This window comes from Myxine glutinosa, chromosome 1 (assembly GCF_964187855.1).
Source record: "Myxine glutinosa chromosome 1, kmMyxGlut1.1, whole genome shotgun sequence".
Lineage (NCBI taxonomy): Eukaryota > Metazoa > Chordata > Myxini > Myxiniformes > Myxinidae > Myxine > Myxine glutinosa.
The window spans coordinates 63,329,713-63,618,070 of record NC_136261.1 but is presented as its reverse complement, the minus strand read 5'-3'; the positions used below and the strand labels follow the sequence as shown (position 1 = coordinate 63,618,070).

General features: G+C 46.6%; 5 protein-coding genes across 17 annotated transcripts; 3 read left to right on the top strand and 2 right to left on the bottom strand.

Annotated features, from left to right (window-relative positions):
• Positions 1-50,151: 50,151 nt before the first annotated feature.
• On the top strand, positions 50,152-101,589 carry UHRF1 (ubiquitin like with PHD and ring finger domains 1). Its single transcript, XM_068103558.2, has 16 exons — positions 50,152-50,480; positions 59,226-59,525; positions 61,414-61,568; positions 63,958-64,173; positions 68,256-68,362; positions 71,005-71,194; positions 71,279-71,402; positions 72,022-72,129; positions 79,534-79,638; positions 79,737-79,843; positions 80,023-80,182; positions 84,268-84,405; positions 96,078-96,204; positions 96,396-96,547; positions 99,454-99,552; positions 99,647-101,589. Exons 1-16 carry the CDS (start codon positions 50,328-50,330, stop codon positions 99,791-99,793), a joined length of 2,388 nt encoding a protein of 795 aa, XP_067959659.2. The 5' UTR covers positions 50,152-50,327; the 3' UTR covers positions 99,794-101,589.
• A 5,317-nt stretch (positions 101,590-106,906) lies between these two features.
• LOC137417668 (chloride channel CLIC-like protein 1) lies at positions 106,907-165,008 on the bottom strand. Of its 11 annotated transcripts, none has more exons than XM_078772486.1 (10): positions 164,839-165,008; positions 154,100-154,261; positions 153,211-153,318; positions 142,307-142,405; positions 125,500-125,712; positions 125,214-125,354; positions 117,264-117,357; positions 110,050-110,141; positions 109,650-109,796; positions 106,907-107,296 (listed from the first exon to the last, which is right to left on the bottom strand). In XM_078772486.1, the coding sequence occupies exons 2-10, from the start codon at positions 154,259-154,261 to the stop codon at positions 107,174-107,176; spliced, it is 1,179 nt and encodes a 392-aa protein (XP_078628612.1). In that variant the 5' UTR covers positions 164,839-165,008; the 3' UTR covers positions 106,907-107,173. The 11 variants fall into 11 exon arrangements, with proteins under 11 accessions (XP_078628612.1, XP_067959664.2, XP_078628627.1 ...); XM_068103563.2 differs by having other exon boundaries at positions 164,929-164,970; XM_078772501.1 differs by having other exon boundaries at positions 164,900-164,969.
• A 230-nt stretch (positions 165,009-165,238) lies between these two features.
• Positions 165,239-177,684, top strand: UQCRH (ubiquinol-cytochrome c reductase hinge protein). Its single transcript, XM_068103572.2, has 4 exons — positions 165,239-165,453; positions 171,073-171,102; positions 177,066-177,227; positions 177,454-177,684. Exons 1-4 carry the CDS (start codon positions 165,409-165,411, stop codon positions 177,484-177,486), a joined length of 270 nt encoding a protein of 89 aa, XP_067959673.1. The 5' UTR covers positions 165,239-165,408; the 3' UTR covers positions 177,487-177,684.
• A 9,770-nt stretch (positions 177,685-187,454) lies between these two features.
• On the top strand, positions 187,455-205,325 carry NSUN4 (NOP2/Sun RNA methyltransferase 4). Its single transcript, XM_068103568.2, is given in 8 exon segments — positions 187,455-187,535; positions 190,062-190,137; positions 190,140-190,311; positions 190,549-190,686; positions 191,651-191,808; positions 202,348-202,502; positions 203,060-203,184; positions 203,369-205,325. Coding segments are annotated over 8 exon segments (1,182 nt in total). The 3' UTR covers positions 203,646-205,325.
• Positions 205,326-229,117: 23,792 nt separating this feature from the next.
• LOC137424697 (T-cell surface glycoprotein CD4) lies at positions 229,118-264,478 on the bottom strand. Of its 3 annotated transcripts, none has more exons than XM_078772436.1 (7): positions 264,266-264,478; positions 237,664-238,011; positions 237,323-237,553; positions 236,918-237,190; positions 236,580-236,819; positions 230,421-230,532; positions 229,118-230,006 (listed from the first exon to the last, which is right to left on the bottom strand). In XM_078772436.1, exons 1-7 carry the CDS (start codon positions 264,318-264,320, stop codon positions 229,976-229,978), a joined length of 1,290 nt encoding a protein of 429 aa, XP_078628562.1. In that variant the 5' UTR covers positions 264,321-264,478; the 3' UTR covers positions 229,118-229,975. The 3 variants fall into 3 exon arrangements, with proteins under 3 accessions (XP_078628562.1, XP_078628559.1, XP_078628564.1); XM_078772433.1 differs by having other exon boundaries at positions 236,918-237,193; positions 264,266-264,463; XM_078772438.1 differs by having other exon boundaries at positions 236,918-237,193; positions 237,664-237,926; positions 264,266-264,426.
• Positions 264,479-288,358: the final 23,880 nt, after the last annotated feature.

The following is a 288,358-nucleotide window of genomic DNA, read 5'->3' as shown; positions in this document are numbered from 1 at the left end:
CCCTCCCATCCGCAATGGTCTGCAATGTATGTTTCACCGATTGTTAAAAGGACTGGTGATATTGCTTGGAGACTCGCCCATATGGTGTTGCCCTCCAATGTTTTATTACATCGTTTTAATGAGGATAATTCAGTGGAATGCCCCTTTTGTATGATTTCTGAAGACCTTTTCCATGCTTACGTAGATTGTGCAAGACTCTTTCCCTTCTTTGGTTTTTTATCAACTTTTTTTAATCGTATGAACTTTTCTTTTTCTACACGTGTTTTTATCTTTGGAACACCACTTAGTTATAAAAAACGCTCTGAGACTGCTCTTGCTAATTTCTTAATTTCTATTGGAAAATTAGCAATCTACAAAACAAGAAAAGCAAAGCTCCTGGCAAATGCTGATATTTTATGTGATGTGGTAATTGTGTTTAAGGCTCTAGTCATGGCAAGGTTACGCATGGAATTTTCTTTTTTCCAAATGAAAGATGATTTACAAACCTTTGTGGGAAAATGGTGTGCAAAGGGTGGGTTTTGTAAACTTGATCATGGTTTGTTAAGTTTTTTATTTTAGTGTTTGGTGTTTTTATTGTTGTTGTTTGGCTGCACATGTTTTGAATTGTGGTGACTTTATTATTTGCATGACTTGTATGGGTTTCTTACCTTTATAATAAAAGAGCTTCAAAAGTCAAAGTCTCTCTCTCTCTCTCTCTCTCTCTCTCTCTCTCTCTCTCTCCTCTCTGTCGCCACCTGCTGGCCGTTTGTATGCTGGTTGTACTGTCATGGCGTCTGCTTGTGGAGGCCTGTGAGTGCTCTGTGTTGTTGCTCCATCCCCCCCCCCCCTCCCGTTTTCCCCCCTCTGTGTCCTTGTACCTGTTCGTGGAGTCTTCCTGGTGATTCCCATATACGTTGAGACGGGAGAGAGAGCCGGAGAGCACAGGGTGATCGCTGGTAAGGGTTCGCCGTTTTTGGGCGTCGCCCGATCGGTGTTTGCTCCTTCATCTTAAACCTCTATTTCCTTTTTTTCCTTTCGTTTATCCTTCCTTCAGTTTGTTTTGTTGCCTCCCTTTTCCGAAGTTAGGGAAATCGGAGAGGTCTGATTGCTTCCCATTCCCGGAGTTCGGGTAGGGAAGATTGTATTATATATTCACCCTCCCCGAGTTGGGGAGGGGTTGTAAGTGCAGCTGTTCCAGCATGGCAGCTGCACTATCTCGATTTACGGCCTTTCAGAGCCTGACCCGTAAGCACGGGTTCTTTTGTGTACCTCCGGAACGTGAGGTTAGTGTCGAGGACGTTGTCCTCGCAACCGGTCGTGTTGTCGGGATCGACAAGGTTGTTGCCGCTTCGCGGATGAACAAGCGGATCGTTATTTTTTTGTCCGACGTGGATTGTGTCCCACAAATTGTCGAACAGGGTTTGACAATCGATCCAGATTTATTTGTAATGATTTCCCCACTAGATAGCCCAGCGATAAAAGTCGTGATATCAAATTGCCCCCCATTTGTATCCGACGATGTACTAATTAAAGAGTTGTCCCGATACGGTACCATCGTGTCTCGTATCTCCATGATTCCCTTCGGGTCACGAAACAACGATTTAAGGCACGTGGTTTCATTCCGGCGGCAAGTGTTTATGATTTTAAAAAACTCCCAGAAGGATTTAAACCTTATAATAAAATTAAAACATCAACAGAACGAATATACAGTGTACGTGTCCACCAACGTTCTAAAATGTTTTGGCTGCGGACAATTTGGGCATGTTAAGCATGACTGCCCCCGAAAAGAGAATTCTCCACAAGTGCAACCTCCCCTCCGAACCGGGAATAAGCAACCCCCCCACCTTCCCACCACCGGTCCAAACCCTTCCACCACTGACCCAAGCCCTCCCACCACCGACCCAAGCCTTCCCACCACCGAACCAAACCTTCCCACCACCGAACCAAGCCCTCCCGCCGCCGAACCAAGCCCTCCCACCACCGACCCGAACCTTCCCACCATCGACCCAAGCCTTACCACCACTGATCCCAATCTGTCCACCACCGACCCAAGCCCTCTTACCACCAATCCAACCCCCCCCCCCCCCCGCCGTACCCCCCTCCCCTCCCCTTGAAACAGGGGCCCCTCCCTCTACTGAAGGATCTAATTGCAGCCATCTCCTGTTAACTATAGATCTCACCCCCCAGGCGACATCGTCCAATCACAGCTTGTTGCCTGCTATAACTGATCCTACCTCTCCCGCCGTGGTAGCCGATGGGATCCCCCTCCCGATGATCACGTCCTCCCTCCCTCCCCCCCCCCCCCCCCCCCCCAAACCCTTGCAATCTCTTCCCACTAACCAGGACGAGTTTCAATTAGTCTGCCCAAAAGGAAAAAGACATCTGCAAACAACAGATGAAAACGGTCATCTCTTTAAAAAACCTACAACTGAAAACCGACAGCCCCTCCTCTCTGGCCTAGATTTGTCCCTCGTCACAGAAAATCGTTTCTCGGTATTGGAGGACATAGATGTGGATGAATCCTCGCCCTTGTCTACTGACCTAGAAACTGATATGGTTGAACCACAAAAATTAGTACCCCCCCCCCTCCCCCCCCCCCCTCCCCTGAAGATGGCTCATTTCTCTCCCTCCCCGTCCCCCCCCTCTATGGACTATGCCCCATCCGATAACGTGGAGGGATGTGATGACGGTGAGGAGATAAATGATGAAAACCAGTGTGACACACCATCTGAGCCATCTGATATAGATGACTCTGTTAGTGAATGTGGTAGCCTTAAGGAAGAAGAAATCCCTCCAATCCCTCCCTCCGAGATAAAAAGGTTTCTTAAGGACACATTCCGAAAAAGGAATGTTGTAATAGAAACCTTTTTTCCGGAGCTACCTGATTTTATACATTCCGCTAAACTGATGGTAAAACGGCCCCACGTTTTTAATTTCAATTCCTCCCAACGTCACCGTTTAAAGAAGTGGTTGCAAAAAGCTAAGAATGAACTGCTATCAAAAAATTGAGTGGTGGTCACTCCTCCTTATAGCTGTAATGAGTTTTTCCATTTGTAGCCTGAATATTAACGGAGGATGTAGCTCTGTCCGTAAAGTTCAAGTAAGGGATTTTTTATTACAGAAGAAAGTTGACATTGCCCTCTTACAAGAGACCCATGCCAACGACTGCTGTGTCGCAGAGTGGTGTAGGCTCTTCCCCGGCCTGTCCTTCTTTAGTAACGGTGACTCCCGCAAAGGCGGTGTCGCAATAATTCTTAGCCCCTCCTTTTCGCCTTCATCGCTTAAATTCGACGAAATACACAAGGGATCCCTAGCATCCCTAGAATTCCACTACTATGGAAAATTCTATACTATTTTTAATATCTATGCCCCAAGTACGCCTGTAGCTCGGCGAGTTTTTTTTAATGACCTTGGGACACACCTAACGTCCCTCGACAGTCAAAACGCCCTAAAAACCCAAGACAATCATGTTTGTATTGGTGGAGATTTTAACTGCACCCTCCAACCCCAACTAGACAGGAACAGTGCAGAGCCCCATCCTGCCTCCACAATCCCTCTCACCAAATTTTTAAAACAAATGAATTTGACAGATATATGGCGGGTACAGCACCCATCAATCAGGCAATACACATGGTGTCGATGTATTCAGGGTAATATTGTACTTGCTCGCTTGGACAAGTTTTATATTAATCCTCCACTTGAACGCCTCGTTCTGTCATCCAAAATTTGCCCATCAGGATTCTCGGACCACAGCGCAACATTTCTCAAAATTTCTGCCCCCTGCCCGAAACACAACAGTGCTTTTTGGAAATTTAATAACAACTTACTTGATGATAGTACCTTTAAGGACATTTTTCCGGAAATTTGGAATATTCTGGTTGCCTCCCAAGGGAATTTCTCAAACCTCAGACAATGGTGGGATAATGCCAAAACGCACATCAGACTGTTCTGCCAACAATATCGTGCGTATGGTGTTCAAGAGGAAAGAAAAACCACAACCTTACTTGAAGATGAAATCCTGGAATTACAGGAACAGCTTCAGGGAACCGCAAGTGTGAGCTACCAGGGAATGAGGCAACAAATCCATGGAAAAACGGCCTTACTGAATTCCATATCCGAAAGGCGAGCACAAAATGCTTTATTGCGCCTGAAGATGAGGTACATACACGACCTTGATGCTCCAACCAAATTCTTCTTCAGCCTTAAAAGGGGGGCCTCTTCGTCAATGATTACACGCTTGCTCCATGATGGGGAACTCCTTTATGAAGATGGCAGAATCAGGGAATGTGCCCGGAAACATTTTAAACAACGGTTTATGCGGCATGACATTAACCAGGATGCAATATCGGAACTTGTTTCTAACCTTCCAACATTGGCGGAGGATCAGAAGCAGCAGTTGGAGGATCCTCTTAGGTTACCTGAGCTCACCGCTGCCTTGAAGGCCTTGGAACCTGATAAAGCCCCTGGACTGGATGGGCTGACAAGTGAATTTTTCCAGTTTTTTTGGGACACCATTGGACCTCACCTACTGCGGGTATTGAATGAATGTTTAGAGGATGGACAACTGCCGTGGAGTTGCCGGAGAGCAGTCACCACCTTAATTCCTAAGAAAGCGGACACTCAACTTATAGAGAACTGGCGTCCTATTTCTGTTTTATGTATGGATTATAAAATTTTAGCCAAAGCCTTGTCTAATCGAATGAAACCTTTTATGAATGTACTAATAGGAGAACATCAATCCTTTTGTATTCCTGGACGTACTATTTTTAATAATATCTTTCTTATCCGTGATACCATTCGGTTTTGTAACAATTTTAATATGAATGTTGGTCTGTTTTTTATTGACCAAGGAAAAGCCTTTGACTGTATTGACCACATGTACCTTTTTAGAGTTTTAGAGAATTTTGGGTTTGGACCTATTTTTATCTCGTACGTTAAACTTTTGTATTGTAATATATCCAGTGTTCTTAAAATTAATCAAGTATTGTGTAGCCCCATTGCTGTACAACGGGGAGTACAGCAAGGTTGCCCGCTATCTGGACTTTTATACTCTCTTGCCATCGAACCTCTTCTGCTCCAATTACGTACGCACATTTCTGGCTTCACTGGATCAATTCTTACCACACCGCTAAAAGTCTCTGCCTATGCAGATGATGTCTGTATTTATATAAAAAATAGTACTGACGTCGCTGCGGTGGCTCAGGCACTAAAAACATATTGTCAGGCTTGTTCAGGCCAGGTAAACTGGAAGAAGAGTGAAGCCCTTTGGATAGGACCTGGAGATTGCCCGCCAATTGTCCTACCAGGAGGAGTGAACTGGCAGAAAAGTGGCATTAAATACCTCGGTATTTTCCTCGGAGACAACACCTTTGAGCAGCAGAACTGGGTGGGATTACCAGACAAGGTAATGGCAAAACTGGCCCGCTGGAAAGGACTTCTTTTCCAACTTTCGTACCGCGGAAGAACTCTCGTCATTAACAATCTTGTCGCCTCTATGCTATGGCATAAGATGATATGCCTACAACCGCCTGGGAGCCTTCTTATTACACTGCAAAAGAGCATTGTCGACTTTTTCTGGAGCGGGAAACACTGGCTCCAACCCCCCGTGGCATACTTGCCACTCGCTGAAGGTGGCCAAGGTCTTATTGATATCCGCAGCCGGATCATGGTCTTCCGGCTTCATATCGTGCGCCAACTTGTATATGGAGATGAAGCCCTACTCTGGAGGCCTCTGGCTAACTGCATATTACAGCTCACATGCAAGCTGGGTTACGACCGAGAACTTTTCTTGATGAACCCTCATCAAATCGATTCATCCTTGCTGCCCACCTTTTACCAAGGGGTGATGAACGCCTGGCAAGCCCTGTCCTTTTCCCGTGAAATGGCAACATACAACATGGAAATGTTGTTGAACGAGCCCCTATGCTACAACCCCTTCCTGGAAAACAGCTTGAATAATAGGGGACTTGTTCAACGTTTTGTTGATGCCAAGCTGCTGCGAGTGAAAGACCTCATGACAAAGTCTGGGAGCTGCCGGCTGAGTGCTGCCGCTGTGGCACAAAAAACCGGAATAAAATCTGTCAGGATCATCTCTCGGTTCCTTCAAGGGATATCCACAACGTATCGTAATACCTGCGAGGAACTTGGCCCTTCCCCCGAGGAAACAGCGGGTGACTTCCCCAAACTCCTAGTCTTCAGCCCGCCACTTAATCTGTCCCCTGGCCTGAACAGCCCTGATGATACTGCATTATCCCTTCCCGCCTTTCCAAAGAAAACTCTGTACAACGCGTACGTTAAAATTTTATACGCAAAAAACATTTTCTGAGCACCCGAGGCTTCGATGGCGGGATGTTTTACCCCCAATACCACCCAATTGCCCCAATTGGCGAAGTTTTTATCTCTTGCCTACTCCAAAGTATGTTGGAGATATTCAATGGAAACTTGTACACTGGATTTTACCTTATAATGTTTTACTGAACCGGTTTTCTACTGCTAACTCTAATCTATGCCCTTTCTGTGCATCCATTGAAACCCTACCGCATATATACCTGGAGTGTGAACGATTGCAACCTCTTTTTACATTCCTTCAGGAACGCTTTGTGAAGCTTGGTTCCCTCTTCAATCACAATGTTTTTATTTATGGTGTTTTAGGACCGTCTTCCCTTAGGAATGTGGTTTTCATGAATTTTTTAATTGGCCAGGCCAAGTTTGCAATTTATAAATCCAGGAAGAAAAAAATGGGAAACGCTTCTGACTCGTCATGTGATGTACTGCTCACCCTTAAGGCTCTTGTAAATGCAAGACTAAAGCTAGAGTACCGGTTTTTTAAAATGAACAAGAATTTAACATGTTTTAAAGAAAAGTGGGTTTTTAATGATGTCATATGCACACTTGATGATGATGATTTGAAAATAACCTTTCCTTGAGACCATTTTATTGTGTTTTGTTTCTTTGTGACTGAACATAACTGATTTTTTGTACTCTTGTAATAAAAGGAAGAAACAGTCAGTCTCTCTCTCTCTCTCTCTCCCCCTGCTGGCTGTCGGTGTGTTTGGGCGCGGCAAGATGGTGGCTGTGCATGTGTGGTGAGGTACGAGCTGCTCTGCTGTTCTACTCTGTTGTCCCTTTCCACGTCGTATTTCACCTTCTCCTTCCCCCTGTTCGTTTATCTTCACATCCTTACTCTGCATTTGTGCCCCAACCCCTCCCCTTTGATCAGACCCAACACTTCGGGGCTTCGGCCTCCCCACCCCCCCTCCCCCACCCCCCTCTGCCTCCCTTTTCCCCCCTCGATTCCCTTTTTCTTATCTCGTTTATATTTATATTCACTCCGTGTCCTTTGTTTCCTTTCCTTTTCCGAGAGAGAGAAAGAGAGCCCACAGCTGTTTGTGGATAACTTTTGCATTAATCGGCGGCCCATCCCGTCCTCCGGCTGATCGTTTTTTTTCTCCACCAGCTGTGTTTGTTTTCGCCTTTGAAAATCTGTCTCGGCTCGTAAATAATTAATCACTGTCCGAGAGCGATATTCACCCTCCCGTCCTCGTCCTCGTCCCTCCCCCCCCATCCTCACCCCCCCGTCCTCGTCCCCCCCCGTCCTCGCCCCCCCCGTCCTCGTCCCCCCCCCCCGTCCTCGTCCCCCCCCCCGTCCTCGTCCCCCCCCCGTCCTCGTCCCCCCCCCGTCCTCGTCCCCCCCCCGTCCTCGTCCCCCGTCCTCGTCCTCGTCCCCCCCCCCCCGTCCCTCGTCCTCCGTCCCTCGTCCCTTGTAAATTATGACTTCGTTTTCGCGTTACGCGGCATATGAAGCGTTAACTCGTAGACATGGCGTCGTTTGTGTCCCGCCGAATGCGGTCAGCGTCGAGGACCTCGTTATTGCTGTGGGCAACATAATCGGTATTGATAAAGTTCGTGTGGCCTCGCGAATGAACAAACGTGTCGTTATTTTCGTATCCGAGGCTGAATTGGTTCACGAGATTGTATCTGCGGGATTATCGACAGATGACGGACATTTCGTACTCGTGTCCCCCCTCGACACTCCAGCCGTTAAGGTCATCATCTCGAACTGTCCTCCATTCCTGAAGAATGAGAGACTGGTCTCCGAACTATCTCGTTATGGTACTGTGGTTTCGCATGTCACTATGTTACCTTTACGTTGCCAGGACGACCGGGCTAAACATGTGATGTCTTTCAGGAGACAAGCTTATCTTGTACTTCCTCCTTCTAACGTCGAAAGAACGCTGAACATTGTTTTAAAATTCAAAATTGATAATCATGATTACCAATTATACGTAACCACTGACACCGAAATGTTTTGAATGTGGTAAATTCGGACACCTGAAACGCTCTTGCCCAAAAACGGCTTCGTCGAACGATGGGACAAACCACGTAAACAACACGGATTCTTCTTCTTCATCTTTTGCTTCGGCTGTGAAGGGAACATCTTCCATGTCCGGCAATGACGCTCAGCCTTCCCATCCCGATGATCCAAACAGCACAACGAACGTCGGGGATGGTTTCACCATTGTTCCGTCAAGGAAGAGAAAGACCTTTCCCGACGGTCATTTAACTCAGAAAAAGGTAGCATTTAACAATAAGCAACCTGTCGGTAACACCCCCCCAGTCGTGACCGATGCCACTCTACAAGGCTTACCTGGGACAAACCCTGTACCTACAGCTAACAAGTTCGGCCCCCTTTCATGTGAGGACATAGACGTTCCACATGCAGGGACTGGTTTACCTGTTAACAAATCAAATGGAATCGTCTCACCTGTTACGGACTCGGCTATTGGAAAGTCCTCTGATGATTTTGCTGAGACCACTGGTGATGAACCTGCTGAGACCACTGGTGATGAACCTGCCGAGACCATTGATGATGAACCTGCTGAGACCATTGGTGATGAACCTGCCGAGACCACTGGTGATGAACCTGCCGAGACCACTGGTGATGAACCTGCTGAGACCATTGGTGATGAACCTGCCGAGGCCACTGGTGATGAACCTGCTGTCACTTTGGAAAATGTTAATCCTAAGCATGATGATGCTGAATTCCCGTCAGCAGAAAATAGCGAAACTGTCCCAGTTACTGCTCTCACTTCATCACCGGGTGAAGCTGGAATCGCAGGAATCAATATTTTGCAAGAGACTCCTATTCTGCTAGATACCGCCACACCATCGGAGGTTGTTGCAGTCGGGGGAAGCAACATCGCTGCATCTGCTGATGCTGTTTCTGTTTCACCATATCCACAGATTATTGCTGTTATTCCTCAAAGCAATGTTCCCACGGTGGGAGAGCACACAGATGTCACAACTAGTGCAGGCCCGTGTGCCAATATTGATGACAGTAGTGACATGCAGGATTATACAAGCTTGTGTGATTCGGAAATTAAAACTGACTCTGACGAATCTGACCTGGAGGAAGCAAACAGCCAGGTGGAAGCAATGGAGAAGCTTACCAGTCTAGGTCCTACTTCCCCTGAACAAATACGACTTTTCTTGCAAAATACGTACAGGAAACGCAGTATAAACCTAACAGAATACTTTCCCGATTTACCGTCCTTCCTTGAGTGTGCTCAGGCTATTATACGCAGGCCTGACTCATTCAACTTTCGTCAGACACATTGTCACCGTTTAAGAAAATTGATCGCCAAGACGAAAAAGACTAAGTTAATTCATGGTGAGTTTCAAGATTGGAACAGTAAATGTCAATGGTGGTGGAAGTTCACTCCGCCAGATCCAGATCAAGCAGCTGATAAACGCAAACGGTCTCGACATAGCTTTGTTGCAGGAGACCCATGCCGTCAGATCTGTTCAGGCCCAGTGGCGACTCATTATGGATAAGGAGTGTTTCTTTAGTAACAGCTCCTCGTCTAAGGCAGGAATCATGTTTGTCTTAGGGAAACATTTCCAACCATCCTCGCTTCAATTTGCGAATATCATTGATGGCCATCTTGCCTCTGTGACCTTCTATCTCAATCAGGTCAAGTTTACAATCCTTAATGTGTATGCTCCAAGCAAAAATGGTGAGCGGATCTCCTTCTTTGCTGAACTGAGAAAGTTCCTCCAAACACTGGATCTGCAGACTTGTCTAATTATTGGTGGCGACTTTAACTGTACTGTTAATGCCTCATGCGACCGAAACGGGCCGGAACCTCAACCATGTACCGCAAAACCTTTTGCAAATATCATCGCAAAATATAATCTCCATGATGTCTGGCGCTTGCAACACCCTTCCGAACAATCCTACACATGGTGTCGTTGTTCCAACAACCACATCTCACTTGCGAGGCTTGATCGCATTTATGTAAATTCTCACCTGTTACATGGAGTTTGCAAATCTGACATCGTGCCTTCCGGTTTCTCCGATCACTCCCTAGCTCGAGCATTCGTTCAACTCTCGAAACCGTGTCCAGGGAGTTCTCACTGGAAATTCAACAATAGTTTAATAGAAGACTTCAATTTTATTCAGGCTTTTGAATCTTTCTGGACAGATCTCTTGGAACGGAAGTTAAGCTGTTCTGTTAACCCACTGGTGTGGTGGGATCTAGTAAAAACCCAAATCAAAGGTTTCTGCCAACAATACCAGAGCTTCTCAAAAAGGGCTGATTATGAAGCAAGGAAATTATTGCAATCAGAGATTTTACATCTTCAGAGGGTCACAGGACAAAATAATAATGTGCAAAGAGCCTTAACCGAAAAACAGTCTTTATTGAAAGAAATAACTGAGAGGAATGCACGTGGTGCCCTAGTTCGGATGAGGGTGCAGCACCTTAACGAGACAGACATACCAACTAAGTATTTTTTTTTCCTTAGAGAAACGCCTCCCGAACAAACAGCTCTCTCAACTGCGTTTGGCAGACTCATCCATCACTTTCAACCAATCAGTTATCAAACTTTTCACAAAGGAATATTTCTCTAAAATATACTCGATGGAGCAAATAAATCCTGTCAGTGTCGCCTCTATCTCCGTAGGGCTGCCAGTGTTGTGTGAGGGTGGACGTTCCTACCTGGAGGGGCCCATTACCTTGGACGAACTTGGCGCCGCTCTGCACAGCCTTGCTGTTGGGAAAGCGCCTGGATTGGACGGACTTACAACTGAATTTTATAAGAAATTCTGGCATCTACTGGGTCCCGAAATCCTCAACACCTTGAATGCAAGCTGCCAGCTTAGAGAGCTCCCTCAGAGTTGCCGACGGGCTATTCTCACCCTCATTCCAAAGAAAGGAGACTTGCTCTATATTAAAAACTGGTGCCCAATCTCTTTGCTATGCACAGACTATAAAGTATTCTCAAAAGCCCTGGCATCGCAACTTACTCCTCATCTCTCCTCATTGTTGAAAGAAGACCAATGCTATTGTGTACCCAAGCGCTCCATCTATGACAACATCTCCCTCGTAAGAGACATGATTGAACTGTGCAAAGAAAACCCCACAGATTTGGGACTTCTTCTCCTTGATCAGGAGAAGGCCTTTGACCGCGTCGATCATCTGTACCTCTTCAAAGTGCTTGAATGGTTTGGAGTTGGTCTGACCTTCATTTCTTACATTAAGATACTGTATAACAAAATCTCTAGTGTGCTTAAGATAAACAATGGACTTGTTATGCCCTTGCCTGTCAACAGGGGAATTCGACAAGGTTGCCCCCTCTCTGGCTTGCTCTATGCTCTCTCCATCGAACCCTTACTGGGTTATCTGCGTGCTAGACTAACTATCTGCGTGCTAGTTGGGTTTTCTCATCTTGAACGGCCCATTAAGATGCTGGCATATGCTGATGATGTGTGTGTCTTTGTGCGGAACCTCAATGACATTAACGTTGTCCGTTATTGTCTATCCGTGTTTGAAAAGGCCTCTTCAGCCAAAGTGAATTGGGAGAAAACGAGCGCCATTTGGCTTGGTCCGTCATGTCACTTGGCACCCAAACTTCCTGCTCCTCTTGCATGGGGCCACTGATGGCGTGAAATACCTTGGAGTGTTCTTGGGTAATGACGCCACAGTAGCAAAGAATTGGGCTGGTCTGTTGGATCTTGTTGAAGGAAAACTGCAAAAATGGAGAAATCTGATAACACAACTGTCTTATCGTGGAAGGGTCTTGGTGATCAACAGTTTGGTGGCCTCTACCCTATGGCGCAGGTTCTTTGTGCTGCACCCTCCAGTAGTGTTGCTTCAACAGCTCCAGAAGTGCTTTGTGTCTTTCTTCTGGAATGGAAAGCACTGGTTGCGACCCGAGGTCCTCAGCTTGCCACTGACCAATGGAGGCCAAGGCCTGGTTGACATAAAGAGCCGGTTAATGGCCTTTCGACTTTCGGTTGCTCTACGCATGCTGTACATGCACCCCTCTCCACCTTGGGTCGACGTCGCTCGTCGCCTTTTGCAGCAGGTGGGGAGACTAGGCTATGACCACGCTATATTCTTGATGGATCTCTCGCATCTTGATATGTCTCCCCTCTCCAGGTTTTATCAGAGTGTACTAAACGCATGGCGAACTCTAACGACAACAAGAGCTACGCACTCGTACACAAAGCAAATGTTCTTGATGGAACCCTTGTTTTACAATTCAATTTTCCATGATATGCCTGCTGATAGGTGTCTCGTTCAATGCTTTGTCGCGAAGAACATATAATCGGTCGCCGATCTTTTAAGCCCAAATGGCAGTTGGATTGGAGCTGATGCATTGGCAAGCCTGGTTGGCGTGCGATCCTCCAGAGTTGTGGCACGTATGCTACACTGTGTGCTTCATACCTATGTACAGCTTGCACCTAACTGGGAGCAACTCCAAGCAGACAATGAACAAGGTGCTTCTCCTGCTACCTTTCCTGAACTTATTTGCAAGTTTTCTCTTGCCAACTCTCCTCCGTGTACCCCCTTTAGCATAGGATTCAATGGGTTTCCTAAACAAAAAGACCTCTATTTGGGTTGCGTAAGTTTTCTTTTGCTAGGGCAAATGACACAGCGGAGGGTTCGATGGAGAGACCTCTTACCTTGTTCCCCCCCATATTTTCCTAATTGGAAAGGATTCTATCATCCTCCTGTGCCGCCACGGCATGGTGACCTCCAATGGAGACTTGCACACTGGATCCTCCCCTCTAACCACTTGCTGCACCGCTTCTCAAGTCTCCTAGCAGATGAATGTCCCTTTTGTAAAAGGCCTGAAAACCTCTTTCATATTTATGTTGAATGTCAACGATTGGCTCCTTTATTTATCTTTCTTAAGAATTGTTTTGGCAGGATTGGTTTGGTTTTCAACACTTGTGTTTTCATTTATGGCTTAGACATCTCACACAAGAATTTGAATGATGTGTTATGTAATTTCCTGCTTGCACAGGCAAAAATGGCAGTGTATAAATCAAGAAAAAGAAAAGTTGATGATCTTGGAGCTAATGAGGAAAATGCCTTGTTCTTGTTTAAAAATCTTGTGACGAGCCATGTAAAGTTAGACTTTGCCTTTTTTTTCCATAACAGGAAGGCTGCCACAGTTTGAGACCAAATGGTGCGTGAAAGAAGTCATTTGTAAAATCCTGGAGAAACGTTTATTGTTTTGTGAAATGTTTTGTGCATAATTTTACTGTATTAATATTTTTTTTGTTTGTTTCTCTCCTTGAAATGAGAATGTGACCCCTATTTGGGGGTTTTCTTTTCTATTTTTATAATAAAAAGATACAAAAGTCTCTCTCTATCTCTCTATCTCTCTATCTCTCTCTCTCTCTCTATCTCTCTCTATCTCTCTCTCTCTCTCTCTCTCTCTCCCTCCTTTTGTTCTCTCTCCCTCCCTCTTTTGTTCTCTCACTCTCACTCTCACTCTCACTCTCACTCTCCCCTCTCTCTCTCTCTCTGTCCACGCAAAGTCGTAATCCAACCCTGATAAGGACCACTACTGCTATTGAATATTTTTACATGATGACCAAATAGGAAGCAAAGTAAAATATCAGAGTAGGAGAACAGCCCCAGGGAAGTCCAGAAGTGTAATGGGTATAGAGTGTAGACGATAGGGAAATACCATGAGTGAGTATGTTCTGAATGAGAAAGTATTGAACATACACACGATAAGGACATAAGAATGATCTTACATGTACCATTGAAGCAATCTTATTAGTTCAAGGCTGTAATTTTGAGAAAACAAATATCAGATCTCAGGTTGAATAAAAAGAGAGATTATATGTACATGTGCAAGGAAGTAATGATGATGTGTATATAGCTCTCGGTAAGGCATATCTCACATAACACCTGCGGTTTTTAAAATCACCTTCGTACATCAGGTTAGGTTAAGCGTATGGTAACCACTTGTCTCCAAAGGAAACTCAATATTGAGACAATCAGTATCTCCTTTCGCAGGAACCCTCATGTGCGATGGAATCCACTTCAGACAAACAATAGTTCCAGCTTTCTGTAACTCATCCAGAATGATCACGCTCTCCCTCAGTAGATTTGGAAAAGCCGCTTCACAGGCTTCTAATGCTTGCAGAGAGAGAGCATCGAGGGAATGGTGGATAATGAGAACCTCCATTGAGAGGACACCTTGAAGCCGAACACCTTTTCCCTCCTGGTTTTGTATCCCGAGTCACGACTCATGGAATGGCGAGAACACAAACGGATCAGGACGCAACAGAACAAAAAGAACAGCAGAAATAGGGCAGGGAAACAACAACAGCATGGTAGAGGGACAAAATATAAGGAGACAGACAAACAAGAGATGCCGGTGAGAATGAGAAGTAAGGGGGATGCAGAGAGTGAACAAGATGGATACAGAAGCAAGCTCTCAGGAAGGGAGACTGGAAATTTGGGATGAGGGATTGAGGTGGGGTAGGGGGAGGGGGAAACGAGGGTAGAAAAGATCATGGTTTTGGAGTGGGGACGATCTGAGATGGTTAGGAACAGCAGTCTTGAAGATCTGGAGGAATGAATGAGTGGAGGTGAACAGTGATCCTGGATTTTGGGAGTTTCACCACAAGGGGGTTTCTGGTGAAAACTCATAAGAGTGAACAAAGCATTGAATAGAGAGTCGACCGGACCAAGTATGTCTTCGATCATGACCACAAAAGGCCGTTTGTAACCGACCAATGATACCCTGAGGTTGGGGATGCCCAATTATTTATACAGTGTGCGCATGTGGTGTAACAGCTGTGTTAATTGAAACCTCCCACGGTTAATGTCAATCTCTGTGGTATGCCCAGGTGAAGGTGGCTGCATGAAAGGAGAAAGAAAAGAGTGGGGGTGGGGCTAATGGGGTGGGGTGGAGCTTGGAAAGGTAATCGCCTTGGCATTCTCAGTTCATTGTAACTTTGGTTCCTTAGCAACTAGAGCATTTTACTTCTAAATTGTCATGTTAATTGTCTTTGTTTCCACATTCCTTCAGCTGGTGATCAATCTCCCTTCAGTGGTTCTGTGGTTTGCTCTAAAGTAGTATTTGCGGGCAGTATACAAGTCAATCCGAATTAGTTAACCTCATGAAAGTGATCCATCGTCCTTTTCAGGTCACAAGCGTATTATCATGCGTTGTCCTATCAAATGGGAAGGCTATTTTATTATCATTTAACAAACCAATCCCACTGCTGTGACCAAAATTGGGAAAACCAGTCCAGATCGCAAGGCCGTGTCAGGTTACAGTACATTAGCATCAGAGAAACCTCCACCACCGTGCACATAGAAGTCTGCAAATCAAAGTTTAAGGCTTTCTTGGTAAGCTACCGCAAAGCCACCTTTTTGCCACCACGATTGGCTTCTAGTTGACTCATTGTATGGAAATTCCCCAAATAAACCTTATTGGGGTGCCGGAGTTTTAGCATCAACATGGATGTTGTGAAATACATTTTATCCATTCACAGAATGTCGACGGTGTTGATTTTTGCACAGAATTTCCGTGCCCAGAACAAATTGCCGTGAGATGGCAGTGGTGGTAGCAATTGTGACCAGTCCTATTTCCTTTCGTAATATTTTTGGGGGTTTTTTTGGAATTTAAAATGCAGTTTTTGCGAATTTTATATGGTCTCCAGTTTCATCACGTTAGGTCATCTGTACAAAAAAATGGAAACTCTTGGTCCCATTCTCCAATTCCCCATACTTTCCTTTGCCCTTTCTTTCTTCTTCGCCAATCAATTCCCGACCTCCCCACCGTTTTTTGCTTTGTCATGTTTCATTTCTTACCTTTTGTCAGGTCCACCCACCGCCCCACACCACCGTTTCCTGTGTAATGATTGCAGATAGACCTAAAGTTGCCTTCGTTCTCCCTCTTCATCCTTTTTGCTTTAATACTTCTTTCATCGCCCTTTTTGAGATATTCCATTTTGCAATACGAGAGAGGCTCTTCAGCACAGGTTGGGGTTACCTCCATATCAGATGCATTCCCTGGGATGGGGAAAAGGCTGGAAGGGAGAGGGGAAGATCCACTGCCTTGTAAAGAAAAAAACCTGAAGAAAACGTGACCAGCACAATATATATACATGTATTTTTTTTTTTTTTTTTTATGTTGGAGGCTCCAGGCACGGACTGTATAGCCCTCATCGAGGCCGGGCCTTAAATAAAATAGAAGAAAAGTGTATGATGAAAAGTGTATGGTGTTTGTTTGCGAGAAAGAGAAATTGAAGCTAGGCCGGTAGCTGTAGTTTGAGTGAGACAGAAATTAAGACCAGCAATCCTACGAGCGAGCTGTGCTGTGCACAACCTACCACCTAAAATATGTCAGTCACCTTTCTCCAGTGACCAGCATGCCATTTGTATCCCACTCTTACCATGAACAGGTAGAGGACAAATTCCAATCAGAAGCACCGATATTACCTGGAAACCAGTCGTCATTCATTCTTGTTTATTGTTGTAGTTCATCTGAAGTCCATCCATCCAATCCATCTAAAAAAAAATCCAATACACACAAAAACATCCGAGAACAATAACATGAACCTTCATCCCTATGTAAAAACCATAACACAATCTATATTATTGTGTCGGCCATCAGGTTTCTACTCTCACCCTGGCATGATGAATGTCGCCTCCAGATAACTCCAAGAGAATGGCGTCTTTAAAAGGCCACGATCGCCAGTTGCCTCAGAATTCCATGCTGGGTCCCACGCCCAAAGTCGTGTTACCATAGGAAAAAGCCCGAGTATGAGGGGTACCATGCCGAAGTTTCGCAACGAGTGGGTCGAGTGAGACCACTAGTTATGTTATTGTTTATATCCCTCCACAAGAAAGTAAGATAACCCTCAGTTATCTTATGCAGCATTCAGAACTTACAGAATAAAGCAGGACACAGTTTCTTGAGGAAATGGCGTTTAGTGCACACAAGAATCAGCAAGTTTTTACAATAGGAGAGACAACGTAAGTATATTCATGAGAATGTACAACACGTGTACATTCCCATTATACCTTAGGTGACAAACCCATCCTCAGAACGTTAAAAGTGACCAAGCAACTCCACAGTATCTGGCACCGCATACATCTGGAAAAGGAGAGAGAGGAGGATTACAACAACAACAAAATGCATTTTAAGGCCATTTTCCCTACTAGAGCGGGGGTTAGCCTTGCGGTCCCCATGACAATTTTCTCCATTTTGCCCTATTTTCTGCATCTCTCCTTGTTAACCCCCTTGCCCGCATTTCTTCTTCGACCATCTTCAGCCAAGTCTTTCTCGGTCTTTCCCGTCCTCTACTTCCTTCTACATTCATTTCCATCACTCTTCTCAACCAGTCACTTTCATCCTTCCTCAACACATGACCAAACCATCTCAAACTGTTTCTGTTCGCAGCATCCATCACAGGCCCTATTCCCATCATCTTTCGCAATTCATCATTTTTCTTCCTCTCTCTCAACGATACTCCGCACATCCACCGAACCAATCGCATTTCCACCCTTCCAGCCTTCGTTGCTGCTCTACGTTCATTACCCATGTCTTGCTCCCATAAATCATAACACTTCTCACACATGCAGCATACACCTTTCCCTTCAGCTTCAACGACACTCCCCTCCTCATCGGCACGCCACTCAGTTCCCGAAACTTCTTCCATGCACATCTCACTCGAGCAACCGTTGCTGAGTCTGATCCACCTTCTCCATTCAGCATGTCTCCGAGGTAGCAAAATGTTTTCACACCTTCCAGCTTCACGCCGTCTCCAAGATCCAACTCAACGTTTCCTCCATCTGCAGCTCCCTCTGTGCACCTCTGTGCAGAGAGAGGAAGAATGTCCAAGAGAATTGGAGAGAAAGATAAAGCTCAGGTCTTGTGCCATGCCACTTCACAGCCTGCACCACATAGGTGGAGCTGGCACCACCAATGGTCCTAAAGATCGTCTGGTGCTTGAGTGAATTTTAACAACGAGAGAGTGGTAGTTACTCCCACCATTTACTCGTGCTTCTGCCGTTTGTTCTCTTTGACCTTGACAGCATCTCAGAAAAACCATGACCATCACCATCAGTGTAGCCATTTTACTTCAAGACAGTGGTAGTTATACGAAGTGTGGTAAGAGAGTGGTGGTTACTCCCACCGTTTACCCTTGCTTCTGTGAATTGCTTCAATTTGACCTCAACAGCACATCGGAAAAAAATGAGTGCAAGTGAAAGCGGTTCACCAGAGTGCAAGTTAGTCTCACTGTTTACTGTTTACGGGTGGACAAGGAACTGCTGTGAATTCCTTGTCCACCCGTTGCCATGACACCAAAAGATATATAACTGGCTTTATTCTGTGTTGGTGCTTTGTTCTCCCCAATATATAACCCACAATTTTTGAGCTCTTTCAAATAGCGCAATCAGAAAAGGATTCCCTTTTTATATCGTGGTATTTTTTACCATTGCCTTCTGCTAGTTCAGTAATAAAAAGAACACCAAAACAACAAAGTAATCAGAGGATGTTGATATAGGCCATCAGGAATGTAGGAGCAGGAATGGAAGCTGGTACAACAGTTGAGCAGGATATGTAAATAAGGTATGGGATCAAAGCAAGGCAGTAAACACAATCGGATGTCAAGATGAAACTTCTGATGAAGATACATGTTAAGGATCTTAAAATAAAGGTGTTGAACTTCAAAAGGGCAACTTTTGATTGAACAAGGAAAATGTCAGCAAGGCAATATTGATTGGGAAGAGACGATGTACTTCACGAAAGCCCATTAACGAAGTAGGAGGTATAAAAAAACAACAAATGGACAAGGTGCAGGTCAAATATATTCCTGATTTTAGCAAAGCTCAAGGTTAGTGACAGCCGGTGTGGATGAATATAGGGATGTGAAAATAACAATTAAGGAGATGTTGAGAGCATTTGAAGCATAAGAAAGCCCTGTTGAGGTGAGAAGCATGCATAATTGCATCGCTTGGCCTTGTACTGTCTCATGCCTCCCATCCTCTCCCTTCTATTCTCCTGCTTCCCCTCCCCCTTTTCCCCATTATACCATCCCTTCCCCTCCCCCTCCATCCAGCTCTGCTGTCTTACCTCCTGCTTTTTCCCTCCCCCCTCTTTTCATGCTCTGCTTCTTTCCCTTCCCTTACCACCTGCAGTGAGTGCTCCCTCTCCACCAATTCCCCATTTCCTCATACTCTGACCTTGTCTATCTGGTACTCCAACATATGCGGTCTCAAAACCAACAACTATGACCTCACCTACCAGGTCATGTCACATGACTTCACATTGTGTGCCTTTGCGAAACCTTCCTCATGTGATCTACAGCACCTTCAGAAACTATTCACTCCCCTTGACGTTTTACACATTTTGATATGTTACAGCCTGAATTGAAAATGAATTAAATTGTGATTTTTTGTCACTGATCTGCACATAATACCCCATCATGTCAAAGTGGGAATTTTTCTTTCAAATTTTTTTTACAAAACAATTAAAAATGAAATACAGAAATATCTAAATTGCATAACTCTTCAACTCCCTGAGTCAATACTTCATAGAAGCATCTTTGGCAGTGATTACACCTTCAACTCTTCTTGGGTATGTCTGTATCACCTTTGCACATCTGGATTTGGGGAATTTCTCCCATTCTTCCTTGCAGATTTGCTCAAGCTCTGTCAAGTTGGATGGAGAGTGTCAGTGAAAAGCGATCTTCAAGTCTTTCCATACATTCTCAATGGGATTCAAATCTGGGCTTTGGCTGAGCCACTCTGGACTTTCACATTCTTGTTCTGAAGCCATTCCAGTGTTGCTTTGGCTCTATGATTGGGGTCATTGTCCTGTTGGAACGTAAATCTTCGCTGCAGTCTCAGTTCTTTACATTCTGAAGTAGGTTCTCCTCAAGGATTTACCTATGTTTGGCTCCATTCATTGTTCCTTCTATCTGTACAAGTCTCCCAGTCCCTGCCACTGAAAAGCATCCCCATAGCATGATGCTGTGATCACCATTCTTCACGGTAGGGATGGTGTTAGATAGGTGATGAGCAATGCTCATTTTCCACCAGACGTATCGCTTTGCATTCAGGCCAAAGAGTTCTATTTTCATCTTGTCAGACCACATAATATCAGACCACATCATACTCTTTGCGTCTTACACATGCCATTTTTCCAAACTCCACGAATGCTATCAGGTGCTTTTTTTCAGGAGCGGCCTTCAACCTTGTCACTCTCTCATAAATCATAGATTTGTAAAGTGCTGCAGACTGTTGTCCTTTTGGCAGGTTCTCCCATTTCAGCCGCGGAACTATGTAGTTCTGTCAGAGTGGCCATTGGGTTCTTGGTCACCTTCTTGACCAATGTCCTTGCGCGGTCAGAGACTGTTGTCCTTTTGGCAGGTTCTCCCATTTCAGCCGCGGAACTATGTAGTTCTGTCAGAGTGGCCATTGGGTTCTTGGTCACCTTCCTGACCAATGTCCTTGCGCGGTTGCTCAGTTTGGTTGGATGGCCAGCTCTAGGAAGAGTCTGGGTCATTCCATATTCTTTCCATTTGCTAATGATGGAACTCACTGTGCTCTTGGGAACTTTCAACATTCTAGAAATTGTTTTATACCCTTTCTCAGATCTATGCCTCCTCACAATTATATCTCGAGCTTTACGGACAATTCCTTGGACGTCATGGTGGTGTTTCTGCTCTGACATGCACGACCTACCTGTGTCCTCTACATCCATATCCAGTTCTGGCCAACAAACAACAGATCTGGCTAGGGCCTTCATCTGACACATACCTAAGTGGTTTTCATGTAATTCTGCAAGCATGTGTTCTTGCCATGGGGATGGTATAATTACACACCTTCCTCACGATAGACACCCGCCGTCGACAGACAATTCATGTCCGCGACACCAATAAGGTTGAATGGCCTTGTCGGTACTGTAATTATGCTAACCCGATCTGGTGTACTCATACACTTTGGTCAAGACCTGGTCATTTCTTATACAATCTTTGATAATGGGTTGTGAATCTACAACAGTTTTGAAAACAAAGTTTCCCTCTGGATCTGCAGTATTTGGATCATCTACCGGCAATCTACTCAACATACTGTATCTGTGTTGACATTTTGCTCAGAGTTACAGTACTCAATCTGGTAAGTCTACTCAGCCAATAACAATGCCCAACATTGAAGTCTCGCTTCAGCCAGAGGTGAAATTCCTATTTTTGGTCCAAATATACGCATCAAGGACTGGTGATCCGTTACCAGCCTGAAATTCAGGCCATACAAATACAAGTGCAATTTCTTTATGCCATACACAATTGCCAACCCCTCCTTCTTGAACTGCGTATAATTTTTATCCGCAGCGCTGACGGTTCTGGAGGCATATGCTGTCAGTCTTTCAGATCCATCTTCCAGTTTGTGACTTAATACCACCCCCAACCCCTTGGAACTGGCATCTACAGTTAACAAATGGTTTCTTCGGGTCATAATGTAACAAAACTTTGTCACCTGTGAGAACGTTTTTCGCATACACAAACGGCTCCACCCTCTTTGCAGACCTCCTCCACTTCATGTGCTGGTTCAATAGGTCATAGAGAGGGTGTAGTTTGCTTTCCCAAAGTGTTTGGGACAAACTTTCCATAATATTTCAACATTCCCAAACATTACTTTAGGTCTGAAACATTTTTAGTTCTGGTGGCCGTCTGAATAGCCTCCATGTTGCTTTGCAAGGGAAGGATTCCATCTGTACTAAACAATTGACCTAAATACTCAAGTTCAACTTTTTAAAATTTGCATTTTTCCCCATTTACATGGACATTGTGTTTGGTAAGCCTACCAAACACTTTCTCAAGTACTCTAATATGTTCTTTTACTGTCTCGTTAGCTACTGTGATATCAATGTAACAAAGTACATAATCTACCCCTGCCAAAATCTTGTCCATGGTAGCCTGAAACTGAGATAGAGTATTTTTCACACCAAAACCCAAACATTTAGTTGTCAATAAATTCTACTGTGTGTTCAAAACCATCAACTTTGCGGAATCCTCATCCAGATATAACTGGTTAAATGCACTGGTTAAATCTAACTTAGAGAATACCTTGGGCTGTGTACCATTCTGTGTGACTTTGGCAAACAGATCCTTTGTAATCACCACAAACCCTCACCTTGGCGTTTGGGATGGGCACATTACCATAACTCCTGGTGATGCCCAATCCCTATGGTCCACAGGGTACAAAATATCCTCCTTAATTCGCCCGTCATACTCATTTTTGCGGCAGGTTTCACATTGTTAGCCATCTACAATACAATACGGCATCGGTCTAGCTTTCTGAAACGCTGGGTTTGGATCAGCCTTTAGCTTGAGAGACACAGTAAACCCTTTTATGCACATACCCTCACTCGAGAACAATGAGTTATCCCAATTTAACGGCTTGTTAAACTCCGGTGGAAATTGACTTGATTGAGGGACAGAAACATTGGGCTTTGCAACCTGGGTAACCGAGAAGATAGTTTCCCAATCTAGCTTTATCGTACTCAACCAATTCTTCCCAAACAAGGATGGACAATTCCATTTCACACCAACAAGCTCCAACATGAACTCTTCGTTATCCCAAACTGTACTGGTACCTTTGTTCATCGAACAATAAGAACCAAGTCCACCATATAACTATGCAAAGTAATGTTGTTGTTGTACAATGGAAATTCAGACAACTTATCATAATATACAGTTTCTGAAACAGTTGAGCATGACGCTCCGTGTCAAGTACCATGACAATGTCTGTGTGACCTACCGTCACACTGAGCCTTACTGGCTTCACCTTACCGGTTGTTGCACTGAAACAGTACAAACCAGATGCTTCATGGTAGTTTTCCTGTCCACTGTCCAAATCGGTGTTGTTGTTCATCACTGAATTCACATGTCTGGTCGAACTGTTTCATGGGGCACATTTTCCTATCATGTCCCATTGTATGGCACCCATAACAGGTCACATCTTGAAACCGACAGTTCTCAGGGCAACTATTTCCTCCACAGCACTTGCACATAGGTCCCGACGGTCCGTGAAATGGCACTCCTGACATTCTCCCGACCGGTGCACAAAATGGCGATCTGGCTCGCCGGACGAGCATCGACCTCTTCCCCCGCTGAAGTTGGTTCGTTGCTCTGTCGTCAGCTCCCACTGCTTGGCTGCCCATGTTCTCCTTGTTAGCTTTCACAGGTCATTCGTCCAACAAACATTTTACTCTGTTGTCTTCAAAAGATACAATTGCCTTCAATAACAGATTAGTTTTTGCTCTGGACATTTTCGGGTGAAGTCTGGACACACGTCTGTCTTTGAGGGCTTAATTTAGAAATGTATGGTCATCTGTCATAACAGCCGGTCCATAAGATCTGCACACAGTGCAGTGCTCTGCGAACAGTTCCTTCAAATTGTCTACGACAAAGACTTCGTTTTTCGAGCATCCGAACTGCATAAGTTCTTCACCATTTTAAACGTCTCCGCCCCCACTTACGGCAGTAACAGGTTGGTCTTTTCCCCTCGTCAATTGCATTTGTTGCCATGAATGCATCACGTCTGTCCATGTAGTCATCAAAACACTCAACTTTCTCATCGAAAGCACCAATATATCCAAACACAGCCGTCCTTTACGGTTCCTCAACATTCAATAACCTTCGTCGCTAATTTGTTGTATCCTGGAGAAGCAAATATGCCAAGTATTCCAGTCGACTAGGCTAAGGAAATATGCACACGACTCAGACAAAAAGAAGCCATAACCAATGTGCTTTATTGTGTGTGTGAGCATTCTATCCCCTGGTGACTTCAATTCCAGAACATTGCAGTATAGATCAGCAAACGCTTCACAAGGGCCACAACAGACCTGTACCTATCTTAATTAGAGCACAAACACATGGCTCGCATGAGATCAGACTTTTCCGTACTTTATACATTTTCAAAATTCTGGTCGCAACTGTTTAATATAATTGTCTCAGGAACATGATCTTTCTCAGTCCCTTTACTCATCAAGGAAGTAGTCAAGAGGGACATTACTTGTGAAAACACAGAATGCTTGAATGGTGTATTCACTGAAAAGGCCCGGGTTTCCAATTCCTCATTCCTTATCAGTTCTCATGACCCAACCAGATGTTAAAACACACCAATAACAGGACATAACACACCTTAAGAAGACAGAGAGGACTAAGCAAATAGATTATGAGCTTGATATTGTCAGATGCAATGGCCCCAATAAGCCAGATCTGCCACCTCAGTTTCTGAAGAAGCAAGTTCCTCTGCTGAGTCTCCTTGCCCATATGGTTGTGTCACAGGACAGAGCGAGTGAGAGTAACCTAACCTTCCTTACAGATGGTGTAAAGAGTGATGAGTGTCCTGAGTTCAATAGGTACAAGACACGTTTGTGTTGTGAGCAAGGGAAATGTCCTGAACCTGAAACAAAAGCAGTCTATCTACCACTGATTGATATGTCACCCTAACCCTAACCCTAACCCTAACCCTAACACATTCATGATAGGATGTCACATTGTTCACAACTGATAAACCACTTTACAGAGTTGCAGTAGAGGTCCAGTGGGTAAATGCAGATCTATTTCCACATCTGATTCCCAATTAAGTGGAATGCATATGCAGATGAATTTTATGGGTACCATGGGAACATTGATGGCAGAGTCTGGTCGAGTACAGATTTTGGAGTCTGTATTTGGAGGTGTGTGCAAAATGGTAACTGGAAAGGATTTTCAATGAATACGAGAGCTATGCGCATGGTGGCTGAGAAGCTACTCGGAGGTGTTGTTGGGCAAGGACAGCTAAAGTGCCATGATCATCTCTTGACTGAGGACCTGGCATCTAGAAGTCGCACTGCAAAGATGTGGGTTGATATCTTCATAAAACCAGTACTAATAATGATGCTGATGCCTCTTCACCTGCAGGCAGTTAAACTCAGGATGTCTTACCTCTTTGCATCCAGGCACATCAATTATGCAAGATATGGTGTGTATTATCTGAGGAACATGGAGCTCTTACCAGCAAATGTTCTTCAACACTTCGTGAAAGTTTCTCATGTGATGAGGCACCTTTGGGATTGTGGAATGGCATCTGGAGTGATATGTTTATTGGAACAAGCCATGTGCCATCATCATCCCGAACAAGCCATCATCGATAATGAGACCTCAAACTTGTCTATAGTGAAGGAATGAGTGAAATATACAATATTTAGCAGCCTGGCAATACTTAAAGACTATTTGGATATTTGTTCAGGAAGAAATTTGGTATTTTGGCCATTTTGTTTTATGATAATTATCTCAAATTGCCCAATGCTGACAAGTCCAGGAAAAAGCAACTTAAGATGACATAATGAGGTTATGACCTGAAAACATGGTTTGGCTGCTGGACTACAAGGTTAACCCTTCAGTTTATTTCTGCAAACAACCTCTGGCAGAGGTACAGTCTTTGGATTTCCTTGGACGAACAATCTCCAGTGACCTTCCCTGGGCTGATCACATACCCAAGCTAACCTCGATGTTATGGAAATGCCTTGGAGTCTCCTGCAGAGTGAAGTCATTGCTCGTCCACTCTCAACCAAAGATCGTAGAGCGGAGCAAGATAGCCCACTCGTGCGAAACAGTGAAGTATCCAATGGACGCGCTCGGCGGCCATTTTAGCAGGCAGGCAGAGGGAGCTTGCGCTTGCCATCCATCATCTCGCAGTTTATCTTATCCATCGCCATCTTATCATATCATATCTTATCCATCTTATCCATCATCTCGCCATCCATCGCAGTTTTATCCATCTCCCAGTGAGTTATGACCATCATCATTTTGTATAGTACAGCCCATAAATCCATAAACATGGATTTCACTCCACCAGCATCCCTTTAACCCTTTGAGGTACATATACATACATGTACTAATATATCCAGTGTAAATGCTTGGAAGGAGTGATTCATGTCTCATAATGCTTGCTAGGACAACTTCTTTCATACTCTGTGATCTGTATGATTTGAACGACAGCCCACGTTTATCTATATTTGATCAACATGCAAATATATGGATATTAAAGTTCTTGTTTATTGAAGATCATTAATCTGATTTAATAATGGTTTCATGATATTTGCATGTAATAACATATTATATTGCAGACCTTTATCGAATCTAATGTTCATTCAAGCACATGGCTCTGTAGCAAAACGAAGGAAAATAAACATATTGTTACGGATCTCAAATTCGGACTTTTCCCCTTACCAATGGGGGTTGGTCCCCTTGTCTGTCACTGACCGACGTGAGTCCTCAAAGCTACAACGTCCTTCCCGGACCGACGGTAGGTAGGGTTTGTTAGGCGTAGGGGTTCACTACTTACCTAATTACTACCGCCAGCCGGGAACGAGGGAATAACTTCTGCTCGAACCACGGTTTTAGATGGACTAGTTGCCGAGCGGTTTTAGCAACCCGAAGTTCGAGCCATTAACAATTACGAAACCCATTCTAAGCATTGGCCGAAATCGCACGACAGGAACTCAATGGGGAAATCACTAAAGCGATCGGACGAGAAGGAAACCAAACGGGTAAGAAATAACAGGGATTTATTATTATGTACACGAAAACCCAAAGGAAAAGCAGGAACGAAGGTAATTTACAGTGAAGAGGAAGAAGCAGATACACAGGGCAATTCTTAACTTATACAGGCTTACTTGTACTCCACAGGACAACACAAACAGACTCGCACGAATAGGGAATTGCAGGTAGGAATGGCTGGAGGGAGAAGAAGGGTCTGTGCAGGACGGCAGGGTTGGATGCGAGCGGCCGCCGACTTCCCGCACTCCGGTTCACACAGCAGGTTTGCTCGTAGCAGCGCGTCAGGGCTTCACGTGGCAGGGGCTGTTTGAAACAGCGTCTCTCCCTCGTACCTCTGCAGGTTGCGCGTCTCTCTCAGGCCTCGGACGTCCTCTGCCTCATGCGTCCTCTCTCAACAGAACTGCAAGCTCACCTCTCCACAGGAGGACTCCTCACTTCCAAGCACCTCCCTCCACAGAATCTGCTGGTGGGGGCTTCGTGCGACGGGTTATATGGCCACGCCTTGGAACCTTCACGATCTGTCTGTTCACGCCCTCTCAAGCCATACCCACTGAGCCTTGGTTGTTCGGCAAGGGCTGGCTAACTCCACCCTTGATGACGAGGTGGGGGGCAACGCCCTTCTTCTCCGGCTTGACCATGTGGTGTCATGGCGGTGAATGCTGCTGGTAATGTAGGCGAACGCTGCTGGCAATGTAGTTTTGGGGCTATTGAAAAGGGGATCTATCTTATTTGATTTGGTGCAACGGAAGATCGACTAGTGGGAACATAGCCTTAACTGAAACACAGAATAATGATATAACTATGGAGAGATCCTATGGTTCGCTACGTGGTGCGATGGACTAACTAAGGTGCACTCATTTCAATTAACAGCCAATTAAGGGGGAAATGTACACAGGGGTTATTTATAAGGAAATTTATTACTAAATTTCATGTGAAGGTTCTAAAAACTGCAACACAGCACCCTCATTCCCCACAGGATGTCCCGGCCCAAAAACTTTAACTTAATGTGACACTCAGGTGTAGTTCCCTCTACAATTAACCTGACCCTGAGTGTGACAGTTTTAAAACACCAATAAATATGTCCCCCTATTACGTTGCACCCTACCTAACAGATTCACACCCACAACTAACCGAATTGCGGAATTAATTTTCAAACTACACATGAACGGTGGGGAGCATTATTTACAAGTGACATTATTTGACTATTTACAAAACTGCAACCCAGGATCTGTCATTTTTCTTTTTAGGAGACAAAAAGAGAAAATCCTGTGGGAGGGAGGAGACAGCATGCACTGCATCGACGCACCAGCACCAATAAACACCAAAGCACCAAAATGCACAGTCACGCACCATCCAGTGCTACATTGCACAACACAATAAAAAAAACACAACTGGTGGTCTTGATCTTCTGCTCCCTCTGCTGGCCGATGTCGTTCTTGATGTTGTTCTTCCTTCATCTTCTTTGCTTGCGGCCTATTTGGACATAATAAAAAAGGCACAAAACGTGTCCATTTTTATTTATGGCCCACAGGGGCCAGCTATGGGTGGTCCACCTGTAGGGCAAAAAGGGGGCCACCTCTCCGTGGTCCACAAGCAAGATCTTTCTCTGGCCAACCTGGCTGGTCCCAGCAGAGGGGCCATGCCACAAACGTGTGGTCCATATGTGGTGCTCGGCCCCCGAACCGTGGTCCATATGGTGGTGCATGGCCGCAAAACGTGCGGTCCATAAGTGGTGCATGGATGCAGGCAGCTGGTTGCGGGGATTCGGGCACACAATTGCGGCTCCCGCACGCTCTCCCTCAGTGCCCAGAGAGCACAGTCCATGGGTGGGGAAGGAAGACAAAGCAGCAGCGTTAGCGAGGGGTAAGGTCACAAGGGTACACATCAATCAAGGTAATGCAGAGTGAGGTGCGCATGAAGAGCGAATTGAGAATCTTGTCCCTAACGTATGCCACCCCCCCTGTCACCTACTCTACCCTTGCCCTTACCCCATATTTACAAAATCTACACATTTTACAAATTCGTCTCTACGTCCTGTCTTCCCATATCTCCCCTAATCCAAATTCATTCACAATCCCAATGTCTAACCAAATTTGCCATCACCCAAATTCCTCATCAATTCCTCATAAGGAGGAAGAGCTGGAACATCCAGCACAATGTCACACCCACGTCATGATGCGTCTCACCTTTCCAAAACATTTGCACAAAAATAAACAACAAACCATGGCACGGTGTGGAGCACCGTCGTCACCTCAGGTGAGTGGGTGGAGATGGTGCGAGGAGATTCTTAATCCTAACTACTTTCTAAATGACATTAACACACTTTACACTACCCGGGGTCTTTCCCTGCTAAACCATTGGCCGTCTTACTCTATGCGGTTCTAAAAACCAATTCCCATTGACCAAACTGTGGTGCTCATCAATTTGGTGTTTTCACTCCCCCGATTCAACTCCCTGTGCCTTCGCACAATTTCTGGCCTGAGTCGTCTGGCTCCCCTAACAAGTCTACCTACCTGTGCGCCTCCGCCACTGAAGTTGCCACCCGAGCTTACCTGCTCCTCACCAACCTATCTAACTGGGGAAGGCCCTCCCTGGCACTTACCCCCTCGGTGCCCTCTCTGGCACTGGGCTACCCGGGTCCGTCCTCCGGATCCTCGGGCCCCATCCACAACAACTCTAACTGGCTCCCAGAGCCTACCTGCGGCCTCACCTGGCCGACGGACTAACAGTGGTGGAGCGCTCAACCAACCATACCTTTAACAGGCCACACGCCCAGCCATTTCCACGCACTAATGCACCCATCCAAATACCATTGTTCCACACGCACCACAGATGCCAATATCCAACCACAATTTACCTACACCCTCTACCTAACTCTTAAACTACCCTCCCCAGGTATTCGTGATGGGGTCCATCCTCCCCATCCACTGCCTTCGCACCAACCACTCCACTCCACAGTTTCCACCATACTCACTCCACACCATCCATTCCATACTCCATTTACTCCAGACCATTCATTCAACCATTCTCCATACACCTGTTCACTCACTTGCACACCTGTGCTCACACACCTGGTACTTCCTGCACCCTCCTTCCCCCCAGGCTTCTTCATTCACTCAATACAATGCACAATCACAATTATTCACTCATACACTGCTCCATCCACTTTCACGCTCACACGGCACCATTCACGAGCATTGCCTCATTTGCTCAACACAAAGATTCTCACACACACGGCATCATCTCATCTACCTGGTGCCCTTCTAAAACTCGCGCTTCCCAGTCGCCCCTTATATTATTGCGCTCCTTCGTCGTTATAATCCATTAATCTACCTACGTCCCCTACTACAGGTATCATGTCGCTACTTAACTCTCATGTCACCTATGGTCATTTCTCTAGATCCCTATACATTATCCAAACCCTCCCTGGCTTGGTTTTCACCACCATAAACCCATAACTAATGCTCATGTGCCCGGGTGATGTGAGGGATGGTGGATTTGCCATCCCTCCAACTCGGGCGTTTCCCATTATCAATTTTGCCCATCCAATTTTCTGCCAATCAAATTTTGCTCATCAATTTTGCCAATCACCAATTCCCTATCCCTACCAAATGTCCATTAACTTGAGCCTCGGTGCATCTTACATTCTCAAAGCTCTTCTTCGCCAAGCCGAGCAAGGAACGCGGGTGGTTCGTTTCCTGCAGTTGGATCCGTCCGGCACTCGGTTCAGGGAAGGAGGTTTACTCGGGCCGAGATTCCAAGGTCCACCTCGGCGCGGAGCCTCTCGGTCTCCCGCCCGATGGCCCAATCTCGCCCGGCCGGAACGCCGCAACCACAAGGGGGCACCATCCCGACCCTTCTTACCTTCCCTCACACCGGGCCGCCCGCCCCGCTTAGCGGAGCGCGGACGTGACTGTGCAGGGCGAGGTCCGGCCCGGATCGTGCGTGGCGCTCCGAACAGGAACCACGTTGCACCGATCCCCGCCGGTTCTCGCAGCCAACAAAGTGCACCGCGCACCGAGTGCTCGCGTCGGCTATCCGTCACCCTAAACGCTGCCCCGGTCCACGTCGATGCTTCACTTGCAGGCTCACACGCATACGCGACCCCTTTCACACTCACCAAGCACGGCATCTCCATACACTTCGTTATTGTTCCTTCTCCTACACACCACCCAGGTACACTCATTCCACTCACAGACTTCGTTACATACCTGACCACCGCACACCTTGACACACACTCGTTGTTCGCGCACTTCAACAACACACCTCCTCGCACCCACTCCTCGGTCACATCCTCTGTGACAACCACAGGTGTGCACTCTTCTGCACACCCGATCACGCGCTTCAATGTGCCCTCTCGCACCCGTGCCACCACCAACTCAGGTGTACATTCCCACATGCGCTCAACCATTCCAGGTGTGCATTCCTTCTCACCTGCCACAACCAACTCGTACTCCGTGTCACTCTCACCACCACACTCTGTTGTGCATTTACCCTCACTCTCGACAGCACACTCACTCCTCGGCACGCACTTTTCCCTTACACACACCTCCGTTCCACACCTTCCTCGCGCACCTTCTTGCACACTCTCTCCCGGTACATACTCCGTACCACTCATGGGGGTGCACTCTTGCACACACCCGATCACCGCTGCACACCCTGGCTCACAAATACCTTCCGCACTCCCCATAGCCGGACCCCCTTGCACACCTCCTCTTTCCACACACTCTGCACCTGTCGCACACCTCACCAGCGGCCTCTCACGAACGCCCGGGTCTAAACCAACACCCAAGCTTACTGAATCTCCCCTCACACCATATACATTTCTGAGTATATCGCCACTCACCTCGGCACCTCTTCTTTGCTCCTCCTCCGCCACCTGCAAACTCTTTATTTGGTCAGTAAGCACATCATCATGACTTGAGCACAGGCCTTGCACCAATTCCATCACTTCCTCCTTTATCTCCTTCTTAGTCTCCCTCCGTCTCTTTTTAATTTCGCTTACCCCCTCTTCCACTTCCTCTACTTTTTGTCTCACCTCTTTTATTTCCCGGTGCGTCCCTTCAATTTCTTCCTCTAATGCTACCTTGGTCGTTTCTATGTGCGTCCTGACTTCCCGTTCTTTCGTCTCCATTGCCCTATACCACCTCCTCTAACCTCTTCGTCAGTCCCTCATGTACCGTCTGACATTCCTTCTTCGTCGCTATTAGTTCTTTTATTAAATCTCTTTTTGTGTCGATTTCAACCGTCCTATCACCACCGTATTCTTTTCCACCTGCTCCCCCAATTCCTTTTGTCCCACCGTCAGCTGCTCTACTTCCCGCGTCAGGTCTTCTATGCCCCCCTGTAACCTAGCCATACTATTCCTCACCTCTTTCTCCATGCGCTCCTCACCCCGCTTTACCTCCTCGCGTACCCCCGCGACCTCTTCGCCCACTCCACGCCTTATCTCCTCCCCCATCTCTCCCATCTCTTTGGTAGATGCCGCCCTCATCTGTTCCAAATCATTCCTCTGGGCATCCAATTTGGTTTCCAACCCGATTTTTACCTCCTCTATCTGATTCCCCATTTGCTTAATTTCCCGGGCGGATTGCTTCCCTATTTCCCTCAATTTGCCTTCCATCTTGTCTTCTAGCCCCGTTAACCCATTCTTCACCCCTTTCATTCCGTTGTCTAACCCCTCAAATTTATTGTCTAACCCCTCAAATTTATTGTCTAAACTCTCAAATTTGGCTTCTAGCCCCCCGATTTGATTTCCCATGTCAGTTTTCAATCCTTCAATTTGGTTTCCCAATCGCTCACCCTGAGCATCCATCTTATCATTTAGCTTCCCCAGGCTTGCCGCGAGTTGAATCATAAAGAGGTTCATGTCTATTGGCGCCGTGGGCTCGGCCTCCGCGGCGCCGCCATTTTGTGCGCCTGAAACCTCGTGCGTGAGGCCGCCATCTTGTGCGCCTGAAATCTCCGCTACCCAATGCGCATTGCCTTCCTCCTCCATTACTCCCACTGCCTCCCTGGGGTCCTGGGCCGACTCTAAACCCTCTTCTAACTCCCCTACCGGCATCCGGTCACCTTGATTATCCATGGCACGATTTTAATTTGGATTTTATAACAAAATTTCGGCCACTCATAATTTTGAGTGCGTTAAGTGCACTTCGGGTCCAAATCTCACTCCCAGACACCAATTGTTATGGCCAATAGCACAATTGGTGTCCAAAATTTGGTCTAAATAAATTTAGTCCCAGCTTCTAAATCCCAACTCCTGACTACCAATTGTTACGGATCTCAACGTCGGCCTTTTCCTCTTACCAAGGGGGGTTGGTCCCCTTGTCTGTCACTGACCGACGTGAGTCCTCGAAGCGACAACGTCCTTCCCGGACCGACGGTAGGTAGGGTTTGTTAGGCCTAGGGGTTCGCTACTTACCTAATTACTACCGCCAGCCGGGAACGAGGGAATAACTTCTGCTCGAACCACTGTTTTAGATGGACTAGTTGCCGAGCGGTTTTAGCAACCCGAAGTTCGAACCATTAAAAATTACTAACCCGATTCTAAGCGTTGGCCGAAATCGCACCACAGGAACTCAATGGGGAAATCACTAAAGCGATCGGATGAGAAGGAAACCAAACGGGTAAGAAATAACAGGGTTTTATTATTATGTACACGAAAACCCAAAGGAAAAGCAGGAACGAAGGTAATTTACAGTGAAGAGGAAAAAGCAGATACACAGGGCAATTCTTAACTTATACAGGCTTACTTATACCCCACAGGACAACACAAACAGACTCACACGAATAGGGAATTGCAGGTAGGAATGGCTGGAGGGAGAAGGAGGGTCCGTGCAGGACGGCAGGGTTGGATGCGAGCGGCCGCCGACTTCTTGCACTCGGGTTCACACAGCAGGTTTGCTCGCAGCAGCGCGTCAGGGCTTCACGTGGCAGGGGCTGTTTGAAACAGCGTCTCTCCCTCGTACCTCTGCAGGTTGCGCGTCTCTCTCAGGCCTCGTACGTCCTCTGCCTCATGCGTCCTCTCTCAACAGAACCGCAAGCTAACCTCTCCACCGGAGGACTCCTCACTTCCAAGCACCTCCCTCCACAGAATCTGCTGGTGGGGGCTTCGTGCGACGGGTTATATGGCCACGCCTTGGAACCTTCACGATCTGTCTGTTCACGCCCTCTCAAGCCATACCCACTGAGCCTTGGTTGGTCGGCAAGGGCTGGCTGACTCCACCCTTGATGACGAGGTGGGGGCCATGCCCTTCTTCTCCGGCTTGACCATGTGGTGTCATGGCGGCGAATGCTGCTGGTAATGTAGGCGAACGCTGCTGGCAATGTAGTTTTTGGGCTATTGAAAAGGGGATCTATCTTATTTGATTTGGTGCAACGTAAGATCGACTAGTGGGAACATAGCCTTAACTGAAACACAGAATAATGATATAACTATGGAGAGATCCTATGGCTCGCTACGTGGTGCGATGGACTAACTAAGGTGCACTCATTTCAATTAACAGCCAATTAAGGGGGAAATGTACACAGGGGTTATTTATAAGGAAATTTAATACTAAATTTCATGTGAAGGTTCTAAAAACTGCAACAATATCATTCATTTCTGCTGTCATTTTTTTTTTTTTTTTTTGTATACAAGATCGAGGCTCGTGAAAGAGCTAACATTAATCACACAAAAAGTCAAACAGACACACAAAACACAAAAAATAAGGGGAGCGGCAGACAAGATGGGGAGAGAGGGGAAAGGACACAAACAAAACATTTGAGAGCAGGGACAACGAGAGAAATGTGAGAGGGCTTTGGGGGAGGTGGGAGAGGTATAAAACATATGAACACTGCAAGGACTTCCAGGAAAGAAGTTGGAATTTCCAAAAAGTGTATCTTTTGTGAAATTAGCAGGGGTAGAAAAGATCAAGGTTTTGGATGGGGGAAGATAAGAGATGGTGGTGAACAGCTGTTTTAAAGACCTGGAGGGAGGAGTGGGATTGAAGAGAGTGAGGGAGTTTGTTCCAGAGGTGGGAGAAAAGGGGAATGAAAGAGTGAAGGTGAGCAGAGAGCCTAGATTTTGGCAGTTTAACCATAAGAGGATTGCTGTCAGATCTTGTGCGACCTGGAGGAATATTTGGGGGACAGAGCACAGAGAGAGCTGGGGGGGGCAAGGCCAGAGAGGAGTCGGTAGAAGACAGAAAGACCACCAACCTGCCTGCGGTGAGTGAGTGAAAGGCCCTCGGAGTTAGCTTCATCGTGGGAGATTCCAATGATTCTGAAAGCTTTGGTTTCAACAGCGTGAAGACGAGCAAGATGTGAGACAGGAGCACCGGCCCAGAGGGGGGAACAGTATTCCATTGAGCTGCGGATGAAAGCTTTGTATGTGGTGAGGAGCTCAGGTGTGCCAAGGAAGGACTTCGCACGACGGAGAATGCCCAGTCGGCGACTGGCTTTGGAGGCCAGCTTTGAAATGTGGTTTTCCCAAGAAAGATCATGGCAGATAGTGAGACCCAAAAGCTTGAGTGACAGAACTTCTTGGAGAGGATTATTTGGAGTCATCAGCAAAGAGATAGAGAGGATTTTCCAGAGAGTCGGAGAGATCATTGATGAAGACCAGAAATAGCACAGGGCCCAGAACACTACCTTGGGGAACTCCTGCTAGAACAGGAAGGGGAGATGAGAGAAATCCATTCAGGGCCACACGTTGCCTTCGACTAGAGAGGAAGTCCGCAAGCCATGAGTGGAGGTTTCCATGGATACCATAGGAGGAGAGTTTGGTGAGCAGAGCAGGGTGCCAGACCGTATTAAAGGCACGTGATATGTCAAGTGAGACAGCTCTGATTTCCTGTTTGGAATTGAGGACCTCCATCCATTGTTGAGACAGCAGAAGCAACATGTCCAGAGTAGAATGACCTGGTCTGAATCCAAATTGATGATCAGAGATCAAGCCATTGGAAAAGAGGAAGGATTTGATATCCGAAGCAATGATGGATTCCATGACTTTGCTGATAATTGGAAGCAGGTTGATTGGTCTGTAGTTGCAAGGATCTGTTTTTGCACCTTTTTTTGTGTAAAGCGGTAATGTTTGCTGATTTCCAAGATGCTGGCAGATGACCTTGAGCAAAAGAGAGGGTGAAAAGAACAGAGAGAGGGTGAGATAGAGCGGCAGAGCAGGATTTTAGGACCCGTGGGCTGATGCCGTCTGGTCCAGTTGCAGAATCAGAGTCGATGTTTGACAGAAGCTTCTCCACCTTGTCAGGAGAGAAGGACAAAGAAGGTCATGATGCATTACATACAAGTACATTGTTGGGATAGGATTTAAAATTGTGCAAGACATTAAAATGTCTATGAACACTGAAATGTTTCAATACATGGACATCTGTGCATCTAATACCGACTTAATGTAGTGCCAATAATTGAAAATAATTTATTCATATCTTTTCGTAAATTGTCATGAGGAGATGCAATGGTCAGCATGGGTACTGTAAGTTTAATTTCCACCTGTAAAACGTGTGAAAAATCATTGCAGGCAAGCGTTTAAAAGTACATTTGCCAATGATACATAACTTTTCTTTTTTTCTCGTGAAGTAAATCTTCCAGTGAAGCAGCCCGAATTCCGCTTGCTTGCTAAAATGGCCGCCGTTCTGCTCCATTGCGTACTTCACCGAATTGAACGCGGTTGCGCACGAGTGGCCTATCTTGCTCCGCTCTACGATCTTTGCTCTCAACTGCGAACAATATACACAGCCTTCATCTGCAGTGCCACGGAGTACTGATCTCCACTTTGGGCTGGTGCTGTCGGACCTCACCTAGCAGGATTTGTATCGATTACAGGAAGTGGAGCACAAGTTTGTTCATGTGATCTTTCAGCAAACTAAATGGGTCGTATAACTCCCATGTTAAGCCAATTACACTGACTTCCAGTTGCAGAGAGAATACAATGTAGAATAATTATTCAACCCTTCAAGTCCGTGTCATCTTCTCTTTCAGCAAACATCTCATCATCTTCTACTATATAAGAGAGATGTCTGTCTGTCTGTGTGTGTGTCTGTCTGTCTGTCTGTGTGTCGCCATTTTTCTCAGAGATGGCTGAACGGATCTTCGTCAAACTTTCAGAGGTTCATCAGTGAGTGCCTGGGAGTATTTTAGGCCAAAAAAAAAAACATTTTGAAAAAAACAAGTTGGTTTTCTTGGAGTTAAAAAAAAAAATCGCTCGATAGTGCCTAAGCCTTTTTAAATTAATTACAGTTATATACAAGTAAACATTCGCATAAATAAATACAAAACAATCACCAGACATTTGAATTCAAATAAATCAAACCATTCCGGAAGTGTACGAAGTTGTTAGCATGGCTTCTTCTTCTTCCTGGTCGGCATCACACTTAACTCAGAAACATGATGAATGCCACATTCACCCATTCACCCACCAGCATATATATGAACCCCCTTCCCCTCATGCCTCCCCCCTCCCCTTCCCTTACCCCCCTCCCACCCTCTCTCCCCTCCTCCCCTTCCCTCCCTCTTCCCCCCTCCCCTCCCTCCTCCCCCCTCCCCTCCCTCCCTCCCCCTTCCCCACCTCCCCCCTCCCCTCTCCCCTTCCTCCCCCTTCCCCACTCCCCCCCTCTCCCCCTCTGCCCCATTCCCCCCTCTGCTCCCCCCTCCCCGCCCGGCAGCGCCGGGTAGTTCTACTGGTATTTTATACAGCAAGGAACACCTTATACTCACTTCGTGTGACAACAGTTCCTTCCTTTTGTTGTACATAAATTCCACATAAAGGCTGCCTTTAGTTCCTTTTAATCAACTGCTTCAACATCTGGAACGAACTCCCAATTTCAATGAGAAATACGACAGTTAAATCTTTTAAGAAGTGCCTGGAGACATTTTATACTCTCCTGTGAAGCTGTTTTTCACTTTAAAAAAAAACAAATTGGCTGAAGACTTATCCCCTTCCCACTCCCCTCCCTCACTCCACCCACTCTCTCTCTCTCTCTCTCTCTCTCTCACTCTCTCTCCCTCCCTCACTCCTCTCTCTCTCCCTCATGCCACCCGCTCTCTCTCCCTCTCTCTCTCTCCCTCCCCTCTCTCTCTCCCTCTCTCTCTCTCTCACTCACTCACTCTCACTCTCTCACTCTCTCCCTCTCTCTCTCTCCCTCTCTCTCTCTCTCTCCCTCTCTCTCTCTCCCTCCCCTCTCTCTCTCCCTCTCCTTCTCTTGCTCTTTCAGAATAGGCGAGCTATCGCCGGCTCTCTGAACAAATTTCTAATTCCTACCATAACTTTGTGACAGACATTTGCCGATGGCCTTTCCACATTTGATGATGCTTTTCATAGTCGCTTTTGGTCTTTTTGGTTTTTTTCCTCCTTGAAGAGGAAAGTTATAGGGAACTCATGGCGATTGTGAATATAACACTTCTGTTTGCAGCAATTATACCTAACGTCCTGCGAAGCGTATTATTTAATTATACGGGATTTTAAAAATCGTTTTTTTCCGAAGGTTTTTCAAATTTCACTCTAGATTTCAGCACAATTATTAAGGCCATGAGTTCCCATCGTAAAAATATTGAATCGGATTTGGAATATCAGCTTTTAGAAAGCTTTTACGATAATCTTGCCAGGAGCCAATCACAGTGCACCTAGGCTCACACAGCCAATCAGTGTAACCGCAAATTAACAGCTATCTCTGTCTTTGAATATACAGTCACGTGAAAAAGTAAGTACACCCCATGTAAAGTTTTGACTTTTTCAACATATTTCAACATACAGCTATTTGATCTTCATTTCAACAATATTGATAGATAAAGGTGATATAATATAACAAATATCATGAAACATTTACATTTTGTAGTCCATTGTATAATTTAAATAAACATAAATGCAAATTTCGCATGTGGAAAAAGGAAGTACACCCTTAGATCTAATATGTGGTATTGCCCCCTTTGGCAGAAACAACCTCAGGTAGGCGTTTCTTATAACTGTCTACCAGTCTCCGACATCGACTGGGAGAAATTTCTACTCACTCCTCGATGCAGAATTCTTTCAGCTGTGCGATGTTTGAGGGGTTTCTTGCATGCAGAGCTCGTTTCAAATCCCCCCACAACATCTCGATGGGATTTAGATCCGGGCTTTGACTTGGCCATTCCAGAACCCTCCATTTCTTTCTTTTCAGCCATTCCTTGGTGGATTTACTGGTATGTTTAGGGTCATTGTCATGTTGCAAGGTCCACCTTCGGTTGAGCTTCAACTTTCCGACAGATGGCCTCACATTATCCTCAAGCACCCTCTGGTACAATGAAGAATTCATAGTGGATTATATGATGGTGAGCTGCCCAAGCCCTGATGCAGCAAAGCTGCCCCAAACCATAATATTTCCACCACCATGCTGTACAGTTGGTATCAGGTTCTTGTGGTCAAATGCTGTCTTTGGTTTTCGCCAAACATGTTTTCTGGTACTGTGGCCAAACAGCTCTACCTTTCAATCAGCTGCCCAGAGCACATTGTACCAGAAGTGCTGGTCTTTGCCTTGGTGTTAATTGGCAAACTTTAGTCTTGCCCTGATGTTCTTTCTGGACAGCAAAGGTTTCCTCCTGGCACACCTCCCATGTAGATCAAATTTGTGCAGCCTCTTTCTAATGGTAGACTCGTGCACTTTGACATCGACAGTGGCAAGAGCTACCTGTAGGTCCCGTGATGACATTCTGGGATTCTTAGAGACTTCTTTCAGCATCTTGCGGTCTGCTCTCGGGGTGACCTTGCTGGGGCGGCCTGGCCTGAACAAGTTGGCAGTTGTTTGGAATCTTCTCCACTTGTAGATGATCTTCCGTACAGTCGAATGATTGATTTCAAATTGTTTGGAGATCTTTTTAAATCCCTTCCCAGACTCATAGGCATCTATAACCTTCTTTCTGAAGGCCTCGGAGAGCTCTTTTGATCTAGGCATGGTGACGCCGCGCACACTTCAACAACAAAGAGCAAACCAAACTAAATGTCTGAGGTTTAAATAAGACAGGTTCCTCCAAGATCCTCTCTAACGATGTTCTACTCATTTGCACCTGAGCTGGTGCACCTGATTCTAATTTTAGGTATTTGAAGTAGTGATAAATGTAGGGGTGTACTTACTTTTTCCACATGCGAAATTTGCATTTATGTTTATTTAAATTATACAATGGACTACAAAATGTAAATGTTTCATGATATTTGTTATATTATATCACCTTTATCGATCAATATTGTTGAAATGAAGATCAAATAGCTGTATGTTGAAATATGTTGAAAAAGTCAAAACTTTACATAGGGTGTACTTACTTTTTCACATGACTGTATATGTACCAGGAAGAGTATCCATCCCAGGTGACAGGAAAAGCTAGCAAAAGCATCCCCCTCTTCTCTCTCTCCCTCTCTTCCCTCCGCCATTCTCTCTCCACTCTCTTGATTCCCCGCCACTCCCCTTACATCCCCCTACCTCTCCTACTCCCCTCCCCCACCCCGCTCAAAGTGTCCATGTCGATCCTTTTTAAACGGCTTTAATTTCCTTCTGAGTTTTTTTTTTTTGGCTTTCACTATTCATTTGTTATTAAAGCCTGGTGTTGGCTTAGCTGTTAGGGTGCTGGCTTGGGATCCTGGGTTCGAATCCCAGTCGATCGCTGAATTAACGCCAGGGGGGTTTACTCAGCCTGTCATCCTTCCGATGTCGGCAAATTGAGTACCAGTTCACTGGTAATTCCCTGTGTTTCGCAAGAGGCGACTAACAGGGTTGGCAGCAGGAAGGGCATCCGGCCATAAAACATTGCTTCAAAAAGGGGACCACGGTGCCCAAAAAAGGCCAACCCCCGCTCTGCGGGGAAAAATGGCCTCTAAAGGCGGTTCCTATTCATTTGTTATTAGGCTTCCAGTCAGATTCCCACTGGAATCCTATAGTTCTTGTAAGGTTTATTATTCTCACACATTTGTGAAGAAGATTCTGAAAAAACCATTACAGCTCGCTCTATGAAACTTTAACTTATTTCGATACAAATGTGACTTAGTGCATCATTAATTTTGTTTTTGCAATTTTGACTTACATTGGCTGCCATTGCCTGACGTCATGAAATTTAAACATCTTCTTCGCCAGAACCGCTGAACGGATCAATGCAAAATTTTACACATATGATCGCCCAGCTATGGGGATAAAAGTTTGTGAAAAAACGTCATCGGTCACGTGGTTTGGCGGCCATATTGGATTTTAAAATAAAACTTTAAAAATGTCTACTTCTCCGAAACCGCTTATCCAATCACTACGAAACTTGAAACACGTTTACATTCCGGTGGGGGAAAACATTTGCAAACTATGACATCATCAGTCATATGCTTTGGCCGCCATCTTGAATGTAAGCAAAAAATTAAATAATCTTTAACAGAGTACCTCTTAACAGATCAATGCAAAATGTCATACATATGATCAACTACTGATGTGGGAAAAATATTTGTAAACTATGACATCACCAGTCACGTGATATGGTGGCCATCTTGGATTTAAGGAAAACCTTTAATCATCTTTTTCTCCAGAACTGCTGAACGGATCAATATGAAACTTCATAGGTATGATCAAGTCCCCATGAGGAAAAATGTTTCTGAACTATGACATCATCAGTCACGTGGTGTGGCAGCCATCTTGGATTTAAGGAAAAAGTATTTGAAAATCCATATCTCCAGAACCACGAAACAGATCAATCCGAAAATTCATAAGTATGATTGACCACACATGAGGAATGTTTTTTACAAAGTATGATATTATCAGTCACATGGTATGGTGGCCATATTGGATTTAAGGGAAAAAATTGAAAATCTATATCTCCAGACCGCATAACCAATACAAACCAAAATTTACAGACATGATCGAATACCCATGACGAAAACTTATTGAAAATGATGACGTCATCAGTCATGTGATATGCCGGCCATTTTGCCTGGAAGCCTATCATCACTGCTCACAGTTCTAGTTAGCTCACTTGGAACGAAGTTCAGGGGAACTTATGCGATGGCGCGTTGTCTGTCCGTCAGTCCATCAGTCCGTCCATCAGTCTGTCCATCAGTCTGTAAACACTTGAAACTTCTTCTCCGAAACCGCTGATGGGATTGCGACCAAATTTGGCACAAATTATATTTGTTGTGTTGTGACTGAAGTTTGTTCACGGCATTAAAAAAAATCGGGGTCTAAGGAGGTCTACCAGGGTCAGAGTGGATCCAGGTTTGACACCCCAAAATAGGTATTTGTTTTCTTCTCAGAAACTACACACACAATTTCGATGAAACTTCATCACAACCTTAATCACCCATGATGTACCAATATTTGTTCAAGGCATTAGAAAAATTTGGGTCTTAGGAGGTATGTGGGGTTGGGGGAGGGGGGTTGCCCCCCAAAATAGGTATGTTTTTCTTTGTTTGTTTAAAGTCTTCTGATTATGTTAATATGATTCTACATGCTGCCCTGTCTTCTAACAACCATTGAAATTGGTTTAAAATACCTTTAGTCAAACCCAGGTTAGACGGCTTAGAGGAGAGTGTGGGTACCTCGGAGGTCATCTTGTCAGCCCAGGCCATCCTTTAACGCGCTGTTAATAAACAAATTATGATTTCATGTTTCCATGCTGTATGTTAAAAATGTATAATAAAAGTATAAACCGAATCCAAAAAGATCGCGACCGATATCCATGGACGGTGTAAAATGAAATCAGACAAACAATAATTACCCATAAAATAGTGGAAAAAAGAAATTTTGGAGCCATTTTACCTCACGTCTCTTGGAGCCTATAAATTAATTTAGAAAATCGCTTTTTCCTAATTTTGTTCCGATTTCACTCCATATTTCTACATAATTATTTAAGACATGGGTTCCAATCGTGAAATATGGAATCAGATTTCGAATATTAGCTTTTAATGAGCCGAAACGATAATTTCGCCAGGAACCAATGACATTGCACCTCGCCTCACACCAGCCAATCAGCGTAACCGCTAACGGACGCATGGACAGCCATGTCTGTTTTTTATATATATTGTTGCGGTTTTGAGTTTTGTACAGTCAGTATAATAAAGGTTAAAATTTCCCCCTCATAGTTAGTCACACAAGCAACATGTAGCCTCACGATAGTATAGTTATTTCTTAGTTTTTGTGAGCTTAGTCCTTTTCCTATGTTAGTTCTGCGTTGAGTAGAGTCAGGAGAATAGGTCCTACTTCTACTGACTCTCCAGCCTCCCTAGCTTCACGCCCCTTTGCGCTGACTTTGGTTCATTTTGGGCGAATTAACATGAGGCACGCCTAGGAGGGTCAGGACGGAGCCGAATGAGGGGCGGCAGAGGAGCTGACGGTAAGCACGAGCCGCCAACCAGGGCTCAGAGGGTGTGGCTGCAGCACTGCATCACGGGGCGTGGTTGGAAGGTTCGAGAGGGTTCAAGTAGGTTCGGGGCGTATCTATATAACCCATCACGCAAAGCCTCCAGGAGGACTCGTTGAACTAAGGACTAGCGCGGGAGGACTGGCTGATGAACTGAAGGAGTGATGAGAGGACTCGTTGACGAGCAGGAATTGAGAGATACGCGGGTGAAGAAAGACGCGCATGAACCGGAATACACGCTCATATATAAAGCAACGCTCTGTTCAGCTTTAAGCCGAGCTGCGTACAGTGCCTTCAGTTGCGCACGTGATAACGGCTGTGTAACCGCCAGCCACGCTGAGAGACGCGCACTTTCCTTCTACCTCATCGGCTGCCTTTGTTTGGGAGACACGCTACGAGGTTCCTTCCACCGCCTGCTCGCCATCTTCGCGGGACGTGCTGGGACCGTGGAGAGCCGGACGGGGCCGTTCCTGGACGACCACGTTGACGCGTTTGGCGGAACATCAACCTGCCTGCAATTCCCTGTGTGAGTGTGACGGGCCCGAGTCTGGGAGTTAAGACGAAGACTGTTTAAGTGCTGCTCTGTGTCTCTGCATCCCGATCATTGTACATACGTGTGGGAATAATAATTAAACCTGTGTTCTTCCTTTTCCATTCGATCGTTCCTGTGATTTCCTCATTGGCTAAGCGTGGTACGAATAGAACCGCTCGAATCGGGTTCCACTACTAAGACTGCACGGACGACGTGGTACTCAATCCGCTTGGTGTACCCAAATCACACGTGGCTCGTGCGAGGCTTGTTTCCTCGCTTCCGTGGTGGTGCAGGGATTTAGGTACGAGTGAGACTTGGTCCCGAAACCCTACATTGCGTTTTGCCCGGAAGAGGCGTTTCAAGTCTCCTCGTTCCGCCAAGCCCAGAAAGAACAAGGGGAGTAATCCCCCCTTGGTAAGGGGAAGAAGGGCGGCAGAGAACCGTAACACTTGGTGTCGGGGAGTGGGATTGGACCTGGAGTGTGCTTCACGCACTCAAAATTACGAGTGGACTAAATTTAATAGTTTAAGAATCCAAATTTAATTCGTACCATGGCTAGTCAAGGCGGTCGAATGCCGGTGGGGGTAGATGAAGAAGAGAAATTAATGACCCAGGATCCACAGGAAGAGTTGGGAGAAGAAGAGGAAATTGATGAGGGGCCGGCAGCAGGGGTAGAAAATGGCGGTGCCTCGCTCATGGCGGCGAGGGCCGAGCCCACGGTGCCAGCGGTTTCGGACCTGTACGCACTCATGATTCAACTCATGGCATCCACAAAAAGGGAGGGGGACAAATCAAGGGCAGAAATGAAAGAAATGGGGGACAAATCAAGGGCAGAAATGAAAGAAATGGGGGACAAATCAAGGGCAGAAATGAAAGAAATGGGGGACAAAACAAGAGGGAAATGCAGGACGAAATTCGGGGACTAAATGATAACATGAATAAAATAAATGGGAAAATGGACATCCAGGAGAATAAATTGAAAGAAATAGCAGACGAAGCAAGGGGTAACATGGAAAAATTGGAAAGCAAAATGGGCGGCCAATTGAAAGAAATGGGGGACAAAACCACCCGGGAATTCGAAAAAATGAGAGTGGCGTCGAAGAAAGAAATAAAAAGTAATGGGGGAGGACATAAGGCGCGGGTTGAGCGCGGAGGTCGCATTGGTACGCGACGAGGTGAAGTAGTGCGAGGAGCGCGTGGAGAGGGAGTTGAGGAAGAGTACGGCCAGATTACATGGGGGTCTAGAGGAATTGACTCGGGAGATAGAAAAGCTGACAGTGGGACAGCAGGAATTAAGGGAGCAAGTGGGGAAGCATACGGACGTGATAGGGGGGCTGAAAGCAGCACAAAGGGAAATAAAAAAGGAACTTATAGCGACAAAGAAGGAATGTCAAATGGTACACGAGGGGCTGACAAAGAGGATAGATGACATGGTAGAGACGTTGGGGACGAGGGAATGAGAAGTCAGGACCCATATAGAGACGACCAGGGTGGTCTGAGAAGGAGAAATTGCGGGGGCGCATCGGGAGATAGAAGGGGTGAAGCAAAAGCTGGAGGAAGTAGAAGAAGGGATGAATGAAATTAAGAAGAGACGGAGGGAGACTAAAAAAGAAATAAAGGAGGAGGTGATGGAATATGTGCAAGGTCTGTGTTCACATCGTGATGACGTGCTTGCTAACCAAATAAAGAGTTTGCAGGTGGCGGAGGAGAAGCGAGGAGGAAGAAACGCCGAGGTGAGTGGCGATAATGGCGGAAATGTGTTTGGTGTGAGGGGGGGTTCGACGAGCTTGGGAGTTGGAATAGACCCGGGCGTTCGTGAAAGGCCGATGGTAGGGTGTCTGACAATGGGGAGTGCGAGAGGTGTTTGTGAGCCGGGGTGCGCAAGTATGGAATGGGTAGCGGGTTACGAAGAGGCGGCCCAAGCATCGACACCGACCGGGGTAGTTTTTTGTGGGACGAGTAACGCACGCGAGCCCCCAGGGTGTAGTGCACTATGGGGGCCCGAACGGTTCGGCCCCGTGTTAACCCCGCAAGGAGGGGCGCACGGGGTCCGACCGTCGGGCGGCCATAAGGTTGCGCTCGTGCCATATGATGGCAAGAGCGATTTGAGGGCGTACCTGGCGCAATTCGACCACGTATGTAGGGGTAACGGTTGGAATCCGGACAAAGGTGGGGTACACGTTGTGGCAGCCCTGCATGGCATGGCGGCGGAGGTCCTGACGGCCTTACCACCGGGTGCTATCACCTTGCCAGACCTCCGTGCAGCCCAAATTAATCGTTTCGGCGTGGAACAGCAGAGTGAGTTTGTTAAAGCTCAGCTCGCAGTGCGAAAAAGAAAGCCCCAGGAGACCATCGGGGAGCTAGATTATGACATTCGCCGCGCAGTGGGGATAGTACACGCGGACATGGCCGCGACCTCCCAAGAGAGCTTGGCGCTAGACCATTTTATCCAGGCCTTCCCGGACCCCGAGCTTCGGCAACAGCTCGCCATGTGGCGCCCGCAGACCCTGAGCCAGGCGGCTGACGCTGCGGCCCATTGGGAGGCAGCGAGGCCCCTGGCCCGGGGGAGCGAGCGCAACGCAGTGGCGGTGAGACACGTAGGGTCCGTGGCTGGTGGCGGGCCCCTGAGAGGGTCCGCCCCCGAAAGGGGCCCGGACCTGGAGGACATGAACCGAAGGCTGGTGGACCAGCGCCTGGCGGGATCTGGACCATGGCAGGCGGCTCCAGCGGTGGCACACGGTAGGCCACGATCAAATGCCCCAATTCGGGATTACAGGGGGGGGGGGCAATTTGGAATTCCGGGGGCAAGCACCTTACCAGGTGAGGTACTATAATTGTAACCAGGTGGGTCACTGTGCGCGGGAGTGCAGAGCCCTGCGCCGGGACGGACCCCGGCAGCCGGGACCATCAACTCCGCCTCGAACGGGTCGGACTAGCCGACCCCAGACACCCCCCCCCCCCCCGCCAGGGCCCGGGAAACTAATAGGTGCCGAGCATGCAGGGCCGTGTTCGGCAGTAGGGGATGGAGAAGAGCCCTCATTGACGTGACAGGTCATCTATTGTGGCCAAATTGGTACAGGTAGCTTGACAATTCGGTGCAAAATTGCCGGCGTGGGGGTAGACGCCGTAGTGGACACAGGAGCTAGCGCCACGATCATCAGCCCTGTGGTCCTTGATTTGAGTGCAGACGGCTGGGATAAAATCCAGCGTCTGGAAAATCATAGTTTGCAGTTGGCTACCGGGGTAATGGCCCCTATCATAGGGCGTGGTTTTGTAACCCTCAAGTTGGGATCGGTAAAGAGGGAAATAGAAGTTTGGGTGGCAGAAGTGTGCGACCCATGCCTAATCGGGCTGGACCTGTTGACTGCCAGCGGTTGTAAAATCGATTTGGGCAGGGGGACCCTGCAAGTGGGAATAGATGAGCTGCCATTGGACGGGGTGAGCACGGCCGAAAGGACGGAGCTGGAGGCTTCTGAGGCCGTGACCATTCCCCCAAGGGCCGAGGCCATAGTGCCGGCCTGATGGCTAGCTCGCCCAACCTGGCAGGAGTCCTGCGGCCTAGTCGAACCGGTGGCAGCGCAGCCCGTCCCGGGTTTAGTCGTGGGCCGCACCTTCGTAAAAACGGACGGGCCGGTGGTGGCCGTCTGGGTAATTAATTTAAGTACAGAACCACGGACTATAGGACAGGGCATGAAGATAGCTGGCTGCACCCCAGTTAATGAAGTCGCGGCAGTGAGGGACGAAAACGTCCAGCCGAGCCGGTCCCGGAGGGAGTCTCGAGGAAACAGTAGGAATTGGCCCGATCCCATTTGTGAGATGGTAAACCGGAGTAGCATAGAGTTGGAGGAGACCCAGCGGGAGGCCTTACACAAATTAATTGAGACCCATTTGGACATCTTCTCCTTGTCCTCTGAGGATATTGGACGTACGGGCCTGGTGAAACATCAGATCCACACCGGTGAGGCCCGGCCTATTCGTCAGCCCGCCCGACGGCTCCGGTGGAGCAAGAGGGAGGAAGCTGATGAGCAGGTAGAAAAAACGCTTAATGCAGGTATCATTGAGTCCTCGGGAAGTCCTTGGATGTCACCAGTTGTGTTGGTTCAAAAGAAAGATGGAACCACGCGGTTTTGCGTGGACTATCGCCAACTGAACAACGTGACACTCAAAGACTCATATCCCCTGTCAAGAATTGACGATACCCTCGATGCCGCTCTGTGTCTCTGCGTCCCGATCATTGTACATACGTGTGGGAATAATAATTAAACCTGTGTTCTTCCTTTTCCATTCGATTGTTCCTGTGATTTCCTCATTGGCTAAGCGTGGTACGAATAGAACCGCTCAAATCGGGTTCCATTACTAAGACTGCACGGACCACGTGGTACTCAATCCGCTCGGTGTACCCAAATCACACGTGGCTCGTGCGAGGCTTGCTTCCTCACTTCCGTGGCGGCGCAGGGATTAGGTACGAGCAAGACTTGGTCCCGAAACCCTACCTTGCGTTTTGCCCGGAAGAGGCGTTTCAAGTCTCCCGGTTCCGCCAAGCCCAGAAAGAACAAGGGGAGTAATCCCCCCCTGGTAAGGGGAAGAAGGGTGGTGGAGAACCGTAACAATATATAGACTAGTTGGGGAACCGTGGGAATCCCACGGGCATGGACGTGTGTGACATTTGGACATCTTCATTTAGATGCTGCACATTCAGTTTTACAAAATGGTTACTGGCAATTCATCAGATCCACAAATGATGTAATCTACATCATTTATTTACTTCACATATGTTACCCCACACTCATCTCTCTCCCAAACTGCTCTCCACCCCCCTTCCCCCATCACTCCTCTCCAACGCCTCCCCACTCCTCTCTGCCCCTTACTCCTCTCCAACTCCTCTTCACTTTACTCCTCACCCCTCACTCCTCTGCAACTCCTCCTCACCCATCTCTTCCCCTTACTCCTCTCTCCTCACTCTTTCCAACTCCTCCTCACCCCTCTCTTCCCCTTACTCCTCTCCCCTTACTCCTTTCCAACCCCTCTCCAGCCCTCTCTACTCCTTAATCGTCTCCCCTCACTCCTTTCCAACTCCTCCTCACCCATCTCTTCCCCTTACTCATCTCTCCTCATTCCTCTCCAAACCCTCCCCACTCCTCTCTTCCCCTTTCTCCTCTCCCCTCACTCCTTTCCAACTCCTCATCACCCCTCTCTTCCCCTTACTCATCTCCCCTCACTCCTTTCCAACTCCTCCTCACCCTTCTCTTCCCCTTACTCCTCTCTCCTCACTCCTTTCCAACTCCTCCTCACCCCTCGCCTCCCCTTACTCCTCTCCCCTCACTCCTTTCCATCTCCTCCTCACTCCTTTCTTCCCCTTACTCCTCTCCCCTCATTCCCCTCCAATGCCTCCCCACTCCTCTCTTCCCCTTACTCCTCTCCCCTCACACCTTTCCAACTCCTCCTCACCCCTCTCTTCCCTTTACTCCTCTTCCCTTACTCCTCTCCTCCTCACTCCTCTCTTCCCCTTACTCCTCTCTCCTCACTCCTCCCCAACTCCTCCCCACTCCTCTCTTCCCCTTACCTCTCTCCCTTTACTCCTTTCCTACTCTTCCTCACTCCTCTCTTCTCTTTTCTCCTTTCCTACTCCTCACCTCACGCTTCCCTTTACTCCTCTCCCCTCGCTCCTGTCCCACAGGTGTTGCCATCTTGTGCATCGCGCATGTTCTATCTAACGTGGCATCACAGACGGACGGACACACAAACATTGTCATTAGATTTTATGACAACTATGGCCATAAATTATAGTATTGATTTTCCCACTGTTCATGTCTTCGGTTGGGAGAGGATGGAGCACACATTGTGAGACGGTTGGGGTACATGGGAAGGCATCGATGTTTCCAGCATCGGAATTGAACCGTCAGCAATTTTATTATGAAAATACAGGATTTATAATAATCCACTTTAGAAAAGGCTGCAATGTGTTGAGTTGTGGATTGTTGGTTTAAAAGTTGATCGTGACGTCACAATTAAAATACTTCACCACGATTGTCTAACGCTCGTCTATAATTAAATTGAAGCCTCTTGATCAGCCTCACGACGATGTCAACACAAAATATCTGTTACAAAACCTTCCTGCTATCATTAAATGTTTGCGTCTCTGTGAAGATTGTGGAGAAATCTACTTTCAAAACCAAAATGGGAGCGGCGTAACCCAGGGTAGCGTCTTCCCGCCAAAAGTGAGTGACGTCACGCGAGGTGCAATTTTGCGGAACGTAACGACTTGAAAAGTTATTTTTAAATGATGCTTTATTAGATGTTTATCCTTTATACGCTGTCAAAGACTCCTTACGCGAACTTTATTCATTAAAGGGATGGTGTTTGTGATTTTAAAGCGCTCTAATGTCAGCGCGAGAAGGCAAATCTCGCGATACTTTGTTCGCGCCATTAGCCAGCCCTTCCTGCTCTTGAACCCTCAACCTCATTCAGTGAGAGCGGCGCTGGTCGTTCGTCTTTTTTCGTTGCACTCGTTAAACCTCCGCCTTGGGGTAGCTTTCAGAGGGCACAAACGAGGCGTTTCGCGCGTCGTCTCTGGTAGTCGCCATGTGGATCCAGGTGCGGACCATGGACGGGCGGCGGACCGAGTCGCTCGACCAGCTCTCGAAACTCACCAAGGTGGAGGATCTGAGGCAGCGGATCGAGCAGGTTTTCGACGTCGTGCCCGCAAACCAGAGGCTCTTCTATCGCGGAAAGCAGGTGGGTGCTCGTATTCCTTCCTGCCTTGGGGTATTGAGCCTTGAGGGTTTCGGGTTTGACGACGACGACGACGACGACGACGACGACCGTCCGTTGGGGTCGACCATTCAAACTTCTCGCACGATTACGGATCATTTCGTCCGCGCTGCCATGTCTCTGAATGGGTGATGATGTTCCTTCTTTCTCGTTCTTCCAATAGAAACCCGGAAAAGTAAATAATGCAAAGTTGGACATTTTATTCTGAACTTCAGAGGCTTCAGGGCTCGTGGTGGTGGTAGTGGTAGTGTCGATTCATGGGGGGGGGGGGGGAAGAGGGGGTTGAACACCTCCATTCATGTTGGGAGGGGGGTGGTGGGGATTGTCTGCGGCGAAGGGGGCGGGGATAGAGTGGGGGTGGTGGGGAGTGTCTGCGGCGAAGGGGGCGGGGATAGAGTAGGGGTGGTGGGGCGTGTCTGCAGCGAAGGGGGCGGGGATGGAGGGGTGGTGGGGCGTGTCGGCAGCGAAAGGGGTGGGGGTCGTGGGGCGCGTCTGCAGCGGGGATGGAGGGGTGGTGGGGCGGGGATAGAGTGGGGGTGGTGGGGCAGGGATAGAGTGGGGGTGGTGGGGCAGGGATAGAGTGGGGGTGGTGGGGCAGGGATAGAGTGGGGGTGGTGGGGCGTGTCTGCAGCGAAGGGGGAGGGGTGGTGGGACGGGGCTGGGGCGGGTGTGCGTCGAAGGGGGAGGGAGGGGTGGTGGGGCGGGGATGGAGGGGTGGTGGGGCGGGGATGGAGGGGTGGTGGGGCGGGGATGGAGGGGTGGTTGGGCGGGGATGGAGGGGTGGTTGGGCGGGGCTGGGGCGAAGGGGGTGGGGGTGATGGAGGGGTGGTGTGGCAGGGCGGGGATGGAGGGTGTGGATCGAAGGGGCGTGGATGGAGTGGTGGTGTGCGGGGGCGAGAAAGATCTTCAGACCCTACGCTTGTTGCCCATTGTAGAAGGTTCTCTCCTTGTTTTATTTTCGGTTTTGCATACATTAGGTGGACTTTGCATACATCAAGTGTTGGTCTCGATGACCTATTGGTGCTCCTCGCTTATGAGGCTTAAGACGCATCCCTTGTGTCGCATTTGCTTCTCCGCTATAACAAAACGATTAGTTTGAAAGTGAAAGGGGGTCTACACGCGGTTTTATAATGCTTTGACCGTTGATCTGAAGCTCGATTTTATAACCTCAGCAGAGTGGGTAGTGCGAAGCTTTTGAGTTGTGAAAACTGCTGCATGCTATAAAATCCCTGTTGTTAAAATCCCATTGGGGATTTGTCGGTGGTTGCAGGTGTGACGGTGCTTCGGGGAAAGGGAGTGCTGGGTGGGGGGGGGGGGGGGGGTGTATCCATCTCCTGAGAGGTACATGAGGCTACTTGTGGATGATTTTTGTTCTGTCACTCATGATACTTGTATTGAACACATTCTATAAACCTTTATTTTATCTTTTATATAGGCAAATCTTCACTCTGATGTGTCTGTGTCTGTGCATTTCTCTGCATCTGTGCATGCGTCTGCACATTTGTCTACGTCTGCGCATTTCTCTGCGTCTACACATGCGACTGTGCAATGTGCATGCGTCTGCACATTTGTCTGCGTCTGCGCATGCGTCTGCGCATTTGTCTGCTTCTGCGCATGCGTCTGCATCTGCCATGTGTTTGTGTCTGCGCATGCGTCTGCACGTTTCTCAACTTCCATCTCAGCATGCATCAGCGCATGAACTTGCGTAGTATGCCCCTGCTCAAGAGCACATTTCTGTCGCAACACACGAGGATGCATCTGCCCCTGTGCATGGGCAAACGCCCCCTTCTGCGCACGGGCGCACGTCTCTGTACGCGTCTCCGTCTCTGTACGCGTCTCCGTCTGCTCACGGGAACGCGTCTCCGGCTGCTCACGGGACCGCGTCTCCGGCTGCTCACGGGAACGCGTCTCCGGCTGCTCACGGGAACGCGTCTCCGTCTGCTCACGGGAACGCGTCTCCGTCTGCTCACGGGAACGCGTCTCCGTCTGCTCACGGGAACGCGTCTCCGTCTGCTCACGGGAACGCGTCTCCGTCTGCTCACGGGAACGCGTCTCCGTCTGCTCACGGGAACGCGTCTCCGTCTGCTCACGGGAACGCGTCTCCGTCTGCTCACGGGAACGCGTCTCCGTCTGCTCACGGGAACGCGTCTCCGTCTGCTCACGGGAACGCGTCTCCGTCTGCTCACGGGAACGCGTCTCCGTCTGCTCACGGGAACGCGTCTCCGTCTGCTCACGGGAACGCGTCTCCGTCTGCTCACGGGAACGCGTCTCCGTCTGCTCACGGGAACGCGTCTCCGTCTGCTCACGGGAACGCGTCTCCGTCTGCTCACGGGAACGCGTCTCCGTCTGCTCACGGGAACGCGTCTCCGTCTGCTCACGGGAACGCGTCTCCGTCTGCTCACGGGAACGCGTCTCCGTCTGCTCACGGGAACGCGTCTCCGTCTGCTCACGGGAACGCGTCTCCGTCTGCTCACGGGAACGCGTCTCCGTCTGGGCACGGGCACGCCTCTCCGTCTGGGCACGGGCACGCCTCTCCGTCTGGGCACGGGCACGCGTCTCCGTCTTGGCACGGGCACGCCTCTCCGTCTGGGCACGCGTCTCCGTCTTGGCACGGGCACGCGTCTCCCTCTGTCCGTCTTGGCACGGGCACGCGTCTCCCTCTGTCCGTCTTGGCACGGGCACGCGTCTCCGTCTGTCCGTCTGGGCACGGGCACGCGTCTCCGTCAGGGCACGGGCACGCGTCTCCGTCTGTCCGTCTGGGCACGGGCACGCGTCTCCGTCTGTCCGTCTGGGCACGGGCACGCGTCTCCGTCTGTCTGTCCGTCTGTTCGTCCGGGCACGCATCTCCGCCTGTCTGTCTGGGCACGGGCACGCGTCTCCGTCTGTCAGTCTGGGTACGGGCATGCGTCTCCATCTGGGCACGGGCACGCGTCTCAGTCTGTCCTTCTGGGCACGCGTCTCCGTCTGGGCACGGGCACGCGTCTCCGTCTGGGCACGGGCACGCGTCTCCGTCTGGGCACGGGCACGCGTCTCCGTCTGGGCACGGGCACGCGTCTCCGTCTGGGCACGGGCACGCGTCTCCGTCTGGGCACGGGCACGCGTCTCCGTCTGGACACGGGCACGCGTCTCCGTCTGGACATGGGCACGCGTCTCCGTCTGGGCACGGGCACGCGTCTCCGTCTGGGCACGCGTCTCCGTCTGTCCGTCTGGGCACGGTCACGCGTCTCCGTCTGGGCACGGGCACGCGTCTCCGTCTGTCCGTCTGGGCACGGGCACGCGTCTCGGTCTGTCCGTCTGGGCACGGGCACGCGTCTCTGTCTGCGCACGAGATCATGCATTTGATCGTGCGTTTGTGTGCGCCTGTGTTTGCAAGTGCATCTGCATATCTGCCGGTGCATCTGTTAATGCATATGCACGTGCACATTAGTCTGCACATCTGTGTCTGCACGTATGTTTGCATCTTAGCATGCATCTCTGTCTGAGCATACATATGCATCTGCATGTTATGTAACATGTTTAAATGTATGGTGTATAATCTATATTTTAATGCCTTTTGGTGAATTATTTAAGTTTACTCCCTTTCCACAAATTTGTTGTTTCCACACAAAGCAACGCTGTTCATAACCCAGACCTCGACCATCATCCATTCACTCAAATTGCCAAGCGTCCTGACAATGGTCTCCGCTGCATCATGTTTGTTTCTTGGAATCGCCACCCAACTATTAAAATATCAGTGGGATTCTTCTATTTGTTTTATTAATTTATTTTTTGTGTTTTACCTTCGTGATGGAGGAAATGAAGCATGTTGTTTGTTTTCCTTCTGTGATCTCAAGGATACTCGAGGAACAAAGCCGCGTTCCACTCCACCACGTGGTCTTTCCTATTTGTTCCGACATCTTGCCATTTGGAGATAAATCCGTTCCGCCATTTTTCGAAGCAGCCCACATTTTGTCATGATCCATTGAACCAGAGTCGTCTTTGTCTTTTTAAGGAGCTCTGCTCGTTTTTCAGCTTCGTTTTGTGAGTGCACTTTGCATTTGGCGAACATGATAAGAGTTGTGCCCAACATTCCACATGGCAATGCCAGAAGGCCTTTATAGCAAGGTGGACGTTGGTGTGTCTTGCATTCTGCAAGGATGAATCGCCTCGATGTCAGAGCTTTGTACGTGTCCAAAGCGCCTCAGTTGAGTGCATATAAAAGTGTGCGACAGCTGTAGGATATGACAAGTGGTTAAAGATTGATAACATCCTGTTTCTCATTCCTTGGCCTGGCATGTTTACTTGTAGAGGTCAAAAGGCATTTTTGAAACTCGCTACTCTGTTCCATATAACTGATGGGGAAGAGGGAAATCCTTCACCATGGTGATTGAGCTTAAGCTATTCCGTTGCTTCATGGCTTGCCACAGTCATTTGATAAAGATCTCAAGTTGTGTGTGTGTATATACATATACATATACATATACACATATATATATATCTTCATTGGTCGGTGCAGAACCTCTTCTGCGATCTTTCCTTTTCATATGCCAAGGTTAATTTATCTGTGTAACTGAATGAAGGAGGTTTGGTTTTAAGATGATTGGCCTAGCTGGAGCTAAAGGGGAAAAGCACATGGCGGAGAGTAAACATGGCGGCATGTCGTCTTGCCGCGAGCCACCTTTTCATGCCAGGGAGTCCCATATAGGCCGTTGTATTGTGTTCAATTTCACATTTTATTTAATATTTATTCTTCCTTCCAGGGGAAATGACATTTTTTGTTTAAAAATAAAAGGCTTCCTTATTTTCAGGTTGGTTGCCGGGATCTGCTTGTGAAACGGTTTTTTTCTCTTATACAAAGCCATGGCACGGACTGCATTGCGGAGGCTTCCACCCTTAGAGGATTCTGATTAAATTTTTTGTATTCTTGTGGTCATGCGGAGGTCTTTGGTATTATGTGATGTTTCCTTTTAATATGCTGTTCTCATCAAGGGGCCGAAATATTTTTAAGGCCAAAATTGTTTGGTTTTTTGCTCTGGTCTGGTCGAGCATCCGATAAGAGGCAAATGTTGCTGCGTGATCGCATTGTGCTGGAATGCTGCGTAAAACTCGTGAATATTTCTGTTAAGGGGAAAGCTTAACTTTGTCTGTCTTTCAAAGGTCAATTCAACGTTCTACCTTCTGGATCGTACGGCGAGCATCTTTTGTTGCCTGGATTTCAAAAAGCGCCATCGCTGGACCGGTTCAAATAGCAACGCAGACGTTTCTGAATCCTTAACTTCTTTTCCAAAATAAATCCTTCTCGTTTGCTTCGCTATCGGTTTGGCATACACATTATCCTTGTGGGAAGTTTGCAGGAAATGGCGAAGGCCTTGAAATGCTTTTGCCGTTCTTCGAGGATCCGCCATTTTCCTCGTTTTAGCTCGAGCTTTGCCATATCCGCCTGAAGGCCATTCTCAACGTAGAAATGGATATTTTCTCCATGCTTTATGGAAACATTTTTTGGCAAACATTGTCGCTTTGTTCTGAGGATGGCAAAGTTTGTTTTGAAACGATATCCTCGTCCTGGATCGTTTGTTCGAGTCAACGCTGTTTTGTACAATAAAAAATGGTTGCGGTATTTTTGGTGTAAGTGCTTCAGGAAGGTTTGCAAAGCCACGTTCCTTTTGTATGCTCTTCCTGGTAGGTGTTTGGTTTGGAGCTTGTGGGTTAGAGTTGGGGGATAATAGTGGTAGGGACGTGTTGAGGGAAGGGGAAGGGGGGTTTATGTCGGATCCCCACAGCGGCACTGTCACCCACTCAAAACGAACAAAAAAAAGGCCAGCAGTTGTGTGGATTTCGAAGGCTTTTCATTAACGTTCGTCATAGATGTTATTGTTTATCCCTGGTGTTGGCTTAGCGGTTAGGGTGCCGGCTTGGGATCCTAGGATCCTGAGTTTGAATCCCGGTCGATCGCTGAATTAACACCAGGGGGGTTGACTCAGTCCGTCATCCTTCCGAGGTCGGCATAATTGAGTACCAGCTTGCTGGGATGAATGATCACGGTGTGTACCCCGGTTTAGTATAGGTACACCGTATCCCTGCGCATCGTAAGAGGCGACCAAGGGTTGGCGTCAGGAAGGGCATCCGGCCATAAAAACTGCCTCAAACCTCATGGGGCCCGCAAGGCTAACCCCTGCTCTAGCGGGGAAAATTGCCTTAAAACGATCATTCATTCATAGATGTTATTGTTTCAGACAGTATGTCATTGGTCGGATGTTATTTGATGTTATTGTGTTTCTTCCTTTGCTCGATCCGAATATTCACAGGTTGGCCTTTTCCTACCACCTCTTGCGTATGTAATCAATCGCTCGCCCCTTTGAGGTATGAAGGATAAAGCAACCTGCGACAGCAAAAATATACCGCCAACGCCTAAACCACCGCAGGTAAAGGCCTCCCTCGACTCGTGTTGGCATGCTTGCCACGTTTGACAAATGTGGGTTGGCGAGACTGGGCAGCCGTTGGAATGGAACTCGCACCCGTCGGTGGAGAAGGGAAACGAGTCTTTAACCACGCCAGCAAACAGGGAGCACAATAGAAAAACAAAGAAAAACAAAAACAAAAAACAAAAAGTCTTTAACCTTCCAGTGCAAATGGAGCGATCCTACATAGCGAGAGGAGGTTGGAACAAAGGTAAGCACGAAGAGGGAGGAAGGACAATGCAGCGGAGTCATTTGTTTTGTCCTTCATTGCAAAATCTCACTGGTTTCGGGCACACATGCACACCCCTGTGCAGCCACACCAAAGCGTACACCTTTATCTTGTGTAAATAAGAGTTTTAAAAGTGAGTCATTGAGCCGTTTGTAAAGAAACGGCACACACTAGATAAGTCACCCGTGGACAGTTGTGAGGAAATGCACACGTTGCATGAACGGACTGGGCTTGAGACGTCGTGGTTGCACGTTGAGTTGAGGTGGCGGTGAAATGTCTTGGCGAAGGTCGAGAGGGAATGACTGGGATTGGATTGATTTTTGTTTTTTTATTCCAAATTGGTTCTGCTTTCACCAATGTCATTTTCTTTGAAATTGCCTGACAATTTCGTAATTATCTCCTTTGGGTATTGCGAAACAAAACTGGAGCATGAATGTCGTTCCTTTGCATGGTATGCTGGTCAGGCAAGATTGTTTTTGGGGAATTCCCAGCAATGCCCATTTACATATTATGTATGCAAAATGGTGGAATTTTTTGCCTCGTCCTTTTCTGTACATTTTGTACATCTACCTTTTCTTGCTCTCACCCTCTTGACACCTTCCAGATTTCAACCTTCCTCCGGACCCATGCCTTCCCTCCGCACCCCTTGGACATGTCTTCCCTCCCCACCCCGAGACCCATGCCCTCCCCTCCGCACTCCCGGATCCGTGCCCTCCCTCCCTGGAACCATGCCCCCCCCCTCTCCACGTTCCCTATCCTCCCTCCGGCCCCTTCTCCCACCTGTGTTCGGGATCCAAGAGTGCATTTTGTATCTCATGAGTTTCACATCGTGAAACATTCCAATCATCTTGGGCTTTCGCCCTCATTGCAAATGTATTTGCACATGCTGCTGCTGTTTGTACTGCTAAATTACATAATAGATTATAATCTTTATCTGTATGTACCAGTTGCTATGCAGCGCCATATTGTCATGCACGCTATTATACATTACACGTGTGTAAGTTAACCCCCGTTACCTTTGGTAGCTAAAACTTGCACATCGATTCGTTGTACGTGTTTCATGATCATGAAAAACAATTTGCGGGTGGATGTCTTTTTAGACATTGCGGACAATTTAGACATTGACAATTGACAATTATTTGCTTAGACAGACATTTTAGATAGACAATAGAAGATAATTAGACAATTAGAAAAACAATTTGCGGGTAGATGTCTTTTTAGACATTGCGGACAATTTAGACATTGACAATTGACAATTATTTGTTTAGACAGACATTTTAGATAGACAATAGAAGATAATTAGACAATTGACAACTTAGACAATTAGAAAAACAATTTGCGGGTAGATGTCTTTTTAGACATTGCGGACAATTTAGACATTGACAATTGACAATTATTTGTTGACAGACATTTTAGATAGACAATAGAAGATAATTAGACAATTGACAATTTAGACAATTAGAAAAACAATTTGCGGGTAGATGTCTTTTTAGACATTGCGGACAATTTAGACATTGACAATTGACAATTATTTGTTGAGACAGACATTTTAGATAGACAATAGAAGATAATTAGACAATTGACAATTTAGACAATTGGAAAAACAATTTGCGGGTAGATGTCTTTTTAGACATTGCGGACAATTTAGACATTGACAATTGACAATTATTTGTTGAGACAGACATTTTAGATAGACAATAGAAGATAATTAGACAATTGACAATTTAGACAATTGGAAAAACAATTTGCAGGTAGATGTCTTTTTAGACATTGCGGATATTTTAGACATTGCGGACTTTTTAGACATTGCGGACTTTTTAGACATTGCGGACTTTTTAGACATTGCGGACTTTTTAGACATTGCGGACTTTTTAGACATTGCGGACTTTTTAGACATTGCGGACTTTTTAGACAATTTGCGGGTAGATGTCTTTAAGAACACATTAGGAGGCCATCTAACTTTCTCCGCAGATGGCATAATATGTATGAAGAAAGATGTGATTGCAGTTCCTTTTGTGCCGTCTGCTCTGCACCCGTGTACAGATGGAGGATGGACACACGTTGTTCGACTACAGCGTCGGCCTAAATGAGATAGTGCAGCTCCTGCCACGGCAGGCTCCCGTGAAAGGCACGGCCGACAGCAAAACCCCGGCCGACGGTGTAGAACGCAGTGCGGCGCCGCGAGATGGCGGAGAGCTGTCGGACAGCGACTCTGGTTGTGGCTCTGGCCAGAGCGATTCGGACAAAAACTCAACCAGCGGCGAGGTGCCCGTCGAGGGTGAAGCGGCGGCTCGTACGGGTCAAGCTGCTGTGGCTGTAGATCCAGGTTTTGGATTGTACAAGGTTGGACCTCGGCACCCTCATTTTCTACTTCCTCTGTTTATTTCCTCTAAACTCTGAAGTGATTAAATTTGTAATCTGTTATTGTTTAAAATAATTTTCTGTTCTCTTTGAAGTGGTTTACTACTAACAATAGAAAGAACTATGAACTTACAAAAAAAACGCTTTTTCTGAATTTTATGTTTGTGCTGTGACGGTGTACGGTTTCATTCAAATTTGATTAGAACGGCACTCGGTAGAGCACATACCTCCACAGGCTGAACGGTTTACGTTTTGTATCCCACTGATAGGCCGGATCTGGATTCGGACCTGAACCAAAATCTAATCGGCTTGTTCTTGTCACCTAACCAACTCGTCCACCAAGTTTCGTCCAAATCTGTTCACAACTTTTTGAGATATCCTGCTATGTATCGTTTTCGGCCCTATCTCCGAATGGTGAAGAATCACTTAAAAAATTCTAATAGCCGGATCCGAATCCGGATCTTCACCAAAATCTAATCATTTTGTCCGTGTGTCACACACACTACATCTCTGCCAAATTTTGTCTCGATCCGTCCACAACAACAACACAACAACATGCATTTTAAGGCCATAACCACAACCTTTTGAGATATCTTGTTCACAGATAGACAAGGGTGAAAACATAACCTCCATCCACCTTCGATGGCGGAGGTAAATATTCCCCTTATTACCCTTAGCTCACGAAGCGAAATGCGGGGTTAAGCATTCGGGTGCATATGTGTGCCGTGTCTGCATTCAAAAAAATGATTTTCTCTGCAACCGTTGGTTCGACTGACATGAAACTTTACCATAGGAGCGCCTCTGCCTGTAGATTTTTTTTTTTTGCTGATAATTATGACGTCATAGGTCATGTGGTACAGACGCCATCTTGGAAAAACGTTGCACCTCTATACCTCCCAAACCCCTTTAATGGAAAAAATTGAAACATGGCGCATTGTCAAGTACTCCCCATGGGGAATAAGATGTGTTAATGATGACGTCATCGGTGCCTTCATAATTCGACAAGGACAACGCTTGATTCGATAAGGGCTGAATTTTTTTTGTTTCTTCGCAACTACTGGTCGAAGGACACTAAATCTTCACCATAGGAGCGCCTCCTCCCATATAATTTATTTTAATGATAATTATGACATCATAGGTCATGTAGTACAGGCGTCATCTTGGAAAAAACGAAAAACTTTGCACCTCTATATCTCCAAAACCTCTACATGGAAAACAAGAAAGAGCAATCTGAGATCGCAGACTCTTGCCAGGATGTTTTATTGTTTTTTAAGGCTTTTGTGTCAAAACAAATATGGCGGCTGAAACACGTGACCGATGACATCATTTTTTTTTCCTCTGCCAATTTATCCCCAGATGATGCTCAATAAATTTGTACTTGTCGAATTCTGACGTCATAATGGGAGCCACCTATGACATCATTAACATATTTTATTCCCCATGGAGAGTTCTTTAAAATGAGCCATATCTCAATTTTTTTTATATGCAGCGCTTTCGGAGATATAGAGGGGCGCAGGGTAAGTATTCCATGAATACTATCTAGTTTTATCAAGTTAGCCTTTCAATCACTCCTAACCTATCTGTGCACTCATTGGAGAGTGGATGGGAGGGTACAAGATATAGGGGTTTAGGGGTCGGGGTGTGAAACATGACAGCTTGGGGAAATGTAAACGAACATCTTGCATATCTAATATGTAGACGCATTAGAGGTGCTTCGTTCTGTTAATGAGATTCTGTTTTCACTAATACCCTGTACTTTCTTTTTTGAGCAATGTCCTGTAACCTTTTCATTTTCCCACAAATATTTGTGAAGTTATGTATTTCTCATCAATATTATTTACTTGCTTACTTGCCGCCCATGATTTCTCAGATCAACGAGCTAGTGGACATCCGTGACACCAATACAGGTGCCTGGTTCGAGGCCCAGCTGATGAAGGTGACACGCGATGGTCCGGCGGACGATGTTAGCCCATCAACGTCACAGACTGCAGAAGATGATATCGTCTACCACATAAAATACGACGAGTGAGGAACTCTTTCTTGTCACTAACGTTGTTATTTTATATTTATCCAAATAGTCAGGTTCACTATGTTTTTTCGTTCAAAATTTTGGTAAATTAGCAAAACTATACATTTTTGGAATATTCAGAGCATGAGGAATCCGAAAATTAATGTTTACATTTGCGTAGACACCTTTGCAAAAATGACATTCAGGACAGTGATGAAGATCTGTAAAAGCAAATTCCTGAACGGTATAGACCTTGTAGATCCTGTGTATAGGACTTATAGTTCAATCTGATACTACCTATAACTTCCTATAACAACCTATAACTTCAAAGGACTTGCAATATCATGTATTATGTAATACAGTTATATCACAAATATAAAGACAATGGTTTTCAATTACCTTTGTTTGTTGCTTTTATATAATCCTGAGCACTATTTTGAGGACTTTATTGGATTCCTTGACCCAGAAAACGTAGGATTAGCATATTTAATTAAGTCTCTAGGTTGACTAGAAGCCGAGATCGCGCAAAATATGTATTTTATGGCGGCCATTTTCAAAATCCAAAATGGCGGCCATGCAGGTGTCTGTGCAAATGCCAACATTGATTTTCGGATTCTCCATGCTCTGGTGATTCCAAAAATGTACAGGTTTGCTAATCTCCCAAAATTTTGTACGAAATTATATTTGTTAACATAGTGAACCTGACTATCTTCATCACTGTCCTGAGTGTCATTTTAGCAAAGGTGTCTACGCAAATGTAAACATTAATTTTTGGATTCCTCATGCTCTGAATATTCCAAAAATGTACAGTTTTGCTAATCTACCAAAATATTGAACGAAATTATCTATCTATAATTCCAGTAATCTCTGTGTGTTTGTTTGTTTGTACGTTTGTACGTTTGTTTGTCTGTGACCGCTGTTTCTCGACAACCACGGGTCCGATATACTTGCAACTTGCCAGGTATATTGCTGGGGACCCGAGGATGTGCCTTTTCAAGGTTTGAAATTAATCGGACAAGTACTTACCGAGCTATGGCGATTTAGCCGTTCGCCGTTCGCTTTGGCGTTGCGAATGGACCAAACCATTGCATGTAAATAGAGGGGGGGGGGTTCTGTGGTCGTTGCGAATGGACCAAACCATTCATGTAAATAGAGGGGGGGGGGGTTCTGTGGTCGTTACTGCCACGTGGTTTCAAAGTTTTTTTTTGTTGTTGTTGTTTGCACGCATGTTTTTTTGCACCCACGTACGGGCACGCCCTAGGATGTTTACACACACACACCCCTACACAAATTTTTTTTTTTTTTTTTTTTTTGGCAAGGAACGGGCACCCACGTACGGGCACGTCCTAGCTTATATATAGTACGGGCATGCCCTAGTATTTGTTAACATAGTGAACCTGACTAAAAGGTTAACCTGTGAATTCGGCAATGAGGTGTTTGGCTTTTCCATCTGAGCACTTAGCTCGTGATGCCGGGATGTCAGTTTTGAATTCCAAATACCGAGTCGTTCTCTCCATTTTCTTCCGATGTCCTTGTAGTTCGGGGAAAAGCATATCGATGTAGGCTAATGAGGGTGATTTAATGTACAAGTTCCGCCATGAGATTTGATATAGTGTAGTCCAAGATAAATAACAGACTGCGGGGAACTCCGAATAAAATTTTGCGTCACAGAACAGCCATTGTGGATGTGTGAAGGTTTCATGCCTCACTTGCACCACAGACCATTCTATTCCCAAGGACGTAACATTTCTGAAGTGTTCTTGACCATTGCTACTTCTCCTCGAGTTGTGGCTACATGATTGCGTAACGATGTGTGTGCAACATGACTAGACTGAGCAGGCCTGTCGCCAAGGACAGTTTTGAGTTTCTTGTGGTGCTGACATCCGTTTTTCTACTTTTCCTTCATTTGCTCGTTTTCAGCTTTCGTGTTTTATTCCGGCATTGCCAAATGGAACGATGCACACCCTTGGATAACAACTGTGCTGAAACGTCAATATTACTTGAACTTTACACCATTTCAAACTGCCTATTCCTCTCTTTCCAAAGCACCAGCAACTCTATCTGAAAAGAACGCCAAGACCTGGGCTTCCCAGCATCTGACATTCCTTGATGTCACTGGGGCCTGGAATGTACTCCCGTTCCTAGATCCATAAATATTAAATAGTTCTAGCCACTAGAATGTTACGGGGAAAGTATCCTGCAGGAACGCTAATTGCTAGATTGAAGGCGAAGTTTCTTTGCAGGATTTAGGCACGCGAAGGTGATGTTTTTGGCTGTTTCGGTATGGGAAAAGTTCATTTAGGCAATAGGTCTCAGCTTTACTTGGTGGGTGTTTTGGTTAAGCACCACGATGTCATGACTTCATGGTATAGTATCCCCACGCAGGTGAATGATTGTTTGCTGCAGTTTTCCGGAGTATGGTGTGGTTCGGGTGTCCGCGGTGAACATGAGGCCCCGTGCCCGTCACAAGCTTTTGTGGGACGAGTTGGACGTTGGCGTGGTGGCACTGGTGAACTACAACACTGATGAACCACTTGAACGAGGCTTCTGGTACCATGCCGAGATCCTGCGAAAGCGGAAGACACGCACCATTTCCGAGGTGTTTGCTCGGCTGCTCATTGGGTGAGTCCTCGCACTCGTTTGTATTTTTTACGCGTGCAGAGCGCCTACTCCTCGTGTAGCTGATTAACTTTGTAGGCCTGGTCAACAAACCAATGCCATGTTTATTATTGTTATTTTAAATTTGTTGAAACCTTAAAGTTTTATTACTTGCAAAATCGAAGATTTTTTCAAGTATATTGGTCGGTTGCGTTTGTTAGTCTGTCTGTCTGTCTCTCGCCTACTGGTCACAATTCTAAACCGATCATCATGAAACTTCACCAAGTTGTAGAGGTCGTCACAATTGAGAAGCCTATTGATTTTGAGGTCAAAGGTCAAATGTCTAAAATCGCAATTTCTCATACAATTGACTTGAAAATTGAACATTTGCATATCGAGTCACTAAATTGGTAAACCAACTATTTGCGAGGTCAAAAGGTCAAAGTTCAACTCGAACTTGCAAAATCATCAATTTTCATCTGAAAAATCAATTTTCATTTGATTGACTTGAAAATTTAACAGTATTTGCATAGTGCCTCACTGAATCGGGAAACCAACTTTTTAAGGTCAAAGGTCAATTCAAGGTCAAACTTCTAAAATCATCAATTTTCATTTGAAACATCTCACTTTTCATCTTGTTAACCCGAGCTTTGATCAAGATCGTCAATTTTAATCTTGATGAAGTGGACGATATGATGGATCAATGGAAACCTTTGTTTTGGGGGGGGGGGGGGGGGGGGACGGAAGGGAAGGGGGGGGGTGGATTTTGCAAGTATCGTTTTGCTTTGCCTGACATCTTCTTGTTTTTATACTTGGTTTTTCATTGTTAATTTGTGACTTTTACGGTGTTGCCATTTGCCATGTTCCTTGCTTTCCCTGTGCGATCAATTACTTGCTTCGGAAGGCAAGTGATACCAACGATCACTGACCCATGCAGTAATGAATCGGCTAATTGTGCTCAAATATTGTTCTCCATCGCCACTGGTCTTTCCTGCATGTGATCCACGTGCATTCTGTGACCCATTTCCTCTCTTTTCACGTTTTTTTTTTGTTCTTTGATCTTTGCTATTGGGCGAATTGGTTGAAAATGTCCTGAATAATCTGTTGTATTGAGTTTACCATCGATGTAAATCAACAACGTGTACCGCGCTCGATGATACTCAAGCATCCTCACCTTGCAGCGGATAAGTAAATTGGACTTTATCCCAGCCAATTGGAGAGCAGACAAAGGAAGGTTTGTTTTGTCCGAATTTTGCCTTCACAATGGGGTTCGCTCTTGAGAATGTCCATTCGTTGTGTTTTCCCCGACTCGTCACCCTCAGCCACACTATCTGTAAATGTCCTCTGATGGTTTTCAAACGAGCAGCGGCTAATGGAGCCTCGCTTTGTATCGGTGCAAAATGCATTAAAATAGCTTATTTATTGTTTGTGTGTGCTTTTCAGAGGCTCACTGCTAACGTCACTCTTAAATTTGAATTTAAATTCCAAATATGCTTTTGTCGATAAGGTAGGTGTCGCTGGACAGACTTGAGTGTCGTGGGTGTGACGGACGTCGCTGCGTATTTTACGTTTTCTACTGGTTCCGTCTCCTTGCTGGTTTAATTTATATACTTGCTTCTTTGTGTTGTGTATGTTCTCCTTTTTGTTTGTTTCTCATGTTTGTAGAGTAAATGCAATGAAGGATCAGCTCTTTAATGCACCTGAAAATAGGCTGAAATATTGACCTCGTACCCCTCCACCGTATACTCGATACATGCCCTCATCCAAAACTCACTTCTCTCCCAAACTCTCCCTTTTGTTCACACACACACTCAACTGCCCTCGTGTATCTCGTGTCACAAGCTCTTGGATTGCTTTTCTTAATTGGAGCCGCAAAGAAGTAAGTTTGTTGCAATACATGATGATAAAAGGGGATCCAACGTTCGGGTTCCCAATTGAAATTGCATTGAACTCTCACTAAACAAAGATCTGCATCTGCTTTGAAACGTTTTGTTCGGAACCACCACGAGCACCCGATGCGTACTGCCCAGACGAGATTGATTTAATTAGCGCACTTTTAACTCTACTTGGCCCTCGACATGGATACTTCTCAGGGTCTCATTTAATCTCATCCCGTCTTGAGTACATAATAAATAGATGGTCAGTAAAACGACGAATGCTATGAAATTACTTATATGTACACTCATCCAGAGAAAAGACGCTTTTAAAATTTCGTTACGGATCCCGGTGAGCGATTTGCGAGCTCTGCAGTTCAAAATAACGTTTTTGATTGTACGCCTTATTACTCCCGCCAGGGAGTAATGCATTCGATCGTGTGTGTTCGTGTGTTTGTGAACAAGATATCTGGAAAAGTTCTGAACGGATTTGGATGAAAGTTGGTGGGATGATTGCCCTTGGGATAAGGAAGAATTGATTAGTTTTTGGTGAAGCTCAGGATATTATTCCGGATCCAGGAATTTTTTGAAGGATTTTTTTTACCATTGGAAGATGGGGCTCATTTTTTTTCATTTAACATTATCTTAACATAAGTTTGTTTGTTTGTCTGCGCAAGCTAATCTGAACGGTGAAAGATAGGAGGAAACCTCTAATACAAAAAATGTAGGGACGGGCCACGGGAAGGTTATAGGCTAGGTGGTGAGTCGGCCGGGCTGGGCCCATTTCGCAATTAAAAGCTGAGCTGAATTATAGTAGTCAATCTTCTACGGCCGCGAGTAAAAGCTGAATTGTAGTTCTTAAATGATGTTTTTCTCCTCTAATTCCGAGATATATCAAAATTAATTCTCTGACAGTTAGAGCCTACTTTCTTTTTCATTTATTGTTTTGGGGAGAGGGGATGTTAAACAAAACGTATTATTCCAACTTGACCCACGGCGGGAGTATGCGCTCTACTGAATGGCGTTCTAGTTTGAAAATAGCAATTTTCTTTTTCTTATTTGAGCATTTAATAGATAGCTATATTTATTTGTGCTGTGGGGGGATGGGGGGTGGGGGTAGTTAATTGCAGTCCAAAAGTGCCATCACGGTGAGTTTGGAGTCTATTGGCAGCGACACGAAGCGCCTACCTGGCACGCACACCGTGAAATGGCGGCTTCTCGAGCCCGATTCCCAGCATGCTTTGCACTGAAGGGCTGCCGCCATTGTGCGGTTGAGAATGAGAACGTCGAAGGCTCAAATTTCAGTATTGTCTGCAGATTACGACGTTCAATTCACTTCCTTTGTCACGAGATTTAATTTGATGCGGTGCTTGTTTTCTTTGCTTTCTCTCCACGATTCTACAATAAAGGTTTGTTCTTTTAGTGGATTGTGCTCTTCCTTATAATGTTTTTGCTCTTTATACCTTAACCTAACAACAGCTTGAATATCAGAGTTTACCGACTGATGCTCGACTTCCTTTCCCTGCATTATAAGCACGCAGTGGATGCTTAGAAGGGTTTTATTTTTTATCAAGTCCCCCATTTTTGTTTTAAGCACATATGACAATCTTGGTTGACGTGCTTACAACTTTACTTTTAAAGACATAGTTTTATCCAGTTATATAATTTTTTTTTTCAAGCCAAAAATGGTTTCAATTTCAATACGTGATGCAGTTCAATACACGATGGGCCAATTCATCGTGATTCTTATTTCGGATTTGAGGATTAAATGTGAATTCTTGTTGTTTACCCATTTTTAAACATGACAACGTTGAAGGAAATTTCAACGAAACTCGGTACATATGTTGATTGCAGCACAAAGATGAACGGATTCGATTTGGGGTTCGAAAGGTCAAAGGTCACGTGTCCTTTACTTGATTTTGCAGATATAACTCGAGTTTAAAGCATCAGATGTCGCTACCTCTTCTCGCTCTCTCGTGTCACTTTTAATTTTTCGCTTGACTTTTTAATTGAGATCAACCTTAACAATGGGTTGACTGTTAACGCAGCGGAGGCATATCCATCGCCCCATGTGGTTGAACCCTTTTTCATAGTTTTAACATCTGGGCCGTGATTTGATTCCATTGAGGGTGGGGAGAGTTGGGGGGGGTGGGCTATCAAAAGATGTTCTGGCTTATACAAAACAACTAATTATACCTTCAACCCACCTTTCTTTCTGTTTACACTCCACAGTGAATGTGCGGATGATTTTGAAGAATGCAAGATCATGTTTTCGGATGAAATCTATCGGCTGGACGAGCCGGGCACCGTGCCAAACCCTACACTGCAGCCCACCAAACGTGAGTGTCGCAAACTGTCTATTTGGAGGGTGCTTCGTGCTGGTCTTCATTGAATCACCGTTGTCTTGCATGCACAACCTTTGCCAATGTGGTTTCTTATCAACTGATATGAGGCTTCAAACCATCTTTGCTGGATTGGTTTACACTTTAGCTCGCCTGTAATAATACGGTTTAACGCCTTTTTTGTTTTTGTAGTCGGGTAATTGAGCCACTGAGTACTTTCAATGGTATTGCATCGTCCATATTGAATGACTGGTAATCTGTACATTCAGTTGATTTTATTATCGTGTGTCAGCTTTCGCCGTGACCTCTGTCAGCAAACATGGAGCATTACATTTTGCTTTAAACATAAACAGAAGGATGCACAAATACTTGAGATATCAAACAGGTTTACGGGGACATTGCATATTCCTCTTCTCAAGCTCTTGATGTTTTGGCGTTTCAAAGAAACATGTTTTGCCTGGATGAATGGTCATTAAAACAAAAAGTCATTATGACAAACAAAGGTACAGAGTCTACAACCACAATGACGATGTGAACCCAGCATGCACTGCAATGTCTTTGCACCATTTTCTGGTAGTCGTTGCATTCCATTGGCAGACCACTTGCTTTGTTCCCCAGATGTTGCCATTTCCATTTATTGGTTTCCGAGAAATATTTTTTTCATTATTTGTGTTTAATTCAGGATGGCTGCCATACCACGTGACCTATGACGTCACAATTATCATAACATTCCGCATGGGTGTCACTCCTGACCTGAAAGTTTTGTCTCGATCCGACATGTGGTTCTGGAGAAAAACGAGGTTTAGCCCGTACGTATTGATGGACAGACAGACGACCTGAAAACATAATGCCTCTGGCCACCTTCGGGGGCGGAGGCATAAAAATGTTGATGCAAGTACCAAGTTGCACTGTTAGTGGGTTTTGATATTTTATTGTCTTAATTTACATAAGCACAAATAAATTCGCTATTTTTTTGCCACTTTACAATACACTTTCGGCACAGGACTCGCTCAGACTCCGGAATGCTCAACTACTCGGGAATGCCAAGGACTTGCACTTGGGACTGCTCGACATCTTAGACCCGGACTAGGTGGACTCGACTGCAACGCGTGTGGAATTCTGTGGAGTGGGATTTGCAGTCTTGATGGGCCTAATGACCTGTGTTGAAGTTCCCTTGTAAAGGAACTATTATTATCATTATTATTGTAAGGGGGCATCCAAAGTTTCCATTTTTATTTTTGTAACATGTAGATTATTATCTTGTCTGCCATTGACTGAAAAAAATTCCAGCATTTTTTGCCCTGGTCACTTCTGGTTTAACAGAACAGTGGCATGGAGATGCCCATCAGTCTCACAGGAGAGATGCAGATATCCCTCACATCCAAGATGTTGTGCTCTTGCCTACGTGAAGCCAGGACCGTGCAGTCTTCCATGATGTGTTTTTTATTGTGTGTGGAGTGGCCTTGCAGTGGTTGAAAGTGTCGCTCGTGGTGTTGTTGAGTATGTTTGTCGTGTAAAAGTGTGGGTAGTATCCACAGCGAAGGCGTGCAGGTGAACATGATCGGACCTGTGGAGTAGTTCGTCTGTCATCAATGGGTGGGGGAGGGCGAGGGGGGGGGGGGGGGGTTGTGCCCAAGATCGTCTTTGTGTTATGGTTGTTTATTGTGTTTATGGTGAGGGGGGGGTGTGTGCATGTTTTTTGTAGTTTCCATTGTTTTGGTGGGGGATGTTGCGAAATATGTCACTGTAGTGTCTTTGTGGTGTTGTTTTAATGTGTCTAGGGGTCTGTGGGTGGTTTTACATGTGGTGGCATGGGTGATTAGGGTAAAGTGATTATGTAGTGATATGGGTGATCTGTCTTTATGTTGAGGTTGCTCTCTGGATAGGATAATTTGGTGCTGTTTGTAGTCGAAATGAGGATGAGTGCAGATGTCAAGAATACAGACAATTACTTGTTTGAGACATGTAATTGTTGTCACAAAAATAATTTCCAACATGAATGAACAGTGGCCAAACTGGGAGTTGAAGAAGAAGAATAAGAATAAGAAGCATCTCTCAATGGTGAAGAATCACTTAAAAAATTATTGTATCTGGATCTGGATTTTCACCAAAATCCAATCATTTTGTCCTTGTCACACACCTAACCTGTCCACCAATTTCTTCTGAATCCATCAACAACTTTTTGAGATATCTTGCTCACAAACAAACAGGGATGATAACCTAACCTCCATCTACCTTTGGTGGTGGAAGTAACGAATTGAATTGGAGTCTTAAATTTCAGTGAGTGACTTACTTAATGAGTTGATAAAATAATGAAGGGAACAAACAGGAGCTGGACATGGCATTTGGCACAAAGTTCTAGTAAATAAGACTCTGTGGAGGAGCAGCACTAGATAGCATTCCAGAGTGGAATCCATCTGCCTTACTGTGCAGGTGGAGGAATAATGGTGGAGACGGCAGGTGAGACGAGGCCGCAGAAAAAGTTGTAATGTACCAAGAGTTTAACTTGACTACGGTAGGTAAGTATCGATAAGCAAATTTAATGAGTTAAAAACTTTCAGCAAAAGTAGTGAAGGGACAAGACACGAGGTGTAAGCCAAGCAGTACAAGGTGTAAGCTTGTACACATTTTTTGCACAGGTCAGACAGGCCCCGAGTGCCGCCACTGCAAAGATGACCCAGACAAGGAGTGCCGTCATTGTGCTTGTCATGAGTGTGGTGGCAAGCAGGATCCAGAGAAGCAACTGATGTGCGACGAGTGCAACGGAGCCTTCCACATGTATTGCCTTACACCGCCGATGCGGAGCATGCCATCAAGTGATGAGGATTGGTGAGCTATTGTGTAAATTCAGACTACAAATGTTGAATCGATTAGCCAAAGTGTGCAAGACGTTCACTTTGTATTCTGTGTTAGGTATTGCCCTTCATGCAAGACCGATGACAAGGAAGTGGTGAAAGCTGGGGAGAAGCTTAAGGAGAGCAAGAGGAAGGCCAAGATGGCCTCTGCTTCATCCAGCTGCTCGCGTGACTGGGGAAAGGTGGGCCTGTTGCATGGGTCATTCATTGTTCTGAGAATAAAAAAAGCAAAACATGATGGCTCTGCAGTGTTTGAGGGCTTTCTGCTACACATGCTTCCACATGCACTTTTAGTAAATTACATTATGCATAAAACTGCTGGAAAGCTTCTCTGATCCAATATAGTGTGATGGCAGGGGTTGCATTGAGGCCGTCCTTGCCTCCGAGTTATGTAGTTTGTGTTTGCCTCCAGACATCAATAAAACCCAACAATATATGGTAAATTGTTTTCACGATTCACAGGTGGAACATTTCATATTGCTACGTTAGGCCTTTCTTTGAATGGGACTTTAACCCGGTTGGCCTGTGTTTCTATTTGTCGCACTAACTTGTCCCATTGCATTATTTGAATAGTAGTCCTGTTTTCCAAAACGCAGAAGTTTTGCTTCCTGAATTTTCCATGCTGTAACTGATATTAATAATCCTTGAAGACAGACTTTGCATCTGCCTAACAAGAGCTGCAGACAGCACCAACCTCCAGCTATGAGAAATCACATGAAATGAATTATGCACGCATGCACACGCACATATATTGATTGATCGCTATTGCAGAGTAAACTTTCACCTATTGGTGCTATGCAGGGCATGGCATGTGTTGGTCGTACCAAGGTGTGCACCCTGGTGCCTTCGAATCATTACGGTCCCATTCCTGGCGTCCTAGTCGGTACCATGTGGAAATTCCGTGTACAGGTATGGTCTCATTTTGAGCATTGTTCAGACTTCATCTTGTTTTTGCATCAACAATTTGTCCAAAAGCAAAGTAACATAAAAAGTTAAAAAATTATATGGACAATCCCCAAATGTTTGCTTCCTGATCTTCTCGCTAACAAGGGCTGAGACAGCACTAACCTCCAGAGGAGAAATTTCTCGCACACGCACACGCACACACACACGCCCACACACACACGCCCACACACACACGCCCACACACACGCCCACACACACACGCCCACACACACATTCTCCCCGTAGGCGAGTCTGTCTGGGGGAGTGGCTACACGGTCTGGGAGGGGCTTCAAAAACAAATATCCACCATTTTGTTGACTCGCATAGCTTTGAGGCCTCTTTTATTCGGCCAGCGGTGTCTTGCTCTCTCTCACAGTTTTATGTCAACTCTAATTCGATATCTCATTTCATTTTTCAGTCTAACATGGTTTTGGACTCGGTTGAAAAAAACAAACAAACAAATAAAATTCGATGAAAGTTATCGTTTATAGAACAAAATGCATTTTCAAAGGCCTGTAACATAAAGGCCATTCATTGAGTCACCCTCACAATTTTATCTCGAATTCACCATCTGATTTCATTTTTATCGATGGTTTTAGACTCGGTTTCAGCAATAATTGAGAAAATAAACACACACACGGGAATCGGGAAATTGCCGAGATATATTAAATAATCGCGGCTTTTCACGATTCGATATATCTTACAGGCATTACCCAAGATGACACAGACAGGAAAATGCCGAAATATACTAAATAATCATAGCTTTTCACGACTCGATATATCTTACACCACCCAACATGACACACGGGATAAGGCCGAGATATATTAAATAATCGCGGCTTTTCACGATTTGATATATCTTGCACCGCTCAAAATGACACAGACAGGAAAATGCCGAGATATCTATATATACGTTTATCGAACAAATGCATTTTCGAATGCCTGTAACATAAAGTTCATTCAGGCTCCCTCACGGCTTTATCTCGACTGTAATTCACCATCACAGTCGCTGGGATAGTTCAAGTCTCAGTTTCAGCTAAAGTTGAGAAAATCGGCGAAATTAATTCCAACAGCCGTTTTGAATGTGTCGACTGGTTGGATGAGATGTGGGCACTGGGAAGGAGAAAGGGGAATGAGAGATGGGAAGGAGATATACAGCAAGGAGATATACTTAGTAAAAATACAGCAACTGAATACTGAAGTTCGGGATCAAACCGAAGTCTAATTATATATTTACGTATTCCTGGGGTGTATATACAGAGTTTGTTTAAAGCGAGTCAACTTTTCTCCAACCATGGAATTAAACAATACAGTACTTCAAAAATGTACATAATAATGTAAACTAACTATAAATAAATAAAAAAACACCTTTAGAGGCCATTTTTCCCCGCAAAGCGGGGGTTGGCCTTTTTCGGGCACCGTGGTTGTTGTTTTTTTTTTTTGGTCCCCTTTTTGAAGCAATGTTTTACGGCCAGGTGCCCTTCCTGCCGCCAACCCTGTTTGTCGCCTTTTTTCGACAAACAGGGAATTACCAGTGAACTGGTACTCAATTTGCCGACCTCGGAAGGATGACAGGCTGAGTCAACCCCCCTGGCGTTAATTCAGCGATCGACCGGGATTCGAACCCAGGATCCTAGGATCCTAAGCCGGTACCCTGACCGCTAAGCCAACACCAGGCTATACCTAACCACCGTTTAGAGGCCATTTTTCCCCGCAAAGCGGGGGTTGGCCTTTTCGGGGACCGTGGTAGTTGTTGTTTTTTTGGTCCCCTTTTTGAAGCAATGTTTTACGGCCGGATGCCCTTCCTGACGCCAACCCTTTTTGCCGCCTTCAACGACAAAAAGGGAATTACCAGTGAACTGGTACTCAATTAGCCGACCTCAGAAGGATGACAGGCTGAGTCAACCCCCCTGGCATTAATTCGGCGATCGACTGAGATTCGAACCCAGGATACTAGGATCCTAAGCCGGCACCCTAGCCGCTAGCCCAACACCAGGGTGTTGTAAATTGGCACAATTTAACCTTCACCAACACCCAACCTTCACCAACACCCCAGATTACCATCACATGGACCAGGCTATGAAATACAATATTTATTAATAACGTTTGGTTTTAATCTATTTTTACTTTGTGATGATTTGATCCCTGGTGTTGGCTTGGCAGTTAGGGTGCCGGCTTAGGATCCGAGGATCCTGGGTTCGAATCCCGATCGATCGCTGAATTAACGCCAGGGGGGTTGACTCAGCCTGTCATCCTTCCGAGGTCGGCAAATTGAGTACCAGCTTGCTGGGATGAATGATCCCGGTGTGTACCCCGGCTTAGAATAGGTACACCGTATCCCTGCGCATCGTAAGAGGCGACCAAGGTTTGGCGTCAGGAAGGGCATCCGGCCATAAAAGCATTGCCTCAAACAGGGAACCATGATTGTCATGGGGCCCGCAAGGCTAACCCCCACTCTAGCGGGGAAAAATGGCCTTAAAACGATCATTCATTCATTCATTCATTCATTCATTCAAAGCGAAAAGTTTTCAATACATTCAAGTTTAAAAATGAAGAAGTCATGGGGTCCATAGGCCTCTGACAGGCATATGATGTTCATTTAAAGACTGAATCAACACGTCTTCGATCATAAATTACTTTTTGAAGAAACAAAGGTACATTTTGATTACAACTCGAGCAAAGGGAGTCGTGTGTGTGTGTGTGTGTGTGTGTGTGTGTGTGTGTGTGTGTGTGTGTGTGTGTGTGTGTGTGTGTGTGTGTGTGTGTGTGTGTGTGCGCGCATGTTCGATCTCCACTCCCTGGTGCAGTGGGAGGGATGGGGGCGAGGATTTCACCTCTTGAAGTCACATTTTACATGAGATGTAATGACACATTTCAAACTGTATTTCCCATGTGCACGCACATGCATTCACATGTTATCAGAAGTAAATAAATTGTGTAGATTACATCATTTGTGGATGTGATAAATTGCCAGTAACCATTTTGTAAAACTGAATGTGCAGCAACTAAATGAAGATGTCAATGTCACACACGTCCATGCCCGTGGCATTCCCACGGGTGACCACACTAGTCTATATAATATTCTCCGTCGATGATTCTGTCTGTGAGTCTGTCCGGGTGTGTGGCTATACCCGGTTTGGGAGGGGCGTCAAACCAAATATCCACCATTTTGTTTACCAAATATCCACCATCGCATTACTTTGAAGCCTCTTTTGTTAGGCCCATGGTTTCTTGCTCTCTCTCAGTTTTATTTAAACTCTAATTCGATATCTCATTTCATTTTTCACAGTCACTAACATGGTTGGTTTTAGACCCTGTTGAAAAAAAATTTGATGAAAATGAAAATGAAAGTTACCGTTAAAAGAACAAAATGCATTTTCAAAGGCCTGTAACATAAACACCATTGACTCTCTCACGGCTTTATCTCAGCTCTAATTCACCATATGATTTCATTTTTATCGATGGTTTTAGACTCGGTTTCTGCAATAATTGAGAAAATTCACGCAAATAATTGCTGAGACATCTTAGAAATTCGCGGCTCGATATATCTTACACCGCCCAAACAACACAGACAGGAAATTGCCGAGATTTATGAAGAATTTGTGGCAGATTTTTCCATCATCACGATGAAACGTTTAATTAATACGTAGTCACAATAAAAAGTCAACAATGTGGGGAAGGGGCGAAGCCTCGTTCACGTATCGCCACAGATGGCAAATTGCCGAGATACATTAAATAATCGCGGCTTTTCGCGGCTCGATATATTTTTACACTGCCCAAATAACACAGACAGGAAATTGCCGAGAGATATTTCTTTGTTCTTATTACCCTCGCCAGAGGAGAGGGTATTGCATTTGAGTCTGTTTGTGTGTTTGTCCGCACAGAATAAATATGATTTTCTCTGCAACCGTTGGTCCGATTGACAGGAAATTTTCACCATAGGTGTGCAACTCAACATGTAGTATTTTTTAATGATAATTATGACATCATAGGTCACGTGGTTCGGCCGCCATCTTGGAAAAATCAAAAAACTTTGCACCTCTATCTCGGAAAGCACTGAATAGAAAAACTTGAGACATGGCTCATTGTAAAGAACTCTCCATGTGGAATAAAATGTATTGATGATGATGTCATAGGTGCCTCCATTATGACGTCATAATTCGACAAGTACAAAACTTCATCCAATCAAGATGAAATTTCTTGAGCGCCATGTCGGTATAAACTGGTGGAGAACAAAAAAAATGATAACGTCATCGGTCACGTGGTTCGGCCGTCATCTTGGAAAAACCGAAAAACTTTGCACCTCTATATCTCCGAAAGCGCTGAATAGAAAAAATTGAGACATGGCTCATTGTAAAGAACTCTCAATGGGGAATAAAATATGTAAATGATGATGACATAGGTGCCTCCATTATGACGTCATAATTCGACAAGTACAAAACTTCATCCAATAAAGATGAAATTTCTTGAGCATAATCTAGGAATAAATTAGTTTAGAAAAAAAATAATTATGTCATCGGTCATGTGGTTCGGCCGCCATATTTGTTTTAACACAAAAGCCTTAAAAACCACTGAAAATACATCCTGGCGAGGGCTTGAAATCTCTGATTGCTCTTTTTCTTTGATAAGTTATGTGTACGTACACTTTAAATAAGGTAAGTTTATTTGAAATCTTTAATTTTAAAAATGTCATTTACTTGCCATTTGATGATTACGTCGCAACACTTCCTCTTCCTCTTGGGGATCGTGAAAATTCATGCTTTGTGTGGAAACTCCCATTTCCGAAATGAACGAGACTGTCGATGAACGGCTTGATGACCGTCAACGCAGACTTGAACTGGATGCAGCAAGAAAAAGAATGAGACTGAGAACGAGACAGCCGAGGAACGTCAACGCAGACTCGCACAGCATGCGGCAGCAGTAACAATGAGCCGGGAGAACGAGACAGTCGAGGAACGTCAACACAGACTCGCACAGGATGCGGCAGCAGTAACAATGAGGCGGGAGAACGAGACCATCGACGAACGTCAACACAGACTCGCACAGGATGCTGCTGCAACAACAATGAGGCGGGAGAATGAGACCGCCGGCGAACGTCAACACAGACCTGCACAGGATGCTGCTGCAACAACAATGAGGTGGGAGAACGAGACCGTCGATGAACAGCAACAAAGACGTAGGAGGGCTCAGCAAACACAAAACCGCAGCCATTATGAATCCGGCAGAAGTATCGGATAATGTTCAAGAGCATAATTGCGGTCCGATGACGTCACCATGCGTGTACTGTTCTGCAAACCATTTCACAAATTATTCAACAGGACAAGGGGATGGATTTACACTGTGTTGTTCCAAGGGAAAAGTTAGATTACCTCCACTATTTGCCATACCTGATCGACTGCAACAACTTTATCAGGGCGACGATGGAAAATGTCGCAACTTCCGAGACAATATCCGGAATTACAATTTGGCATTAGCTTTTGCATCAATGGGCGCTCAGATCTCATCTCCTCCAGGAAATGGTCCGTACTGTTTCAAAATCCACGGTCAAATTTATCATTGCTGTGGTCCATTACATCCATCACATGTACATGAGCAACCACAATTTGCACAGTTATTTATTTTGGATACAGCTCAAGCTACAAAGGAACGTATGAATCGACCTGAGAATCGCAGATGTTTGCAAGAATTGATGGCAGTACTGCACAACATACTATCTGACGTTAATCCTTATGTCACATGTTGCATGACTATGTTCGAGCGTGAACAGGAAGAAATCAGGAAAGCTGTCCTTGAAGGTCGCCTTCCTTCTACTGTGGAAATGTAGGGGAGAGGAGTAAAACGACCCCCACTCTCCCCCGTGTGTGTGACCCACTCTCCCTCGTGTGTGTGACCCACTCTCCCTCGTGTGTGTGACCCACTCTCCCTCGTGTGTGTGACCCACTCTCCCTCGTGTGTGTGACCCACTCTCCCTCGTGTGTGTGACCCACTCTCCCTCGTGTGTGTGACCCACTCTCCCTCGTGTGTGTGACCCACTCTCCCTCGTGTGTGTGACCCACTCTCCCTCGTGTGTGTGACCCACTCTCCCTCGTGTGTGTGACCCACTCTCCCTCGTGTGTGTGACACACTCTCCCCCGTGTGTGACCCACTCTCCCCGGTGCAGTGTGCGTGATGTGGGAGGGATGGAGGTGGGGAGGGAGAGGATTTGAGCTCTTGAAGTCACATTTTACATGAGAAGTAATCACACATTTCAAACTGTATTTCCCATGTGCACACACATGCATTCACATGTTATCAGAAGTAAATGAATTGTGTAGATTACTCGTGGATCTTATAAATTGCCAGTAACCATTTTGTAAAACTGAATGTGCAGCATCGAAATGAAGATGTCCAAATGTCACACATGTCCATGCCCGTGGGATTCCCACGGGTGACCCCACTAGTCTTCTACATTCTCCGTAGGTGATTTGTCTCCGTAGGTGATTCTCCGTAGGTGATTGTCTGTCTGTCTGTCTGTGTAACGTCTGTCCAGGGGAGTGGCTACACCCAGTCTGGGAGGGGCTTTAAAAACAAATATGCACCATTTTGTTTCCTCGCCTGGCTTTGAGGCCTCTTTTGTTAGGCCCGCTCTGTCTTGCTCTCTCTGTTTTATTTAAACTCTAATTCGATATCTCATTTCATTTTTCACAGTCGCTAACATGGTTTTGGACACGGTTAAAAAAAGGCAAGGAAATTCAATTAAAGTTACCGTTTATAGAACAAAATGCATTTTCGAAGCAGCCACATCCGCAGCGATTATAATCATGATTACCGGACCAGATTATTTAGTCTATTTATTTATTTCACATCTGTGAATTGCATGTCCATGCACACGTGAAATGGAGTTTTTTAAACCAAAAAATAATAATAATAATAATCACTTTTCTTAAAGATTTCACGATTTTATTTCCTCTAGAAATGAAACGCATCTTCTTTGGGCGGTGTATAATCGCTCCGAACGAAACAGGCATTTCCTGGTTTCCTTTGCTTGAGTTGTAATCAAAATGCTCCCTTCAATTGAACAACAGTCTTGGCTAGCCATTTCGTGAAAGTCGTGGGTAAAAAGCTTTTCTCAGACGAGCACACAGAATGTGGGGAATATTTAGGTGTGTTGTGTTGTAGTCGTCGTCGTCGTCGTCGTTGTCGTCGTTGTAGTAGTAGTAGTAGTAGTAGTAGTAGTAGTAGTAGTAGTAGTAGTAGGTTTTGGACCTGTACACCAAGTGAAAATGCATAACAGAATATTGTATTTTTTTACAAGGAGCCATGAACTTGATCATTCTTTAAAGGAATTTGAGTATGTATTAAACTGAACCCAAGTGCTCTGCCTTGCAGGTGAGCGAGTCTGGCGTGCATCGCCCACACGTTGCCGGTATCCATGGCCGAAGCACTGATGGTGCCTACTCATTGGTACTTGCTGGAGGCTATGAAGATGACGTGGTATGCCAACACTTCTAAATTTCACCCCAAACCGGTACCAATCGTTACCCTTGCTTCTGAAGGGTAATCGCAATCTGAATGTTGTTTGTGCGAAACAGGACCATGGCACCGAGTTCACATACACAGGGAGTGGAGGCAGAGACCTTTCTGGAAATAAAAGAACAGCCGAGCAATCTTGCGATCAGAAGCTCACAAACATGAACAGGTGTCTCTTCCATTCCATGACGTCTACCATAACTTGTGATAAATAATGATGGAAACCATTTGGGTGTTGTGTGGGTGATGGAGAGAAAGTGAAACCCAAATTTGTTGATTGTGGCTATTCCAGCGATACAATGTCTCAGATTTGTATTGTTCTAAGCATATGCTTTCCATTGTGGGTAGGGCTCTGGTGTTGAACTGCAAGGCTCCACTAAATAACAGTGGGGCTGAATCCAAGGAGTGGCATGCGGGCAAGCCCGTACGCGTTGTGCGAAGTTCCAAGGGCCGCAAGTATAGCAAGTTCGCTCCAGAAGATGGCAACCGATATGATGGCATCTACAAGGTGGTTCTCTTTGCTCTTTGAGGCTTAATTGACATGGTGGAAATGGTTTTATTACTTTTCCTTCCCTATTCAATTCCCGTGTGCCCCACCCAACCCAGAAGACAGGAGATATCTAGGGTTTGTAGTTGCAAGTAGTCATTGGTGGAAGGGGTGGCAGAGTTACCAGTGCAACAAGAGTTAACTGCAGTGAGTGGACTGTTATATGTAGAACATGAGGTTGGGTGAGAGAGTGAGGGCAGGAGGGGGGTGAGCGTCAGTGGATGGGCCGGGGTTTAGATTATCTCTTCCTGAAGGTCGTCGGTGTGTGCCGTCTTCTCAGTTGGACGTTAAACTGGGCGTCCCTTCTGCCAGCATTAGTTGGTAGACGTTAAAGATCCCTTGGTTTCCTTCGTGAAGAGTTGTCGAGATGTCACCGGCAAAATGAACAATTACAAATTCCTATCCTAATTACTTTGTCGAACATCAGGTGTGGTCAGCCGGTTTGTGAAAGACTTGAGCCAAAAAATCCTTCCCCGGCCAACCTCACAAGAATGTGGGAATAATTATTGAGAACAGCAACAATAAGAGTTAAACAGAACAGCCTTTGGAATGTGTTTCCGTAGATGGGAAAAGCGAGGCATTAAAGAGTTGAGGTGTGCACTCAGCCTGGTTTTTGGAAGTTTAACGGGGAGGAAGAACTGGAAGGACGTACTTTAAGAACACTTGCATCTTGCAGTTTCTGGGGTGGGTCGGAGGACAGAGAGCAGAGGTAGAAATGTTGGAGAAGCGGCGGTTTAAAAACGAACTACCAACCTGCCTGCGATTATAAAAGCAACACACCTCTTCGGTATAGGAGATTCCAATCGTTTTGAGAGTTTGAGATTCCACCAAATCCAGGTGAGACAAATGGGATGCTGTGGACCTAGCCGGTCGCAGAGAGCAGTACTCTATTAAGCTCTTGTTTTTGCAAGTAAAGAATTTGATCAATGGAGAATTCCCAGTTTTGCTTTGTGTGCACTTAAGAATGGTCATGGCTGATTGTGAGGCCTTCAAGTTAAATGGGCTGGCATCTTCCAGTGGATGACCAAAGATATAGATAGGTTCATTCGTTTAATGATCCATCTGAAGCGGTAGCACGAGACGATTTTCCTGGATTGAGGGAATTTCCGGAATGTTAGGTTTCCAGATCAACAGAACAAGATGCAGCTGCTGTCTGCCTAGCAGAGGGATGGGACCAAAAATGGCAGTGTTTAGTCTTCATAAAGGAAGAGGGGGGTTTCCAGAGCTTCAGAGAGATCATTTATTTAGATGAGGAACAAATCCAGGCCGAAAACACTGCTTTGGTGACCTCCAACCTCCACCGGGAAAGAGGAGGAGAGTGTTCCATTGATGGCAACACGTTGACCCAGTTAGTGGAGGAAGTCAGAAATCCAGGAATGCAGATGGACTACTTTACTTGCCACAGACTTAGCTTGGCAAGGAAAGCAGGATTGCAGACTTGCCGAATGGCCACGATATGTCGAGGGAGATGGTCCTAACTTCTTGTTTGAGATAGAGTGCTAACAAACATTGCCGAGAGAGGAGCAGAGGCATGTTCTTTGTTGTGGCCGGGATATAATCCAAACGGATGGTTAGAGATCGTGCTGTTTAAAAACAGGGAAGACTTGGCATCTGAAGCAATGATGGATTCCATGAATTTACTGATTTAAACAAACTCGGGTAGGTGTGGTTTTCTGTAAGACGGGAGGACCTGCAGGTGAAACTGGAGGACCAAAATGCATGGATGTGTGCCACAGCACAAGGAAAGGAGTCACATATGAATGTCAGACATGGTATCGGTGGGTTTAAATCAACTCATGTGGAAAATGGATTGACCATGAGGTGGTCATTCACAGTCAACTTCATGTCCTAGACCTAGAGGGAAGATGATGGAAAATCGGGAGCACTTCCACATGCATAAGGAAAGATGGATGATTGGAGGTGGGCTTTAAGTTTAGTCTTGGGGGGAAAGGTAACAAAGTGAGGTTTTCTGGTATGACTCATGATCTGGAGGGGCAAGCGTTTGGCGATGAGAGATTAGGAGGAGTAAGATCAGATGAAAGCCAGCACAAGACTGCAAGGCACCAACCTACCTCCAATGAATGTGAAGGAGATGCTGAGGCTATGTCTCCTGCCATAAGATGTCAAACATATGGAGGACTTCCGACTTCAATCCACGGCTCTTCAGATGAAGGGCTTGCACATTGTACTAATAACTTGGCTTTGCAGAGACTTCCAATGAGGTCGCCTTTTGAGGAAAGTTTGGATACCTAGAATGGGTTATTGCTGCTGGTGAGGCCCAGGATCTCCAGACTGTACATCTAGAGTCTGACCAAAGAACTACGTTGAGGGATTTTCGATCTAAATTTAATGTGGGGGAACTTGATCTGCATTAACAAAATATTTCAAATTGATTTATCAATTACCTACTTATTTTCTCATGATCAGGAGGAGAGAAGCCTATTGTTGCAGCCTAGCTGCAGCTGGGTGAAGAAGAGTCCTGTAGAGGATGTTGGAGTCTGCAGAATGTTTTATAATGGATATTTTTTCTCGTGAGGAATAAAAGGTTATTGATATGATTGATCTCAGAATGCTATCTTAAGGAAATTAGGCCTCTAGTGCTAGAGCGTGGGAGAAAATGCCATCCAAAGCAACCTTCTGCTTGTGAGCACAGAGGAAATATGATATGATATCCAATCCAGGAGGAGACGATGGATACCATTAACAGACAATTTTTGAATATGGTGTCAAAATGCATCGGAGATGTTCACCGAGTGCCCCTCACGTCTTGCTTCAGAATGAGTATCCATTGTTGATGTAGTCAGAATTTAGCAGCAGACTTCACACAAATTTGAGTTGGGAGCAGCAGTTTCAATTATCTTCCTCTTCAGCAACCAGTTGTCTTTACCAGCTGACCACCTTCGTTTCAATATTCGCAATTTGACAATTAAAAGCATCCCAGATTTCTTCCAGCTTCCTGGGAAAGCAGTTCACCCTTTGCTCCATGATCCTGGAATGTCTGTGCAACATTGGTATAACAGATTTGAGCTCCACTTGTTATTTGTAGAATATTATAAAGCTTGTTTGTCCTCGACAGCGTATTTTATGTTTGGAAACCGCCAGCTGTGACCTCGTGGTAATATCGCACTATTTGGTGGCCTAATCATGACCACCACCATACTGTGCTTGGGAAAACAATGGAGTAAATCCATCTTATTAGTTCCCTACCGGTGTATACCGGAGGGGACTATAGGTTTGCACGCCGTCCCTCTGTTTGTCCGTCTGTCAGTCCGTCACGCAAAGAACAGTTTTCCGGACTTTTTTTCTGAACTCTTAATGCTTTCAAACTTGGTACATGGTTTCCTCATGATAAGTTACAGATCAAGTTCGAACTTCACGACGTTTCGCTCATTTTTGACAAAGTTATGGCACATTGAACTTTGGTAATTTCCCCAACAGTTTTCCGGACTATAATTTGGAGTGCAGTAAGTCAAAGCTGTTAATATTCCTTGTTTTAACTCCAATTTCCATTCTGTTTCCACTTTTAGTGAGAAGTCGGGGTCTGTGCAACCATTCATAAACTTTATTTGGTGCAAATTGGATAATTTTTAGCCGAGTTACCTCAGACCGTGAGTTGGTAATTATATAATTCACACATAGTGCAATACGTGCAGGCTGCTCCACGGAGCGACCTTGCGGGCTTATTTTAACTCCGATTTACATTCTTTTTCCCCTTTTAGTGAGAAGTAGGGGTCTGTGCAACCATTCATGAACTTTATTTGGTGCATTTTGAAATGCTGAAACTATCCATTGTACAATATAGGGCTGTCTGCATATGTCTATGGGAAGGGGGAGTGAGATGTCGTTTTATTTGAGAAAAGGATGTTAATGGCTGAGATAATTAAGGTAATGACAAATTGCCCTGTTAAGTGTGTGGAGTTGGTGTTTTCCAAAAGTTTTCACTGCGCAAGGAATGTATTACAAGCTGTTGCCCATGCCCTCGGGTGTCAGCTGACACGATACTGCTATAGCTTGTTCTTGTTGCCCCCAACACCCAATTGTGGTAGATTGTGAAATATTGGCCAGAAAAGGGAAAGTCGGGCTTCTTGGTGTGGCGATACATGTTGCGGCGGGATGACCCTGAGCCGGCTCCCTGGACACGGGAAGGCAAGGAGCGCTGTTCCAAGTTTGGCCTCACCTTGCAGGTACCTTTTTTGGGTATTCAGTCGCATGATGATGCAATTGAGCAGCCTGTGCTACACTGGTACTAATGGGAAAAGTTTCACGTCGGTTTATTAACGTTTTTAATTTGATATCTGACAGTTAAAAAGAGAAGTTTAGTCTGTGCATGATTGAAGCACTCTGCGGTAAATCACGATTCATCTTCTTTTTTTAACAATTATAGCTGTAGGTGCATCAATCTGTGATTTCTGTGATAAATTTCTCAGCTTATTGCCTGCCTTGTCTCTGCGTTGTCATAATATTATATTTCGTCCCATTAAACATCAGAGTGAAGAAATGATAATACTGTTTACGCTATAGATTGACACGCAACAAGCCAGCACATGGTGCAAGCATGCTGAATCGGAATCTCATTTAAAAGACTGCACGTTCATTGCTGACACTATTTCTTGCCTTGCACTGCCATAAATATTATTATTGGCATTGGTGAAAGTTTATTCCTGTTTAACATGGTTGGAATAATAAAGAATTAACATTTCTTAGGACATGTGACCATGAGGAAGAAGTTGTTTCTTGGGTTTGTTGATCTGGAGAAAGCATTCGATAGGGTTCCACGTGAAGTATTGACATGGGCATTGAGGAAGTTAGGAGTGGAGGAATGGTTGTTCAGAGTAGTGATGGCAATGTACAAAAGAGCGCGCACAGCTGTAAGGACGAAGGACGGGAACAGTGGTGAGTTTGAGGTGAAGGTGGGAGTGCATCAGGCGTCGGTACCAAGTCCACTACTATTTGTAGCTGTGATGGAGGTGCTGGCTCGGAACGTAAAGGAGGGTTTACCGTGGGAGTTGTTGTATGCAGATGATCTGGTGTTGATTGCAGAAAGTATGGATGGACTGAAGGAGAAGATGAACAAGTGGAAGGAATGTATGGAGACAAAAGGTCTGAAGGTGAATATCGGAAAAATGAAGGTGATGGCAAGTGGTAAAGCATGTGGTGAGGTGGAAAGAACTGGGAAGTGGCCGTGTGCTGTGTGCAGGAAGGGTGTCGGAGTGAATTCCATTCAATGTGCAATGTGCAATATTAGACCAGTATTATATATAACCAGTATTATAGTATTATATATAACCAGTGGGTTCATCAAAAATGTAGTGGTTTGAGAGGGTCATTAACCAGTGTGGCAGCTACATTCAAGTGTAAGGTGTGTACAGAGGGAGCTGCAGATGGAGGAAATGTTGAGATGGATCGTGGAGACGGCGTGAAGCTGGAAGGTGTGAAAACATTTTGTTACCTAGGAGACATGCTGAATGGAGAAGGTGGATCAGACTCTGCAACGGTTGCTAGAGTGAGATGTGCATGGAAGAAGTTTCGGGAACTGAGTGGCGTGCTGACGAGGAGGGGAGTGTCATTGAAACTGAAGGGAAAGGTGTATGCTGCATGTGTGAGAAGTGTTATGATTTATGGGAGCGAGACATGTGTTACGGGGTCCTCTGCAATCTCCTGGTCTTGGTAACCTCCGAACCCCGAGAGGAACCCCGGCAGAAAGATATATATGTTATACCGTGTCGCAATCAATCACTAATGACCCCATCCATGAAACCATAAAAGGAAACAATCCAAATCAATAAGGAAACCACACCCTTGGTTGTCAATGAACAAATATTATTTTAAAAGCACACAAAAAGAACCATACAACAATGGGGCAATCAACCCTACAATCAAATCTTAAGATGGTAACACCTTATCTAGTCACGTAACCCCAAACTCGCGGCACTCCCAGGAAATGGAACCGAGCCCTCCTCAATGTCTCTATAACCCTCCAAGGCGAAGTTGATGCGCTCCGGCGATCGTTGGAACAATGTCCGATCAAGAGCAACCAAGGCGTAGACGGTTGAAGCGACACAGAAGTCACGTTGTCCAACACCCAGCACTCGTGGTAGAAAGGGAAATCTCCAAAGACACGTGCGTACACATTTGCCGTTCAATCAGCGAACCGCAGGTCAATCTTCAGACGCCGCTGTATTGCACAGCCGTCCCCCGGCAAACCACCGGAGGATAAGCCCAACCGACACGACAAAAACCTTTTCCGATGAAGGTAGTGCGCGGGACGAAATGGCTGACGGCTCTCACTCGAGCCGCGGCCTTGAGGCGAAGATTCTCCGGAATTTCACCCTTGTACCTGGCTTCGCAGGCTTTTGCACAACTCCAGCGATAACACCGATGGCCCGAGATTCCTTTCAAGGACTCAAAGTTCACTCGCCATATACGCTCGACCAGGCTAGGTACGGAGCTTTTTCAGAACCCTTTCACTCCTCACGACTTCTTCTTCTCCCCTCTTTTCCTCTTCCGGGTCACGATCCGATTTCCTGTCATTTTTACCATGAGCGCTTTTAACCTTTTAACCACAAGCAGGCACAAGCAGGCCACAAGTTGGCGGCAGGAAGGGCATCCGGCCGTAAACCATTGCTTCAAAAGGGGGACCAAAAAACAACAACAACCACGGTGCCTGAAAAAGGCCAACCCCCGCTTGCGGGGAAAAATGGCCTCTAAAGGTGTTTTTTTTGTTTTTTTTTTAACCACAATAACCATTTCCCTTGAACAACAATACCCATAATACTTAGAACCCACAATAATAATAATAACAGCAATAATAATAATAAGTGCCGAATCCGTAACACTTCACCCCCCCCTCAAGAAAGAACGTTTGAACACAGCGAAAACTTTCTTTGCCGGCAAACTCTTTAAATAAACAAAAGTAAACTCACAACCCCAAATCACCAATTCCCATGAGCAGCAATTAATACCTCCCAAAAATAAAGCAACAAACTTCGACCAACCCACAGAGATTTCCAACATTAACTGACTCTGGACAAAGCGTCAGCCACGACATTGTCCCTGCCCTTTACATGTTCAATTTCCCCGTTGGACTCCTGCAAAGCCAAACTCCATCTCATCACCCTCTGATTTTACTTTTCGTTTCTTTTGAATGAAGGTCAAGGGGTAGTACTCAAAAACCCAAAGTCAAGCAAATCTACAGCACTTTTCCCCGGGAGGCCGAGCTGAAAGCCAGGTTCCATGGTGGTTGGGTGGTGAGGCCTGGAAGTATTCACTACATGGACGCCTTTAGGAACGTGGAGTTCACGGTTAATCCGTGTCGGGAAGTTCACTACATGGACGCCTTTAGGAACGTGGCGTTCACGGTTAATCCGTGTAGGAATCTTGGCTCGGCTGCTCCGCAGCATTCAGTGCTTCAACTCTTTCTAACTTTCCTAACGATCACGGTTGGACCACTTGTCACAGTAGTCACATGAATAGCGGTCTCCTTCTCGGCCACTGCTCGGATAAACCTTCCTTCAGGGGCTGCCGTAACTCTGGGAGCCTCCATAATAATATCGATTGCGGCCACCACCAAAACTACGACTCCGTGGTCCTCTTCTGTAGATCCCACGACACCTATGAAATGCCTTCCCTACTGTTATGGTCCGACCCTCCAACTCCTTGCTATTCAGAACCTTTTCTGCCTTTTCTGCCTCTCTGGCGTCCTTTGAGTTTTCAAACGTGACAAAGCCAAACCCTCTTGACTTTTGTGTCTCCCTGTCTTTTATCAGCAGCACTTCCAAAAGCGGTCCATATTTGCTGAAGGCAGACTCCAGAACATCTTCCTTTGTTTTGAAGTTCAGTCCACCTACAAATAACTTGCTAAATTTGTCGCCATCCCTAACTGGTGTGGTGTTATTTTCCCTACTGGGCTTTTTAACAACCATCGGGTTACCATAAACTTGACCACCGGCCAAATCATTCCCGATAACAACAGATACTCCCTCTACAGGAAGCGTGGCTTGTAAACCGACGGTGACCGGTCCTGACACCAAATGGATGCCATGAAGTGGAGTACGAACACAGCCACCAATCCCCTGTAAACGAACACTATCACCAGTTGCCGTCTCCTCTGACAATGGCAAGGTGCCTTCAAGCATTAAAGATTGATGTGCCCCTGTGTCCCTCAATACCCTCACAGGTCTCCGGTTAGTCGAGGCTCCATCCAGTGACACAAACCCCTCTGAAATAAATGGTTGGTGACCCTTTTGAGGGCGATTTCTCACAATGGCCATTGCATTTGGAGTTGTACTAGTCGAACTCCGCTCGTGATTTTCCCTTTTCATGGTGTAACACTGGGACATCAAGTGTCCAGGTTTATGGCAAAAAGCGCAAGTAGGCCCGGAGGAGAACCTCGTGGTCTGCCTCGAGCCCCCCGGAGGATACGTCTGCCTTGGAACTGTTGTCTTCTGATTTCTAGAAGTCGTGGTATCAGAGTGGTCCTCAGTCATCTCGAGGCCGCCCCCATGAATTTTCGTTCTCCGCCCCTGAGGTACCATAGCTCCCCTGGCTAGGTCTAGGTGAGAAGTTAGGCTTGTGGAACCCCATCCTGTGGGTTAAGGCATGGTAATCTGCCATGGTTGCTGCCTCACACAACTTTGGTATTTAACCTTCCTCTAGATCAGCGTTTCTCAACCTTTGATGGCCCATGGCCCCCCTACCGAGTCGCTTAACATTCGTGGCCCCCTGCCCTTCAATAAAAGATGCAGATTTCGTTTTATGAAATTTATTTACTCAGTCTTAAAAGATAAATCAAAGTAAACATTTTTCTAAGCAATACAATCAATGAGACACTTGCTGTTGGGCTTGTCTGACGAGGCCTCTTATGTCCGGCTCCGTCTTGGACACAGCAAGGCGAATATCGTTACCAACGTCAAGATGGTTTCTGGACTTCGTTTTAATGGTCGCAAGGTCAGAAAATCCAGATTCGCAAAGATATGTTGTGGCGAATTGAATGAGCATTACGGATGCCTTCTTGCTGAGTAGTGGATACGCATCCTGAACAGACAACCAGAAGGTGGAGAGGTCTTCTTTGTTACTGAAGACCAGCTTCATTGCTTTTGAAGCCTTCAACTCTGCCAGCTCCTCTGCTTCGTCTTCAGTAGGTTCAATTTTGGCGTTGAACGGGTCTTTGTGCCACGGAACATCCAACGGTGCATCGTCGAAATACGATTTGAACTCAGCGGAGAGATTGTCGAGATGTCTAGTGATGCAATCTTTGATGCCGACGGGAAGCTCAGTCCTCTGCGTCTGCAGGTGCTCGTCCAAGAAAGGAAACGAGGCAGTGGACCTGGCCTTGATTCGTGCCTGCCAGACTTCCATTCTAGCAGACAGTCCGGCAAGCTTGTCTTAAACGTCACTGACTGTCACATCACGGCCTTGCAAGGACTGGTTCATTTCGTTGAGTTGGCCGAATATATCGGCCAGGTAGGCGAGCATCATGACGAACTCTTCATTGTCGAAGTGGACATGGAGGTTGTTTTCGTTGTCTCGCAGGAAGATTTCCACCTCAACCCGGAGTTCATACAGCCGAGAGAGGCATTTCCCCCTCGATAGCCAACGGACTTTGGTGTGGAACAGAAGTCCAACATGTTCCGCTCCCATTTCGTTGGCCAGTAGTTGGAAGAGCCGATGATTTTTGGCCTTCGCACGAATGAAGTTGATCACTTTGACCGCGACGTCCATGACTTCCAGCAAACGAGGCGGAAGAGTCTTTGACGCAAGAGCGTATCGGTGTAGCGAACAGTGGGAGGACGTCACATGGGGCCATTCGTTCTTCACAAGCGTGACGAACCCTCCTCTGACGCCGACCATCGCTGGGGCACCATCAGTACAAATGTGCTTGAAATTCTGCCAACCGAGTCCGTTAGCTTCAAAAAAAGAGTCCACAATAGCTTTGATATCTGCCGCTGTCGTTGTGGTTGGTAGGGTATTGCAGAACAAGAACTCTTCCTTCATCTTTCCCTTTCTCTCGTAGCGAGCGAAGGCGATCAACTGGCTCTCCAGGGCGGTGTCGGTAGACTCGTCTAATTGAAGGCTAGCCTGGAGCGTGTTTTGTTTGATTTCGGAGCAAACTTGACGGCACACATCAGCAGCCATGTCGTCAATCCGTCGTCGGATCGTGTCATTAGAGAGCGAAACTTGCTGGATCTTCTTTTTCGCCTCTGGTCCGATCATCAATTCCACCATTTTCTCTGTACATGGCTTGATAAGGTCCTCAGCAATAGTGTGCGGCTTCTTGCACTTCGCAATTCGGTATGCCACTTCGTAGCTGGATTGAAGAGCAGGTTTTTCTTCTGGCCGGAATCCAAATTTGGGAAGTGTCGCTTCACGGTCATATCGTGATCGTTTCGCAGACAGAGCGTCGATATTATCTTCCTTCCTTCCGGGATGCATCTTGTCGCGATGGTTTGAAAGTTTGGAAGGACGTAGTGACGCATTTGACATCACGACCGAGCAGTGCAGACATTGCGCGCAGTCCACGCCATCTCGCCTGACATTCGTGAATCCAAACTTGACATAGCTGTCATTCCATTTTCGAGCCTTCGACATCTGAGAAAAAAATTGCAAATACGAATTAATTACTTTTGTAACGGTAATACAGTAAGGTTGAAAATTAGGTTTAGAAAAGTGCTCTGGAGGGAAGGAGAAGAAAGGAAGTAGAGATGTAAAGAAGCAGAAAGAGATGGAGAGAAACTCATCTACCCTTTTTTAGAGAAGGTTAAAGTCATCTACCCTTTTTACTTTGACACTATGACCGGAGACTCGTCACCTTAATTGTACATTACAAGCTTCTGCATTCTGAATCGCAGTTTTTCGGCGTCCGCTCGTGGCCCCCCGGTCGAAGGCCCGTGGCCCCCGGTTGAGAAACGTTGAGAAACATCTAGAGTCTAGATGTACTTTAATGTCCTTGTGGACACACTGCTGGAATTCCTCCACCAGGATCAATTGTCGCAATAGTTTGAAGTCTTTCCCAACCCCTTTTGACTCACACCACCGATCAAACATGGTTTCTTTCAATCTGGCAAACTCCACATGGGTCTCACTCTCCCTCTTCCTGGCATTCCGGAATTTTTGTCGGTAAGCTTCCGGGACCAATTCATAGGCTTTGGTCCAACACCCAGCACTCGCGGTAGAAAGGGAAATCTCCAAAGACGCGCGCGTACACATTTGCCGTTCAATCAGCGAACCGCAGGTCAATCTTCAGACGCCGCTGTATTGCACAGCCGTCCACCGGCAAACCACCAGAGGATAAGCCCAACCGACACGACAAAAACCTTTTCCCATGAAGGTAGCGCGCGGGACGAAATGGCGGACAGCTCTCACTCGAGCCGCGGCCTTAAGGCGAAGATTCTCCGGAATTTCACCCTTGTACCTGGCTTCGCAGGCTTTTCCACAACTCCAGCGATAACGCCGATGGCCCGAGATTCCTTTCAAGGACTCAAAGTTCACTAACCATGTACGCTCGACCAGGCTAGGTACAGAGCTTTTTCAGAACACCTTTCACTCCTCATGACTTCTTCTTCTCCCCTCTTTTTCTCTTCCGGGTCACGATCCGATTTCCTGTCTCATTTTTACCATGAGCGCTTTTAACCTTTTAACCACAATAACCATTTCCCTTGAACAACAATACCCATAATACTTAGAACCCACAATAATAATAATAACAGCAATAATAATAATATGTGCCGAATCCGTAACACATGGGTAATGAACGTAGAGCAGCAACGAAGGCTGGAAAGGGTGGAAATGCTAATGGTTCGGTGGATTTTTGGAATATCGTTGAGAGAGAGGAAGACAAATGATGAATTGCGAAAGATGATGGGAATAGAGCCTGTGATGGATGCTGTGAAGAGAAACAGTTTGAGAAGGTTTGGTCATGTGTTGAGGATGGATGAAATTGACTGGTTGAGAAGAGTGATGGAAATGAATGTAGAAGGAAGTAGAGGAAGGGGAAGACCGAGAAAGACTTGGCCAAAGATGGTCGAAGAAGAAATGCGGGCAAGGGGGTTAACAAGGGGAGATGCAGAAAATAGGGCAAAATGGAGAAGATTGTCATGGGTACCGCAAGGCTAACCCCTGCTCTTGCAGGGAAAATGGCCTTTAAATGCCTGTTGTTTGTTGTTGTATGTGACCTGATTTTCCATCCACTTCTGTGATTGAGAGTTTGTGGCTGTATCCACCTTTTTCCGCTTGCTCTCATTCTTCCACACATACATTATTTCTCCAGGTGTCCCTATATTTTGTCCCTCAATCCTAACACAATACCTTTAGATGAGCCAAACACAGCCACTGAGTTTGGGGAAGTGCTGTTGCTTCTCGGGAGACTAGGTACCACTGATGTCACAACAATAGCTCTGCTTTTCTCACCACACTCAGAAGGACATTTCCTAACCAGGAATTTCCTCTTCTGCAATGATGCCAACCTATGGTTGTTTATCCATGCTCTTATCTTTCTAAATGCTGAACATCAAGTAAAGAAGCATGACGTATCATTTTTGAAGTGTTTGGTATGTTGTATGTATGACAAAGTGGTGCATAGGTGGAGTATTGTACACCACTCCTTTCATATTGCATCTCCAGGCACTGCATGACGTCATTTCCGGGCACCGAAGGACACCCGAACATCACACCCGTATGTGCTCGTCGAACATCTCATTCCAAAATCATGGCCATTAATATGGAGTTGGTTTACGGTTTACGTTTACGCTTACGTTTACGCCCTTTGCTGCTATAACAGCCTCCACTCTTCTGGGAAGGCTTTCCACTTGATGTTGGAACATTGCTGCAGGGCTTTGCTGCCATTCAGCCACGAGCATTGGTGAGGTCGGGCACTGATGTTGGGCGATTACGCCTGGCTCGCAGTCGGCTTTCCAATTCATCCCAAATGTGTTTGATGGGGTTGAGGTCAGGGTTATTTGCAGGCCCGTCAAGTTCTTCCACACTGATCTCGACAAACCATTTCTGTATGAACTTCGCTTTGTGCACAGGGGCATTCTCGTGCTGAAACAGGAAAGGGCCTTCCCCAAACTGTTGTCACAAAGTTGGAAGCACACAATCGTCTGGAATGTCAATGTAGGCTGCAGCATTAAGATTTCCTTTCACTGGAACTAAAGGGCCTGGCCTGAACCATGAAAAACAGCCCCAGACCATTATTCCTTCTCCACCAAACTTTACAGTTGTCACGATTCATTCGGGCAGGTAGCGTTCTCCTGGCATCTGTCAAACCCAGATTCGTCCGTCAGACTGCCAGATGGTGAAGCGTGATTCATCACTCCAGAGAACGTGTTTCCACTGCTCCAGAGTCCAATGGTGGCGAGCTTTACACAAGTCCAGCCGACGCTTGGCATTGTGCACGGTGATCTTAGGCTTCTGTGCAGCTGCTCGGCCATGGAAAACCATTTCATGAAGCTCCCGACGAACAGTTGTTGTGCTGACGTTGCTTCCAGAGGCAGTTTGGAACTCGGTAGTGAGTGTTGTACCCGAGGACAGACGATTTTTACATGCTACGTGCTTCAGCACTCGGCGGTCCATTCCATGAGCTTGTGTGGCTGACCACTTCATGGCTGAGCTGTTGTTGCTCCTAGACATTTCCACTTTACAATATCAGCACTTACAGTTGACCGGGGCAGCTCCATCAGGGCAGAAATTTGATGAACTGACTTGTTGGAAAGGTGGCATCCTATGACGGTGCCACGTTGAAGGTCACTGAGCTCTTCAGTACGGCCCATTCTTCTGCCAATGTTTGTCTATGGAGATTGCATGGCTGTGTGCTTGATTTTATATATACCTGTCGGCAATAGGTGTGGCTGAAACCAACAAATCCACTAATTAGAAGGGGTGTCCGCATACTTTTAGCCATGTAGTGTACTTTCACTTGTTAAACAACTATACATGAGTGCTTCCTTTTTCCTTGCGGGTTGGGTTTTGGGATTCTAACTGCCATGCTGTGATGATGACGGCAATGTTTTTTTCTTTTCTTTCCCCCCCCCTTCATTAAATAGACAACCGCTCCCTTAGGGAGTATTGGCAAGTTGTGTCTCCCCCCCCCCCCCCCCCCCCACTGTGGGAGGGGGGGGGGTTACCTTGGTAGTACCACCAGTTTGCAAAATTTGCTGAGGATCGGGCATGAAAATGGTAAGTAGGCTTCCAACCCTCCCCCCACCCTCCTGATGGGGTGTGGGATTTTGTTCCTTGTGCCTACGACCTGACACTGGTACTATCGACACGTGTGCAAAATTTGGTGGAGATCGGGCCAGCCCTGTTTTTTTAATATGACTTTCGGATGTACCATTGTGCATGCATGTGTGCATGCATGCATGCATGCATGCACGTGCGTGCACACACACACACACACACACACACACACACACACACACACACACACGCACACACATACGTACATGCACGATTATCACGCTTATCAGGATAATATAATGTAATTAGCGCCTTGAGGACCATGCAGTATACAAGAACAATCTGAATAGCCATAGAGTTACGTGTGTGTTCGTAATTCTGTTGCAATTTGGTTAAAGTCAAACCTCATTTTGCCTGGATGTGAATTGCTTGCTCCAAATTTGAACAAAATCAAATTTTGTGTTAAGCTTGGCGATTCCCAAGTGGAAACGATCCGCAAGATTCAACACCGTTCATTCCATTATGAAGGAGGATTTGGGCTTCAGGAGAATCTCAGCGAAGTTCGTACCAAAGCTGCTAACGATTGAGCAGAAGCAACTCCGTTTGGAGATCGCACAGGACATGCTGGAGACTGTGAACAGCGATCCCAGCTTCCTCAACACAGTGATCATGGCGATGAGTCCTGGGTTTATGGGTACGACCCAGAAACCAAGTTGCAGTTTTGATGCAAGTTTGATGAAACACAAAATTTGATGCAGTAGCGTTGTTCAAGTTTTTCCGTCATTTTGTCAAAAACGAAAATCCGACGGCGCTCACTTACATGTCCTCACTCATCGGCGGTCTGCCGTCGAATAACAGCTTCTGCAGGTGGGAAAAAATTCACGCGTGCGCATTAGGATCGTCTACATACGTGCACCAATCAACGCCTCCCTAGCTTCTTTTTTTTTTACGCACGAAAAATAAAGGTCGGATACTTTTTGAACACACTACGTACATACATACATACATACATACATACATACACGCATGCATATACATACATACATACATATACACATACATGCATACATACACATACATACATACATGCATGCATGCATACATACACACATACATGCATGCATACATACATACATACACGCATGCATATACATACATACATACATATACACATACATGCATATGCATACATACATACACATACATGCATACATACACGCACATGCATACGTACACGTACACATTCATGCATGCATACATACACATTCATGCATGCATACATACACATACATACATACACATACATACATACATATACATACACACACATGCATACATACATGCATACATACATGCATACATAACATACACATGCATGCACACATACACATACATGCATATGCACACGTACATGTATACGTACACGTACATGCATACGTACACATTCATGCATGCATGCATACATACATGTACATGCATACATACACACACATACAGTGAGTTGTCTTGTTTGTGTTTGCAAATAATATTTTCTCGTGTGAGTTTAATAAAGGATTCTTACCTTGGTGAATAGGGATCATTAGTAATTTGTAGATTGCATTATTTGTTCTTTGGATTCTGCAACCCAAGGATTGCTTCTTTTTTTCTATCGCTCCCTTTTTTTTTTGCTTTCAACAATCCACAGTACCCTGAGGGTTACCTCGACGCCATTGCCAACAAGGAGGATGGTGCCAAGAAGAGAAATGACAGTGACGGTGAAGATTCCCAACCTTCCTCGCCTGGAAAAGTTGCTCAGAAGCGCGCGTGGCAAAGTCAGTTCCTTTCCACGTGGTCATTTTCTTTAACTGTGGTTTCGGTTTTGTCCGTTTATTTTTCTTCACCCGTGAAATCACCCGAGCAGGTTCAAATGTGGAAACTCCCACGTACCCATTACAACACAATGTGTCTGCCATGCGTGTCTGGTTAGCCCCTAACACCATGGGACTTGTATGTAATTATCCAGGTGCATCGCCCATGTCGCAGAGCCCCGTGCAGACGAAGAAATGCAAGTTGCTGGCTTTCAACCTGTCCACAGAGCAGCAAGAACTCATTCGTGAGGATGAAAGGAACCGCAAACTCTGGGATAGCATCATGTTGGTACTGGGGGAAGGCACGGTGAGCACTCTGGGAAGTGTGATGGCAGCAACTTGTGTGAAGGATGCGGATCATTAAAATGCAGCAAGTCTTTTGCGGAGATTATTAAATTGACTTGCAGGAAGGCCTGTCAAAATGATGAGCAACCCTTCAGTATTTTCACACTAATCTGCCTTGAAAACTCCGACTAAAAACGAAATTACATGCAAAAACATTAATTATTATTCAAATTGCTCATCCCTTTGGGTAGTGTTTATTATCCAAAATTTAGGTGGTGTATAGGTCACAGCCTGTTTTTTTGGGGGGGGGGGGAGGTGGTGAGGGAGGGATGGGGTGGGAAAAACTAAGAAGGGGTGCAGTAAAGCCAAGGCGGTGGGGTTGGGAGCAAGGGATGGGTGTTTGGGGTTTATTAACCCAGTCATGTGAAAAGTTTTCTCACAAGTCAATCTAATCTGTCAAGCTAATGTGAAGTATAATTATATATATAAATAATCTACATGTACAAATAGAATTTTCTATATATATATATATATATATATATATATATATATATATATATATATATATATATATACACAAAGAATTAAGTTAAGCACCCCTACACAACGAATTAAGGTAAGCACCCCCTAATATATATTCTTTGTGTATATGTATACATTGGCATATATTCTAAGGTATGTGAGATCAAATAATGATTGGTATGACATTAGCAATTATCCATTGATGAAATGCAGATGAGTGCACTCGTAGGGTTGAGTTGGGTTGAGTAGTGATCCGATCACGTGGGTCCTACACACGTTATTGACGCAAAGATCGCTAGAGGTCTTCTCAGAACAATGACTGTACGTTAGAAAACATAAACGTCATCCACACTGTCCGTGATGGACCTATAGCTCCATACTTAAATTGAGGTGAAAATATGCCTAAAATTCCCAAAAAATTTCACCTTAAATTATTCAGAATAAAATAATGAAAACGGCATGATTGTTATGTTTTTATGTGACCATAATATCACTTCTCCAGAAAATATAGCAATATCATGGGTATATTACACTGTTTTGACGACAACAAACTTGTAATGTGCGAGGTTGTAAAAAAACGTGGGGGGTGCTTAACTTAATTCTTTGTGTATATATATATATATTAGAAGAATTTTATTTTAGTCACGTGAAAAAGTAAGTACACCCCATGTAAATTTTGACTTTTTCAACATATTTCAACATACAGCTATTTTATCTTCATTTCAACAATATTGATAGATAAAGGTGATATAATATAACAAATATCATGAAACATTTACATTTTGTAGTCCATTGTATAATTTAAATAAACATAAATGCAAATTTCGCATGTGGAAAAAGTAAGTACACCCTTGGTTCTAATCGGTGGTATTGCCCCCTTTGGCACAAACAACCTCAAGTATGCGTTTCTTATAACTGTCTACCAGTCTCTGACATCGACTGGGAGAAATTTTTACCCACTCCTCCATGCAGAATGCTTTCACTTGTGCGATGTTTGAGGGGTTTCTTGCATGCACAGTTTCAAATCCACCCCCCCCCCCCCCACAACATGTCGATGGGATTTAGATCCGGGCTTTGACTTGGCCATTCCAGAACCCTCCATTTCTTTCTTTTCAGCCATTCCTTGGTGGATTTACTGGTATGTTTAGGGTCATTGTCATGTTGCAAGGTCCACCTTCGGTTGAGCTTCAACTTTCCGACAGATGGCCTCACATTATCCTCAAGCACCCTCTGGTACAATGAAGAATTCATAGTGGATTCTATGATGGTGAGCTGCCCAGGCCCTGATGCAGCAAAGCTGCCCCAAACCACAATATTTCCACCATGCTTTACAGTTGGTATCAGGTTCTTGTGGTCAAATGCTGACTTTGGTTTTTGCCAAACATGTCTTCTGGTACTGTGGCCAAATAGCTCTACCTTTGACTCATCTGTCCAGAGCACATTGTTCCAGAAGTGCTGGTCTTTGCCTCGGTGTTCATTGGCAAACTTTAGTCTTGCCCTGATGTTCTTTCTGGACAGCAACGGTTTCCTCCTGGCACACCTCCCATGTAGATCAAATTTGTGCAGCCTCTTTCTAATGGTAGACTCGTGCACTTTGACATCAACAGTAGCAAGAGCTACCTGTAGGTCCCGTGATGACATTCTGGGGTTCTTAGAGACTTCTTTCAGCATCTTGCGGTCTGCTCTCGGGATGAACTTGCTGGGGCGGCCTGGCCTGAACAAGTTGGCAGTTTGGAATCTTCTCCACTTGTAGATGATCTTCCGTACAGTCGAATGATTGATTTCAAATTGTTTGGAGGTCTTTTTAAATCCCTTCCCAGACTCGTAGGCATCTATAACCTTCTTTCTGAAGGCCTCAGAGAGCTCTTTTGATCTAGGCATGGTGACGCCGCACACTTCAACAACAAAGAGCAAACCAAACTAAATGTCTGAGGTTTAAATAAGACAGGTTCCTCCAATATCCTCACTAACGATGTTCTAATCATTTGCACCTGAGCTGGTGCACCTGATTCTAATTTTAGGTATTTGAAGTAGTGATAAATGTGGGGGTGTACTTACTTTTTCCACATGCGAAATTTGCATTTATGTTTATTTAAATTATACAATGGACGACAAAATGTAAATATTTCATGGTATTTGTTATATTATATCACCTTTATCTATCAATATTGTTGAAATGAAGATCAAATATCTGTATGTTGAAATATGTTGAAAAAGTCAAAACTTTACATGGGGTGTACTTACTTTTTCACGTGACTGTATATAATTAGTAAGTCTCCATAAAAGTACGTACACTTTTTGCTTTGATTTCCTGCTGTCCAGTTTTCAGCCAATATCTTGTTCCCTGATGTTTAATAATCCCACATAATCATACTTCGTAAGTAAACTGTGTTTGCGATTATACAGAAATTCCTGGAGGAGGTGCGTGAATCCTTTCTTTGCATCTGCTGCCAGGAGGTTGTGTGGCATCCCATCACCACCGAATGCCAGCACAATGTCTGCAAGGTACGTGTCACCTTCTTTCAATTGTACCGGCTCCTTTTCTGCCCCACATTTTCTTCCACCTTGTTCTCAAACCCGCCTGTTTATTCTTCTCCAGAGCTGTCTTCAGCGGTCATTCCGAGCTGACGTCTTCACCTGTCCAATCTGCCGTTACGAATTGGGTCATGGATACAGCATGTGCACCAACAAGCCCCTGCAGAAACTTCTCAACGAGTTCTTCCCGGGCTATGGCAACGGCCGATGACCAGATTTATTGAAACCTCTTTTCCCAACACTCCTTCCTTGCTCCCCCTCCACTCAACACTCTCCTCTCCTCCCCCGCATTTCCTCTACCATAGTTGATTGTAGAACCTGGGACCACCTTTTTCATTCGTGTGGTTCGGCTGTTTCCCCCGCGGCATTGGGGTTTGTTTTCCAGGAGCGCACGTCGCGTAAGGTGCCAAAAGTCCCTCTGGAACAGTGGGATTTTAACAGCGTGCTCCGGTTGTCACCAGCAAGGTGACCTATATTATTGACTTTTGATGTTGTTGGATTTTCTGTAGCCCAGAATTTGAATGGAGTTACTAGTTTCGGTTGCTTTGCCCTGGCAATGAAAGGGCTTCTTTTTGTTGTTGTTGTTATTGTTGTCTTTGTTGCCACAAAATGATTCGTCTCCTTGATGACGCCTCTCCCTTTTCCCAGCACCACTAAGCACATGTTGATTCTGAAAGCATTCCATTCACAGCTGCCTCTCTCCTTCCCCATTCCACCATTCTTGTAGCTGCCGCTTACCTTTTATGGTTACCTGCTGATAAACAAAGATAAGCAAAGCTTTCAAGGTGGACCAATCTAATCACAATTCACTTCAGGACTGGCTTTACCTGTTATTTTGAAAAAGAAAAAGAAAACACAAAAATAGAGGGTCAATATGACCGTTTGTTGGATACAGTGCATGGATGTTTAACCTGTTTTTCTTTGTCTGCTGTGGTTTATGGTTCAACTAATACTCGTTGTCTTCTCTGTTTACCCTCTCCGACCTGCCTTGAACCATGCAGAACCTGACCGTGTCATTTTTGTTGATCTAGGGTTTTTTGTTATCATCCTTGCCTTGGTAAACCTGGTGAATCATGGTGTTTTGCGACACCACAGTATTAAATCACTGCCCAGGCTGACGTTCACCAACAGGCCAGAGTCGGGCATGCTTTCGGGTTGTTTTTTTTCTCTCAAGAAAATGACCGTCCATGTCATGGAGTCCAATCCCACTTGCCTTATCAGCGAATTACTGCCTTCTTTAAGCGTCTCTCGACTTGAATCTCAGCAATACTTTTTACTCTCGAATTGCCGGAAGCTGTTGCCTTGTCAAGGCCATTTTTTTTTTTTTTTGTGACCACAGTCAGGTTAGCGTTTTTCAGGGCCGGCTTGCACCCAACAAGCCGTTGTTTTCTCTGTCAGGCACTACTAGCAGAGCACTTCACTAATTACAGGAATTTGCAAAAGCAGTTTTATCGGTTTATCACATCCACTACCTCAAGGCCTTTCAAATGGCACTGCTTATTTGTTACTCGGTAATATTGATGCTTCTGCAGATTACGACACCTTCCTTCGAAAGGTTGTTTGATCCCCAGAAGTAACTTTTGAACACTGACATTACAACCATTTGGTTTTTTTCCTTCTCACTGTCCTTTTTATTTTTTGTTTTGTGTTTTTTGCATTTAACGTTTTAATAGCAGCATTTATAAAAGCAATTTTGACTCTTTGTATGATAAATTCACCAGCAATATAATTACTTTTATAAAACCAGCCTTACCAAAGCCTTTCTCGTCGTGCTTCGATGCGACTGTGCTTTGCAATGACGTTGGGGGCCATCAGGCCGACCGTTTGATGTCCAGGTGTGTTCAGAGTTTAAAATGTTCCTTTTTAAAAGGGTTGCTTGTGGTCACTAACTGGTGTTGTTTTTAAGAGTTCCAGTTGTTACCATTTTACCTGCTTCATTCTATATTGTAACAAATGTCTTTTGCCCCCCTTTATTACTGGTTTTAAATAAAATTTACTTTTCCCTCACTCGTTGCGTACTTCTCGTTTGGTGTTGCGCGTGCAAAATGACTTTTTTTTTTAGGTGTTCAAAAAGTTCTACAAACTTGGTTGTTCTTGTCACCCTTGGTCGTAATGCTCTAGAAAAGTTCATATAAGGGGCGCCAATTTGATTCATACAGCTGCATGACGAAGTAAATGTATTTTATTTGCCAGATGTAGGGCGCCCCTTTATATGAACTTTTCTGGAGCATTACTTGGTTCCTCCTAAGAACACAAGGGTAGTCCAGCATGCACATGAGATTTTTTTTTTTTTTTTGAATGTCCCTTCTTTTCTATAGTTTGCCACAGCTACTATATAAGAGAGATGTCTGTCTGTGTGTCACCATTTTTCTCAGAGATGGCTGCATGGATTTTCATCAAACTTTCAGAGGTTCATCAGTGAGTGCCTGGGAGTGTTTTAGGCAAAAAATAAATTATGAAAAAAAAAAGATCGTTTTTTTGGAGTTAAAAAAAATCTCGATAGTGCCTAAGCCTTTTTAAATTAATGACAGTTATATACAAGTACACATTCGCATAAATAAATAAATACAAAACAATTACCAGACATTTGAATACAAATAAATCGAGCAATTCCGGAAGTGTACGAAGTTGCTAGTATGGCTTCTTCTTCCTGATCGGCATCACACTTAACTCAGATGTGATGAACGCCACATTCACCCACCAGCATATATATATATATGAACCCCCTTCCCTTCTGCTCCCTCCCCCCCCTCCCCTCCCCTTCTCCACACCTGGCAACGCCGGGTACTTCTGCTAGTACCATATAAAGGGGCCTTTTCTATGACCTTGGCATTTTTCCCAAGAATGAAATGATATTGGGGGCCATTAGGCCGACATTTTGACGTACAGACCCGCTTATGGCAAGGCGCACTCGTATTGTACAGCATCCGAATGGGTGTGCGAGTCCTTTGAAGATAATCCCAGGTCACGTTGATTGGCAGATGAACTGCTCTTTTTTTATGGGATATTGCCTGCCACAAAGCCAGAAGGCCACTCGAGGTGGGGGCTACACAAAGAAAACAAAAGCAGAACAACCAGCCCCTTGGATTGAAACAAGACAAATGTAAAAAGTTGTCTTCACAGAACAAAAAGGGCTCGGAGGGGTTAACTAGTCTGCTTCAAGACAACAGTGCCTCTACCCCAATTTTTGGTACACTGCCAACCAAGGATAACTCGCTCAATCCACTCGGGTTTGAAATCAGAGTTGTCCTTCTCCTAGGCAGACTGCCGATAAAGGCTAACGAGTACCACCCACCCGGAGGAAGCCTGGTTTTAAGGTGCCAGACACCCACCTTTCACACCTCCACATTTCGTTAAAAACAGGGATCAGCATGAGAAGCTATGCGGTAGGAGTTTGATTAGGAGAGGCTATCTGAGGTGCAGACCATGACATTTTATGGATGAGTTGCTCTGTTCTCCACCACCATCCTGGTCATTCCTAACCCTTTGACCCCCAAATATATTTTATTTTGGATGATGCTCATGGAGGACCACAGCACTGAGGTCAGCCCAATATTCTCAGAACCTGGAATTTCTAGAAAGACACCTTTTGAGTGAAGGATGCACATGCCATTTGGATTGAGTATGCACCAGGCCAAAGCAATATTTGAGTGAAGGATGTGCCAGCCCAAAGCATTAAATTCTCACTTTTGGAATGATCCTTGCTTGATGCACAACATTTAGATAGACAAACCTCATTGGTTGGTGTTCATGGGGAGAGTAAATTCTGTGATTGCCCTGCCTCGTGTTGAAAGAGAGATGTCTGGTACCCAGTGCTCTCAAGTGACCTCAGTACCCCCAAGCTCAGGGCCTGTTTGATTTAAGTCAAGTCTGTTTCATGCGTGTGATCTGCTTTGCATCTCCTCCGTGAGCCTTTGATCCAGGAGAAAAGACAAGGCCCACCACCCAATCCATTAACACTTGCGCATTTTAAACAGATCATGCAAACTCTATTGCTTGTCTTGTAACTGGTGACAAAACTTGCCTTGCGATGTGTATCTTCAAACCAAATTGGAATATATGCAACAAACCGAGGGATCACTGCCATCGAATAAAGTTGGTACCAGGCCCTGAGTCAGGAGCAAGGCTTCTTTTTCAAAAACTTCAGCAGGCCATCAGGTACAAACTGGAACCCTCATGAGCCCACTTGCTGACCCGGCCCATCACATAAATTGCCATTCAGGACATCGAACAGACATTACTCAAACTGTTTTTGCACAGATGGATTGATTCACCCGTAGATTTGAAGTCCAATCTTTGGCAGCTGCTTCACTCCCAAAGAACAGAGTTATGACTAAAGAGACATCTTAACTTTTATTGACAAAACTTGATCTGCATCCGGACTTTAGTCATAATCCATCCTCAATTTTTTGAGATAGCGTGCCATATATCGTTTTTAGCCCCATCTCATTCATTGGTGAAGGATAACTGAAAATTCTAGTACTGTATCCAGATCCAGATCTTCACCAGTCACATCAATTTGTCCTTGTCACACACCCAGCCTGTCCACCAAGTTTCATCAGAATCCATTCCCAACTTTGAGATGTCCTCACAAGCAAATAGGGGTGAATACTTAACCTTTGGTGGCAGAGGTAAAAAGATATAATGGTGCACGAGGAGCACACAAACAACAACCACAGGCACGATGACGGCAGCAGCAACACACGTTATAAAATATCCCTTTTTTGTGTTTCACTTCATTTTACATCCTCATTGAGAGTCATGAATGGACATTCAATGTTTGTGAAGTCCAACATTCTGTCTTTTGATTAAACACATCAGCGCTGTGACAGGTCGGCACGGCTAATATCCAAGAAACAAGCTTGCGGCTCACTTAGGTATTTTGATCAAATAAAACAATTTCTGAAATCAATTTTTCATCAGACAAAAACAGCAGGTACCATTCTTTCGATATTTACCTCCGCCACCGAAGGTGCATGGACGTTATGTTTTCACCCCTGTCTGTTTGTTACTTGCAACAGCTAAGGTTTTTCAAGTATATTGGTCGGTTGCGTTTGTGGTTCTGTCTGTTTCTTTGTCACTCGCCTACAGGTCACAATTCTAAACAGATCGTCATGAAACTTCACCAAGGTGTAGAGGTCGTCACAATTGAGGAGCCTATTGATTTTGAGGTCAAAGGTCATGTGTTAGCTCTTCCACGAGGTCAAATTTCGAAAATCGCCATTTTAAATCCGATTGACTTGAAAATTGAAGAGCATTTGTATATTGAGTCACCAAATTCTTAAACCAACTATTTTTGAGGTCAAAAGGTCAAAGGTCAACTCGGTCAAACTTCCAAAATCATCAATTTTCATCTGAAAAATCATCAATTTTCATCCGATTGACTTGAAAATTTAACAGCATTTGCATAGTGCCTCACTGAATTGGGAAACCAGCTGTTTTTAAGGTCCAAAGGTTAACTCGAGGTGAAACTTCTAAAATCCTCAATTTTCATCTGAAAAATCATCACTTTTCATCCTATTAACCCGAGTTTTGATCAGGATCGTCAATTATAATCTTGATGAAATGGACAATAATTTGATGGATCAATAGCAACGTGTGTGGGGGGGGGGGGGGGGGGAGGGGGGTTGGGAGTGGCTTTTGCAAGTATCGTGCTCTGCATGACGTATTCCTGTTTATTTGTTTGTCCGTTTGTGAACAAGATATCTCAAAAAGTTGTAGACGGATTTGGACGAAATGTGGCAGAGAGGTAGTGCATGTGACAAGGACGAAATGATTAGATTTTGGTGAATATCCGGATTCGGATCCGGCTATAGTCCGGCAGCTAAGCTAAATATAGCATAACAATTGTGCATTTTGTGAGGAAAGCACCAAATTTGGCACACAAGTAGACTATCATATTATGAAAAGATCTGGAGATTGGGCCATCTCATATTCTCAGTTCGAATCCCTGTCGATCGCTGAATTAACGCCAGGGGGGTTGACTCAGCCTGTCATCCTTCCGAGGTCGGCTAATTGAGTAACAGTTCACTGGTAATTCCCTGTTTGTCGTAAAAGGCGGCAAACAGGGTTGGCACAGGAAGGGCATCCGGCCGTAAAACATTGCTTCAAAAAGGGGACCAAAGTGCATGTGACACACTAGTGTGACACACAACAACAACCACGGTGCCCGAAAAAGGCCAACCCCCGCTTTGCGGGGAAAAATGGCCTCGAAAGGTGGGTTTTTTTTTTTTTTTTTTTTTTCAGATTCAGAGATTTGATTTTTGGAAGATTTGCAGATTTGCAAGCTGAGATTGCAACGCCAGGGACGGCCGTCTCCTTCCTGCGAGCTGCCCACGTCACCCGCACAAGAAGAGCTCATCAAATCACTGCAGCGGCACTGCACATCCTGCAATACCGTGCGTATGAACGCCACTGTATGACATATGCTGATGATGCACAAGACCTGCCTGAGTTCGAAGACTGGTGTCACCAGAGAGGAGAAGACATTCCCAACTTTCAGTACTGGGCAACTGTGCTGGAACTAGAGATGTTGGTACTGGTCTACGTGCGTTCTCTGCGGCAGGCTTCATTCACGACGTACCTTGATGCCCTGACGGAACTGGTCCCATGGTTCCATGCCTTAGACCACACACACTATGCCAGGTGGGTCCCTGTTCACCTGAGGGACATGGTTGCACTCCCAATGAAGCACCCAGATGTAGCCAGAGAATTCAGGGCTGGCAACTTCACTGTACAGAAGACGAAGAAGGTGTTCTCTTCGATCCCAATCGAATCGAAATCTTGCAAAAATCAAATCTCTGAATCTGAGATGGCCCAATATCCAGATCTTTTCATAATATGATAGTCTACTAGTGTGCCAAATTTGGTGCTTTCCTCACAAAATGCACAATTGTTATGCTAAGTTGCCCCACTACTAGTAGAATTTTAAGTGATTCTTCACCATCGGGAGATCGGGCCATCAGGAAAACAAGTGTAGTCCTGCGGTGCGCAAGTGCGGTATTTTACCACCACGATGTGCACTTCCTCTACATCAAGCATTTTGTGGTGGGAAATAAAACTTGGTAAAGGATATCACATCAACAATGTTTTGTTTTAGGAACTGTATGGGGCAAACAATTACAGCATTGTGCACAAGTACAATAGCCAAAAGTCCAAAATTACTGTCTTGAGATGAGGGCCCCAGAAATTATGTAAAGAAGTGGTGCATAAGCTGAAATAAAAGAATAAAAACCACAAACGGTACAGGATCAAATCCAATTGCACAAGAGGTGCTTTCTTTGAGACTAGTTGGTTTATGAGCAAAATGAAGAGAAGGCTGGGCTGGTAAGTGATTATCGTTTATGTTGTTGATTATACCAATTAATATCGTCATTTAATGGAACAAGATTGACAAATACTTTTTACAGAAATGTATGTCTCGCCTGCGTGCTTCTCAAAAGCATTTTTTGTTTCATCGTCACTGCGAAGCTGGATCAAGTGCTTCCACCAACTTTGGGACGCAGCAGATTAATGTCTCTCCAGAATGAAAAAAATATTTAAAGACTTTATTCCAAGGAAAGGCTGTGCTTTTCACACCACGGCGGTGTGTTTACCGGTGTGCCACTGCAGTTTGAGGCCCTGGCGTTGTCACTCTGTGCGTCATTCTGGTGAGGATTCCAAGAGGCCAGAAGAAGGTCGAAAGCAAGCTCCACGTGTAGGAAAATAATGTCCCCTGCAAACAGAAATCAGAATTCAAGTCGAGTAGTTTCGACTTCAGATCATCAGTATGGTATAAGTTGCTCGTTTCCATAGAACAAGTTCTGCAGATTCAATTGGTATAACAAATGGACATCTTGCTCAAGAAACTAGCGAATTCATAGAACACCTTACCCTGTGTCGGAGGACGGTGCAACATCTTACCCCGTGCAGTCATTAGAAGAAAGGACATGGGTGGGGTCTGTGAGCAGCAAATTTGATTGGTCGAGATGAAGTAAAATGGTGTAATATTTTGTCGAAGTACATACTGTTAAACAGGAACTTTTCGAAAGTGCCCAATACGATTCATGTTCTTCAGTGTTAAAGTATATAATTAAATTTAAATAAAATAACGATTTCAAAGTTTGTGGAAAAGAAAAAAATTCTGGAAGTTTAACCGCCATTGATGCAGCGTATTTTACACCACCTTATTTAACACGCTACATTACATTTTTGTGCCTGTTCTTTGTGTCCTTTTATGATGTCGTTTAAAACAGTAAATTTCCTGATTTGAGTTATTTTCAATTTTGTTTGATTGCCAAACTGGCAGAAAGACGAAAAAAAAATCTCTGCAAATGAGACGACTTCAAAACCATGGTACTGTTAAACTCCAGGTTTGTTTTCTGATTCATGTTCAAAATATTGTTGTGGTTTTTAGAACCCTCCACTTTGTAGATATTTGTAACAATCCCTTATAAATAATCCCCTGTAAATATTCCCACTTTTGTGTAAAGGTCAAAGGTTGCACCCTAGTTAGGTCATATTGCAACACGTAGGACACCATAGGCTCTTCTTTAGTTATTTCATTAGTACGTGTTTCAGGTAAGGATTTGTTCCCAATAGTTGAATCTGCGTTGTATTAATTAAATAAGAGTAGGCCCCCTTGCCAATTCATATTGCGGCGTAGCCTTCCTCCAAATTGTGTTCCTTGGCTTGCCAGTAGCGTTCGCTGCCTGGCTCAGCCGCCATTACGCACGCGGTCAAGCTGGAGGGGAAGGGCGGAGCGCCAAGAACGAAGGCGTGGCCCCTCAACGCCCCATCAAGGGGCGGACCGGTGAGCGCTCGCGACCACTCAGAGCCGAGGCCAGCTCACCGGTAGGCGGATCCAACAGGCAAGCGGCTTGATACGCGAGTGGGCAATATAAGCGGGTGCGTGGGACTACTTCAAGAGATGCGGGGGGTGAGCCAGATGAGTGAGAGAAGAGAGGTGCCCGGGAGAACGATTTGAAAGGAGTCCTTGCTTGCCGTTTATGAACTATTGGAGGCGCACAACTGGCGAAGGCTAAGGGACAATTTGTTGCGTACGCCGCATCCCCTCCCCCCCCCCCCCCCCCCGCGATATAATTGTCCGCTCACGCTAAGCGCCACGCGAAGCTGCCGGCCGCTTGCCGCGGTACGAGTGAACACCCGGAGCGTGGACCGGAGCGCGAGCTTGGAGCGGGACCTCGACGCCTACCACCTGCCCGGACCCTTCTCTTCCTTACCACCACCACCACCACCACCACCTTTCCGTGTAAGTGTGTTTGTACTGTCCTGGACATGTGATAATATAAGACTGTTTAAGGCTGCCCTGTGTCACTGCTTCTTCTTCTTCCTGTACAGTCTTACCTTTCGTTTCTTCCTTGGTTTTGGTTTTGTACATAATTAATAAACCTGTGTTCCTGCTTCTTATTCTTTGGGTTTCCTCTCATCCGGTCGCTTTAGTGATTTCTCCATTGATATACGTGGCACGATTTGGCCAACGCTCAGGATCGGGTTAATTTTATTGCCAACGGCTCGAGCTTCGGATTGCTAAACCGCTCGGCAATCTTCCATCTTGTCCGTGGCTCGAGCAGAAGTATCGCCCTGCTTTGCGGAGAGGGGGGCAAAGGTATCTGGGAACCCGTTGACCAGTCACCCTGGTCAACCTCAACCCCGCAAAGGAGCGCGATATCTTCTAGGACTCGGACGGCCAGCTTAATAGACGAGGGGATTAACCCCCCCTCGGTAAGGGGAGCGCCGTAACCCGAGATCTGCAACAATATAATAATTTCAAATCAAGTTGTTCCTCAATCATAAACTGACATATGGAGATCGACAGATAGAGACAAATAACCAATTTCTTAATCCCGCTTTTCTCTTTGCGCGTGCGGGGTAAATATCCGCAGTCTTCTACCCTAGCACACCGTATGCTCCACACCATGGGGTGGCATCTGTTAATTTACAAATGGGTGAAGCAGTTATGATTTGTTTCATCACAAGGAAGGAATGTGTGTGAACTTTTACCATTTAAATTGAAAAACCTCAAACATTCTAATCTCAGCCAACGTTGAGAGTCTTGTATCACTTACAGCAAATAAGAAGAAGAGCAGCGTGGTTGCGAGGATTAGCTCAGGTAGCGACAAATCTCTGTAGAGGGATTTCAGGAATACATTTAAAGCTATACCTATGTGCTTCAGTGGCTCCAGCAGGAATGTTGCTATTGTGACAGATAGGACCTTGGGTGGGTGGGTGGGGGAGCAGAGATAGTGTCACAACAAGATGTTCCTGATAGTTTTGTATTCAAAGTATTTCCTGGAAATTCTGCAATTGGCTAAATACTTTCCACCAACCGTTGGCAGGTCTGGCATGTTGTAAATGTTACAATCCCTATATGACCTTACAAAAACAATAGCAGATGTTTATCACATCCAAATCGACGACCTTTTGTATTTTGGTTAAAAATAAAAACATCGTCCAACTCAATCCTACCTTTAGAGGTGACACTTTGTAGATCGGATTAACCATGACGGATTTGTAGAACTCAACGCAGCAGCTTTCTTCCTTTTTGCCGGAGAAAGACGCTGCAGAAACGGAATACAATGTAATCTGCAATTTCTCCACGATTTCTCACCTTATTTCTGATTTTCTGTTTTACAAAACTTGGTGCTGCCCAATGGAGAACAAATCAATGGCATCGTCGGAAGTACAACTCTTCAGGACATAGTGTTGAAAAAAAAGTTGTCGCTAAAAGGAAATTGCTTTCAGTCAATGAATTTAAGTTGAAAACAATTGTCTGGAAGGAATCAAACGATAATTATAGATTGGAAATCACAGCAGAATTTGTGGTCTGACGAAACCAAGAAGGAAATTTTGGCCTAAATGTAAAATGTTATATTTGGCGCAAACCCAACACAGCACATCACCCAAAGAACACCATCCCCACTGTGAAGCATGGTGACGGCAGCATCATGTTATGGGGATGTTTCTCGTCAGCAAGGACTGGGGAACTTGTCAGGATAGAAGGGAAAATGGATGGAGCAAAATACAGAAAAATCCGAGAGGAAAACCTGCTTCCCTCTGCAAGAAAGCTGAAATTGGGATGGAAGTTCACCTTTGAGCATGACAACGACCTGAAGCACACAGCCAAAGCTACAGTGCATTCAGAAAGTATTCAGACCCCTTCACTTTTTTCACATTTTGTTATGTTGCAGCCTTATGGTGAAATCGTTTAAATTCATTTTTTCCCTCATCAATCAACACTCAATATCCCAGAATAAAAAACCACCGTTTAGAGGCCATTTTTCCCCGCAAAGCGGGGGTTGGCCTTTTCGGGGACCGTGGTAGTTGTTGTTTTTTTTGGTCCCCTTTTTGAAGCAATGTTTTACGGCCGGATGCCCTTCCTGACGCCAACCCTTTTTGCCGCCTTCAACGACAAACAGGGAATTACCAGTGAACTGGTACTCAATTAGCCGACCTCGGAAGGATGACAGGCTGAGTCAACCCCCCTGGCATTAATTCGGCGATCGACCGAGATTCGAACCCAGGATCCTAGGATCCTAAGCCGGCACCCTAGCCGCGAGCCCAACACCAGGGTCTGGCCACTCTGCCATAAAGCCCAGATCGGTGGAGTGTTGCAGTGATGGTTGTCCTTCTGGAAGTTTCTCCCATCTCCACACAGGATCTCTGTAGCTCAGCCAGAGTGACCATCGGGTTCTTGCTCACCTCTCTTACCAAGGTCCTTCTCCCCCGATTGCTCAATTTGGCCGGGCGGCCAGCTCTAGGAAGAGTCCTGGACTCCTGGTTGTTCCAAACTTCTTCCATTTAAGAATTATGGAGGCCACTGTGCTCTTCGGAACCTTCATTGCAGCAGAGATTTTGTTGTAGGCTTCCCCAGATCTGGGCCTCGACACAATCCTGTCTCTGAGCTCTGAAGGCAGTTCCTTCGACCTCATGGCTTGGTTTTTGCTCTGATATGCATTGTCAGCTGTGAGACCTTATATAGACAGGTGTGTGCCTTTCCAAATCATGTCCAATCAATTGAATTTACCACAGGTGGACTCCAATCAAGGTCGAGAAACATCTCAAAGATGATCAAGAGAAATGGGAGGCACCTGAGATAAATTTCAAGTGTCATAGCAAAGGGTCTGAATACTTGTCAATGTGATATTTCAGTTTTTTCTTTTTAATAAATTTGCAAAACTTTCTAAAATCCTGTTTTCTCTTTGTCATTATGGGGTATTGAGTGTGGATTGATGAGTGAAAAAATGAATTTAAACGATTTCAGCATAAGGCTGCAACATAACAAAATGTGAGAAAAGTGAAGGGGTCTGAATACTTTCTGAATGCACTGTACATTGGAGTGGCTAAGGACCAAAAACGTAAATGTCCTTGAGTGGCTCAGTCAGAGCCGTGATCTAAATCCAATCGAAAATCTGTGGCATGACTTGAAGATTGCTGACCATCAACGCTCCCCATGCAACTTGACTGAGCTTGAACAGTTTTGTACAGAAGAATCAGCAAATATTGCCCAATCAAGGTGTGCAAAGTTTGTGGAGACCTATCTCAATGGACTCATAGCTGTAATTTATGTCAAAGGTGCTTCCACCAAGTATTAACTCAGGTGTGTGGACACTTATCCAACCAAGATAATCTAGTTTTGTAATTTTCATTATTTTTCTGAAATTTGTAGAATTTGCTTTTCACTTGGAAGTTGTGGGTTACGATGTGTAAATAAAGGTGGAAAAAGTCTGATTTAATGCATTTTAATTCCAGCCTAAAAGACAACAAAAGGTGAAAATTTTGAAAGGGGGCGTAGGCACTGTGTATATAGGTATAGGTATATATATACATATATACATATACATATATATATATACATATATATATATACATATATATACATACATATATATATATATATATACATATATATATATATATATATATATATATACATATATATATATATATATATATATATATACATATATATATATATATATATATATATATACATATATATATATATATATATATATATATATACATATATATATATATATATATATATATATATATATATATATATATATACATATATATATATATACATATATATATATACATATATATATATATACATATATATATATACATATATATACATATATATATATACATACATACATATACATATATATATATACATATACATATATATATATACATATACATATATATATATACATATACATATACATATATATATACATATACATATACATATATATATACATATACATATATATATATATATATACATATACATATTATATATATACATATACATATACATATATATATACATATACATATATATATATATATATATATATATATAGTCACGTGAAAAAGTAAGTACACCCCATGTAAAGTTTTGACTTTTTCATCATGTTTCAATATACAGCTATTTGATCTTCATTTCAACAATATTGATAGATAAAGGTGATATAATATAACAAATATCATGAAACATTTACATTTTGTAGTCCATTGTATAATTTAAATAAACATAAATGCAAATTTCACATGTGGAAAAAGTAAGTACACACCTACATTTATCACTACCGGTACTTCATATACCTAAAATTAGAATCAGGTGCACCAGCTCAGGTGCAAATGATTAGAACATCATGGGAGAGGATCTTGGAGGAACCTGTCTTATTTAAACCTCAGACATTTAGTTTGGTTTGCTCTTTGTTGTTGAAGTGTGCGGCGTCACCATGCCTAGATCAAAAGAGCTCTCTGAGGCCTTCAGAAAGAAGGTTATAGATGCCTACGAGTCTGGGAAGGGATTTAAAAAAATCTTCAAACAATTTGAAATCAATCATTTGACTGTCCGGAAGATCATCCACAAGTGGAGAAGATTCCAAACAACTGCCAACTTGTTCATGCCAGGTCGCTCCAGTAAGTTCAGCCCGAGAGCAGACTGCAAGATGCTGAAAGAAGTCTCTAAGAACCCCAGAATGTCATCACGGGACCTAAGGGTAGCTCTTGCCACTGTTTATGTCAAAGTGCACGAGTCTACCATTAGAAAGAAGCTGCACAAATTTGATCTACTTGGGAGGTGTACCAGGAGGAAACTTTTGCTGTCCAGAAAGAACATCAGGGCAAGACTAAAGTTTGCCAATGAACACCTAGGCAAAGACCAGCAATTCTGGAACAATGTGCTCTGGACAGATGAGTCAAAGGTAGAGCTATTTGGCCACAGTACCAGAAGACATGTTTGGCGAAAAGCAAAGACAGCATTTGACCACAAGAACCTGATACCAACTGTAAAGCATGGTGGTGGAAATATTATGGTTTGGGGCAGCTTTGCTGCATCAGGGCCTGGGCAGCTCACCATCATAGAATCCACGATGAATTCTTCATTGTACCAGAGGGTGCTTGAGGATAATGTGAGGCCATCTGTCGGAAAGTTGAAGCTCAACCAACCTTGCAACATGACAATGACCCTAAACATACCAGTAAATCCACCAAGGAATGGCTGAAAAGAAAGAAATGGAGGGTTCTGGAATGGCCAAGTCAAAGCCCGGATCTATATCCCATCGAGATGTTGTGGGGGGATTTGAAACGAGCTGTGCATGCAAGAAACCCCTCAAACATCGCACAGCTGAAAGAATTCTGCATGGAGGAGTGGGCAAAAATTTCTCCCAGTCGATGTCAGAGACTGGTAGACAGTTATAAGAAATGCCTACCTGAGGTTGTTTCTGCCAAAGGGGGCAAAACCACCTATTCACCCTAAAAAATCACCAATAAACTCCAATACATTCAGAACTCCGCTGCCCGTGTACTCACCCATTCCCGGACCCGTGCTCACATCACCCCCGTCCTTTACAAGCTTCACTGGCTCGCCATCCCCCAGAGAATCCAGTACAAAATCCTCCTCTTGACATACAAAGCCCTCCATAACCAGGCCCCATCCTACCTGGCTGACCTCTCCAGACACACTCCCACCCACAACCTCCGCTCTGCTGGTACCAACCTCCTGACCCCCTCCATCCGGACCAAATTCAGATCCTGGGGGGACAGGGCCTTCTCCATCGCTGCTCCCACCCTCTGGAACTCACTACCTCACACCATCAGAGACTCCTCCTCACTCACCACATTCAAAACATCACTAAAGACCCACCTGTTCAACACTGCATTCAACATTCAACCCACAGCATTTAACCCCTCATTATCTCTTTTCCTTCTCCCTCCTTTTGATTTAAATATTTCCCTATTGATTCTTGTCTTTTTGCAATTGTTGTTTTCATGTATTGTTATGCATTATGTTTTGCACTCTGTAAAAGCGCCTTTGGGCTTCTTGAAAAGCGCTATACAAAATAAATGAATTATTATTATTATTATTATTCGAGCCAAGGGTGTACTTACTTTTTCAACATGCGAAATTTGCATTTATGTTTATTTAAATTATACAATGGACTACAAAATGTAAATGTTTCATGATATTTGTTATATTATATCACCTTTATCTATCAATATTGTTGAAATGAAGATCAAATAGCTGAATGTTGAAATATGTTGAAAAAGTCAAAACTTTACATGGGGTGTCCTTACTTTTTCACGTGACTGTATATATATATATATACAGTATATATACAGTGGTACCTCGGCTTACGAGTGCCCCAACGTACGAGTTTTTCGAGATACGAGCCGTCGCTCGGGCGGTTTGTTGCTTTGGGATACGAGCCGAGATCCGATGTACGAGCTCAAAAAATTTATTTTTTGAATTTTCCGGTTGTGGCTTCCGGTTCCGGTCACGCAGTTATCTTGCCGTGAAAGCATCTCTGCCGTGTATCGCTGCTGTTTTGTTTGTGAAAGTGGTTTTTTCTGTAAAATTTCGCGTTTTCAACCATGGGTCCGAAGAAAGTGAGTGCCAAGGGTGGGCCTGAGAGGAAGAAGAGGATGATGAGTTTGGATACGAAACACGCAATCGTCGAACAACATGAGCGAGGTATGCGTGTTGTCGACTTGGCGAGGCAGTACGATCGTACTACTTCGACGATATGTACGATTTTGAAGCAGAAGGAGTCGATAAAGGCATCCTGGTCATTGGTCCTGGCATCAAGAAGTACCTTTTGGAGAATAAGCTACCCCTGCAAGCCCTTCTCGTCCTTGACAATGCTCCCGCACACCCACCAAACCTCGTAGACGACATCCTTGAAGAATTTGCATTCATTAAGGTCCGCTACCTTCCACCCAACACCACCCCTATCCTGCAGCCCATGGACCAGCAGGTGATTTCCAATTTCAAAAAGCTCTTCACCAAGCACCTGTTCCGGCGCTGCTTTGAGGTTACGGAGAGCACAAACCTCACCCTTCGAGAGTTCTGGAAGGATCACTACAATATCGTGGCCTGCCTCAGAATTATCGACATGGCCTGGCAGGGTGTTACAAGGAGGACCTTAAACTCTGCATGGAAGAAGCTGTGGCCTGAGGTTGTGTCCGAAAGTGTTAGTGCTACTGAGGAAGTGTTAGTGGTGGAGGAGATTGTGTCCCTCGGAAGGTCCATGGGCCTGCAAGTGGATGAAGACGACGTTAACGACCTCGTCGAGAAACACAATGAGGAACTGACAACGGAGGAATTAAAGGAGCTACAGCAGCAGCAGAATACGGAGGTTTTGCAGGAACTAAACGCGGAGGAGCCAGAGGCGGAGGAGGTTATCGCGACAAGTGAGATAAAGGAAATGTTGGGAATGTGGGAGAAAATTTCAGAATTTGTTCAAAAGAAACACCCTGAAAAAGTTGCAACAGGTCGTGCGTTGGCGCTGTGTAACGACACTTGCCTCACTCATTTCCGAAAAATTTTGAAAGGGAGGAAGAAACAAACCTCGTTGGACAGGTTTTTAGTGAAACGCCCGGCAAGCGAAAGCGAGGACAGTGTGGCGAAAAAGGCAAAAGGTATCTCCTCCACCTCTGCCAGCATCTTCGTCTGATCTTCAAGGTAAATACATACAGTACACTTAATAAAACCAGTTTATTTCTTTACATTCTCTTGTATTATGTACAGTATATACGAGGTCGTGCTTGTTTATACATTATTTGTTATTTATAAAGTACATTTTTGTTATTTAAAAGCACCTAACAAAAAAAATTGGTGTTTTTTTTTTGAGGCTGGAACGGATTAATAGCATTTCAATGCATTTGAATGGGAAAATTTGCTTTGACTTACGAGCGATTTGGCTTACGAGCTCCGTCACGGAACGGATTAAACTCGTAAGCCGAGGTACCACTGTATATATATATATATATATATATGTAGATCAAGATGCATGGAATCCGGTTTCTAATAATTTTCGCTGTCCGTGTTTGTCCATCATCTAAAAAGTGTCGTTGTAATTCATAATTCATGTAAAAGTACATTGCTGCTTACTCATTTCTTTGACCCGCACGTTATTCATGTATAAGCTCCTCCACGAGCCTTAGATCGCAAAATATTTTCTGCATCTTGTACGCTACATTTTCACCCACTTTGCCAAGCTCGTTTCATTTTTCTTTATTATTTATGTTTATTTTGAGGAAAACACATCACATGCACTGCATTGATCATCTAAATTATAAGGCTTCAAACTGTTGAGTGAGTGATAAAGTTTTACTTCTACAAACTTGAGTGAAACGTTTTGTATGAAAAGCCTTGCCCAAGAAAAAGTCGACCCAGTTTCCAGAGGGCGAGTCCGTACAACAGTCGGGGTGAGACTTGGTCACGACTGCGTGTTGTTCTGCAAATGCCTCCTGGTGGTACATGGTGGTGGTACCACATTAGGATGTGTGTCACCCTGTTAGTATTTATAAGCTCCAGGAATGATAAATGCCTTAGAGTAAAATGCAATATCCTCTGCCTTGTGCTTCAAAATATTTTTGGATAAATGACGATGGGCTACCAATTTATCATGAACCCATCGGGTAGGTGGTGAAAATCAAGTACAGGAAAGGAAGGGAATGATAGAAAATTAAAGGTTGGGAATGGTAATGATTGGAAAGAAAAGGAAGGGAAGGGGTATGATTGGAAAGAAAAGGAAGGGAAGGGGTATGATTGGAAAGAAAAGGAAGGGAAGGGGTATGATTGGAAAGAAAAGGAAGGGAAGGGGAATGATTGGAAAGAAAAGGAAGGGAAGGGGGATAAATTGGAAAGAAAAAGGAAGGGAAGGGGGATAAGTTCGAAAGAAATAGGAAGGGAAGGGGAATGATTGGAAAGAAAAGGAAGGGAAGGGGAATGATTGGAAAGAAAAGGAAGGGAAGGGGGATAAATTGGAAAGAAAAAGGAAGGGAAGGGGGATAAGTTCGAAAGAAATAGGAAGGGAAGGGGAATGATTGGAAAGAAAAGGAAGGGAAGGGGTATAATTGGAAAGAAAAGGAAGGGAAGGGGTATGATTGGAAAGAAAAGGAAGGGAAGGGGAATGATTGGAAAGAAAAGGAAGGGAAGGGGGATAAATTGGAAAGAAAAAGGAAGGGAAGGGGGATAAGTTCGAAAGAAATAGGAAGGGAAGGGGAATGATTGGAAAGAAAAGGCAGGGAAGGGGTATGATTGGAAAGAAAAGGAAGGGAAGGGGGATGATTGGAAAGAAAAGGAAGGGAAGGGGGATGATTGGAAAGAAAAGGAAGGGAAGGGGGATGATTGGAAAGAAAAGGAAGGGAAGGGGGATGATTGGAAAGAAAAGGAAGGGAAGGGGGATGATTGGAAAGAAAAGGAAGGGAAGGGGAATGATTGGAAAGAAAAGGCAGGGAAGGGGTATGATTGGAAAGAAAAGGAAGGGAAGGGGGATGATTGGAAAGAAAAGGAAGGGAAGGGGTATGATTGGAAAGAAAAGGAAGGGAAGGGGAATGATTGGAAAGAAAAGGAAGGGAAGGGGTATGATTGGAAAGAAAAGGAAGGGTAGGGGTATGATTGGAAAGAAAAGGAAGGGAAGGGGAATGATTGGAAAGAAAAGGAAGGGAAGGGGTATGATTGGAAAGAAAAGGAAGGGTAGGGGTATGATTGGAAAGAAAAGGAAGGGAAGGGGAATGATTGGAAAGAAAAGGAAGGGAAGGGGGATAAATTGGAAAGAAAAAGGAAGGGAAGGGGAATGATTGGAAAGAAAAGGCAGGGAAGGGGTATGATTGGAAAGAAAAGGAAGGGAAGGGGAATGATTGGAAAGAAAAGGAAGGGAAGGGGGATAAATTGGAAAGAAAAAGGAAGGGCAGGGGTATGATTGGAAAGAAAAGGCAGGGAAGGGGTATGATTGGAAAGAAAAGGAAGGGAAGGGGAATGATTGGAAAGAAAAGGAAGGGAAGGGGGATAAATTGGAAAGAAAAAGGAAGGGAAGGGGGATAAGTTCGAAAGAAAAGGAAGGGAAGGGGAATGATTGGAAAGAAAAGGAAGGGAAGGGGAATGATTGGAAAGAAAAGGAAGGGAAGGGGTATGATTGGAAAGAAAAGGAAGGGAAGGGGGATAAATTGGAAAGAAAAAGGAAGGGAAGGGGGATAAGTTCGAAAGAAAAGGAAGGGAAGGGGAATGATTGGAAAGAAAAGGAAGGGAAGGGGGATAAATTGGAAAGAAAAAGGAAGGGAAGGGGGATAAGTTCGAAAGAAAAGGAAGGGAAGGGGAATGATTGGAAAGAAAAGGAAGGGAAGGGGAATGATTGGAAAGAAAAGGAAGGGAAGGGGAATGATTGGAAAGAAAAGGAAGGGAAGGGGTATGATTGGAAAGAAAAGGAAGGGTAGGGGTATGATTGGAAAGAAAAGGAAGGGAAGGGGAATGATTGGAAAGAAAAGGAAGGGAAGGGGTATGATTGGAAAGAAAAGGAAGGGAAGGGGAATGATTGGAAAGAAAAGGAAGGGAAGGGGAATGATTGGAAAGAAAAGGAAGGGAAGGGGTATGATTGGAAAGAAAAGGAAGGGTAGGGGTATGATTGGAAAGAAAAGGAAGGGAAGGGGAATGATTGGAAAGAAAAGGAAGGGAAGGGGGATAAATTGGAAAGAAAAAGGAAGGGAAGGGGTATGATTGGAAAGAAAAGGCAGGGAAGGGGTATGATTGGAAAGAAAAGGAAGGGAAGGGGAATGATTGGAAAGAAAAGGAAGGGAAGGGGGATAAATTGGAAAGAAAAAGGAAGGGAAGGGGGATAAGTTCGAAAGAAATAGGAAGGGAAGGGGAATGATTGGAAAGAAAAGGCAGGGAAGGGGTATGATTGGAAAGAAAAGGAAGGGAAGGGGAATGATTGGAAAGAAAAGGAAGGGAAGGGGGATAAATTGGAAAGAAAAAGGAAGGGAAGGGGGATAAGTTCGAAAGAAAAAGGAAGGGAAGGGGAATGATTGGAAAGAAAAGGCAGGGAAGGGGTATGATTGGAAAGAAAAGGAAGGGAAGGGGGATGATTGGAAAGAAAAGGAAGGGAAGGGGGATGATTGGAAAGAAAAGGAAGGGAAGGGGAATGATTGGAAAGAAAAGGAAGGGAAGGGGGATGATTGGAAAGAAAAGGAAGGGAAGGGGAATGATTGGAAAGAAAAGGAAGTGAAGGGGAATGATTGGAAAGAAAAGGAAGGGAAGGGGGATGATTGGAAAGAAAAGGCAGGGAAGGGGTATGATTGGAAAGAAAAGGACGGGAAGGGGGATGATTGGAAAGAAAAGGAAGGGAAGGGGAATGATTGGAAAGAAAAGGAAGGGAAGGGGGATGATTGGAAAGAAAAGGCAGGGAAGGGGTATGATTGGAAAGAAAAGGACGGGAAGGGGGATGATTGGAAAGAAAAGGAAGGGAAGGGGAATGATTGGAAAGAAAAGGAAGGGAAGGGGGATGATTGGAAAGAAAAGGCAGGGAAGGGGTATGATTGGAAAGAAAAGGACGGGAAGGGGGATGATTGGAAAGAAAAGGAAGGGAAGGGGAATGATTGGAAAGAAAAGGAAGGGAAGGGGGATGATTGGAAAGAAAAGGCAGGGAAGGGGAATGATTGGAAAGAAAAGGAAGGGAAGGGGGATGATTGGAAAGAAAAGGACGGGAAGGGGGATGATTGGAAAGAAAAGGAAGGGAAGGGGGATGATTGGAAAGAAAAGGAAGGGAAGGGGAATGATTGGAAAGAAAAGGAAGGGAAGGGGGATGATTGGAAAGAAAAGGCAGGGAAGGGGTATGATTGGAAAGAAAAGGACGGGAAGGGGGATGATTGGAAAGAAAAGGAAGGGAAGGGGAATGATTGGAAAGAAAAGGAAGGGAAGGGGGATGATTGGAAAGAAAAGGAAGGGAAGGGGGATGATTGGAAAGAAAAGGCAGGGAAGGGGGATGATTGGAAAGAAAAGGAAGGGAAGGGGTATGATTGGAAAGAAAAGGACGGGAAGGGGGATGATTGGAAAGAAAAGGAAGGGAAGGGGAATGATTGGAAAGAAAAGGAGGGAAGGGGGATGATTGGAAAGAAAAGGAAGGGAAGGGGGATGATTGGAAAGAAAAGGCAGGGAAGGGGTATGATTGGAAAGAAAAGGACGGGAAGGGGGATGATTGGAAAGAAAAGGAAGGGAAGGGGAATGATTGGAAAGAAAAGGAAGGGAAGGGGGATGATTGGAAAGAAAAGGAAGGGAAGGGGGATGATTGGAAAGAAAAGGCAGGGAAGGGGGATGATTGGAAAGAAAAGGACGGGAAGGGGAATGATTGGAAAGAAAAGGAAGGGAAGGGGGATGATTGGAAAGAAAAGGAAGGGAAGGGGAATGATTGGAAAGAAAAGGAAGGGAAGGGGGATGATTGGAAAGAAAAGGAAGGGAAGGGGGATGATTGGAAAGAAAAGGAAGGGAAGGGGAATGATTGGAAAGAAAAGGACGGGAAGGGGAATGATTGGAAAGAAAAGGCAGGGAAGGGGAATGATTGGAAAGAAAAGGACGGGAAGGGGGATGATTGGAAAGAAAAGGAAGGGAAGGGGGATGATTGGAAAGAAAAGGAAGGGAAGGGGGATGATTGGAAAGAAAAGGAAGGGAAGGGGGATGATTGGAAAGAAAAGGAAGGGAAGGGGTATGATTGGAAAGAAAAGGAAGGGAAGGGGTATGATTGGAAAGAAAAGGAAGGGAAGGGGTATGATTGGAAAGAAAAGGAAGGGAAGGGGTATGATTGGAAAGAAAAGGAAGGGAAGGGGTATGATTGGAAAGAAAAGGAAGGGAAGGGGTATGATTGGAAAGAAAAGGAAGGGAAGGGGTATGATTGGAAAGAAAAGGAAGGGAAGGGGTATGATTGGAAAGAAAAGGAAGGGCAGGGGTATGATTGGAAAGAAAAGGAAGGGCAGGGGTATGTTTGGAAAGAAAAGGAAGGGAAGGGGTATGATTGGAAAGAAAAGGAAGGGAAGGGGGATGATTGGAAAGAAAAGGAAGGGAAGGGGTATGATTGGAAAGAAAAGGAAGGGAAGGGGTATGATTGGAAAGAAAAGGAAGGGAAGGGGTATGATTGGAAAGAAAAGGAAGGGAAGGGGTATGATTGGAAAGAAAAGGAAGGGAAGGGGTATGATTGGAAAGAAAAGGAAGGGAAGGGGTATGATTGGAAAGAAAAGGAAGGGCAGGGGTATGTTTGGAAAGAAAAGGAAGGGAAGGGGTATGATTGGAAAGAAAAGGAAGGGAAGGGGGATGATTGGAAAGAAAAGGAAGGGAAGGGGTATGATTGGAAAGAAAAGGAAGGGAAGGGGTATGATTGGAAAGAAAAGGAAGGGCAGGGGTATGTTTGGAAAGAAAAGGAAGGGAAGGGGTATGATTGGAAAGAAAAGGAAGGGAAGGGGGATGATTGGAAAGAAAAGGAAGGGAAGGGGTATGATTGGAAAGAAAAGGAAGGGAAGGGGGATGATTGGAAAGAAAAGGAAGGGAAGGGGTATGATTGGAAAGAAAAGGAAGGGAAGGGGGATGATTGGAAAGAAAAGGAAGGGAAGGGGTATGATTGGAAAGAAAAGGAAGGGAAGGGGGATGATTGGAAAGAAAAGGAAGGGAAGGGGTATGATTGGAAAGAAAAGGAAGGGAAGGGGGATGATTGGAAAGAAAAGGAAGGGAATGGGAATGATTGGAAAGAAAAGGAAGGGAAGGGGTATGATTGGAAAGAAAAGGAAGGGAAGGGGTATGATTGGAAAGAAAAGGAAGGGAAGGGGTATGATTGGAAAGAAAAGGAAGGGAAGGGGGATGATTGGAAAGAAAAGGAAGGGAAGGGGGATGATTGGAAAGAAAAGGAAGGAAAGGGGTATGATTGGAAAGAAAAGGAAGGGAAGGGGTATGATTGGAAAGAAAAGGAAGGGAAGGGGTATGTTTGCAAAGAAAAGGAAGGGCAGGGGTATGATTGGAAAGAAAAGGAAGGGAAGGGGGATGATTGGAAAGAAAAGGAAGGGAAGGGGTATGATTGGAAAGAAAAGGAAGGGAAGGGGTATGATTGGAAAGAAAAGGAAGGGCAGGGGTATGATTGGAAAGAAAAGGAAGGGAAGGGGGATGATTGGAAAGAAAAGGAAGGGCAGGGGTATGATTGGAAAGAAAAGGAAGGGAAGGGGTATGATTGGAAAGAAAAGGAAGGGAAGGGGTATCATTGGAAAGAAAAGGAAGGGAAGGGGGATGATTGGAAAGAAAAGGAAGGGCAGGGGTATGATTGGAAAGAAAAGGAAGGGAAGGGGTATGATTGGAAAGAAAAGGAAGGGAAGGGGGATGATTGGAAAGAAAAGGAAGGGAAGGGGAATGATTGGAAAGAAAAGGAAGGGAAGGGGTATGATTGGAAAGAAAAGGAAGGGAAGGGGGATGATTGGAAAGAAAAGGAAGGGAAGGGGGATGATTGGAAAGAAAAGGAAGGGAAGGGGAATGATTGGAAAGAAAAGGAAGGGAAGGGGTATGATTGGAAAGGAAGGGAAGGGGTATGATTGGAAAGAAAAGGAAGGGAAGGGGTATAATTGGAAAGAAAAGGAAGGGAAGGGGTATAATTGGAAAGAAAAGGAAGGGAAGGGGTATAATTGGAAAGAAAAGGAAGGGAAGGGGAATGATTGGAAAGAAAAGGAAGGGAAGGGGTATGATTGGAAAGAAAAGGAAGGGAAGGGGTATGATTGGAAAGAAAAGGAAGGGAAGGGGTATAATTGGAAAGAAAAGGAAGGGAAGGGGTATAATTGGAAAGAAAAGGAAGGGAAGGGGTATGATTGGAAAGAAAAGGAAGGGAAGGGGAATGATTGGAAAGAAAAGGAAGGGAAGGGGTATGATTGGAAAGAAAAGGAAGGGAAGGGGGATGATTGGAAAGAAAAGGAAGGGAAGGGGTATGATTGGAAAGAAAAGGAAGGGAAGGGGTATGATTGGAAAGAAAAGGAAGGGAAGGGGAATGATTGGAAAGAAAAGGAAGGGAAGGGGGATGATTGGAAAGAAAAGGAAGGGAAGGGGGGTGATTGGAAGGGAGGGGGACTAATTGGAAAGAGACGGAAGAGAACGGGAATGATTGAAAAAAGAAAGAAGGGAAGAGGGGTGATTGGTAAAAAAAAAAGTAAGGGAAGGGGATGATTGGAAAGAAAACTTAATGAAGGAGAATGATTGGAATGAAAAGGAAGGCAAGGGGAATAATTGGAAAGAAAAGGAAGGGAAGAGGGATGATTGGAAAGAAGGGAAATTATCGGAAAAAGGGAAGGAAAAGGGAACAACCGGAAGGAAAAGGGCGGGTGAGGAAGTATTGAAAAAGAAACATGAGGATTAGCAAAATGTGAGGGTCAAGTATTTGGCATGCTGGTGTGAAACAAACAGAGGCAATACTCCTGTTGCTCACCTGGTAGAATAAACAGTATACTGCACGGACTAAAGGTATTTTAAACCAATTTCAATGGTTGCTAGAAGACAGGACAGCAGGTAGAATCATATTAACATAATCATAAACTTTAAACAAACAAACAAAAAAATACCTATTTTGTGGGGCAAACCACCACCCCTCCCCCAACCCCGTATACCTCATCAGACCCCATTTTTTCTAATGCCTTGAACAAACATTGGTACATCACGGGTGATGAAGGTTGTTGTGAAGTTTTATCGAAATTGCGTGTGTAGTTTCTGAGAAGGAAGCAAATACCTATTTTGGGGGGACCCCCACCCCCTCTGTGGAGCCCCAAAGGGGCAGTTTTTTTTTTAATGCTGTGAACAAACTTTGGTACAGTACGGGTGGTGAAGGTTGTGGTGAAGTTTCATCAAAATAGTATGTGTAGTTTCAGAAGAAAAAGCAAATTCCTATTTTTTTGGGGGGGGGTGGGGGGGGGGTCAAACATGGATCCACTTTGACCCCGATTTTTTAATGCCGTGAACAAGCTTTAGTCACAACACAACAAATATCATTTGTGCCAAGTTTGGTCACAATCCCATCAGCGGTTTCGGAGAAGAAGTTGCAAGTGTTTACGGACGGACTGATGGACGGACTGACGGACAACGCGCCATCGCATCAACTCCCCTGATCAACTCCCTGAACTTCCAGGTGAGCTAAAAATGTGGCCATTTTAAGTATGTAATAAAAAGATGCTAACCCCCTCGGCCCTCACCCTAATCCAAAGTTTACACACCATAGACTTTAAATCGTCTGTGAAATTTCAATGAAATATCAAAGGGTTGAACAACGGGTCAGGTATCAGTTTATATAAATAGCTCGAAAATGTTTCAAAAGTCTCACCTTGTACAGGAGAAGGTAATTCCACAAGAAGCTAAGCATAAATAGTATCAGCAAGATGATTTGTGGCTGTATTAGCCAACGGATCAAATACCAAACATCGGTTGCGATGCAGACGGTCAAACACAAGATGAAAATTGCAACCTGTTGCGAGGACAGAACTTTATTCGCAACTCACATCGATTTCAAAGTACCGTATGCTTGTCATGAGATTATTCAAATTGGCAAAATATATCCCAAACAACAACAATATTTTAAAAAATTAAACAAAACGGCCGTAGGACTGTACCTGAGCTAGCAACACAGGCTCTAACCCCACAGCATCCTGCAGCCGCCAAATGGGATGGTCAATGATGGGCCGGAATCTCCGAAGTAAGGATGCAACACTTCCGGTGTGGGAAACCTTAGTCGCTTTTTCCTCATGTTGTATGACATCTCTCAGCCAAGTTACATCTCTTGTGCTCAACACAACTTCTACGTGGCCCTGAAGTCCAGGAGTCGCCTGCACACACCCCAATCAATCAATCAATCAATCAATCAATTCGGTTTTATTAGAATAAAAGAATAAAGAAAAATGTACATGACTGTAGTCCAAGGACTAATAATGTCAAGTTTACAATATAAATAATTTCACATAGTAACAAATACATTATACAGACAGAAAAAGAAATCGATTATCTATTTGCATTGGTGAATCAATAAAAATAAAATAAATTCATTTAAAAGTTTGAAATGCTTCGTTCAATATATAAATGTCAATTATTACATTCAAAATATCTAAATACTTGTATTAAATAGCCTACACCGACTTAAAAATAGTATAATATATTGTTACGGATCTCCGACGTCGGCTCTCCCCTTATCAAGAGGGGGTTAATCCCCTTGTCTCTTATCTGGCCGCCGCGGTCCTGGAAGTTATAACGTCCTTCCCGGGCAGCGTTAGGTAGGGTTTTAAGGCCTAGGGATTCACTACTACCTAAGTACTAACGCTGACCGGAAACGAGGGAATAACTCCCGCTCAAATCACGGATATCAGGTGGAAACGCCGAGCGGATAGCGATCCGAGCTGTTAACAATGGCTAACCCGATTAGAGCGGTTCCGAATCGTGCCGCGTTTACCCAATGGAGAAAAGACTAGGACGATCGGATGAGAGGAAACCAGGAAAATAGGAAGAACAGATTGGTTTATTAATTATGTACAAATGAGAAGAGGAAAACTTCCGTTTCCTTCCGTTTCCGGTCTTGCTGGCGAGGGTTCGTTTATTCTCAGCTCTCCATGCTATCCATCGAAATCGAAGTTAAGTAATTGTTCCCATTTGTATTTTCGTTATAACTATTTATTTTATGGTGTATATATTGTCTCCCGACGAAGATTTTCGGTGCAAATCTTTCATACCTGTATTGAAAATCGTGTTAATTCGGGTCGTGTTTTGAGGCCTTGTAGTTGTACAGTGAACACTGTACAACCTTGAGGCTTTGTTTTTCTCTCAGCGGTCCGTGTTTTTGTGATCCAATAACTTTCGTTCTCTGTTTTCCCAATCTTTTCACCCCATAGCCCTCTTCCTTGTGTAAATCACAACTCAAAAAAATCCAAAAAAAAAACATTTCCTTCTCTGTTCTCATTCGTTTATTCATTCTTATTCGTTCGTTCGTTCGTTCGTTCTTCGACCACGTGTTTCTCCCCCATTTCCCCAGATAGATTGTCAAATTTCAACTCGTTATTTTATCGTCCATGCGTTATTGTTTTGATTATAGTTACTTTTGGTTTGAATTTCCTGTAACTTGTAATTATTTAATCGTGTTCTGCTCCTCGTGTGCGGCCTTGTAGTTGTACCCCCGTCGGTGTTTGTTATCTTAATCGTGTTTTGCTTGGCTCTTAGTTTTTTTCCCTTCTACCCCGAACATAATACTCTGTCTAACGTTCTAAATCCCCACCTCCCCCCCCCCCCCCCCAAAAACCAAACAAACAAAAAAAAAACCAAAAACATTTATTTTCCTTTCTCCACGTGTACTGTTGACTCATCCTGTATTTTCTGTCCAGGTGTGCTGTTCGCCCCGCCCCCATTAACTCCTTGCCATCCACCGTTTGCCCTTCACGTGACTCGTGGTGGTCCCTCTTGGCTCTCCCCCTGTTGGTATTTTTGTGCACATAAGATTGTTCACGGTTCTGTTTAAATATTATTTAAATATGTATAACCTTTCCCCTTCAGTGTTTTACTCAGTGGTATTTTACAACACGCTGTTTTTCTTCCTATTTAAAAGGCTTTTCTCAATTTCCTCTCCAACTCATTCCACCTCAAAAAAAAGAAATTCAATATCTTATACGTCTCCCTCACTACATGGTCTAAATTCACATTCATTCCATCCCTCCTCCATCATTCTGAACCGGATTGCTAACTTGAAAATCACAACAAACCCAATTTGTTTTCAATTTTTTTTTTTTTTTTTTTTTTTTTTTTTGATACAAGATCGAGGATAGCCTCGATCGTTCTCTGTTTATACAAGAATGTTCGTCTTTCATTAATCATCCACTTTCTAAACTCCCCTCTTGCCCCTCCCATCCAAATCCCTCCCCTTGCACCTACACTCCTAACTCCCCCCTTGCCCCACCACTCTTAAACTCCCCCCCCTGCCCCTCCACTCCTGAACTCCCCACTTGCCCTTCCACTCCTGAACTCCCCCCTTGCCCTTCCCCTCCTAAACTCCCCCCTCACTCCTCCCCTTCAAAACTCCCCCCCAACCCCTCCCATTCAAATCTCCCCCCATACCATTCCTCTCCAATTCTCCCTCCTCCCCCCTCCTCCTCAAAGCTGCCTCCTCCCCACTTCATCTCCCTTCTATCTCATACCTCCACCCCCCCCAACCTTCTTCTTTCCTCTGCCCCCCCTCAAACAACCCCTCACTGTGCCTCATCCCTTCACCTTCAAACCTTTCATCCTCCTCATCCTTCCCTTTCTTGGAACTCTTCTGCAATCGCTGACACACTAACAACTGCTCTCCCTACCTCCCCCTCTCATCCTTCATCTTACCCTACTCCTCCCCTCCCCTGTCCTGTACCCGATGCTCCCCCTCTCTCTTCATTAACGGTATGGACCTCAAACATCTGGGGCCTTCGCTCAAACCTGACTGATCTCTCCATACAGGTTGCTTCTGACAATCCAGACTTGATCTGCTTAACAGAGACGTTCCTCCTTCAAGATGTCTCCGATTCCTTAATATCTCTTCCTGGTTACTCCCTCCTCCGGTATGATAGACCTGAGCCTCGGCCTGGTGGTGGGGTGGCTATCTTTATCAAAAACTCTCTTCCTCACTCTCCTTGCACTGCCCTCTCTCCTCCTCACCCCCAGGAGTACCTCTGGCTACAGCTTCCTCTCCGCTCCCACCTTTTGTTCATATGTGTTCTGTACCGTCCCCCAAACAGTGATGACTCCATCTACATTTCACTGTCTGACAACATGGACCAACTTCTATCCACTCATCCCAACTCTCTCTTACTCATAGGTGGTGACTTCAATTGTCATCATGCCACCTGGTTGGGTGTGGGTTCCTCTCTCACCAGTCATGGCACCTCAGCAAAGGACTTCTGTGACTCACTGGGATTGACACAATCTGTCAATTTCGCGACCCGGATCTCAGCCAATGGAGTATCTTCTCTTCTAGACTTGGTTATGACTAACTTCCCTGCTAATGTCTGCTGCTCTTCTTCTGCTCCAATCGGTTCTTCTGATCATGTGCTTGTCAAAGTGGACATCTCTCTGGCCATTCTCAGAGAGCCTCCTCAGCGTCGACGAGTCTGGCATTTCACTCAGGCTGACTGGGACGGTCTTCAAGCAGCCATCAATCGTCTGGATTGGTCTCCCATCTCCACTGCCTCTGACATCAATTCTTCCTGGGAATTCTTGCAAAGCAAACTGATCTCTCTCATGCACAGATTTATCCCATCTCGCCTTCAGTTGTCTTACCCTTCCTCCTGTCCATGGTACACTGAATCTTGTGGTGAGGCAGTTGCCCTGAAACAACTTGCCTTTGCCTCTTTGAAGGCTAATCCAACTGAAGGAAATCTCAGTTCCTTCCACCAAGCTCGGAACAAGTGTGTGTCTACCCTCAGGAGTGCCAGGAAGCACTATCTCTCCTCACTCAAGAATGAACTCTCAAACCTGTCTCCTTCCTCCAAATCCTGGTGGCGTCTGGTCAAATCCGTTTCTAGTGTTTGTTCCCCCTCCATCCCCTCCCTTACCTCAAATGGCCACACAGTTGACATCGCACGTGACAAAGCCGAATGCCTCAACTCTGTGTTTGCCTCAAAATCCTTAGTCCCAAACCCATCTCTCTCTGTTCCCACCTTTCCCAGTCGAACCAAACTGCTCCTGGATTCTGTGACCTTCTCTCCTGACAAGGTGGAGGAGTTTTTGTCAAACCTCGACTCTGATTCTGCATCTGGACCAGATGGCATCAGCCCACGGGTCCTAAAATCCTGCTCTGCCGCTCTATCTCACCCTCTCTCTGTTCTTTTCACCCTATCTTTTGCTCAAGGTCATCTGCCAGCATCCTGGAAATCAGCAAACATTACCGCTTTACACAAAAAAGGTGCAAAAACAGATCCTTGCAACTACAGACCAATCAGCCTGCTCCCAATTATCAGCAAAGTCATGGAATCCATCATTGCTTCGGATATAAAATCTTTCCTCTTCTCCAATGGCTTGATCTCTGATCATCAATTTGGTTTCAGACCAGGTCACTCTACTCTGGACATGCTGCTTCTGCTGTCTCAACAATGGATGGAGGTCCTCAATGCCAAACAGGAAATCAGAGCTGTCTCCCTTGACATATCACGTGCCTTCGATACGGTCTGGCACCCAGCTCTGCTCACCAAACTCTCCTCCTATGGTATCCATGGAAATCTCCATGCATGGCTTGCGGACTTCCTCTCTGGTCGTAGTCAACGTGTGGCCCTGAATGGATTTCTCTCATCTCCCCTTCCCGTTCAGGCTGGAGTTCCCCAAGGCAGTGTGCTGGGCCCTGTGCTTTTTCTGGTCTTTATCAATGATCTCTCCGACTCTCTGGAAAATCCTCTGTATCTCTTTGCTGATGACCACTCTCTGCCGCTCCATTCCTCTTCCCTCAGATCGGCAGTCTGCAGCCTCCTCACTCTCTGAAGACCTGGACAAAATCACAGACTGGTCAAACATGTGGAACATGTCTTTCAATCCTGACAAATCTCACTCTCTTACTATGTCTCTCCGAAAAGATCGACTGGACAACCCTCCCATCTACTTTCTCAACAATCCTCTCCAAGAAGTTCTGTCGCTCAAGCTTTTGGGTCTCACCATCTGCCATGATCTTTCTTGGGAAAACCACATTTCCAAGCTGGCCTCCAAAGCCAGTCGCCGACTGGGCATCCTCCGTCGTGCGAAGTCCTTCCTAGGCACACCTGAGCTCCTCACCACATACAAGGCTTTCATCCGCAGCTCAATGGAATACTGTTCTCCCCTATGGGCTGGTGCTCCTGCCTCACACCTGGCTCGGCTTCACGCTGTTGAATCCAAAGCTTTCAGAATCATTGGAATCTCCCGCGATGAAGCTATCTCTGAGGGCCTTTCACTCACTCACCGCAGGCAGGTAGGTGGTCTTTCTGTCTTCTACCGACTCCTCTCCGGCCTTGCTCCCCCAGCTCTCTCTGTGCTCTGTCCCCCAAATATTCCTACAGGTCGCACAAGATCTGCCAGCCACCCTCTGATGGTTAAACTGCCGAAATCTCGGCTCTCTGCTCACCTTCACTCTTTCATTCCTCTTTTCTCCCGCCTCTGGAACAAACTCCCACACTCACTTCAATCACACTCCTCCCTCCAGGTCTTCAAAACAGCTGTTCACCACCATCTCTTATCTTCCCCCATCCAAAACCTTGATCTTTTCTACCCCCACTAATTCACCCCAGATCCACCTTGTTTGAAATTCCAACTTCTTTCCTGGAAGTCTTGGCAGTGTCCATATGTTTTATACCTCTCCCACCCACCCCCCCCCTTCCCATGCCTCCCCCCCCAAAGCCCTCTCCCTCCCACAGTTCTCTCGATGTCTCCATGTCTCTCGGTCCCTGCTCTCAAATGTTGTGTTTGTGTCCTTCCCCCTCTCTCCCCATCTTGTCTACCGCTCCCGATGTTATTTGTTTTGTGTGTCTGTTTGTCTTTCTGTGTGATTAATGTTCGCTCTTTCACGAGCCTCGATCTTGTATACAAAAAAAAAAAAAGAAAAAAAAAAAAAAGAAAGAATGTACAAGAAAGAAAGAGGAAGGAAAAGCACACAGGGCAGCCTTAGACAGTCTTACTCTATTCCCTGGACACGGGCCCGATCGCTCTCAGATTCGGTCTCAGACTCCAGACTCACACGGGGATGCAGATGGTAGGGTGGAAGGTCTGGCGATGGTGTCCAGGCTCCAGTCCGGCTCTGGTCCAGCGGACAAAACCCGGCAGGCAGCTCTTCACGTAGTGTAACGCGAGCGGACAATTATCGTGACGGGGAAAGGTAAACTTGGGCTATCGGCGTACATAATATGCGCACTGGCGCTTTGACACGCGCTACCGGTCTTACTCGCCCCAACCGCCCCCTCCCCAATGTACTGTGCGCTGCGGTTCTTGGCAATGCGTGCCGCGCGCCCGCCCTTAGTACAGCGGGTTGCCACGGGGCGTCCTTTGTAATACCAATGCTTGGCTTCAGTCTTCGATAATGAGCGCTGCTCCGTAAGTTGTTATCACAAGCCAACCTCCCAACAAGTCCTTCCAGCCACGATAAGTCCTCTGTGCACAGTCCTGTTCAATGAGCGCCGCTGCATAAGTCCTCCTCAGGGGCTTTGTGTTCGTGCTTTTATAACCCAACCCAGCAACGCAGATGCAACTACTGGAAATGGCCTTATCTAAACACAGACTATGAAATAACTGACGTCCTAAGGTGACCTACGTGTTGCTTGTGGCCTATCTATGGGGTGCACCCTTTAACCTTTAATGATGTTGTTGGGGTGGGTTCTCAAAACCGCAACAATATAACATTACAAAAATTAAATATTCAATCAATTAATGAAAGTATTTAAAATTATACGTCTTATTTCAATAATACAGGATAAATATATCTACTTTGTATTAAATTACACATGCTGGTAATAAAAGTTGAAATCCTTCGAAATTATTGAAGAAATGAAGAAAATCAAAACAAACAGAAAAAAAATTCATTTAAAAGATTAAAATACATTAATCATGTTTCAACTGGACGTTTAACAGTTTCACTAGAGCAGCGACACTAGATTGTTTATATCGCTGAGTTCTTGATTGCGGAATGTGTATGTGGTGAGAATTTCTGAGTCCAGTTCGAGAGAGGCGTTGCCGTTCAGCTGGAAGCAGATCACGATGTTGCAAGGAAGCCAGGATCGATTTCGCAAAGTTGGCGAGTTTAGCATTTCTTCGCGTAGCCAGGGAAGGAATGCTGAAACTGCTTAGGCGATCCCTGTAATGATGTTGATCAGGGTACGCGATCATCCTAAGAGCTCTTCGCTGCACTCTCTCTATGCTATCAGCCTGCTGTACTGTGAGGCCACTACTCCAAACCGGTACACAGAATTCCATCAAAGGGCCAATACACAGTACACTGTGTAGATGAAACACAAGATCTCTGTCTGAAACACCGTTACTCTTCAATTTGCACAATATGTAGAGGCTGCGAGATGCGTGCTTGATGACTTGCTCGGCCTGCGTATCCCACTTAAGGTTCGACTGTGTGGTAACACCAAGGAGGCGAAGTGTCGACACAGATTCAAAAACTACATTTCCCATGGTAATCAAGGAGGGAGGGGAACCATTCCGTAGAAAACTGACATGCATTACTTTGCATTTTTCAGCTTTTGGTTTCATTGCATTCAAACAGCTCCACTCCGAAAGAGCATCTAAATGAGCCTGTAAATGACTGGTATGTGATTTGTGGACAACTTCAGCGATGGTAAGGTTGTCAACATATTTCCATCTTTTCTGAGTGTGTGGGCGTGTCGGCGTGTGTGAGCGTGTCAGCGTGTGCGAGCGTGTCGGCGTGTGCGATCGTGTCGGCGTGTGCGAGCGTGTGTGAGCGTGTGTGAGCGTGTCGGCGTGTGTGAGCGTGTTGGCGTGTGCGAGCGTGTCGGCGTGTGCGAGCGTGTCGGCGTGTGCGAGCGTGTCGGCGTGTGCGAGCGTGTGTGAGCGTGTGTGAGCGTGTCGGCGTGTGTGAGCGTGTCGGCGTGTGCGAGCGTGTCGGCGTGTGCGAGCGTGTCGGCGTGTGCGACCGTGTCGGCGTGTGCGACCGTGTCGGCGTGTGCGACCGTGTCGGCGTGTGCGACCGTGTCGGCGTGTGTGACCGTGTCGGCGTGTGTGAGCGTGTCGGCGTGTGTGACCGTGTCGGCGTGTGTGACCGTGTCGGCGTGTGTGAGCGTGTAGGCGTGTGTGAGCGTCTATATATATTTTCACTTTAAAAATGGCTCTCTGCAACTATTTGTCCAATCGATGAAAAACTTTAAACATAGGAGGGACTCGCCATAGCTAATATTCTATTGCTAACTCTGATGTCATAGGTCACATGGTATGGCAGCCATATTGGATTAAGGGAAAAATTGGGACATCATTTTCTCTGAAACCATGCAAATAAAAAAATGAAAACTTGGCATATGTCATTAATTCCAGAAGGGGTATATATGGTGACAATGATGACGTAATCGGTGAAGTGGTATTCTAGCCATAATTGTTGAATTGAAATCCTTATCCAAAAAAATCTGAAACTTCTTATATCTGATATATGGCCAGATGTGAGTGAAGAATTATATTTACGATATTCATAACCCATGCCAACAAACTATGTGACGTTATACGGTGCATGGATGATACGGGTATATGAGCCATAAGAGTCGCATCTTCAGTTATTATGATGGTATTTTTGTTAAGAATGAACGTGCGAGGCAAGACTATGTGCTATATGAGTGCCGTTCTAGTTTATGCAGAGACAGACATTTCTTGCATTTGTGGGTCCATGATTGGCTATAAAAACCATGTGATTCTCCACAGCCCAATGGCAATGGGAGACAACTGCCTCAACCAAAAATACTTGCGAGTAGTGGTGGGAAGGAAATAAATAAATAATTTGATCATTATCAATTCTATTATATCAGTTTTCAGTCCCACACGTTCCCAAAGGGATGGGAGAGGTTATTTTAATTTGTCTGTATGTGTCAGTCCATGCACAAATAAATTTGCAATACATGTCCTCTAATGATGATGTTGTGGACTCGATGTGGCATTTTCTGAATCCAAAAAGGGCATAACTCAGTGAAAAATTGACGAAACACCCAGAAACTCGAACTTGTTCTGTAACTTATAACAGAGCCACGCACCAAGCTTCAGTTGAATATTGTCGCGTAACCGTGGTTAACACCACAGTTACGGATGACCGATTTGCGAGACTTTAACTCCCGAGGCGAACACTCAATGGCGGACTCAAGTTCAACACCAACGCGCGGAATGGCGGGCCGCAGCGAAGGCTCCGCAACCTTATCTATTAAAATCAAACACCCAGGAAAACTGCGTTCAGATATTATGTACAAAAAGTAATATAAGGGTTTATTAGGAAAAGTAAAGCCAGTGAAAAAGCCCGCCGGTAAATCTAATAACTCTAATAAACCTAAATCGGGACGTCCCCACACGACTGACAGCAAACACAAACGAGGGAGATTAATCACGAAAATAACACGTCCCGTCGTTCAAAATATACGCGGAGATCGGGCTTATCTGTCTTTGTCGTCTTGTATTGTTGGTGTCCAGCACCGCTCCTTCCGGCCCGATCGCACACCACGAGGCCCCTCGCTCCAAGCACCACGCGTCCGACGCAGGCCAGCGGCTCCACTTGACCAGGGACAGGAAGGACTCCTCTCAACTCCACTCGACTCGACGCGGGAGTGCTGGCAGCCAAGTGCCAACGAACTGCTCAGTGCCAACTGGGTGTGCTCTCGTGTGTCTCCTGCGACTCCCTACAACCCGAACTGCACTCGAACTGCGACTGGAATGGCGTGTCCTCTCCAACTCTCCACCACCGCTCAACTCTCTGGTGCCTGCCTGCGTCTGCCAGTGCCTGCCACGAACTCAACTCAACTCCTGAAATGGCGTCCGACCGTCGCCTATATTGGTGGCCGATGACGTCACATTGCGCACTCCTCAGCCAATCAAAGCCTCCCGCGACTCCTGACATCTCCCCCGTTACGCGACCCTGCGGTCCTGGCATAACACGTGCCGGCCAGGTTTGTAGGCCTTTGGAGGTGTACACGGTGGCGGCCAATTGTGGTGGTGTTTTTGACCTGGTTTCCTGTCAATTTAATACGAAGTCCTTGTCAGGGAAAGGGGATTATTTAATGTTGCGCTAAGGACCTAACTAATGTTTATGTGGTTTGCAGTGCCATAATGGACAAAGGTTTGACTACCAGGTGAGACTCACAGGGGCGTTACCTTTAATCCCTCACTATTTAACACTCGAATCTCCAGGTAGATCCACACTCATACATCTTACCCCGACAAACGCCTAAACATCAAGAACTTATTACATGTAGAGTCCCTGTCACGACAGCCGAATACCTACCTATTCAGATCTACCTAGCTCTAGATGTTGCATTACCAAATTCATAACACAGCCCCCCCCCTGGAACCGTAGCTCCTGCAAGGTTCACCGCAGGGCTACCATTCCAGCCTTAACACTTACTGTCACACACTTAATTAACCTATGAAATAAATCAGGAAGGGCTGTGGGAGGTGAGTCGGACTACCTACCTACACTTCCTTAACATGCTGAACCCCTTAACCATCATGCAAGTATGTACATCTTCTTCGTTGTTCCTGTGGAGGGAGGAAACAACAACACACAACACTAACTTAACCACAAAACTTAACCATCTTTCCAAAACTCAAAACTCTAACCTTTGTACATACCCCGGTCTACAGACCGCGTCCCCCGGTGGATGCCACAAGACTCAACCTTACCTGCGGGGCCATCCCCAATGCATCCCACTAAATTTCCACGGGCCCTGTCCAGATGTTACAGGTGAGTGACACGGCTCGGTGGATTTCGCCCACATTCATGCAACACCGACCCCTTAACCACTCATTCTCATTCCATAGGTCATCAAGGCATTTCAAAAATCAACAAAGCACTTATTCCCAATACACCCCCTGCAGGACCATGGCATTGATGTCATTCACGTGTGTGTGCATTCCTCAACTAGGCAGCGGGGAGGTACCGCACAAAAGATGGTGGGGGCGCATCAGGCTGTGGTGCCCGCAGTCCCAAAAACAAGTCAACCGACTTACAAGTTCATTGCCCCCCCCCCCCTTTACCTCTTGGCCCCATGACAGCCCAACAGCCCCTTTCCGCCGTTACCTCGCCGGTGAGGGTCTCCACACACACCAGGCTCCTTTGCCTCCTGCTTTCGCGCAGCAACACGGGTCACCGGGGGACTTCCTCACCCCGCGGCGCCCAACCAGACCCTCCACCGACGAGCTCCAATTTCCAGTTACCACCGGCTGCCAGGGGTAATTGCCGCAGAGGGGGGCCCGCAGGCATCGCTCCTCAGAGCTTGCTCTGTACCTGCGGACACACACACCTTCCCCACCCACGGTCCCCAAAACACACTTCCTCCCCCGCTGCCATTCAATTCTCCACACAACTCAGCACAATTCAGTACAATTCATAGATGGTGTAAAAGGTGTTACAAGGCTTGCCATGGCCTGCTACATGTGAAATCCCCCCAGTTCACATTTAAACCATCACATCTTCCCAAAAGTACATTTCCAAAAGCACAATTATCATCCCTCATTATCTCCAATAATCATCACACACTCTCCAGGTTCCACTCTCACGACCACATCAAAACACCTAACCACAATACAAAAACATACGCCACCCACAAGACACTGTGGCTCCCATTCCATCCCCTCACCGGCCATGTCATCACTCTCCCCCGCCTCCCAACTCCAAATTACATGTCCCCAATTTCCCAAAGCAAATCCTGAAGCCTGGGACAGTACTCCTCAAAACACTCACCTCAAGTGCAGGTAGTTGCAGGTTGGTCAGGTTCAAGGGTGTCATCCACCCATACAATTCCCCAAATTTCACATTGGGCCTACCAAATCCTTCCAAATTTCTCTTTTGTCCCCACTACACTGGCAGGTATGTGGATCCGCATCCAACGGTGATCATCACTACACAACTACCTATGGCCACGACAGCTCTGCACCTCTACCGTGCAAGGGTCACCGGGACAAGGTGAGCAGTCAAAACGCCAACATGGCCCATGAGTGTCCATAAGGGTGCGACCCACCATCCATCCTTCGGCCCCCCTGCGAGGAACACAGCTGCAGCAGCCCCAGCTGGCCAATGTGGTGAGCACTTGCTGCCACAACACACACTACCGCACACACAACCTCGGCCCTGGGGGGCACGGTCGCAGTGCGTGGCATCCCTACAGCCACGTCCCCTGCACCTCCCCATCATCCCCCAGTCCGACTACAGAACTGCAGCCCCCCCAGTGCTCACCCACACTTGACCACACCAAGGTCCAGTCAACAGCCATGCTCCACCAGGAGACTCACCCAGAAGACATGGTCCACACACCTCGGACACGCACAGCACCACGTTGACCCTCAGGCTACACAACTACATCCCCATCATCCCGCGTCCCAAATATCAGCACAGTTGCCCCCGCAACCAGTTGAAAGCTGTCTTGCTACCCTATTAATTTCATCACAGCCTCCAACACTTTGGTCTACACACCCGGATCAATAATGGCGTCACTGTACAGTGTCCACCATGACATTTCAAAATCCACCCTTAAATTTGCATCTAACCCACAGATTACCCATGCCAACCATTTGTCACCTTTTACTAACCTCACCAAAGAAGGATGCTTTGCCATACACATGCCAGCCGAGCATGGCCCATATGCTCGGCTCGCTCTAGTTTCCCGCACACTCCACCGCTATTGGCCCAGGCGGAGGTGATGGTCCTCTGTCTGGCACCTGTGGACCTACTGGGGGCCCCCTCCTTTCTGGACTGCGAAGCCTGTCAGGAGGTGGGGGCCCATATGGTTGCCGACAATTCCTCTGACTGTGCCCTCTTCTCCCACATCTAAAACAAGTCCCCAAGAACGGACCCCTCTGGTAGCCAGGTGGAGCCCCCCTTTCTCCCGGCCCAGCCCGATAAAAATCAGGCCGTCCTGATGGCCAACCTGGACCACCCTGTCGTGACTCGCTCCCTGCAATTTGTCCCCCCATCAAATTTGTCAGCTGGCGGCTGATTCCCCTTAACATTCGCCCGATGTCATCCTCTGGCTTTTCCCGATCCCGCACCTCGGTCTGCCGTACCGTCACAGGTGCCCTCTCCGATGCGCGGTTCGACCTTCTCAAAAAGGTCAGTCTCGCCGCGCATTCCGCTGCCCGGTGCACCGTGGGTGGGTCCTGTAACTCCACCAACGTCCGGACCTCAGGATCAGGGAGAGCCGCCATAAATTTTTCTATCGCCAGCTTGTCCCACGCCTGTGCTGGTAGGTCCCTGTATGCTATCCTCACAGACTGGTATATATCCTGGGCCAGCTCCTGCAACGTCTCATTAGGCTTTTGCCTGCGATGCAGCAGCTGTGCCCTGACCAGGTCGCACCTTGCGCCTGTCCCGTACCTGTTATTTAAGGCCTCACAAATGGCCTTGCTGGTCAATATTCCCTCTGGGACTACGTTCAACACGTCGGCGGCTGACCCACGCAGTGTCGCCACCAGATTCCCCATGCGCTCCCGCTCTCCCCAACCATTGAGCTGAGACACGCACTCAAATTGTGTCAGGAAAGCCTCGAGGCTCCCTGATCCGTCAAAATGTACGAGGGGGATTGTTTTTCCAGAGACTCTATTCCCCGATTCCTCTCTGTCCAAATCCAGTCCGGGGCCAAAACACCCCCCCAACTGGGTATTCCGTTTCGGAGCCTCTGGTGTCCAAATGTGGCTCGTGGTGAGGGTCTCCTGGGTCACCTTAATCTGGTCCTGAAAATGTTTAACCGACCTACTCACCTCTTCCTTCAGGCTCTCTTGAACCCGACCAACCTCCTTCTTGATGGTATTGTCCCAGATCTCCAGTCGCTCCTGCATAAAATCACTCACCCTTTCATTATCCATTAGTGGCCCCCACAGGCCTTTCTCAATTAACCCTTGCTCCTGCTCTTTTATGCGGGTTTCCAACCCCCTCACCTCCTCGGCCAATTTGCCCCCTTGTCGGTTGAGCAATCCCCATTCCTCACTCTGCTGTAGCATTCTGGCATCCACCCGGCCCCGATAGCCTTCCAGGTCCCCATTTGCTTTATCAATTCGAGCATTTGTGGCACCAATCTGACCCTCCAACTTTTCCCCCATTTGGACAGCCTGCGTCACGCCCTCCTCTATTTTTGACATTAATTCTTCCCGTTTCAATTCAATTTCCACCCCTATGGCTTTTTCCATCTCCCCCATTTGAGTTTCTACTTTACCCTCAAATTTCCCCAGTCTGTCCGTAATTTGGTTTTGCACTCTCCCTTCTATGCCATCAATTCGTTCCCCCAGCTGCTGTGCCATTTCCCCAATTTTTCCTTCCAATTGTTCATTCCTTTCCTTTATTTCATTCCTCCATTCCTTCCCCTGGGACTCCATTTTATTTTCCAACCCACTTTTCATTTCTCCCATTTGTTCCTCCAATCGATCACTCATTCCCTTCATTCCTTCCCTACATTCCTTCCCCTGGGACTCCATTTTATTTTCCATCCCACTTTTCATTTCTCCCATTTGTTCCTCCAATCGCTCACCCTGAGCATCCATCCGGTTCCCCAATCGCTCACTCTGAGCCCTCATGTCTTTTATTAAATTTACTATGGTCTGGAGATCTATCGGGGCCGTCCCAACGGCGGGGAAAGTTCCAACGCTATCCTCCTTATCCCCCATTTCCGGCTCACTCCCGACGCTGACGGAGGCCTCGCTGCGTACTTCCATCTCGTCAATTTCCGACATCCGCTTTCCGGAAGATTGTTTCCCGCGCGCGTATTTATTTTAATAATTCCAGTAACACAATTTAAATTTGACGAAGACGCGATATCGCGCTCCGTATGCCCAATTGATTACTAAATTTCTCCGCCTCGCCTATAACAATTTTGCGTTCGAACGTCGGGCGCAATGTACGCCCGACCGTGTCGATGTCTCCCCGCGGACAAAAAAATTTGTCCGACCGTGTCGATGTCTCGCCGCGGACAAAAAATTTGTCCGACGGGTTCAAATCCCACTCCTGACACCACTTGTCGCGTAACCGTGGTTAACACCACAGTTACGGATGACCGATTTGCGAGACTTTAACTCCCGAGGCGAACACTCAATGGCGGACTCAAGTTCAACACCAACGCGCGGAATGGCGGGCCGCAGCGAAGGCTCCGCAACCTTATCTATTAAAATCAAACACCCAGGAAAACTGCGTTCAGATATTATGTACAAAAAGTAATATAAGGGTTTATTAGGAAAAGTAAAGCCAGTGAAAAAGCCCGCCGGTAAATCTAATAACTCTAATAAACCTAAATCGGGACGTCCCCACACGACTGACAGCAAACACAAACGAGGGAGATTAATCACGAAAATAACACGTCCCGTCGTTCAAAATATACGCGGAGATCGGGCTTATCTGTCTTTGTCGTCTTGTATTGTTGGTGTCCAGCACCGCTCCTTCCGGCCCGATCGCACACCACGAGGCCCCTCGCTCCAAGCACCACGCGTCCGACGCAGGCCAGCGGCTCCACTTGACCAGGGACAGGAAGGACTCCTCTCAACTCCACTCGACTCGACGCGGGAGTGCTGGCAGCCAAGTGCCAACGAACTGCTCAGTGCCAACTGGGTGTGCTCTCGTGTGTCTCCTGCGACTCCCTACAACCCGAACTGCACTCGAACTGCGACTGGAATGGCGTGTCCTCTCCAACTCTCCACCACCGCTCAACTCTCTGGTGCCTGCCTGCGTCTGCCAGTGCCTGCCACGAACTCAACTCAACTCCTGAAATGGCGTCCGACCGTCGCCTATATTGGTGGCCGATGACGTCACATTGCGCACTCCTCAGCCAATCAAAGCCTCCCGCGACTCCTGACATCTCCCCCGTTACGCGACCCTGCGGTCCTGGCATAACACGTGCCGGCCAGGTTTGTAGGCCTTTGGAGGTGTACACGGTGGCGGCCAATTGTGGTGGTGTTTTTGACCTGGTTTCCTGTCAATTTAATACGAAGTCCTTGTCAGGGAAAGGGGATTATTTAATGTTGCGCTAAGGACCTAACTAATGTTTATGTGGTTTGCAGTGCCATAATGGACAAAGGTTTGACTACCAGGTGAGACTCACAGGGGCGTTACCTTTAATCCCTCACTATTTAACACTCGAATCTCCAGGTAGATCCACACTCATACATCTTACCCCGACAAACGCCTAAACATCAAGAACTTATTACATGTAGAGTCCCTGTCACGACAGCCGAATACCTACCTATTCAGATCTACCTAGCTCTAGATGTTGCATTACCAAATTCATAACAATATGTTAAAGGGTATGGGAAAAAGGCTGAAAACCACAGGTGTGACGGACAGACGGACAAACGGAGAGCAAACCTGTGGTCCCGTCCGGTGAAACCAGTAGGGGACTAATAAAGCACCCCCAGGCGGCCTCAAGTATGGTTCAATAAAGTTGTTCAATTTAGCCAAAAGTTCATTTTGCATCTCTAATGTGGAGCACATCCTAGCTAGAAGCACCTGTTCCTGAGGGTCTCTTTGCCTGCATCTAGATTGAGTGGCGCACAAAGGGTCAACTACACATGTACTCCGGCAAGGCTCTGCATTGCTGAAATTTCAGTTTAGTTTCACGTAAAAAAAGAAAAAGCAACACAGCATAGAAAAGCATACATCTCCTGACTCAGGCACTCTCAAAGCCTAACTCGCTTACGTTGTGAAACGAAAAGTTAGTTTGGCAAATGCCTGCAGCAGCATGATGGTGGAAGTGTGGCAAAATAATGTTTTCTCACCACTGAGTAACCTTTGACGAGCTCTAGGATTCGGTGGAACAGATCCTGCAGCAAGTTCAAATCACCTTCGTGTCTCTCGCTCGACTCGCAGTCTGCCAGCTGTTCGGGACACAGAGCCAAACCATCCAGGTAAGCAAGCATGCATGCATGTGTATGCATGTGTGTGAGCATGTGTGTGTGAGCGTGTCTGTGTGAGCGTGTCGGCGTGTGTGACCGTGCCATCACAACCTGTGATGCATCTTGAATGGTTTTGTGATGCAATTGCATTTTAGGCTACAGTTTTTGGTTGCCATTCTGACAGATGAACTGATAAAAATTTATTACCTATCAATGAAGACACAAATTTGATGACTCCACCCAGATAGGAACCCCAATAAATTTAAAAAACAAGGATGACGTTTTTCTTCAAATAACGGAAGCAAACCAAAGGCAAATGCCTTCCAGGATGCCAAAAGTAGAGTGGCGAGAAAGGGTAATGTTGGCCTGCCTTCATGACCTTCAAAAAACTCCCACATGACAAGTTGACATTCCATGATACAACAACAACAACAACAACAACAACAACAACAACAACAACATGCATTTTAAGGCAATTTTCCCTGCTAGAGCGGGGGTTAGCCTTGCGGTCCCCATGACAATCTTCTCCATCTTGCCCTATTTTCTGCATCTCTCCTTGTTAACCCCCTTGCCCGCATTTCTTCTTCCACCATCTTTAGCCAAGTCTTTCTCAGTCTTCCCCGTCCTCTACTTCCTTCTACATTCATGTCCATCACTCTTCTCAACCAGTCACTTTCATCCTTCCTCAATACATGATCAAACCATCTCAACCTGTTCCTCTTCACAGCATCAATCACAGGCTCTATTCCCATCATTTTTCGCAATTCATCATTTGTCTTCCTCTCTCAACGATACTCCGCACATCCATCGAACCATTCGCATTTCCACCCTTTCCAACCTTCGTTGCTGCTCTATGTTCATTACCCATGTCTCGCTCCCATAAATCATAACACTTCTCACACATGCAGCATACACCTTTCCCTTCAGCTTCAACGACACTCCCCTCGTCATCAGCACGCCACTCAGTTCCCGAAACTTCTTCCATGCATATCTCACTCGAGCAACCGTTGCCGAGTCTGATCCACCTTCTCCATTCAGCATGTCTCCGAGGTAGCAAAATGTTTTCACACCTTCCAGCTTCACGCCGTCTCCAAGATCCAACTCAACATTTCCTCCATCTGCAGCTCCCTCTGTGCGCACCTTACATTTGAATGTAGCTGCCACACTGGTTAATGACCCTCTCAGACCACTACATTTTTAATGAACCCACTCAGCGCACATTGTACATTGAATAGAGTTCACTCCGACAGCCTTCCTGCACACAGCACATGGCCACTTCCCAGTTCTTTCCACCTCACCACATGCTTTACCACTTGCCATCACCTTCGTCTTTCCGATATTCACCTTCAGACCTTTTGTCTCCATACATTCCTTCCACTTGTTCATCTTTTCCTTCAGTCCGTTTTCCGGTCTTCCGTTTCCGGTCCCTGGAGCAAGGAAGCGTCTTCGACCTCTGCACGGCAGCAAAAGTTATCGTATTTTTTCCATTCGTGTCTTCGTCAATTTCTACTCGCTTTTTATTGTGCATGTGTTGCAGTGTGTTTTCCAGTTGGTGTTGATTTGCAATTCTTGCAAACTTTTGTATAATTTAATCGTTTTCTGTCCCACCACGTGCGCGGCCAGGTTTCTCTCGGCTTCCCTACCCCCATAGGTGTTCTGTGAATTTAAGTTCTTTGCTTCGCTGTATTGCTTATTTCTTAGATTTTTCTCTTCTCCCCCTAACTTCCCCGAACATCGACCACTTGTCTAACGTTTTAAATCTCTTCAAAGTCTCTTCACGTCTCGTCATGTCACGTCTCTTCAAAGCTGTCCATGCGGGCACGCTTTCGAAGTGAAGTAACTTTTCACAATTGTGTTTTTGTCGAAACTGTATCTTTCTTTCGGTGTGTGTAACTATTGGTGTGTCTTTAATAGTATTCTTGGTGTTGGTTTTTCATACCTGTGTACAGAATCGTCGGTTAGTTCATGTCGCGTATTCTGAGGCCTAGTGTAGTACTAGTAGGCTACCGTGTCTGACCTTGGCTTGAGGCTTTGTTTCTGTCTCAGCGGTTCTTCGATTGCGCTCGCAATTACTTTCGGTCTCTATTTTTCACGTTTCACGTTCAGTCTCTGTCTCTGTTTTCATCTCAACTCAAAAAAAATAATATATATATATATATATATATATTCCCTTCTCTGTTCTTATCCGTTGTTCGTTCTTATTTGTTTGTTCGTTCTTCGACCACGTTGTTCGTGATCACGTGTTCACGTCGTTAAAAAATGTTTCAACTGTCCCCTGAAGAACTGTATTCTGTCATATACTATAACACCTTTTTCTTCTTCTTCTATAAAAGGATGCTCTCGACTTGCTCACCAAATCTATTCATTCCAAAAAAAAATTCCATCTCTTACAGTTACAGTGCCTCTTTCATACATTCCTTAAACTCTCCAGAACTCCACCCATCCTTCAGCGTCCTCAAACGTATTTTTGACTCGAAGGTCTCAAGAAACTCATTTTACAAGAAATGTTCGTTTCCCATTTATCGTACATTTTTCAAAATCCAATCTCACCCCTCCCCTCCAAATCTTCCCCATCACCCCTTCCCTCCAAAACTTCCCCATCACCCCTTCCCTCAAAAACTTCCCCATCACCCCTCCCCTTCAAAACTTGCCCATCACCCTTCCCCTCCAAATCCACTCCCTTGCCCCTCCCCTCCAAATCTTCCCCATCACCCATCTCTTTCAAATATTCCCCCTTGCCCCTCCCCTCTAAATCTTCCCCATCACCCATCCCTTTCAAATCTTCCCCCTTGCCCCTCCCCGCCAAATCTTCCCCATCACCCATCCCTTTCAGATCTCCCCCCTTGCCCCTTCCCTCCTAAACTCCCCCCACTCCCCTCCCCTCCGAGACTCTCCCTCACTCCTCCCCTCCAAGACTCCCCTCTCACCCCTCCTCCTCAAAGCGTCCTCCCCGCTTCTTCCCCCTTCCAACTTTCACCTTCATCTCCCTCAACATTCTGCCTCACTCTTCCCCCTCCTCAAATAACACCTCACTGCACCTCACCCAATCACCATCAAACCTTTTGTCCGCCCCATTCTTCCCTTTCTCCAAGCTATTCTGAAATCTCTGACACACCTTCAACAGCTCTCCCTACCTCTTCCTCCTCTTCCACATCTTACCCGACCGCTCCCCCCCCCCCCCCCTGTTCTGTATCCGATGCTCCCCCTTCCTCTTCTTTAACAGTATGGACCTCAAACATCCAGGGCCTTCGCTCAAACTTGACTGATCTCTCCCTACAGGGTGCTTCTGACAAACCAGACGTGATCTGCTTAACAGAAACTTTCCTCCTTCATGATGTCTCTGATTCCTTGGTATCTCTCCCAGGTTACTCCCTCCTCCGGTATGATAGACCTGAGCCTCGTCCTGGAGGGGGGGTTGCTATCTTCATAAAAAACTCTCTTCCTCACTCGCCCTGCACTGCCCTCTCTCCACCTCACCCCCAGGAATACCTTTGGCTACGGCTTCCCCTTTGCTCCCACCTTTTGTTCATATGTGTGTTGTACCGTCCACCAAACAGTGATGACTCCATCTACATCTCACTGTCTGATAATATGGACCAACTTCTATCGACCCATCCCAACTCTCTCTTCCTCATATGTGGTGATTTCAATTGTCACCATGCCAGTTGGCTGGGTGTGGGTACCTTCTCTCACCAGCCATGGCTCTTCAGCAAAGGACTTCTGTGACTCACTGGGACTGACACAATCTGTCAATTTCCCGACCCGGATCTCAGTCAACGGAGCATCTTCTCTTCTGGACTTGGTTATGACTAACTTCCCTGAAAATGTCTGCTGCTCTTCTTCTGCTCCAATCGGCTCATCTGATCATGTGCTTGTTAAAGTGGACATCTCTCTGACCATTCTCAGAGAGCCTCCTCAGCGTCGACGAGTCTGGCATTTCACTCAGGCCAACTGGCACGGTCTTCAAGCAGCCATCAATCATCTGGACTGGTCTCCCATCTCTACCGCCTCTGACATCAACTCATCCTGGGAATTCTTCCAAAGTAAATTGCTCTCTCTCATGCACAGATTTATCCCATCTCGTCTTCAGTTGTCATACCCTTCCTCCCGTCCATGGTACACGGAATCTTGTGGTGAGGCTATTGCCCAGAAACAACTTGCTTTAGTCTCCTGGAAAGCAAATCCAACGGAAGGAAATCTCATTTCCTTTCACAAAGCCCGAAACAAGTGTGTGTCCACCCTCAGGAGAGCCAGGAAACAATATCTCTCCGTTCTCAGGACTGAACTCTCTTATCTGTCTCCCTCTTCCAAATCCTGGTGGCATCTGGTCAAATCTGTTTCTGGTGTTTGTTCCCCCTCCATCCCCTCCCTCACCTCAAACGGCCACACGGCTGACTCCGCACGTGAAAAAGCTGAATGCCTCAACTCTGTGTTTGCCTCTAAATCTTGTGTCCCAAACCCATCCCTCTCTGTACCCACCGTACCCAGTCGTACCCAGCTGCTCCTGGACTCTGTGTCCTTTCCTCCTGACAAGGTGGAAAAGTTTCTGTCAACCCTCGACTCTGATTCTGCAACTGGACCTGACGGCATCAGCCCACGGGTCCTAAAATCCTGTTCTTCCGCTCTTTCACTCCCTCTCTCTGTTGTCTTCACCCTCTCTTTTGTTCAAGGTCATCTGCCATCTGCTTGGAAATCTGCCAACATCACCGCTTTGCACAAAAAAGGTGCAAAAACAGATCCCAGCAACTACAGACCAATCAGCCTTCTCCCAATTATCAGCAAAGTCATGGAATCCATCATTGCTTCAGATATGAAATCTTTCCTCTTCTCCAATGGCTTGATCTCTGATCATCAATTTGGTTTCAGACCTGGTCACTCTACTCTGGACATGCTGCTTCTGCTTTCTCAACAATAGATGGAGGTCCTCAATGCCAAACAGGAAATTAGAGCTGTCTCCCTTGACATATCACGTGCCTTCGATACGGTCTGGCACCTCGCTCTGCTCACCAAACTCTCCTCTTTTGGTATCCATGGAAATCTCCACGCATGGCTGGCGGACTTCCTCTCTCGTCGTAGTCAACGTGTGGCCCTGAATGGGTTTCTCTCATCTCCTCTTCCTGTTCAGGCTGGAGTTCCCCAAGGCAGTGTTCTGGGCCCTGTGCTTTTTCTGGTCTTCATCAATGATCTCTCTGACTCTCTTGAAAATCCTCTCTATCTCTTTGCTGATGACTCTACTCTCTGTCGCTCCATTCTTCATCCCTCAGATCGGCAGTCTGCAGCCTCCTCACTCTCTGCAGACCTGGACAAAATCACAGACTGGGCAAACAAGTGGAACATGTCTTTCAATCCTGACAAATCTCACACTCTTACGATGTCTCGTAAGACAACTGGACAACTTCAACAAAAGACCGACTGGACAACCCTCCCATCCACTTTCTGAATAATCCTCTCCAAGAAGTTCTGTCACTCAAGCTTTTGGGTCTCACTATCTGCCATGATCTATCCTGGGAAAACCACATTTCAAATCTGGCCTCCAAAGCCAGTCGCCGACTGGGCATCCTCCGTCGTGCGAAGTCCTTCCTTGGCACAACTGAGCTCCTCACCACATACAAGGCTTTCATCCGCAGCTCAATGGAATACTGCTCTCCCCTCTGGGCTGGTGCTCCTGCCTCACACCTAGCTCGTCTTCACGCTGTTGAAACGAAAGCATTCAGAATCATTGGAATCTCCCACGATGAAGCTAACTCCAAGGGCCTCTCACTCACTGACCGCAGGCAGGTTGGTGGTCTTTCCGTCTTCTACCGACTCCTCTCTGGCCTTGCCCCCCCAGCTCTCTCTGGGCTCTGTCCCGCAAATATTCCTACAGGTCGCACAAGATCTGCCTGCAACCCTCTTATGGTTAAACTGCCAAAATCAAGAATCTCTGCTCACCTTCACTGCTTCATTCCTCTTTTCTCCCGCCTCTGGAACAAACTCCCTCACTCTCTTCAATCCCACTCCACCCTCCAGGTCTTTAAAACAGCTGTTCACCACCATCTCTTATCTTCCCCCATCCAAAAACTTGATCTTTTCTATCCCCGCTAATTTCACCCCAATTCCACTTTTTTGAAATAACAACTTCTGTCCTGGAAGTCCTTGGTGTCTTATACTTCTCCCACCCCCCCCCCCCCCTTCCCACGCCTCCTCCCCCCAAGCCCTCTCCCTCACACACATCTTCCTGCTCTTAAATGTTGTGTGCTCTCAAGTGTTTGTGTGCTTCCCCTTCTCTCGTCTTCCGCTCCCTCTTTTTATATATTTTGTTTGTCTGGTTGATTTGTTTGTGAAGTAAATGTCAGCTCTTTCACGAGCCTCGATTCAGTATCCAAAAAAAAAAAGTCCATCCACACTTTCCACAATCAACACCAGATCATCTGCATACAACAACTCCCACGGTAAACCCTCCTTTACGTTCTGAGCCAGCACCTCCATCACAGCTACAAATAGTAGTGGACTTAGTACCGACCCCTGATGCCCTCCCACCTTCACCTCAAACTCACCACTGTTCCCGTCCTTCATCCTTACAGCTGTGCGCGCTCTTTTGTACATTGCCATCACTACTCTGATCAACCATTCCTCCAATCCTAACTTCCTTCATGCCCATGTCAATATTTTGCGTGGAACCCTATCGAATGCTTTCTCCAGATCAACAAACCCAAGAAACAACTTCTTCCTCTTCTCCATGTGCTTCTCCTGCAACTGCCACACAATAAAAAGCGTGTCTGTCATTCCTCTTCCTGGCATAAATCCAAACTGCATTTCGTCGATCTTCACTTTGTTCCTTATCCTCCTCTCCAACACCCTTTCCAATACCTTCATTCCATGCTCCAATAACTTTATCGCTCGGTACGAGCCACACTCCAGAGCAGGGGTCGGCAACCTTTGGCACGCGTGCCACCATTGGCACGCGGCAGCGTAATCATTGGCACACTGGCGAAAGCAGTGCCCTCTCCGCTGCATGCCAAATCACCTCTTGAACAGCCATTGGCTGTTGCGCGTGTTGCACTATAACAGTATTCTGGTGTGATGGTGCAGGGTGATGAGGTAGATGAATCAGAGCAGAGTCACCATTCGGCACACAAATTAACAAGAACATTTCAAACTGACACTTCATGTCAAAAAGGTTGCCGACCCTGCTCTAGAGGGTCACCTTTCCCCTTGTATAGAGGGACAAGGGTACTCAGTTCCCAATCCACTGGAATGCGGCCTTCTTTCACCGCCAGATTACAGATCTCTGTCATTCTCTTCACACCACAACTTCCTGCTGCCTTCAACATATCACCCACAACTCCCGTCGGCCCTCCCGCTTTTCTACTCTTCATTGCTTTTATCGGCCACTTTTATCGGCCACTAAACGGTGGTTTTATTGCTTTTATCGCTTCCTCAACTTCCTTCTCAGTTATCTTCTCTGCCGGTCCTAAAACTGGGTTACTCTCTATGTTGCCATCCCATTCATTCTCTGTATTCAACAGCATTTCCATATATCTTTTCCATCTTCCTTTAATTCCATCTGGGTCCACAACGATTCGTCCCACTTCATCCTTCAAGCAACTCACCCCCATTACTTCACACCTCTCTTTCGCTATCTGCTTTGCAATCCTGAATACTGCTCTCTGACCCTCTTCCGAATCCAAGCGTTCTCCGAACATTTTCCTGCATGCCTCCTGCGCCTTTGCTACCTCTTTCTTTGCAGCCTTCTTGGCTGCCTTATAACTTTCATGCTCTGCTGTTTCTGCTCCCGTACCCTTCGCGTTCTGCCACTCCTTGAACTTCTTCCTCTTCTCGTCAATCCTCTTTCCAACTTCATCATCCCACCACCATGTTTCCGAGTGCCTCGGTGATCCTTTTGTCCATCCACATACCTCACCAACGGCTCCCAACAGACTAGCTTTCATTGACATCCAACCACTTTCAAGCTCAACCACATCATCCTCTACCCTACTCAGCCTCTCTTTTAATGCCTCCCTTACTGTCACCTCTTTCGACCTCCACACCTTCATTCTCGGTTGGTACTTCACCCGCCGAGCTCTCCTCGCACCTTTCACCCTTATGTCGCAGACAACCAAGTGGTGATGTGAAACAGCCTCCTCCCCCGGGATCACCTTTGTGTCCTGGAGGTGCCCCCTATCTCTCCTACGCACCATCAGGTAGTCAACGGTTGTCGTCGACCCACCCGACGTGTATGTAACAAGCTTATTATCCTCTTTCTGGAACTGAGTATTACAAATCAACAAATCAGCTCCATCAGCAAACTCCAAAATCTTTTCACCTTCTTCATTTCTCACACCATATCTGTAACCCCCATGAACTCCCTCAAAACCATCCACCCTCCTTCCCACATGTCCATTTAGGTCTCCTCCTACCACAACAACTTCCTCATCTTTCACGTTTTCCATCAGCTTCTCTATCGCACACCAGAACTTGTCCTTCTCTTCGTCGCTCCGACCAACCTGCGGAGCATATCCCGAGATGACGTTCACCAAGAGCTTTCCAATCATCATTTTCACCATCATCAACCTATCACTCACTCTAGTCAAACTAACCACACTGTCTACAAACTCCTCAGAAAACAGGACACCAACACCATCAGGCACCCTTGCCACACAAACTTGTATTTCTGTCCCTGCCTACCCTTCACCATTCTCACACCACTTCCCTTCCATCTCGTCTCTTGCATACAACATATGTCCACTCTTCTTCTGACCAATACTTCCAACACTTCTCCTGATCTCCCTGTCATTGTCCCTACATTCCATGTCCCAAACCTCAGAAACCGATCTCCACTTCGGGCTGTACCCTGCCCATATGTAGTTGTAATTGTCATGGTTCTCTTTTTGAGGCAATGTTTTTATGGCCGGATGCCCTTCCTGACGCCAACCCTCTTAGTCGTCTCTTACGACACGCAGGGATACGGTGTACCTATTCTAATCCATGGTATACACTGGGAAACGTTTAAAACATGGAAATTCTGGGGGGGTGGGGGGGCATCACAGCTGCGGGGGCCCCGTCAGCACCACGCCACGGCGGTCCGGTCAGCACCACACCATGGTGGCCCGGTCAGCACCACACCACGGCGGCCCGGTCAGCAACACACCACGACGCCCGGTCAGCACCACACCAAGTCGGCCCGATCAGCACCACACCACGGCGGCCCGGTCAGCACTACACCACGTCAGCCCGGTCAGCACCACACCACATTTGCCCGGTCAGAACCACGGTGGCCCGGTCAGCACCACACCCTTGGAAAGGACTTTGATGCACGTCGGCCTGGTCGGCCCAGAGCCTGGCGCGAAGTCCAAGGACATCAGCACGTCATCCGAAAACAGCTCCGGTTGGGGCGAACCACTCGGTCAATGGTGCGAACCAGGTCCCGACACGCCCTTGCTCGCTTGGCCCCGATGAAGGCCTCTCTGGGTGTTCTCCAAAGAGGAGCAAAATCGCCCAAGCCACGCTGGATTTCGGCAGCGGAAGCCTTGCTCGCTCGGCCCCGATGAAGGCCTCGCTGGGTGTTCTCCAAACAGGGGCAGAATCGCCCAAGCCGCGCTGGATTTCGGCGGCGGAAAGCAGCCACGAAGCGCCGATATTTGGTCGGGCTGTAATGCGAACACCACGGCGGCCTGGTCAGCACCACACCCTTGGAAAGGACTTCGATGCTGTGGAGAGATCGAAGCAAGCCTCCTTGCTCGAGCGGACCGGAAGCCGGAAGCCGGAATTTACTACACCATCATGACATTCCATGATGGTGTAGTAAAATTGCATGACCATTAAGAGTCAGACACGGTGCAGAAGTAGCGTACTTACCTTTGAGCCTTCTAGTCTCGGTCCCATTCCTGACCCAACTATAAAGCGTCAGATTGGTGTTTTTGCGCACAGGGAGTCGCATCACAAAGTGTGCCGTCCCTGAATGGAGGAAGGCCGGCCGTGTCTTGTCTGCTATCAATAGCTGTGGAAGTTAAAAAATTCCATGGCAGTGTCTTTCACAAAGAGTACTGTCGGTGAGTTATCGCCGGCACCCAAAACAAATTACAAATTCCTGCCCAAGACACGTCCGGTTGGTAATCAGGCCTGGCCAACCAGTTTGTGAAAGACTTGGACCAAAAAACGTCTGTCTGCCCCAGTAAATGCATTGAAAGTGTCGCCGAAGTTGGATTTACAATTTAACGGTACGATTGCATGAGCTACTTTTTAATCGAGTCAACCCTGCTGGGAACAATTGAACCCAGAACCAAACACCTCAAAGGCAAACACCAATACCCTCTGACCAATTTTGCAGCTGATTAATTACTCGGATAACTTCTCCACTCCTCTCGCAAGGTAGTCGTTGGAATAACCCGGGATGAAATACATTTTGATTTTTACGACAACCTTTGACGTGTAAGAAGGTAAAGATTTACGACAACTACTTTCCCATCCAGCTCAAGCTTTTAATTCCATCCATTATTCAAGCTCAAGCTTTTGAACATTAGAAGTGTTCATTCGCTTTGATGCTTTATACCGTGTACCCCTCCTTCCTCCCCCAGCCCTCCCCCTTCCACAGATCTACCGACGTCCTTGTTCTCTTCTGTTGTTGTGCTTGTGTGCTTCCCTCTCTCCCCCTCTTGTTTCCCGCTCCCTTCATTGCATGTTTTATGTGTCTGTGCATGTTTTCATGTTCAATGTGTCAGCTCTTTCACGAGCCTCGATTCGGTATACAAAAAAACAAACAAACAAACAAACAAAAAAACACCGCTTTGCTCAAAGCTCCAACTCACCTCGGATGAAAGCGACGTTTCCCTTGCAGCACAGTCGTCCTCACCCGCCACTTTCTCTTTTTCTTCTTCACACGCCGCCAACTCACTTTTCAAAATGGAGTCCTCCGTCTGGCATAATCACAACAATGGCATGCACAGTCAGGAGCTTTTATTCAACAATCAATTGGCTACCAAAAAACAATGCTGGTCCTTTTCCCCACATTCTTCTTCTGCACACGATCGTTCATGTTGCAAATCATTCAAAAAACCAGCCGCGAATGCACAAAGAATGCTATTGTCGATGATTTGGTGACTGCAGATCTCTAATACTGTTGTTCTCAAACCAATTTTGAACAGATGCAGTGGTATGGCGAGGTGCACCGTCATGATGGTAGACAAGAGGACCCTCGACGTAATAACACATCACAGCCGCTAGTGAGGTGTTGTCCAAAATGTCACAATAACACTTCTTCATAAAGCAAATGTTGGTTTTCAGTGGGAATGAATATGCACAAGCAGGTTGGGAGAATTCATTTCGAGTTTGGGTGCGGTGTCCCATCACTTCTCTCACTGTTAACATCCTTCAAATCTTCCACAAAAGAGCAAAGGGTCTACTGCTCTTTTCGCAGACAGGTTGATGGGCCCTGTTTTATACAACCTCTCCTGTTTAGCTTCCTGTATTTGTTCTTCCATGCCTCCAGGTCACATGGATTCTTCCATTAACCCCTTCCCTCTCCCCTCAGAGGACTGCATCTTCATCCATTTGCTTGTTGCCTCAACATACAAGACCTACAGTCTCAGTGTCATTTTCACGAGCCGATATTTTGCATCGAAAAAAAACAAACAAAAAAACAACATAATTAAATAACCATTTTGCTTCGGAGTTGGCATTCCCGCAATCTACACTTGCCTGCTGAGATGAATCGTCGATGCCATCATTTGCACCAGTGTATTCCAGCATATCAGTGGGGTCATACCACTTGTCTTTTGCTTCCACAGCACATTGGCCATTTGGACGAATCGGCCCGCCAAACAGTAAAAGAACCAGAACAAGCTCAGCCTGTCGCATCATCTGAAAAGGAACAGGTTTGTTGAGATCTGATGCAATCACATAAAGCATGGCATCGTTCAAGAGGGATACAGCCACAAACTCTCAATCTCAGAATTGTAAGGAAAAACTGGAAATGCAGAAAGAGGTGGGCTTGGCGAGGGTTAATATAATAATGGCATGGATGTAGTAATAGGTGCCTATCGCCAGTCTTTTTACATGCCAAGTTTTCAAGTTAGACCAGCAACTTTGACGCAAAAGAAGAAGAGGAAGAAGAATACTATGCAGGATGTGCTCCGGTTATCCGATTTACTTGAAAACTCCGTCAAAATGTTGACAATAATCCATAACTTCTTTTTTTCCCAATTGTCCGGCTCCAACACCCCCTTTCATTATCATTGCAATGAGTTCCGAAGATTAATTTGTCCAATCAGAAACCTTTGCAAAGTCGTTATGCCGGACATTCTGGGAATCACCATAATTTCCCGTGCTGGCTTCAAGTGTACGTAAGATGAAGTGACCCTGTTACGTCAGCCTCATGGAAGCTTTTGTCTTCCAGTGTACCAGAAACAAGTATATTCTTACTGTCGTATTTACACATGGTACATACTCCAATATTTCGGTGCCACTGTCGCGACAATATGTTGCGTTTTCATTTTCTCGTCAAGTCTGTCCTTTATTCACTCCCATTGGACTTGGTTCGAAACGGGGTCTCGTCCGTCCATCCGTCTGCGCGTCCGCAACGATACCTCGGAGATGTATGCACGATTTAGTTCATACTTGGCACAAAGGCAACAAATGATGGGGGTACATATGCGCACCATTTTGTTTTGCGATGCAATCAAACATGGCTGACTGGCGGCTATATTAGTTGTAAAAAACCCCCCGATGTTGAACACGTTCTCAACCATTTCTTGAACATGCATTTACCGATCTTATTCAAACTTGGTACAAACATAATGTATCATGGAGTACATAGGCACATCATGTTTTTTTGAGATCAGATCCAAGATGGCCGACTGGTGGCAATTTTGTAACTTAAACGTGTCCCCAACCATTTATCGGACATGCATGGACCTATTTTGTTCAAACTTGGTACAAAGACAATACATGAGAGTATACATATGGAGAAGATTTTGTTTTGTAATCCGCCCAAAGATGGCCGACTGATGGCCTTTAACTCCATACAGAAAAATTACTAAAACCATGAGGAGCTATGACATTTTATGTCTTTTTCTTCTCGTTTATTAAACAATTACTCCACTCTACAAGGCGAGCGTGTCCATCTGCTTGATAGGTTTCCAGCACTGTATTTGAGTACCCCTGATTAGGATGAAATTTGTAAATCTTTTTAGTCCTGACAGGCATGGTTTTAGACTGCACTTGGAATTCGGATGCGTGCTGCAACGTTCGGGCGTGTGGGCCAATTAAACAATTTAAATTATCATGAGTACACCATAGCCCAGATAAGGAGTAGGGCAAAGGGGGGCATTAGGCTCCACTACATTGTAAATGCATTTTATAATAACTTTCTGTACAAAAAAACCTCATTCTGATTGGTTCTTGAGTCACTTGAGAACATGGCTGGTGTATCATGAATAAAATATAATGCATTTACAATGTAGTGGAGCCGAATGCCCCCTGGAGCGTAATGCCCCCCTTTGCCCTAATGCTATCAGGAGTAATGGATAGCGAACTTTTTCAATGACAAAAAAGCAATGAAGTTTAATTTAAATTACTAGCAACGGTACCCGCCCATAGGGCGGGGCTTCAATTGGGAAGCCCAAATGAAAAGGCAAAATATCAGAAATTGAAGGCTTTTGTATTTTAAATGATTCATGTAAACATCCATTGAATCATATCACATGCATATCATCAAAATCTAAACAGTACATGGTGTCCATTTTGAAAAAAAGATTGAATTCTGCAAACCGGAAGTGGGAAGTTAAAAGCTTTCTCAGTCGCACGTTTCTGTGTGAAGACTGCGCGCCGAATCTGTAACACGGAAGCGGTCGCTACACCTGTTTCTCAGTCGCTTTGCACACGCTGCCGTGTTACTTCAGAGTCGCACGTTTATATAGGAAGAGTTCGTCAGGAGTCGATCTACTCTCTTCTGGTACGTAGAATTTCAACAAAAGCCACATCACTGTTCATATCGGTAAATATTATTCCATCGTGTTTGGAAACGCTGGAAAATTGGAAAACTTGGAAAAACAATACAGCCTATTTTACTCCAGGGGTCCCAGGATTACCCACCCAAAATATCGTTGCGATCGGTTCAGCCGTTTTTGCGGTACCTTTGAACGGACAAACAGACGGACGGACATTTGGCGAATTATAGTCAGATGAACTCTTTAATGCATCGTTACAGATCCGTCACTTCTGTCTTTGTTGTTACAATATGCTGGTAGGATTTTATTTTAGTTTCAGGTAATATTGTTGTGAAGATTTTTTGTGTGAAATGGAGATGACGTCAGTAAAAGGTAAAAATAAATGTTTGTGGAGGAAAAGAAAATTTCCAGAAACGGCGATATTCCATGGCCAGTGAGGTCAGCTGATTTGACTGCATGAGATTATTTCTTGTGGTCATATCTAAAGGACAAAGTGTATGTTAACCGTCCACAAACTTCATGAACTTAAGGAAACCATCAGACGCGAAATCAATGATATTGACGTGGTCATGTTGTAGAATGGCATGAATAATTGGCGTCCAAGATTGGAGGAATGTGTCAGACGAAATGGTGCGCATCTCCTAGATGTTCTTTTCCACAAATAAATGACATGTTATGTACTTCACTTTCTTGTAAAATCTTGTTTGGAAATACAACTTTTTATTACCTTTACACGAGTGTTAAAAATAACCATATTCTGGTTCACCCTGTGTAATATATATATATATATATATTGTTACGGATCGCGGTTCAGATGTTATACTATAGACCGAGCGGTGGTTTAAAACCGCGACCTAACAAAACTCACCCGATTCACCCAGACTTTGGCCGTATCGCACCGTAGCTGCTCAATGAGGGGAAAAGACAAAAACGACGCAATGCAAGAGGAAAACGAAGACAAAAAGGTTGGAAAATACTACTGAATTTATTTACTATTTACAGGCTCAAAATAACCAAGGAGAAGGAAAGATAAGAAAATAATATACAGAAGCTTTTAGAGACACAGGGAAAATACTAGCTTATACAGACTTAATTACCTACCCAGGACAGAACAAACAAAGACGACTCACACGGGGAATTGCAGGAATATTGCAGGAGGTGGATGGCTGGAGGGGGAGGAAGGTCCAGCTGGAACCGCAGCACGGTCAGGACGGGGATGAGCAGCCGCCGCCTTCTCTCGATTGGCGCGTTTAGCAGCCGCCGTTCCTTCGCGGCCCCGCTCGAAACTGCCGTCAAGGCCCCGAAGCTGCTGGCGCTGAAGCTGCGGTGGCTGAAACTGCTGTGGCTGAAGCTGCGGTGCCTGAAACTGCTGTGGCTGAAGCTGCGGTGGCTGAAACTGCTCTTTCAGGGATCCCTTACTCAACTCAACTCTCCTGGGGGCGTCGGGGCCGCGGGTTATATAGGGCCACACCCTCGAACCTTCGCGAACCTCCCCGAGCGTTCTCTCTCCGCCCTCCCAAGCCGAACCCCTTGTACTTGGTTGGTTGTTCGGGGCTGGCTCACTCCTCCCCTCTATGACGAGGTGGAGCACGCCTTTCTTCTCCGACTCAAAGCCCATGGTCAATGGCGGTTATTGGAGGGGAGGTAATATTAGGTCATTTGGTGCTCGGCAATGACGAGCGGGGATGCAATATTAAATGGGGATTTTTGGGATGGGAAGGAAAGGGGGTCTATTCTCTTTCACTGGTGCAATGGAGTATTTCAATTAATGGAAGACACAGCCTTACACTAATACACAGAATAAGATATAACTATCGAACATGAATATCCTATGATTGGCTGACGTGTATGCTTGTGGACTATGGGACGCCCTTTTGGTCTTACACAGCTCCGGAGGCAAGAGGCACAGCACAACAACAACAACAATAATAATAATCATACAGCACACAATAAAAAATATATTTACAGTCCTCATATCCACAACACTGCACTCTCCTCCTCTTAGGCACGTCCCGGGCCTACAACTTTTATTTAGTGTGACACGTAGGTGTAGTTCCCTCTATTTTTAACCTGACCCTGAGTGCGACAGTTTAAACATAAATAAATGTGTCCCGCTGCTCCATTGCACCCTGCCTAACAGACTTACGCCCACAGTTAACCGAATTGCGGAATGGTCTTCAAACTATACACTGACGGTGGGGAGCATTATTTACAATGACTCTGCTTTTATTTACAAAACTAACCCAGGACCTGTAATTGTTCTTTCTGGGGGGAGACAGTCTGCTCTGCATCGACGCACCATGAAAAACACCCAAAAACGCACCAATATACACCCAAGCACCAATCGGTGCAGTCACCACTGTTCATCAATAAAATAAATCCAACAAACCCAAACCCTGCAGGTGTCTCTTGCTCTTCGGCTCCCTCTGCTGACTATTATTATTTCTCTTCCAGATGTTGTCATTTTCTTTGCTTTGCTTACTGGCGGCCTATTTGTATTAAACTTGCACCCAATGTGTCCATTTTTATTGGCTTTATTTATGGCCCACAGGGCCGACTATGTGTGGTTCACCTGTGGGGCATCGGTGCCCTGTGGCCAAGGTCCGCCAGCAAGATTTCGGGCCCTCATGGCCGGTTCCAGCAGAGGGGCCATGCCCCAACCCATGGGGTCCATAAGTGGTGCTCGGCCACTGACATGTGGTCCATAATGTGGTGCATCGATGCAGACAGCTGGTTCTGGGAATTTCGGGCGCACAATGGCCGACCCACGCACGCTCCCCTCGGCGCCCAACGGCGCACAGGTCATGTGGGAGACAAAAGGGGGACAAGACAAATGAGCGAGGGGTAAGGTCTCAAGGGTACACATCAATAAGGCAATGCAAGGCGAAGTGCGTACGGAGAGCGAAGTGAGAAAGCTCGTCCCTACCGTACGTCACCCCCCTGTCACCTAGCCTTGCGCCCTTACCCCATATGTACAAAAAATCTACACATTTACAAATTCGTCACTACTGTCACGTCTTCCCCATATTTCCCCTATACCAAATTCGTCTCCACAATCCCTCTACTTCAAAATTTGCCATCACCAAATTCATCATCAATCCTCATAAGGAGGCAGAGATGGAACATCAAAGCACAATGTCACACCCACGTCATGATGCGTCTCACAATCCAAACATTTGCATCATAAAAAATAATCAAACCATGGCATGGTGTGGAGTACCTGTCACCTCAGGTGAGTGGATGCAGATGGTGCGAGGAGATCCTTCATCCTAACTATCCTCTAAATGACTTTAACACACTTTACACTACCCGGGGTCTTTCTCCGGCCAAACCATTGGCCCTCTTACACTATGGGTTCTAAAAACCAAATTCCCATTGACCAAACTGTGGTGCTTCTCAATTTGGGGTCTCACTCCCCCGATTCATCTCCCGGTGCCCTCGCACAATTTCTGGGCTGCGACGTGTAGCTCTCCCAACAGGTCTACCCACCTGCACACCTCCACCACTGTAGTTGCCACCCGAGCTTACCTAGCTCCTCACCCTAACCTAACTAACTGGGGACAGCCCCTCTCCTGGCTCTGTCACCCCATGGTGCCCTCTGGCACTGGGCTACCCGGGTCCGTCCTCCGGATCCTCGGGCCCCATCCACAACAACTACTACCGGCTCCCAGAGCCCACCTGCGGCCTCACCTGGCCGACATCCTTACAGTGGTGGAGTGCCCATACCAACTACACACACTAACAGGCTACACGCCCAGCCATTTCCACAACACTAATGCACCCATCCACATACCATTCTTCCAACCGCCCCACAGATGCCAATATCCAACCACAATTTACCTGTACCCTCTACCTAACACTTACACTACCCGCCCCGGGTATCCGTGATGGGGGTCCACTCTTCCCCCATTCACACCTTCGCACCATCCACTCCACTCCACAATTTCCACCATACTCACTCCACGACCATCCATTCCAATACTCCATACCATTTATTCCATACACCTGTCCTCCATTCACCTGTCGTTGCACACCTGTGCAATCTCACCTGGTGCCACCTGCACCCTCCTCCTCTTCCTGGACCAGTTGGTCAACACAATACACCTCACCATCATCATCACTCATACACTGCTCCACACACCTGTTCAGTTGCACACCTGTGCAATCACACCTGTTCAATCCTCACACACACGGCATCATCTCAGCTAACTCCTCCCCTCTGAAACTTGCGCTTCCCAGTCGTCCCTTTAAACTATTGCGCTCCCACGTCATTATAATCCACACTAATCTACCTGCGTCCCCACTACAGGTATCAGTCACTAACTAATCTTAACGTTACCTACTGTCCTCTTCGCTAGATCCCTACACACCATATCCTAACCCACCCGGGCTAGTTTTCACTGCCATCACCCCATAAGCTATAGCTCCTTTGCCCCATCTGTGAGGGATGGTGGATTTGCCATCCCACCACATCGGGGGTCTTTCTATCAATTTTGCTCGTCCAAATTCCAACCAATTCAAAAATTTTCCATTTACTGCCAATTCTACCCACTATTATAAATTTCGTATCGAATCACTACTATCCTCATCACAGTCCGTCTACTTATTACATCCTCTCGGTGCGCCATGACATCATTAAACTCGGCTTCGCAAAGCCGAGCAATGAATTCGGGTGGTTTGGTTGCCTGCAGGTTGAATCCGTCCGGCTTTCGGTTCAAGGGAGGTGGTTTGGTTGGACCGAGATTCCACGCACCATCTCGGCGCGGCACCTTGCGGTCCCGGGCCCGATGGCTCAATCTCCCCCGGTCGGAACCCCGTCCCCACGAGGGGGCACCGTTCCGCCTCCTCCCACTCGCCCTTGAACCGGACCGGTCGCCTCGGCCGGCAAAGCCCGGACTCGACCGTGCGGGGCGGGGCCAAGCCCGAATCGGCAACGACGCTTCGAAGAGAAGCGACGCAGCATCGATCCGCGCTGGGCCTCGCACCCAACCAAGCACCGCTCGCACCGAGTGCTCGCATCGGCTATCCGTCGCTCTAACCACTAAACCGGTCACCGTCGACGCTTCACTTGCATGCTTACAAGCATACGCTACCCCTTTCACCCTCACAAAACCTGGCGTTCCAACGCCGTCCGTACCTTCCACCAACGCTCTCCCTGTTACACACCACACCTCTCGCGCACACTTTGGTCCACACCTCTCCTCCGTTACGTCCTCCGTAACACTCACCATGGGCGTGCACTCTTGCATCCACCCACTAACGCGCTCACATGGGCTCTCCCACACCCGCGCCATGACCAATTCAGGTGTGCTTTCTCGCACACGTTCCACCACCACCTTACTCTCCGTGTCACACTTCGTACACCCCGACGTGCATTCTCGCTCGCACTCGGTTTCACACTCGCGCTCCGATGTGCCCTCTCGCACCTGCGCCATCACCAACTCACTATTCGTGTCACTCTCCGTACACCCCGACGTGCATTCTCGCTCGCACTCGGTTTCACTCCCACACTTTATAACACACCCACTCGCCGACGCACACTTTTTCCTCACACGCGTGCCATTTCCACTCACACAGGACCCTACACCAACGCCCGGGTGCTTCCTCGATCCCAAGCGCGCGAAAATTCTTTTGTCGCTAAACATCCTCCTGCAAAATCTACCCGCACAATATACAGCACGACTCACCTGGGGGATCCTTTTCTCCACGCGAACCTGCAAACTTCCATTCGGGTTAGCGAGTACAGCATCGTGATGTGAGCAGGGACTTTGTACATAATCCATTTCTCCCTGCAATTCCCGGGTTACCTCCGTCATCTCTTCAATTTTAATTCCCGCTACTGCTTTTTCTTTATTAACCTCGGCGACCGTTGGCTTTAATAAAATTCCCTCTACTTCATCGGTCGCCGGCTTTTCCAAACCCCGTGTCGCGATTTCTACCCCCGTCATTGTACCCGTGCTTTTCTCCGCTTCGCTCACCCAGCGCTTTTCGACTCGCGTTACCTCCTCGTGCACCCCTGGGACCCTTTCGCCCAACTTGCGGTCTCTGTCCCTCTGCTCCCTTTTCTCCATATCGGCCCTCATTTCTTTCGTTGTTGCTTCAATTTGCTCAGTCCGAGCCCTCGCTTCGTCCCTCATTACCCCCAATTGCTCACCCCGAGCATCCATCCGGTTCCCCATTACCCCCATTTGGTTATTCATTACCCCCATTTGGTTTTCCAATCGCTCACTATTAGCCCTCATTTGCTCACTATTCTGGGCCATAAGGGCCTTCATTTGTACAAAAAAAAGGTTCAAATCCACCAGGGGCGCTGCCACGGTCGCGGGCGTGGGCGCCGTGGCCATGTGCGAGGCGCCATTTTGCGCGCCTGATATTCCCGCAACCACACCTTCTTTACTCTCCTCCACCATTTTTCCCACTTCTTCCCTGGGGTCCTGGGTCGATTCTACCCCGTCTATCTCTCCCACCGGCATCCCGTCGCCTTGGGCAGCCATGGCGCGATTTCAAAATTCGGGCTTTTGTAAAACAAAACAAATTTCGTCCGCTTTATAATTTTGAGCGCGTGAAGCGCGCTCCGGGTCGATCTCACTCCCCGACACCAATTGTTACGGATCGCAGTTCAGATGTTATACTATAGACCGAGCGGTGGTTTAAAACCGCGACCTAACAAAACTCACCCGATTCACCCAGACTTTGGCCGTATCGCACCGTAGCTGCTCAATGAGGGGAAAAGACAAAAACGACGCAATGCAAGAGGAAAACGAAGACAAAAAGGTTGGAAAATACTACTGAATTTATTTACTATTTACAGGCTCAAAATAACCAAGGAGAAGGAAAGATAAGAAAATAATATACAGAAGCTTTTAGAGACACAGGGAAAATACTAGCTTATACAGACTTAATTACCTACCCCAGGACAGAACAAACAAAGACGACTCACACGGGGAATTGCAGGAATATTGCAGGAGGTGGATGGCTGGAGGGGGAGGAAGGTCCAGCTGGAACCGCAGCACGGTCAGGACGGGGATGAGCAGCCGCCGCCTTCTCTCGATTGGCGCGTTTAGCAGCCGCCGTTCCTTCGCGGCCCCGCTCGAAACTGCCGTCAAGGCCCCGAAGCTGCTGGCGCTGAAGCTGCGGTGGCTGAAACTGCTGTGGCTGAAGCTGCGGTGCCTGAAACTGCTGTGGCTGAAGCTGCGGTGGCTGAAACTGCTCTTTCAGGGATCCCTTACTCAACTCAACTCTCCTGGGGGCGTCGGCCGTCGGGGCCGCGGGTTATATAGGGCCACACCCTCGAACCTTCGCGAACCTCCCCGAGCGTTCTCTCTCCGCCCTCCCAAGCCGAACCCCTTGTACTTGGTTGGTTGTTCGGGGCTGGCTCACTCCTCCCCTCTATGACGAGGTGGAGCACGCCTTTCTTCTCCGACTCAAAGCCCATGGTCAATGGCGGTTATTGGAGGGGAGGTAATATTAGGTCATTTGGTGCTCGGCAATGACGAGCGGGGATGCAATATTAAATGGGGATTTTTGGGATGGGAAGGAAAGGGGGTCTATTCTCTTTCACTGGTGCAATGGAGTATTTCAATTAATGGAAGACACAGCCTTACACTAATACACAGAATAAGATATAACTATCGAACATGAATATCCTATGATTGGCTGACGTGTATGCTTGTGGACTATGGGACGCCCTTTTGGTCTTACACAGCTCCGGAGGCAAGAGGCACAGCACAACAACAACAACAATAATAATAATCATACAGCACACAATAAAAAATATATTTACAGTCCTCATATCCACAACAATATATATACAGACACATACAGACACACACACACACACACACACACACACACACACACACACACACACACACACACACACACACACACACACACACACACACACACACACACACACACACACACACACACACACACACACCCTGTCCCCATCATCCCCATCTTCCTCCCCCATTCATCCTCCCACTCGCTGTTCCAAGCTGAAGCTTCTCAAACCAGTGAATGTCCATCATCCAAGCATTCAGGTGATTTGTGGGAAGAATCGGTGAAAGACATTTTTTTTAAACTTAAAGCTTGCTTTGCTTGAGCAGACAAAATGAGGACTTAGGCTCCATAACTACAATAAAAACTAATAAACATTCATAAGGTTAAAAAAATATTAAAGCAAATACAGCACAGTAATCGATGTCGCCTCCTACCTTGTACTGTTGTACAGTAACATTTGTACCACAATCGTTTACCTATCTTACAACCTCCTGCCATCTTAATACAGGTAATACTGGACTGCCTCCCTCTCTACGACTCCACCCTGTAATACCTCGACCTACCTTTACCCTTTAGAGAGTTTACGATCTCTACTTAAAAATGGTGCACGAGGTTAAACAACGTTTGGATCCGTAAAGATCTAAACGTCGATGAAAACACAAGCACGAACGCCATTCCTCCAGAGCCAAGCCCAACATGTCTCACCTCAACATCATTGATGCCGCCAAAACCGAATGTAGATGCGATATTATGCAATTATACATACAGGACGGAAATCGTGAAAGAAACATCCACCTCTCGCATAGCTTTCGTAAAATCATAACGCGGGGTTTATTTTGGGCGTGGCCTACACTGTTTCTTCTTCCTCTTTCAGCACCTTCAAAATCCAAGCGATGGGCTTGTGAGCTCGTTCCCGAGGAGCGGTGTATAATCTCTGAGCCCTCTGCGCACTGCTTGTAATTTGCTCAGCAAGTCGTATTGTTTTATGGTTCACATATGAAACTATTTAAACACGATGGCGCTTCGAATATATAATTCTGAAGAGGTATGCAATAATTTACAAGAATATAGGATTGGACAGTTTCCGCTTAAACCGGATGTTAATACCCAAGATTTTTTTTCCTTCTACTTAGGCTTCTTCCTCTTCATCGTCTTCTCTTTCACTACTTGCAGAAGAGGTAGAAGGACACGCTGAATCGTTCAAGGGCATATTTCAGTTAAAAATCAAGGACATTGGTGTCGAAATCGCCTCAGGAAGACGCACGTTTGTTGCCAATGGCGAGGTTTTTGGAGAAGGTCAGCGCGGCCGCTCAGCCAGAGGTGGGTGACACTGACTGTATTATGAAGGACGTTCGGAGCGCTGCGTGTTGCTTACACTAATGGATGATCACAGGCAGTTTCGACATGAAATATAACCGCGCGGGAATCTTTGATTGATTTTGAGGGGCTCTCGATATGCCAATAACACTGATTATTTCGGGGAATGTTTCAAAACGGCACACTTTGTCAACCTTGATTGGACACTACTCCACTCGTCTATGAATGGGAAATTACAGTAAAACATTTGTTACATTACTTATATATGTACTTACAAATTTGTTCATTCAAAGGTCATATATATATATATATATATAGTAGTAAAATAAGTAAAATAAAAATAATGTATTTGCATCCTGACAGTCCTGAGTATCACTATCATGGAAAGTGTCGTAAATAATGACTCCACCTTCCTTTTTTTGCTGATGACTCCACCCTCTGCTGTGTCATCCCTCATCCTTCAGGAAGGCTGCAGCCTCTTCCATCTCTTCAGACCTTGAAAAAAATCACAAGATCGTCAAACACCTGGAATATGTCTTTCAATCCTGACAAATCTCACATTCTCACCATCTCTATTTCTGAAGGGACCGTCTGTCAATCCTCCCTCCCCTTATAGCTTATATTAACAATCCTCTTGAGGAAGTTCATTCATTTGAACTCCTGGGTCTCGCTATCAGCCATGATCTTTCTTGGGCCAAACACATTTTAAAGTTGGCCTCCAAAGCAGCCAACCGGGCATTCTCGGTCATGCAAAATCCTTCCTTGGCACATATTAACTCCTATTCACAGACAAGGCCTTCATTCGCACCTTGATGGAGTCCTGCTCTGGGCTGGCTCCCGTGTCGCACACCTTCATGCTGTGGAAACCAAGGCTTTCAAGATTGTTGAAATCTCCCGCGATGAAGCCGAGTCTATGGGTCTCTCACTTCACCATCACATATAGGTCGGTGGTCTCTCTCTATATTCTACCGCCTCCTTTCTGGTCTTGTACCCTCTGGTCTTACTGTGCTTTGCCCTTCCCCCACCCCCAGGTTTTTCCATTGCACACACCGGCCACCATCGACACATCTTGTGAAACTACCTAAATCCAGAAACACTACTCACTTTCACTCGTTTCTTCCTCTTTTTTCCACCTGTTAAACAACTTTCACATCCTCTTCAATGTCATTCATTCTTCCCTCCAGGTCTTCAAGACAGCTGTTCACCAGCATCTCCGATCGTCCACAATCAAGAACCATTATATTTTCTACCCTTGGTAGTTAACCCCTTCTCCCCTCCCCTTCCACCCCAATCCCTCCTCCTTAAAAAATTCCAGTCTTCTCTCCTGAGAGTTACCTTCTGTATCCATTTTGTCCACCCCATGCATCCTCTTATGCCCCCCCCCCCCCCCCCCCCATTGCTTGTCCATCTCCCTCAATCTTGGCCTTCAACTCTGCTGTTGGTGTTCCCCAACCCCTGCTCTGTCTCTCTCTCTGTCTCTGTCTCTGTCTCTCTCTCTCTCTCTCCTTTTGTCCTGTTACATCCTGATCTGCTCAGTGTAATAATATTAGCTCTTCCATGAGCCGCGACTATATATATATATATATATATATATATATATATATATATATATATATATATATATATATATATAATATATATACACACACACACATACAGTCACGTGAAAAAGTAAGTACAACCCATGTAAAATTTTGACTTTTTCAACATATTTCAACATACAGCTATTTGATGTTCATTTCAACAATATTGATAGATAAAGGTGATATAACAAAACAAATATCATGAAACATTTACATTTTGTAGTCCATTGTATAATTTAAATAAACATAAATGCAAATTTCGCATGTGGAAAAAGTAAGTACACCCTTGGCTCTAATAGCTGGTATTGCCCCCTTTGGCAGAAACAACCTCAAGTAGGCATTTCTTATAACTGTCTACCAGTCTCTGACATCGACTGGGAGAAATTTTTGCCCTCTCCTCCATGCAGAATTCTTTCAGCTGTGTGATGTTTGAGGGGTTTCTTGCATGCACAGCTCGTTTCAAATCCCCCACAACATCTCGATGGGATTTAGATCCGGGCTTTGACTTGGCCATTCCAGAACCCTCCATTTCTTTCTTTTCAGCCATTCCTTGGTGGATTTACTGGTATGTTTAGGGTCATTGTCATGTTGCAAGGTCCACCTTCGGTTGAGCTTCAACTTTCCGACAGATGGCCTCACATTATCCTCAAGCACCCTCTGGTACAATGAAGAATTCATAGTGGATTCTATGATGGTGAGCTGCCCAGGCCCTGATGCAGCAAAGCTGCCCCAAACCATAATATTTCCACCACCATGCTTTACAGTTGGTATCAGGTTCTTGTGGTCAAATGCTGTCTTTGGTTTTCGCCAAACATGTCTTCTAGTACTGTGGCTAAATAGCTCTACCTTTGACTCATCTGTCCAGAGCACATTGTTCCAGAAGTGCTGGTCTTTGCCTGGGTGTTCATTGGCAAACTTTAGTCGAGCCCTGATGTTCTTTCTGGACAGCAACGGTTTCCTCCTGGCACACCTCCCATGTAGATCAAATTTGTGCAGCCTCTTTCTAATGGTAGACTCGTGCACTTTGACATCAACAGTGGCAAGAGCTACCTGGAGGTCCCGTGATGACATTCTGGGGTTCTTCGAGACTTCTTTCAGCATCTTGCGGTCTGCTCTCGGGCTGAACTTGCTGGGGCGGCCTGGCCTGAACAAGTTGGCAATTGTTTGGAATCTTCTCCACCTGTAGATGATCTTCCGGACAGTCGAATGATTGATTTCAAATTGTTTGGAGATCTTTTTAAATCCCTTCCCAGACTCGTAGGCATCTATAACCTTCTTTCTGGAGGCCTCAGAGAGCTCTTTTGATCTAGGCATGGTGACGCCGCACACTTCAACAACAAAGAGCAAACCAAACGAAATGTCTGAGGTTTAAATAAGACAGGTTCCTCCAAGATCCTCTCCAACGATGTTCTAATCATTTGCACCTGAGCTGGTGCACCTGGTTCTAATTTTAGGTATTCGAAGTAGTGATAAATTTAGGGGTGTACTTACTTTTTCCACATGCGAAATTTGCATTTATGTTTATTTAAATTATACAATGGACTACAAAATGTCAATGTTTCATGATATTTGTTAATTATATCAGCTTTATCTATCAATATTGTTGAAATGAAGATCAAATAGCTGTATGTTGAAATATGTTGAAAAAGTCAAAACTTTACGTGGGGTGTACTTACTTTTTCACATGACTGTATATATACAAAATAGTAATAATTTTTTGGGAAGTACACTTGCGTTCACTTGTAAATAAATGAAATAAATAAATAATAATTCATATTTGTGTCACGTGCAGCTTGTTGAAGTTTAAAATAGTTTTGTATGTTAACTTTTAAATATCTGATTGAATCTATACCGACTGGTTTTCAGGGTAACATTAAAGCATTGCTGTAAGGGATCTCTGAAGGTTGAAGTCCAGGTGTGTTCATTACTACTCAGCTTGCAGAGCGCTCACCAATTGGCTCGCTTGTTTTAAAACACAAACGGTTGATAAGGATCGACTGGCTTGGCAAGTGATAGCAAGCTGATTGGTAATGGAACGCACTCCTGGTTAGCTCACCTGGAACGAAGTTCAGGAGAGCTTATGCGATGGCGCGTCGTCCGTCCGTCAGTCGGTAAACACTTGAAACCTCTTCTCCGAAACCGCTGAAGGGATTGCGACCAAATTTGGCATAAATGATATTTGTTGTGTTGTGACTAAAGTTTGTTAACGACATTAAAAAAAAATCGGACTTTAAAGGGGTTTACCGGAGCCAAAGTGGATCCAGGTTTCACACCCAAAATAGGAATTCGCTTTTTCCTCTGAAACTACACACACTATTTCGATGAAACTTGACAACAACCTTCACCACCCATGATGTACCAAAGTTTGATCACGGCATTAAAAAAATCTGCTCCTTTGGGGATCTACAGGGAGTTGCCCCCCAAAATAGGTATTTGCTTTCTTTTCTGAAACTACACACACAATTTTGATGAAACATGACCACAACCATCACCACCCATGATATACCAAAGTTTGTTCACGGCATTAAAAAAAAATCTGCCCTTTCGGGGTCTCCGGGTGGTTGCCCCCCAAAATAGGTATTTGCTTTCTTCTGAGAAACTACACATGCAATTTCGATGAAACTTCACCACAACCTTCACCACCCATGATGTACTAATGTTTGTTCAAGGTATTAGAAAAATTGGGGTCTTAGGAGGTATATGGGGTTGGGGGAGGGTGGGTTTCCCCCCAAAATAGGTATTTTTTTGTTTGTTTGTTTAAAGTCTTATGATTATGTTGGTATGTTTCTACATGCTGCCCTGTCTTCTGGCTACCATTGAAATTGGTTTAAAATACCCTTAGTCGGTGCAGTATTCTGTTTATTCTACCAGGTGAGCGCCAGGGGTATTCTCCCTATGCTTTTATATAATAACTTGCCATGGCCCCCGGCACATCCCTGATGAGTTCAAGCATTTCCTGTTAAAACAAGCAAGCGACAGCGCGCGCACACACACACACACACACACACACACACACACACACACACACACACACACACACACACACACACACACACACACACACACACACACACTTCCTTACCAAACAATTTATTAATTTCTTTTATATCAGCTCTCGTAGCTCCCATCCCGTCTCCCTCCCCCTCCAAACATAATAAATAATTTTAAACTTACCCCAAATGGTCCAAAGGTTCAATATTCCCTACCAGTGAAGTCCATTCACTGGTAGTGATCTGTTGGGGGTTTGTGTGGCACACGTCTGTCCACTCGGGCCTTGCACTGGCCCACATGGTTGGGAGTTTGTCCGATGAGCAGCTTCCCGTTCGTCGCGCTGAGAAAGTTCTCCATTTCCTTCGTTGTACAGAGGAATAGCCCTTTCTCTCGGTACCTTTCTATGAATTTTCACAGATTATTTTGGAAGCTTCATGAACCATTTTATGTAAAAATCCTCATCTCACACACACAATATACTTGATGGTACCCTGAAGACAGCCGTTTCTTGGGATTTTTCGCACATGCACACCAAGCATCCTGGGGGCAGATTACATCATTTTGAAAGTCATGTATTTTGCGTGCTCCTTCCGTGTTTTCGAAAGGGTTCCTTCCATGGTAGAATAATACGTTACCATTTGAACCGCAATATTAAGTTCGTTTCGTCAATGCCGGAAAGCCAGCCTTTTAAAACGGGGAACCTTTAAGATTAAATGGACACATTTTTGTTCCAAATAAATTGTTTTTAGCTTTCTCATCAATTTAATCGATTATTAGCTTTCCAACGGTACCATTTGTGTTATTCTGACAACAGGAACTGCTAAAGCTTGAGGTCATGCTGCTTGTTCTTCTTCCCGTCACACTCACACACACACACACACACACACACACACACACACACACACACACACACACACACATACACATACACATACACATACACACACACGGATGTGTCCCCTTTTCGTTATAGATTGGATTATATGTTCTTGCCTGCCTGCTAATGCTGTTAACAGTGTGATACTTAATGCGTTTCTTGTCGTTGTAGGAGGAAGAGGAAGAGGAAGAAGAACTTGAGGTGAATAATTATGTTGTCACCCCACTCCAACCCCACTCTTGTTTATTTATGGCATGCCTGGCCCAGCTGGGTTAGCTTTTCCCGGCGGTGGTTGCGGGAGGTGTTGGACATTGAAAAGCTATATGGAGTTATTGGCATTATGGTGGTTATCTTTTGCCTGTGGGCCAGTGGCAGCACTGCCTGTCCCACTTCCCAATATACACTTTATAACGGTATTTAGCCTGACAACGGACGTCAATGCCAACATGCGGTAGCTTAAAACCTTGCCCAGATTCTGAAGTACGTACACCCAAAATTTGGGGGCTCTAGGTGTTATGGTTTGGCCGTGAAGAGTAACGTACAAATGAACACACAAACAATAAATATGTTGTGTGTTGTGAAAATCAACCAAATCCACAACTCGTCCCATAGATAGGTTTAATTTCAATTAGATCGTAACATCATCCTGTAAAATACACCATGCAACATATATGTCAGGATCAAGGCATCATATGAGAAAGATTGGATATATCAGTCAATGCCAGCAAGCCTAGAATATAAGTGGGTACGTACCATTCAATTCTACATGTCATTGTATAAAGTCGCAGGAGTGGCCTCGAGTCGCGGACGTCCCGAGGTCTTATAGACACCGCCCAGTGGTTTAAGTGAGCGTCACACCTGGGTTCAACTTACATTTTCACCACATTCTCCCCGCCGTTAGAACTATGCTGCCACTAGGCAGGAAGCGAGCGCGCGTCAGCATTAATGGGTAGAGGAAGTCCTTGTATCATTTATTAGGGTGTCAAAGAAATATCCCTATTGATTCTTGTCTTTGCGCCATTGTGTTATGTTTCGCACACTGTCAAAGCGTCTTTAGGGCTTCCTGGAAAGCGCTATACGAAACAAATCCATTATCAGTAGTACAGGTCAGTTGGTCCATCCGTAGAGGTCAGTGTGGCGAATTACCCTGCCAGCACAGGTTCGGAAACTACCGGGTACGACGTCCCCAAATCCGGAGTCCCCTGCTTCGGAGTATCCGCTGGAGGCAGGTGTCGGAGGGGCACCTCAGTGCCCTCACCGCTTCAGGCAGGGGTGTATCAGGCGAAGGGAGGGACGGCAGATGTTCTCTAGGCGCACTCATAGCCTGGTTAGCAAACATGTCCGATACTGGCAGACGATGAGCCTGTGGGTCACAATAGTCTAGTCTCACAGGCCTATGTGCTGGATAAGGTGTACCTTTTCGATATGCAACTCATTACATAAGGTGTACCTTGCACGTAAGGTGTACCTTGTCGAAGAGCGAATGTCCATTCGTCGCAATGCAACACATTTCAGGCAGATGTGTCGATGTGGAAGATGTGTAAATCAGTAAGCCATGTCTACAGTAAGCTGTAACAGTAAGTAAGATTACATGACAGGAGGCCATGACAGTGTAAGTCAATTACAGTAAGTCTGTACCGGCCTAGGAGTTGTAACAGTAAGTAAGATTACATGACAGGAGGCCATTACAGTAAGTCCATTACAGTAAGCCTGTACCTGCCTTGGCTCCCAAGGGTACATGGTCGATCCACATTAGATCCATGTCATGGAATTGCCGAGGGAGAGAACCGACGAGAGCCATAACGAGAGTTACGCGATACCCCGGAGTCCCCCTGTTTTGAAATCACGAGACTCGAGCGCTCTCTGACGGCAGCGCGTACGAATTACAAGCTCCGGCAAATAGTTTCAAGCAAAACGTTTGCCACGAGTGCCCTCCGAAGGCTGCCCGAACGACCGGCATGGCAGATTACGACGACGCACAAAACGACCGAAATGCGCCTTCCCAGCGAAGCGCGCAGAATCTCCCGACCTGCAGCACAGCGCGCAGAGGATCGGAGAAGATCGGCTATACCAGCTACCGGCTACCGAGAGAACGTCCCGGATGGATTGTCCATCCATGGCCCGTTCGGCCGTACCGGCTACCGAGATACGTCCCGGATGGATTGTATCCATGGCCCGTCCTATTGACTACGCAGCTATACCGGCTACCGTCCCGGAGGGATTGTCCCGGAGAGAAAACGTCGAGATCGAGAAATGGAAAACGTCCCGGATGGATCGACATCCAAGAGGATGGCCCAGATGGATGGATCGACATCCAAGAGGATGGCCCAGATGGATGGATCGACATCCAAGAGGATGGCCCGGATGGATGGATCGACATCCAAGAGGATGGCCCGGATGGATGGATCGACATCCAAGAGGATGGCCCGGATGGATGGATCGACATCCAAGAGGATGGCCCGGATGGATGGATCGACATCCAAGAGGATGGCCCGGATGGATGGACCATCATCTCACCCCCTCACTCATCCATCCCCCCCCCCCCCCGCCCCCCGTCGTGAAGTGTGAGATAACAGCCGCGCACAGCGCACCGAAGTCGAGCGACCTTCACAGTCTGGGTCAGAGGGAACGCAATCAGGCAGTGGCCGGGCGAGGCGTCTCGCAGTCTCGAAATGTGTGGAGGCGAGCCAGGAGACCTGTCCTAGAAGCAACAAGCCCAGAGTCAAGGGCGATCCGGCGGGCCGGTGCCCACGTGGCTTGCTCAGGAGACGAGGGAGTCGGGCGCAACGCTCAATGTCACCGTGTCATGGGGTCACCGTGCACCCCCAAATGCCCCGTGCCTTATCGATTAACGGCATAAGTCCTCGATGTTGGCTAGTCGCCCTCGAAGGCCGCCACGTTATGACACGCACTTTCGGGCAGGGGCGGTCAGATTGAGTATTTCTGCTATCTGTAGAGGTACCCAGGTAGACGAACTCTGATGACGCAAGCACGGGAAACAGTTAAATGGCGCTGTAAAGCAAACGCGTGATTTAGTCGATGATGTCATCAATTGGTTCGGGCGCGTGCGGGCGGGTTTGACGGCGAGTTCCAGCTGAGCGGTATCCCCAGACGGAGTAAAGTAGCACTCCGAAATCTAAAGTCTCGCGTCCATTGGGCAGCAGCATTCGAGCGGGCTCGAGATCGGTGTACGGAATACGAACCCGGCCGACGAGTGAAAAGTATTATCTAGGGCGCACCGCGTACGAGGGAAACCGAAAGTTGAGCTCGGCCCGTTGAACCAGTGCGGCTTCGCCGAGTCGAGAGGGCGAGCACGCCGAGTCGAGAGGGCGAGCATGCTTGGCAGCGATAGACTGCATGACCTGAAGTAGCGTCTCGTTTGTTTAGCTGTCGGGTCAAAGGATCGAATACATATCACGCCCTGAAGTAGCGTCTCGTTTGTTAGCTTTCGGGTCAGAGGATCGAATACATATCACGCCCTGAAGTAGCGTCTCGTTTGTTAGCTTTTGGGTCAAAGGATCGAATACATATCACGCCCTGAAGTAGCGTCTCGTTTGTTTAGCTTTCGGGCCGTGTTTTGTCCGGAGTTTTAGACATAGTTAGTCATATAGAATACACATGGTATACGATCATCTATCATAAGCATAAGCCCGAGTGTCGTGAAAGGCTATGAAGGTCCCGCTCGACGTCCTTAGAAACTCATCCGTGCTGCGGCGAGTCCTCGAATGGTGCCAAGCGAGCCTCCATTGAGGCGATTCCGGGCAGCGGAGTTCGCCGGCCTCGTTGAGTAGCCACATGTAGGTGGGATTTCGACGAGCCGCGATCAGAATCGCCGGCCTCGCAGAGTGGTGCCCGCGAAGGGCGCAGTGCGTGATTTGCGCGTAGGAGGTGATTCCGACGTGCAGCGATTGGAATCGCCGGCCTCGCAGAGTGGTGCCCGCGTTGGGCGCAGCGTGGCTTTGCGTGGGAGGAGGTGATTCCGACGTGCAGCGATTGGAATCGCCGGCCTCGCAGAGTGGTGCCCGCGTTGGGCGCAGCGTGGCTGCGTGTAGGAGGAGGTGATTCCGAGCAGCGATCGGAATCGTAGGCCTCTCGTAGGCCTCACAGATTAGTGCACGCGACGGGTGCAGCGCGCGCGATTCGCGCGGGGAGGTGCTTCTGAGCAGCGTTCGGTCGGGCACAGAGTAGTGCACGCGACGGGTGCAGCGTGCGGCGTCGCGTAGGAGGAGGTGATTCCGAGCAGCGATCGGAATCGTAGGCCTCACAGAGCAGTGCACGCGACGGGTGCCGCGCGCGCGATTCGCGCGTGGAGGTGCTTCCGAGCGCGGCATGACAGTCGAGGGAGTCGTGAACACTCGCGTGGTCATCTCATCTCGGGCCGAGGCACGCAAATCAGTTGGTCGGGCCGTCGGCTCCAAGCGGGTCCGTCGTTCCGACGGGGTTTCGGCCGCAGGACGTTGCCCAGTAGCATCGTTCTCCAGGCGTCTTGCCGGAGTCCGTCATGCCTGCTCCGGCGTTCGGGCCTCAGGAGAGCAGTTCGCGTTTTGACGACGCGGTCCCGCAAAAGGCTTGCGAGGTCCCCATCGCATTTGGTCCTTTTGAGGCAGACCGGCGGCGAGAGTAGTCGGAGCTCCGTAGCTGGAGCTAGCTCGACGGGTCCTCCGCCGGTCATTCTTCTCCTAGGTGGGCCTCGCAGGAGCGCGGAGAATGTCGGGAACGCTCGTCTGTGATCTGTGTTCATCCGGCCATCGCAAGACTCGTGTCCCGCCATTTCCGACGATCTAATTGAAATTAAGTGTTGTGAAAATCAACCAAATCCACAACTCGTCCCATAGATAGGTTTAATTTCAATTAGATCGTAACATCATCCTGTAAAATACACCATGCAACATATATATGTCAGGATCAAGGCATCATATGAGAAAGATTGGATATATCAGTCAATGCCAGCAAGCCTAGAATATAAGTGGGTACGTACCATTCAATTCTACATGTCATTGTATAAAGTCGCAGGAGTGGCCTCGAGTCGCGGACGTCCCGAGGTCTTATAGACACCGCCCAGTGGTTTAAGTGAGCGTCACACCTGGGTTCAACTTACATTTTCACCACATTTTGCATAGCACGATACTTGCTAAATCCCTAAAATAAGTTGTTGACCTTTGGTCTATGTTAATCTCAAAAACAATTGGTGGTTGAATTAAGTGACCGGATATGCAAATCCTGTTCAAATTTCAAGTCAATGAGATGAAAATTGAGGATTTTATAAACTTCACCCAAGAAGTTGTTGACCTTTGGCCTATGTTAACCTCAAAAATAATTGGTAGTTGAATTCATGACCTGATATGCAAATGCTCTTCCAAATTTCAGGTCAATCGGATGAAAATTGAGGATTTTAGAAATTTGACAGTTGGTGACCTTTGACCTTTTGACCTCACGATCAATAGGCTTCTTCGTTATGACCAACTCTACCATTTGGTGAAGTTTCGTAAAGATTGGTTCAAAATTGTGACCTGTAGGCGATTGACAAACAGACTAAGACATGCAGACAAACAGACAGAATAACGCACAAGGACGACCAATATGTTTGAAAAATGTTCGATTTTCGCAAAGTAACAAACGCAAACAGTTGAAAATATGTGTATCGATTCACGGCAACAACATTCTCTGATGTAATTGTACTTCTTCATGAATCACAAGAATGATAGGAAAAAAATTGATAAATGAACCCAGGAAATGGGATTTGAACATGCAATTCCAGCATCACAGCTGTGGGCGCAGGTGGGAATGCCAAAAAGAAATAAGCAACTTATTCCTCTTGTTCAATGACCTTCAGCAGCGATTAATACCTGTATAAGGTAAAGGTATTGGCATTTAATTGCTGGAAATCAAATTGGCCTCGCACAATGAACGGAGCTTAGTCCTATTGGACCTATCAAGTGGTGTATAGAGCGCTGTCTCCTGTGATTGGAATAATTTACTTTTTGTCTCACCTGTTTCATAAAGGATTGGAGAGGCTGGGTCTGTGGTATGTGTGCAGATCTGCTTTCATATAGATCATTCATATTCTCAGATCTACTGTACTCTATATACACCCCGATATGGTTTGTATGAAATGCTCAGTCTTGTTCATGCTGGGGTGACATTCACATCTTGTGATCGTGCAGGATCCTCATGATACCCTGCGGGCAGAGTGTCGCGCGACGAGCAAGTGCACACCTTTCGTGGAAGAGTTGGAGACTTGCACAGAACGTGTGAACTCGCGTAAAAAAACGACGGAGACCTGCATGCAGGAGCTCATGGACATGCTGCACTGTGTTGATCATTGTGTGAGCTTGGGGAAATCCATTTCTTTGGCTACAGTTTCATTTCTAACCATCATTTGTGTGAAATTTGCCCTTTTTTGTTTTCCTTCAGTCAGTTTTCAACTTTTCAGGATTGTTTTCATTTTTGGGAATAAAAATTGTTCTCCTTTCACTTTTTAATATCATCTATAATAATGAATGTTTCTTTTTTTTTTTAATGTTTCAACGTTGTTTTGCACTTTTTCCACAGGTGGCAAAAAGCCTTTTTCAGAAGTTGAAATGATGACGTCCATTCACGAAACTTTGGCAGCATGTTTAAATCGGGTCCTTCCTTCATTAAAGCATCTTCAAAAAGCAATAAATCCACTCGTTTTTGCTTTTCCGGAAAGATTCTGATTGTTCGTTCAGGAAAATATGTGGTGTCATAATTGTATCAATGATTACATTGCTTGATTTCAACATTATAGTTGTCAGAAGCTGGTCCTCTGGTCTGTGTTGGTTTTTTATTTTTGAGGTGGATGATCTCTTTTGGGGGGATGGGGGGGGAGGGGTGTATTTTATTTGTAATCTTAAAGTACTGCATTTTGGGGGTTCTTGTTGACACATTGTAAACTACAACGGCACTCAGTAGAGAGCATCCCTCCACAGGCTGAACAGTTTTCGTTTTGTATCCCACTGATAGGCCAGACCTGGATCCAGACCTGAACCAAAATCTAATCAAGTTGTCCTTGTCACACATCCAACCTGTCCAGCTTTTCTCCCAATCTGTCCACAACTTCTTATTTTATTTTTTTATTATTTTTTGTATACAACATCAAGGCTCGTGAAAGAGCTAACATTAATCACACAAAAAATCAAACAGACACATAAAACACAAAATAAGGGGAGTGGTAGACAAGATGGGGAGAGAGGAGGAAGGACACAAACACAACATTTGAGAGCAGGGATATCGAGAGAAATGTGATAGGGGGAGGGCTTGGGGGGAGGTGGGAGAGGTATAAAACATATGAACACTGCAAGGACTTCCAGGAAAGAAGTTGGAATTTCAAAAAAGTGTATCTGGGGTGAATTAGCGGGGGTAGAAAAGATCAAGGTTTTGGATGGGGGAAGATAAGAGATGGTGGTGAACAGCTGTTTTAAAGACCTGGAGGGAGGAGTGGGATTGAAGAGAGTGAGGGAGTTTGTTCCAGAGGTGGGAGAAAAGAGGAGTGAAGGTGAGGAGAGAGCCTATATTTTGGCAGTTTAACCATAAGAGGGTTGCTGGCAGATCTTGTGTGAACTGTAGGAATATTTGGGGGACAGAGCACAGAGAGGGCTGGGGGAGGAAGGCCAGAGAGGAGTCGGTAGAAGACAAAGACCACCAACCTGCCTGCGGTGAGTGAGTGAAAGGCCCTCGGAGTTAGCTTCATCGCGGGAGATTCCAATGATTCTGAAAGCTTTGGTTTCAACAGCGTGAAGACGAGCTAGGTGTGAGGCAGGAGCACCAGCCTAGAGGGGAGAGCAGTATTCCATTGAGCTGCGGATGAAAGCCTTGTATGTGGTGAGGAGCTCAGGTGTGTCAAGGAAGGACTTCGCACAACGGAGGATGCCCAGTCGGCGACTGGCTTTGGAGGCCAGATTTGAAATGTGGTTTTCCCAGGAACGATCATGGCAGATAGTGAGACCCAAAAGCTTGAGTGACAGAACTTCTTGGAGAGGATTATTCAGAAAGTGGATGGGAGGGTTGTCCAGTCGGTCTTTTCGGAGAGACATCGTAAGAGTGAGATTTGTCAGGATTGAAAGACATGTTCCACTTGTTTGCCCAGTCTGTGATTTTATCCAGGTCTGCAGAGAGTGAGGAGGCTGCAGACTGCCGATCTGAGGGATGAGGAATGGAGCGGCAGAGAGTGGAGTCATCAGCAAAGAGATGGAGAGGATTTTCCAGAGAGTGGGAGAGATCATTGATGAAGACCAGAAAAAGCACAGGCCCCAGAACACTGCCTTGGGGAACTCCAGCCTGAACAGGAGACTGTTTGACAGTGAGCAGGATATCTCAAGCAGACAGGCAGGGGTGAAAACATGACCTCCGTCCACCTTCGCAGGGTAACACGTATGGGAGTACATGAAGTTAACTTAGCTCAACCAAAATCGTCGACTGAGCGGGAAGCGCGGTTTTACAACTGATCACAGCGCCGATCCTGGTGGGAGTGGGTATTGCAAGTCATAATAAAATACGCACATTGTCTGCAGGGAAATTATCGTAGTACATAATCATAACGGACTCGGTCTCACGAACACGAGATTGCCAGCGATAACTCCCAAATTCTGCACACACGACTGGATTAATTGATTTTTCCCATTTGGTGGTTTCAGCACACTCAAACAATTTTGAGGGACATTTGCTTATGCTGGATGGGGGCTCTGTGGCTCAAATGCACAATAAATACACTTAAAAATAACAGGTTTCATGGATAATGAAAAGGGGGCAAAGTAAGGGAGCAATTTTGTATACTGAATCGAGGCTCGTGAAAGAGCTGACATTTACTTCACAAACAAATCAACCAGACAAACAAAATATATAAAAAGAGGGAGCGGAAGTCAAGAGAATGGGAAGCACACAAACACTTGAGAGCACACAACATTTAAGAGCAGGGAGATGTGTGGGGGGGAGGAGGCGTGGGAAGGGGGGGGGGTGGGAGAAGTATAAAACACAAGGACACCAAGGACTTCCAGGACAGAAGTTGGTATTTCAAAAAGTGGAATTGGGGTGAAATTATCAGGGATAGAAAAGATCAAGGTTTTGGATGGGGGAAGATAAGAGATGGTGGTGAACAGCTGTTTTAAAGACCTGGAGGGTGGAGTGGGATTGAAGAGAGTGAGGGAGTTTGTTCCAGAGGCGGGAGAAAAGAGGAATGAAGGAGTGAAGGTGAGCAGAGAGTCTTGATTTTGGCAGTTTAACCAAAAGAGGGTTGCAGGCAGATCTTGTGCGACCTGTAGGAATATTTGCGGGACAGAGCCCAGAGAGAGCTGGGGGGGGGGGGGCAAGGCCAGAAAGGAGTCGGTAGAAGACGGAAAGACCACCAACCTGCCTGCGGTGAGTGAGTGAGAGGCCCTTGGAGTTAGCTTCATCGCGGGAGATTTCAATGATTCTGAATGCTTTGCTTTCAACAGCGTGAAGACGAGCTAGGTGTGAGGCAGGAGCACCAGCCCAGAGGGGAGAGCAGTATTCCATTGAGCTGTGGATGAAAGCCTTGTACGTGGTGAGGAGCTCAGGTGTGCCAAGGAAGGACTTCGCACGACGGAGGATGCCCAGTCGGCGACTGGCTTTGGAGGCCAGATTTGAAATGTGGTTTTCCCAGGAAAGATCATGGCAGATAATGAGACCCAAAAGTTTGAGTGACAGGACTTCTTGGAGAGGATTATTCAGAAAGTAGATGGGAGGGTTGTCCAGTCGGTCTTTTCGGAGAGACATCGTAAGAGTGTGAGATTTGTCAGGATTGAAAGACATGTTCCACTTGTTTGCCCAGTCTGTGATTTTGTCCAGGTCTGCAGAGAGTGAGGAGGCTGCAGACTGCCGATCTGAGGGATGAAGAATGGAGCGACAGAGAGTAGAGTCATCAGCAAAGAGATAGAGAGGATTTTCAAGAGAGTCGGAGAGATCATTGATGAAGACCAGAAAAAGCACAGGGCCCAGAACACTGCCTTGGGGAACTCCAGCCTGAACAGGACATAAATTAATAACGACAATATGAAAATAGACTGCGGTTTAGACTTTGGGAGGCGCAAAATGGTCGCACAGTCAGTCAGGTTCTCCTGTGTTCGTGCAGGCTGGTCCGGGTGTGGATGTGGCTCACCCTTGCTCCTCTCAAAGTCTCTTCAGTCCCTTGCTGGGCAAATGACCACTTGATCCTGTGCTGGTGAACCACCAGGTGACAGCTGTGCTGTATGTGGACACCACAACAGCAATCGTGGTGTTATTGGGGACTCTCAGACTGCCTGACTGTCAGTGTGGCTTTGAGCGCTGACACAGTGGGTCATGACTGTCAGTGTGGCTTTGAGCGCTGACACACTGGGTCATGACTGTCAGTGTGGCTTTGAGTGCTGACACACTGGGTCATGACTGTCAGTGTGGCTTTGAGCGTGGACACACTGGGTCATGACTGTCAGTGTGGCTTTGAGCGCTGACACACTGGGTCATGACTGTCAGTGTGGCTTTGAGCGCTGACACACTGGGTCATGACTGTCAGTGTGGCTTTGAGCGCTGACACACTGGGTCATGACTGTCAGTGTGGCTTTGAGCGCTGACACACTGGGTCATGACTGTCAGTGTGGCTTTGAGCACGGACACACTGGGTCATGACTGTCAGTGTGGCTTTGAGCGCGGATACACTGGGTCATGACTGTCAGTGTGGCTTTGAGCGTGGACACACTGGGTCATGACTGTCAGTGTGGCTTTGAGCGCAGACACACTGGGTCATGACTGTCAGTGTGGCTTTGAGCGCGGACACACTGGGTCATGACTGTCAGTGTGGCTTTGAGCGCTGACACACTGGGTCATGACTGTCAGTGTGGCTTTGAGCGCGGACACACTGGGTCATGACCGCCAGTGTGGCTTTGAGCGCTGACACACTGGGTCATGACTGTCAGTGTGGCTTTGAGCGCTGACACACTGGGTCATGACTGTCAGTGTGGCTTTGAGCGTGGACACACTGGGTCATGACCGTCAGTGTGGCTTTGAGCGCTGACACACTGGGTCATGACTGTCATTGTGGCTTTGAGCGCGGACACACTGGGTCATGACTGTCAGTGTGGCTTTGAGCGTGGACACACTGGGTCATGACCGTCAGTGTGGCTTTGAGCGCTGACACACTGGGTCATGACTGTCATTGTGGCTTTGAGCGCGGACACACTGGGTCATGACTGTCAGTGTGGCTTTGAGCGCTGAGTGTCAGCAAATCTGTTTTAGATCCACGTCGCACACGTGGTTCACTATGTTCTCTTGGAACATGTGCTCGCACAACCATTTTCATGTGGAGGTGGAGGGAGGGGAATTAATATTCCCAAAAGAGGGAATATTACTTGGACTGCTGGGCGGAATGAGTTGAAAAATTGGTGGTTGTACTCATGGGGTTCACGGGCAGGTTTATGGGGGTAATTTTTTAAAATAACGAGTCCATGGGGTTTAAAGTGGGCAGGAGGACCATAATTCTCCGTAAATGTGCATAATGTAGGGTTGCCCTCATGGAAGCCTGTATTATGTCAGTCATAAAAGTAAGGTTGGTGGTGGCTAACGGTTCTGGTAGCTCATTTAAGATCTCAGGGTCTTGAGTTCAAGCCCCTGTCGTGCCGTTAACCAACACCAGGTGGGTTGATTCAGCCTGTCCATCCTTCTAAGGTCAACAATTAATGAGTAGCAGCTTACAGGAAACAGGGGGCACTGCATCAGTGGCACAGCCTCACTCCCAGCAATGATGCAACCAGTCGCCATACGAACCTGTTATATACATATACTAGCAGAAGTACCCGGCATTGCCGGGTGGTGGAGGGGAGGGGCGGGGGAAGGGGAGGGGAGGGGAACGGGGGGAGGAGGGGAGGAGAGGGTTGGGAGGGGCGAAGTGGGGGGGTGGGGAGAAGAGGGGGGGAGGGGAGAAGATGGGGGAGGGGGAGGGGGGAAGGGGGGAGGGGGAGAATGGGAGGAGGGGGGAGGGGAGGGGTGCGGGAGAGGAAGGGGTAGGGGGAGGGGGAGGGGGAAAAGGGAGGGGGAAAAGGGAGGGGGGAAGGGGATGGGGGAGGGGGGAAGGGGAGGGGGGGAGGGGGGGAAAGGGGGAGGGGAGGGGGGGAAGGGGAGGGGGGAGGGGAGGGGAGGGGAGGGGGGGAAAGGGGGAGGGGGAGGGGGGGGGGGGAGGGGAGGGGAGGGGGGGAAAGGGGGAGGGGGAGGGGGGGGAAGGGGAGGGGGGAGGGGGGGAAGGGGAGGGGGGAGGGAGGGAAGGGGAGGGGGGAGGGGAGGGGGGGGAAGGGAGGGGGGGAGGGGAGGGGGGAAGGGGGAGGGGGAGGGGGAGGGGAAGGGGGAGGGGGGAGTCAAGTCGGAAGTCATTGTCATCAAATGAATGCCGCATTTATTTTTTATTCCCTGTCAAATGGCATTGGTCCTGCATTCCGAACCTGGAAGTCGGAAGTCATTGTCGTCAAATAAATGTAGCATGTATGTTTCACTCTCTGTCACATGCCGTTGGTCCCATGTCAATCGGATGAAGTTGAAAAATTAACGTTACGAAGTTTCTCTGGGACGTACTGATTCCGAATATGAAGTTGAAAAATTAACGTTCCGAAATACGCTGATGACGTCATAATTTTAAAACGCGAAGTTTTTTTAATTTTAAGGTGTGCTGTAGTTGCTCTGAGACGTACTGATTCCGAATATGCCTTTGGTTTTGCTCTACGATGAGTAGTTCTCGAGTTATAAGAGGACAAACAAACAAACATACTTTACTGCTTTATATAAATAGATACGTATACTGCAGCAACTAGCAAGTAAACAATATAAGCCTTGAAACTATCGCTTTTTGTGAGAAATATTTTGAAAGTAGGTCTAGATGCTATTCATAGAATACTTACCCCACGCAGTCGACTTGGTGTTAGCCGACTCTTCTATTTTTAAGGTTTATTTTTATTTTTATTTGATCCAATATGGCTGCCAGACCACGTGACCGATGACGTCACAAGTTTACATTCTCCAATACAATCGTTGCGTATTTCAAACTGATCAGACTAAGTAAGCGTTGCACTTGTCGAATTATGACGGCATAATGAAGGCACCAATGACGTCATCGTTAACGACACTTATTCCCTATGCAGAGTTCTTCACAATGAACAGTTTGAATTTTTTTTTTCATGAAGCGGTTTCGGAGATATAGATATGGATGTCCAAAGTTTTTTTTTAGGTTTTCCAATATGGTGTCCGTACCACGTGACCTATGACGTATTAATTATCACTATAAATTCTACATGAACGCATACGATGGTGAATATTTTGTCTGTCGGACCAACGGTTGTCAAGAAAACAAATTTTCTCAATCTTAAGCATTTTTATTCCTGATTTGAAGGCGAAGTAACCGGAACGCGCCTTTTGGGAACTTTCAAAGTGGAGTATAATGACTTTTTTGTCAGCGAGGCTGGCATCCATCTTATTAGTCTGATCCTTTACCATAATGAAACACGGAGGTATATAATATGGAGAGCCAATTGGCCACCTCGCAGCATTAGCCGCCGTGAAGCCACCGGAAATAGTCTGGCGGCCATATTGGGAAGCCGATTGTTTTGTAAACAAAGCCTGTCAAAGCAAAGGCGTGGCGCACTGATGATGCAGCTGGAGCGAATTTTAGGACCGCCGACTATTTAATTAATATAGAATACTAATATTTGAACTGATATTCGGGCTCAGAATCCCGTTCTTTAAGGAAATGGTGTTCATTAAGTTTGAAGTTGATTCTAGACGCATTTTTCCTGGGGAATCCAATGGTTTAGAGCTTGTTTGAAAAAAAAGTGCCCAAAATTACCGCTCGGTGTTCTTTATCGTCCTTCTCATGACCCAATCATCCACTAGTAGGAATAAGAATCCTGACATGTTACACCCCTGTTTAACTCCTGTCTTCACCTTGAACCATTCTGTTTCACCTTGGTCGACGACCGCACATTGAAAGTCTTGGTAAAGGGCTTTTACAAGGTTCACTAATTTTCCAGGTATGCTGTATTTCTTCATTATGACCCAGACTTTCTCTGGGCAAGGAGTCGAAAGCTTTCTAGAAATCTATAAAATTGAGGTACATCGTCGTTTGCCATTCTTTGGCTTGTTCTATAATGTTCCTCAATATAAAGATCTGATTTGTTGTCATGTTATATGATGTTACTTAATTCAGTCATTATATTGTAACTAAGATGTGTATGTTTCTATTACCGAGATGCTAGAAACCAGTCACATAAATGACATGAAACGCTGTCATGTAGTTAACTCACACAATTCTTGGGTTTCGGAAGTTTTTGCTATTCATAACATACAAGACTTACATGTTGCAATGGAACGTTCAACAGGACATGGTAATTGTTACATGAATAATGGAGCGGAGATATAGACATCTCATGCAACACATCTTTTACAGTTTAAATATTTACATGAAGTGTTGGTGAACTCGCCATATCAGACAAAGGGCAACCCACTTGCAGACTTGATGTCATGTCGCATCAAGAGGCGCTTATATGCGGCAACAAACTGCCGGGCCGTTGGGTTATTCCCACTTCCACATGCAATGCGGACCGCTCCAAAGAAAAGTTCAATGTGGTCTTGGCTCATTTTGTACGTGAGCAGGTATCGCAGGGGAGATGAGGCAGGTTTGACATATGTGAAATACAAAATTGTGACACTCTCTATGCAGATCATGAAACCAATGAAGGGGGTTTTCAAACGCGTATTGGTCATAACTTGACCATTCATGTTTTTGATGTTGGACAAGTAACTGTAGGCAGTATCCAGGAATGGCAGGAAAAGTCCTTCTCGTGATGTCATGAGTGGTGCCTTGTAGTTTCGTGCCAATGGATTGCGAGAATTTAGAATGTCAAACAGTTTGTCCAATGTTTCAATGTATTGGCAGGTAGCCTCACTGCCCTGAAATTCTGATAGTTGCAAAGTGTCCCTGCAAAACCGAATTGCATCTGCCACACTAGTGCTCAATGTCTGAGCGCTGTGTCCACCTTCATGACATTGCTCTTCCACTCGATGTGTTTCCGGGAGAGCTTATTTCCCAGACGCAAGCCTTCCCTCTTCTGCAGATCAAAGAGTGCCTGGATGTATTTCCACGCGATGACTTTTTTGTTGCCATCCTCCATCATTTTCATGGATCCAAGACAGTTTCTTGCAAGTTTAAGCATGTGACATGCATCGAGTACTTCGAGTACTTCGGCTTCAGTCGGACGGTTTGACCAGTCCTGTCGAAGTCACTCTCATTGAAGTGATCACTGCACAGAACTGTGGTGCCTGGGGTGGGGTAGAAGGACTCCCTTCTCAGGGCAGATGTCCATCGGGAGCACAAGTCCTTATCCTTTGGAAACCTTGAAACAAAATACGTTGTGGTCACAAAATGTGGTTGCGGGTCAAAACCTCAGAGGGCAGTCAAAACATCCGAGTCAAAACGACTCCATATCAAAATAATATTTTGAGTTTCATATGTATAGTTAAATACAACTTCATCTGCTAATGTTTGCCATGTGTCGGACTTTCGTACCTTCCACAAGTAACCCCCATTTGCTCTTTCTGCTCACGAGTGACACAGGAGGGCATGGAAACCCTGACAGTAGTAGACTGGACAATTAAGTGAAGCTCATCACAAATTAAATCACTTGACAATGATCACGAGCTGACGAGTCAATCTCGATACTTCAATCTGAATCAATGAATGAGTCAATCAGACATCAGTCTGACATACTCACATAGCCCTAGTGAATACACAATACAGTTATATTTGAGATCTGTGTCGTATTGCACACCCTGCGCGTGGTCTAACATCATCAAATTCAAACACAGTGTTCAAACTTCATTGAAACTTAATTACCTAGCCCCACCACCGTGACCACGCCAAAAACTGAAAAAGCAGAACACCCGCGATCGCGGTTTGTCACTGACTTGTGAAATGTGCATGTGGAGGCCTTCCCTGAGGTATTTGTGCAGTCAAATGCAACACACTGTGGCATTTTGAAACAGCGCGTTCACAAATAAGACTCCTTACAGTCGGTAAGCATCCAAAATGAATCAGAAATTGTGAGATCAGCTGATTGTGAGATCAAACACGGACGCAGACACAATCGGCTTCCCAATATGGCCGCCAAGCAACTTCCGCTAGCTTCAGCTGACAGCCATCATTGGCTCTCCAGGTTTATTATATACCTCCGTGTAATGAAAACGTACGCGATGTAATCTAATCTTAAAGATTTAAATACTATAAATGTAAAAGTACATCTCGTTTTTTCACCTCTATTTTGCAACATTGGCATTATGAGGAATTTAAGAACAACAAACAACAATTACAATACAACTCCGGTGCGACCAATCATTGAGTTCCGTGCGGAGGGTGTTGAGAGCGGAAGGGTTGTGGGGCACGTGTGCACCTGGAAGGTGTTGTTTGGTGTAAACTGTAGAGCATTACCAGAGTACGAGCACATCACATGTGTCATATGTGTTGAAGGTATCGCCTTTTGCACGGCCATGACATGAGTAGGGCTGCGATGGGGCTCTGCACAAGAGCCTTTTTGCGCCGGCTGAACCCCTCTGTGCAGCCGAGGAGATTCCGGCAGAAGAAATACCCGGTATGTTCAAAGCGCGTCTGTTACCAATTGATGTCACTGCCGAAGCGATATCCCAGGATTATACGTGGGCAGCTCTTGCCTTGGCGACAGCAGATACCCTGTGGTGCATGAGCGAGTGCGTCGAAATTCCAAATGGTCTTCCAGTTCCAATGCGCGAACGTGCAGTCAAGAGCCAGGGGTGCGGCTTGTCTCGGCTCTCCTGGTTCTTGATTGGAGGAAAATGCGCAATCCCTGCCCGCGCCCAGTCAACCCTTTTGAGTGAAAACTAGTTTATTCTCCTTTTCCTGCATTCTCCCTCTTTTCCATCTTCCATCTTCCTCTTTTCCTCCATCCTTCCCCTTTCCATCTTCCATCTTCTCCTCCATCCTTCCTCTTTTCCTCCATCCTTCCTCTTTTCCTCCATCCTTCCTCTTTTCCTCCGCCCGCCGTCTTTTCCTCCACCCCCCGTCTTTTCCTCCACCCCCCGTCTTTTCCTCCACCCCCCGTCTTTTCCTCCACCCCCCGTCTTTTCCTCCTCCCCCCGTCTTTTCCTCCACCCCCCGTCTTTTCCTCCGTCTCCCGTCTTTTCCTCCGCCCCCCGTCTTTTCCTCCGCCTCCCGGCTTTTCCTCCGCCTCCCGTCTTTTCCTCCGCCTCCCGTCTTTTCCTCCGCCTCCCGTCTTTTCCTCCACTCCCCGTCTTTTCCTCCACCCCCCCGTCTTTTCCTCCGCCCCCCGTCTTTTCCTCCGCCCCCCGTCTTTTCCTCCGCCCCCCGTCTTTTCCTCCGCCCCCCGTCTTTTCCTCCGCCCCCGTCTTTTCCTCCGCCCCCCGTCTTTTCCTCCGCCCCCGTCTTTTCCTCCACCCCCCGTCTTTTCCTCCGCCCCCGTCTTTTCCTCCGCCCCCGTCTTTTCCTCCGCCCCCGTCTTTTCCTCCGCCCCCCGTCTTTTCCTCCGCCCCCCGTCTTTTCCTCCGCCCCCCCGTCTTTTCCTCCGCCCCCGTCTTTTCCTCCGCCCCCGTCTTTTCCTCCGCCCCCGTCTTTTCCTCCGCCCCCGTCTTTTCCTCCGCCCCCGTCTTTTCCTCCGCCCCCGTCTTTTCCTCCGCCCCCGTCTTTTCCTCCGCCCCCCCGCCTTTTCCTCCGCCCCCCGCCTTTTCCTCCGCCCCCCCGCCTTTTCCTCCGCCCCCCGTCTCTTCCTTCGCCCCCCCGTCTTTTCCTCCGCCCCCCGTCTTTCCTCCGCCCCCCGTCTTTCCCTCCGCCCCCCCGCCTTTTCCTCCGCCCCCCGCCTTTTCCTCCGCCCCCCGCCTTTTCCTCCGCCACCCGTCTTTTCCTCCGCCCCCCGTCTTTTCCTCCGCCCCCCGTCTTTTCCTCCGCCCCCCGTCTTTTCCTCCGCCCCCGTCTTTTCCTCCGCCCCCCGTCTTTTCCTCCGCCCCCGTCTTTTCCTCCGCCCCCGTCTTTTCCTCCGTCCCCCGTCTTTTCCTCCGCCCCCCGTCTTTTCCTCCGCCCCCGTCTTTTCCTCCGCCCCCGTCTTTTCCTCCGCCCCCCGTCTTTTCCTCCGCCCCCCGTCTTTTCCTCCGCCCCCCGTCTTTTCCTCCGCCCCCCGTCTTTTCCTCCGCCCCCCCGTCTTTTCCTCCGCCCCCGTCTTTTCCTCCGCCCCCCGTCTTTTCCTCCGCCCCCCCGTCTTTTCCTCCGCCCCCCCGTCTTTTCCTCCGCCCCCCCGCCTTTCCCTCCGCCCCCCGCCTTTCCCTCCGCCCCCCGCCTTTCCCTCCGCCCCCCGCCTTTCCCTCCGCCCCCCGCCTTTCCCTCCGCCCCCCCGCCTTTTCCTCCGCCCCCGCCTTTTCCTCCGCCCCCCGCCTTTTCCTCCGCCCCCCGCCTTTTCCTCCGCCCCCCGCCTTTTCCTCCGCCCCCGCCTTTTCCTCCGCCCCCGCCTTTTTCCTCCGCCCCCCCGCCCTTTTCCTCCGCCCCCCGCCTTTTCCTCCGCCCCCCGCCTTTTCCTCCGCCCCCGCCTTTTCCTCCGCCCCCCGCCTTTTCCTCCGGCCCCCGCCTTTTCCTCCGCCCCCCGCCTTTTCCTCCGCCCCCCGCCTTTTCCTCCGCCCCCCGCCTTTTCCTCCGCCCCCCGCCTTTTCCTCCGCCCCCCGCCTTTTCCTCCGCCCCCCCGCCTTTTCCTCCGCCGCCCCGCCTTTTCCTCCGCCGCCCCGCCTTTTCCTCCGCCGCCCCGCCTTTTCCTCGCCGCCCCGCCTTTCCTCCGCCGCCCCGTCTTTTCCTCCGCCGCCCCGTCTTTTCCTCCGCCGCCCCGTCTTTTCCCTCCGCCGCCCCGTCTTTTCCTCCGCCGCCCCGCCTTTTCCTCCGCCGCCCCGCCTTTTCCTCCGCCGCCCCGTCTTTTCCTCCGCCGCCCCGTCTTTTCCTCCGTGCCCCCCGTCGTTTCCTCCGCCCCCTCTTTTTTCCTCCTTCCCTCCTCCCTCCTCTTATTCCCTCCAAGGAATAGTATCCCAGTACAAGGCATTCTTGGTGTCGATGTTGAAGTGGCTTCATTCTGAATTTTGCTTCTCTGTAGGTTGTGGCTTCAAACAAACCATCTCCGAGTGAGTTGGCTCTTCGTTCCCTGGACCAGCAGTATTGGTTGCAGCTGGGAATGACTGGCCACCTGCACGTATTGCCATGCTCTGTGAACCCATGTATGGTGCTCTTCTGAACAACGACATCGCTACCGATGCTTGCGCCAAGAGCCTCGAGGCTCAGGGAGCCAGGGATTTTGTGAAGGAAGCTCTTTATGGTGGAATTCCTCATGATCTGCCAGAAGGGAGGTGAGTACAGCAGTGTGACGTGGTGGAGGAGGTGGAGTGTTGTTTTCATTATAAAAGTTGGGAAAAGTTTTTCAAGTATTTTGACGGTATTGAAGGGTATTTCAGAGGGGGGTGAAGGAAAAGGAAATTATCATTTTTCTGAATGTCGTGAATTAAAAAAAAAAAAATCCCCTCGCACACATTTTACATCAATAAGAAAGAAGTAAATGTCACCTCTGACCTCACACCTGATCCCAGAATCGACATGCAAGGTGCAACACATGGAAGTGTGACGAGTGGAGCAGCAGCCGGCCCTGATGTTGCCAAACGGATCAGCCCCAACATTTTCTGCTACACGTTTCCTCGTGGGGAGGTGACGAGGCTGCCCGAGGCCAGGTCGGTCTGGTGTTGCGTTGGCGTTGATCTCAGTTGGCAGCGTGCGTATTAATAATGGGGTGAATCACAAGTCTAGTTCAGCATGTACACACCATTTGGTCTGATGAGTCAGTGCCGGCGAAGCCTGTATTTTGCATGGCTTTTCATTAAACTATCTTGATGGTGCGATGAGTTGCACGTGGGACTGATGGGCCTTTGTAAACCCTAATTTTCATTGAGGTGTGTTTCAAGATTTTTTTATTTTTTTTTGTATACTGAATCGAGGCTGGTGAAAGAGCTAACATTTATTTCACAAACAAATCAACCAGACAAACAAAATATATAAAAAGAGGGAGCGGAAGATAAGATGGGGAGAGAAGGGGAAGCACACAAACACAACATTTGAGAGCAGGGAGAAGTGTGGGAGGGAGAGGGCTTGGGGGGAGGAGGCGTGGGAAGGGGGAGGTGGAGGTGGGGGGGGGGGGGGGGAGGTGGAGGTGGGGGGGGGGGGGGAGAGGTATAAAAACACAAGGGGACCGAAATTAGCGGGGGTAGAAAAGATCAAGGTTTTGGATGGGGGAGGATAAGAGATGGTGGTGAACAGCTGTTTTAAAGACCTGGAGGGAGGAGTGGGATTGAGGAGAGTGAGGGAGTTTGTTCCAGAGGCGGGAGAAAAGAGGAGTGAAGGTGAGCAGAAAGTCTTGATTTTGGCAGTTTAACCATAAGAGGGTTGCAGGCAGATCTTGTGCGACCTGTAGGAATATTTGGGGGACAAAGCCCAGAGAGCTGGGGGGGCAAGGCCAGAGAGGAGTCGGTCGAAGACTGAAAGACCGGATTGAAAAGGATTGAAAGACGGATTGAAAAGGAATATTAGTGTTATGAGTACAATTGCATGCAATCCTGGATGGATGTGCAACCAGAATCTTTAATTTCATTAATTTTATACAGGCTTTGCATAATTCTCTGCTTCCTTTGGCCACTGCAGCCGCTGCTCACTGAAAGGCATTCTTGACTATCATATTATGGACCCTGCAGCACTGCTACCAGTTCTGGCACTGGGTGTGCAGCACGGAGACCGCGTGCTGGACCTCTGTGCTGCACCTGGATACAAGACCTTGGCTTTGCTACAAACGGGCTGTTGCAGTACGTGCCCTTCTTTCAAAAGGAGTCTCATTATGTTGTCTCCTCTGCCTTTATCTTCAATCGTGTTTTTATATGCGAATTTTGTGATTTTGAAAATTCCTCATATCCTTCCATTTGAGTATGGACAAGAGGGACATTTGCTTTATAAACCCATACCTATAACATCAAAGGACTTGCAATATAATGTATTATGTAATACAGTTATATCACAAATATAAAGACGATGGTTTTCAATTACCTTTGTTTGTTGCTTTTCTATGATTCTGAGCACTATTTTGATGCCTTTATTGGATTCCTTGACCCAGAAAACAAAGGATTAGCATATTTAATTAAGTTTCTAGGTTGACTAGAAGCCGAGATCGCGCAAAATATGTATTTTATGGCGGCCATTTTGAGAATCCAAAATGGCGGCCATGCAGGTGTCTGTGCAAACGCCAACATTGATTTTCGGATTCTCCATGATCTGATGATTCCAAAAATGTACAGGTTTGCTAATCTCCCAACATTTTGAACGAAATTATATTTAACATAGTGAACCTGACTAAAAGGTGGATGGAGGTGATGTTTTCACCCCTGTCTGTCTGTGAACAAAATATCTCAAAAAGGTGTGGACGGATTTGAACGAAATTTGGCAGAGATGTGGCGTATGTGACAAGGACGAAATGATTAGATTTTGGTGAAGATGCGGCTTCGAGAATTTTTATCGTGATTCTTCACCATTGGGAGATAGGGCCTAAAACGATACATAGCAGGATATCTCAAAGTTATGGATGGATTTGGACGAAACTTGTTGGACGGGTTGTGTGTGTGGCAAGGAAGAATTGATTCAATTTTGGTGAAGATCCGGATCCAGCTCGTATAATTTTTTAAGTGATCCTTCACCATTGAGTGATATGGCCTTCCAGGCAGAGGTATTCTCTCCACTGAGTGCCATTCTAGTTCCACACAGAAATCCTAAAATGGCCCGGACAATATTATTGGCACCTTTTAGAAGTTGTTAGAAATAATTAGATTTCAAGCAGGTGATTCTCCTTTACTTTGGAATTGAACTCCCCTGTGGTGAGTTGCAGGTGACTGCAATATAAAAAATCACTCATTCAACCAGTTTGAATAGAGAAAAGGAGTCATTGACGTGCGTGCGTAAGCGAAGGACCGAATTCTAATTTGGTGTGTGGGTGAAACCCATGTCAACATCCAAGAAGGCTGCCGCCATGTACGTCTGAACCTTGTGAGCGGAATATCTTGAAAAATAAGCGAAGTACCAACTTCTAATCTGGTGTGGGTGTATATAGGCATAAGGAAGAAGGCTATTGAAAATTGGGTCACCACGTCAAAATCCAAGATGGCCGCCTTGCGTCTTCCACTTTGTCAACTCGCATCACTTCACCGACGGGGGACCTAGGCGTAACGCTTGTTACCTTCGCAAAAGCGGAAGGTTATGTTTTGATCGCTGTGTATTTATTTGTATGTCTGTGTGTGTGTGTGTATGTTATTCGCATAACTCAAAAAGTATTCAACCGAATTGCATGAAATTTGGTGGGATGATTGGTTATTATACGGGACACATTTGATTAGATTTTGGGAGCAATCGGGTCAAAGGTCAAGGTCAAGGTCACGAAAAGGTCAAAATCGTATTTTTGTTGTTCTGTTCCCTACACTCCCATGCCAAGTACAGAACAGTAGCTGCGGCGAAGGTATGCGCTCTACCGAGTGCCCGTTCTAGTTCTCCTTTACTTTGGAATTGAACTCGCCTGTGGTGAGTTGCAGGTGCCTGCAATATAAAAATCACTTTCAACCAGTTTGAATAGAGTAAAGGAGTCATTCTGCTGTTTTGTGTCTGTGTGTACCGCAATGAGCATAGAGAAAGAAAGGAAACCAGAGAATTGTCTGTGGAGGTCAGATAAAAGATTGTAGCCAAGCATGGACCATCTCAAGGCTTCAAGTCCATCTCCAGAGAATTTGATGTTCCTGTGTCCACCGTACGCAATTGTTTCAGGAAGTTTAAGCCCAATCGCACTGTAGCCAACCTCCCTGAACGTGGCCGCAAGAGAAAACTTGATCGAAGATTGCACCGAAGGATTGTTTGAATGGTGGAGAAAGCACCTCGATCAACTGCCAAATAGATTCAAGCTGACGTTCAGGCACAAGGTACGACAGTTTAAACTCGCACCATCCGTCGCCAACTCAATGAAAGGGCGTTCTATGGTAGGAGACCCAGGAGGACCCCACGGCTAAGAAAGCTCGACTGGAGTTTGCCAAAACGCACCCGAACAAGCCAAATCCTTCTGGAAGAATGTCCTGTGGACAGATGAGACCAAATTCGAGTTTTTTGGTCAAGCACATCATCTCGATGTTTACAGAAAACAAAATGAAGCCTTCAAAGAAAATAACATCTTCCCCACAGTCAAACATGGAGGAGGTTCAGTGATGTTTTGGGGTTGCTGTGCTGCCTCTGGCACTGGGTGCCTTGAATGTTTGCATGGCATCATGAAATCAGGAGACTACCAAGGAATTTTGGAGCGCAATGTTCAACCGAGTGTCAGAAAGCTGGATCTCTGTCGAAGGTCATCGGTCTTGCAGCAGGACAATGACCCCAAACACTCTTCAAAAAGCACCCAGGAATGGTTCAAGACAAAACGCTGGACTGTTCTGAAGTGGCCAGCAATAAGTCCAGATCTAAATCCCATTGAACACCTGTGGGGAGATCTGAAAACAGCAGTTGGGAGAAGGCACCCTTCAAATCTGGGAGAACTGGAGCAGTTTGCACAAGAAGAGTGGGCCAAACTGCCAGTAGACTGGTGTAGGAAGCTCATTCATGGCTATAGGAAGCGCTTGACTGCAGTTATTTTGTCCAAACGCTGTGCTACCAAATATTAAGTCAAGGGTGTCAATAATTTTGTCAATGCCATTTCTTTTTATTTTCTGATTTAAAAGGATATATTTAGTTCTGAATAATAAAAAAAAACAAAGGTTCTGTAATATTAACAGTGAAATAAAGAATTGTGGAGACCAAATATTTTTGTCAATTTCAACTTATTTTTGAGAAAATTGTGAGTTATTTGAAAAAAGTGCAAGGGTGCCAATATTTTTGGCCGCGATTGTAATTTTGGGTCTAGTGTGGCCATGTAAACAAACAGAACATGCAATTTTGGGTAGAAAACCAACCACATTAACGTGGAACAACCCGTTTGTGTAACAAAAGTAACGGTTTGGTGTGCTATCGGACGTAGCGATTTCATAGAATCTTTTATTTGTGAACGAAGCTCAAACGGTGACGGTCAACACAGATAGCAAGGTGGACATGCTGAGAATATTCCTTTCGACACTGAAGAAGGAAGCAAGACATCACCATTAATTTAGTCGTCTTCCAGCAAGGCGGTGCACAAGTGCAAATATCTAATGGTGCTTTGGGGCTTTTGAGACATTTTCTGTGTGAGACTCATTTCTCGACGGTCGGGACAACCCATAGCCATGGCAAACTCCACAGATCTGTCTTGTCCCAACTACTACCTATTGGAGTACTTCAAAGCAAATGTCTACTAGAACAACGCACACATGCTGCAGGAGTTGAAAAATAACAACAGATGTGAAATCGGACACCTACCAGTTTACACAGTCGGGTCAGTCAAGCTCAGTGTCCATGAGGCAGCTGCCATCCCAGAGTGCCTGGATTGTGCACTTCATCAACTACTAATGATATCGCTCCTGTTACGGGTTTGTGACTTCAGTTATAGTGGTTTTCACCCACTTGACGTAGTGCTGATATTTTGTACTATTATTATCTTCAAACGGCTTATTATTCAGGAACGATTATTTAAAGTTAAAAGGCTAACTTTAAATGATACAGGACACCGAGCCGGAAAAGAAGACAATGAGATGAGGAGGAAGAAGCACGCGAAAAGTCGGGGAAGGCGGTGATGTCAGCGCTCCGTAACGAGCCAGGTCTACCGACAGCCGCGGGGGGATTTTGAGTTCCTGGAAGGGACATCCGGCGATACGAATATTCGCTGGAGTGGAGAAATCTGCGTAGACAGATTTGGGGCGCTGAGATTCCGACGAATCCTTGCCTCGACGCGTCGGCTCAAGCCAGAGCCGTCAGCCATCTTGAACCCCGTGCTTCGGACCTGTGAAGGTTTGCCTCGTGTCGTCTTCTCCCCAACATCCTACCGTCTGTCGGGGATAAGTGGGTGAGACCGCTCCGTCTCCAATTACGTTGCGGTTTGCTGAGCGAGCGGTGGATGTGCGTCTCTGGAGGGCACTGTTGTACAGTTTGGCGGGAAGAGCACCCTTGCCCACTGTACACGCTTCGTGTATCGGCAGGAGCGAGATTCAGGCTTTGAACGGATTTCATTCCATCGACCGCTGGAGCGAATCCCATTCGCTTTGGGAAAAGTCATAGAGACATTGAGGAGTGTCCGTTCATTGGCTGGCAGAGCCGTGAGTCACTTGATTTTATTTATACTAGGGCATGCCCGTACTATATCTATATCTAAAATTATATCCCCCCCTCTATTTACATGAAATGGTTTGGTCCATGAAATGTTTTGGTCCATTCGCAACGCCAAAGCGAACGGCGAACGCTTTACATGAAATGGTTTGGTGCATGAAATGTTTTGGTCCATTCGCAACGCCAAAGCGAACGGCGAACGGCTTGCGAGTACAGTGACAATCCCCCCGGGGTTTTTATTAGTTTTAAAACATAGTTTAACGCCAACATAGTTTGCAAACGTGAAATAAATGAATACGCTCTCAAATGTGCCATCCGAGGCAGAGTGTGTCCGCCACGTTCGGCACACGCGATAGCTCGCTGCTCTCTGATTGGTTGAATCGTTTTTTGGACATAGCTCGGTAAGTAATTGTCCGATTAATATGAAACCTTGAAAAGGCACATCCTCGGGTCCCCAGCAATATACCTGGCAAGTTTAAAGTATATCGGACCCGTGGTTGTCGAGAAACAGCGGTCACAGACAAACAAACGTACAAACGTACAAACAAACACACAGAGATTACTGGAATTATAGATAGATAAGATATATATGGAGTGCACTCTGAATGGCCATTTACTGTACCGTATTACCTGTGTGTGATTTATAATACAAGTTTGTGCATTTATAATCATTGGTGTGGTTTCACTATTGATTTTTCAACACAGGGTAATATATTTTTTTCTGCCGGGGTTCCTCTCGGGGTTCGGAGGTTTACCGAGACCAGGGGATCGGTGAGGACCCCGTAACAGAAATTGGGGGCTCGTCCAATTGACTCCAATTGACAATTAGGTCTTCGTCCGGGATCTAAAATCCCTAAATTTAGTCCGGGATAGAATTCCCTAGCATTCCCAAATTTTCCAATTTTTGATATTTTTCAACATTCCCAAATTTTTCAAAAAAACAAAAAATATATTTTTGTTTTTTTTGGGAAATTTCTTGTGTGAAGGTTAACAGGTGTTAACGGATAGTCACCATGGAGTTTGACGCAGAGAAGTTTACAGCGACCCCGAGTGAGGCACAGTTCCGAGCGTTACTAAAATCAGAACTCTTGATATTGGGCAAACATTTTAGCTTGGAGGCCCGATCTAAAATGAAGAAAACAGAGATGCAGATAGTGGTGATAGAATCTATGGTGGAACTAGGAACATGGAGAGAGGGAGCCTTGTATTGGTTACCAGAAGAACAAGAAAATGTGGAGCTCCAAAAAACGGAGATGCAATTGAAACTCCAGGAAAGGTTAGAAGAGAAAAAAGCAGAGGAAAGGAGAGTGGAAAGAGAACTCCAGGAAAGGTTAAAAGTACAGGAAAGAGAACTCCAGGAAAGGTTCCAAGACAAAAAAGCAGAGGAAAGGAGAGCTGCAAGAGAACTCGAAGCAGAGGAGAGAAGAGCCGAAAGTGAGTTAAAGGACTGTGAATTGGCGCATCAGCAGGAAATTAAAGTCAAGGAGCTGGAGATAATGAGAGAACGGGGAGAGGTACCACCCATGCCGACTGGTTCGACAACTAGTCAAAACACCTGGGATGTTGGCAGACATGAGGCTGGTTCCACCCTTCAATGAAAAGGAGGTAGCCAAGTTTTTTTTTTTTACACTTTGAGAAAGTGGCTCAAATGCTGAAATGGCCGGAGGAGTCCTGGACCATATTAGTACAAAGTGTTCTGGTGGGTAAAGCTCAAGAAATTAATTCGGCTTTACCAATTGAGCAATGTGCAGATTATGAGATAGTGAAGAAAACCATTCTCAAAGCCTATGAATTGGTCGCTGAAGCTTCCCGGAAAAAATTCCGGAACGCGAGGAAGAGGGAGAATGAGACCCATGTGGAGTTTGCCAGAATGAAAGAAACCGTGTTTGATCGGTGGTGTGATTCAAAAGGAGTCGAGAAAGACTTCGAACTATTGCGACAATTGGTCCTGGTGGAGGAATTCCAACAGTGTGTCCACGAGGACATTAAGGTACATTTGGAGGAAAGGAAAGTACCAAAGTTGTATGAGGCAGCAACCATGGCGGATGCCTATGCCTTAACACACAGGATGAGGTTCCATAAACCTAACTTCCCACCTAGAGTTCGCACGGAGAGTTATGATACATCTGGTGCGGAGAACGAAGATTCAGGGGGGCGGCCTCGAGATGAAAATGAGGACCACTCTGATACCACGACTTCTAGAAATCAGAAGACTGCGGTTCCAAGACAGACCTATCGTCCGGGGGGCTCGAGGCAGACCGCTGCCCCCATGCCTTGGCAGACCACGAGTTTCTCCTCTGGGCCTACTTGCGCTTTTTGCCACAAACCTGGACACTTGATGTCCCACTGTCATGCTCTGGGAAAGGAAAATCTGGAGCGGAGTTCGACGAGTACAACTCCGAATGCAATGGCCAGTGTGAGAAATCGCCCTCAAAACGGTTACCAACCATTTATTTCAAAGGGGTTTGTGTCACTGGATGGAGACCCGACTACCCAGAAACCTGTTCGGGTATTGAGGGACACCGCAGCACATCAATCTTTAATGCTTCAAGGCATCTTGCCATTGTCAGAGGAGTCGGCAACTGGTGATAGTGTTCGTTTACAGGGGATTGGTGGCTGTGTTAGAGCTCCACTCCATGCCATCCATTTGGAGTCCGATGTGGTGTCAGGACCAGTCACCGTAGGTTTACAAGCCACTCTTCCTGTAGAGGGAGTATCTGTGGTTATCGGGAATGATTTGGGCGGTGGTCAAGTTTATGGTAACCCGAGGGTTGGTGATAAGCCCAGCAGGGAAAATAACACCACACCAGTTAGGGATGGTGACAAAAGTACCAAGTTATTTGTAGGGGGACTGAACTTCAAAACAAAGGAAGAAGTTCTGACCTCTGTCTTCAACAAATATGGACCGCTTGTGGAAGTGCGGTTGGTAAAAGGCAGGGAAACGCAACAGTCAAGAGGGTTCGGCTTTGTCACGTTTGCAAGCACAAAGGACGCCAAAGAGGCAGAGAAGAATTGGAATGGCAAGGAGTTGGAGGGTCGGACCATAACAGTAGGGAAGGCATTTCATAGGCGTCAAGAGGTCTACAGAAGAGGACAACTTGGCGGTAGTTTTGGTGTTGGCCGCAGCCGATATTACTATGGAGGCTCCCAGAGTTACGGCATCTTCCGAAAGAATGATTACCAGGGTAGCGGCCGAGAAGGAGACCGCTATTCCCGTGACTACTGTGACAAGTGGTCCCACCGTAATTATTAGGAGTCCGGAGAAGCTGAAGCACTGAATGCGGTGGAGCCGCCGAGCCCAGATTCCTACACGGACGAACCGTGAACGCCATGTTTCTAAAGGCGTCCAGGTAGTGAACTTTCCTGCACGGACGAACCGTGAACTCCACATTCCTAAAGGCGTCCATGTGGTGAATACTCGGCTTGGCCTCCTGGAAAAAGTGCTATCGAGTTGCTTAACTTTGGATTTTTGATCAACCCCTTAACCTTCATTGAAAAAATGAAAAACAAAAATCCGAGGTTGATGAGATGGAGTTTGGCTTTGCAGGAGTACAACGGGAAATTGAACATGTAAAGGGCAGGGACAATGTCGTTGCTGGTGCTTTGTCCAGAGTGAATTACCTTTGGAAATCTCTGTGGGTTGTGTGAAATTTTGTTGCTTTATTTTTGAGATGTGATAATTGTTGCCCATGGGAATTGATGATTTGGATTGTGAGTTTACTTTTGTGTTTTTTGTTAAAGTTTGCATGCAAAGAAAGTTTTCGCTGTGTTCAAACTTTCTTTCTTGAGGGGGGGAAGTGTTACGGGTTCGTGACTTCCGTTATTGTGGTTTTCACCCACTTGACGTAGTGCTGATATTTTGTACTATTATTATCTTCAAACGGCTTATTATTCAGGAACAATTATTTAAAGTTAAAAAGGCTAACTTTAAATGATACAGGACACCGAGCCAGAAAAGGAGAAGACAATGAGGTGAGGAGGAAGAAGCGCGCGAAAAGTCGGGGAAGACTGTGAGGTCAGCGCTCGGTAACGAGCCAGGTCTACCGACAGCCGTGAGGGGATTTTGAGTTCCTGGAAGGGACATCCGGCGATACGAATATTCGCTGGAGTGAAGAAATCTGCGTAGACAGATTTGGGGCGCTGAGATTCTGACGAATCCTTGCCTCGACGCGTCGGCTCAAGCCATAGCCGTCAGCCATCTTGAACCCCGTGCTTCGGACCTGTGAAGGTTTGCCTCGTGTCGTCTTCTCCCCAACATCCTACCATCTGTCGGGGATAAGTGGGTGAGACCGCTTCGTCTCCGATTACGTTGCGGTTTGCTGAGGGAGCGGTGGAGGTGCGTCTCTGGAGGGCGCAGTTGTACAGTTTGGCGGGAAGAGCACCCTTGCCCACTGTACACGCTTCGTATATCGGCGGGAGAGCGAGATTTGGGCTTCTAACGGATTTCGTTCCATCGACCGCTGGAGCGAATCCCATTCGCCTTGGGAAAAGTCAGAGACATTGAGGAGTGTCCGTTCATTGGCTGGCAGAGCCGTGAGTTACTTGATTTTATTTATACTAGGGCATGCCCGTACTATATCTATATCTAAAATTATATCCCCCACCCTCTATTTACATGAAATGGTTTGGTCCAAAGCGAACGGCTTGCGAGTACGGTGACAATCCCCCCCCCTCTATTTACATGAAATGGTTTGGTCCATTCGCAAAGCCAAAGCGAACGGCAGTTACGAATCGCAGTTACGATGAATCGCAAAGTAGTTTTAATTAGTTTTAAAACATAGTTTAACGCCAACATAGTTTGCCAACGTGAAATAAATGAATACGCTCTCAAATGTGCCGTCCGAGGCAGAGTCTGTTCGCCACGTTCGGCACACGTGATAGCTCGCTGCTCTCTGATTGGTTGAATCGTTTTTTGGACATAGCTCGGTAACTACTTGTCCGATTAATATGAAACCTTGAAAAGGCACATCCTCGGGTCCCCAGCAATATACCTGGCAAGTTTAAAGTATATCGGACCCGTGGTTGTCGAGAAACAGCGGTCACAGACAAACAAACATACATACATACATACATACATACATACATACACACAGAGATTACTGGCATTATAGATAGATAAGATATATATAGAGTGCACTCTGAATGGCCATTTACTGTACCGTATTACCTGTGTGTGATTTATAAAACAAGTTTGTGCATTTATAATCATTGGTGTGGTTTCACTATTGATTTTTCAACACAGGGCAATATTTTTTTTTTCTGCCGGGGTTCCTCTGAGGGTTCGGAGGTTTACCGAGACCAGGGGATCGGTGAGGACCCCGTAACACTCCTGATTGCTTGATGAAGCATTTTTCCACAAAAAGAAACCAAAATTTATCTAATCCTGTATTTTATTAGACTAGGGCATGCCCGTACTATATCTATATCTAAAATTATATCCCCCCCTCTATTTACATGAAATGGTTTGGTCCATGAAATGTTTTGGTTCATTCGCAACGCCAAAGCGAACGGCGAACGGCTTGCGAGTACAGTGACAATCCCCCCCCCCTCTATTTACATGAAATGGTTTTAATTAGTTTTAAAACATAATTTAACGCCAACATAGCGCCAACATAGTTTGCAAACGTGAAATAAATGAATACGCTCTCAAATGTGCCATCCGAGGCAGAGTGTGTTCGCCACGTTCGGCACACGCGATAGCTCGCTGCTCTCTGATTGGTTGAATCGTTTTTTGGACATAGCTCGGTAAGTAATTATCCGATTAATATGAAACCTTGAAAAGGCACATCCTCGGGTCCCCAGCAATATACCTGGCAAGTTTAAAGTATATCGGACCCGTGGTTGTCGAGAAACAGCGGTCACAGACAAACAAACAAACACACAGAGATTACTGGAATTATAGATAGATGTAAAAAAAAATCCACTAATAAAAATGATCCAGTTAAATAAAAAATTGCACATCATTTTGGACCATCCTGGAGATATTTAGTTCTTGTGCAAAACACGCATATTGAACTCGTCAGCTGGCTGTATGTATTTTGTGATTTGTTCACCATTTATATCAATGATCTTTGTGCTGCCTGTGCGCACAGGCAATCTGGTGGTGAACGACTCTTTGATGTCACGATTGAACCGCTTGCGACACTTCCTCCGGAACTTTCTGCCTCACGTCTCTGGGGATTTGGTTGACTTTGTGAACAGCGATGGCCGTTCCTGGCCAGAGCGCGAGTCGAGCGCTTTCGATAAGGTTGTACAGTTGATGGACGCAAGGCGTCAAATAGCCCTGGGGGGAGTCGTATTGAATATTGAATGGAGATGAAGGTTCTTGGGTGGGAATCCGAATTGTTTGTTCCTCGATCAACACCTGGTAAAGCTGGTCGTGTCTGCGATTATGTACAGAAGGGTTGAGGAGTACGGAATGGCCCTTAAATTAGCCGTTTCTGCAGACTAAACAATGGCATTGTTAACAGCAGAGCACAAAAGGACAGTGATGGACGATAAATATGGTGAGATACCCTAATCCTGATTCCACAGGTGTAGTTAATGGTGGGTTCCGCTGGGGGATGACTTGCTAAGACGCACCACCACTGCCAGGGGAATGAAAGTGATGACTATGTTGGAAGCCATTTACGGAGCGAGAAGAATGCCGACTATGGCTTTGTTGCTTGTGTTCGTAAACCAAAGTTGACAAATGGAATTGTAATTGAAAAGCATCTGGATTTATTTCAAGATCAATTAAAAGATGCTCTACTACGTTGCTGCTGAACCATGTTAATGATAGCACGATACGTGCGCATGCCTCAGGTGCTCGTCGATGTCCCATGCTCCGTGGACCGGCATTCTATCCTCCAGGACGAAGACAACATCTTCGTTAACCAGCGCAGTGGAGAAAGACGCGAGCTGCCCGCTTTGCAGCTATCTCTCCTGATGTACGTGATTTGCTGTTATCAGATTTGTGGAAGGCTCCAGAGCCTCCCGTCACACACCCATGAGATTTAAGATTTCGATGTTCTTCCTCGACCACATCCCTTCACCTTTTCCCAGAGGGCATTGCAATTTTCATTACCGGATGGGATTTTTAAAATTTGTTAGTTTGTTTTTTGTCACTGCCAGGTCTGCGCTGCAATGCTGTCGTGTCGGTGGTTCTGTTGTATACACCACCTCTTCATTGTCCAAGCAGCAGAATACACAGGTGGTCAGTGAAGCTGTGTATCGCTCTGCGGCATCGTTCTCTATCGACGCCCGGCCGGACGATCTCTCTTACATGCGCAGAGTGTTTGGGCGTCATTTCTGCTTCCACCCAACTGTTGCCGTGGGTCAGATGGTTGTTCCATATTTACCACTAAACTTTGGGCCGGTCTACTTCTGCAAGATCACAAGGCATGCTTAGTCTGTGTCTTCGATACACATTTGTTCAGACTCTGCCTGCGGTTATAACTATTGGCTGATTTACCTTGTGGACTGTGAAAGAACAGCATGATGAGGGAGAAGTGCACAGCTTCGAAGTAAAAAAAAAATGCCATGTCAATGGTTGTGAGGTGGTCGGTGGTAGATGATGTAGCAGCTGCTTAGTAGAGATTATGTTTGAATAAAATGAATGAATGAATGATCGTTTTAAGGCCATTTTCCCCCGCTAGACCAGGGGTTACCCTTGCGGGCCCCATGACAATCATGGTTCCCTGTTTGAGGCAATGTTTTTATGGCCGGATGCCCTTCCTGACGCCAACCCTTGGTCGCCTCTTCCTATGCGCAGGGATACGGTGTACCTATTCTAAATCGGGGTACACCCCGGGATCATTCATCCCAGCAAGCTGGTTACTCAATTTGCCGACCTTGGAAGGATGATGGGCTGAGTCTGAGAACCTTGCGTTAATTCAGCGATCGACGGATTCGAACCCAGGATCCGAGAATCCCAAGCCGGCACCCTAACCACTAAGCCAACACCAGACTGGTAGAGATTATGATTAATAAATGTAAAAAGATGTTCTCTTACAAGGAACTTTTGTTGACGCAGGACGCCATTATTACCAACCTATGGCTGTTTTTGCTCTATCCTATAAAATTCTGAGCGTCAAGCAAGGAAGCAGCACATACAACAACAACAACAACAACAGGCATTTTAAGGCCATTTTCCCTGCAAGAGGTGGTGGGTAGGTGCACAGGTGGGTATGTGCAGACGAAGTTTGGGACGATTACACCTCACCCCCACCTAATTTAAAACACCTCACCACCACATAATTTAAAACACCACATAATTTAAAACACCTCCACCATATAATTTAAAACACCTCACCCCCACCTAATTTAAAACACCTCCACCACCTAATTTAAAACACCTCACCCCCACCTAATTAAATAACACCTCACCACCAAGTAATTGAAAACACCTCACCACCATATAATTTAGAAACACCTCCACCACCTAATTTAAAACACCTCACCCCCACCTAATTAAATAACACCTCACCACCAAGTAATTGAAAACACCTCAGCACCACGTTTTATTTTATCTGAGGATAATGACTGTACCTGAGTTGCTGTGTTGTCATGATATTATAAAGTTTGTGAAAATAATAATGTTCTGTAAAAAGCCGAACATGTTTGTCACAAATCGTTTTCGAATGATGGTGCGGGTGGTGTATTATTCCAGTGTATACTTATGCACATGATTCGATATGAAACGAATTGTTTATTATTTATGACTGCAATGCTTGTTCAATCAAAATGTTCATTTTAAAGTTGAGTGAAGTAAAAAGGTGACAAATCATAACATTGAAGTTCGACTTTCAGGTGTGGAAAGATCTCCAGGTTTCGGGAAATTTCTGATTATTGCCGGATATTGAACTATTTCAGGTGAAGGAGCAATTTCTACAACCACCTAGTAATTGTGAATTGTTTGTAGAAGGAGGGGGTTTCACAAATGGTCTTGCTCCAAGTATGTATTCATGTGCGCGGGGTAGAGGGAGAGAAGATAAAACAGTCGTCAGTTGCTTTCCTGTGTACAATGTTATGCCGGAGTGCAAAGTGTTTCGCTTTTGTTTAGATTTTAAATAAATGTAAGTTTGGACGACATCCGCCTTCTGCTTGGATATTCTAAAGTTCACGAACCCTTACTTGGCTTTGTGAGTGTTATGCACAAAGTTGCTGAAGTCCATGTTTGCAACAGAAACTTATTTTTCTTTACTGTGTTGAGCACAACTTCGTCATTTTATTCAAAAGGAGAAATGCGATCAAATCCCACGAGCAGAAATAATTAATATCTCGTGATCTGATTTAAATATTCCCTCATCCTTCAGATGGACAAGCAGCAAGCACATCCTCACCACTGCCTGCATTCGCTACATCATCACCACTGCCTGCATTCGCTACATCATCACCACTGCCTGCATTCGCTACATCATCACCACTGCCTGCATTTGCTGCATCATCACCACTGCCTGCATTTGCTGCATCATCACCACTGCCTGCATTCGCTGCATCATCACCACTGCCTGCATTCGCTACATCACCACTGCCTGCATTCGCTACATCATCACCACTGCCTGCACCCTCACCACTGCCTGCATTCGCTACATCATCACCACTGCCTGCATTTGTTACATCATCACGACTGCCTGCATTCGCTACATCATCACCACTGCCTGCATTCGCAAAATCATCACCACTGCCTGCATTCGCTACATCAACCACTGCCTGCATTTGCTACATCATCACCACTGCCTGCATTCGCTACATCACCACTGCCTGCACCCTCACCACTGCCTGCATTCGCTACATCATCACCACTGCCTGCACCCTCAACACTGTCTGCATTCGCTACATCATCACCACTGCCTGCATTCGCAAAATCATCACCACTGCCTGCATTCGCTACATCATCACCACTGCCTGCACCCTCAACACTGTCTGCATTCGCAAAATCATCACCACTGCCTGCATTCGCACAATCACCACTGCCTGCACCCTCAACACTGCCTACACCCTCACCACTGCCTACACCCTCACCACTGCCTACACCCTCACCACTGCCTACACCCTCACCACTGCCTACACCCTCACCACCCTCACCACTGCCTGCATTCGCTATATCATCACTGCCTGCACCCTCACCACTGCCTACACCCTCACCACTGCCTACACCCTCACTATTGCCTGCACCCTCACCATTGCCTGCATCCTCGCCATTGCCTGCACCCTCACCACTGCCTACACCCTCACCACTGCCTACACCCTCACCACTGCCTACACCCTCACCACTGCCTACACCCTCACCACTGCCTACACCCTCACCACTGCCTGCATCCTCGCCATTGCCTGCATCCTCACCATTGCCTACATCCTCACCAATGCCTACATCCTCACCACTGCCTACATCCTCACCATTGCCTGCATCCTCACCATTGCCTACACCCTCACCACTGCCTGCATTGCCTACATCATCACTGCCTGCATCCTCACCACTGCCTGCACCCTCACCACTGCCTGCATCCTCACCATTGCCTGTATCCTCACCATTGCCGACACCCTCACCATTGCCGACACCCTCACCATTGCCTGCATCCTCACTATTGCCAAGGGCTGAATTTACGAAAGGCGTTTCGTGAGCGTCTTGCTAACACATGTCTTACCCTTAAACGCTGATCAAACATAGTTGTACATGCACAGCTAATCGCACGTGTAACCAACAATTTACAAAGGGAGATATAAACAGCCGTTTCGTTGTGCACGTTTTAACACCTGATTAGCCTGTGAAACCCCGCCCATATCTCCAACAACCAATTGAAATGATGCACTTGCACAGAATCAAAGCACCAGGAACAATTGTTGGAGGGGAATCAGCGCATTGCTCCTCATCGAAGGTTGATTCAGGACATCTTGCATTTGATTAAGCAGCCAAACAAATGATTCTTTTGAGAGTCTGTAACTCCGGACAAATTTGATATTGTCAAGCTTTTTCATTGCATATGTCCTCAGGTTATCAATGCACGTCGGCAAACTATTCTTATCCTCTTCCCAGTTGTGGATCAACGCATGGACACACAGGGCACCTGCCCCGGGCCCGGAATTCAATGAGGTCGTGCAACCAATGCAGCCCGAGATCACGAGAGATGAGAGTTAACGAGAGAGCGATCGTGGTTCATAATCTTTCGAGATGAGACCGAGGGTGGGTCTCACTTTGCCGACAAAATAAATCACCATCTATCACGATGTCGATGCTCCATCTCAAGGAAAGAAAGCATCGTCACGTGATGAATTGATTAAAAAATGTTTTCCCTGATGTTTCACTCGACGGGACTATGAGGAAATTAAGGGGTGAGGTTAGTATTATTAGGAAAAGCAGGTCAAGTGGACAACTGGAGTAATGACTACATTTAATGTATACAAATGTAACTGATCACAACAAAAATTGTATAAATCCGAATGTTAATACTGTTACGTGGTCCTCCCGGTGACTACCTGGTCTCGGTGACCCCCGGACCGTGAGAGGAACTCCGCCAGAAAGATCTATTATTTATACGCTTTCGTAACGCAATCAATATGAATTCCAGTCAATAAGAAACCCCACACCAAGGATCCAGAGTAATCAATAATATATTCCCCCAAGGAATCAACAACCATCAACAATCAACAATCAATCACTAAGATGGCCATCTTACATAGGTGTTCCCCCCTGTCCCCACTCACGACCACTTGGGCCACTGTCCCTCACAATGTCTCTCTTCTCCGCACACGGGCGGCGAAACGAACCCCGGGCGGACGTGCTCCAAACGTGCACGTCTCGTACCGGGGACAGCTGCTGCAGCGCACACCTCCTTGCCACGCAACGGGGCAAAACCAAGCGCGGCTTGCAACGCGCGCGAGGCCCAAGGTGCGACCCGTACGCGTCCTTGTAGACGGTGAGGCGAACTGTGCCGGACGCTGGGTTCCGTGCACGAACCCACGGCAACTTGACGTGTCAAGGGGTAAGTACCCCGCGCAGGTAACTCCTTTTGTCAGACGGGCTTTCAAACGCAGCGTCCTCCATGCTGCTCAATATCGATACCAACTCTCGTCGGAGCTTGGCGAGAAGAAGAGGAAGAAGATCGTCGCTTCTCCCGGACCTCGTGTCTTTTCTTCTTCTGTTTCCGGTCTCCTTTTTCCCAGAAGGGCTCCTGACCCTTTAATCACAACAACCGTTACTCGACGACACATTGATAAGCAAAGACCTGAATAGTAATTCACATAAATCCACATAAATCCGTAACACTCCCCCCCTTCAAGAAAGAAAGTTTGAACCCAGCGAAAACTTTCTTTGCCGGCCAACTTGGATAAACAAACCAGATAACTCACCCCCCCCCCCCCCCAAATCATCAGTTCCCCCCGGGCACAGTCATCCCTTAAAAATAAAGCAACAAAATTTCACACAATCCCCTAGATTAATTCCCTCTGGACCAAGCGTCAACCACTTCTAGTTTCTCTTGAATGACGGTTAAGAGGTGGTGACCAAAGCCCCCAAATTTAAACCTCTCTATAGCACTTTTTCGGGAGGCCCAGCGGAGTATTCCCTACATGGACGCCTTAAGGAATGTGGAGTTCACGGTTAGTCCGGGGAGGAAAGTTCATTACATGGACGCCTTTAAGAACATGGGGTTCACGGTTAGTCCGTGCAGGAAAGTTCACTACCTGGACGCCTTTACGAACGTGGCGTTCACGGTTAGTCCGTGTAGGAGCCCCGGCTCGGCGGCTCCACCGTATATAGGGCTTCACTTCTCCAGACTCCTAACAGTTACGGTGGGACCCCTTGTCCCAGCCGTTACCTGACTGGCGGTCTCCTTCTCGGCCAGTGCTCTGACCTTCATTCTTTCGGGAGGTGCCGTAACTCTGGGAGCCTCCATAGTAATATTGGCTGCTGCCCACACCAAAACTACCGCCAAGTGGTCCTCTTCTGTAGACCTCTCGACGCCTACGAAATGCCTTCCCTACTGTTATGGTCTGACCTTCCAAATCCTTACCATTCCAATTCTTCTCTGCCTCCCTGGCGTCTCTTGTGCTTGCAAACGTGACAAAGCCGAACCCTCTTGACCGTTGCGTTTCCCTGTCTTTTACCACCCGCACTTCCACCAGCGGCCCATATCTGTTGAAGACAGAGGTCAGAACTTCTTCCTCTGTGTTGAAGTTCAGTCCCCCTACATATAACTTGGAACTTTTGTCGCCATCCCGAGCTGGTGTCGTGTTATTTTCCCTGCTGTGCTCTTTACCAACCCTCGGGTTACCATAAATTTGCCCCCCGGCCAAATCATTCCCGATAATCACAGATACTCCCTCTACAGGAAGCGTGGCTTGTAAACCGACGGTGACCGGTCCTGACACCAAATCGGATTCCAAATGGATGACATGAAGTGGGGCACTAACACAGCCACCGATCCCTTGTAACCGAACACTATCACCAGTTGCGGTACTCTTTGACAATGGCAAAATGCCTTCAAGCATTAAGGATTGATGGGCTCCTGTGTCCCTCAAAACCCTAACCGGTCTTGGGTTAGTCAAGTCTCCCTTGAGTGAGACCAACCCCTCATAAATAAATGGTTGGTAACTCTTCTGTGGGCGATTTCTTACGCTTGCCATCGCATTCGGAGTGGTAATAGTCGGACTCCGCTCTGGGTTTTCCCTTTTCATGAGGTAACAACTGGACATCAAGTGTCCAGGTTTCTTGCAAAAAGCGCAAGTAGGCCCGGAGGAAAAACTCGTGGTCTGCCTCGGGCCCCCTGAAAAACAAGTTTGTCTTGGGCCCGTAGCCCCCTGATTTCGAACAGTTCATGTATCAGCGTTGTCCCCATATTCATCTCGAGGCCGCCGCCATGTATTGTCATTCTCCGCACCTGCTGTTCCACACCTCCCCTGCGGAGATCTAGGCGAGGAGTTAGGTTCGTGGACCCCTATCCGGTGTGTTAAGGCATAATCATCTGCCATGGTGGCTGCGTCCCACAACTTCGGTACTTTATTTTCCTGCAGGTACACTTTGATGTCCTCGTGGACACACTGTTGAAATTCCTCCACCAGCATCAGGTCACGCAATGCTTCGAAATCGTTCCCGACTCCTTTTGACTCACACCACCGATCAAACATATTTTCTTTCACTCTAGCAAACTCCACATGGGTCTCACTCTCCCTCTTCCTGGCATTCCTGAATTTTTGCCGGTAAGCTTCCGGAACCAACTTATAGGCTTTGAGGATGTGCTTCTTCAATACCTCATAATCTGCACATTGGTCCATTGGTAGCGCCGAATAAATCTCTTGAGCTTTTCCCACCAGCACACTTTGCACTAGTATGGTCCAGGCCTCCTCCGGCCAGTTTAACTGTCGAGCCACTTTCTCAAAGTGTGGAAAAAATTTAGCGACTTCCTTTTCACTGAAGGGTGGAACCAGCCTCACATGTCTGCCCACATTCCAGGTGTTCTGGCTAGGTGTCGACCCCGTCAGCAAGGGTGGTACCTCTCCCCGTTCTCTCATTAACTCCAGCTCCTTGAATTTAATTTCTTGCTGAAGCGCCATGTCACGTTCCTTTAATTCCCTTTCCGCTTTTCTCTCCTCTGCTTCGAGTTCCCTTGCAGCTCTCCTCTCCTCTGCTTCTGCTTTCCTTTCCTCTGTTTTCATACTTTCTAACCTTTCCTGGAGTTCTCGTTCCACTCTCCTTTCTTCTTCTGCTCTTTCCTTTTCTGCTTTCCTTTCTTCTTCTGCAAACCTTTCCTGGAGTTCTCGTTCCACTCTCCTTTCCTCTGCTTGTTTCTCTTCTCTCCTCTCTTCTGCTTTCCTTTCCTCTTCTTTTAACCTTTCCTGGAGTTCTCGTTCCACTCTCCTTTCCTCTGCTTGTTTCTCTTCTCTCCTCTCTTCTGCTTTCCTTTCTTCTTCTTTGATCCGTTCCTGGCTCCGTAATTGCAACTCCTGTTTCCGGAGCTCAACGTCTTCTGGTTCTTCGGGTAGCCACTCCCAGGCTAACTCGTCCCATGTTCCTAATCCCACCATAGACTGTATCACCGTGGTCTGCAACTCTGCCTTCCTCAAATTAGTTCGGACCTCCAAGTTAAAATGTTTGGCCAATTTCAAGAGGTCCGACTTTAGTAACGCTCGGAACTGTGCCTCACTCGGGGTTACCGCAAAGTTCTGTGCCACAAACGCCATGGTGCCTATCGTTAACACCTGTTAACCTTCACCCAAGACTTTACCACAATTCCTCAAAAATTTACCAATTAATAATTAATTAATAAATTTTAATTAATAAAAATTATTATTTTATTATGTTATACAATTTTAAATCCCGGAATTCAATTGGACGAGCCCCCAATTCTGTTACATGGTCCTCCCGGTGACTACCTGGTCTCGGTGACCCCCGGACCGTGAGAGGAATTCCGCCAGAAAGATCTATTATTTATACGCTTTCGTAACGCAATCAATATGAATTCCAGTCAATAAGAAACCCCACACCAAGGATCCAGAGTAATCAATAATATTGTTGCGAATATGGAATTTGGCCTCCATATCCGCTTGTAAATATTCCCCTATTTTCTCCAATACTCCCCAACTTTCCCCGATCCCCCATTCCCTAGTCCCATTGCATGTAAATAACAATCAGTAGAGCCGACCTTCCCCTTATTCCCCCATTAAATGTCGTGCCCAGGTCCACCGCACCACACGTAGACAACTTTCGGACATCTTCCTAGTTATTCTTATTCTATGTCAGTTAAGGCCTCGTTTCCATTAATTATGACTCTTCGTTGCACCAGAATGTGATTATATGGCATCAGTAGTGAGTTTAGGACCTTTCCCATACCTCCTTCCATCTTCTTCCCCAACAATTACAACAACAACAGAGGAGATGGCGGCGGAGCGGGGGAGGATGCGTCCTCACACCGGCTCGATTAGCGCCATAGACCATGCGCTCCACGGGGTTACCACGAAGGGGCTCCTTGTCAGCTCCTCGTCAAGGGCGGAGCCTGGTAAACCCCCCGCACGCACCCAATGAGAAGCAACGTGCCGATTCCACGAGGCGGAGCTAACGAGCCGAGGGCGTGTCACTCCCCGCCGGATATACGCGGCCCCGCGCCGGATGTGACGTCAGATGCGCACCCAGCTTGGAGAAGGAAAGCCACCTGCGAGCGCTGAGAGAGATGCGCACCCAGCTTGGAGAAGGAAAGCCACCTGCGAGCGCTGAGTCAGATGCGCCCCCAGCTTGAGACGACAAGACGCCACCTCGAGCGCTGTGAAACCTCCTGCATCTCTGGACCGGACCGAGTCGATTCTGCCTTGAGCCAAGAGTGCACCTTGAGCCATCGATACCCGCTGTCCTTTTCATCAACCCCCGTGTGAGTCAGCCTTTTGTCCCGTTTACCTGTCGTCTGTCCGGGGTTAATATAAGAGTGTGTCTAAGTGCTTGTCTTTCTATGCTGTCCCTCTTGTAGTTGTAATCTAACCTTCCGCCTTAATATAACCTCCTCCGGAGGTCTTGAGAACTGAACCCCTGGTGTCGTATTGTGTTATTGTAATCCAGCCGGGTGTCTTCTTTTTCTTATTGAGCCAGCATCGCGCGACTTCGTCAACGTCGAGTATAGTCGGGTAATTTGTGCGGACACGACGGCCATTCCGCTCGGCCCACTTTAACATCAAAGTCGTGTCTGTAACAATTGGTGTCGGGAGTGAGATTCGAGGCCCGACCAAATTTTGAAAAAAAAACGAATAGAGAAAAAAAAAAAAATTTGGTCAAAATTTGGAGCGGCCGAAATTTGTTTTGTTTTACGAAACTCGAATTTTGCAAGTCGCGCTATGGCGGATCAAGACGGCTGGGGTCCGGTTAGGGAGAGTGAAGCAGGGTCGGTCCAGGACCAAATTGAGGGACATGAGGGACATGAGGAGAGCGAAACAGCGGGGGTAGCAGACGCGCGAAATGGCGCCTCGCACATAGCTACGGCGGCCGCACCCGCTGCACAAGTGGGAGGGATGGCCCAGATGCAGGTCCTCATGGAGCAATTTATGGCGCAAATGCAGGCGTCCCTCAAACTGCAGAGTAACCAATTGGGGAACCGGATGGATGCTCAGGGTGAGCGATTGGAGGGCCAAATGGGGGTAATGGGAAACCAAATGGGGGTAATGAGGGACGAAGCGAGGGGTACCGGTGAGAAGTTAGACAATAATTTTGAGGAGTTAGACAAGAAAATTGGGAAGTTAGACAATAATTTTGAGGAGTTAGACAAGAAAATTGGGAAGTTAGACAATAATTTTGAGGAGTTAGACAAGAAAATTGGGAAGTTAGACAATAATTTTGAGGGGTTAGACAACGGGATAAAAGAAGTGAAAAATGGGTTAATGGGGGTAGAAAATAGAATGGCTGCCCAGGAGAATCAGATAGAGGGAGTGAAAAATGGGTTAGAGGGGTTAGAAAACAGTATGGAAGGCAAATTGAGGGACATGAGGGACCAAGCGGAAAGGGAAGTTAAACAAATGGAGCAGCAGATAGAGGGGGTCAGAATGGGGGTAGAAACCAAACTGGATGCTCACAGGGAGGAAATGGAGCAGATGAGGGTGGCATCTGGGCAGGAGATGCAAGTGATGGGAGAGGAGATCAGAAGAGGAGTGAGTGAGGAGGTCGGAGGAGTGCGCGAGGAGGTGAGGCACTGTAAGGAGCGCATGGAGAAAGAGGTGAGAAAGGGGACTGTAAAATTGCAAGGTGGCATAGAGGTCCTGACGCAGGAGGTGGAACAGCTGACGGAGGGACAAAAAGGACTAACGGAGCAGGTTCAAAGGAACACTGCGGTATTAGGAGGTTTAAAGGCGACACAGAAAGAACTAAAAGATGACTTGGTAGCGACGAAGAGGGAATGTCAGATGGTACGTGAGGGACTGACAACGAGGTTGGACGAGGTGATAGAGGTAATGGAGACGAAGGACCGGCAGGTGAGGACGCACATGGAAACGGTCAAGGTAGCCTTAGAGGATGAGCTTGAGGAGACGTACCGGGGAATAAAAGAGGTGAGGCACAAATTAGAAGAAGTGGAAGAAGGGGTGAGCGAAATTAAGAAGCGACGGAGAGGGGATAACAAAGAGATAAAAGAGGAGATAAAAGAATTGGTCCAAAGTCTGTGTTTGGATCGTGATGTGCTCATTAACCGGATGAGGGATTCGCAGGTGATGGAGGAGAAGCGAAGAGGAAGAGGACCCGGTGTAAGTGGTGACCAATATGGTCGTGCGTATGATGCGCCAGGGGATTTAATAAGCTTGGGGGTCGAGATAGACCCGGGTGTTCGTGAGAGGCCGTTGGTGAAGTGTGCGACAGGTCTGGTGTGCGAAAATGGAGGTGTGCAAGAAAGTCCGACTCTGGGGTGTGTGAGGAAAAAGTGCGTGCCAAGGAGTGAGTGTGCTGGCGAGAGTGAGTCGGTCGTAGCGCGTGTGCGAGGGAGCACATGGAAGCGTGGTGTGGTGAGTGTTACAGAGGGTGTGACGGGAGAGTGTGCGCAGGAGTGTGCGCGAGAAAGGTGTGTGACAGACAGGTGCATGAGGAAAGAGTGCGCTGTCAGAAGTAAGGAAGAGTGTCCACCTGTGGTGAGTGTTACAGAGGGTGTAACGGGAGAGTGTGCACGAGAAAGGTGTGTGACGGACAGGTGCATGAGGAAAGAGTGCGCTGTCAGAAGTAAGGAAGAGTGTCCACCTGTGGTGAGTGTTACAGAGGGTGTAACGGGAGAGTGTGCGCGAGAAAGGTGTGTGACGGACAGGTGCATGAGGAAAGAGTGTGCTGTCAAGAGTAAGGGTGAGTGCGTTGTCACGAGTGGAGGTGAGAGTAGTGAGAGTGACAAGGAGAGTGAGCTAGTTGTGACAGGTGAGCGAGGATGTACACCTGGGATGGAAGGATGCACACCTGGAATGGTAGAGCGTGAGTGGGAATGCACGCTGGAATTAGTGGTGAGGCACGTGGTTGGGTGTGCGAATGAGAGCACACCTGTGATTGTCACAGAGGAGGTGACCGAGGAGGGGGTGCGAAGCGGTGTATTGGTGAGGTGTGCGAGCAACGAATGTGTGCCAAAGTGTTCGGTGGTCAGGTGTGTGACCAAGGCTGTGAGTGGAATGGGTGTACCTGGGTGTGTAAGGAAAGGTACGAGGAGCATGGGCACGGCGGGATGTGTGAGCAAGGAACGGGCTGCGGGGTGTAAGCGTCCAGGTGAAGCATCGACGTTAGACGGGGTCGAGTTTAGAACGACTTATAGCCGAATCGGGCCCTCGGTGCGTGCCGGGCTTCGCGTGCCGCGAGAACCAGCGGGGATCCGAGCCACGGCGGGTTCGAAAGGACCGCCGTGCGCGATCCACGCTGGGCCTCGCGTGGGACGGCCGCGTCCGTGCTCCACTAGGCGGAGCGGGCAGCTGGATAGGAAGGGTCGTTATGGCGACCACTTTTTGTTGAGACGTGCCGGCAGGTCGAGATCGGGACATTGGATGGCTCCACGCCGAGGTGATGCGTGGGATCTCGGCCCGGGTAAGCCCCCGTCCCTGCACCGAGTGCCGGACGCATTCAGCCGCTGGCACAAAACAACCAGCATCCATTGCTTGGCTTTACGAAGCCGGGCTTTGGACAGGAATTGGCGCACCGAGAGGTATTAGTGAGTCGACTGGGTGATGAGGTTAGTGTTTTGGACCCAAAATTAGAGAAAAACAAAATTTGATGATTGGCAAGGGATTGGCAGTAGTGATTGGCAGATGATGGGCAGTGATTGGCAAATTTTTAATTTGTTGAAATTAGATGTGCAAAATTGGTAGTGAGAGACCCCCGATGTGGTGGGATGGCAAATCCACCATCCTTCCCATGTGGGGGCAAAGGAGCAATAGCTTATGGGGTGTATGGCAGTGAAAACTAGCCCGGGTGGGTTAGGATATGGTGTGTAGGGATCTAGCGAGGATTGACATTAGGTGACGTTAAGGTTAGTTAGTGACTGATACCTGTAGTGGGGACGCAGGTAGATTAGTGTGGATGATAATGACGTGGGAGCGCAATAGTTTAAAGGGACGACTGGGAAGCGCAAGTTTCAGAAGGGAGTAGTTAGCTGAGATGATGCTGTGTGTGTGAGAATTGAACAGGTGTGATTGCACAGGTGTGCAACTGGACAGGTGTGTGGAGCAGTGTATGAGTAGTGAGTGTGTGGATCAGCGCGAATGCGCTTGGGGAGAGAAGGGTGCAGGTGGCACCAGGTGTGAGAGCACAGGTGTGCAAGTACAGGTGTGTGGAGAGAGTTGGAGTAAGTGGTACGGAGTGGTGTGCATGGTGCGAAGGTGTGGATGGGGGAAGAGTGGACCCCCTTTCACGAATACCCGGGGCGGGTAGTGTAAGTGTTAGGTAGAGGGTACAGGTAAATTGTGATTGGATATTGGCATTTGTGGTGCGGTTGCAGAATGGTGTTGTGAATGGGTGCATTAGTGTTGTGGAAATGGCTGGGCGTGTAGCCTGTTAGTGTGTGTAGTTGGTTGGGCACTCCACCACTGTGAGGATGTCGGCCAGGTGAGGCCGCAGGTGGGCTCTGGGAGCCGGTAGTTGTGAGTGGGTGCCTGAGGATCCCGGGTGTGGATCGGGCAGCCCAGTGCCAGAGAGGGCACGGAGTGGGGAGAGCGCCAGAGGGCCTTCCCCAGGTAGATAGGTTAGGGTAAGGAGCAGGTAAGCTCGGAGGCAACTGCAGTGGTGGAGGTGTGCAGGTGGGTAGACCCACTGGGAGAGGTACACGCCGCAGCCCAGAAATTGTGCGAGGGCACCGGGAGATGAATCGGGGGAGTGAGACCCCAAATTGAAGAGCACCACAGTTTGGCCAATGGGAATTGGTTTTTAGAACCCATAGTGTAAGAGGGCCAATGGGTTGGCCGGAGAAAGACCCCGGGTAGTGTAAAGTTGTTAAAGTCATTTAGGAAATAGTTAGGATTGAAGAACCTGTCGCACCATACGCAGCCACTTACCTGTGGTGATGATGATGACTCCACACCTGTGTTTTCTTTGTTTTGTTGCAGGAAATGAGAATTGCTGTGGATTTGTGAGACGCATCACGACGTGGATGAGACATTGGGGTGATTCCATCTCTCCCTCCCTAGGAGGGACTGATGATGAATTGGTGATGGCAAATTATGATGTTGAGTTGGAGATGGCAAATTTTGATGAAAGTTGAAAATGGCAGATTTGATTGGTTAGGAGGGAGAGAAGACGAATTTGGTTTATGGGAGGAACGGGGAAGACAGTAGGGATGTTTGTTGATTTGTAAAGTAGATGTTTATGGGTAGTGTTGTGTTTTGTGGATACAGTAAGGGGTAAGGGAGGGGCCATGTAGGTTACCTGGTGGGGGGGGGGGGGCGTACGATAGGAACGTACCTGTCTCACCTGGTTCCCATGTGCCCCCAGTGTGCATCACCTTACATTGCGTGCACTTTTGCGCCCTTACCACCTTACTCACTTGTTTCTTCTTTTGTCTCCCACCTCCGAGGATCTGGCTTTGGGGTAGAGAGAGAGGAGAGAGAGGTGCTGGCTGCGCAGTTGTGGGCCTGCACTTTCGCTGTTTGCTGCCGGGATCGATACACCATATGGACCGCAATGTTTGTGGCCACCCACAATGGACCGCAGTTCGTTTGCGGCCAAGCACCACCCGGGGATGGACCTATGGATCAACGTGGCACCTATGCCATACAGGTGAACCACTAATAGTTAACACCACCAAGTGCACCACAAGAAGAGCAAGAGACACCTGCAGGGTTAGGGGTTGTCGAATTTATTTTTATTCCAATGAACAATGGTGACTGCACCGATTGGTGGTGGGGTGGTGCTGTTGATGCTCGGGAAGGGTGCTCTGCACGTTATTAAAGGCCGTCGGCCACAGAGCACTCGTGGGTTGGTGTATCGATGTTGGCAAGCGCGCTCTCTCTATGCATAACATCTGCATGTGTTCCTCCAAAAACAGGTCCTGGATCGTAGTGTAGATATCAGCGTAATCTTGTAAATAATGCTCCCTACCGGCTGTATGTTTAGTTTGAGAATTCTTTCCGGATTCGGTTATCCTGTGGGTGTGTTTCTGTGAGGAGAAGGGTGCAACGTCGCAGGGGGACATATTTACTCATTTGTGAATATCTGTAAAACTGTCGCACTCAGGGTAGAGTTAATAGTAGAGGGAACTACATTGCGTGCCACACTAAAGTAGGTAAAAATTTATCGGGTCGGGATGCCCCGAGGGTAGAGAAGGGTGCAATGTTGCGAATATGGAATTTGGCCTCCATATCCGCTTGTAAATATTCCCCTATTTTCTCCAATACTCCCCAACTTTCCCCGATCCCCCATTCCCTAGTCCCATTGCATGTAAATAACAATCAGTAGAGCCGACCTTCCCCTTATTCCCCCATTAAATGTCGTGCCCAGGTCCACCGCACCACACGTAGACAACTTTCGGACATCTTCCTAGTTATTCTTATTCTATGTCAGTTAAGGCCTCGTTTCCATTAATTATGACTCTTCGTTGCACCAGAATGTGATTATATGGCATCAGTAGTGAGTTTAGGACCTTTCCCATACCTCCTTCCATCTTCTTCCCCAACAATTACAACAACAACAGAGGAGATGGCGGCGGAGCGGGGGAGGATGCGTCCTCACACCGGCTCGATTAGCGCCATAGACCATGCGCTCCACGGGGTTACCACGAAGGGGCTCCTTGTCAGCTCCTCGTCAAGGGCGGAGCCTGGTAAACCCCCCGCACGCACCCAATGAGAAGCAACGTGCCGATTCCACGAGGCGGAGCTAACGAGCCGAGGGCGTGTCACTCCCCGCCGGATATACGCGGCCCCGCGCCGGATGTGACGTCAGATGCGCACCCAGCTTGGAGAAGGAAAGCCACCTGCGAGCGCTGAGAGAGATGCGCACCCAGCTTGGAGAAGGAAAGCCACCTGCGAGCGCTGAGTCAGATGCGCCCCCAGCTTGAGACGACAAGACGCCACCTCGAGCGCTGTGAAACCTCCTGCATCTCTGGACCGGACCGAGTCGATTCTGCCTTGAGCCAAGAGTGCACCTTGAGCCATCGATACCCGCTGTCCTTTTCATCAACCCCCGTGTGAGTCAGCCTTTTGTCCCGTTTACCTGTCGTCTGTCCGGGGTTAATATAAGAGTGTGTCTAAGTGCTTGTCTTTCTATGCTGTCCCTCTTGTAGTTGTAATCTAACCTTCCGCCTTAATATAACCTCCTCCGGAGGTCTTGAGAACTGAACCCCTGGTGTCGTATTGTGTTATTGTAATCCAGCCGGGTGTCTTCTTTTTCTTATTGAGCCAGCATCGCGCGACTTCGTCAACGTCGAGTATAGTCGGGTAATTTGTGCGGACACGACGGCCATTCCGCTCGGCCCACTTTAACATCAAAGTCGTGTCTGTAACAATATATTCCCCCAAGGAATCAACAACCATCAACAATCAATCACTAAGATGGCCATCTTACATAGGTGTCCCCCCCTGTCCCCACTCACGACCACTTGGGCCACTGTCCCTCACAATGTCTCTCTTCTCCGCACACGGGCGGTGAAACGAACCCCGGGCGGACGTGCTCCAAACGTGCACGTCTCGTACCGGGGACAGCTGCTGCAGCGCACACCTCCTTGCCACGCAACGGGGCAAAACCAAGCGCGGCTTGCAACGCGCGCGAGGCCCAAGGTGCGACCCGTACGCGTCCTTGTAGACGGTGAGGCGAACTGTGCCGGACGCTGGGTTCCGTGCACGAACCCACGGCAACTTGACGTGTCAAGGGGTAAGTACCCCGCGCAGGTAACTCCTTTTGTCAGACGGGCTTTCAAACGCAGCGTCCTCCACGCTGCTCAATATCGATACCAACTCTTGTCGGAGCTCGGCGAGAAGAAGAGGAAGAAGATCGTCGCTTCTCCCGGACCTCGTGTCTTTTCTTCTTCTGTTTCCGGTCTCCTTTTTCCCAGAAGGGCTCCTGACCCTTTAATCACAACAACCGTTACTCAACTACACATTGATAAGCAAAGACCTGAATAGTAATTCACATAAATCCACATAAATCCGTAACAATACATATTGATATTGTTCAGCCAATCCACACTATGATATTGTTATGTCGGTGGGGTAGGGATTACCTTAGAACAGGTAGGATGTATAAATTAACAAGCTCTGGATGTCGGGTAAGAACCATCACCATGTAGTAAGTTTTGTTGAGCCAGTTTAGCCAGTGAATAACTGTGGCCACATGAGTATGGCCGTTGTGTTACCTAGTTGTAGGGATTATGGAATAAGTGACCTTGTTCATCTAACCTCGGTAATTTACTCCCCTTCATCCCGTATGGCACCGCATTGGACACATATCGTAGAAAGTTTCCATTAAACTGCACTCAAATAATAAAACCAACCGGAAGCCAGTTCTGGGCACTGCCGATGGCACGGCAACCAGCTACAGCACACATCGTGGTCAAGCAGGCCGAAGACACGCCTCGAGGAGCCGTGATTGGCCAGGGCAGAGTAAGAAGGCACTCACTGATTGGTGAAAGAAGGCAGAGGAAGAAGCAGCACGCTGAATGGTGGAGAGCTGAGCATGCAGTGGTGGCCTGCGGGCATTGGCGGAGAGGCACAGATGACGTCACGAGACGGTCAATAAAAGAACTCTGAGACCGACATTTTCCTCTCTTACCCCTCACGCCTTCCTCTGCCCTCGACTCTCTCCTCTGGTTCCGGAGTTTGGTGGAAGATGGCTGAGCGCGGACATTCCTCTCATTAGGCTTCATCGCGGCGGTCGTGTTCCGAGATCTTCCCAGTGGCGGTCGGGATGATGCGGAAGAGCTGGTGTTTTGCCGACGCAGTTGGAAAGCAGGAGGTGGCCAAGGCGGAAGGCAGAAGCTTCGCCAAGGCAGAAGCTGCGTCCGGACTGCACAATCGGGACCTGACGATTGCTGATGACGCACCGAGCGAGTTGAGCTAAGTGCCATAATTACACTATTATTTTCCACTTCTTGAATTCCCCTCTGTCTGTGTACTGTCTGTTCTGGGAGTCTGTTTGCCTCTGCCTCTGTCTGCCTCTGTCTGTTCTGGGAGTGCTCCATATAGGAACTTTATTAACGCACAGGTTGTAAACCTGGTGCGTTATAGCGTTTGCCTGGGAATTTCTGTCTCTCCAAAAGTGAAGCTCGTTTCTGTCGCTCAGATGTGTAGACAGTTTCTGTCGCTCAGATGTGTAAACATGACGTCATCAAATCTATATTTAGGCTAACCATGGGCTACCCCTTTGGCTGGTACGCGGCCGCTCGCTAGTACATAATATAGGATATATTTGTTATATGTTATGTTATAGGATATATAGGATATATGTTATATGATATAGGATATATATAGGATAGGTTATAGGATATATATGTTATAGGATAGGAATATAGGACCCAAATGACCCAGAGGACCCAAATGACCCAGAGGACCCAAATGACCCAGAGGACCCAAATGACCCAGAGGACCCAAATGACCCAGAGGACCCAAATGACCCAAATGACCCAAATGACCCAGAGGACCCAAATGACCCAGAGGACCCAAATGACCCAGAGGACCCAAATGACCCAGAGGACCCAAATGACCCAGAGGACCCAAATGACCCAGAGGACCCAAATGACCCAGAGGACCCAAATGACCCAGAGGACCCAAATGACCCAGAGGACCCAAATGACCCAGAGGACCCAAATGACCCAGAGGACCCAAATGACCCAGAGGACCCAAATGACCCAGAGGACCCAAATGACCCAGAGGACCCAAATGACCCAGAGGACCCAAATGACCCAGAGGACCCAAATGACCCAGAGGACCCAAATGACCCAAATAACCCAGAGGACCCAAATGACCCAGAGGACCCAAATGACCCAAATGACCCAGAGGACCCAAATGACCCAGAGGACCCAAATGACCCAGAGGACCCAAATGACCCAGAGGACCCAAATGACCCAGAGGACCCAAATGACCCAGAGGACCCAAATGACCCAGAGGACCCAAATGACCCAGAGGACCCAAATGACCCAAATGACCCAGAGGACCCAAATGACCCAGAGGACCCAAATGACCCAGAGGACCCAGAGGACCCAAATGACCCAAATGACCCAGAGGACCCAAATGACCCAGAGGACCCAAATGACCCAGAGGACCCAAATGACCCAGAGGACCCAAATGACCCAAATGACCCAGAGGACCCAAATGACCCCGGGGACCCAAATGACCCAGAGGACCCAAATGACCCAGAGGACCCAAATGACCCAGAGGACCCAAATGACCCAGAGGACCCAAATGACCCAGAGGACCCAAATGACCCAAATGACCCAGAGGACCCAAATGACCCAGAGGACCCAAATGATTTTACAAAAACCATGGCATAATTTCAAATCTTGACCCGAGATGATAATTATGCTACATCATAATTTCCATGTGCCAACCTGGGCGGAATCCAAGTGGATTCACTTGTTTTTCGTCGCATTTTTCTTGTTCCCGGCATTCCGTTTTAATAAATCCTTGTACATTTTAAACCTTGTACATTTTTAAACGGTTATTTTCCTTGTACATTTTAAACCTGTTTTTCGTTTGAGTTATTTTCTTTGCAGGCTTTGGCACTGCCGGCGGACAACAAGTAAGACCCTTCATCTTCCCCTCCCCTTTCTTCCTCCAGCGCATATCGTAAAATCCGCATTTGATCAGTCGCCTCAGTTAAAAGCTTGCTTTGGCTATTCGTGATCCTTGTGGTGTTCACCTGGGGAGCCACGCGACAATATATTGTTACGGTTCGGGGTTTGGGTTTACTACGAGGGGGTTAACCTCTGTTCCCTCCTGAACTTACCGGACCTTTGGCTGCCACACACAAATAACTTCATGCTTAGCAGGTTGCGAATCAGTAACTACAAATGCCAATCAGCGCTGTACCACGTAACGGTTTCAATAGGGGAACATACCGTACGTACTCTCCAACGGTTTCCTTTGTTTCCAGATGGAAATTTAGATGGCCGAGCAAAAAACATTGGTAACCGCCAGAGGGATACTAATGTCGTTACGATCGATGTTAACCTGGGTACAAACAATCGTGGATCAATGGAAGAAAAGACATTCACGGATAGAGAGAAAAGAAAAACGTTTTAACGATTTGATTTTTTTACAAATACTAGCAACGGTACCTGCCCTACAGGCAGGTTTTCAATTGGAAGACCCAAATGAAAAGGTAAAATATTTCAGATATTGAAGGCTTTTTTTATTTTAAACGATTCATATAAACATCCGTTAAATCATATCACACACAAATCAGCAAAATCTAAACAGTACATGGCTAAACAGTACATGGACGATCACGTACCACGTATGTCTCACGTCTCCCTCGCTCTCATTTTGTCCCGATAATGATCCTTCCGCAGGTTCACCGACGGAAACCTTGTTACGACTTTTACTTCCTCTAGACAGTCAGATTCGCTCATCTTTTCATTGCACCAGCACGAGCCGAGAACGGCCCGTGCAGGGGCTGATCCGAGGATCTCATCAAACCGTCCGATCGGTAGTAGCGACGGGCGTTATGTACAAAGGGCAGGGACTTAATCAACACGAGCTGATGACACGCGCTTACTGGGAATTCCTCGTTCGTGGGATACTGTCTCAAGCCCCAGTCCCCATCATGGATGGGGTTCAGCCGTTTACCCGAGCCTGACGGCGAAGGGCAAGGTACACATTGGCCCGTCCGTCCAGTGTCGTGCGTGTGCGGCCCCGGACATAGAAGGGCATTAAACGTTCATTAAACATTAAATGTTCAATAAACATTAAAGGTTCATTAAAGGATTAAGAAACAAAAAACATTACGAAATTACGTTCACACCTTCATGTCAAACACTACCGTGAACTCATACATCGTGACAACATCGTCACAATGAGAACATCGTCACAATGAACGTTATGCGAACGCGAATGTTATGCGGGAGTCCAAACCTGAGAATGCTGGAGACCAAAGCTGAAATTGGGAAAACTGAATAGCCTATTTTACTCCCAGGGGTCCCAGGATTACCCACCCAAAATATCTTTGCGATCGGTTCAGCAGTTTTTACGGTACCTTCGAACAGACAGACGGACATTTGGTGAATAATAGTATGATTTACAATGTAATTATTAGTCCCCTACCGGTGTACACCGGAGGGGCCGACAGGTTTGCACGCCGTCCCTCCGTCTGGCAGTCCGGCAGTCTGTCACACAAAGAACAGTTTTCCGGACTTTTTTTTCTAAACTCTTAATGCTAATGATTTCACACTTGGTACGTGGCTTCCTCATGATAAGTTACAGATCAAGTTCGAACTTCACGACCTTTCGATCATATTTGACAAAGTTATGGCACTTTGAACTTTGAGAATTCTGATAATTCTGATGATCCTTTACTCAGTGCCATTTTGAGTTTTAATTTCCTTTAAAAAAGATTTTCTCTGCAATAATAGGACCGATTGAGATTAAATTTTCACGGTAGGAGGGACTCGGTCTTTAGAATATTATAATGGTAATTATGACGTCACCGGTCACGTGGTTCGGTCGCCATATTGTTTTTCATGAAAACGCGAAAACACCTTTTTCTCTGCAATGGCTGAACAGATCGAGGCCAATCTTTGCAGGCAGAATCGCATACCCATGACGAACAAAAAAGTCAGCGAGCATGACGTCATGCATCACATGGTTTCAGAGTTATGACGTTTTAAAGCATGAACCTTTAAAACCGAGCTCCTCCCTCATTTTTGATCCAATCGAGGGGAAACTTCACAAATCTGTTCAGCATGTCGTCTACTAAACGTCAGCATGTCAGTTCACAATACGTGCAGGCCGCTCCACAGAGCAAACTTGCAGGCTTCTCAACGAGGCGAGGCATGACACACGTGTCTCAGCATACCTCAGATCAAGTTTGAAAACCAGCATCAACCGTGCATAAATTTGCATATTCGATCATTTTTGACAAAGTTATGGCACTTTGAACTTTGGTAGGGGAAATGTATTGCAGCGCAATACTCTGAATGCTTGTTTCAATAGCAAAGAAAAAGGGATGAGAAGCAGAAACTTAGCTTATTCTACGCCTTGTGACGATTACTATGGATAAACACCACATGGCCCAGCACACTTTCACGGGGAGAGGAGAGGAACGAACAAACAAACGTAGGGAACCTGATAGCAGAAAGGCTACGATGCTCCAGATACTTCCCAGCAAGGCAGAGTGAAGTCGATTATCAGCACGGACATGGGCAGGTAAGGTCATGCTTACGTGCACCAAGAGACAGTCCAGCAGCCAGCGGAGAACAATGAACACGTGCAAAACGAGCAAGTTCAAGGCCTCTTTGTCATGTCCACGTGTAGCGAGAGAGAGCAGGGAGAGTCCGGCCAAGAGAGCAATCATGTGTAGAGGCTGAGTGAACCCGGCAGAGAGACAGGCCCAGACTGTAGCAATCTTGCAGACACGTGGTGAGTGCACAAGAGACAGGCCCAGAGTGGAATAATGCAGGTAGAGGCCTGCAACAGAGAGACCAGCCAAGAGCAAAAATGTCCACGTGTTCAGTGGGGCGAGAGGGCGGCCAGAGAGAGACTCAATACAGGCACACGTTAGGTCCACAATGTCCAAGAGCCAAGAGCCAGCACAACTGTGACCGCCTGTGACCAAGAGCCCAGACAAATCGAGTAAAATCCGTGTTCAAAATCCCTTTGTTCACCCTCCCCGAGGGTGGGGGGGAATCGTGGAGGTCTCCTGGCTCCCGATTGGTGGAGCCCGTTACTCCGCACCACAAGTTCCCCCAAAGTAACTTTCACCCTGGGTGGTGAGTTTCTGAACCTGGACACCATGGTGTGCCTTGGAGCCTGGTGCATTGCCTGGGACATTATCCCTTATGGGTGGAGGACCTATCTTTCCTTTCCCCAACGCATGAAGATAAAATAATCCAAAATAAGGGAAAGGGATTAAGATAATGGTCTGCTATGAAATAACTATTCCAAGGGACCTGTATGGTGGTTGCCATTACTTTTTAGTGGTTTCCCATAACCGCACCACTATAGCACGATCACAAAACAACCCTCATTAGTAAATAGACAAACCCATGAGCACGGCAGAACGTCGCGGTTTTTAAAATTAGAATACATGGCACAAGGATGACACGAAACTACCCCATCGGTGCTGAAAAGCGAAACATAGCTCAACTTGAGCAGCATTCAGTGGAGAGCATACCTCCACTCGGTGAACAGTTTATGTTTTGTTCGGTCGGACACTGATATCTGACTTGAACCAAAATCTAATCGCTTGTTCCTGTCACTTAGCCAACTCATCAACCTTGTTTTGTTATAATCCGTCCACAAATTTTTGAGATATCCTACTATATATCGTTTTTAGCCCTATCGCTCAATGGTGAAGAACCACTTGTAATTAAAAAAAACAAACTCTCGGACCACATTTTGGATTCGGATCTTCACCAAAATTGAATCAATTTTTCCTTGTCACACACAACGTGTCCACCAAGTTTTGTCCAAATCTGTCCACAACTTTTTGAGATATCATGCTATATATCGTTTTTTGCGTTGAGTTGACATTTGATTTTTTGACCTCAAAAATAGTTGTTTTTCCAATTCAGTGATTCAATATGCAAATGCTGTTCAACTTACAAGGCAATTGAATGAAAAATGACAATTTTAAAAATCTGACCTGAAGATGACCTTCGACTACAAAAAGTCAATAGGCTTCTCAGGTGTGACTACGTCCACAACTTGGAAAAGTTTTTTTTTTTTTTTGGGGGGGATACAGAATCGAGGCTCGTGTCGGAGCTAACACATTGAACATGAAAACATGCACAGACACATAAAACATGCAATGAAGGGAGCGGGAGACAAGAGGGTGGGTGGGGGGCGGAGAGGGAAGCACACAAGCACCGAGCTCGGCTTCACGCTGTTGAATCCAAAGCATTCAGAATCAATGAATCTCCCGCGATGAACTGATTCTGAGGGCCTTTCTCTCTCTCACCGCAGGCAGGTAGGTGGTCTTTCTGTCTTCTACCGACTCCTCTCCGGCCTTGCTCCCCCTGTTCTGTCTGTGCTCTGTCCCCCAAATATTCCTGCAGGACACACAAGATCTGCCAGCTGAGCCCGAGGTTTAGAATTTTTTGTTTAGTTTTGAGTTTCATGACAATCGGTTTTGAATTGTCACCTGTAGGCGAGTGACAAACAAACAGACAAACAAGAAATCTAGCGTGCGTCGCACGACACTTGCGAAATCCCTAAAATAAGTTGTTAACCTTTGTCGATGTTGACCTTTGGCCTATGTTGACCTCAAAAATAATTGGTGGTTGAATTCAGTGATGTAATATGCAAATCCTCTTCAAATTTCAAGTGAATCGGATGAAAATTGAAGTTCTTACAAATTTCATCTAAGTTGTTGACCTTTTAGCCTATGATAGCCTCAAAAACAATTGGTGGTTCAATTCAGGGACCTGATATGCAAATCCTCTCAAATTTCAAGTCAATCAGATGAAAATTGAGGATTTTAGAAATTTGAAAATATTATTGACCTTTGGCCTATCCTGACCTTTTGACCTCAATCGATAGGCTTCTTCCTTATGGCAAACTATATCCTTTGGTGACGTTTTGTAAGGATTGGTTTAAAATTGTGACCTTCAGGCAATTGACTACAAACAGATGAACAGACCAAACTGACCAAACTGACAAACAGACAAAGAAACAGAACAAGAAGAAAAAGACGTAAAATGTCATAACCCCGGTGGTTTAGCAATTTTGAAGTATGGAGTTAAAGGCTGTCAGTCGGCCATCTTGGATCTGACCTCGAAAAAAAATGACGTGCTTATTTAATCATTCATTTCATATGACCCATTATTCATTTCAAATTCAAATAGTAATTGCATATTGCATCACTGAAATAGGAAAGCAACTATTTTTGAGGTCAAAAGGTCAAAGGTCATTTCAAGGTCCAGCTTCAAAAATCATCAATTTTTATCTGAAAAATAATTAATTTTAATCCAATTGACCCGAGCTTTGATTAAGATCGTCAATTTTAATCTTGATGACATGCACAATATGATGTGTCCATTGCAACTCTTTTTTGAGTATTGTCCTCTGTTCCGACGTCTTTCTTGCTTTGCTTTTCTGTGCGATGCTTTCAGTTTTCTTCGTCAATCTTTACTACGGGATACTGAAGAAAAAAAGTAAGGCTTTCAATGTTATTTAACTATATAAGTCAAAGGTCAAGGTGCCAGTGATGATTTTCGTCATACCTGTCAGGCTGCAGCCTGATGCCTTATTGTTTGGCCGCTTTGTTTACAAACAGGATATCTCAAAACGTTGTGGACGGATTCGGATGAATCGTGGTCGAGAGATTGCGGATGTGACAAGGATGAAATGATTACATTTTGGTGAAGATCTGGATCCGGATATGGATCCAATAATTTTTTGATGAAATCTTTGTCTAATGCTTGCTTCAAGGCCATAAACTCACTCTTAAACATGCCCTCGATAACGTGTAAAAAGGTATTTGTTATTTAAACGCTTGTGATTATTTTTTGATTCCCCATTAGATAAACACTCTTCAGCGATTGGAGATTAACTTTGAACGGGTGATCATCGCACGATAAGCAATTCTACACCTGTCGAACTCTTAAACACCTTTCGTAAATTTGGCCTGAAATGGTTTATATCTTTTTTATTTTTGGTTGTGTGCAATAGGCCAGAGGAAGAGGAAGACGAAGAAGTACAATTTAGTGATGTAGCGATCTCCCGATGTGGCATTTCACGTTGTATTCCTGGAGTCTTTTTAAGTCTTGGTCGTTCAGAAAACGCTCGAGGGTAAAAGTTTTGGCTTTGAAAAGGTTTATATCCTCATTCTATATTATATTCTCAGCACATCACTTGGTACACATTTGATGCGGCGGCCATTTTTTCCATGATCACATCTCCATATGGAGTACCACTGTCCTCCATGATATTTATGGAAATCAAACAATTATTTCTCCTCAATGATTATTATCGATATTTATGGTCAATTTGAAAACAAAACAGATGCACATGTAACGATGTAAGTAGAAAGAAAGATATCAAAAGAAGACAGTCGTAGCTCAGGAGAGGATGCTGCAGTTGGAGTTGTGTAAGGAATGTGAAATTGAAAAAATCCCAGGAAGGTAGTTATACAGATAGTTGGGAGAAAACAAAAGAGTGGATGTGTGCTCGAAGTGTGCATTTTGAGAGATGGACCAAGAGGAGGTTTCTGGAAGAACTTGTACATTTCGGAGGGGCTGAGGACTGAGAGAGCAGATAGATATAGGCCAGAGGAGAGGAGGTTGTGAAAAGTAAAACAATATTTTGTACATTGTGCAAATTAGACAATTCTAGCAAAACTTTCACCTGAGGTTGCACAGAATTTCAACGCACAATATTTACTCAACATCAGAAATCATGGGACACACACACACGAGCAGGTCGGAAAGTTTTAGAAGTTAAAAAACCTTTGAAAGAGTATCCGAACCACGAGTGAGTAAACAGGATTGTCCTTTAGCCACATCTTAAGAATGTGACCTTGATTAATGGTGCATGGAAATATTTCAATTGTTAAGTTTAATTGTTTGATATAACTGAAGCAGGTGAATGGACCCACATGTTCTTGGGCTGTATAAAATAAGCAACAGGTACGAATCCGGATATTTTAAACTTTCACATGTCGTGTTGTGCATTTCATTTCATCTCGACTTCTTCTGGTTCGTTCCTGTGAAATAAAACAACACCAGTAGGATTGTTTAAGAAACTGCTTTATATTGTCCAATGAGCACATACTATACAACCGAGTGTGTCTTTCTTATTACATCCACATCTCACATAATACGGAACGAATGATATTTCATGAAAATGGCTGTCATAGCACACTTTCATGAAAATATATATAAATCTTGTTTGCAACTGTGTCCTGTTCAAAATTTCCAAAATAATATAACGACAACAATGCCTGTTATTAGTTTTGGAGAGTTCACAAATGTGTTTCAGGAATACGAGAGATAAAGGGAATTCCAGTGATTGCGTTTCCCTTTGCTTTCACTTTTCCAGGTTTATTCCCCAACAAATAGAAATCTTCAAAGTAAATATCAAGTCAAAGTTCATGTAACATGCAAGGATTGGTTCCTACCTTTCTTTCTTTTTGAGCAGGTCCCAAATCAGAATTGATGAAACAATGCCCAACAGCAGCACGTACGCAATGAATATCCAAATAAATATTCTACAATTCTGAGTGCCTTGACCTGTGAAACAAAACACCAGGAAAAAAGTAGATAATGTTGATATCGTTTTGTTTATATAGATCTCAGCTGTACATAGATTCAACACATGTGTGTGACTCTTGTAAGGCATTCCATAGAGGCACCAAAATACTGATGTGATGGTTATTTTGATGTTTGTTGTCAATGTAAAAGATGGTGTACATACAGTAATTGATCAAAGTGCACCAACAATGACTCTGTGTCGCATTGATTGATGGTGAATTCCCTTAAAAAGGGAATTAATGCCAAAGTTGACATATTCGAGTGCATTTATTGTCTTTATTGAGATTTAAAAATAGCAGACGTACAATTATTATGTTTTTATGATAGGATTAATCAAAAGATACTGTCGCATTCATAGGCATTAAAATCCTCCAAGGAAACGGATAGCTGAACGAGCTTAACACTCCGAGGCACTCAATCCAAATATGACAGAGTTAATACGTGGGTGGGGGGGGGGGGCAGCGAAGCTCTTGCCTTCACTAGCCCCACTGGACGTCTTCGAACCTGCTATAATCAACTCAAACCAACACGGAATTAAACTGTACAAAAATACCGGCTTTATTGAAAGAAATGCCGGTGATAAAAGAATGCACGGTAACATATTAAAATCCTAAATTGAGGATCCTCCTCACTGACTCAAATACACACAAGGAAAGAAATAAATGAAAGTAACAAAATGGCGTGTGCACTTAGCTCTGGTCCCCTCGTTCTTCCCGGATCGTCACAGGCCCTCCGTCCTTGCGCGGGAAAAACTCCTGACCGCACAGCCCACGAGCGGGAACTAGACCTCTGTGTGCAGGCTGGTCCTCTAGCCGCCGAGCTCGAAGTGAGCAGGCCGTGCCCGTTCCACTCACCGTCTGCTTCACACAGCACCCAGATGACGCACAGCCAGCACCGACGAGCCACAGAGAGGACAACGCGGTCGCCTGAACCGATCAAAAGAAGGGCCGACGAGCTGCGACCGCCCCTCCCGACGATCGTCAAAACCTTAAGCCAGTGATATATAATGCCGACTCCAATGTTCCTGGCACAAGAGGAGTAGATGTCCACATCTGCTTGTTTGAATGTCCCAAGTGTAAGTATGCTGTATATCCATCCATTCACTTTCAAGGTCCCAGCTCAAGTGAGGTGTAACTACGACCATTTGCTCTGAAATCCAGATGTCGAGAGAGAATGTCAGGACACAACCGTTTGCCACCAAAGCCAGAACTCAAAAAGAGAGAAAATGTCGGAACACAGTCTTTTGTTTGCGGAGCTCTTACGTCATCCGACACCGCCCGTGCCTGCTCCAACCAGCGGTCCCTCTCTTCATTCCATGACCGTCCTAACCAATCACTGCTCTTTGGGGCGTGGCCTCACTGACCAGTCTGCTTGATGTTGCGACATGGCGGCTGCGGCACCAGCGGTAGTTGAATGTCCCGGTTCTGGTTGCTTTATTTAGTGTTATTAATGTGGTTGCTTGACTATGTGTATGTGCTGCATTGTCAGAAGGAACAGAGGGGAAATGACAGAGGCAATTACATACAGGGAATTTACCATTAATCCCTAACTAATTAACATAACCCCACTCCTCATCATGGGAAACAAGATACACTCTTACACGACGTATGGTCTAACAGATCCCTACTTATGGTAAATGGGGTTTCTTCTTCTTCATCGCGACATTCAGAGCAAGGTAATCTATACACTTCTACCTGGACTGAGGTATTTCATTGCCTACCCCCCACAAACGTAACAATACATTTTGATATCTCATACTGTACATAGATAAATGTTGTCACGTGGGTGTTCATTTCGAAGAGAACCACTCCTGCATCTTCAGATGCATTGGGCTGCCGAAGCAGTTTAATAGGCCAGTGGGCACAATCATGGACGGGTCACCATTCTAATGCAGGATACTCGAATGGCTCATTCATCCCAGTCATCTGGTACTCATTTTGCCGACCTCGGAAGGATGACAGGCTCAGTCAACCCACTTGGTGTTAATCAACAGCATGACAGGGGATCGATTAAAGACCCTAAAATCTAAAATCAGCCACCTTATCCGTTAAGCCAACAGCTGGCTTGTGCATATTTAGAAATCGCTCATTTTACACTTGTGTGCTTGGGGTATGAGTACAAATGAGTCTGTGACACAAAAGAGCACCCTCTGGCAAATGGCAAACAAACATATCTCAAAGTCTTGGAATCCCTATGAATGAAAAATCATGGTTTAAAAACTCCCAACCCAAATAGGGTGGGGAGGAGGTGCGGGGGGGGGGGGGGGGGAGTGGGTCACTCGGGGGAGATTGCACAATCTGGCCGAAGGACTATCAGGAGTTCATCACTGATGCCATCAGGTACAGATCCATGCCCATTCTTCAGGGCTGTGATTGCATTCTCAACTGCTACTGCTTCGACTGGTGTGTGTCGTGCCCTTGGATCGCTTGTGAATTGGTGTAAAGATCATCATCTGGGTCTCTGAAATATTTATTGAACCATTCTCTGATCATATCAGACTTTCCCTGGTCGATCCCAATTACATTTCCTTCAGAGTTGTGCAGAGCGAGCGATGGGAAGGGACCGGCAACCCCCAGTGTTGTGACAGCCCGAAACATCTTTCGACATTCATCTGTGGCAGTGATATTATCCACCAGATAGTCTGCTCGAAAGATGGCGAGTTCTCTCAGGAATTCTCTGATGTGGCACAGGATGGTGTTGTCTTCCTCAAGTAGTTCAGTGCGATCTTCACTCCCCTGCCACTTTTGTAGATACATCGCTGCAATGCTTTCTGCTGTCCAGACAGCTTCACCGAAAGAGGGTCATCAGTGTGACATCCACTTCACTTATTGCTCTTTTCTTCACTGACGGGTCTTGAAAGGTAATATCTGACTCGACCTCCTTGCTTAGTGTGGCGTTGGTGTCGTAGAGTAGACACATTCGGTTCATCTGAAGGCGAGTTACTCCCTAGTTACTCCCGAAAACAACCTCACCTAACCCCCAAAAAATTGATACAAAAGGTTTTTCAATGGATTCTGGTACCGTTGGGCATGCTAAATAACATACTAAAAATCTAGTAACATCTAACTTCCGGAAAGGGGTCATTTTCAAGATGGCGTCCAAGATGGCCGCTGGGAGCTTAAAATGGCCATATCTCTATTGTTATTCAACTGAGAAAGGTGGTTTTGGTGTCTAACCCTAGGTTTTAGGGCCCAAGGAATCCAATTGAATCAATAAAATTACCATCAGTTAATTATTTATTGACAAGTCCAAGATGGCATCCCAAGGTGACATCCTGATCCACTAAAATGGCTCTGTCGAATAGTAGTCAACCTAGAGAGATTTTTTCAGTGTGTATACCTAGGTTTAAGGCACCCAGGAAATCATCAAAATTACTCAAATAAGCACAAAGTAATCAGGTAATCCCGTAAGCCAGGTTTACCAGCCCATTAGGCATTTGTTGTCTTATACAGTTAGTCGCTATTCATCATCATCCTCCGACTTCTCTGGAAGAAACTTGTTATGTGGATTGTCACATTCTTCAAGTTGGCACGGTCCACAGGCAGTAGTACATGGTAGTCCATATCGTCTACAAGAGCAGCGGAGTGTCTTGCAGGCAGTGGAGCAGTTACAATGAATGACCTTCAACAGACTGTCTGGAGCAGCGTTCATTCTTGACATAAGTGGGACAAACTGATTATCCTGCAGGTTCCACCCCCATTTCATGGCATCCATACCCTCTTCTTTTCCCATCCACACCATGATCTGGTAGTATGCTCTACGACAGTGAAGTTTGGTAGCAGATTCAGTTGGGGGCAGACGTTCGGGTGTTACAAAAGACGAAGCAGAGACAACCTTCTTGCTGAAGGTGTTATATCGCATTGCTGCAAGGGAATCTTTGCACTTGCCACCAAAGAGGATAGCCATTACTCGGCATCCAAGGTCATCGATCACCTCTGTGGTCTGGTTTGGGATGGTGAATGTGTTGGCACAAGACCGAAGGACAGGGTCACCTTTTACAAGCTTCTGGAAAGCAGTCTTTTTGCCAACACCAAAAATCCGAGAAGTCGTGTCACAACCAGTCATGGCATGGATGAATATCAACTGAGAACACATGTCATGTCCGAGGATTTCTTTTAGACGGTTGATGTCATACACTTTAAAACTGCCATCAGCTTTGGACTTGTCTGATCTGAAATAAAGGCTCTTACTGTCTCCCTGCGCATAGTAAAGGAGTAAGACAAGGAGATCAGTATCTTCTCCAATCAGTGTAGTGGTGTGTAGAAGAGATGCCTCCACTGCAGCCTTTACTATATCTACGTCAGCATCTCCAGGTGCATTGACCACAGTGCAATACCTTTCTCTCAGTTCATCACTTATCATCCCGATCAGTCTCTGTTTATTGATATCTCTTGACAGGACCTCCTCCTTCTTGCCTGAGAACTTTGTCTCAGCAGTGAAGCTGACAATGGGATGAATATTGTGTCCTCTTCTCTGATGCGTGTTGTCTTTAATGGACGGCCCTTCCTCATAGCCATCAAAGACGATGGTCGCAGCTGAACCATAACGCTGGATGGTGAAGTCAGCATACGACTGCGCTATTTCACCATAGCTTTCTCCACTCTTCCATGGTATTCTGTGAAGGAGTGAACCTCCATCAAGGCCGTGGATCTCCGTTTCTGGTACAGAATCTAGGATGGCATCACTTGCATGATCACAGATCGCGTGAGCTAGTTGTGGCTTATCAGCCTTTCGGAAGACGTTTCTGGCGGAGGATGGTGCGTTCTGGTGAGTCGGAGGATGACGATGAATAGCGACTAACTGTATAAGACAACAAATGCCTCATGGGCTGGTAAACCTGGCTTACTGGATTACCCGATTACTTTGTGCTTATTTAAGTAATTTTGATGATTTCCTGGGTGCCTTAAACCTAGGTATACACACTGAAAAAATCTCTCTAGGTTGACTACTATTTGACAGAGCCATTTTAGTGGATCAGGATGTCACCTTGGGATGCCATCTTGGACTTGTCAATAAATAATTAACTGATGGTAATTTTATTGATTCAATTGGATTCCTTGGGCCCTAAAACCTAGGGTTAGACACCAAAACCACCTTTCTAGATTGAATAATAATTGAGATATGGCCATTTTCAGCTCCCGGCGGCCATCTTGGACGCCATCTTGAAAATGACCCCTTTCCGGAAGTCAGATGTTACTCGATTTTTAGTATGTTATTTAGCATGCCCAATGGTACCAGATTCCATTGAAAAACCTTTTGTATGAATTTTGTTGGGGTTCAACCATATATTGACCCCTCTACTACTTATGGTCATAGTTGAGAGTGGAATCTGGTGGAGCCTTGTGATCAGCAATGTGTCCTGTCCATGTTGTTTGGTGATGGCTCAGGTGTTCAAAGGCTGTGCCAGTGACAAATAGGCCATTGGCTCAAATTAACGCTGCCAGTCCGTCTCCATTGCTGTTACATTTACCTGCACCATAGGAGCCCATGCACTTACCAAACAACAAACATCCTTGTCCGATTTACAGAGATTTCCTGGCTTGGAATTGAAGTCTCCATACACAAATAGTTTCCATCTCGCTGGGATAACGATGGCTGAGCTCAGTTCAGCACAGAAGGAATCAACTAGGGAGGGATCGCACTTCTGCTGCATAACAATTAATTAATGTTGGACCTCACGGCCTTCAATGATGGACAGAGATACATTTTTGTTCCATCATTCCATCACGTCAGGATTACTCTCGGGAATGACAGGGTATTCCGGGACTGACGTCATAACGTGTTAGGGATTTTATAATCACAGCACAGAACCAGAGGTACACGTCACAAATTTGATGTTGAGTGCAGACTTGTCACAGTGGTTTACCTGTACCCTCTGCATTGTGGATCCAGTTTATGTTATACATTATTTAACAATATTTAATCACATCTATCAAATAGCTTTATCATTAATGTCCTCAATATTATAGATTAAATGTTACGACAATGATTAGCCGAGTCACGTGTCCAAAAGGTGCAAAACGTACCTTCTGTAATTGTTTGTGAGATTGTTGTGATAACTCTTCCTGATTCTCCATACAGAACACACATCCATTTTCCTGCATCTTCAGGAGTAAATGTGAAAGTGAAACTGGGCTGGTTTGTGACGTCACGATCAGACGTTACATGGCGCCACCCGAACGTCACACCAGGTACAGGATGCGAAATTTCACAGTTGAAAGTCACTGCAGTTCCATTGGAAACTCTTTTCCCTGGAGTCACTGTGGCTGGAGGTGAAAGTAAAGATGTTGTTTATTTTTATAATAAAAACCTATTTGAAACTCATCATGTTTGTGTTACAATAACTCCAGGTGGAGCAGCTTACCTGTGATGATGATGATGATCGATATATAATAAATATCCCGATCAGATCGACACTCGTAATGTCCGGTGTCCTCGGGACGAACATCGGAGATTCTAAGTGAGAAATCCTCGGTGATTGTGAATTTCCCATTTGTTTGTTCATCTCGATCCTTCATCAGAGATTTTGATTCATTCACTTTATACCATCGAGTGCTGTGATCATTCACACCTGGTAAGGTGATGTTACTGTTAACTGGAGTTATATAAATACATCTCTTTACACCATCACGTGATCCTCCTGTAAGAGAGGGAATGGGATGTTTAATAACACGAGAAATTGAATGTTTAATGTTGAATAACAAATGTGAATAAAAGTGAAATTAAAGATAAATTATATAATAAGACAATAATTAAATAATTATCTCACGTTTATAGACGTTGATAAAGTGATTGATGGTGAGACGAGTTTTGTTCATTGTGGAGACGACGCAGGTCCATTTACCCCCATCAGTGATCCCCATTTGTGAAACTCTCATTACCTGTCCCTTTCCTACCGACAGGTGCCCCCTCATCCACTCCACGTCAACATCAGCACCATAGATCGAGCACCTCAAGGTGGTTTCACCACCTTCCTCTACCGGGTTCCCCCGGCTCCTCACTGTGAAGAACAAACATTATATTGTAATTAATTACTTCGTTAATTTATATTAATCACCTGTGTTTATTCAATGATTGTATTTATTAATAAACATAATGATAAATATTCACCTGCAGCAGTAACGAGTTTCACCTCAGCGAGTTTGGTTCGTTTGTCAGTGGAATTATTAACGTGGTAACAGGTGAATGTTCCATAATCATAATAACTTACAGGTGAGATAAGGAGAGAAAAATCTCCTTCTTTGACTCCATGGCCGGTAATGTACATATTATTATATCCACGCCGAGTGAATCCTTCATCCGGGAAGTCTTGGTGCATGATGTCGACGTTGTATTTCCACCATTCCACCCGAGCCCCTTCTCTCCACAATGATCTGTTGAACAAACATGGCAGCGTCACCGCGTCACCAACACCTGCAAACACGGATTTCTCTTCCACAGCCCGTGAGGGTTCAACACCTGAAAACACAAGAAAATTCAGGTTTCTTCATTGAATCAAATGTTTATTCATAAATCAAATCACAACGTAAACCCGAAGATGAAGGAAACAAATAAAAAAACAACACAAGTACATTTGGGGAGAGTGGGGGGTGGGGGCTCGTTTCAGGACCTTTTCTCGATTTTAGACGTTGGTAGATTGGTGGTGTATCTGGGGGTGGGGGCTCGTTTAACGACCTTTTCTCGATTTTAGACGTTGGTAGATTGATGGTGTATTGGGCGTGGGGGCTCGTTTAACGACCTTTTCTCGATTTTAGACGTTGGTAGATTGGTGGTGTATCTGGGGGTGGGGGCTCGTTTAACGACCTTTTCTCGATTTTAGACGTTGGTAGATTGATGGTGTATTGGGGGTGGGGGCTCGTTTAACGACCTGTCTTCTATTTTAGAGGATGGTAGATTGATGGTGTATTGGGGGTGGGGGCTCGTTTAAAGGCATTTCCCCTATTTTAGACGTTGGTAGATTGGTGGTGTATTGGGGGTGGGGGCTCGTTTAACGACCTTTTCTCGATTTTAGACGTTGGTAGATTGATGGTGTATTGGGGGTGGGGGCTCGTTTAACGACCTTTCTTCTATTTTAGAGGATGGTAGATTGATGGTGTATTGGGGGTGGGGGCTCGTTTAAAGGCATTTCCCCTATTTTAGACGTTGGTAGATTGGTGGTGTATCTGAGGGTGGGGGCTCGTTTAACGGCATTTCCCCTATTTTAGACGTTGGTAGATTGGTGGTGTATTGGGCGTGGGGGCTCGTTTAACGACCTTTTCTCGATTTTAGACGTTGGTAGATTGGTGGTGTATCTGGGGGTGGGGGCTCGTTTAACGACCTTTTCTCGATTTTAGACGTTGGTAGATTGATGGTGTATTGGGGGTGGGGGCTCGTTTAACGACCTGTCTTCTATTTTAGAGGATGGTAGATTGATGGTGTATTGGGGGTGGGGGCTCGTTTAACGGCATTTCCCCTATTTTAGAGGATGGTAGATTGGTGGTGTATCTGGGGGTGGGGGCTCGTTTAAAGGCATTTCCCCTATTTTAGACGTTGGTAGATTGGTGGTGTATCTGAGGGTGGGGGCTCGTTTAACGGCATTTCCCCTATTTTCGAGGATGGTAGATTGATGGTGTATTGGGGGTGGGGGCTCGTTTAACGGCATTTCCCCTATTTTAGACGTTGGTAGATTGGTGGTGTATCTGGGGGTGGGGGCTCGTTTAACGGCATTTCCCCTATTTTAGAGGATGGTAGATTGGTGGTGTATCTGGAGGTGGGGGCTCGTTTAACGACCTTTTCTCGATTTTAGACGTTGGTAGATTGATGGTGTATTGGGGTTGGGGGCTCGTTTAAAGGCATTTCCCCTATTTTAGAGGATGGAAGATTGGTGGTGTATCTGGAGGTGGGGGCTCGTTTAACGACCTTTTCTCGATTTTAGACGTTGGTAGATTGATGGTGAATTGGGGGTTGGGGCTCGTTTAACGACCTTTCTTCTATTTTGGAGGATGGAAGATTGATGGTGTATCTGGGGGTGGGTTCACCGGAGTGTGGTGCATATAATGGATCTCAAGGAGGAGAGAGAGCAATGTGTGTGGTGAAACAATCAAAGACGGACTGGTTAGATCCAGAACAGCTTCCCCAGAGTGTAGTAAGTGTGATTCTGGCTCGGGGTGAGTGGAGCAAGGGGTGCTGCATGTGGGAGCATGCATGGATGCAAGCCCTTGCAGGTTTGTCAGCTTGATGTTTGAATGATCCAGTCGAGTTTATTTTTGAACCCGACAATTGAAAAGGAAGCTTCGCTGATTGAGCGTGCTTCACCGCCCCAGTCGGTCTTCTCGACAAGGACAGGCTGGAAATAAATTGAGGGGCAAGACCGATCGCCCAAGAGCCTTGGAGGAAAGGATGGGGGTGAGGGGGTTTGTTCGGAAGATTCGCACGGTGTCCCCTCCGGGAATTAGTGGAGAGGTGGGGGCATCAAGACGTGAAGGGAGGGGTGATGTGGTTTTTATATCGGTGGATATTGTTAAGGATTTGTGTTGTATTAAACTATGGAGTGTCTGTGTCATGCCGACACCAGTAGTCCAGCGACTAAATGATGTACAAATTTTAAAAGGTTCTTCTCGCCAGACAGTTGCATCGACGACATCTCGGTGGAATGGTCCTGCATCCAATACGAGGAAGAGAATTAAATTTTAAATGGCATCGCCCAGTCCACCCCAGAGAGGGAATATCTTTCCATATTCCAACAATATATATTGAAATTTAAAACATGAATGAGACACAAAAGAAATCTCAGTTTTGAATTCTACATTTTGTTTCCTCTTAAACCTTCATAACTATGAATCGCAATCAACAAAATTGTTCTTGAGAAGCAGTTTATCTAAATTATTGATGATATTAATGTTTTTTTTTTTTTTTTTTTTTTTTTTTGTATACTGAATCGAGGCTCGTGAAAGAGCTAACATTTATTTCACAAACAAATCAACCAGACAAACAAAATATACAAAAAGAGGGAGCGGAAGACAAGATGGGGAGAGAAGGGGAAGCACACAACCACAACATTTGAGAGCAGGGAGAAGTGTGGGAGGGAGAGGGCTTGGGGGCAGGAGGCGTGGGAAGGGGGGGGGGGGGTGGGAGAAGTATAAAACACAAGGGGACCGAAATTAGCGGGGGTAGAAAAGATCAAGGTTTTGGATGGGGGAGGATAAGAGATGGTGGTGAACAGCTGTTTTAAAGACCTGGAGGGTGGAGTGGGATTGAAGAGAGTGAGGGAGTTTGTTCCAGAGGCGGGAGAAAAGAGGAATGAAGGAGTGAAGGTGAGCAGAAAGTCTTGATTTTGGCAGTTTAACCATAAGAGGGTTGCAGGCAGATCTTGTGCGACCTGTAGGAATATTTGGGGGATAGAGCCCAGAGAGGGCTGGGGGGGGGCAAGGCCAGAGAGGAGTCGGTAGAAGATGGAAAGACCACCAACCTGCCTGCGGTGAGTGAGTGAAAGGCCCTTGGAGTTAGCTTCATCGCAGGAGATTCCAATGATTCTGAACGCTTTGGTTTCAACAGCGTGAAGACGGGCTAGGTGTGAGGCAGGAGCACCAGACCAGAGGGGAGAGCAGTATTCCATAGAGCTGCGGATGAAAGCCTTGTATGTGGTGAGGAGCTCAGGTGTGCCAAGGAAGGACTTCGCACGATGGAGGATGCCCAGTCGGCGACTGGCTTTGGAGGCCAGATTTGAAATGTGGTTTTCCCAGGAAAGATCATGGCAAATAGTGAGACCCAAAAGCTTGAGTGACAGAACTTCTTGGAGAGGATTATTCAGAAAGTGGATGGGAGGGTTTTCCAGTCGGTCTTTTCGGAGAGACATCGTAAGAGTGTGAGATTTATCAGGATTGAAAGACATGTTCCATTTGTTTGCCCAGTCTGTGATTTTGTCCAGGTCTGCAGAGAGTGAGGAGGCTGCAGACTGCCGATCTGAGGGATGAGGAATGGAGCAACAGAGAGTAGAGTCGTCAGCAAAGAGATAGAGAGGATTTTCAAGAGAGTCAGACAGATCATTGATGAAGACCAGAAAAAGCACAGGGCCCAGAACACTACCTTGGGGAACTCCAGCCTGAACAGGAAGAGGAGATGAGAGAAACCCATTCAGGGCCACACGTTGACTACGACCAGAGAGGAAGTCCGCCAGCCATGCGTGGAGATTTCCATGGATACCAAAGGAGGAGAGTTTGGTGAGCAGAGCAGGGTGCCAGACCGTATCGAAGGCACGTGAAATGTCAAGCGGGACGGCTCTAATTTCCTGTTTGGCGTTGAGGACCTCCATCCATTGTTGAGAAAGCAGAAGCAGCATGTCCAGAGTAGAGTGACCAGGTCTGAAACAAAATTGATGATCAGAGATCAAGCCATTGGAGAAGAGGAAAGATTTCATATCTGAAGCAATGATGGATTCCATGACTTTGCTGATAATTGGGAAAAGGCTGATTGGTCTGTAGTTGCTGGGATCTGTTTTTGCACCTTTTTTGTGCAAAGCGGTGATGTTGGCTGATTTCCAAGCAGAAGGCGGATGACCTTGAGCAAAGGAGAGGGTGAAGAGAACAGAAAGAGGGAGTGAAAGAGCGGAAGCACATGATTTTAGGACCCGTGGGCTGATGCCGTCAGGACCAGTTGCAGAATCAGAGTCGAGGGTTGACAGAAACTTTTCCACCTTGTCAGGAGGAAAGGACACAGAGTCCAGGAGCAGCTGGGTACGACTGGGTACGGTGGGTACAGAGAGGGATGGGTTTGGGACACAAGATTTAGAGGCAAACACAGAGTTGAGGCATTCAGCTTTTTCACGTGCGGAGTCAGCCGTTAAGCCGTTTGAGGTGAGGGAGGGGATGGAGGGGGAACAAACACCAGAAACAGATTTGACCAGACGCCACCAGGATTTGGAAGAGGGAGACAGATAAGAGAGTTCGGTCTTGAGAACGGTGAGATATTGTTTCCTGGCTCTCCTGAGGGTGGACACACACTTGTTTCGGGCTTTGTGAAAGGAAATGAGATTTCCTTCCGTTGGATTTGCTTTCCAGGAGACGAAAGCAAGTTGTTTCAGGGCAACAGCCTCACCACAACATTCCGTGTACCATGGACGGGAGGAAGGGTATGACAACTGAAGACGAGATGGGATAAATCTGTGCATGAGAGAGAGCAATTTACTTTGAAAGAATTCCCAGGATGAGTTGATGTCAGAGGCGGTAGAAATGGGAGACCAGTCCAGATGATTGATGGCTGCTTGAAGACCGTGCCAGTTGGCCTGAGTGAAATGTGTTACATATTTATGTGAATGTATGTGAATTACTATTCAGGTCTTTGCTTATCAAGGTGTAGTCGATTAAAGGTTGTTGTGATTAAAGGGTCAGGAGCCCTTCTGGGAAAAAGGAGACTGGAAACGGAAGAAGAAAAGACACGAGGTCCGGGAGGAGCGACGATTCTTCTTCTTCCTCGCTGAGCTCGGACGGGAGCGGGATCGCCATTGAGCCACGTAAGAGACTCGGCGTTTCAAAGCCCGTCTGGCGAGAGGAGTTTCCGGGACGTGTAACTACCCTTTGACACATCAAGTCACTGTGGGTTCGTGCATGGAACCAAGCGTCCGGCACAGTTCGTCTCACCGTCTACAAGGCCGCGTACGGGTCGCACCTTGGGGCCTCGCACGCTGGGCAAGCCGCGTGTTGCTTTGCCCGCATTGCTTTACCCGCTTTGCTTGGCCAGGAGGTGTGCGCTGCAGCCGTTGTTCCCGGTAATGGACGTGCCCGGTGGAAGCACGTCAGGAAGGGTCCGTTCAACCACCCACGTGCGGAGATCGAACTACAGGAGTACGGAGACATTGTGAGAGACATTGACTATGGAGGGAGTCGGGAGTGGGGCTCACGTGAGGAATGTATAAGATGGCCATCTTAGAGTTAATGTAGATGAGTTTACATCTTTGTACTATTGATTGCTGATGGTTGATGGTTGATTGCTCGGGGAATATATCATTGATTATTCCGGATCCTTGGTGTGGGGTTTTTTCTTGGTTGGAATTAATATTGATTGCGTTACGAAAGCGCATACATAATAAATCTTTCTGGCGGAGTTCCTCTCATGGTCCGGGGGTCACCGAGACCAGGTAGTCACCTGGAGGACCACGTAACAGAATTGGGGGCTCGTCCGGGATTACGATTTGCGGATTCGCAATTGGGTCTACGTCCGGGATTTAAAATTGTATAACATAATAAAATAATAATTTTTATTAATTATAATTAATTAATGAATTATTAATTGGTAAATTTTTGAGAAATTGGGGTAAAGTCTTGGGGGAAGGTTAACAGGTGTTAACGATAGTCACCATGGCGTTTGTTGCACAGAACTTTGCGGTAACACCTAGTGAGGCACAGTTCCGAGCGTTACTAAAAGCGGACCTCTTGAAATTGGCCAAACATTTTAACTTGGAGGTCCGAACTAATTTGAGGAAGGCAGAGTTGCAGACCACGGTGATACAGTCTATGGTGGGATTAGGAACATGGGACGAGTTAGCCTGGCAGTGGCTACCCGAAGAACCAGAAGACGTTGAGCTCCGGAAACTGGAGTTGCAATTACGGAGCCAGGAACGGATTAAAGAAGAAGAAAGGAAAGCAGAAAAGGAAAGAGCAGAAGAAGAAAGGAAAGCAGAAAAGGAAAGAGCAGAAGAAGAAAGGAAAGCAGAAGAGAGGAGAGAAGAGAAACAAGCAGAGGAAAGGAGAGTGGAACGAGAACTCCAGGAAAGGTTAGCAGAAGAAGAAAGGAAAGCAGAAAAGGAAAGAGCAGAAGAAGAAAGGAAAGCAGAAAAGGAAAGAGCAGAAGAGGAAAGGAAAGCAGAAAAGGAAAGAGCAGAATAAGAAAGGAAAGCAGAAGAGAGGAGAGAAGAGAAACAAGCAGAGGAAAGGAGAGTGGAACGAGAACTCCAGGAAAGGTTAGCAGAAGAAGAAAGGAAAGCAGAAAAGGAAAGAGCAGAAGAAGAAAGGAAAGCAGAAAAGGAAAGAGCAGAAGAGGAAAGGAAAGCAGAAAAGGAAAGAGCAGAAGAAGAAAGGAAAGCAGAAGAGAGGAGAGAAGAGAAACAAGCAGAGGAAAGGAGAGTGGAACGAGAACTCCAGGAAAGGTTAGAAGGGAGAAAAGCAGAGGAGAGGAGAGCTGCAAGGGACCTCGAAGCAGAGGAGAGAAAAGCGGAAAGGGAATTAAAGGAACGTGACATGGAGCTTCAGCAGGAAATTAAATTCAAGGAGCTGGAGTTAATGAGAGAACGGGGAGAGGTACCACCCTTGCTGACGGGGTCGACACCTAGCCAGAACACCTGGGATGTGGGCAGACATGTGAGGCTGGTTCCACCCTTCAGTGAAAAGGAAGTCGCCAAATTTTTTCCACACTTTGAGAAAGTGGCTCGACAGTTAAACTGGCCGGAGGAGGCCTGGACCAGACTAGTGCAAAGTGTGCTGGTGGGAAAAGCTCAAGAGATTTATTCGGCGCTACCAATGGACCAATGTGCAGATTATGAGGTATTGAGGAAGCACATCCTCAAAGCCTATGAGTTGGTTCCTGAAGCTTACCAGCAAAAATTCAGGAATGCCAGGAAGAGGGAGAGTGAGACCCATGTGGAGTTTGCCAGAGTGAAAGAAAACATGTTTGATCGGTGGTGTGAGTCAAAAGGAGTCGGGAAAGACTTCGAAACATTGCGTGACTTGATCCTGGTGGAGGAATTTCAACAGTGTGTCCACGAGGACATCAAAGTGTACCTGCAGGAAAATAAAGTACCAAAGTTGTGGGACGCAGCCACCATGGCAGATGATTATGCCTTAACACACCGGATAGGGGTCCACAAACCTAACTCCTCGCCTAGATCTTCGCAGGGGAGGTGTGGACCAGCAGGTGCGGAGAACGACAATACATGGCGGCGGCCTCGAGATGAATATGGGGACAACGCTGATACCCGGACTGTTCGAAATCAGGGGGCTACGGGCCCAAGACAAACTTATTTCCCGGGGGGCCCGAGGCAGACCACGAGTTTTTCCTCCGGGCCTACTTGCGCCTTTTGCAAAAAACCTGGACACTTGATGTCCAGTTGTTACCTCATGAAAAGGCACAACCCAGAGCGGAGTCCGACTAATACAACTCCGAATGCGATGGCAAACGTAAGAAATCGCCCACAGAAGAGTTACCAACCATTTATTTATGAGGGGTTGGTCTCACTCAAGGGAGACTTGACTCACCCAAGACCGGTTAGGGTTTTGAGGGACACAGGAGCCCATCAATCCTTAATGCTTGAAGGTATTTTGCCATTGTCAAAGAGTACCGCAACTGGTGATAGTGTTCGGTTACAAGGGATCGATGGCTGTGTTAGTGCCCCACTTCATGTCATCCATTTGGAATCCGATTTGGTGTCAGGACCGGTCACCGTCGGGTTACAAGCCATGCTTCCTGTAGAGGGAGTATCTGTGATTATTGGGAATGATTTGGCCGGGGGGCAAATTTATGGTAACCCGAGGGTTGGTAAAGAGCACAGCAGGGAAAATAACACCCCACCAGCTCGGGATGGCGACAAAAGTTCCATGTTATTTGTAGGGGGACTGAACTTCAACACAGAGAAAGAAGTTCTGACCTCTGTCTTCAACAGAAATGGGCCGCTGGTGGAAGTGCGGGTGGTAAAAGACAGGGAAACGCAACGGTCAAGAGGGTTCGGCTTTGTCACGTTTGCAAGCACAAGAGACGCCAGGGAGGCAGAGAAGAATTGGAATGGTAAGGATTTGGAGGGTCGGACCATAACAGTAGGGAAGGCATTTCGTAGGCGTCGAGAGGTCTACAGAAGAGGACAACTTGGCAGTAGTTTTGGGGTTGGCAGCAGCCGATATTACTATGGAGGCTCCCAGAGTTACGGCAGCTCCCGAAAGAATGAATGTCAGAGCACTGGCCGAGAAGGAGACCGCCAGTCAGGTAATGGCTGGGACAAGTGGTCCCACCGTAACTGTTAGGAGTCTGGAGAAGTTGAAGCACTATATATATGGGGGAGCCGCCGAGCCGGGGCTCCTACACGGACTAACCGTGAACTCCACATTCCTTAAGGCGTCCATGTAGGGAATACTCCGCTGGGCCTCCCGAAAAAGTGCTATAGAGAGGTTTAAATTTGGGGGCTTTGGTCACCACCTCTTAACCGTCATTCAAGAGAAACTAGAAGTGGTTGACGCTTGGTCCAGAGGGAATTAATCTAGGGGATTGTGTGAAATTTTGTTGCTTTATTTTTAAGTGATGACTGTGCCCGGGGGGAACTGATGAGTTGGGGGGGGGGGCGGTGAGTTATCTGGTTTGTTTATCCAAGTTGGCCGGCAAAGAAAGTTTTCGCTGGGTTCAAACTTTCTTTCTTGAAGGGGGGGAGTGTTACATATTTATGTGAATGTATGTGAATTACTATTCAGGTCTTTGCTTATCAAGGTGTAGTCGATTAAAGGTTGTTGTGATTAAAGGGTCAGGAGCCCTTCTGGGAAAAAGGAGACCGGAAACGGAAGAAGAAAAGACACGAGGTCCGGGAGAAGCGACGATTCTTCTTCTTCCTCGCCGAGCTCGGACGGGAGCGGGATCGCCATTGAGCCACGTAAGAGACTCGGCGTTTCAAAGCCCGTCTGGCGAGAGGAGTTACCGGGACGTGTAACTACCCTTTGACACGTCAAGTCACTGTGGGTTCGTGCACGGAACCAAGCATCCGGCACAGTTCGCCTCACCGTCTACAAGGCCGCGTACGGCTCGCACCTTGGGGCCTCGCGCGCTGGGCAAGCCGCGTGTTGCTTTGCCCGCATTGCTTTACCCGCTTTGCTTGGCCAGGAGGTGTGCGCTGCAGCCGTTGTTCCCGGTACGGGACGTGCCCGGTGGAAGCACGTCAGGAAGGGTCCGTTCAACCGCCCATGTGCGGAGATCGAACTACAGGAGGACGGAGACATTGTGAGAGACATTGACTACAGAGGGAGTCGGGAGTGGGGCTCACGTGAGGAATGTATAAGATGGCCATCTTAGAGTTAATGTAGATGAGTTTACATCTTTGTACTATTGATTGCTGATGGTTGATGGTTGATTGCTTGGGGAATATATCATTGATTATTCCGGATCCTTGGTGTGGCGTTTTTTCTTGGTTGGAATTAATATTGATTGCGTTACGAAAGCGCATACATAATAAATCTTTCTGGCGGAGTTCCTCTCACGGTCCGGGGGTCACCGAGACCAGGTCGTCACCGGGAGGACCACGTAACAAATGCCAGACTCGTCGACGCTGAGGAGGCTCTCTGAGAATGGTCAGAGAGATGTCTACTTTGACAAGCACATGATCAGATGAGCCGATTGGAGCAGAAGAAGAGCAGCAGACATTTTCAGGGAAGTTTGTCATAACCAAATCCAGAAGAGAAGATGCTCCGTTGACTGAGATCCGGGTCGGGAAATTGACAGATTGTCAGTCCCAGTGAGTCGCAGAAGTCCTTTGCTGAAGAGCCATGGCTGGTGAGAGAGGTATCCACACCCAGCCAACTGGCATGGTGACAATTGAAATCACCACATATGAGGAAGAGAGAGTTGGGATGGGTAGATCGAAGTTGGTCCATATTATCAGACAGCGAGATGTAGATGGAGTCATCGCTGTTTGGTGGATGGTACAACACACATATGAACAAAAGGTGGCAGCGAAGGGGAAGCCTCGCGAGATCACGGCGAGGTCACGTCTTTTCGAAGCTGTTCCATGCGCTCACGCTTTCGAAGCTAAGTGATCTTTCACATTTGTGTTTTTGGCGTATCTTTATCTTTCTTTCGGTGTATGTGTCAGCCATTAGGGTTTAAACCCCATGACTCAATTGAGTATAACATCTGAAATTATATATCGTGCTTCTGAAAAACTGATTTGAACTCAGCTGCAGGCAGAGGCGAGTGGACAAAATGTGGTTTCGAGGCTCGACGTGCAGGGTGGATCCTTAGCCCAGTAAGCAAGTCCTTGAATGTATGTGCCAAACAGTAGATAATATGCTCGCGACCCACGTACAGGGAAAACATGTCGCTAAACGCCTTCTTCGCAAAGGGAATAATTAATTATATATCTTTGTAGTTTCTAGTATGTCTCCTAAAAAAGGACGTAACCAACCTCGGGAGAAATATAGACATTACATATCCTTGATTGTTAATGTATTCAGCACGTGTATCCAATCATTCATCTACCATTTAGCCTAGTGTATGAGAATATTTACTTCGGCCTGCGCTCGGGTCTGATATGTTTAGATAAAGAGCCAAAAAAGCTCAGCCTATCCCATGCTTACATCTGTTTGTCCAAGTTTGGCCTTCTGTAGGAAGGGACAATGGGAGGTGTTGTCGTTATGGCCCAGGGTTTGCTATGTCTTTAGCGCAGATTCTTGTCTGATATTTTGCTATAAATGAAATGACTATTTGCTTATTTTTCAGCGAGTGTCTTGAGAAATTGCCCGCTGCGTGTTAGGCGGTGCATTCTCGAGCCTTGCTCCACACTGTGTGTTTGTAATCGATCCCATTAAACATTGCTGCTCTGATTCTTCTTCTTCTTCCTTCCCATGAGGTCTTCGACCGACAATTTTGGTGTCAGAAGTGGGATCATCCAAGTGTGCAGACGAGGTGGACCCTCACGTTCCAGGTCGGAAAGGAGGCCTGCCGGCACCTAATTTGGGTAAGCAATTTTTGCACATCGAAATTGAAGCCTCCTGCCTTGCTTTGGACGTGTGGACCTCTGTCGGCTGTACCACCTGGCTTGCATTCCGAACCATATTTAGTTTAAACCAGAGCAGCAGTGGGTAATGAATCGATTATACAGGGCGCCCGAGATAAGGAGGGATATCCCTCAGGTAAGCTTCCAGCGTGGGAAGCAGGTAGACCCATATGTGGGTGATAGATAATAGGTGTTAAGTTACTCCGGCGTGAGAACTGCGTTTAAGGTTAGGGATCGGGGGGCGACCCGATCTTAGGACTACCAGGAGGGACTAGCCCAAGAAAGGTAGGACGATGAGTATTTTAAGTTAAGCTACGCACTGGATGTGTTGGAGTGAGCACAGGTATTTGTGTATAAGGGAATGAATGATCTGTCATTGCAGCGTGTATTTGTGTTTATTGTGTGTGTGTCATTGATGTGTGTCATGGATTGACAAGGGGTTCCCCAAATTGCCTACGGGCGTTGGGCAATCCGGATGAGTTAAATGGGAGTGAAAGTCAAAAATGATAGGCTGACAGTCCGACTGGGTGTTTATTCAACGGCATGGCCGGGGCTTGTATTTGGCCGACTTGGGATGGCAGAATGCGTTGAATGAAGGCAAGAATGACATGTGATGCTGACATGAGTCCAATCGGAAGGATGGATGGTTATGGTTTCACCCGGTCTGTTTATCTGTCTGTCTGTCTATCTGTGAATGGAAATTGAACTGGACTTCGACAGAAGGCAGGTGGGTGGTCACCTGCTGTGAATTGTGGTGGAACATTTGTGACGTCCCCTAATACGAGGGGACGAATTGGTTTGTAAATGTGTTGTGCAGGTACTTTCTCTGTAGGTAGCTAAATTCTACCTGGGATAAGTTCAGGTGGAGAGGGGAGTTGTCTCTGATGCCTTGCTCCACGGGGCAGGAATATTGTTGTCAAGTCTCATGTAACCTTGGTTAACGTATATCTACGGACAAGAGCTGCACTTTATTTTAGTAAGTGACTGGGAAAGTTTGTTTTAAAAGGTGCCAGCGGAGTTGTTTAGAGTTATGGAGGTCACAACTCGCTGGAACCTCTTTATTTATGTTTGGCTGACTTACATTGGCTAGTGTATGAGAAAAGGGGGACTGAAAATGCTTTGATTTTTTCGTGGATTGCCCATTGGGCATGTTTAGGATTTAATAGAGTGGTGGAGTTCTGTGAAATATAATGACGTTGTCTTATGGACACTTTGTGAGTGACTAGACACGTGCCTGAAAGGGGAAATTGTATTCATAACTCATGTGGGTTGTATCTGAAGAAAAGGTTTAAAAGGAAGTGAGAAGAAGGTCATGGAAAGTGCAAAGATGATTGGAGTGGAAAGTCGAATCAGATGGATTACTTGTCAATGACAGGTGACTGCAGGAATTGATGAGAAAGTGGAGGAAAAGGTTATAAAAGTTGATGGAAAAGACAAGAAATAAAGAAAAGTGGTTAGTTATGGACTGTTGTTTTGTGATAAGAAGGTGATTGGGGGCTGGTGAAGATTGGATCACGGCTCTGCAGACCAAGTGAACAGAACTCCACCAGGTATATGGGAATCACATCAATTAAATTATTGCTCAAAGGGAGGCTCGTTATTTTTCAGATAATTTTTCCAGTGGGTTTATACTGGTGTGAAATTCGCGTATCTAGGAAGGAAGGGAAAAAAATGTCCAGGTATTGATAGGATAACAGTGAAATTTTGAAGTGAAGTGAAGGATAACAGTGAAGTGTTAGTGTGTTCGTTGCGATTTTTGGGAATGGCAGGGTACTGTCGTACATGGATAATTGACTATGCGTTACTAGCAAAACCTCTATATGAGGCGACGAAAAACGACCAGCCACGGATGGTGAACTGGATGGACAATCGAATACGCTGCTACGAAGGACTCAAACGAGCCCTGATAACGGCCCCAACCTTAGGCCTTCCCGATTATAAAAAGGCCTTCACACTTTTCACCCATGCAGTAGGGGGATTCGCACAATCCGTATTAACTCAGACTCATGGAGATAGGGAACGTCCAGTAGCCTATTTCAGCAAAAAGCTTGATGCGGTAGAACAAGGCTTTCCGCTGTGTTTACAAGCCGTGGCGGCTGCCCGATACGCAGTTGAGCGGACGGCCGACATAGTTATGGGACATCCGGTCCTTTTACAGGTACCGCATTGCGTCCATACACTACTACAACAGCGAAACACACAGCATCTCACAGCCACTCGACTGATGCAATACGAAACGGCATTAATTATGGCACCCAACGTGACGGTGATGCGGTGTACCGTTCTTAACCCAGCGACACTTTTGCCAACAAAGGAGGAGGGAATCCCGCACGTTTGCACGGACGTGGTCCAATTAATATCAACGGTAAGGCCTGACTTACAGGACACACCGCTATAGGAAGCCGATCACACCTATTACGTCGATGGTTCAGCCAAACGGGCTTGGGACGGATCCCTGTTATCTGGGTACGCAGTATGCTCGGATATGGAGACGGTCGAAAGCGGCCGCCTCCCGCCCACCTGGTCAGCACAACAAGCTGAACTGTACGCACTCACGAGAGCGTGCGAAGTAAGTGAGGAAAAAGCAGTGACAATTTATACAGACTCGACATACGCACACGGAGTGGTCCACGACAAAGGGGCCATATGGAAAATGAGAGGGTTCCTCACTTCAGCGGGAGCACTCATTAAAAATGGGGACTTAGTGCGAAATCTGCTTCATAGTATTATGCTTCCACGTGAAATAGCTGTAGTTAAATGCCGAGGTCACCAGCGTACAGACGACGCTGTGGCCCGTGGAAACGCCCGAGCCGACGGAGCAGCAGCACTAGCGGCAAACCAACAGGTTGGGTATAATATGCCAGTCGTTACGCGCAAACAGGGCGCTAAAGCGACTGCCCAGACAGACGTTCCGACATCCGCACCTACAGAGTTCGATGTAATACAATTACAAGCCGCGGCCTCAAACGTAGAACATCAAGATTGGATTAAATTGGGAGCTCAGCGCCCCGCAGAAGGACAAATGTGGACGATTAATGACAAACCCGTGGCACCGCGAGCTTTATTACCATGGTTGGCACGCATGGCGCATCAAAATGGCCATGTGTGCCATAGGGGGGTGATGAGGCAGGTCACTTCCACCTGGGCAGCACCAGGCCTTTCGACTGTGGTTACCATGGTCTGTCGCTCGTGCGCTATATGTCAACGGCATCGGCGCCAGTGGATATGGCAGCCCTTGAATTACCTATCATGGATGACATGTTTTTAAAGTTTTGCATAGGTCTATCCCATGTGGCATGCAGCATACATGAACGCGTTCGGGAGGCCCTGCCGGAGCCGCAAGCAAGCCTATCCACACCGTCGAGGCAGGAGATTACGTGCTGGTGAAGCATTTCACCCGTAAGACTGCGCTCAAACCAAGGTGGACGGGGCCATACCAAGTTCTTCTGATCACACCAACAGCGGTGTTTTGTGAGGGCAAGTCGTCCTGGGTACATGCCACACATTGTAAGTTGGCCATACCCACAAACACAGACACCTCAAACGCACCACCACAGATCGAGGATGCTGCACCACCGCCTGTTAGGGGTGGCAATCACACTTAGTTTAATATACCGCTTTGCCAGCACTGCACCTGCCGCGTCACGCCTCAAGTGGGGGGACACGAGGGCATGGGCGAACACGGAGACATATGCATATGGCGACCAAACCGTTAAGGTCTACCGGCAGAGAGTTATCTGGGGTCAGAGGATAAATATACCCTGCTGCCATGTAAAGGAAGACGTATGGACACGGATAATGTGGAGGGCGTTGTACACAGACTCACATGGAAGGAAGACAGGTTTTGCTGCCCTCAGTCGTTTGAAGCAAGCGTCACGACAAGGCAGCGCACCAATAGTAAACATGGCCAGGCCAGGTTACAAATGGGGAAAGGACTCGAACAATTTAACCACGCATGTATTACTGAACAGCGGCACTACTCTGATACTACAATGTGAATTCATGACGTCACAGACCCCCTACGACTATAGGCCACCATGCATCTCATACATATTAATTCCGCACCGACGGATCGAAAGCAGGAAAAAGCCAAAGGAAAATACGTATTGGACAGTGACCCGTGCAATGGCGAAGGTACAGAACCGATCACGTTGTTGGATGTGCATGCATTTTCCCCACACCAGTACGACAGGGATAGAAATGGTAGTGCTGCCCCTGTCCCTACGAGATATGTGCTCAGGACCCTTGCGTACCCCATGTCTGACCACAACCTTGGAACTGATAGGCCCAAAATCCCCAGCAGTGTGTTCCCGGGAGTTTCGATATACCCCACCCATTAAGCAGGCTTTGTTAGACAAACCACCTGATCCAGTCTGGGTGACAAAGCAAAAGGGACGGGTGTGTCTTATGGGAAAGGGACACGTTCAGATGGGAACCTCGGAATGTACCCATACCCTGCCATCCGATACCAGAGGGAGAGAAAAGGGAGGCCCCCTTGTAATAACCATAGATGACCAGGCCCAGCATAACGTAACCAAGCTAACAATATCTTGGGAAGCACCAAGCGCCACCCGCGTTGAGATCAGTAAATGCATGGCCTCGGCCCTTATCCCACCCCATGGAGTGATGTTTATTTGCGGAAATAAAGCATATCCATACTTACCCGACCAGTGGGGAGGGACTTGTTATCTGGGATCCATTTTTCCCAAGGTAAATTTGGTAAATCATGTATTATTAGATGTAGGGAAGATGATTAAAAGGAAGGTATTTTCGGAAATTGGTGAAAGTAAATATGGCATTTGAATTTCCAGACACGACACAGGAAATGCGGCTATGAATAAGCCAACCATCTGAGAGATAAGGTAACTAAATGCCAATTGGTGGGACGGGGGGCTAGGAATTTGACCATGGTGTGTGTAAGAAAGTATTTTACAGGATGGAAAGTGAAGAAGCCGCCGACAACGACTATGGTTCTGACCACAAAGGCCGTCGACCTGAATGGGCCCTTCAACAAGGCAGTTGTGACCAGCGCTCCAGAAAATTGTATTGAATTTTGTGATGACTGTGATACTTGTGTTGATCCCATGTGGGAACTGGCTGCTGCCTGTATTTATGTTTGTGATGACTGTGATACTTGTGTGGCAAGAGGAGGTGGCTTTAGGGATCTATGATTCCTGGCTTGAAATCGATGAACCTATTGATGCTTGGGATTCTGATAATGATTATGATTTTAGTTGGGATGATTATACCTGTGATTTAGAAAGTGTAGGTTCTTTTAAAGGTTATTGCTATTATGCCAGCAGTAAGGAGCGGATGGCAAACATATATCCGGGAGAACCACCATCACCACCACTTACACCACCCAGCAATCACATGTACAAGGCTTGATGGCATTGGACGTCGATTGTTTGCCCTAATTCGCGAGGACCACGCCTGCATAAAGAGGGCCCCTAAATCTGGCTGGCAACCGGGTCGCACTTACGCCGTGACGAGGGTGGATTCGGAATCTGGCCGGGCGGCAGCAATCTCTTAAACCAGGCGCCGTCGTCGCGAATCATGGCTAACAATTCATACGTTGAATGTTAGACGGCCAGTTAGGGCCGATATCTTTCTTGAGCATGCGTGACGCTATGTCGTGCCTAGCATGTGACTAATTGGGATGCTAATCACTTTGTATACGGTGTCTTTCCAAGGAGTTGTCTTGTAAAGACAAAGGAAGGAACTGTCAGCCATTAGGGTTTAAACCCCATGACTCAATTGAGTATAACATCTGAAATTATATATCGTGCTTCTGAAAAACTGATTTGAACTCAGCTGCAGGCAGAGGCGAGTGGACAAAATGTGGTTTCGAGGCTCGACGTGCAGGGTGGATCCTTAGCCCAGTAAGCAAGTCCTTGAATGTATGTGCCAAACAGTAGATAATATGCTCGCGACCCACGTACAGGGAAAACATGTCGCTAAACGCCTTCTTCGCAAAGGGAATAATTAATTATATATCTTTGTAGTTTCTAGTATGTCTCCTAAAAAAGGACGTAACCAACCTCGGGAGAAATATAGACATTACATATCCTTGATTGTTAATGTATTCAGCACGTGTATCCAATCATTCATCTACCATTTAGCCTAGTGTATGAGAATATTTACTTCGGCCTGCGCTCGGGTCTGATATGTTTAGATAAAGAGCCAAAAAAGCTCAGCCTATCCCATGCTTACATCTGTTTGTCCAAGTTTGGCCTTCTGTAGGAAGGGACAATGGGAGGTGTTGTCGTTATGGCCCAGGGTTTGCTATGTCTTTAGCGCAGATTATTGTCTGATATTTTGCTATAAATGAAATGACTATTTGCTTATTTTTCAGCGAGTGTCTTGAGAAATTGCCCGCTGCGTGTTAGGCGGTGCATTCTCGAGCCTTGCTCCACACTGTGTGTTTGTAATCGATCCCATTAAACATTGCTGCTCTGATTCTTCTTCTTCTTCCTTCCCATGAGGTCTTCGACCGACATATGTACCTATTGGGGTGACTTTAATAGGTTTCTCGGTGTTGGTTTTTCATACCTGTGTACAGAATCGTCGGTTTTTTTCGTATCGTGTATTCTGAGGCCTAGTGTAGTGCTAGTAGTAGTAGGCTACCGTGTCCTCAGACCTTGGCTTGAGGCTTTTGTTTTTTGTCTCAGCGGTTCTTCGATCGCGCTGCAACTACTGTCGGTCTCTGTTTTTCACGGTCTTTTCACCCATACTCCCTTGTTTTAAAATCTCAAAAAAAAAAATTTTTTTTTTCCCTTCCCTGTTCTTATCCGCTTGTACGTTCTTATTTGTTCTTTCGTTCTTCGTTCTTTTGCTCTTTCGTTCTTCGTTATTTGTTCTTTCGTTCTTCGACCACGTTGTTCGAGATCACGTGATCAAGTTGTTAATACATGTTTCATCTGTCCCCTGAAGAACTTTATTATTATGTCATATTCTATAACACTTTTTTCTACCTCTTCTATAAAAGGATGCTTTCGACTTGCTCACCAATTCTATTCATTCAAAAAAAAAATTCCATCTCTTACAGTGCATCTTTCATTCATTCCCTAAACTCTCCAGAACTCCACCCATCCTTCAGTGTCCTCAAACGTATTTTTGACTCGAATGTCTCAAGAAACTCATTTTGCAATAAATGTTCGTTTCCCATAAATCGTACACTTTTCAAAATCCAATCTCACCCCTCCCCTCCAAATCTTCCCCATCACCCATCTCTGTCAAATCTTCCCCCTTGCCCCTCCCCCCCAAATCTTCCCAAACACCCATCCATTTCAAATCTTCCCCCCTGCCCCTTCCCTCCTAAACTCCCCCCACACCCCTCCCCTCCGAGACTCTCACCCACTCCTCCCCTCCTAGACTCCCCTCTCACCCCTCCTCCTCAAAGCTTCTTCCCCGCTTCTTCCCCCTTCCAACTTTCACCTTCATCTTCCTCAACCTTCTGCCTCACTCTTCCCCCTCCTCAAATAACACCTCACTGCGCCTCACCCAAACACCATCAAACCTTTTGTCCGCCCCATTCTTCCCTTTCTCCAAGCTATTCTGTAATCTCTGACACACCTGCAACAACTCTCCCTACCTCTTCCTCCTCTTCCACATCCTGCCCTACCGCTCCCCCCCCTGTTCTGTATCCGATGCTCCCCCTTCCTCTTCCTTAACAGTATGGACCTCAAACATCCGGGGCCTTCGCTCAAACTTAACTGATCTCTCCATACAGGTTGCTTCTGACAAACCAGACGTGATCTGCTTAACAGAAACCTTCCTCCTTCATGATGTCTCTGATTCCTTGGTATCTCTCCCAGGTTACTCCCTCCTCCGGTATGATAGACCTGAGGCTGAGCAAATGTCTGCTGCTCTTCTTCTGCTCCAATCGGCTCATCTGATCATGTGCTTGTCAAAGTGGACATCTCTCTGACCATTCTCAGAGAGCCTCCTCAGCGTCGACGAGTCTGGCATTTCACTCAGGCCAACTGGCACGGTCTTCAAGCAGCCATCAATCATCTGGACTGGTCTCCCATCTCGACCGCCTCTGACATCAACTCATCCTGGGAATTCTTTCAAAGTAAATTGCTCTCTCTCATGCACAGATGTATCCCATCTCGTCTTCAGTTGTCATACCCTTCCTCCCGTCCATGGTACACGGATTCTTGTGGTGAGGCTGTTGCCCTGAAACAACTTGCTTTCGTCTCCTGGAAAGCAAATCCAACGGAAGGAAATCTCATTTCCTTTCACAAAGCCCGAAACAAGTGTGTGTCCACCCTCAGGAGAGCCAGGAAACAATATCTCACCGTTCTCAAGACCGAACTCTCTTATCTGTCTCCCTCTTCCAAATCCTGGTGGCGTCTGGTCAAATCTGTTTCTGGTGTTTGTTCCTGCTCCATCCCCTCCCTCACCTCAAATGGCCACACGGCTGACTCCGCACGTGAAAAAGCTGAATGCCTCAACTCTGTGTTTGCCTCTAAATCTTGTGTCCCAAACCCATCCCTCTCTGTACCCACTGTACCCAGTCGTACCCAGCTGCTCCTGGACTCTGTGTCCTTTCCTCCTGACAAGGTGGAAAAGTGTCTGTCAACCCTCGACTCTGATTCTGCAACTGGACCTGACGGCATCAGCCCACGGGTCCTAAAATCATGTTCTTCCGCTCTTTCACTCCCTCTCTCTGTTCTCTTCACCCTCTCTTTTGCTCAAGGTCATCTTCCATCTGCTTGGAAATCTGCCAACATCACCGCTTTGCACAAAAAAGGTGCAAAAACAGATCCCAGCAACTACAGACCAATCAGCCTTCTCCCAATTATCAGCAAGGTCATGGAATCCATCATTGCTTCAGATATGAAATCTTTCCTCTTCTCCAATGGCTTGATCTCTGATCATCAATTTGGTTTCAGACCTGGACACTCCACTCTGCACATGCTGCTTCTGCTTTCTCAACAATGGATGGAGGTCCTCAATGCCAAACAGGAAATTAGAGCAGTCTCCCTTGACATATCACGTGCCTTCGATACAGTCTGGCACCCCACTCTGCTCACCAAACTCTCCTCTTTTGGTATCCATGGAAATCTCCACGCATGGCTGGCGGACTTCCTCTCTAGTCGTAGTCAACGTGTGGCCCTGAATGGGTTTCTCTCATCTCCTCTTCCTGTTCAGGCTGGAGTTCCCCAAGGCAGTGTTCTGGGCCCTGTGCTTTTTCTGGTCTTCATCAATGATCTCTCTGACTCTCTTGAAAATCCTCTCTATCTCTTTGCTGACGACTCTACTCTCTGTCGCTCCATTCTTCATCCCTCAGATCGGCAGTCTGCAGCCTCCTCACTCTCTGCAGACCTTGACAAAATCACAGAATGGGCAAACAAGTGGAACATGTCTTTCAATCCTGGCAAATCTTACACTCTTACGATGTCTCTCCGAAAAGACCGACTGGACAACCCTCCCATCCACTTTCTGAATAATCCTCTCCAAGAAGTTCTGTCACTCAAGCTTTTGGGTCTCAATATCTGCCATGATCTTTCCTGGAAAAACCACATTTCAAATCTGGCCTCCAAAGCCAGTCGCCGACTGGGCATCCTCCGTCGTGCGAAGTCCTTCCTTGGCACACCTGAGCTCCTCACCACATACAAGGCTTTCATCCGCAGCTCAATGGAATACTGCTCTCCCCTCTGGGCTGGTGCTCCTGCCTCACACCTAGCTCACCTTCGCGCTGTTGAAACCAAAGCATTCAGAATCATTGGAATCTCCCGCGATGAAGCTAACTCCAAGGGCCTCTCACTCACTCACCGCAGGCAGGTTGGTGGTCTTTCCGTCTTCTACCGACTCCTCTCTGGCCTTGCCCCCCCAGCTCTCTCTGGGCTCTGTCCCGCAAATATTCCTACAGGTCGCACAAGATCTGCCTGCAACCCTCTTTTGGTTAAACTGCCAAAATCAAGACTCTCTGCTCACCTTCACTCCTTCATTCCTCTTTTCTCCCACCTCTGGAACAAACTCCCTCACTCTCTTCAATCCCACTCCACCTTCCAAGTCTTTAAAACAGCTGTTCACCACCATCTCTTATCTTCCCCCATCCAAAACCTTGATCTTTTCTACCCCCGCTAATTTCACCCCAATTCCCCTTTTTGAAATACCAACTTCTGTCCTGGAAGTCCTTGGTGTCCTTGTGCTTTATACTTCTCCCTCCCCCCCCCCCCCTTCCCATGCCTCCTCCCCCCGGGCCCTCTCCCTTCCACACATCTCCCTGCTCTCGGATGTTGTGTTTGTGTGCTTCCCCTTTTCTCCCCATCTTGTCTTCCGCTCCCTATTTTTGTGTATTTTGTTTGTCTGGTCGACTTGTTTGTGAAGTAAATGTTAGCTCTTTCACGAGCCTCGATTCAGTATACAAAAAAAAAGAAAAAAAAAAAGCCGTAGCCAAAGGTATTCCTGGGGGTGAGGTGGAGAGAGGGCAGTGGAGGGCGAGTGAGGAAGAGAGTTTTTTTATAAAGATAGCAACCCCACCTCGAGGACGAGGCTCAGGTCTATCATACCGGAAGAGGGAGTAACCTGGGAGAGATACCAATGCATCAGAGACATCATGAAGGAGGAAAGTTTCTGTTAAGCAGATCACATCTGGTTTGTCAGAAGCAACCTGTATGGAGAGATCAGTCAAGTTTGAGCGAAGGCCCCGGATGTTTGAGGTCCATACCGTTAATGAAGAGGAAGGGGGAGCATCGGGTCCAGAACAGGGGGGAGGGAGGGGTAGGGTAAGATGTGGAAGAGGAGGAAGAGGTAGGGAGAGCTGTTGAAGGTGTGTCAGAGATTTCAGAGATTTCAGAATAGCTTGGAGAAAGGGAAGAATGGGGCGGACAAAAGGTTTGATGGAGATTGGGTGAGGCACAGTGAGGTGTTATTTGAGGAGGAGGAAGAGCGAGGCAGAAGGTTGGGGGAGATGAAGGTGAAAGTTGGAAGGGGGAAGAAGCAGGGAGGATGCTTTGAGGAGGAGGGGTGAGAGGGGAGTCTAGGAGGGGAGGAGTGAGGGAGAGTCTCGGAGGGGAGGGGTGTGGGGGGAGTTTAGGAGGGAGGGGAGGGAAGGGGCAAAGGGGGAGATTTGAAAGGGATGGGTGATGGGGAGGATTTGGAGGGGAGGGGTGAGATTGGATTTTGAAAAATGTACGATTCATGGGAAACGAACATTTTTTGCAAAATGAGTTTGAGACCTTCGAGTCAAAAATATGTTTGAGGACACTGAAGGAGGGGTGGAGTTCTGGATAGTTTAGGGAATGTAGAAAGGAGGAACTGTAAGAGATGGTATTATATATATTTTTTGGAATGAATAGATTTGGTGAGCAAGACGAAAGCATCCTTTTGTAGGAAAAGAAGAAAACTGTGTTATAATATATGAGAGAAAATAGTTGTTCACAGGAGAGATTATAAATTTTAATCACGTGATCGCGTGATCGCGAACGAAGAACGAACGAACAAAAAAGAACAACAAATAAACGAATAACACCTGGGAAGGAAATATTTTTTGGGGTTTTTTTTTTTTTTTGAGTAGAGATATTAAACAAGGAGGTATGGGGTGAACGACTGGGACGAACCAGAGAACGAAAATAAATGCAGCGCATTCGACGAATCGCTGAGAGAAAAACACAACCACAAGGTCGGAGACGGTACGGTAGCCAAGCCTACGAGTACTAGGCCGCAGAATACTCGAACGCATTAACCGACGATTGTGTATACATGTACGAAAAATTAGCACCGAAAATTTTCCAAAAGATACGCTATAGGTACATACACCGAAAGATAGATACAGTCTCGACAAAAACACAATTGAGAAGGATCACTTAGCTTCGAAAGCGTGAGCGCATGGAACAGCTTCGAAAAGCTGAAAATGGTCTGATGTTTCGAGATGATTTGTACAATGTCAACTCAAGTAGAGCTTTGGGAGGATTCCGGAGAAGCCAACGAAGACTCGCAAGAGTACCTGAGTGATGATTTGGGCTTTGTTCATTTTCTTCCTTCTTTCCCTCATTATTTTGTGTTCTTCTGAGATCAGAGAGGGAATGAAGTGAACAATGGAGGACATTTTGAAGCTCGTGAAAACCTTCCTGCTATTTCAAGTTGAAGAACCTGAGCAACGAAGGAAGTTTGAAAGTTGAAATATTCAATCAATTCATGATGCTCAAGAGTAAAATAACAAGTGTCTGATGAGAGTCAAAACAAGCAAGGATAAACCTCCAAGTGAGGTTCATGAAAGTTTTCATGGAATACATATGAGGAAACTGCAAAAAGCTTCTCTGTGTTTGTAATCCAGACTCGTCTGTTCATTGTCAGCGTAGTTCAAGTTCTTCATGGACAACAATGAAAGAGTGGCCTTTCAACACCATTGAGGGTATTGAGGAAATCTGACAAGTACAAAGTGAAATATAAAAAATATTGTATCCATCGTCGAGGCTCATGGAAGAACTAGAACTAGTACAGCGAATGGATCAGGATGCAACGGGACAAAATAAACAGCAAAGGGGGGAGGGGGGGGGGGGGACACCAATAGCAGAGCTGAAGGTTAATACAGCGGGAGAAAGATAAACAATGTGTGTCGGGAAGAATGGGCGACAGGAGAGGATGCATGTGGTGGACAAGATGGATAAAGAAGGGAACTCTCAGGAGGGAAATCTGGAAATTTGAAGGAGGAGGGATTGAGATTGAGGGGGGTTAACGAGGGTTGAAAATGGTTATGATTCGGATTGGGGACAATTTGAGATGTTGGTGAACACCTGCATTGAAGACCTGGAGGGAAGAATGAGTTTAAGAGGATGTGGAAGTTTGTTCCACAGGTGAGAAAACAGAGGGAGACATGAGTGGAGGTGAATAGTGATCCTGGGTTTAGGTAGTTTTACCAGAAGGGGTTTGATGGGTGTGCCGTGTGTGCCCTGCAGAAACAAGAGCGGGTGAGGGGGGCTGACAAAGTACAGAAAGAGCGGAGGGTGCAAGATCAGAAAGGAGGTGGGAGAAGACAGAGACCATCAATCTGTTTGCAATGGAAAAGTGAAAGGCCGAAAGACCCAGCTTCATCCTGGGAGATAGCAATAATCCTGAAGCGCTTCATTTCAAGGGCATCAGGCTGAGCAAGGTGTGAGGCAGAGGTACCAACCCAGAGGGGAGAGCCTGCCGATATGAAGTATGGGCGGTGTAAGGGCAGAGCGTGAATGAAGTTGTCAGCAAAAAGATAAATGGTATTTTCCAGAGTCAGAGATTGTTGATGAAAATTAAGAAAAGGACCTGTGGTCAGGTTCACTATGTTAACAAATATAATTTCGTTCAATATTTTGGGAGATTCGCAAACCTGTACATTTTTGGAATCACCAGAGCATGGAGAATCCGAAAATCAATGTTGGCATTTGCACAGACACCTGCATGGCCGCCATTTTGGATTTTCAAAATGGCCACCATAAAATACATATTTTGCGCGATCTCGGCTTCTAGTCAACCTAGAAACTTCATTAAATATGCTAATCCTACGTTTTCTGGGTCAAGGAATCCAATAAAGGCCTCAAAATAGTGATCAGGATTATAGAAAAGCAACAAACAAAGGTAATTGAAAACCATTGTCTTTATATTTGTGATATAACTGTATTACATAATACATGATATTGCAAGTCCTTTGAAGTTATAGGTATGGGTTTATAAAGCAAGAAAGCAGCCTTGTTAGTATCAGATTGAACTATAAGTCCTATACACAGGATCTACTCGGTCTATACCGTTCAGGAATATGCTTTTACAGATCTTCATCACTGTCCTGAGTGTCATCTGGAAAGTCCTAAAAGTGAAGCAAGTGTTTGGATTAGAAGTCTAATGATCCCACCAATGGTTTTCTTGACCCAGAAAACATAGGATTAGCATATTTAATTAAGTTTCTAGGTTGACTAGAAGCATGGGTTGGGGCAAATTATGTATTTATGGCGGCCATTTTGAAAATCCAAAATGGCGGCCATGCAGGTGTCTACGCAAATGCCAACATTAATTTTTGGATTCCTCATGCCCTGAATATTCCAAAAATATATAGTTTTGCTAATCTCCAAAATTTTTGAACGAAAAAACATGGTGAACCTGACTATGGGCCCAAAACACTGCCTTGGGGTACTCCAGCCTTAACAAGAAGGGGAGATTAAATGATTCGGTTGAGAGCCAAACATTGGCTCGGGGAGTCGAGGAAGTCATCAAGTGATTTGTGGAAATGGCCTGAGATGCCACAGGCAGAGAGTTTGGAGATCAAGGCAGGATGCCAGGCTGTATGGAAAGCTCGAGATCTATCTAATGGTACGGTCCTGATACGTATGATATTGAGGCCTTTCATCCATTGTTGGGAGGGCCAGAACAGCATGGCCCAGGCAGTGACCCTGTCTGAATCCAGGTTGGCGATTCCAATGATCCTGAAAGCCTTGGTTTGCACAGAATCAGGCTGAGCAACATGTGAGGGAGGGGAGAGCAGTACTCCATCAAGCTGTGGATGAAAGCCTTGTCACTGGATAGAAGTACAGGTGTGCCAAGGAAGGACTTTGAACGATGGAGAATGCTCAGTCGGTGGGTGGCTTTGGATGCCAACTTTGAAATGCGGTTTGACTGAGATATATAATGTCTAAAATTGAGACCCAGAAGTTTGAATGAATGAATGAACCTCCTCGAGAGAATTGTTAAGAAAGTAGATTGGAGGGTTTACCCGACAGTCCTTTCGGAGAGATAGAGATTTGTCAGGATTGAAAGACACATTCCAAGACAGGTTTATGACCAGCTCATGAATTATTTTCAACGTCTGAGGAAAGGGAATGATCTTTGTTAAAAGCTGAACTTGCAAAGTGAACTCATATACGACGCATGCCGAGCTGAACATGTATTCCTGAACTTCGTAGTATTTGTCCGATCATGTGCATTATGTTTTACAATTACAAAATGAAATTGTACTTTTATATTCAGACTCGATGAAGGAGATTTTGTATTTTATCTGCAATAAGGAAATGTACTCACACGGAAGCAGAATGAAGAATGTCAGGAGACCTTGAGGAATGTTGGAGTTTGCCATGATGAGAATGTGTTAAAACCACCAGAATTTCTGATCAATAAATCGATCGTCTTTAACCTTCTGAAATTATTTATTGGACTTCGAGCTTTTATTGATCCTGAAAAATGAACAACCAGCTCGTCTGGACTGGGAAGGGGAAGGGTGAAATATCTTTTTATGACACATCATGTTCCACAGGAAATGAATGTGAAGAGATGACATTGTGACACAGCGGACAAAGCTGGATGATTACACTTCCTTATTTTGAGAAATGTACAAACATGATCGACTATATTAGAGCTTTGTGTACAAGGACAGACTGAAAATCATGATTTATTAAATGCTCTTTTCAGTTACATTTGTATTTAAGTATTTCCAGAATAGTTTTGTCTCAATCTGTTGGGACCAACATGTCGTCATCTCAATGTGCATGAAAAGATAGTGGGAATTCTGTTGCTTGACTTGGTCTGAATATATCTGAATTGGTCTGATTGGTCTGAATATATCATAACACTAAAGGGCTGAAAGAAAGAGTTTTGGGGACTTGGGGGCAGTGACGGTTTCGATAATATCTTAGGTAATCTTAACCTCCTCCACCCAAGATGGAGTGAGGTTATGTTTTCACCCATGTCTCGGTCTGTCTGGGAGCAGGGTATCTCAAAAGGTTATGGACAGATTCGGATAAAAGTTGGTGGGCAGGTTGGGTGTGTGAAAAGGACGAATTGATTAGATTTTGGTGAAGATCCAGATCCGAGAATTTTAAAACTGATTCTTCATCACAAAGAGTTGGTGCTAAAACCGATATCGAGCACGATATGATGATTCGGGTAGGTGACAAGAACAAGCCGATTATATATTGATTAAGGTCCGGATACAGATCCGACTTATCAATGGGACACAGAACGTAAACTGTTCAGCCTGGTGGAGGGATGTGCGCTCTACCGAGTGTCGTTCTACTCTGTACCTCCGTAATAGGTTTTCGTTACCACGATAACTTGAGAACTGCTGAAGGTATCTAAGTCAAAGTTGGTACAGTGCAGGTATGTACAATGAAATAAACAAGAACTGATGAAATTTTAGGGTTGGGAAGTCAAAGCTCAAAGGTCACAGTCAGTACAAAAATTCTGTTTCCGGGCTAACTTATGAACTAGTGATGGGATTTTGAACAAACTTGATAAAAGTGTTTCGTCTGATGAAAAGATGAACTGATTCGATTTCGGCATCAAAGGTCAGAGGTCTTGTCACGTAAAAATGTGATACCTGAGAACAGCTGAAGGGATTTAAATCAACCCTGTTTCAAGTATGTATGATGACGTAACAAGTGAATAAAAAAAAATGGATGCTAAATTAACAAGGCAATGTCGGGATGACAAATTACAGTCTAAAAAAGGTCCTAAACAAGATCGGGATGATGTTAATTTAGAGAGTAGCTATTAGTATTGCCATCACATAACAATACACTTCATCAGTTAAGCTTCAAGATTCTACAAACACTCCACTGGCTACCACAGTACTTGATTACTCCTGTAGTGTAGCCACATAATGAGACTCTACAAATTAGCAGCCGAGTATAATGTTATAATATCAGTACATGATCATCTTATTACAAACTGCATGGACATCTCTAATAACAGCATTCTATCATTATCTGCATTTGTGATTGGTTACTCTAAGTTGATAAAAAATAAAAGTAGGAAAGACAACTGAAGCTGCAAGAGGTCCCTGAAATTATATTGGAGCTTCTCATACTTATGCAGAAATGAACTATAGGAGCTTCTAATACTTTTAGCTAGGCATAGCCCAAGACAATAGTCTGGAGGCAGTGATGTCGGGATTATGTGATGGCAATCCTCTTAGCTACTCTCTAAATTAACATCATCCCGATCTTGTTTAGGACCGTTTTTAGACTAATTTGTCATCCCGACATTGCTTTTTTAATTTAGCATAATTTTTTTATTCACTTCTTCCTGTAATTTTTACAATGTGGAATAACACAATGGTACGGTACTCAGACAATACCCAATCTTGGAGCAAAAGTGCAAAGATATCTTATTCAGCAAAGTCAAACACTGCACATGTTCCTATATTGTCTTACATAACCCTGACTGTATCTTGCAGCTCTGTCTTACTGCTCATTTCTCAAAGAGTAATGTTTTCATCCAGCTTCAGGCAACACAATGACCGGCACTTAGAAATGCCAAAATAACTGGTGTGCGTTCCCTCTAACCAATAGGGGGAGGGGAGGCAGAGGGGAGGGGCGGAGCCTCTCGAGGAAATTTCTGCATGGCCGGACACGTGAAAGACACTCTCGTGGGTTTTACTGTTTTGTTCACTTGAAGTGTCAATAAAACTTATTATACACTCGAACTGCAAATGTCCTCGATAAACTACAATGAGAGGACGAAAAGATACTCCAACTTTTGTTTTGTATCAGTGGGTGGGGCCGACATTCTTTTATCCGCATCATCCCTACGTTAGTACGTAGAGTCGACGGTGCCAACGCACTCTCTGATGATAATAGTTTTGTAAAATTAACTTCAATGAAGAACTTATCAAGACAACATATAAGTATTTATCTGTGGTATCCAAATCCTGGTTCTGGGAAATCAGAAGACCTCGGTAATACTTGAGTAGATTCTCGCCAGACAAAAATATCTCACTATATATCATCAGAAAAACGTTAGTCAAACACACTGTACACATGTCACACTTTCTTATCTGCGCATGCGCATATCAAGGTTCAGGGTTGATCGAGTAAGCGTGGCCTTGTCAAACTACGATGGTTGGTTGAGTACGAGAGAACACGCTCTCACAGAGTATGTGTAAATATTGAACTGTATAAATGAACTGGAGAAACAAATGATAACAAAGGATTCTGAACCAAGTGAAACCCCAGTCATTGCCATTGAGAGGCCCAGCTCAGAAATACACACCGTCTGAATAATTATTATAATATTTGAGTAGATGATGTTCTACTACTGATTTACAAATGTTGTAGCACAAACTTTATAGACGTGCTCACCAATGGCGTACTGAGGGTGTCTGGCATAATTTTTTATTTTAAAAAAAATTACAATTGTTCTCCCTGCACCCCATGCTTCCACCTCCCTCTCCCAAATCCCCAACCCCAGTAACCATAGGTAATACTAATAGGGCATAGACAGAAGGAAAATGGATCTTTATATTTAAATATTAATTAATCGACCATTGACCACTCCAGTCGAAGCAGTATGCCAAAATAAAGATGAAAGGAACACTAAATGTCAGTTCAAATATTTATTAAACTAGGGGGCCCGTCGGTCCATTGGACCAAATTTTAATTGGGGAAATTGAGATCTTTGTGGACTTTTGAGTGTTCAGGGACTTTTGAGTCATCAGGGTCATCTGGGTCTTTTTGGTCCTCGGAGACGTTTGGGTCATCTGGGTTTTTTGGGTGCTTGGGGACTTTTGGGTCCTCATGGACTTTTGGGTGATCTGGGTCTTTTGGGGTCATCTGGGTCCTCAAGGGTCTTTTGGGTCCTTGGGGACTTTTGGGTGATCTGGGTATTTTGGGGTCATCTGGGTGTTTTGGGTCATCAATGACTTTTGGGTCCTTGGGGACTTTTGGGTGATTTTGGTCATCGCGGACTTTTGGGTGATTTGGGTCCTCAGGGACTTTTGGGTCATCTGGATCTTTTGGGTTCTCTGGGGGTCTTTTGGGTCAAGCGTTTTAGGGTCTTCCAAGGTCTAAGGGGTCTCGGCAGTCTAAAGGGTTAAAAGCACATTTGAATAGTACGTAATTAATTAATAGACGTGAAAAAGTATGACAAACATACACACACACACATACACACACACACACACACACACACACACACACACACACACACACACATGCACACACACACACACTCACACACACACATGCACACACACACATGCACACACACACACCTTCGTTTATAGTAGATTCAATTCCCGTGGTTTCCGTGTTCAGGCTGTTTATACGACGCCATCAGTGATGCGCCGGCGTAACGAATCTGGCGCCGAGAAACTGACTCGAGAAGGTTTATTGATCACGTGGTTTGCTTTTACCTCGACCGCGACTAGAGGGATCGTGATCACGTGTCCTATGTGCGGTGTATACACGGAGGTATATGTATAGAACCTGGAGAGCCAATGAGATGCGGCACAGCATTAGCAGCCGTGAAGCCGAGTGGCGGCCATATTGGCGGGCCGAATGTTTTGTCAACAAACCATTGCGCCCATCGGTGACTAATACTAGTAATAGACTCGACAGAAGAAGTAAAATTTAATATTGTGCAGTTGAAGTTGAAACCAGTATATCAATGGTCATTGAAGAGAATGGAATACTTGTTGCACTTTTCTTTCTGTCTGTTTATTGGACACATTAAAGAATAATATACTCATAGGCAAAAGTTATTGTGACATGGAATTTTTTCATTGGTAATCTTGTGAATGAATTTTTGGATTTGAACCAGAGAAAGAGTGTGTTAAAATGGTCGAAGAAACGCAACCAAGCAGTTGTTTTTCGAATTGCACGAAATTTGCAAGAAGCATGACATATTCGAGAAAAATGGCCAGCAATGTTCACTTTAAAAGGCCAGACAACCAGACGCTTATCATTTCCACTCAATGCAGTCTTAAGAAGTGCAGAAGTCAGAAAAACACCTCTATTCATCGTTCTGGAACAAGTTCGACATACCACGCCTCGGGGAAAATGACAGATGGAGAGCTATAGGTATGCTTCAGTCTGGTACCTCGCAGCGTGATGTTGCTCGTCGATTCAACATCCATAGAAACACCATTTGGCACAGCTTCACCGAGCTGACGGTAGGACACGTGTCTACAGGTGCACAGGTGAACGTTACATCAGGCCATGTGTTCTGGAAGGGGATCATTTTGGAGGTGGGGGCATTATGATCTGGGGTGGGATAACAGCTGCAGCAAGAACGCCAATGATTGTGATTGAGGGGAACTTGAATGCTGTGAGGTACCGAGACGAGATTTTGCAAATGGCCGCTTTACCGTTTTTGCAACAGAACGGCCCTGGAGTGACGTTTCAACACGATAATGCCAGACCACACGTTGCTCGAGTTGTACAGCAGTATCTTAATCAGAACAATGTTAATGTGTTACCCTGGCCTGCAAGATCCCCTGATTTGTCACCCATTGAACACGTCTGGGATGAAATGGAGCGACGTTTACGACGTCATCCGAATCCTCCAAAAACGCTGCAGGAACTCCACCAAATCCTTCCTCGGATATGGAATGATCTTCCCAAGGACTTTCATCGACGTTTAGTGGCCTCAATGAGGCGAAGGTGCCAGGCCTGCATCAATGCACAAGGTGGACACACTCGCTACTGACTGTGTGAACTTGCTTGTGAACCCCCTCTTGTGTTGTGGCTCATTTGCATATGCCAGGTGCACTGCTCTTATGGACTGTTGATCGTTACCATACCTTGAAACATTTGTCTTTCCATGTAATAACATTTCATTCGCGGCAGTAAAAGTTTAACACTGATTCTGTTTGTTGTTTGTGTGTCACAATAACTTTTGCCTTTGAGTATATATTTACAATGATTATGTCACACTGCAAGTCACTGCCTGAAGCATGATACTTTTCAATGGAAAATCTGTCAATAGTTTGTGTATGAAAACAAATGATACCAACGAAAAGGACAAATTTTTTTTTATACAAAAAGGCATACAAAACATTGTACAATTTACATCAAAGTACATCAGCTGTTATAATATAGTTTCTCTTTGGAAAGTATCAACTGGGAGGGCAATGTGTAGGCTACAACTGATACACACCCACCTGCAAACCCACAATTATTACAATGCACCTAACAAAAATGAGCACAAATCCTGACAAATTATAAATAGTACCAAGTCAATAAGTTGAAGACAGACTTGCAAACAGAATGTTGACAGCTTTTTCTGACGTGAACACTGCATTAAATGTATGTGGTCATAATTATCCAATGATGAACAGAGGTGTGGATCAACGGTTGATTCACTGGTGAGCAAATAGTACCAATTTACTGTATTTCTTTCTGATCTGCTTGTCCTTTACATCCTCATTCATCATTTTGACCACGTGATGGAAGCGTATCTTGCAATAACATCGTGAGACAGAGCAAATCAAAGTAAAGATATGGTTGCTGTCCACTTCACAATCAAACATGTGTTCCTCTCGGGTAGAATATGTTGACAGCCCAACCTCAGACAATACAAAACTGGGAACTGTAGATTTAATTCCACGTTCACTGGGCATTTTTCCATTGGTGACGGTAAGAAGCCTTTTGATATTGTCTCAGGGGACTAGATTTTGTTAATGTGACCTTTAAAAGAAACAAAAAACCACATTTGACATTTCGAAGCAAATAAATTGATCCTTGAAAGTGATGTAAACTGATATCGAACTCAATTCATGGACAGTTCTGTGTTAAACTTCTGTACGTTTTCCAGAAGTATCTCTTTATTTTGCACATTAGCCAAATTTTTTTTCAACAAAAACAAAAGCTAAATTATGACTGGGATTACGGACAGTAAAATTACAGTTCAGTACTTCGTGTAACCCCCACGAGCATCCAGGAGAGCACGTACACGTCGAGGCATGCTGTTCACGAGATTTGCCAAGGTTTGGACAGGAATTGCTTGCCATGCAGTGACAATAGTCTCCTGCAATTCACGCACAGAGGTAGGCTGCTGGTCCAAGTTGTCGATTTGACACGTTAATTCTGCCCACAAGTTCTCTATCGGATTCATATCCGGGGACATGGCAGGCCACTCCATATGCTCTACATCATGGTCAGCAAGAAAGTGTTGGATCATGCGAGCTCAATGAGGCTGTGCATTGTCATCTTGGAAGACAAAGTTTCCCCGAAAGGCTGCACGAGCAAATGGAAGCAATGTTTCTTCCAGAATGACCCTGTACTTGAACTGGTTCAGGTTCCCATTCAGAACAACCAGGTCAGTTTTGCCCCCTGCATGAAAAGCAGCCCAAACGGTCACCCCACCACCTCCAGCTTGGACTCTTGGCACTATACAATCTTTGTTGTCTTTGTTGTAGGCTTCATGCACTTGTCTGCGCACTCGGACGCGGCCATCTTGACGAGAGACCAGAAATCTAGACTCGTCACTGAAGGTCATGTGGTTCCAGTGTCCTGGCTGCCATTGACGGTGCTCTCTGGCCCACTGCAATCGGCGCTGGCTGTGTTGTCTGGTCAGGCGTGGCTTTCTCAGGGGATGCCTGGCACGATAGCCTGCTTGAACCAGTCGTTGGTTGACTAGCCTTCTGGATACAGGCACATTTGTCAGTTGCTGCAACTCAGCCCTAAGCCGATTAGCTGACTTGGTACGGCCATTGCAGACCAACCGGTGCAGCTGGCGATCATCCCTCCTTGTGGTTCTGCGGGGACGTCATGGCCTCGGTATTGGAGTAGGGACACCCCTCTGAGCATTTCGTTTCAGGATCTTTGACACCTGACCTTGAGTGATGCCATACTGCCGAGCAATAGCACGCTGTTTCATGCCAGAATTTCGTAAAGCCACCACTCCATGACAAACAGCATTGTCAAGTTGACGGACCATCTCCAGAGGAAGCGGCAATAACTTTTGTAGATGTGCAGCAGTTGTTTTCCACTAATACAGAACGCAACAACCCTTATATACCCGATTGTGAAGCCAATCGTCAAATGTGCCTGTCCTTACATTTTGTCATGCCACCTGTGATATAATCCTGTTGTTGACTTTTTGCTGTGAAAGACAATCAGTGACATGGTTCTTTCAACAAAGACATCACCGAAGGGTAAAAGAAACTCACCAGATTGATATACTGAGTTCAGAAAGTAAACCCAAGTCAAGAAAAAAAAAAATTCCATATTAAATGCCAAGTCTGTATAAACGAAGGTGTGTGTGTGTGTGTGTGTATGTGTGTGCATGTGTGTGCATGTGTGTGTGTGACTGTGTGTGTGCGTGTGTGTGTGTGTGTGTGTGTGTATGTTTGTCATACTTTTTCACGTCTATTAATTAATTACGTACTATTCAAATGTGCCAATTAACCCTTCAGACTGCCGAGACCCCTAAGACCTTGGAAGACCCTAAAACGCTTGACCCAAAAGACCCCCCGATGACCCAAAAGATCCAGATGACCCAAAAGTCCCTGAGGACCCAAATCACCCAAAAGTCCGCGATGACCAAAATCACCCAAAAGTCCCCAAGGACCCTAAAGTCATTGATGACCCAAAACACCCAGATGACCCCAAAATACCCAGATCACCCAAAAGTCCCCGAGGACCCAAAAGACCCTTGTGGAATATCTTGAAAAATAAACGAATTATTAACTTCTAATCTGGTGTGTGGGTGTATCTACGCATAAGGAAGAACGCTATTGAAAATTGGGTCGCCACGTCAAAATCCAAGATGGCCGCCTTGCGTCTTCCACTCTGTCAACTCACATCACTTCACCGACGGGGGACCTAGGCGTAACGCTTGTTCTCCTTTACTTTGGAATTGAACTCGCCTGTGGTGAGTTGCAGGTGCCTGCAATATAAAAATCACTCATTCAACCAGTTTGAATAGAGTAAAGGAGTCATTCTGCTGTTTTGTGTCACTGTGTGTACCGCAATGAGCATAGAGAAAGAAAGGAAACCAGAGAATAGTCTGTGGAGGTCAGACAAAAGATTGTAGCCAAGCATGGACCATCTCGAGGCTACAAGTCCATCTCCAGAGAATTTGATGTTCCTGTGTCCACCGTACGCAATTGTTTCAGGAAGTCTAAGCCCAATCGCACTGTAGCCAACCTCCCTGAACGTGGCTGCAAGAGAAAACTTGATCGAAGATTGCAGCAAAGGATTGTTTGAATGGTGGAGAAAGCACCTCGATCAACTGCCAAACAGATTCAAGCTGACGTTCAGACACAAGGTACGACAGTTTAAACTCGCACCATCCGTCGCCAACTCGATGAAAGGGCGTTCTATGATAGGAGACCTAGGAGGACCCCACAGCTAAGAAAGCTCGACTGGAGTTTTCCAAAATGCACCCGAACAAGCCAAATCCTTCTGGAAGAATGTCTGTGGACAGATGAGACCAAATTAGAGTTTTTTGGTCAAGCACATCATCTCTATGTTTACAGAAAAAAAAATGAAGCCTTCAAAGAAAATAACATCTTCCCTACAGTCAAACATGGAGGAGGTTCTGTGATATTTTGGGGTTGCTGTGCTACCTCTGGCACTGGGTGCCTTGAATGTTTGCATGGCATCATGAAATCAGGAGACTACCAAGGCATTTTGGAGCGCAATGTTCAACCGAGTGTCAGAAAGCTGGATCTCTGTCGAAGGTCATGAGTCTTGCAGCAGGACAATGACCCCAAACACTCTTCAAAAAGCACCCAGGAATGGCTCAAGACAAAACGCTGGACTGTTCTGAAGTGGCCAGCAATGAGTCCAGATCTAAATGCCATTGAACACCTGTGGGGAGATCTGAAAACAGCAGTTGGGAGAAGGCACCCTTCAAATCTGGGAGAACTGGAGCAGTTTGCACAAGAAGAGTGGGCCAAACTGCCAGAAGAGAGGTGAAGGAAGCTCATTCATGGCTATAGGAAGCGCTTGACTGCAGTTATTTTGTCCAAAGACTGTGCTACCAAATATGAAGTCGAGGGTGTCAATAATTTTGTCAATGCCATTTATTTTTATTTTCTGATTTAAAAGGATATAGTTCTGAATAAAAAAAAACAAAGGTTCTGTAATATTAACAGTGAAATAAAGAATTGTGGAGACCAAATACTTTTGTCAATTTCAACTTATTTTTGAGAAAATTGTGACTTATTTGAAAAAAGTGCAAGGGTGCCAATATTTTTGGCCGCGATTGTAATTTTGGGTCTAACGTGGCCATGTAAACAAACAGAACATGCAATTTTGGGTAGAAAACCAACCACATTAATGTGGAACAACCCGTTTGTGTAACAAAAGTAACGGTTTGGTGTGCTATCGGACGTAGCGATTTCATAGAATCTTTTATTTGTGAACGAAGCTCAAACGGTGATGGTCAACACAGATAGCAAGGTGGACATGCTGAGAATATTCCTTTCGACACTGAAGAAGGAAGCAAGACATCACCATTAATTTAGTCGTCTTCCAGCAAGGCGGTGCACAAGTGCAAATATCTAATGGTGCTTTGGGGCTTTTGAGACATTTTCTGTGTGACTCATTTCTCGATGGTCGGGACAACCCATAGCCATGGCAAACTCCACAGATCTGTCTTGTCCCAACTCCTACCTATTGGAGTACTTCAAATCAAATGTCTACCAGAACAATGCACACATGCTGCAGGAGTTGAAATATAACAACAGATGTGAAATCGGACACCTACCAGTTTACTCAGCCGGGTCAGACAAGCTCAGTGTCCATGAGGCAGCTGCCATCCCAGAGTGCCTGGATTGTGCACTTCATCAACTACTAATGATATCGCTCCTGTTACGGGTTCGTGACTTCAGTTATAGTGGTTTTCACCCACTTGACGTAGTGCTGATATTTTGTACTATTATTATCTTCAAACGGCTTATTATTCAGGAACGATTATTTAAAGTTAAAAAGGCTAACTTTAAATGATACAGGACACCGAGCCGGAAAAGGAGAAGACAATGAGTTTAGGAGGAAGAAGCGCGCGAAAAGTCGGGGGAAGGCGGTGATGTCAGCGCTCCGTAACGAGCCAGGTCTACCGACAGCCGCAGGAGGATTTTGAGTTCCTGGAAGGGACATCCGGCGATACGAATATTCGCTGGAGTGGAGAAATCTGCGTAGACAGATTTGGGGTGCTGAGATTCCGACGAATCCTTTCCTCGATGCGTCGGCTCAAGCCAGAGCCGTCAGCCATCTTGAACCCCGTGCTTCGGACCTGTGAAGGTTTGCTTCGTGTCGTCTTCTCCCCAACATCCTACCGTCTGTCGGGGATAAGTGGGTGAGACCGCTTCATCTCCAATTACGTTGCGGTTTGCTGAGGGAGCGGTGGAGGTGCGTCTCTGGAGGGCGCCGTTGTACAGTTTGGCAGGAAGAGCACCCTTGTCCACTGTACACGCTTTGTATATCGGCGGGAGAGCGAGATTCGGGCTTTGAACGGATTTCGTTCCATCGACCGCTGGAGCGAATCCCATTCGCCTTGGGAAAAGTCATAGAGACATTGAGGAGTGTCTGTTCATTGGCTGGCAGAGCCGTGAGTCACTTGATTTTATTTATATAAGATATATATGGAGTGCACTCTGAATGGCCATTTACTGTACCGTATTACCTGTGTGTGATTTATAATACAAGTTTGTGCATTCATAAATCATTGGTGTGGTTTCACTATTGATTTTCAACACAGGGTAATATATTTTTTTCTACCGGGGTTCCTCTCGGGGTTCGGAGGTTTACCGAGACCAGGGGATCGGTGAGGACCCCGTAACAGAAATTGGGGGCTCGTCCAATTGACTCCAATTGACAATTGACAATTGGGTCTTTGTCCAGGATCTAAAATCCCTAAATTTAGTCCGGGATAGAATTCCCTAGCATTCCCAAATTTTCCAATTTTTGAAATTTTTCAACATTCCCAAATTTTTAAAAGAAACAAAAAATATTTTTTGGTTTTTTTTGGGGAAATTTCTTGTGTGAAGGTTAACAGGTGTTAACGGATAGTCACCATGGAGTTTGACGCAGAGAAGTTTACAGCGACCCCGAGTGAGGCACAGTTCCGAGCGTTACTAAAATCGGAACTCTTGATATTGGGCAAACATTTTAGATTGGAGGCCCGAGCTAAAATGAAGAAAACAGAGATGCAGATAGTGGTGATAGAATCTATGGTGGAACTAGGAACATGGAGAGAGGGAGCCTTGTATTAGTTACCAGAAGAACAAGAAAATGTGGAGCTCCAAAAAACGGAGATGCAATTGAAACTCCAGGAAAGGTTAGAAGAGAAAAAAGCAGAGGAAAGGAGAGTGGAAAGAGAACTCCAGGAAAGGTTAAAAGTACAGGAAAGAGAACTCCAGGAAAGGTTAGAAGACAAAAAAGCAGAGGAAAGGAGAGCTGCAAGAGAACTCGAAGCAGAGGAGAGAAGAGCCGAAAGGGAGTTAAAGGACCGTGAATTGGCGCATCAGCAGGAAATTAAAGTCAAGGAGCTGGAGATAATGAGAGAACGGGGAGAGGTACCACCCATGCCGACTGGTTCGACAAGTAGTCAAAACACCTGGGATGTTGGCAGACATGAGGCTGTTTCCACCCTTCAATGAAAAGGAGGTAGCCAAGTTTTTTTTACACTTTGAGAAAGTGGCTCAAATGTTAAAATGGCTGGAGGAGTCCTGGACCATATTAGTACAAAGTGTTCTGGTGGGTAAAGCTCAAGATATTTATTCGGCTTTACCAATTGAGCAATGTGCAGATTATGAGATAGTGAAGCCTATGAATTCTCAAAGCCTATGAATTGGTCCCTGAAGCTTACCGGAAAAAATTCCGGAACACCAGGAAGAGGGAGAATGAGACCCATGTGGAGTTTGCCAGAATGAAAGAAACCGTGTTTGATCGGTGGTGTGATTCAAAAGGAGTCGCGAAAGACTTCGAACTATTGCGACAATTGATCCTGGTGGAGGAATTCCAACAGTGTGTCCACGAGGACATTAAGGTACATCTGGAGGAAAGGAAAGTACCAAGTTGTATGAGGCAGCAACCATGGCGGATGACTATGCCTTAACACACAGGATGAGGTTCCATCAACCTAACTTCCCACCTAGAGTTCGCACGGAGAGTTATGATACATCTGGTGCGGAGAACGAAGATTCAGGGGGGCGGCCTCGAGATGAAAATGAGGACCACTCTGATACCACGACTTCTAGAAATCAGAAGACTGTGGTTCCAAGACAGACCTATCGTCCGGGGGGCTCGAGGCAGACCGCCGCCCCCATGCCTTGGCAGACCACGAGGTTCTCCTCCGGGCCTACTTGCGCTTTTTGCCACAAACCTGGACACCTGATGTCCCACTGTCATGCTCTGGGAAAGGAAAATCAGGAGCGGAGTTCGACGAGTACAACTCCGAATGCAATGGCCAGTGTGAGAAATCGCCCTGAAAACGGTTACCAACCATTTATTTCAAAGGGGTTTGTGTCACTGGATGGAGACCCGACTACCCAGAAACCTGTTCGGGTATTGAGGGACACCAGAGCACTTCAATCTTTAATGCTTCAAGGCATCTTGCCATTGTCAGAGGAGTCGGCAACTGGTGATAGTGTTCGTTTACAGGGGATTGGTGGCTGTGTTAGAGCTCCACTCCATGCCATCCATTTGGAGTCCGATGTGGTGTCAGGACCAGTCACCATAGGTTTACAAGCCACTCTTCCTGTAGAGGGAGTATCTGTGGTTATCGGGAATGATTTGGCCGGTGGTCAAGTTTATGGTAACCCGAGGGTTGGTAAAGAGCCCAGCAGGTAAAATAACACCACACCAGTTAGGGATGGCGACAAAAGTACCAAGTTATTTGTAGGGGGGCTGAACTTCAAAACAAATGAAGAAGTTCTGACCTCTGTCTTCAACAAATATGGACCGCTTGTGGAAGTGCGGTTGGTAAAAGACAGGGAAACGCAACAGTCAAGATGGTTCGGCTTTGTCACGTTTGCAAGCACAAAGGACGCCAAAGAGTCAGAGAAGATTTGGAATGGCAAGGAGTTGGAGGGTCGGACCATAACAGTAGGGAAGGCATTTCGTAGGCGTCGAGAGGTCTACAGAAGAGGACAACTTGGCTGTAGTTTTGGTGGTGGCCGCAGCCGATATTACTATGGAGGTTCCCAGGGTTACGGCATCTCCCGAAAGAATGATTAGCAGGGTAGCGGTCGAGAAGGAGACCGCTATTCCCGTGACTACTGTGACAAGTGGTCCCACCGTAATTATTAGGAGTCCGGAGAAGCTGAAGCACTGAACGCGGCGGAGCCGCCAAGCCCAGATTCCTACATGGACTAACCATGAACGCCATGTTCCTAAAGGCGTCCAGGTAGTGAACTTTCCTGCACTGACGAACCGTGAACTCCACGTTCCTGAAGGCGTCCATGTAGTGAACTTTCCTTCCCAGACTAACCGTGAGCTCCACATTCCGAAAGGCGTCCATGTAGTGAATACTCGGCTTGGCATCCTGGAAAAAGTGCTATCGAGTTGCTTAACTTTGGATTTTTGATCAACCCCTTAACCTTCATTGAAAAAATGAAAAACAAAAATCCGAGGTTGATGAGATGGAGTTTGGCTTTGCAGGAGTCCAACGGGAAATTGAACATGTAAAGGGCAGGGACAATGTCGTTGCTGGTGCTTTGTCCAGAGTGAATTACCTTTGGAAATCTCTGTGGGTTGTGTGAAATTTTGTTGCTTTATTTTTGAGATGTGATAATTGTTGCCCACGGGAATTGATGATTTGGACTGTGAGTTTACTTTTGTGTTTTTTGTTAAAGTTTGCATGCAAAGAAAGTTTTCGCTGTGTTCAAACTTTCTTTCTTGAGGGGGGGAAGTGTTACGGGTTCGTGACTTCCGTTATTGTGGTTTTCACCCACTTGACGTAGTGCTGATATTTTGTACTATTATTATCTTCAAACGGCTTATTATTCAGGAACGATTATTTAAAGTTAAAAAGGCTAACTTTAAATGATACAGGACACCGAGCCAGAAAAGGAGAAGACAATGAGGTGAGGAGGAAGAAGAGCGTGAAAAGTCGGGAAAGACGGTGACGTCAGCGCTCCGTAACGAGCCAGGTCTACCAACAGCCGTGAGGGGATTTTGAGGTCCTGGAAGGGACATCCGGCAATACGAATATTCGCTGGAGTGGAGAAATCTGCGTAGACAGATTTGGGGCACTGAGATTCCGACGAATCCTTGCCTCGACGCGTCGGCTCAAGCCAGAGCCGTCAGCCATCTCGAACCCCATGCTTCGGACCTGTGAAGGTTTGCTTCGTGTCGTCTTCTCCCCAACATCCTACCGTCTGTCGGGGATAAGTGGGTGAGACCGCTTCGTCTCCAATTACATTGCGCTTGCTGAGGGAGCGGTGGAGGTGCGTCTCTGGAGGGCGCCGTTGTACAGTTTGGCGGGAAGAGCACCCTTGCCCACTGTACACGCTTTGTATATCGGCGGGAGAGCGAGATTCGGGCTTCGAACGGATTTCGTTCCATCGACCGCTGGAGCGAATCCCATTCGCCTTGGGAAAAGTCATAGAGACATTGAGGAGTGTCCGTTCATTGGCTGGCAGAGCCGTGAGTCACTTGATTTTATTTATATAAGATATATATGGAGTGCACTCTGAATGGCCATTTACTGTACCGTATTACCTGTGCGTGATTTATAATACAAGTTTGTGCATTTATAATCATTGGTGTGGTTTCACTATTGATTTTTCAACACAGGGCAATATTTTTTTTTCTGCCGGGGTTCCTCTCGGGGTTCGGAGGTTTACCGAGACCAGGGGATCGGTGAGGACCCCGTAACATTCCTTATTGCTTGATGAAGCATTTTTCTACAAAAATAAACCAAAATTTATCTATTCCTGTATTTTATTAGATGTAAAAAAAATCCACTAATAAAAATCATCCAGTTAAATAAAAAAATTGCACATCATTTTGGACCATCCTGGAGATATTTAGTTATTGTGCTGCGGCACGTTTAGGTTCTCATGCAAAACACGCATATTGAATTCATCAGCTGGCTTTGTGTATTTTGTGATTTGTTCACCATTTATATCAATGATCTTTGTGCTGCCTGCGCGCACAGGCAATCTGGTGGTGAACGACTCTTTGATGTCAAGATTGAACCGCTTGCGACAATTCCTCCGGAACTTTCTGCTTCACGTCTCTGGGGATTTGGTTGACTTTGTGAACAGCGATGGCCGTTCCTGGCCAGAGCGCGAGTCGAGCGCTTTCGATAAGGTTGTACAGTTGATGGACGCAAGGCGTCAAATAGCCCTGGGGGGAGTCGTATTGAATATTGAATGGAGATGAAGGTTCTTGGGTGGGAATCCGAATTGTTTGTTCCTCGATCAACACCTGGTAAAGCTGGTCGTGTCTGCGATTATGAACAGGAAGGGTTGAGGAGTACGGAATGGCCATTAAATTAGCCGTTTCTGCAGACGAAACAATGGCATTGTTAACAGCAGAGCACAAAAGGACAGTGATGGACGATAAATATGGTGAGATACCCTAATCCTGATTCCAAGGGTGTAGTTAATGGTGGGTTCCGCTGGGGGATGACTTGCTGAGACGCACCACCACTGCCAGGGGAATGAAAGTGATGACTATGTTGGAAGCCATTTACGGAGCGAGAAGAACGCCGACTATGGCTTTGTTGCTTGTGTTCGTAAACCAAAGTTGACAAATGGAATTGTAATTGAGAAGGATCTGGATTTATTTCAAGATCAATTAAAACCCTGTAAAGATGCTCTACCACGTTGCTGCTGAACCATGTTAATGATAGCACGATACGTGCGCATGCCTCAGGTGCTTGTCGATGTCCCATGCTCCGACCGGCATTCTATCCCCCAGGACGAAGACAACATCTTCGTTAACCAGCGCAGTGGAGAAAGACGCGAGCTGCCCGCTTTGCAGCTATCTCTCCTGATGTACGTGATTTGCTGTTATCAGATTTGTGGAAGGCTCGAGAGCCTCCCGTCACACACCCATGAGATTTAAGATTTCGATGTTCTCCCTCGACCACTTCCCTTCACCTTTTCCCAGAGGGCATTGCAATTTTCATTACCGGATGGGATTTTTAAAATTTGTTTGTTTGTTTTTTGTCACTGCCAGGTCTGCGCTGCAATGCTGTCGTGTCGGTGGTTCTGTTGTATACACCACCTCTTCATTGTCCAAGCAGCAGAATACACAGGTGGTCAGTGAAGCTGTGTATCGCTCTGCGGCATCGTTCTCTATCGACGCCCGGCCGGACGATCTCTCTTACATGCGCAGAGTGTTTGGGTGTCATTTCTGCTTCCACCCAACTGTTGCCGTGGGTCAGATGGTTCCATATTTACCACTAAACTTTGGGCCGGTCTACTTCTGCAAGATCACAAGGCATGCTTAGTCTGTGTCTTCGATACACATTTGTTCAGACTCTGCCTGCGGTTATAACTATTGGCTGATTTACCTTGTGGACTGTGAAAGAACAGCATGATGAGGGAGAAGTGCACAGCTTCGAAGTTAAAAAAATGCCATGTCAATGGTTGTGAGGTGGTCGGTGGTAGATGATGTAGCAGCTGCTTAGTAGAGATTATGTTTGAATAAAATGAATGAATGAATGATCGTTTTAAGGTCATTTTCCCCCGCTAGACCAGGGGTTACCCTTGCGGGCCCCATGACAATCATGGTTCCCTGTTTGAGGCAATGTTTTTATGGCCGGATGCCCTTCCTGACGCCAACCCTTGGTCGCCTCTTCCTATGCGCAGGGATACAGTGTACCTATTCTAAATCGGGGTACACCCCGGGATCATTCATCCCAGCAAGCTGGTACTCAATTTGCCGACCTTGGAAGGATGAATGGACTGAGTCAACCCCCCTTGCGTTCATTCAGCGATCGACAGGGATTCGAACCCAGGATCCTCGAATCCCAAGCCGGCACCCTAACCGCTAAGCCAACACCAGAGTGGTAGAGATTATGATTAATAAATGTAAAAAGATGTTCTCTTACAAGGAACTTTTGTTGACGCAGGACGCCATTATTACCAACCTATGGCTGTTTTTGCTCTATCCTATAAAATTCTGAGCGTCAAGCAAGGAAGCAGCACATACAACAACAACAACAACAGGCATTTTAAGGCCATTTTCCCTGCAAGAGGTGGTGGGTAGGTGCACAGGTGGGTATGTGCAGACGAAGTTTGGGACGATTACACCTCACCCCCACCTAATTTAAACCACCTCACCACCACATGAATTAAAACACCTCCACCATATAATTTAAAACACCTCACCCCCACCTAATTTAAAACACCTCACCCCCACCTAATTCAATAACACCTCCACCACATAATTTAAAACACCTCACCCCCACCTAATTCAATAACACCTCCACCATATAATTTAAAACACCTCACCCCCACCTAATTTAAAACACCTCACCACCAAGTAATTTAAAACACCTCACCACCATATAATTTAAAACACCTCCACCACATAATTTAAAACACCTCACCCCCACCTAATTTAAAACACCTCACCCCCACCTAATTCAATAACACCTCACCACCGAGTAATTGAAAACACCTCAGCACCACGTTTTATTTTAGCTGAGGATAATGACTGTACCTGAGTTGCTGTGTTGTCATGATATTATAAAGTTTGTGAAAATAATAATGTTCTGTAAAAAGCCGAACATGTTTGTCACAAATCGTTTTCGAATGATGGTGCGGGTGGTGTATTATTCCAGTGTATACTTATGCACATGATTCGATATGAAACGAATTGTTTATTATTTATGACTGCAATGCTTGTTCAATCAAAATGTTCATTTTAAAGTTGAGTGAAGTAAAAAGGTGACAAATCATAACATTGAAGTTCGACTTTCAGGTGTGGAAAGATCTCCAGGTTTCGGGAAATTTCTGATTATTGCCGGATATTGAACTATTTCAGGTGAAGGAGCAATTTCTACAACCACCTAGTAATTGTGAATTGTTTGTAGAGGGAGGGGGTTTCACAAATGTTCTTGCTCTAATTATGTATTCATGTGCGCGGGGTTGAGGGGGAGAAGATTAAACAGTCGTCAGTTGCTTTCCTGTGTACAATGTTATGCCGGAGGGCAAAGTGTTTCGCTTTTGTTTAGATTTTAAATCAATGTAAGTTTGGACGACATCCGCCTTCTGCTTGGATATTCTAAAGTTCACGAACTCTTACTTCGCTTTGTGAGTGTTATGCACAAAGGTGCTGAAGTCCATGTTTGCAACAGAAACTTGTTATTTTTCTTTACTGTGTGAGCACAACTTCGTCATTTTATTCAAAAGGAGAAATGCGGTCAAATCCCACGAGCAGAAATAATTAATATCTCGTGATCTGATTTAAATATTCCCTTGTAGCGGTTACCGCTGGATGCACACAATCGCCTTGCACCGGCCAGAACACGGCCAGACGCGCCTCTCCCGGACATGCCCGGACTCACTGTTCCCGGGCACGCCCGAACCTCCCGGGCACGCCCGGTCTCGTCTTTCCCGGGCATGCCCGCTCTCGCCTTTCCAGGGCTCGCCCAGAGCGTCCGGGCATGCCCGCTATCGCCTTTCCAGGGCTCGCCCAGAGCGTCCGGGCATGCCCGCTATCGCCTTTCCAGTGCTCGCCCAGAGCGTCCGGACATGCCCGCTCTCGCCTTTCCAGTGCTCGTCCAGAGCGCCCGGGCACGCCCAGCCTCGACCCTGCCAGGCCGCAGCCAAACACGCCCGGGCAGGTCCAGACTCGCCTTTCCAAGGCTCGCCCTTGACACCCGGGCATGCCCGGTATAGCTTTTGCCGGGCAAACTTCCCGACATAAATGTGTATATATATTGCTGCCCGATAAACGGGCTTTTGTCAGAATACCTGAGCTGTTTTGTTTCAATAAAGCAACTCGGACGAATTCCGTCTTTGGTCGCGTCAATTCTTTCGACTCGCGTTGGAGCGCAGCTCCTTCACTGGTGACCTACCGACATGGACACGGCAGTGACTCTTAAACTGCCTACCTTCTGGGAGGCTCACGCGGCTGTTTGGTTCGCCCAGGCGGACTCCCTGTTCGCCCTGCGAGGCATCACCGCGGACGACACCCGCTTCCACCACGTCGTGGCAGCGCTCGGTTCCGCCACCGCGGCCCGCGCCCTGAGCCTCCTCGAGCACCCGCCGGCTGCCGACAAGTATGACGCGCTGAAGACGCTCCTCCTCGACGCTTTCACCCTCTCACCGGCGGCACGCGCACGGCGCCTGCTCGACCTGCCCAAGCTCGGCGACACGCGCCCGTCCGAGCGCATGGACTATATGCTCTCGTTGCTCGGTGAGCACTCTCCGGATTTTCTGTTCCGCGAGTTGTTCCTTCGCCAGCTGCCTCACCCGGTACGCCTCGCCCTGGCTGGCACGTCGATCACCGATCCCCGCGCCCTCGCCAGGGAAGCCGATAAGATCTCCTCGGCGGGCCAACACATCGGCGCGGCTACCTGGAGCCTGCCGCCATCCGAGGCGACGCCCACGACGCCCGAGCGCCCTGCGCGGTTGGAGGCCGAACTGCCGGTGAAACTGGCGGCCACCACGCCGCACCGACCGCTTCCGACACGACGGCCGGGGCCTCCACCTGACCAGGCGTGGTGTTATTACCACGCCAGGTTCGGACACAAAGCTCGGACGTGCCGACCCCCGTGCACTTTCGGCAAGTCGGGAAACGGCCGGGCCGGCGTTCATTCCCAGCCATGAGCGCCGGCCACTCGCGCAACTTGCTTTTTATTCGGGACAAAGCGTCCGGGCGGCGTTTCCTTTGTGACACCGGCGCCCAACTGAGCGTCATACCCGCCTCCGAGCAGGACAGGCGGGGGCCGCATCTTTGGTCGCTGCTAATGGCTCGGCCATACGCACTTTCGGCCTGCGCAATGTCACCCTCTGCTTCGGCAGCCAGCGCTTTCAGTGGACCTTTGTGACCACCTGCGTCCCCATGGCTTTGCTGGGCGCCGACTTCCTCTGCGCGCACGGGCTGCTGGTCGACGTCAAACGTCGTCGCCTTGTCAACGCCGAGACCTTCAGCTCCGTGGCGTGCACGATGAGCAGCTCCGCGCCGACCGAACTGGCGTGCGCCCTCCCGACGGCGAACGAGTTCGCTCGCCTGCTCGCGGAATTCCCGGCCCTCACACGGCCGACGTTTTCGGCCGTCGCAGTGCGGCATGGGATCGAGCACCACATACCCACTACGGGCCCGCCGGTCTATGCCAGGGCCCGCCGCCTCGACCCGGCCAAGCTCACCGTGGCAAAGGCCGAATTCGACGCTTTGGAGCACCTCGGCATCGTGCGGCGCTCCAATAGCGCGTGGGCCTCACCACTGCACATCGTGCCAAAGCCGGGGGGCGGATGGCGCCCGTGTGGCGACTACCGCCGCCTCAACGACGCTACCACCCCCGACAGGTACCCGATCCCGCACATCCAGGACTTTTCCGCCCGTTTGGCGGGACGGGTCATATTTTCCAAAATTGACCTGATACGGGGATACGACCAGGTACCTGTCCGGGCGGCCGACGTCCCGAAGACGGCCGTCATCACGCCGTTCGGCCTGTTCGAATTTTTGAGGATGCCGTTTGGCCTCAAGAACGCGGCCCAGGCGTTCCAGCGCTTAATGGACGGCGTGCTGTGCGACCTGCCATTTCTTTTCGTCTATCTGGATGACATCCTCGTCGCCGGCACGTCCCGCGCCGAGCACCTCCTCCACCTCCGAACACTGTTCGGTCGCCTCAGCGAGCACGGCTTAATTGTCAACCCGGCTAAATGCCACTTCGGCACGACGACCGTTGACTTTTTGGGCCACCGCATCACCAAGACCGGGGCCGTGCCGCTGCCGACCAAGGTCGAGGCCATCACCACGTTCCCGCATCCCCGTTCCATCAAGGCCCTACAAGAGTTCCTCGGCATGGTGAATTTTTATCACCGATTCGTGCCCCGCGCTGCTCAGCTCATGCGGCCCCTTTACGAGGCCCTCCGGGGCAAGCCGGCCAAGCATGACATCGTTTGGTCCGCGGCCATGGACGCGGCATTCGCGAGCGCAAAACGGGCCCTCGCCGACGCAACGCTGCTGGCTCACCCGGTGCTCAACGCGCCCATCGCCCTCACTACGGACGCCTCCAACTACGCGGTGGACGCCGTCCATGAACAATGGGTGGACGGGGTTTGGCAGCCACTCGCTTTTTTCAGCCGGCAGCTCCGGCCGAACGAGTTAAAATACAGCACGTTCGACCGCGAGCTGCTCGGTCTATTCCTGGCCGTTCGCCATTTCCGACACCTCCTGGAGGGCCGCCCGTTCACGGCTTTCGTCGACCACAAGCCGTTGGTCTACGCAATGGCCAAAGTCACCTCTCCGCCGTGTCGGAATTCACCACGGACATCCGGCACGTCGCCGGCAAAGACAACGCTGTGGCCGACTGTCTTTCTCGGGCCAGCGCGAATGCGGTCCACCTCGGCGTGGACTTCGCGCTCATGGCGGCCGACCAGACCACCGACACCTCGGTGCAGGCCCTCCGGGCGGCGGACACGGGCCTCCGCCTGGCCGACATCCCGTTCGCGGGCACCATCCTGCTCTGCGACGTCTCCCAGGGCCAGCCTCGCCCCATCGTGCCCGTTTCCTGGCAGCGCCGCATCTTCGCCTCCATCCACGGCCTTTCTCACCCGGGCCGGAAAGCTTCTCAGAAGCTGGTGTCGGCGCGTTTCGTCTGGCACGGCCTTCGACGGAACGTCCGCGACTGGGCCAACGCCTGCACGGCCTGCCAGCGGGCCAAGGTCCACCGCCACACCCAGGCCCCGCTGGCACCTTTCACCGTGCCTGCACGGCATTTCGACCACGTCCACGTGGACCTGGTGGGTCCCCTGCCCCCATCGCGGGGGTTCACCCACCTGCTCACCATGGTGGACAGGACCACCAGGTGGCCGGAGGCCGTGCCCCTCACCTCCACCACCACCGCCGACGTGGCGCAGGCGTTCATCGCCACCTGGGTCGCGCGCTTCGGCGCACCGGCGGACATCTCGTCCGACCGCGGCCCACAGTTCACGTCCCAACTTTGGGGCGCGGTCGCGCGCTCGTTGGGGGTCACGCTGCACCGCACCACGGCCTACCACCCCCAAGCCCCATCGTGTTGTGGTTTGTGCGGTTTGTTGTGTTGTTGTGGTTTGTGCATCGGTTGTGCGAGCAGTTTCACCGCTCCATGAAGGCCGCACTCATGGCCGGCCTTCAGGACGACGGTTGGACCGACCGGCTGCCGTGGGTCCTTTTGGGCCTCCGCACGGCCCCCAAGGAGGACCTCCGGGCGTCCGCCGCCGAGCTCGTCTACGGCCAGCCGCTCCGCGTCCCAGGCGAGTTCGTGCCCGACGCTACCAGTCCCTGGTCCACCGCACACCAGCGCTCGGACCTCCAGGAGGCCGCCCGCCCATTTGCCCCCGTGCCAACGTCCCGCCACGGTGGCCCACAGTCCTACGTCCCCCCGGCGCTTCGCACAGTGGAGTACGTCTTTGTGCGTCATGACGCGCACCGGGGGCCACTCTGGCCGCCGTACGACGGGCCCTTCCGGGTCCTGCGACGGGGCGACAAGTCCTTTGTCGTCGACGTTGGCGGCCGGTCGGACCGGATCTCTGTGGACCGCCTCAAACCGGCGCACATGGACGTCGACCGACCACCAGGGTTGGCCCTTCCTCCGCGGCGAGGCCGCCCCCCGTCCACAGTTCCCCCCGCTCGACCACCCACCACCACGTCGGACCCCTCCCCACGACCCTCCAGGGGTCGCTTCGGCCGGGTCATCCGGACCCCCCTTAAATTGACCCTGCCGGTGCAGGTCGTTTCTGGAGGGGCATGTGTAGCGGTTACCGCTGGATGCACACAATCGCCTTGCACCGGCCAGAACACGGCCAGACGCGCCTCTCCCGGGCATGCCCGGACTCACTGTTCCCGGGCACGCCCGAACCTCCCGGGCACGCCCGGTCTCGTCTTTCCCGGGCATGCCCGCTCTCGCCTTTCCAGGGCTCGCCCAGAGCATCCGGGCATGCCCGCTATCGCCTTTCCAGGGCTCGCCCAGTGCGTCCGGGCATGCCCGCTATCGCCTTTCCAGGGCTCACCCAGAGCGTCCGGGCATGCCCGCTCTCGCCTTTCCAGTGCTCGTCCAGAGCGCCCGGGCACGCCCAGCCTCGACTTGCCAGGCCGCAGCCAAACACGCCCGGGCAGGTCCAGACTCGCCTTTCCAAGGCTCGCCCTTGACACCCGGGCATGCCCGGTATAGCTTTTGCCGGGCAAACTTCCCGACATAAATGTGTATATATATTGCTGCCCGATAAACGTGCTTTTGTCAGAATACCTGAGCTGTTTTGTTTCAATAAAGCAACTC

Bases quoted from the DNA above. Each gene is read 5' to 3' on its own strand.
- LOC137417668 (XM_078772448.1), bottom strand. From the start codon at position 159,022: ATGGACCCCATGGGTTGGGGCATGGCCCCTCTGCTGGAACCGGCCATG. The intron at 125,355-125,499 runs GTACAGTCCTAC...TCCTCGCAACAG, and splicing joins AGCCTGTGTTGCTAGCTCAG to GTTGCAATTTTCATCTTGTG. The intron at 109,797-110,049 runs GTAGGATTGAGT...CACCCACCCAAG, and splicing joins ACAAAGTGTCACCTCTAAAG to GTCCTATCTGTCACAATAGC.
- UQCRH (XM_068103572.2), top strand. From the start codon at position 165,409: ATGGCGAGGTTTTTGGAGAAGGTCAGCGCGGCCGCTCAGCCAGAG. The intron at 171,103-177,065 runs GTGAATAATTAT...GTGATCGTGCAG, and splicing joins AAGAGGAAGAAGAACTTGAG to GATCCTCATGATACCCTGCG. The intron at 177,228-177,453 runs GTGAGCTTGGGG...CTTTTTCCACAG, and splicing joins TGCACTGTGTTGATCATTGT to GTGGCAAAAAGCCTTTTTCA.
- LOC137424697 (XM_078772433.1), bottom strand. From the start codon at position 264,320: ATGGCAAACTCCAACATTCCTCAAGGTCTCCTGACATTCTTCATTCTG. The intron at 238,012-264,265 runs GTGAGTACATTT...TTGTGTTTTCAG, and splicing joins ATTCTTCATTCTGCTTCCGT to GTGTTGAACCCTCACGGGCT. The intron at 230,533-236,579 runs GTACGTTTTGCA...TTTGTTTCACAG, and splicing joins CTCACAAACAATTACAGAAG to GTCAAGGCACTCAGAATTGT.
- UHRF1 (XM_068103558.2), top strand. From the start codon at position 50,328: ATGTGGATCCAGGTGCGGACCATGGACGGGCGGCGGACCGAGTCGCTC. The intron at 59,526-61,413 runs GTTGGACCTCGG...ATGATTTCTCAG, and splicing joins CAGGTTTTGGATTGTACAAG to ATCAACGAGCTAGTGGACAT. The intron at 79,844-80,022 runs GTGTCTCTTCCA...CATTGTGGGTAG, and splicing joins AAGCTCACAAACATGAACAG to GGCTCTGGTGTTGAACTGCA.